The sequence below is a fragment of the Mytilus edulis genome, chromosome 13 (genome assembly GCF_963676685.1).
Source record: "Mytilus edulis chromosome 13, xbMytEdul2.2, whole genome shotgun sequence".
Taxonomy (NCBI): domain Eukaryota; kingdom Metazoa; phylum Mollusca; class Bivalvia; order Mytilida; family Mytilidae; genus Mytilus; species Mytilus edulis.
In genome coordinates this window covers 72,502,545-72,762,366 of record NC_092356.1, presented here as the reverse complement: position 1 = coordinate 72,762,366, position 259,822 = coordinate 72,502,545, and the positions used below count along the sequence as shown (strand labels likewise).

The window sequence follows — 259,822 nt, the reverse complement described above, 5'->3', positions numbered from 1 at the left end:
TGGTTTTCCTGTTTGAATGGTTTAACACTAGTAATTTGTTGGTGACCTTTACAGCTTGCTGTTCGGTGTGAGCTGCGGCTCCGTGTTGCAGACCGTACTTTGATTTCTATTGGTTTGCTTTTATAAATTATGACTTGTATGGAGACTTATCTAATTGGCACTCATACCACTTCTTCTTATATCTATTTCTTTTATATCAACATTACCATCAGGACCTTGTTGTCCATTTCCCGGTTTAATGTAGAGCTTTTGTTGGTTGTATCCTAGGGTTCAATCTTTTAGTCTTTAGTTTTCTATGTTGTGTCGTGTGTATAAAATTGTCTGTTTGTCCTTTTCTTTTTTAGCCATGGCGTTGTCAGTTTATTTACGATCTATGAGTTTAACTGTCCCTCCGGTATCTATCGCCCCTCTTTTATGATACCAAAGATTAAAATTCTATTCTTAAACGTCACATTAGCAGTAAGAATCTTGCCAGAGGTTCTCTTTTGTAAAATCGTAATGCATTATATAAAAGTTCCCAATGGTTACATTTTCTGTGAGTGTTTCATTTTATATCAAAATGAGCAGTTTTCACTAGTTTTCACCAGTTTTCACCAGTTCTAGAATAACTGTTTGGTCAATCAATATCATTTCTTATTGAATATGATACGCTTTTCAGCTTTAAAATTAATTAAATACTACAACAACACGGGCGTGAAAGAGTGAACCTTAATTGTGTTTGAAAAAAATTGGTTTGATTATAAATAAATACATATTTTTTACTATGAAACAGATAAATCTGTTGCATCAATTAATTAACATCTAAGATGACGGGTTAAAATTAATGTTGATTCCGAAATGTCTGTTAGATAGAACCTATGAACGTTAACCACTCTGTTAAAAAAAGAAGAACATCAGTTTTCTGTTAGTTATAGTCGAAGTAGACTCAGAATATGTTGTATCAACCGTTTCAAATATATTTGTAAACAATGATTCGTACTTATAGACAGAATTATTCCTTGGTTAAAATTTTAACCTAGGTCCTATGCATGGTTAAATCTTATTCTCTTAACTGATGATTTAAGATCGGGTTTATTGTTAACTAACGATGCTTAATAAACCTGCCTCTAACCAGAAATCCTGAATAATATTTTTTAGATAAAACCTATATATTCCTGATATCAATTGTGTATCAAATTATTGTTCTGATATTGCAAACCTTTAGCATTATTATATTAGATAACCTTGCAATTTCTATATTGAGTTTTATTTCTTTATGTTTTGTACTTCAACTGAAAATCATTAGAAGGGAAGAGAAGGTTTGATACACAAAAAGTGCATGTTTAAAATCAGAAATCTCGCCTAAGGTTTTTTATTTTCAAATCTAAATTATTTAGAATGTTTAATATAAATGTAAGGGAACGAATTATATATCAAAATGGGAGAACTATCAACCAGAAACCAAAGAACGAACATTTGTACAGTTATACGTCACAAATGGCTTTCATGTATGAGGGAAAATCCAAAAGGTATAGTCAAAGATCAAAGGTCACAAGACAAATGTGAACTATTTTGAAGAACAAATCAGCGGCCTGAGTTAGTTAAACAACTAATTAACGAAATATTATGTGAAAGTCAACAAACAAACAACGAAACCATTTAAATAGATGCATGTTTGGTTTTTTTTTTTTTTATTGTGATGCTTTATGTTTTTTGGTGCTTTATGTTGAATGTATTCACTTTTTTATACACTTGACGCGATCAATGGACTTGTCATATCGTATAGATCTTTAAGTTGTTTGGTTGCTGTAGCAGTGATATTTACGCCACTCCTTTCATTCATATTTCTGGTAGATTTTCTGAAACTCTAAAATGTAAATATTTTATTTTACGACATGAGTGTTTGACAAACTATAAGTTATTCCTATGACCACAGTTCGATAATTGCAATATGTGGCTTATCAAGTGTATGCTAATAGTTTTATAATGGACATTTCACTTGTCAAAATTCATATTAAGTTGATTTGATTATTTCAGAATGCTATAAATGTTTTGACCCTGATTTACCAGTTGAACATGGACTCTATGTTATAAAGAATGTCATGGTAATTAATAGTGCTCACCTACAAAATGCTAGTGAACCAATTAGTATCAACAATAAGGATGCAACCATTTTACTTCAAAAGGGTATGGTTTTTGTCTTCGCAAATTGTCGACGATTATATAAAATTCTCTTTTATTCAAATTTTAACACTAAAAGATATGGGGAAAATCTGGATTTAGAATAATTTTTTTTTGTCATTTGCTTGACCAGAATATTAAACACATCATGGCACAGCGCTCATTACTAATCAGTACTTACAAATCAACATTTTTGGGACCCTTTTTACAAATTGTGACTTGGATGGAGACCTGTCTGATTGGCACTCATACCACATCTGATATATATATATATATATATATATATATATATATATATATATATATATACAACTCGTCTAAACATCAACCCAACAATGTTAGATCTGTAAATTTGCTTTCGCAAATTTTTGGTTCTTCCCTCGCCGGGATTCGAACCCATGCTACTGTGATATCGTGACACCAAATCGCCTGCACTGCAGCCGTCCCGCTAGACCACACGACCACCTGGGCTCTCAAAAAAGAGCTTTCGCTGGCCGTGTGTTACCTTTCCACGTCAGTTTTAATCTAGCGGCGTACTGCAGTACATGATATATAAGGCATGAAGATGTTATTGTTACAGATCAGCTAAATTATCTATAGTAAAGGATCCTACAAATTAATGTAAGATACAGTCACAGTAAATAATTATATTTATAAGTACGTCTGAGTCAGTGACAACCCTACAATAGATGTATATATATATATATTGTAAAGAACTCAATACGCAAGAGAGAATGGGGTATGCAGTGCACGACATTGACAACAAATGCAACCTATTGAATTGCAAACCACAGCCTCTTTAATACTTTATTTTAAGAGACAAATGTCCCGAAAAAGATTAACTGTATCTGTTATAAAATACATTATACAAATATATGTCATATTTATTCTAAAATCCAAATCAAGTACATAATTAATTGTGTCATATCCTCTTTGTATCTTTAATTATACAAAGATTCCAAATATGGTTGAATACTGACACATGTCGTTATAAGTTAAACGTTTATAATGTAAACAAACAGTCACATATAAACGATCTTACAATATTCCAGTGTAAATGGTTATCAAACATCATCAGGTTAAGCGATATTTCACGGTTGATGCAAATTATTATTTTGTCAACTTCTTAACACATTCTGGTTCAATGAACACATATGTAATGATCTGCACCAGCTTGAAACTTTAAGATAATTTCCATGTTACATCTTATTAAAGATCATATGTTCTAAATGACCCTTTAATGTTCTTAAATAATGCAAACATATTATCTAATGATTGAATTACGGAAAAAAATATTGATTAAGTTATTGATCAAAAATGTTTGTTTAACGTCCAGTGGCAAATATTTCATGAAAGTTTAGAATGAGAACAAATAAATATAAAAGGTATAATACCTGGTTATAGAGGCTACTGTCGACTGGGAGAATTGTTTATATTGGATGAGGATTAGACATTTTCTCTTGCGCAAAGAGTTGTTGCGGGACATACTCTCTAGACTAGGCAACATATTTAACGTTTCAATTCTGAACGGAGATTGCTACGTACTTATTATCACGATCAACTGAATTGACCCTCCACTTTTCCCAAGGTTTTACAGTTGGTCGAAAGTAGACCAACATTGCAGTATATGTGTGTCCAGGCATCTTTAATGCATAAAGTATTGACCATGTAAATTCATGTTAATGTAAGGATAAAAATAAATTGCGTAAACTGGTCTATTGTCCGATTGCTTTTAACAGAACTAGTACTATGATCATAAACTTTAAACAAAAACAAATGCAAAACAGTTATAAAACAACCTCGTCAATGATACTAGATTTATAATAAGGTACAGGTACTAGGCTAGTGTCTTTTAAAATTTGTTCTTTGCTATCAATAAAATTCTGCTTTTGTGTTATTGAATTATTTAGACAATGATAGATAATGAGGATCATGTATTGGCAACACTACCTCCAGGCTTTTCTGTGAGACAATCGATAATACCTAATGCAGGTCTTGGAGTATTTGCTGAAATGACCATTCCTAGTGGGACCAGACTAGGACCTTACACTGGTGCCTTGTCAAAAGACTTCCATGTCGACGACTGGACATATATATTTCTGGTGATTATCAAAATTGCGCTAATTCTTTCTTCTTTCAATGGAAATCGATCTTACAAAAAATCTACTATAGACACTCCTCTTTGTAAATAGGTGAGAGAGAGAGAGAGAGAGAGAGAGAGAGAGAGAGAGAGAGAGAGAGAGAGAGAGAGAGAGAGAGTATCGTCCTACCTCGAAGTTAAATGTTGAATATTTAAAATGCTCGGCAAGATATTTGTGTTTTATCTTGCTTAATCCTACAATTCAATCTTCCGATACGAAATTATGCAATGCTGACACATTTTCATCTTTAAGTTGCATATGAAAATGGAGAAACAAAGCATCATATAGACGCTAAAGGCAAGGACACATCTAGCAAGTTAAGATATATAAACTGTGCTCGGACGATTGACGAAGAGAATTTAGACGCGCTTCAATATAACTATGATACATATAATGTAACAAACCAATGTATAAAACCGGGAACAGAGTTATTAGTTTGGTATGGTGATTCTTATGGTAAATCGTTAGGTCTAAAAAGGACAAGTGATGATGACGATTATGCTGAATTGTCTGGACGAACTATTATTGTAGGAACAATGAATACAATTAAGGATGAGTATTAATGCAAAGTAAAAAGAAATATGTTAATGGGATATTTTAACACCTTTAGCTGAGAAAACAGAAAATGATAATGTGCCAATCAAATACTATAAAATTTAGAATGGAAATGGAAATATGTCAAAGAGACCAGACCTAGGAGCAGATAACAGCCGAAGGTCAACAGTAGGTCTACGCATTAAGACAAGCCAGTAATACAGAAAATAATATGAGGTAAAAAACCAATACAACTGCGAAAACTAATAATCGAGCAATACAAACACTAATTATCTTAATATTCAAATTCTTACTGGTTTGAACCGGCACTACATGATCATGATGATGAATGAATAAAAGCAACAACAGTATAGAGCTGTTCAAAAGTTATAAGTTGTTTGATAGAAAAACGATCCGGGTTACAAACTAAAACTGCGGGAAGCAAATCAACTATAATAGGAAATTAGCAGAACACTGAAGTGCAACAAAAAAACAAACGACAATGCAGCATACTTTGACACGAAATGCTTCCTTGGTCTTCGTACTTTATTTGGCCTTTTTAACATTTTTTTATTCGAGCGTCACTGATGAGTCTTTCGTAGACGAAACGCGCGTCTGGAGTATTTATAAAATTATAATCCTGGTATTTTTGACGAGTTTAATTGGTACAAGATATTTTTAGAAAAAATAGTCGGTTGAATTTGGTTTATGGCTAGCCAAACCTCCGTGCTTTATGGCAATGTTAAATATACCGTTAAAATGACATGACTAGAATACAGTACAAATAAAGTCAAGAACACACAAAAGACTGAAATAAATAATATAATGATACATTTCGACAATAACCACAGAATGACAAAGAATAAACAAAATCAATCTTGGGCAGTACAGAAAAACAGATAGATACAATTACGAATTGTGTGTGTCACACGAATGCATCAACGCCACAAAAAGTAACTTCACATGTAAATTTCTACATATTGGATAAAAATCTATACAATAATTCTATTTTTTTTATATATTTTATAACAATTACAAGAATATTAATATATGATTGTGTTAGTAAGAGTGCAACATAACTACATGTATGTCGGCCTTTCTTTCTAAATCGAACTGTGTAAAACAAATAAATTCTGTGCACATAGTGGCTTTAAACTAAAATCATCCAAATGAACGTGTTGATTGATAATCTTTACTTTTACATACGAATAAAAAATCAAAAAATAGAATCACAACTACAAACAATAAGAAACAAAACAACTTAATATTGATGAAAGAGGGACCAAAGATACCAAAGGAACAGTCAAACTCATAAATCGAAAATAAACTGACAACGCCATGGCTAAAAATAAAAATAAAAGACAAACAGACAAACAATAGTACACATGACACACCATAGAAAACTAAAGAATAAGTAACACGAACCCCTCCAAAATGTAGTGCTCTGGAAGGGTACGCAGATCCTGCTCCACATGTGGTATCCTTCGTGTTGCATATATGTGATAACAGATCCGGTAAATTTTTCAATTTGGTAGGTCACATTCATGAAAGGGAAGGGAATTGTAGCTACGACGTTAAACGGTTATTCCATAACGGTCAACTAACTCGTGATGGCTTCCGTAAAATTTACGAAGGGATGATTTCAACTTCACCATTTTGAACTCTTGGTGTAATAGCTTCCTTGTGAGCAGCAACCCTGTATCAAGAAAATCATGATAGGAAATGCAGGCACGGGAATATCGTATCAATTGGGAGATATATACCCCGTATGCATGTGCTGCTGGAATGTTGCTACTCAGAAATGGAAAGTTCACAAATAGAATGTTGACATACCCAGTTTTTTGTCAAAGAGTACATTTCGATATTGCTATTTAAACGATATCCAAGAGCACGGTTTAATTATATTCGACTATATAATTTCAATTTGTATGCACACATCTCTTTTTATACACAGAACCAATCCAAAGATACAGTTCAAGTTGTTATAAGCTGTACGAAAAAAACCGTTTCTGAAAACAGGTTACTCAGAATTTTGTGTCGTTCAAAAAAAATTTGAACTATGCAAATTTGTTCTTTGTGAAAGAAATCCATGCTCAAAACAGTTTGACTGTAACCAATGTAAAGGTACGTACATAAAACTTAAAGATTAATTATATAATATGGAAACTTCATACGAATCATCCATTTTCATGATTTTGATTGGTAGATATTTTTGTCTATTTCGTTTTTTTAAATAATATAACTTACTATGATTGATCCTTCATACTTTTACTGTGCCTATTTGACCAGCGGTAAACTACTGTTGCATTTATTCTGATTGAATGTTTCGTATTTGCTAGGTACATGTAAGTACGTTCGCCGTGTAAAATTAAGGATTGCGATATCGTGAGGAATTTGATTTATGACGCATAGTCGCCGTCATGTAAAATTGGACCTTTGTTTGTTTTCAAATTGTTCTGAAATGGCCAATGCTTTTATTCTCGACTACTTTTACTCCTAACGGTAAATGAAATGAACCAAAATACAACTAATTACTACTTTGTACCTTTAAAAGAGGGACGAAAGATACCAAAGGGACAGTCAAACTCATAAATCTAAAATAAACTGACAACGCCATGGCGAAAAATTAAAAAAGACAAACAGACAAACAATAGTACACATGACACAACATAGAAAACTAAAGAATAAACAACATGAACCCCACCAAAAACAAGGGGTGATATCAGGTGCTCCGGAAGGGTAAGCAGATCCTGCTCCGCATGTGGCACCCGTCGTGTTGCTTATGTAATAACAAATCCGGCAAATAGCCTAATTCGGTAGGTCACATTCATGAAAGGGAAGGGGATTGTAGTTAGGACGTAAGGAACATATCCAATATCAATTGGATATAATATGTGATTGCACTGACTTTTTACATGATGGCGACTATTATTTGTTTGCAAAATTTGTATGAACACATAACATGCTTAACGAAACTGTAATTAATTGGATACTTTAGTTGGCTTGAAAAAAAGTATAATATTGTGTACTTTTATTTTTATGAAGCGAAAACAAACATTTAAATCAAAATATAAAAAGAAAATGAGTCAATGAAACAATACAAAAAACATCAGTCAAAACAAACTATTTTGTATCCCATGGACTGACAATGAAGTGATGACGCATGTAGAGAAAGAGACATAATACAAGGCTATGCATGTACATTCGTCGTGTATTTCAAATGTTGCGGAAGGTATCAAGTACATATTAAAAAATAACTTCTAATTGTCTGCATATTAAAAGTTTCTTTTTTAGAGGAAGATAGGTAAGCTATGGCACAGGTAATATCAGCTGTTTAAACAATATTATGATACCTATTTAAGTCCGATATGTTTATTTCAGGATATTGTTTTCACTTTGGAAGATACAAAAAGAAAAATCAAGAATTTGTACATACTGATAACTTGAATAAATGTGAATGTCATGTGACCGGAAGATGGAATTGCACTGATGTGCATGCAAGCGTTGAAGCTATTTGTACATACTGATAATGTATATAAATGTAAATGTCATGTGACCGGAAGATGGAAATGTACTGATGCGCATGCCAGCGTTGAAGTCATTTGTACATACTGAATATCAGTCAAACTTTATGATATATGGTTGGTTATGTCAATCTTATGAAAGATGACGTTATTATAGAGCATAGCTCTGTATTGAGAAAGCCTTAACTATTTTGATGTTTCATCTTTTATATTTTTTCATATTTATTTGCAATCTTTTTTTTACTGATCTATTCTATTCTTTCAAACATTTTCAACATTTGTATTTCTTTCATGTTTAATCTAACGTTCACATATGTAACCCTTAAAACAAAATATATAACTTACCATAATAAATAAAATTATTTTACCTCCTTTAGCTTTTATAGGGATATGATTGGTTAAAGAACTACATGTGGTGACTATGTATATTTGATATAGAGTGTTCTAAAACATATAGGGTTAGTCAACATACATGGTTAGTTACCAAGTGGGATTAGTAAGGAATTTCAAAACAAAAAAGTAGGCACAACCCTGTACAAAAACAACACGGTGTTATGGAACAGCCTGAAAGGTAATGACGAAGAAATTGATTATGGAAGATTGAAATATATTCATAAAACATAATTCAAGCTAACACATTTTTATTGTTGAAATTAAGGAGTAACTTCCCTTTCAAAAAAAACAATCTGAAAAGTCACAGACGAAGAAATTGAAACATGTTATGAGCTATTGAAATAAATTCATAAAACAAATTTAAAGCTAAATTGTTATTGTGGGCATTTGTTTCCCTTATAGACACATGTTAGTAGGATCTTATTAGACATGTTCACCATAAGCCGATACCAAATTTCATGGATAGCGTTATATATATTTTTTCGGGACGATATATTGCAAATATTGTAGAACTATGAACAGTTCATTCCCCATGACGAAACTTGATTCATAATTAATGTACATCATCAATAAAAAATGTACATCAAAATCTAAACTGTAGATTACTTACTTAAGTGTATTTAATACTCGTTAAATTCAATTGAGCCTTTTTAATAGATTCGTGTTAATTTTTGAATGAAATAAATACTCCATCTAGTGTTTTAAATTTCAAACTATAAAATGGAGTAAAAGGTTTGAGTTAATTAAACATTATAAGCATTTATAACCTAACTACTTTTTTTGTTTCGGTTTCGATTTCGGTATCGGCTTATGGTGAACATGTCTATTACTATAATTGAATACTTCAATCACTTTTGAAATCACTTCTATATAAAAAAAAAGTAGATGTGGTATGACCATAAGCGACCAAAACTACACAGAAACAACTATAGATCACCGTACGGCTTTCAACAATGAGCAAACCCGAAATGACTATATGAAACAATTCAAACGAGAAAACTAACGGCCTTATTTATGTACAAAAAACAATAACGAACAACTATTATGTAACACATAAACAAAAATTCAATTACAGGCTTCTGACTTGGGACAGACACAACATACAGAATGTAGTTGGGTTAAACATTTTAGAGGGATCCAAACCCTCCACTAACCTGGGACAGTGGTATAACAGTAAAACATAAGAAAAAAATATAAAAATCAGTTGAAAAAGGCTTAGCTCATCAGATTGACAAAAATACATGTGGACGTGGCCGGCAACAAAAAGACACTATGTACATATTTGAGACTACTCACAGTTACCTGACAGCTAGTTCAAAGCAACTCACAAATAATTTTAAAATAATGCATCTAAGACTAAAATGCATCAATCCGTACACATCCAACATCCAATGGATTTACTGATAAGAAAATCAAAATTTATACCAATAAAAATATTCAATGACCTCATTACAGTGTTGAATTGGTAACCTTTTAGAATAACTGTAATAAGGATCGACAAGTTTACCAGGATCGTTTCTAAATTTCTGTAAACGATTAACAACATTTCCGTAAAAATGTGCTATCCTGAAATAAGTTTTCTACAGGTACAAACTTCAAAACAAAATCTTTATAACTATGGAAAAAATTAGTAAAGCTCTTAAGTAATTTATGGTAACGAAATCCCTGGGTTAATAATTTACCAGTAATACATAGATTACGTTCGTTAAAATCAAAAACTTCACCTCAAACACGGGCAAAGCGAACGAGCTGTGAAATATATACACCTTCAGCTGGTGCCAAAGGCACATCACCATCTAAAAATGGAAAATTTACAACAGAGAACGAAATCGTCCCTTTTGTCTAAATTTTATTGTGAAGTTTCTCGTTTAAGTCCGAAATATCTATATCTAGGATAGGACAGTTATTACCGTTTTAATTTGATTCCTTTGGGGTAAATTTCCGCAGTGTATTGAGAAAATTCTTGTTTATTCAACGAAAATATATCATCAAAATAACGGTAAGTATTGTCGAATTTATCAATTAAACGCAATTCCGACGGGTCTTTACAGAGTTTGGTCATAAACTGTGATTCATAACAGTACAAAACAAGTCTGATATTAAAGGGTCGTAATTAGTGCCCATAGGGATACCTATAACCTGTCGATAAACTTTGTTGCCAAAACGTACATAAAGTATTATCAATGAGAAAATTAACAGCTGTTATCATCTCATCATTGATAGGTTGCTAGTCAAAATATCCGATTTGAAGATAGTCATTAAGACTCGGTACACGGTGTGCTAGTGACCTAATACGATATATATGAGGTCAGTAGATTTTATAAAGGGATTCGTGCTTCGCTCTCATCCCATATGGAATTTACTGACCCCATAAATACCGTATACGGTCACTAACACACCATGTTACTATTAATATGAGATCATGTTTCAGATTTTTCAGCAGTTCACAGGGTAAATGAGTTTAAAAGCTTCATTTAGCCGTATGGTATTTACACATCTCAACCGATACGTTATACTTGTGCATGTTTACACTCTACTGATTTTATATACAAGAGAGTGCTTCTTAACCAGAAACTGCTTAAATATAGTTATGAGGAGTAAAGATTAAAATGACACTCCGTAAATTTTATGGACACCATCACGAATTCGTTTATCTATACGAAGTGTCCGTATGTAGTCTTACTTATGATATTTTTACCACGTCTTGTGGTTTTACATCTTTGTCATTACGGATGCTGGTTGACTTTTTGTACCCAAGCGTATTGTCAACTCAATAGTTGACACCTCGGTACTTTCTGGATCGATACGCCTACTGACGGACTGTCAGTACCCAAGCTTATCGTCAGCTTAACAGTTGATTCTTTGGTACTTTCTGGATCGATACGGCTACTGACTGACTTTCAGTACTTAAACTTATCATCAGCTTAACAGTTGATTCTTTGGTACTTTCTGGATCGATACGGCTACTGACTGACTTTCAGTTATTAAACTTATCGTCAGCTTAACAGTTGATTCTTTGGTACTTTCTGGATCGATACGGCTACTGACTGACTTTCAGTACTTAAGCTTATCGTCAGCTTAACAGTTGATACTTCGGTACTCACTGGGTTGACACGGTGGCTGACAGACTTAAGTATTAACGACCCAGTGAGTACCGAAGTATTAACTGTTGTGTTGACACTTATTTAAAACTAAAAGTCCTTCAGCAGCTGTAAAGATCAAATGAGTACTGAAGTATTTTTACTGTTAAGTTGACGATTTGCTTGTGGGTACTAAAATTCCGTCAGAGAGCTGTATCGACCCAATGACATGAATAAGTACCAAGCAGGGTTTCCGCTGGCGGTCAATTTGCGAAAAAATAATAATTGTGGCGATAAAAATTCGTCATTTGCGAAAGAATTTGGCGATAACAATATGTTCAACGATTTATTTTCCTCCATCGTGTTTATTTACTTTTTTTCGAGTTTCTCGGACTTTCCCTGATCAGACAATACTCGGAATTCACCTTGACCTCAGTAAGATTTGGACAGAAAATCAATTATTATAATCAGCTGATTGCATTTTATAGCTATCGACAACAAAAGATTAATTAATAAAGGTGTTGATTGAATTGTTTGACAAAATGATATGGTTAAATGGCTTCCACTAAATGTCACATACAGAATGTATTTACCACTTTGCGACGCACGTGTTTAAAGCAAACTTTTGACGTCTCCTCTCCTCTTAAAGATAGTTCAGAAAAGAAAGATGTTGTGACGATAAATGTTTAAAAGCAAGAAAAATCTCTGATTCAAAACTTTAATTATCCTTTGACCTTAATATACGTAATTGATCAGGGAAACTACTTTAAAGTCGTTTGAGTGACACACGTGTTCAAGCATAGATTTACGTCTCAACTTTTTCATTTACGATGGTCAAGGAAAGAAAACTGGCGTTATGAAGAAATCTAAAAGGTTGGGAACAACCCTCTCGAATGAGAGTAAATCTTTAATGTAATGACTACATATGAAAAGAGGTCTCAATTTCATATGATAAAAACTTTTGTTTTGTTGTAAAAACCACTTCTTAGTATAAAAGGGCGCATTAGTATTTTTATTTCCCTCGAACTATACTGGTATTATATGACCAAAACATGTCCATTAATTTTGTTATATTCAAGGACTTATATCTTCTTTATTATTAAAGTATAGTGGGCCCCTCTTTAGGAAAGTTGTTTAAAATACAATTAATTATTTTTCCCTTTCAAGTTAAAATAAATTTTGTTGTTTTAAAGTAAATGTTTAGTGTTTATCAAGGATCTGTATACAAATCCTTGGTGTTTATTCATTAAAATGTAGACTCTAAAAAAAGTTTGAGAGAATAGTCATAGAAACAATGGGGCAAAATCTTCTTATTTAAGGAGGGGTGGGGGGGGGGGGGGGGTGGGGGGTGGGTGGGTAGATAAAAGGTAAATTTTAAACAAAAAAAATTATTTATGTAACTAAAAAAATAATAAAGTGGCGAAAAATATATTGTTTTGGCGAAAGAGGTGGCGAAAAAAATAATTGACCCAGGGGAAACCCTGGTACCAAATTATCTAATGTAATAGATGATATTTGTTTAAAGCATACAGCTTATATTATTTGTGTTTGTTTCAATTTTGAATAAAGTTTCCACTTGATTGTGTGGCTACATCGATATCTGACCGATGCATTAAGGGAAATAAATTTATTCAATACGGTTGATTTAACAATGATCTACATTAATGGTAAGATAAAAAGTGACATCTGCGGCTTTGTTTTTTTTTTTAAACTATTCCTTATTGCCAATAAAACTGTTTGTCTGAAACAAACGATAATTGTTGTCTCAATTAATATTCTTTGTTGAAAGTGATCGGTTCTAATATGATTAACTGTTTTGCTCGAGGAATACTGTTCCCTGTACTATTCTATTATATGATATTCTGTCATTGTAATTCCATCTTCACCGGTAAGGTTTGAGTTAGTAATACAGTATTGATTTATAAACACTTTTGTTTTAAATATGCTACATCTTTTATTAACATGACCAGCCGGGCTCAGTTTGTCCATTTCTCGGTTTAATGTTACTCCTTGTTAATTTTATATATCATATAATAATTTATAAATATAACACAAGGTTCAATCTTTAAGCTGAGGGTTATGTTCTCTTGTTAAACCTCTGTCAATCCTTTTTATTAACTGAAAAAGAACGAAGATTTGTACAGTTATTTGTCACAATATGGCCTTCATTTATTTAGTATGAGGAATACCTAAACGGCATAGTCAACTATAAACACTGAGTAAACAAAACAAGATGTGAAATATTTCAGAAAGACAACCAACTGCCTGATTCATGCTGGACAAACAGTAAAAAGGCAGGCAATAAACGACATTCACTTAATCAAAGCAACTGCTGTTCAATTTATTTACTATATTCTACACTTGACGTGATTAAAGACTTGTGTAATTGTACAGATCTGTTTGTTTTTTGTTGTTGTCTGGTTGACGCCTTATCCACTACGTCTTTATTTCATATTCTTGGTAGAATTTCCGAAACTGGAAAAATGTAAAATAAAAAATTGTACACTCCGTACAATTTTTTATTTTACATTTTTCCAGTTTCGGAAATTCTACCAAGAATTCTAAATCAAATGATTATAGTACTTATTACTATGATATAATCTCAATTCGATAATTGCAATATGACGCTAATCAATTATATGCTAATAGTTTTATAATTGACATTTTACTTGTCAAAATCCACCTTAAGTTGTTATGAATATTTCAGAATGCTATAAATGTTTTGATCCTGATTTACCAGTTGAACATGGACTCTATGTTATAAAGAATATCAAGGTAATAAGTTTGCAGACCTACAAAATGTTAGTGAACCAATTAGTATCAACAATAAGGGAGCCACCATTTAACCTGGATTCAGAATACTAGTGATGATCTGTTAATTTCTGGGTCATTTTGGTCTCTTGTGGAGAGTTGTCTCATTGACAATCATACCACATCTTCTTTTCTTATATTGACCACAATTTTTGTCCATCAAATTGGGGATCAAAATATGTTTAAGGAAAAATACCATATCTCCAACCTTCTTCAAGTAAAATAGTCGTTGATATGCGGATATCACAACGAATCACAAGTAACAAAGGACTAACACCACACATAACAATTAGACGAACGACATAAAATCTGCATATTCAGATCACAATGTTTTGTCATTTCCTCGTCACCAGGATTTAAAATCATCGTGACAGATTTGATCGTCCTGGTTACAGCACACTTTACTTAACCATCTTCAATATCAAACATATTTATTTTGTGAAGAAATTAATACACAATAGCAAATATGTTATACTGTGCATGCCATCGATACCAAATGAAATTTCTTGCTATTGCAAATTAGAACTTACATTTTTAATTTCTTGATTTTAGGAGGCAAACATCACAAAGTGTTTTTACATTTTCTGCATAAAACAAAATTAACAAATAGATTTATTCTTATATCTCAACCAAATATATAATGACATTTGTTATATACTCTTTGTATCCTCAATAATACATGATCGTTGTGCACTGTCGCTTGTCATTATAAAGTTATAATTTAAATAAATAATCTGTTTAAAACCAACTTACAATATTCCAGTGCAATTTTAAATCTAAATATCATCAGGTTAAACGATATGTCACGGTTGATGCAAATTATTATTTGATTAGCTTCCTAACACATTCTGGTTCAATAGGGATTTATGTTATAGTCTGCATCAGCTTGAAACCTTAAGCTACTTACAATGTAATAATGATTAAAGACCATACTAGGTAAAACATTAAATAATTACAATAATTACAATGTAACTACTGATTAAAGTTTCTGAATGATCTTTTAATGTTCCAAACATATCTAGTGAAAAATTATGAAAGAAAAAATGCATAAAACTATTGATAGATACATGTTTGATAAACGTCCAGTGGGAAATATGCATGAATGATTAGAATACGAATAAATAAACCATAACAACAAAGATTAGTAGGTATGTCGATAGAGAATGTTCGGGTGGGGGTTGGGAAGGGAATTTGGAACGCCATTGAAATAGATAGTGAGTTTTCTATTGCATCAGAACACCACAAAGAGTGGTTATTGGATTTTTCACGTGCAGAGAATGTGTCACTCTCTCTAGATACATGGCAACATATGTAACGTCCCAAATTTGTCTGGAAGTTGCCACGAACGTTCGAAGTTGTTATGTACTGATATATCCCGAACAACTGAATTGATTCTCAACATGTGCAAGGGTTTTATATTCGGTCGAAAGAACTAAAGTTTGAATTTGTTTTATTCCCAAGTCATATATGAGGACTATTGTTCATTAACCATGCACACTCATATTGATAATAAGAATAGAAATAACAATCTTAAACTGTTTTATAATATATATTTGTTCTGTAAAGAACTAGTTCTATCATGAATGTTAAACTAAAACAAATGCGAAACAGTTATTTGAAAAAAGCTCATCTAAGATAAAAGGTTTTGATAAGGTTTGCAAGTTTATTTTCTTTTGAACTTTATTCTTTGTTTTTCATCTTTTGCTTTATTTGATTATTAAGACAACGATAGATAATGAAGATCATGTATTAGCAACACTTCCTCAAGGGTTTTCTGTGAGGCAATCCACAATACCAAACGCAGGCCTTGGAGTATTTGCAGAAACGACCATTCCTAGTGGGACCAGATTAGGACCTTACGATGGAGCCTTATCAAAACAATTCCATGGTGACGACTGGACTTATATATTTCTGGTGATTATCAATAGAATGCTGATTCCTTCTTCATTCAACGATATTTTCAAAAATTTCAAATAACGTCCTTATCATGAGAGAGAGAGAGAGAGAGAGAGAGAGAGAGAGAGAGAGAGAGAGAGAGAGAGAGGAGAGAGAGAGAGAGAGAGAGAGAGAGAGAGAGAGAGAGAGAGAGACAGACAGACAGACAGACAGACAGACAGACAGACAGACAGACAGACAGACAGACAGACAGACAGACAGACAGACAGACAGACAGAGAGAGAGAGACAGAGACAGAGAGAGGAGAGAGAGAGAGAGAAAGAAAGAGAGAGAGAGAAAGAGAAAAGAGAGAGAGAGAGAGAGAGAGAGAGAGAGAGAGAGAGAGAGAGAGAGAGAGAGAGAGAGAGAGAGAGAGAGAGAGAGAGACAGAGAGAGAGACAGGCAGACAGAGAGAGACAGACAGACAGGGAGATAGACAGAGAGACAGACAGACAGACAGACAGAGAGAGAGAGAGAGAGAGAGAGAGAGAGAGAGAGAGAGAGAGAGAGAGACAGACAGACAGACAGACAGACAGACAGACAGACAGACAGACAGACGGACAGACAGACAGACAGACAGACAGATAGACAGACAGACAGAGAGAGAGAGACAGAGACAGAGAGAGGAGAGAGAGAGAGAGAGAAAGAAAGAGAGAGAGAGAAAGAGAGAGAGAGAGAGAGAGAGAGAGAGAGAGAGAGAGAGAGAGAGACAGAGAGAGAGACAGAGAGAGAGACAGGCAGACAGAGAGAGACAGACAGACAGGGAGATAGACAGAGAGACAGACAGACAGACAGACAGAGAGAGAGAGAGAGAGAGAGAGAGAGAGAGAGAGAGAGAGAGAGAGAGAGAGAGAGAGAGAGAGAGAGAGAGAGAGAGAGAGAGAGAGAGAGAGAGAGAGATGGCGTTTATTGCAAAACAAAAAAAAGTTCATTACTTATTACTTATATATCGGGCAATAAGATGTACCTCATGTTGCAACAGTTGAATATTTGAAATGCTCAGCAAGCTTTGCGTTTGATCACTTTAAAAACAATTAAGTTTATTAATTAAAGTCAACTTACAATGTAATAACACTTAAATAAGCAACGTTAACATGTTTTCCTCTTTAGGTTGCATATAAAGATGGAGAAATAAAGCATCATATAGACGGTAAAAACAAAGAAAAAGCTAGCTGGCTAAGATATATGAACTGTGCTCGGACGATTGACGAGGAGAATTTAAACGTCTATCAATATAACTATGAGATATATTATGTAACTAACCAATGTATAAAACCCGGCACAGAGTTATTGATTTGGTATGGCGACTCCTATGGTGAATCGTTAGGTCTAAAAAGGACAAGTGATGATGACGATTATGCTGAATTGTCTGGGAGAAATATTATTGTAGGAATAATGAATACAATAAAGGGTAAGTGTTTCTGTTGTAAAAATGGAAATCAAAACATGCTAAAGAAACAATTAAATAGATATAAGAAGTTGTGGTATGAGTGCCAATAAGTCAGCTCTCCATCCATGTCACAATTTGTAAAAGGACATAAAATACAATCTTCATGAACTTATCAAACTTAAAAGGTGGAATGCTTAATGGCGATCAATATTCATAAAATGTTACCGAATTAAGAAAAAAAATTTAAAACTAATAAAAGAATGATAAGTGTAGATATATATATATTTAAACAATATAAACATGTCTAAATTGAAAGCAACGTTCAAACCTATTGTGTTAGATAGATACGCAATTTTTATACATGTTCATCCAAAAAACAACGTCTACAAATAGCCCAAATAAAATGATTAAAAAGGGGAAAAGTATTATATTTTAACAAAACACATTTGACTATCAGGTGGCACAACGTGTGTTCTTAAACCCTGCTGACTGCCACTGGCGATTACCACATAAACGGATTACCTAGTGTAACAAAATGGATCTTATTATCAATATAATACCAAAACAGAAAACAATAAACTTGCAGAAAAGATGGTATAAATAAAAAATACATAGACTAAACATTCTGATACTAACAGACACTTTACTTTAGTTAATGTGCGCGTACAAAGTAAAATAACAACGTCCATTTACATAATCATGCAAAGACACGATTCGCATTTAATTTAATATTGTTAATGGACACATAAGTATCCAGTCTTTTGTCATAAAATGATTTCTAAATTTCTATCTAACTTTAATTAAGGAGCACGGTTTAATCATAATCGACTTCCTGATTCAATTTTTATGTATTTTATTTCTTGTTTATACACAGAACCAATTCAACGATATAGTTCAAGTTGTTATAAACTGTACGAACAAAAACCGTTTCAGAAAACAGGTTACTCAGAATTCTGTGTCGTTCAAAAGAACTTTGAACTATGCAAATTTGTTCTTTGTGAAAGAAACCCATGCTCCAAACAGTTCGACTGTCATCAATGTGAAGGTACGTACATCAAAACATCATTTTAGATTAATTATAAAATATGGAAACTTCATACGAATCATCCATTATTATAATTTTGATTGGTCAAAAGTTTTGACTGGTCAAAAGTTTTGTTTATTTCGATTCTTAAAAAAACATAAAACTAAACTTTATTGAATATGCCTACTTTTACGGCTTTTATTTGAATATCCGTAAATTACTGTTACCTTTATTAAGATTGGATGTTTCGTATTTGCTAGGTACATGTAGGTACGTGCGCCTTGTGAAATGTGTTATCGATTGCGACTTCCTAAGGAATACGTATAGTCACCTTCATGTAAAATTCGACACAGGTTAATTTTCTAAAATTTTTAAACTGCATATATATAAAAGAAGATGTGGTATGATTGCCTATGAGACAATTGTCCACAAGAGTCCAAAATGACACAATTTATAAAACAATCGAAGAATTCTTATAAAAACTAAATTGAACAGCCCGACAAAATGCATTTATTTACTTTGTGGTAAAGTGTTTTGAAATGCCACTAATAACATATGTGTACCTTAAGTTATGATTGCGACTTTATTTGTTTACAAAATAGATAATTATGAATTTGTAATTGATATTTTTTTTGTTACTCTAATTGGTTTGAAAAAGAAATAATCTTGGGTACTTTAATTTTTTGAAGCAAAAAAAATATTCATTGCATTCATAATATTATTAGATTTGTTTCTAACGATTGAAAGTAAAAGTGTCAATACAATATTAATGGAACAATACAAAGACATAAGTCGAATAAAACAGTCAGAACAAACTATCTAGTATTTCATGAACTGCAAAAATAGTGATAACGCATGCATCGAAAGATACAGAATGAAAGGCTTTGTATGTAATGCCGACGTGTATTTCAAATGTCACTCGCAGCATCCAAGTATATTTTAAAAACAGAACTTTTAGAAATTGTCTGCATAATAAGTGTATTTAGAGGAAGATAGGTAAGCAATTGCGCAGCTAATGTCAGCCATACATACAATATTTTGAAAATTAGTTAAGTTCGATATATTTTCTTTCAGGATATTGTTTTCACTTTGGAAGATACATAAAGAAAAAACAAGATTTTTTACACACTGATAACGTGAATAAATGTAAATGTCATGTAACCGGAAGTTGGAATTGCACTGATGCGCATGCCAGCGTTGAAGCTATTTGTACATACTGAATTGCAGTCAAACTTTTCTTACGTATACATTTTATTTTTTAAACATTTTTAAAAGTTTTACTAATTTTACCTAACAATTTTTAGATGATGTAATCATGTTCCGTTGATTATTGTAACCCTTAAAACCAAATTATTTTTCAATTACTATAATATGGAAAAAAAGAATGTGTCCCAAGTACACGGATGCCCCATCCGCACTATTATTCAGTGCACCGTGAAAATAAGATAAAATCTCTAATTTAGAATTAAAACTAGAAAGATTATATCATAGGGAACATGTTTACTAAGTTTCAAGTTGATCGGACTTCAACTTCATCAAAAACTACCTCGACCAAAATTTAACCAAAAAATTAACCTGAAACGGGACAGATGAACGAACAGACGAACGAACAGACGGACGGAAGCACAGACCAGAATACATAAACGATTGAAAAAAATCGATAGTAGACAACAATATTTAAAAGGGTATTTAAAAAAAATACAGAAAAATATCGAATTTAAAAGCTAATTGAAATAGTCAAAAAAGTTGAAGATCATTAAAACTTACAAAATCAAACTTTATCGATCGATGCGGAAATCGATGAGTCGAACGGACGGACGGACGAACGGATAAACAAATAGACGAACGAAAAGACGGACGGAGGCACAGACCAGAATACATAATGCCCATAAATAAGGCATAAAAATATAAGGACATGTTAAAGGAGGAGCGAAAAATACCAAAGGGACAGTCAAACTCCTTAATAGAAAATAAACTGACAACGCCATGGCTAAAAGAGAAAACGACAAACAGACAGATAATAGTACATACAACACAACATAGAAAGACTTAGAAACACGAATTTAACGATAAACTGGCGGGGCCTTGTCAGCAGTTCACATGGTTAAATGGTCAAAAAGCTTCCTATTGATATCTACAGTGTATATGAATTGTATATATCCAGACATGGCGATCTAGTTAAACACTACTTACAAACCAGGTTATAAGGTTTAAAGTTTATGTATGTACATAGTTCTTGTTTACTAAAAATGAATATAATTAAACATTTTGTACAAATGTGCAATTTTTAGTATACATATAATAAATACTCATCATATTTTCTAGGCTTTAAATATTTGTTTACAAGACGTGCGTTTCGCCATCATAAGGCTGGTCAGTGACGCCCAAAGAAAGCAGTTACAAAAGCCCAAAAATCACAAAGTTGAAGAGCATTAACATCCCGAAAATCCCGACAGTCTTAGGTTTTGTCAAATATTGGTCCTGTAATCTATTTCTGTATTTTGAATTCAGTTATCTCTCTTTGGCTTTTTTCACTTTGTTTTGATACAATTTATTTTAAAAAGCATGCAATACTGACAAATGCTAAATTCGTATTTTTCTTTTTACTGTTATTTTTTTTCTAGTTGCTCAAAACATTATTAGAAAAGAAACCCAGTCTTAAACTACAAACTGAGGAGATTGTTAAATAACCAGCAAATGTACTGTACATGTTGATCGTTTAGCTTTTGAAATGTTTCGAGTTCTTCAGAGTTCTGTAATTTCGTTGTTTTCCTCTTACAGTTGATGAGTTTCCGTCAGATTTAGCTTGTAACCCGGATTTGTTTTCTCTCAATCGATTTATTACTTTTGAACAGCGGTATACAACTGTTGCCTTTATTCCGTATCGAACATGTGTAAATAAGAGCAATGACCAACCATTTTATATAGGGGGCACGGCACGCATGGTCACCGATTTTCATGAAACTTACACAAACCATGTATTCATCTAAAAAACGAAGAAAAATCTGTATCAAAGTGTTGCTAGGCAATGGTTGCCATGGCAACCAGGTCCGTGGGTTTTCTTGTAAATTTTCGGACATGATCAATAGTCAGTGATCTATCTTTTCTGTGATCTTTATCCTTAATTTTGTGGCAATTTATCAAATCTGGTATGCCACAGACTTTCCTCCTGTATCTTTTGTAGTTTTGGTCCAGAAAAAAATCAAAATGTGAGAGGTAAATTGGAATGGAATGCTGCTTGTCTGGGAACAGCCCACATTCAGTAAAAAAGGTATTTAAATCAGCCAAATTGATTACATTTGTGTTTTGGCACATTCCCCATTTCCATTCTCAATTTTACAAGGTCAACAGAACAAGTAACTTCTTGTTCTTTGGTTGAAAATTGACATGACATAATCAATTATTAATCAAAAAAATATATATATACATCTTATGAAGCTAAGCAACAACACCTATGATTTTTTTTTTGCTAGCAGACTCCATCATATCTAATGTAAACAAACTAGAGAACTCTTTCAGGGGAAACAACTCATAAGGACATGCTATTTCCATGAATTTGGTTTTAAACCAAAATGTTTATTTTGATTATTTCATGTTCTCCTGAATTGTATATTTATGAAAAAAGATTAAATCTTTAAAAAATATGATACGTTTGATGACATAATTTTGATTAACAGTCGTTTGTTATAAATTATAGCGTCTTATGGGATTAAGTAACGCCTCGCCTCTTCTCTTAAAAATTTCAATAGAAATAGCGTGTATACTTACTTTTTAACAGAAACTATGTTGCTGTTGATGATTTAAAATATTGTTGGAAAAGTATTTAAAACATAACTCATTTTTTATTAAACAAAAATTAAACAAAAAGAACAAAAAAAGCAAGAAAAAAGGTTATTGTCTTTTACAAATATATTTTATTTAAAAGTATTTCTAAGACGTCATTTACATAACAACATTACAGGTATTAGAACAATCAATAGAAGTGAAGCAAGATGTTTTATTTTTTTTTATTTTGACAGTCATATAATAGAATCTGAGCTAAAATTCAGAACTTAAGCATTGTCTTCAATAACTTGATGTAAATTCAAATCATTGTCCTTTAGATTATCGATTTTTGATTGGTCTGAACGAGAGGGTAACATTAAAAAAAAATTTCACCCTCTCAGCCATGTGATAGAGTAAATTAACACCCTCGTATCAGCCAATCAAAATACGGCATTTTAACAGGAAGAATAATAATTATAAATATGAAATAAGAAACAGCACGAACTGCACTAAAAACCGGGAGTGAAATCAGGTGATTTGGAAGGGTAAGCATTTCCTGCACCTTATACGGCACCCGTCGTGTACGACCTCGATCAGAAGCCAGGATGGCCCTGTGTACTTTAAGAGGGTTATAATATCCTGCTCATCATGTTGAAGGGATACATGCAAGTTTAGATATGAGTTATATATGATATGATATTAACGTTATTGTATCTCTGTGGTATCCTTTGTTTCAAGTTCGTTAGATAATGCGCTCAACAAATTTTGAATTAACTTAGGATGAAAACATTTAGTATTTAAGCCTAACAAGTTATCATACAAGAGCAATACTGAAAGTCTTATTCCACTGTGCTCGGTTTTATTGGTATTTCTAATAAATAATCAAAGATGTTGTCTGGAAAAAATAAAACAGTTCATTACAGCATTGTTTAATTATACGTGGTTGTCGACTTTAATGACTAAAAAATATAGACAAATTAATTCCGCCCACTGAATTGCATGATATGTAGTCTGTAAAACGATATAAACGATACTGAAATAGATTTCTGCCGAGAATTTGACCTGTTTAACGAAATCAGTTCAATATGGATATTATATTCATATGTAATAGTCATTTCTTGTTATCTGGTCTTTTTATCCATATGGACCTGTATATCCAAATCATTGATTTTGACCCTTTTTGACTGTAATTTGTTGCCGATATTTGAATCGTCTTTTGGGGATTTTTAATTTGATGTTCTTGTATCTAGTATACTGTCAATATTAACTGTCATTGCATTGATGTTTCATATCCTTTGGTCTTCGTTATCTGTATACTTTTTCATATGCGTTGGTCTCTTTTATTTCATGTATGGTTTGGTCTTTGTTTTCTGTATATTATTATATCATTAGTTAATTAGTGTGCTTGTGACTGAATACGAGGTAAATGGGGTGAGTAAATTTCATATGAAATCGTATTAGGACACTAGCACACTATTTAACGTATTTATCTTGCCGACTATCTCAACATGTTACATTTAAACAAGTGGCCTATCAAACTCATCATTTCTTCAATACCGTTAGTAATACGAACCTGAATCCATTGGTCTATACAAAAACAAATAGCAACAGTCAACAACTTGTTAGCTTTAAATGTGTTTTAAGAACTTTTTGCAATCATCATCATCAATATCTACGTTTGTTTCTCTCAAGACCGTTTTGTTTTAATAAAGGGACATAACACTACTACTTACCGTGTATTTAAATAAGCCCCGCCAACTAACCCAATATTGAATAAGCACAGTCTCTACGACGTTGCTATTAACCAATCATATGTTTTGAATTGTATAGGAGGTAAGGTATATGTTTCATATCCATTGGTGTTTGAAAAGTTTTTATTATGCACTTTCGCGTGTGTCTGACTTTACATTTGTAGATATGCAATTTGCTGTCGATATCCTTGTATCTAAGTCATCTTTATTAACTAACAAGTTATTACAAAATTTCTATATGTACCTAAATTTCTTCTTTTTACTTAGATCCCTTTCCTGTCCTTAGACCAGTTTTATTCCTTAAAAAATGTGCATGACCTTTTGTTGATGCTGTCGATATTACCTTTCTTGTATTAAAAGAGGGACGAAAGATACCAAAGGGACAGTCACACTCATAAATCTAAAAGAAACTGACAACGCCATGGCTAAAAATGAAAAAGACAAACAGAAAAACAATAGTACACATGACACAACATAGAAAACTAAAGAATAAACAACACGAACCCCACCAAAAACTAGGGGTGATCTCAGGTGCTCCGGAAGGGTAAGCAGATCCTGCTCCACATGTGGCACCCGTCGTGTTGCTTATGTGATTACAAATCCGGTAAATAGTCTTATTCGGTAGGTCACATTCATGAAAGGGAAGGGGATTGTAGTTACGACGTAAGAAACATATCCGATATCATTTGTGAAACGGTTATTCCATAACGGTCAACCAACTCGTGATGGCGTCCGTAAAATTTACGAAGGGATGATTTCAACTTCACCATTTGGAACATGTCTTTTATATTTTGTTTTCGGTATGTTCGTTCTCGATAATGTCACTGTGTATTCGATATTTCCTTATGTTATTTAGTTCTTTTTTGTGCAAACAAGAATGCCATTAATTTGTATTTAGATATATGCCCTAATTGTCCTGTTTCTTTGTAAGTTGCTAGTGTATTCGTTTTAGTCCTTGTGCTTTGTTAAATAACGCAGTTGAGCCAGGTTGGTGTCAAAAAAGAGGATTTCAATTTTCCCATTACGAAGGTTCTTTTTCTCAATTGCAACATATTATTATCGCTTGTTTTAAAAATACATCTCTTCAAGGTAAAAGGATTTTTCCTTTAATCATTTGTTAATGCTATTCAAGTAAATAAGACATTATCAAGAGAAAAACTTAAAACCAATTTTGATTTAATAAGATAAAATTTAAATGCAATAAACTCCGTCCATATCCTTGACAGTGTATCTATTATTGTAAACTAAACAATATTCTGTAAGGTCTGTGAATCAGAGTAACATTTATGTAGTGTTATGAAAGTGATTTCGGTACCAATATTTACATGCTATATTTATATTCGGTGAAAGGCATGGTACAAACGATCACACATTCTTATCATCATGATAGATGTTGATATAAAATATGTATTCACAAGTCATTGAAGTTATTTCTGGCATCTGTGTCTAAATATACTTAAGGCGTTATATATATGTGCAAATGCATACTGTCTGTTGGACAGTGCTCGCCCAATCAAATATGTTTGTACTTTAAACTTATGAAAATATTCATGCTTAATTTATTTCCATCATATATTTCTTGCAGCAGTATCGTGGTTGAATCAAAGGTTGCGTCATCGATAATCTATCGTTATATAACCTTATTTGAAATTCACAGCAGTACGTTTCGCTAGCTTTAATTCAAATAATTTTCAAAGACCTATTTTCTTTTGTGACGAACGATTTACATAAATTTCTAATTTAGAATTATATCTAAGATACAAATAACAAGCAGTTTCCTTCATTAAAATTTGATATTAGCATAGTACACGCGATATTAGAATTAAATAATGATTTAAAGTTGACTTTCCCTTGATCTTATTAACGAATTATTCTGCATTGGAATTCAATTGGTCCTTAAAACATGTTTTCCGTGTTTTCGAGGATATGAAAAATTCAAAATTAGCACTGCTGAATTCTTAAGTAATTGTAAACTTCAGACTTTAAGTTGCTGTTTATGAATAAACAGTGCACAAATCCATAGTGTAAAGTAAATGATTTTAATGCAAAAGTAATTTTGCGAAAACCAAATGAAAAGCATCTGGTAGATCATGAAGTTCCTGATCTGTATTGTTACGCTAGTCCAAATATTTTAAATCTCATGCGGAGCAAACATACTTCATAAAATCAAAACTCAGGAAGGCTATATGATTTAGATAAATGTTTACTTACCAGTGCATACAAGAGTTTTGTCTTGTTTTCCATCATTTATTCATTTATGTGCTTGATGTCAGATGGAACAGCAATGACTCAATAACCTGTAGACCAAGTTTTGTTGTCAAAAAGAAAGATGTGCAATAAAGAATCATGGTTTTTCACGCTCAAATTCAGTCAGTAAACATTTTGTTTAAATCGTCACCAACAAAGGCGATAACATCATCTCCAGAAGGTCAAAGCCCCGGATGCGTCGACAAAATATCAGACTATGTATATCATTATCATTTCTTTTTGATTACATGTCTGTGCTCAAATTTTGTTTGTTTGAATAATTAAACATTTCTAACAATCAGTTATGTACAATGATAGACAAAATCAATTATATTTTAGTAAAAACAGAGGTGTTCACTACTAGATTATTGGGAATACAACGTCCACAAGTAGTGGCAATGTCAGTATTTTGGTTCGGATAAACACGTTCAATACTTCAATAACTAAAGACCAAAGCACTTGCAAGCATTATGATGGATCCCAATTATTCGATGGGTAAGACCTCAGCTACATTATATGGCATCGATTGTTGCACGGCAGGCGTTCGTGAATGGTACTCTCGAGTTATTAAGTCCATCAGCATCGGTATGGACCGAATTAAGCAAAAGCACAAATTCAAACATTCAACTTTTTCCTCATTCTACAAAAAATGGTACCTAGGAAAGAAATTACAATGTAGTCCACAGCAGTTATATTAGAAGGTTTTCTAGAATCTGAGACGAATGACGTGAGAAGGGCATGCGGTCTTGTATGGTTCCCTATGGTCCTCCAACAAGAATATTAATCTAGTTGCACTTGAAAAAAACAGCTAAAGCTAGGAGATCAGCTGTTGCAAATAAGGCATAGGTGCCTGAATCGCGACCAAGTGGTACTCAAAAACGTTTAACCCAATCCATAAAACTTATTGTTGAGAGGAAGTTGTTCCTGAATTGTACTCCCGAATCTAAATAGACCGCCATTAGCGGTAGGATCCAATCCAATGTTCCTGTGTGACATTCACATTCTGACGTCAAACACGCGAATCTAAACTATAGTTGATGCGAACCTTGCAATTCAGTCACATGACTTCAAAAATTTCAAGTCGTTATGGGTTTATTTTAAATACATATATAAGTACATGTAAGCAAGGGATGTGATTGCTAAATTTTATAGATGCTTTTGTGTGCCACTTTTTTAAATATTTGTTTGTTTTTGTTCTTATTGAGATTGTAACACGGTGATGACTGATGAAAATTTTACCTATTATGTGTGTTTTGTTCACGGATTGGAATTTGATGCGACTGTCATACAAGTTAGAGGCTTACCTAGCTATAAAACCAGGTTCAATCCACCATTTTCTACATTTGAAAATGTATGTACCAAGTCAGGAATATGACAGTTGTTGTCCATTCGTGTGATGTGTTTTATCATTTGATTTTGTCATATGATTAGGGTCTTTCCGTTTTGAATTTTCCTCGGAGTTCCGTATTTGAATTTTTTAATTGTTCTATTAATTAAAAAAAAATATGATTCAAGCCTTGAGACTTATCATCGGTAGTAAGAAGTTCCTGAATGTTACTCTCGAATTTAAATAGTAGTAGTTTCGGACGACCAATGGTACTTACGAAAACATATGACATAAAACTAACAAACAGTAGAGAAAAAAGAGTCAACAATTATATAGCGTAATGAAGCATGGAATTGCATTGACCATGATTCTATATTGTGTGCCTTGTTTTATCTACAAATAACTGGCAGATAAGTGAAAAATAAACACTTTCTTTTATTAAAACATGCTAATGTGTTTTCAATTTTTATCTCCGAATGTTGTTGACGGCTTTGCTGTCGTTTTATCGGCTTGTTTAATGGTACATTTACTGCTGCAGAGAAAATAATGACTTTCAAACGAAGATAAAACTGAATTTAGAAATTCCTATACGGATCATCTATTCAATGTATTTATTCTTTCTCTTTTCTTTCTTGTTCTAAATAATCCAATGCCACTAATGACTTAGTTTTATCTCTTTATAACTCAATGATTGCCAAATTAGTGAAGCAAGGAATAGAAATTGGACAAATTGAAAACAAGGAGATGTTTTTTTTATATTGATAAGTTACGATGCAGTTAAACGTAGAAATGAAGTTAATTCCTCGTTAACATTTTTAACTTGTTTTCAAGATTATTCGAAAGTCAATTGAAAAGTGAGAAATGGTTACATAAACATTTTCTTTTAAATATCAAATTGAACTTGGTACATCACAGTAACTACGTACTTATAAGACTAAATAATGCACAAAATAAAGGCATCAGTCCTAAACAGTTTTGTAAGAAAGAAAAAAATCACCCCAACCATAAATACCCGATTCTCAGTAGTAAGATTAGACGACGTAAAACAACTGTCAACGCAATGGTCAATATAGCCAGATACACAAGGGTTTCATCAGTTTAGTACTCATTACTTTGGCACTGACATAAATTATATCAAGTCTTTCTAGAATTGTTCTTTTAGAAATAGTGAAGAAAGAAGGCTTTCAACTCTTTCAGGCAAAGTCGACCTTAGAAATATTTGGCTATTTGTATGTGCTTTTCGCTAGACAACTGGTTAGGTTGTTATACATGCTAATCGTTCAAATATTCGGCTTTAAGGGTTGCTGATGAAGGTAAATTTAGAAATTTATAAAGAGTTTTTCTTGTTGCACAGTCACAAATATTTTGCCAACTAGTTCGTATGCAACTCAGCCTGACAATTTGAACTTAATACAAGAGTATGTCATCAGGAGGAATTCGTAAACTTTCCTGACCTTAAAAGGAATTTGATGGAAAATCAGTATTTTTTGTTTATAATCTCATACAACTTTGTTCAAATAAAGTTGTAAAATATAACTTTCTGTTTTTGATAAAGTAAATATTTAAAGTGTGATGGATGTTCCTCGATAAATCAACTAGACCTCATGGCTAGAAAAATCAATCGGAAAACACTCTAAGTGTTTTGAAAAAGGTACTGCATACAACATACTGGGCTATAGTTCTATAATGGTCTACCTTTAACATTATCCATGATTATATCTTCAAAGAACTCATGTAATTTAACACTACACGATACATTTGCTTATCAAATATTAAAGTACATATATACATTGTGTATTAAATGCTTTGAAAAAGATGGATCGTGCATTTGATTGTGTTATATTTTTTGTTGTTGTAAATATTAAATTGCACTTACTGTAACATATTTCACTAGATTACAAGGCACTGAAAAACAAACCCCTGAAGGTTGATAATAAAATTAATGCAACACTATATTGTTCTTAATTCCTACTGAAATATATACAGACTACAAATTGTTAACCAAAGTTATGTAAAAAATGCCTGATAAAATGTTAGTTTGTATCTATCCTTTTCGGCATAAAGACTGTCTCTGGATGATTCTGATAAGCGAAACACTTAAATATATATTCTTTTCTTTGCAATTAGATTCTAATATATCATATCGTGGCTGATTGTTATATGCATACATGAACATTCACGTGACAAACCATTACAATTATTTGATTTCTGTTTATCTTTCCAATTTAAAACGTATTTCAACAAGGAAACATATTTTTTGCTCAGTACTTCATCTAATGAGGTGATTTATATATGGAGTTATTGCACTACTACTATAGGGTTCAAATAATTTTTAAAGGAATTGATTGTCGTGTAAACTCGACTAATTCACTAACAACCAAATAAATGTCCGAATGACTTTAATATAAAAATATGTTTGTGAGTAACTTGGTCCATTTTATACACCAATTAATTCCTTTAAAAAGGCTATTAATCCTAATAATTCTTTGAAACTGGTTATAAGGAATTTGATTTCCAAACACGTAACCTCGATCACACGTACATTGTATATTGGTGTCATTAATTTTAATTTGGCGCATGAATATATTTTATGGTTAACGAAAATAATGTACTCAAAGAAATTTTCTATCTGATGAAAAAAATAAACTAAAGTATTCTATTGCCTTTGAAATGGATGTGTTGTGTTCATTATATTATTTGACGATATGTAAAAATGAAAATAAATATTTTAACGTCAAACTGGATGGTGTTATTATCGCCGCCATCTTGTTTATATTAGTTACAAAAAAGTGGTTCGGTCAACGTCGTCTATATAATATAAATAACGTCATGAACAACTAGCGGAAGCTCTCACGACTAATATGCAAATCAAGAATTGAGGGGGACTTTTTTACGACGTATTTTACAATGACAATTATTCAAGGATTTTCATAAATAAGTTATACTTATCGGTATGGGTTTGTTTTGTCATTTTTCATTACATTTGTACCTATAGTTGTTAATTTCTTTGTGATGTGGTATCTAGTGGAGAGTGGTCTCGTTGGCAGTCATAAGGCCGTACATTGACCTGTAATGGTTTACTTCTTTTTTTTTTAAATTATTATTTGGATGGAGAGTTGTCTCATTGGTACTCACACCACAACTTCCTATATCTATATACATCGTCTTTTTATACATGTTACTATTTCAAAAACCCTTAATTATATTTTGATAAATAATATGAAGACAGTATTTTAGCATCCCAGCGGCAACAGCATATGGATTATATGTGTCTCAGATAATACGTTACTCTAGAGCTAGCTAAAAGTACGTTGATTTGGTTGAACGAGGAATACTGCTTTCTCAAAAGTTGCTAAGACAGGGCTATGAATCAATCAAATTAAAGTCATCACTCAAGATATTTTACGGTCGCCATCATGAGCTGATTGGCCATTAAGACAAAAGTGTGTCAAAAATCATATCTGATATTCTTCCTCAGTCATAATAACTTTCCATCATTACCGAACCTAACAAAGAAATAACACGATGGGTGCCGTATACGGTACTGTAAATGCTTACCATTCCGGAGCAGCTAATTTCACTCCCGGTTTTAATGAAGTTTGTGTTGTTTCTTATTTATTATCTATAACTGTTGATGTAAATGTCCTTTGGTTTCTTGAGTCTTTGATAACTCTTTGGTTTCGATTATTATTGTCTTAGTCCTATTTAGCTAACACTATTAATTGAAATTACATATTTAGATTTCGTGCATCAGCAGCGGATTCTGGAATATATCATTCTAAGGGATATGTGTTTTGTTCTATATTATATGTACAAGCATATGTTCGAGATTTACGTTGTTTAACATCATTGTTAAAGATTTAATGGACAAATAAACTCATCAAAGATACCAGGACTAAATTTTATATATACGCCAGACGCGCGTTTCGTCTACAAAAGCTTAAGACTCATCAGTGACGCTCGAATCCAAAAATTAAAAAAAAGCCAAATAAAGAACGAAGTTGAAGAACATTGAGATCCATAAATTCTTTAAAATGTTGCCAAATACAGCTAAGGTTATTAAATTAATGTAACTCGAACAAGTTGTTAGAAGGTAGTACAATTTTTGAACAGTGTGTTGATAAAACCACTAGAATATATTATCTGCGATATGTATATCTACTGAGTACTATCCCAGCTTTGGTAGGTTTCGTGTTGCTTAGTTTTAAGTTTTCTATGTTGTGTCTTGTGTACTATCATTTGTCTGTTTATCATTTTCTTTTTTAGCAATAGCGTTGTCAATTTATTTTCAATCTACGAGTTTGACTGTCCCTCTGGGACCTTTTGCCCCCTTTTATACTGAGTGTAAAAACTGCTTTACACCCTGGCTGCAATATTAATCAGAGTACTGATAGGTTTAATTGCTTTATTGTGATTTTGTATGTTACTGTCTTAGCATATCTAGAAAATATTTCGAGATATTGCCCATGAATGGGTGCCGTATACTGTACTGGAAATGCTTACCATGCCGGAGCACCTAATTTCACTCCCGGTTTTTAATGGAGTTCGTATTGTTTCTTATTTGTTATCTATAACTGTTGATGTAAATATCCTTTTGGTTTTTTGAGTCTTTGTTAACTCCTTGGTTTCGATTATTATTGTCTTAGTCCTATTTAGCTAACACTATTAATTGAAATTACATATTTAGATTTCGTGCGTAGCAGCGGATTCTGGAATATATCATTCTAAGGGATATGTGTTGTGTTCGATATAAAATGTACAAGCATATGTTCGAGATTTACGTTGTTTAACATCATTGTTAAAGATTTAATGGACAAATAAACTCATCAAAGATACCAGGACTAAATTTTATATATACGCCAGACGCGCGTTTCGTCTACAAAAGCTTAAGACTCATCAGTGACGCTCGAATCCAAAAATTAAAAAAAAGCCAAATAAAGGACGAAGTTGAAGAACATTGAGATCCAAAATTCCTAAAAGTGTTGCCAAATACAGCTAAAGTTATCAAGTTAACGTAACTCGAACAACTTGATAGAAGGTAATACAATTTTTAAACAGTATGTTGATAAAACCACTAGAATATATTATCTGCGATATGTATATCTACTGAGTACTATCCCAGCTTTGGTAGGTTTCGTGTTGCTTAGTTTTAAGTTTTCCATGTTGTGTCTTGTGAACTTTTATTTGTCTGTTTATCATTTTCTTTTTTAGCAATGGCGTTGTCAATTTATATTCAATCTACGAGTTTGACTGTCCCTCTGGGACCTTTTGTCCCCTTTTATACTGAGTGTAAAAACTGCTTTATGCCCTGGCTGCAATATTAATCAGAGCACTGATAGGTTTAATGGCGTTCATTATCACTGAACTAGTATATATTTGTTTAGGGGCCAGTTGAAGGACGCCTTCGGGTGCGGGAATTTCTCGCTACATTGAAGACCTGTTGGTTACCTTCTGCTGTTGTTTTTTTCTATGGTCGGGTTGTTGTCTCTATGACACATTCCCCATTTCCATTCCCTTTTTTATTATTGTGATTTTGTATGTTACTGTCTTAGCATATCTAGAGAAAATTTCGAGATATTGCCCATGGATGGGTGCCGTATACGGTACTTGAAATGCTTACCATTCCGGAGCACCTAATTTTCACTCCCGGTTTTTAATGGAGTTCGTGTTGTTTCTTATTTATCATCTATAACTGTTGATGTAAATGTCCTTTGTTTTTTTTAGTCTTTGATAACTCTTTGGTTTCGATTATTAATGTCTTAGTCCTATTTACCTAACACTATTAATTGAAATTACATATTTCGATTTCGTGCGTCAGCAGCGGATTCCGGAATACATCATTATAAGGGATATGTGTTGTGTTCAATATAAAATGTACAAGCATATCGTTGTTTTATATCATTGTTAAAGATTTGATGGACAAATAAACTCATCAAAGATACCAGGACTAAATTTTATATATACGCCAGACGCGCGTTTCGTCTACGAAAGCTTTAGACTCATCAGTGAAGCTCGAATCCAAAAATAAAAAAAAAAAAACAAATAAAGAACGAAGTACAAGAACATTGAGATCCAAATTCCTAAAAGTGTTGCCAAATACAGCTAAGGTAATCAAGTTAATGTAACTCGAACAACTTGATAGAAGGTAGTACAATTTTTGAACAGTATGTTGATAAAACCACTAGAATATATTATCTGCGATATGTATATCTACTGAGTACTATCCTAGCTTTGGTAGGTTTCGTGTTGCTTAGTTTTAAGTTTTCTATGTTGTGTCTTGTGTACTAGTATTTGTCTGTTTATCATTTTCTTTTTTAGCAATGGCGTTGTCAATTTATATTCAATCTACGAGTTTGACTGTCCCTCTGGGACACTTTGTCCCCTTTTATACTGAGTGTAAAAACTGCTTTATGAACTTCTTTATGAACTTACTTTAAATAAAGCTAATACTAACAATGACCACTGCCCTTTCCTCGATCTTGATATCTATATTACTAACGCAAAGCTGAATACTAAAATTTATGATAAAAGGGATGATTTTTCATTTCCTATCGTTAATTATCCGTTTTTAGATGGTGACGTTCCCTTGTCACCATCTTACAGTGTTTATATTTCTCAACTTGTACGATTCGCTCGTGTATGTAACAATGTTTTAGATTTTAACGAGAGAAATTTATGTATTACTGAAAAATTATTACACCAGGGTTTTCGATATCACAAACTAGTCAAAACATTTACTAAATTTTATCATCGGTATAAAGACATCATTCGTAAATATAGCTCAACATGCAGACTTCTTATACGTTCAGGTATTTCACATCCAATTTTTTATGGAAATATTCTTTATAAAGCACAAAGGTGTCAGTTTTCACCTCAGGAACTTAAAAAACCTTTGAATAGATTTATTAAGAAGGGATATAATTACGATACTGTTGTCAAGTCATTAAAGATTGCATATTTTGGCGTTAATATTGAGTCACTGATAAGGTCTTTGCGTCGGAACTAAACACATTTATTCTAAAAACAGTTGTTGGCATGACACGGGTTATGTTCTTCTCATATATGTTATGATGGTATGATACTAAACCCCTAACGGGAAGGATTGTGCCTGATGTACATATGATGAAATCATAATCTTTCAGTCAGTTTAATTGAAGTCTGGAGCTGGCATGTCAGTTAACTGCTAGTAGTCTGTTGTTATTTATGTATAATTGTCATTTTGTTTATTTTCTTTGGTTACATCTTCTGACATCAGACTCGGACTTCTCTTGTACTGAATTTTAATGTGCGTATTGTTATGCGTTTACTTTTCTACATTGGTTAGAGGTATAGGGGGAGGGTTGAGATCTCACAAACATGTTTAACCCCGCCGCATTTTTGAGCCTGTCCCAAGTCAGGAGCCTCTGGCCTTTGTTAGTCTTGTATTATTTTAATTTTAGTTTCTTGTGTACAATTTGGAAATTAGTATGGCGTTCATTATCACTGAACTAGTATATATTTGTTTAGGGGCCAGTTGAAGGACGCCTCCGGGTGCGGGAATTTCTCGCTACATTGAAGACCTGTTGGTGACCTTCTGCTTTTGTTTTTTATTTGGTCGGGTTGTTGTCTATTTGACACATTCCCCATTTCCATTCTCAATTTTATTTATGCCCTGGCTGCAATTTTAATCAGAGCACTGATAGGTTTAATGGCGTTCATTATCACTGAACTAGTATATATTTGTTTAGGGGCCAGTTGAAGCACGCCTCCGGGTGCGGGAATTTCTCGCTACATTGAAGACCTGTTGGTGACCTTCTGCTGTTGTTTTTTTCTATGGTCGGGTTGTTGTCTCTTTAGCACATTCCCAATTTCCATTCTCAATTTTATTATTGTGATTTTGTATGTTACTGTCTTAGCATATCTAGAGAAAATTTCGAGATATTGCCCATGGATGGGTGCCGTATACGGTACTGGAAATGCTTACCATTCCGGAGCACCTAATTTCATTCCCGGTTTTTAATGGAATTCGTGTTGTTTCTTATTTATTATCTTTAACTATCTATTGAGTACTATCCCAGCTTTTGGTAGGTTTCGTGTTGCTTAGTTTTAAGTTTTCTATGTTGTGTCTTGTGTATGATTATTTGTCTGTGTATTATTTTCTTTTTTATTAATGGCGTTGTCAATTTATTTTCAATCTACGAGTTTAACTTCCCTCTGGGACCTTTTGCCCCCTTTTATACTGAGTGTAAAAACTGCTTTTTGCCCTGACTGCAATATTAATCAGAGCACTGATAGGTTTAATTGCTTTATTGTGATTTTGTATGTTACTGTCTTAGCATATCTAAAGAAAATTTCGAAATATTGCCAATGGACAGACAAAAAATGTGCATGAAATGGGGACATCGTTGGTTATTAGTGAATGATCTTTCATCAACTCATTTAATAGCTTTATAGTAAACAAAAAATCTCTTTAAAATTCAAAAATATAAAAAAAAAAGTCAAGGGTTAAATTAACGATTGTTAATAATATAACAAAATGAATATTTGGGGAGGTGCTTGGTTTTTTTAACGAAAAGATTAGAATCAAATAAAATACTTCTTTTCTAATGCTGAATGCTGTAACAAACAAAACTAGTATCCTGTCAATAAGAAATAAACGAAAGTAATAGTTCACAAAATGTACGCCGTTTCATCTTTATCAAAACTAATTAAATTTTCTACTAGAGGATGACGTTATTCCAAGCATAATAATGAATTAAGCATGAAAGGTAAAAATAATAATGAATTTCTGACCCCAAATATAGCAAGTAATTTAATCATTTTGAAATTGCGATCCTTTAGTTTCCGAATCTTTGCAATTTCCAATTGACATTTAAAATGAATCATGCATTTTTAATGACTAATTTATCAGTTTCCTAATGTAATTTCATTCGTTCTGTTTCAAATTCACTGTTATATCTTGAGAAGACAGAAATAATTCACGGAAAATTATATTTATTACACTAAAAAAGAAAACATTATCATCAAGAATTGTTTTTACGTTGAATTAACATGTACTTTTACATTATCATATTATTAGCGTTTGAAAAAAACGGCTTCTTGTATTATAAACAAAATTTTAGATTCTTCAGCTTTTTCTACTTATAAAAGTGACCGACATGAAATAACCAATAGTGCACAAAATTAACAAACCAATCGAAAAATAAAAGAACATCAACCAATCAATCAATCAATTTGAAATAATTTGAAAGAGGGACGAAAGATACCAAAGGGACAGTCAAACTCATAAATCTAAAACAAACTGACAACGCCATGGCTAAAAATGAAAAAGACAAACAGAAAAACAATAGTACACATGACACAACATAGAAAACTAAAGAATAAACAACACGAACCCCACCAAAAACTAGGGGTGATCTCATGTGCTCCGGAAGGAAAATGATAAATACATTCAAGATCCCATTTGGTGATTAAGTCGTTGTGTGCTGGTTAATTGCGTTTCTTTAACTTTTTTTAATTTCTTATATTAATTTCTTTAGTTCTACTGTTTTATCATTAGAAAATGTTCGAGTCCAAACGTACATTTGTAACCATGGTAAGATGTAAACATAACATGCATAATAAATCTATATTTGAACAAGATGACAGTTAGAATATATTGCATCATAACAGCTGTTGAAATTACAATAAAAGATTACAAAAAGCCAAGGGGTATCTTTAAAATCAAATATTTAACAATTTCTAATAGGATTTTCGTGTGAAATAAACAAACTGTTGAAACAAATCCATCGAGATCACTGTGACTTATTATTAATGTTTTGTACTGCGTGTTGTTTGATTCAATATCTGATCATAACAATTTTAAATATGGAATACACAGATTAAAAATTAGTCAAAGCCAATAGCAGGTAAATTGTAAATTCAAGTCATTCTATTTCTTTTAAGGTCAATTTTCACCCAATGGGCCGCTTTGTCACATTTATTTTCGAGGATTTTATGAACTTCCGTTATGAGTTATCACCTTTTCTGAAGAAAAAAAATCAGTAATATTTCAGAAAATAAAAGATTGTTATCTTTTAGACATTAAGGTTACGGTAAACGAGTCAAAGTTGTGTGCTAAAATTTACAAAATATGTGACTTTGTCCATTAATTGTCACATGACCTTCAACGAAAACATACTTTGAGCTAATACGCATGCATGTCCAGTGTAGGATGTTTATTCAATATTGTCGATATCGCGATATCTACAATGTTTGAACCCTTATATAATGTTTACATCGTTGACATCACGATGTATACAATGTTAAAACGATGTTGTTTCAACATCGTTTACATCGTTTGAACCCTTATATATTGTTAACATCGTTGACATCGTTAACATTGCGATGTTTACAATGTTAACACGATGTCGTGTCAACATCGTTGATATTGTTTGAACTTTTATATATTGTTTACATCGTTGACATCGTTAACATCGCGATGCACACAATGTTAAACCGATATCGTGTCAACTTCATTAACATTGTTTGAACTCTTCTATATTGTTTACATCGTTAACATCGTTAACATAGCGATGTATACATATAAAAAGATGCGGTATAAGGTCAAATGAGACAACTTTTCATTTAAGTTACACGTTTTATAAGTAAACCACTATAGGTCAAAGTATTGTCATTTACACGGAGTTGGTTTTTATCGAGTAGCGAGCTATAAAAGGCACAAAAACCACTAGTGTAAAACTATTCAAACAGGAAAGAATAACGGTCTAATACATGTAAAAAACGAGAAACCAGAAACACGTATGAACAATTCAACAAACGACAACTACTGAACAACAGATTCCTGACTAAGGACAGGTGCAAACACATACAGTTAGTTTAACGTTTATATGCGTACCATAGACTCAATATAAATTATAAACACGATTTTGAAACAATATTGTTAGCATTGCTAGATGCACAATTTAAACAGAAAGGTAGATATAAAAAAGGAGAGATGGTATGATTGCAAATAAGTCAAATTTCCAGTACATACATACTAAATGGCACATCTATAGATAACCGTATGGCCTTAAACATTGAGCAAAGTTTATATCACATAGTTAACAATAAAAGACGCCGACATGACAAATGGAAAACAATTTAAACTATATAACTAACTGCTTAACTTATTTAAAAAGAAAAGAACGAAAAAAAAATGTATATACATCAACAACAAGATGTTGACACTATATTGTAAACATTACGATGTATACGATGTGAAACATGTAAACAGAAAGGTATAGACTCTTTATATACAATATAAACACGAGGTTGACACAATATTGTCAACATCGCGATGTATTCGATGTCAACGATGTAAACAAAAAGGTATAGACTTTATATATATATATAATATAAACACTATGTTTACACGATATTGTCAACATCGCGATGTATACGATGTGAACGATGTAAACAGAAAGGTATAGATTATATATACAATATAAACACGATGTTGACACAATAGTGTCAACATCGCGATGTATATCGTTATATATATATATATATATATATATATATTAATTTTTAATATATATATATATATTAAAAATTAAATACACAAAAAGAGTTTTAAAAGCAGCATTGTCTAGCGCTTTCATCCATCTTGGGACTTTTCAAGACTATGAACGTCGTTATGGGGAACACAATAGTATTATGACGTAACGTCATTATTCGTAACATATTAGTAGTATGACGCGACGTTATTGTTCATGTAACTACTAAGCATTAAGCTTGGCGTCAAACACTTTTATAAATTTTCTCTCTAGTTCTTTACGGTATTCTCCTGTTGGTTCCGTACATTTGAAGAACGGGAAAAATTTGAATTTTCCTCCCGCACAAATGTCTAAATGTTCGCTCAACAGAATTTGTCTGTACTCGGGTTGCCGTATTTGCTGTTTATGGATCCTGACCCGTTCACACACACTATTTCCTGTTTGACCTATATAATTTTCTTTACAGTTGACACATGTTATACAATAGAGTAAATTTTCTGATTTGCAAGTCATGCTTGCGTTTACTGTAAATTTCTTACAGTAAATTTACGTTCATAGTCTTGAAAAGTCCCTAGATGGATGAAAGCGCTAGACAATGCTGCTTTTAAAACTCTTTTTGTGTATTTGATTTTTAATATATAATTCTGAACACCGCTTGAAAAGACACTTTTGTTGTATATATATATATATATATATATATAAAACGTCTGTATAGTAGTCAACGATTTTCCCCACGAGGTCGCTGGATCGTTACGAGTAACGATACATGTACACAATAAATAAATTATATAAACGCCTAAAAAAGTGTACACAACAACTCCAAATACAAAAAAAGGTAACTATAAATGTAATTATTTATAAATATTTCGGATAACAGATATCCTTCGTCAGTCAGATTCTGATGTGAAATGAATCATCTTTGAGTCTCGTTAGATTAAACTTTTACTAAATCTTGAATTATATACAATAAAAAAAGTCAAACCGAACATCAGTAAAGACGCTTGCACCATTCTAAAAAAATGTTAACATGACATAGGTTATATGGTTTATTACAACAGAGAGCTCATATATATGCTTTAAATACAAATAATAATGTGCGATTTGAACTAGTACAATTCTAAAACTGTATCGGGAACGACAATTATGATGGTATAACATGTATACGCATGATAACGTCTGTAAAATTACCAAATAGACAGCACTGAACGATCTAAATATTTGAAATTGAGAGTAAAGTAGTTACAACAGAGTCTGAATATTTAAACATCGTGAACAAACGGCCGTAAAAATGTATTAATATTTTTTTACTAAGTATAACTAGAAGAACGTGGCTAGGTACTTATACATCCCTCAAAAAATTAAGCAATTTAACTTGGTATCTTCAACAAATGTATTTAACAAATGAAAAAGGTTAAGAAAAAGAAACAGAGACTGTAATAATAAGTTATATAACCTGAATGTGAAGCACTACACGGAGTCGAACTACATCTTTTCATTTATCCCATTTGGTGCCAAAGTTGTTAATTTTCGTATCCAAAATCTTTCCCGAGCGAGTCTATCCTCCTTAGACCAAGCAGAGTTGTGGTCAATGATTTTAATGGTCAGTCGATTGAGATCTGCCTTAGTGTGGCCAGGGGATCTCAAATGTCGACTGAGAGGGAGGTCTGGCTTGCATTGGTAGTCGCTACGATGGCCGTTCATTCGTTTGTGAAACGGCTGTTCTGACTCGCCAACATACTGTTTACCACATTTACACTGTAAGAGATACACAACATTTGAAGTCTTGCAGTTAACATTGCAAAATATGGTGTATTCAGTGCCAGTGGAGTGACTGTTAAAAGTCTGGGTATCCAGTATTTGTTTGCAAGTCAGACATCGTTTGTTTCCGCAACCCTTGCAAGATCCCATAGATGATAAGCCTGCTTGAGAGGATAAATCAGCTCTCACCAGCAAGTCTTTAAGGCTTTTGGGCCTACGGAATGCCAGTACAGGTGGTTCGGGAAAGATCTTGGATAGTTTTGAATGTTTTTCGATCTCTTTCCAATTTTCGCGGATTAGGTGAGATAAGTTGTCAAATTTTGGATGGTAATTCAACACAGAAGGCACCCTCTTGTTGACCTTTTTTTCTTTATATTGTAAAAGCTCATCTCGGCTGATGTTGTTAGCACGAGAAAAACCTTTCTCAATGTCTTTTCTTTTGTAGCCCCGATGTTTAAGGTGACCGCGAAGTTCTTGTAGACGTTTTTTGGCAATATCGTTGGTGGAGCAAATCCTTTTTATTCGTATGGCCTGGCTGTAGGGAATGCTCTTGGTGCAGTGTTTGGGATGACAACTCAAAGGAGATAGATATTGATGTTTGTCTGTGGGCTTGCAATACAGATCTGTTAATATGTTTCCATCCCTCAATTGCGTTGTAGTGTCAAGAAATGTGATCTTAGAGTCAGAGATTTCATATGTGAATTTTATTGAGGGATGGGCATTGTTGGCATGATGAATGAACAGATTTAGTTCTTGTTCCGTATTGTCCCACTTCATGTCAATATCGTCGATAAATCGAAACCAAGAGAGGGGTTGATGAAGAGATGCATTGAGAATTCTTTGTTCTAATTTCCCCATAAAAATATTGGCATAAGACGGGGCCATCTTTGTTCCCATTGCTGTTCCATTAACTTGGAGGAAGTGTTCGCCATTAAATACGAAGTTATTGCATTTCAATACCAAAGTTAGAAGCTGGATGAGACATTCAGTTGGTGGATGTAAGGTGTTACGAGAGTTCCAGACTTCCCTACAGGCTTCAATACCATCGTCATGGGGGATGTTAGTATAGAGGGAGGTAACATCAAGCGAAACAAGGATCGTTTCAGGTGGGAGAGGGTTCAGAGATTCCATTTTCTTAAGATAGTGTGTTGTGTCTTGTATATAGGATGGTAAATTTTCTACATGTGGTCTCAGATGAAAGTCAATAAATTCTGATATTTTCTCTGTAGGGTGGTCATTGGCGGAAACAATTGGTCTACCGGGATTATTAACTTTATGAATTTTAGGCAGAAGATAGAAACGCCCGGGCTTTGATTTTTCAGGTTTTAGGTATTTAAATGTGTCTTCATCAATATGCCCCTGTTCACACATGTTTTTCAGGTTTGTTGTGATCTCTTTGTTGAACTGAGGGGTGGGGTCAGTGTCTAATTTCTTATAAAATCTCTCATCAGAGAGTTGACGTTCTGCCTCTTGAATGTAGTCACATTTGTCCATGACGACAACAGCGCTACCTTTATCAGCTGGTTTAATTATAATGTCGTCTCTGTTCTTAAGTTTCCGCACAGCTTCATTTTCTTCAGACGATAGATTGCTGAATGTTTGGGAAGTGGCAGTGGACAGATGTGTTACGTCGGATTTAATTTTGTCAATTATATGTTCCAAAGTTGCACATTTACTGGGTTTCGGAATCCATGAACTTTTTTTCCTGAATCTGGGAATATGGGAATCGCCGATTCAAGAGAAACAAACAAAGTTGCATGAACTCCACAAACACTGTAGTCAATTTGTCTACAGTTGCTTTGTCGGAGACCGAGACTAAGGTACTGTCAAAAGGTCTTAATTTTTGTCCCACGCCGGGCAAAATAGATTCTATACTTTTGGAAGATGACCTAGACAAGCTAGCAAGATCCCTCAGAATCAAGGAATATTTTTATAAGAACACCACAAATGGTACAACTGAAAGTGACACAAGTGATCTCGACTCAGATGTCGATATTCCCAGATTCAGGAAAAAAAGTTCATGGATTCCGAAACCCAGTAAATGTGCAACTTTGGAACATATAATTGACAAAATTAAATCCGACGTAACACATCTGTCCACTGCCACTTCCCAAACATTCAGCAATCTATCGTCTGAAGAAAATGAAGCTGTGCGGAAACTTAAGAACAGAGACGACATTATAATTAAACCAGCTGATAAAGGTAGCGCTGTTGTCGTCATGGACAAATGTGACTACATTCAAGAGGCAGAACGTCAACTCTCTGATGAGAGATTTTATAAGAAATTAGACACTGACCCCACCCCTCAGTTCAACAAAGAGATCACAACAAACCTGAAAAACATGTGTGAACAGGGGCATATTGATGAAGACACATTTAAATACCTAAAACCTGAAAAATCAAAGCCCGGGCGTTTCTATCTTCTGCCTAAAATTCATAAAGTTAATAATCCCGGTAGACCAATTGTTTCCGCCAATGACCACCCTACAGAGAAAATATCAGAATTTATTGACTTTCATCTGAGACCACATGTAGAAAATTTACCATCCTATATACAAGACACAACACACTATCTTAAGAAAATGGAATCTCTGAACCCTCTCCCACCTGAAACGATCCTTGTTTCGCTTGATGTTACCTCCCTCTATACTAACATCCCCCATGACGATGGTATTGAAGCCTGTAGGGAAGTCTGGAACTCTCGTAACACCTTACATCCACCAACTGAATGTCTCATCCAGCTTCTAACTTTGGTATTGAAATGCAATAACTTCGTATTTAATGGCGAACACTTCCTCCAAGTTAATGGAACAGCAATGGGAACAAAGATGGCCCCGTCTTATGCCAATATTTTTATGGGGAAATTAGAACAAAGAATTCTCAATGCATCTCTTCATCAACCCCTCTCTTGGTTTCGATTTATCGACGATATTGACATGAAGTGGGACAATACGGAACAAGAACTAAATCTGTTCATTCATCATGCCAACAATGCCCATCCCTCAATAAAATTCACATATGAAATCTCTGACTCTAAGATCACATTTCTTGACACTACAACGCAATTGAGGGATGGAAACATATTAACAGATCTGTATTGCAAGCCCACAGACAAACATCAATATCTATCTCCTTTGAGTTGTCATCCCAAACACTGCACCAAGAGCATTCCCTACAGCCAGGCCATACGAATAAAAAGGATTTGCTCCACCAACGATATTGCAAAAAAACGTCTACAAGAACTTCGCGGTCACCTTAAACATCGGGGCTACAAAAGAAAAGACATTGAGAAAGGTTTTTCTCGTGCTAACAACATCAGCCGAGATGAGCTTTTACAATATAAAGAAAAAAAGGTCAACAAGAGGGTGCCTTTTGTGTTGAATTACCATCCAAAATCTGACAACTTATCTCACCTAATCCGCGAAAATTGGAAAGAGATCGAAAAACATTCAAAACTATCCAAGATCTTTCCCGAACCACCTGTACTGGCATTCCGTAGGCCCAAAAGCCTTAAAGACTTGCTGGTGAGAGCTGATTTATCCTCTCAAGCAGGCTTATCATCTATGGGATCTTGCAAGGGTTGCGGAAACAAACGATGTCTGACTTGCAAACAAATACTGGATACCCAGACTTTTAACAGTCACTCCACTGGCACTGAATACACCATATTTTGCAATGTTAACTGCAAGACTTCAAATGTTGTGTATCTCTTACAGTGTAAATGTGGTAAACAGTATGTTGGCGAGTCAGAACAGCCGTTTCACAAACGAATGAACGGCCATCGTAGCGACTACCAATGCAAGCCAGACCTCCCTCTCAGTCGACATTTGAGATCCCCTGGCCACACTAAGGCAGATCTCAATCGACTGACCATTAAAATCATTGACCACAACTCTGCTTGGTCTAAGGAGGATAGACTCGCTCGGGAAAGATTTTGGATACGAAAATTAACAACTTTGGCACCAAATGGGATAAATGAAAAGATGTAGTTCGACTCCGTGTAGTGCTTCACATTCAGGTTATATAACTTATTATTACAGTCTCTGTTTCTTTTTCTTAACCTTTTTCATTTGTTAAATACATTTGTTGAAGATACCAATTTAAATTGCTTAATTTTTTGAGGGATGTATAAGTACCTAGCCACGTTCTTCTAGTTATACTTAGTAAAAAAATATTAATACATTTTTACGGCCGTTTGTTCACGATGTTTAAATATTCAGACTCTGTTGTAACTACTTTACTCTCAATTTCAAATATTTAGATCGTTCAGTGCTGTCTATTTGGTAATTTTACAGACGTTATCATGCGTATACATGTTATACCATCATAATTGTCGTTCCCGATACAGTTTTAGAATTGTACTAGTTCAAATCGCACATTATTATTTGTATTTAAAGCATATATATGAGCTCTCTGTTGTAATGAACCATATAACCTATGTCATGTTAACATTTTTTTAGAATGGTGCAAGCGTCTTTACTGATGTTCGGTTTGACTTTTTTTATTGTATATAATTCAAGATTTAGTAAAAGTTTAATCTAACGAGACTCAAAGATGATTCACTTCACATCAGAATCTGACTGACGAAGGATATCTGTTATCCGAAATATTTATAAATAATTACATTTATAGTTACCTTTTTTTGTATTTGGAGTTGTTGTGTACACTTTTTTAGGCGTTTATATATATATATATATATATACAACTCGTCTAAACATCAACCCAACAATGTTAGATCTGTAAATTTGCTTTCGCAAATTTTTGGTTCTTCCCTCGCCGGGATTCGAACCCATGCTACTGTGATATCGTGACACCAAATCGCCTGCACTGCAGCCGTCCCGCTAGACCACACGACCACCTGGGCTCTCAAATAAAAGAGCTTTCGGTGGGCATGTGTTACCTTTCCACGTCAGTTTTAATCTAGCGGCGTACTACAGTACATGATATATAAGGCATGAAGATGTTATTGTTACAGATCAGCTGAATTATCTATAGTAAAGGATCCTACAAATTAATGTAAGATACAGTCACAGAAAATAATTATATTCATAAGTACGTCTGAGTCAGTGACAACCCTACAACAGATGTATCCATCGGATCTATATATATATATATACAATCCCTAACATCACTGAAGAGACATTTATTGTCGAAATCTGGATCTGGTGTACAAAAAAAAATATTGACACCGTATGTTTGTGGCATAACATCGTGGCCACAAGTTAAAACATGTTTTTCTGTTTAGTATTTAATTTATAGTAAGATCCATTTTGTTACATCTTGTGATCAATTTTATTTGGCAATCGCCAATGGCAGTCAGCAGGGTTAAAGAACATCAGTTGTTCGACCTGTTAGTCAAATGCGTTTTGTTTAAATATACTTTTTCACTTTTTTGGTCTTTTGGAAAATGTTGTTTGTGCTGTTTTTTTTTCTACAACGAAATTTGTTTTACATGCACACGTATAAAAATTGCGGTTTTTATCCAACGCAATCATAGGTCTGAACGTAGTTTTCAATTTAGACTCGTATATATACAATATAAACACGATGTTGACACGATATTGTCAACACCGCGATGTATACGATGTGAACGATGTAAACAGAAAGGTATAGACTCTATACATCCAATATAAACACGGTGTTGGCACAATATTGGCAACATCGCGATGTATACGATGTAAACATCAAGATATAAACTTTATATATATATATACATACAATATAAACACGATGTCGACACGATATTGTCAACATCGCGATGAATACGATGTGAACGATGTAAACAGAAAGGTATAGACTCTATATATCCAATATAAACACGATGTTGGCACAATATTGGCAACATCGCGATGTATACGATGTTTACGATGTAAACATAAAGGTATAAACTTTATATATATATATATATATATATATACATACAATATAAACACGATGTCGACACGATATTGTCAACATTGCGATGTATGCGATGTGAACGATGTAAACAGAAAGGTATAGAACATATTGATAGGATACAATGTAAACACAATAACGACACTATAAAGTTGACATTGCGATGTTGACAATATCGACAAAACATCGTGCACTGGACATAGTTCAATAAAGAAGAGTTATCATAATAAAGAACAGTGATCATAAAGAAAAAGCATATAATAAAAAAAACCACAGCATATAATAACAAACCCGCAGCATATAATAAGTATTTAACCTAAAATACAAAATCATCGTATTAGGAACTATGTCCAGTGCGATGATTTTGTATTTTAGGTTAAATACTTTACCTCAGTTACAGTTCCTGTGGTTCCGTCATTATGTGATGTGGGTTTGTTATTTTATGCTGCGGGTTTGTTATTATATGCTGTGGTTTTTTTTATTATATGCTTTTTCTTTATGATCACTGTTCTTCATTATGATAACTCTTCTTTATAATGATCACTCTTCTTTATTATGATGATGTAAAATTTTCCGGTTGATATTCGAGATCGTTTTCTCTTATTTATTAATCATATAAGATACTATGTCATTGAGTGTAATAAAGAACAGGTTGGTGTCTGTTAGAAACACGAAGAGGAGTCGTATTTGACAAGTATATTAACTTTAAGGGTACATAACTATAACAAGAGAACAAGTTTGTTACTGACCCAGGACAAAATTATAATAGTATACATGTGTGAAAGTATTAACGGGGAACACGGATATGTTAAAATTATATAAATTGTAATATGAATTATCAGTATAACCCCTGATAATTTTACGTAGTTAAACGTTCTCTAGGAGTTTATTCTTGGAAAACCGACAGTAAAGACGTTTGGCTATTTTTTAAAGAGTATCTTACAGTTATATCAATTAAACATGACTATATTCATCCCCCCTAAATAAATATATAAGGTATAAATAAAACACATATAGTTCACATTTTTTAATTTCAGTGTTGCTCTATGCAATATCATTTGAAATGGAAAACCTTATGAAAATGTTAACTATTCAAACCAAATTAGACCTGAAAAATAACGAAATTCGGAAAGAAAATCACAACTGTATAGCTTGGTTTTACAACTTACATAATCTGTATTCATATACGTAGTTCATATAGACTAACATGTTATAAATTGATTTGCATATTGAATCAATGAAAATTGGAACAAAACGGATTAGAAACAGCTGAACCCCTCCGACTGAAACGAAGACTATAAAATTTATGAAACATCGATTTGATCATATCTCTCTTTTAGATGGTTAACAATAACTTGTGTTGATAACTTATGCAAAACAGCTGTCACATGAGTATAATAATGTCGAACATCGAAAAATCTTACAGAGATAAAAAAAGAATAATCTAAAATACTTGATATTTTTTCAGGTATAGCTTAATATAGTCTTCGTTATCGATCTTTGCAGTATTTTAAGTCGGGGTTATCTAAACATTTGTTTCGGGAAACTTTCTGATAGATTTGTATTTCATTTTGATCATGTCTGTGAAACTGGAATGTTTGTTTATAGTTAACTTATGTTTAACGGCATGACAGTTCATAACATGTTTATATGTCAACCCTCATGTTTTATTTAACCTTTGCACATTTTTTTCTGTTAAACATGATTTGTGTCTATGTATGTTGCATTGTCGTTTGTTCTTTGTTGCACTGCAGTGTTCTGTTGTTTTGTTGTTTTTCCTATTAAAGGTTATGTATTTCCTTGGTTTTAGTTTGTAACCCGGGTTTGTTTTCTGTCAATCGATAAATGGCTTTTAAACGGGGGTACAATAGTGTAGCCTTTATTTAGGAGGGTATATTGACAGATACATTATCGTTAAAGTCGAAGATTTGGGGGTATTGCTGAGTTTCGTGACATTTTGGATTAGCATATGAATATATAAAAACAATCTTCATATTTCATGACAATAATCAATTAAACAGTTTTAAAACACATGTAAAAGGACAATACAAAGATTTTTTTCACTTTATGATGCGATTTAAATCATGTCATATGCTTTGGTACAGCTGTTACAATTATTGTAGTGTTGGAACCTTCACAATTACGTAAAATTCGCAGTTTAAGTATTAAGTAACCTAAAGAAGGTCAGCACGAATGTAAAACAATCCAAACAACAAAAACAAAAGCCTGACTCTAGCGTTCAAATCAGCTTTTTGTTCGACTCTAGCAAATGGAACCAATGCAAAGAGATGCATTTTTTAAAGTGATCTTAAGTAAAACGTGGTTATCTTTTTTAATTATCAAAGTTACCATGATTATAATTTAGTACACCAGACACGCGTTTCGTCTACATACGACTTATCAGTGACGCTCATATCAAATTATTTATAAAGCCAAACAAGTACAAAGTTGAAAAGCATCCAGGATCTAAAATTCGAAAAAGTTGTGCCAAATACGGCTAAGGTAATCTATGCCTGGGATAAGAAAATCCTTAGTTTTTCGAAAAATTCAAAGCTTTGTAAACAGGAAATTTAAAAAAGTGACCACATTATTGATATTCATGTCAACACCGAAGTGTTGACTACTGGGCTGGTGATACCCTCGGGGACGGAACGTCCACAAGAAGTGGCATCCACTCAGTGGTGTAAATAGTTATCAAAGATACCAGGATTATAATTTAGTATGCCAGCCGCGCGTTTCGTCTACATAAGACTCATCAGTGACGCTCATATCAAATTATTTATATAAAGTACAAGTTGAAGAGCATCCAGAATCCAAAATCCCCAAAAGAAGTGCCAAATACGGCTAAGGTAATCTATGCCTTGGATAGAACATCCTTAGTTTTTCGAAAAAGTTTTGTAAACAGGAAATTTATAAAAATGACCACATTATTGATTATCATGTCAAAAGGGAGGATTTTATGCATTCTACACACACCCTGAATACGATACCGACTCATCATATCGGCATTCAGTACAAAGAAATGATAACCGACCATTATGTCAGAATGTATAATACTACTTTTGTTTACAATAGTTTTTTTTTATTTTATATTAATTACATTTAATGCAGATTTGACAAAGTCTGAAACTTTTTAAAGATAAATGTAAATTTACAAAATGAAACATATTTGTTGACTAAAATTGATTTTTTAATGGAAGCATTGTTTATTTTTAAAGACAAAATTATTCCCACAATAATATTATGTAAGGAAGAGTTCAAGTAGTATGAAATTTACGACAAACCTACTTTACGAGTTAATATAAGAGAATAATAAAACTATATTTAAGATAGAATAAAAGACTATATTATCGTTAAAAAACGAAATGTTTCGTTTAATCTCTCTTATATGATAGTTTTATTCTGACATAAATATCTTTAAAATCAAATATTTAACAATAAAACACTATATCATTCTAGCGTGTTGCACTTATAATGAACGTTTTATAAAAAGATTGAGTAAAACACGCTGCATATGTTAAAACAGGTGTGTCAGGCTGGTAACGTAATCAACAGCAAACATTATTGCCTATTTTTGTCTAAAAGATTAACTACGTATCCAACATTCGATTTCAATATTCAGTATGTAATATTAAACATTCATTATCCTAACATTTGATTATTGCATTTATACTCTGTTTGCACTGCAGTACTATAACTTTCACAATACATGAAAACGAAAAACACTAAATTGGTTTTCAGTTTCATATTTCAAACCAATTTGGCAAATGAATATTGCAATCAAATTGACAATTACAGCTATGTGCGAAGTCGTCTTCAACCTGTATAAACAATCAACAATATAAACAGAGAAATACATAAATCAAAATAAGATAGGATATTAGATATAGTTTTGTCTATAAGATATCTTTAAATGAAAAAAAAATAGACACTCTGTGAATAAATGCGCATGCAGGTCTCGGGGTAATACCTCCATCATACCGTATTACCGGCTGTAAAAAGGCTCAAGAACAAACAAACAATACCAAACTCCTAGAAAAAATTCTTAAAGGAGAACTGACAAAACCGGGAAAAAAATAATGCGTTGAACCCGATTTTATAGCTAACTAAACCTCCTACTTGTATACATGGCAGTTGTATATATATCCGTTATATTCACAAAAGTGGGAAAGTAACCGAACAAACAAAACATATTAATTTGACAACAACAAGTCTGAAATATGACAGTTTTTATCCATTCTTTTGATGTATTTTACCTTTTGATTTTGCATTTATTATTAGGAACTTAACGTTTAAAATTTTTGGAGTTAGGTATTTTCGATATTTTAATTTTTTGATCTAACAGCCCAAGCTGTGTAAAAACTACAAACAAACACCACAAACATAAAACACAACTGACTCCTACATTCAAACACACATACAACTAATAAACACCATAAACATAAAACACAACTGACTCCTACATTCAAACACACATACAACTAATAAACACCATAAACATAAAACACAACTGACTCCTACATTCAAACACACATACAACTAATAAACACCACAAACATAAAACACAACTGACTCCTACATTTAAACACACATACAACAAATAAACACCACAAACATAAAACACAACTGACTCCTACATTCAAACACACATACAACTAAAAACAAAACGTGTTTATGTGATTATGGACTTTCCCAATTGATCTTCCTCTAAGATCAGTATTTTTGTGATTTTACTTTTTACAGTTGATAGTACATACTGAATATAGCACTTTCTTTCTGAAAAAAAGTAAAAATTAAGTAGATGATAAAAGATCAATTCAGAATGATTTTTTTTTTATCAAATTATGATATAATAATATATCAATACTCCAACATTTTCTACATTAGAAAATGCCTGTACCAAGTCAGGAATATGACAGTTGTTATCCATTCGTTTGATGTGTTTGGACTTTTGATTTTGCCTTTTGATTTTGGACTTTCCTTTTTGAATTTTCCTCGGAGTTCAGTATTTTTGTGTTTTTACTTTAGTCTGTTGAAAACTTAAATTATAAACAAAAAGTGTTAGTAAGACAACACATTTAATTACTTTTCAAAACCTCATGAAAATATTAACGTTTAGCGCATCGAAAGTCATTTCTACTGAAAATTAAATGTGTCAAACTAGGATTTTAGGATTCCGCCAGTCAGCAATTAGTTTCTTTGTCTACGTTTTTGATAGAATGTAGAACAAATAGATTAACTAGACAACACTGTGAAACTTTATTGACATATTTTTGGAAATAAATTATAACTTTATAGTTGTAAAACAAACATCATTTAATATATCAAGTACGGGATGAACAAGACTGAAGAATGGGATAAACGGTAAAATTATATCTGTCTGTTAAGATTAACCTGCATATCATATTGATCTTCTGGTGCATCTGATAGAAAATTAATAATAAATCCATACTAGCTAATTTACCATCGGGAACTCAGCAATGGTTAAGTGCCGTCGAAGGCTAACTGCTGTCCTGGTTATAGCAGTCTGCTTACATGCTTTCAACATATATCTGCAATTACCCATCAACGCGATTTGTTGGCAGCATGAAGTGTGAGTAGCTAGTAGAGGAGTTACGTTCATACACAGTTAAAGTATAAATTATTTATCTTTTTTGTCAGTGATTGTTTATAACAGTTATATAATTAATGTTAGAATCCTTGAAGAATAATAATGTATTTTAGAAGTAATTGAGCCCCTATTAAGGTAGGTTTATGGTATACCGCCATCTTGGATTGTACAAAGTCGTTCTAGTTATTTGCCCACATCTGCAAATTTGGAGACAGATTTGCAATTTAATGATTAGACTGTTTATTCATATACAAATAACTTGGTGATTTATTGTAAAATCTAAAATACTTAAACAAATATCATTTTTGTTTGTTTTGAGAATCATTTTTTTCAAATTAGCCATTTAAGGGGAAATAATTCTTTTAGTAAAAAAATTATACTGGATTAATAGGGATTTTGGTTTTTTTTACGTGAAGCAAAAAAACAAGTTCAGTGACTCCATTTTTTCTTTTTATAAACATATATTCAATCCTATCTTCTCACAATTTATTTCAAAATCCTATCTGATAGATTTTTTGTGTGCACACAAATGTGTTTTTTCATGAACAATCTAACCAAATTAAGGCAATTTTCAACGCCTCATACCTTGATAAATAGCACGGTGACCGATACTTTTTATTATATGTTTGAAAAAAACATAGAAAAAACTTCATTTTGGCAGATGATAAGAAAATTCTGTCTCAAATGTCTATTCTTATGATCTACCTTAATACTGAATCTCAAATTAAAACGTTTGATGGTTCACCTGACAGAGTTTATCGTAAATTTGACAAAGACACCATTAGTCGTAAAAATAAGTATATAAATTATATCAGAGAAACTCATCAAATATACCCAGCATATCATTTATATATTATAATATATGATTATATTAGTTATCATAGAGGCTACTTACTAAGGACATATTAAGTAAAATGATAAACTAATTGCAAAATTGAAGGTAATTCCATTTTGCATTTTTTTATCTGTAATTTTCAAAATTTGATAGCAATACAGCTAGGAATGTAAATGTTAATACACTCCGAACAATTTGCTAAGCTGATTGAACTATCAGTGCACTAAAGTCTTTTAAGGACACTTTTTGATCTTACGGTGAATTTTTATTAGTACAGATTATTTTTTTATCGGTTAATTTTTTAAACAAAAATACCTAAACATCATATTCAATCGAGCCATGAATGTTTGTCTAAATTACTTTCTGAATCTAACTTATCTGAATGTTGAAATCTCAAAGAAACATTGAAATAGCAAAATCTGTCAATTGATGTAGTGTCAATAAGTTCTTAATTGATATTATGATTTCATGTACATTTTAAATATTGCATTAATTTTATTGAATATATTTATCTTAGGTTTGAATTTCATGTAATGTATTATTGTTTTTCATTCATCTAGCATAGTTAATTTAGTTGTTTTGTAAACGAAAAGCAATATATATACTAGTTCAACATTTGGAATTTGGATCAAAGTAATCACCGAGAGTTGATATGAAATAATGCTGCAGTTTATCGACATTATAGATATACTAGTATCCAAACGAAAACAAATTTCCTCCTTCATCATGCGTATTGGAAATAGTGCTCGATCTGTTTTATATACTAGTATATCCTCAACATTCTTGCCGTTCATGAAGATAGAGTGTATGGCTTGTGTGTTTTTATTAATAATATTTGACCATATTTAAAATTCTGTCATTATTTTTCTTACTTTGGAGATCGATATTGTTGTTGAATTGTACACTACGTCAACTTCTCCTTACATTATATATTTCATGGAAATCAATATTGTCTTTCAAAAAGTCATCCAATAAAAAATTCAAGATTAAATTTTATTTTTCATTTTGTAAACTTACATCTGTTATTTGAAATTTACTTGTATGTTGTTAACGATTTCAGACCTAAAATTAACATACATCTGCATTATATAATTAAGATGCAAATACAATTGTAAACAACATTAAAGTTTGAAAAATATCGGATAAAAAAGTCAGAATAATTCGATGGGGTGTTATTTCTGAGGGATGGGTTGGTTGTCAAATTTACGAGTGCTAATTGTCGATCTGATGAATCAGTTGCGTATTCAGGAGATGAAAAGAAAAAGAAGGCATTTTTTTAGTTTAAACATATTTATTTATAGTGGATTGGGAAACATGTTTTGCAACTTATATTAATCCCTTTCCACTTTGCAGGTGCGAGTGCTGCCTTGTAGTGGCATTAGCCTGCTCTTTTTCAAAATCTACAAGGGTGTCTTTAACGTGCAAGAGATATGGCTCTCTCTTAACACGGATCAGCCCTTTATCGTCCCCTTCCGACGGACTATCATCGTTTCCTCGAAACCATACTCGCAAATGTTGTCAAGGGAGAGCCGAAAATTCAGTTTCTGAAATTTTCATCCCTAACGGGATATCGAACCAGGAACCTTTGTGATAGTAGTCCGATGCACTTACCACTACACCACGGCTCTCTAACCACGGCTCTCATTTAATTGGTATCTTTTTTTTTGTCGAACCTTTGATTGACTCGTAACATTATACTGCTTCAAATGCTACAGTACTTTGCATTAAACATAAGTTGATTACGAAATATTCTACATTGATCGTTAGTCTTTTTACCAACGGAACTAATGGAAAACAACTGTCACCTTCCTAACTTTGCTCACTCTTTTCTGGTCAAAACGATGGACAAAACCTCGTTGTCTAGATAGGTAAATCTCCAACTTGTATTACAGTTGTTTATAGTTTTATATAGAATTAAATTCATCCATTGACTGGGGCAATTTACGTGAACGTTTGTCTGTAACGACCACTGTTCACGACGTACCTACGATAGACATTTAAACTGTAGGGTCACCAAGGTTTCTGAACGCCTTTTATCATAAAATAATTCGAAAAATTAATCAGAAATAATCTTTATGTTTTGATTTATATAATTGATATAAATCAAAACATCGTGTTATTTCTGATTATTTTTTTCGAATTACTTTATTAAGGTGTTGAGAACCTTTGGTGACCCCATAGTTTAAGTTGCTTTAAAAAGTACACAGTGAGCAATGTTCGTTACATACAAACGTTCACCTAAATTGCCCCAGTCAATGGATGAATTTAATGTGTCAATCAATGGCCACAGCCACACTGTTTTGAATTTCATTATAATCACAACAATTGGACGATCAATGTAGAATATATTGCAATCAACTTCGTCTGTCCGTCTGTATTTTCGACCGTTCAACTATGAATTTAAAGTAAGCGTATAATAAGTACGATGGCAATCTTGTTTAACTTAATCCTTACCGATTGCTTTTATATACACATGATGCTGCGCTATGTCATCTAGTTTTGATAGGTGACAACTACTTTTCTTCACGATCGATGTTTGGTAACACGTTAATACGACAACAACAAAATAACAATAAAAATAACAAAATATTTGGGTTGCTCTCATGTTGAAGTTTTCCTCAATAAGTCATATCGAATGTGTTCCTCACTTATTTATCTTGTATAATATTAGGCACACGTCAGTTATGTTTGTATTGTTTTGCAATAAAGAAAACAAATTATGTCCCATTATTATGAGGAATATTCTTTATTTTGCGAAAAACAATAGGTTTAAAATAATAAAGCTTTATTTCAGGAAAGAAAAAAAGACAAATTTATTGTTAAAAAAACGAAAATGTTTCTTTTCATCTCTCTCATAGGATAGTTTTATTCTGACATACGTATCTTTAAAAGCAAATATTTGACTTTAAAACAAAATATCATTCTAGTGTATTGCATGAAATAAAAAAAAAGTAAGACACGCTGAAGATTTTAAAACAGCTGTGTGAAGTTTGAAATGCATTCAGCATCAAACATTAAGTTCACACAAATGTTTCAAGTTTTACCTGGTATTCAACATTCGAATCCGATATTCAGTATGTGATATTCAACATTTATCATCCTAACATTTGATAAGTGCATTTAGACTCTGTTTGCACTACAGTACTATAACTTTTACAATAAATGAAAACGAAAAATATTTAAAATGATATTATGTTACTTGTTTTATCACATTTTGTCCACTAAATTGGTTTTCAGTTTCAGTATTTCAAACCAATTTGACAAATGAATATTGCTTTCAAATTGGCTATTATACATGTAGCTATGTGCGAAGTCCTCAAACTGTTTTTAACAATAAACAATAAAAACAAAAAAGGATAGAAGATTTTATAGATATATATATATATATATATGTCGACAATACCAATCTCTAAGGGAAACTGACAAAACCAAACAAATGTTAGTTAAAACACGGTTTTATAGCTAACTTAACCTCCCACTTGTATACATGGTAGTTGAATATATATTCACAAAAGTGGAAAGCAACCACACCGACAACTACTATTAATGTGACAATTACAAGTCAGGAATATGACATTTGCTATCAATTCGAATGATGTCTTTGAACTTTTGATTTTGCATTTTAATAAGGGACTTTACGCTTAGAAGTTTTCTTGGACTTTTGTAATTTTGGTAAAACCACAGACATGCAGAACAAATGACTCATAAATTCAAATAAACATGCATGTACAAATAAATAATAAAACCTGTTTATATAGTTGAAAGCGAATACTGTATATAATACCCACTTTCTGAATAAAGTACAAATAAAGTTAAACATATAAAAACAAATAAAAATGAAAAATATTCAATCAAATTATAGACAAATCAGTGGTTTGTTTAAACCTCAATAAGAAACAAAAGTGTTAACAACAATTACATTAAATTGAATTACTCTTCCAACTTTCTTAAGACTTCGTGAACATCTAAACTTTCAGCACATTAAAAGTCAATGAGCTGAACTTAAATGTGTTAAAACTACGAGCTCGAGTTTATGATTCCTCTAGTCAGCAGTTAGTTTTTACTTTAAAAGATTATGATATAATATAGTGCAAATAAATTAAGTAGACAACACTGTTAAACAATATTGACACATTTTTGGCGGAAATTATGCTTTTATATTTGTCAAACAAACAGCATTTAACATTAAGTACGGAATAAACACTACCGAAGAATGTAATAATCAGTAACGTTATATTTGTATGTTAAGATAAACCTGCATATAATATTGATTTATTGATGCAACTGATAAAAAATATTAATAAATCTGATTTATCTTTGGAAAACTAACACACGTTGAGACGTTGTCGTCGAGTCTTAACTGCTGTCCTGGTAATCACAGCCTGGGTATAAGCTTTGTACATATCAGTTATATAAGTTAGCAGAGGTAAATTTGAGACGTTAGACGCGTGTTTCGTCTACAAAAGACTTATCAGTCACACTCAAATCAAAATATATAGAAAGCCAAACCAGTATAAAGTTGAAGAACATTAAGATAGCAAAATTCTAAAATGTTGTGCTAAATACGGCTTAGGTAATATATTCATCAATCCTTAGTATTTCGTACTATTTGGCTGCAGATACCCTCGGGTACGAAACGCCCACCAGCAGTAGCATCGACCCAGTGGTGTAGATAATTATCAAAGTTACCAGCTTATAATTTGATACGCCAAAGTTAACTAATTATATCAAAGAAACTAACCAAAATGTACCCTACTTATCATTCAAACATTATAATATTTCATTATAATAGTTATAATAGAGGCTTCTTATTTTAGTAAAGTGGTACAATTATTTGCAAAATTGAAGGTAATTCCATGTTGCATATTTTATCTGTATTTTGCAAAATACCAATACAATATAGCTAGGATTGAAAATGTAATTACGATGAGATTATTTTGTTAAGCTGATTATACTAGCAGTGCACAAATGTCTTTTAAGGACACTTTCAGATCTGTTGGTGAATCTTAATTTGTACAGATTACTCTTTTATTGGTTAATTTTCTATGCAAAAATACCAATAAATCATTTCATTCGAGAGAATATTTGTTGAAAATAATTTATGTATCTAATTTATCTAAAAGTTTAAATCTGAAAGAAGCATTGAAATTGCAAAATCGGATAAATCTTTTAGTGCCAATAGTTCTCAAATCAATATTTTAATTTTATAAAAATTTAGCAATAAATAATTTTTTTTTAAATTTTTAACATTACATGAATTGAAAATTACACGTTTAATCAATGCCACCTATATAAACGAGTTTTGCGTACAATTGAAATGATGCTTACAGAATAGTTAGCCAAACCAGAGAATGTCTGCCATAGAAACTATAGTTCTTATACATTCGTGTGACGCGGAGTTTATACATCATTTGATCGTGATCGTGTGTACTGTCGTAGATTCAGAGGAGGGGTCCGTTTGAATTTTGCGGTTTCCCTTATAAATTTTTCGATTTTCTTATACCAGGAATAAATTTTCTTAGCCGTATTTGGCATAACTCAATGCTCTTCAACTTTGTACTTCTTTGGTTTTATAACCATTTTGACCTGAGCGTCACTGATTAGTTTTTTGAAGATGAAACGCGCGTCTGCGTATCAAATTACAACGTTGGTACCTTTATAACGTAATCAACTAGTGCTGATTGTTATGCGTTTACTTTTCTACATTGGCTAGAGGTATAGGGGGAGGGTTGAGATCTCACAAACATGTTTAACCCCTTCGCATATTTGCGCCTGTCCCAAGTCAGGAGCCTCTGGCCTTTGTTAGTCTCGTATTATTTTAATTGTAGTTTCTTGTGTACAATTTGAAGGACGCCTCCGGGTGCGGGAATTTTTCGCTACATTGAAGACCTGTTGGTGACCTTCTGCTGTTGTTTTTTCTATGGTCGGGTTGTTGTCTCTTTGGCACATTCCTCATTTCCATTCTCAATTTTATTATATGATATTCTGTGAATTTGAGTGTTCGTAAATTTATTTTTACTGTATTCCTGTCACGTTTTTACATTGCGGTATAAGAGGGTGGTTGTGCTAGTCATAAAACCACGGTTCACCTCACCCCATCTAATTTGTTTTTTACAATGTCCTGTACAACGTCTGGAATATGGCATTTGTTATCAAATAGTCCGTTTATATGACACCAAGGTGCTCATTGTAGAGGCACTGTCTGCTTTTGTAAGTTGTGTATTCTGAAAATTAGATAATTTGAACTTACTCACTAGGTCATTTAAGGTCATTGTACTTTTTAATTTCAAACGGACTATTTATTTTGATGATATATATATTCGTTGCTTGTCAGTTACTTCGGTTTTAGCTTTCTGTGTTGCACAACCTTTTAGAAAATTTGGCTTTATATGGTCTTAAACTTCGTTAGGGTTTGATTTTTCGAGTCAATTTGGTATGGGTGTTACTAGTGGTTATGCCGTTGACAAAACGCGTGATGGTGTTCCAAAATATAATACAGGTATTTCAATGCAATTTAACATATTAGGTCGATGCCAATCCAATTCAAACGTTATGTTCCCGATTGTATTACCAGCCTGTTGCAGTCATTTTTTGTACATTTTCTTTTCCTTTTACTTTGAATAATACAAAGCAATATATGTTTCGACTAAAAGGTACAGATGCCTTTAATCTTTAAACGTTATTGATTTTATATTTAAAAGTATGATTTGAGTTTCATTTACGAGTTTAGTGAAGAAGAAAGGCGCATTTGACATATTATGATATTACACAGCATGCTGCCCTGGTGAGTTTTCTCTACCTGTTATTAGTTTTCTCTGTTGTTTATTCTTTAGTTTTCTCTGTTGTGTCATGTGTACTATTGTTTGTCTGTTTGTCTTTTTCATTTTAGCCATGTCAGTTTATTTTCGATGTATGAGTTTAACTACACCTCTGGTATCTTTCGTCCCTGTTTTATTAGGTTTATATAACTATATGCATATTTACAGTAGGAATTTATAATACGCTTAATATCTGGGATCAAAAACTCCTTTACCATAATTTGCAATGAATTAGAACGGATTTTCAATTATCAAAACAGATAGGAACAAGCATAGGACATTCGATGGATTAAATAGTAGAAAAACAAAGGATATTATTGGCCATCCATGACACAAAATCAATTCATGCACAGCAACATGAGCAATAAACACAAACAAAAAGCAAAGAAACAGCTCTGTTCTTCGTCTCAAAGTCACAGGTATATAAAAATAAATGTAAATCGGTACTATCAAAATAAGTATGAAAAAATTTAACACAAAAATACTGAACTCAAAGTAAAAATAACATATTTCATGTCGATAACAGCGCACCTGTCAGAATAGATAGTAGTCCAACAATTTAAAACCCAAATTATTCATTAAAAACTATGTGTATTTAACCCCTGTATCGGTATATCAAAAGTACGCTAAGACATACTCCTGATATCTTCCGGAATGTGATCTAATTTGGTTAACATAGTCAGACTATTTTATGGTACATGTAATTGTTTTCTGTGGAAATGATACTGGTATAATTATAAACCAAGAGAGGTTTTGTAATGTTCTTCGCTGTTAATATAAAGAGTCATGATTTCATCAATTAATGTATACGTAACTAGAATGTCTGGTACACAGGACATCGATTGATCATGTTACAAACAGGTAAGCATTTAGAATATTCTTAATCATTTGACGATAAGTATATCAAATCTGATGGTTTTACTTTTGATTTTTTATGGACTATCGTTTCTGAATTCACCTTGGAGTTCCACTTTTTAATATTTTTTTTCACGTTTTGTCCTCATTTTTTTACGTTATATTTGCACTGCCATTACATTACTATTTGCTTAATTATTAATATGAAATATTATCGCTTACAAATTTCTATTTCTAAACTATCAACGGTTATTTTGTCAAAATTGCTCATCTGCTATGTGATGTCTTTGGCCCTTCATCTCCACGTTTGACCATCGTGAACAACGTTTATATGCGTCTAAATAATTACTTTTGAGCAAGTATTCATAAAATTTGCAATATCCAAATTAAATTCAAAAAGTGAAAAGTCCATGACATTTGACCAACATAAAACGATTGTTTGGGGATATTGTTGAATAGCCTAAATATATTCAGAAGGTATTATATAAATAATGTACATTGTGAAATCAAAAACATCTAGGTTTTAATAAGATTGAAATAATAAGTCAGAGTAGCATTATGCGAGAAACAAAATAAGCTAAAATTATTGCTCGGCCAGGAAACCTCTTTTAGAGATATTCTAGATTTATTACAACCAAGTTAAACTATAAGGATGATATCCTTAAAGGTGTCCATTGTTAAGTGACCATAAATGAACACTTTATTTCACCTATACAATAAAAATGACTTGATACCGATTTAAATAGTCAAAAATCGAATACGCCAAAAACAAATGCGGGCCACAAAACATAACCAAGGGATTCAAACCGAGCAGAAAAACGGACTAAAAAGTTAAATAACAAAATACTGCACGAAAACTAGTATTTTTATATATAAAAAGAAGATGTGGTATGATTGCCAATAGAACAACTCTTCACAAGAGACCAATGGACACATAATTAACAACTAAAGGTCACAGTACGGCTTTCAACAATGACCAAAGTCCATTGTTTTAGCGAAAACTGTTATTGGTGATCAGTTGTGTCACTAGCTTATCATAACAGAAACAGAAGATACCAAAGTGATAATCAAAATCATTAGTCGACGACATAAACACTTATCAACACAAACTAATTAAATGACCGATGTGATCTCAGGTGGCCACAAAAGGGTAAACAGATACTGCTGCAAACTTTACACAACTCTTGTTTGGTATACCTTTGATAACTATTTACACCGTTAGGTTGATGCCACTGTTGGTGGACGTTTCGTCCCCGATGGTATCACCAGCCCAGTAGTCAGCACTTCGGTGTTGACATAAATATCAATTATTCAGGTTTTTTTTAATGCATTTACTGTTCGGAAAAGTATGAATTAAATCGAAGTACTAAGGATTTTCTTAAACCAGGCATAGACTACCTAAGCTGTATTTGGCACAACTTTTTGGACATTTGGGTCCACAATGCTCCTCAACTATTGTTGTTCATACAGCTATAAATTAGAGAAAAATGTCAAAGTTGGTGATGACACATCCTAGAAAAAAAGAGTTGTGGTTACAACTATTGGGTCATATATTTCGTGACATGTGAAACAGGTTAAAACATTCGTAATGGCGAATATAAAACTTTCGAAGAGATTACTTCAATTTTCTATTTGGAATTCGGCTTTAAAAGATGGACGAAGGATACAAGAGGGAGAGTCAAATTCATAGATAGAAAACAAACTGACAACGCCATGGCTAAAAATAAAAAGACAAACAGACAAATAATAGTACACAAGACACAACATAGAAAACTAAAGACTAAGCAACACGAACCCCACCAAAAACTTTGGGTGATTGCAAGTGCTCAGGAAGAATAAGCTGATCCTACTACACATGTGGCACCCGTCGTGTTGCTTATATTATTACAAATCCGGTGAATAGTCTTATTCGGTAGGTTACGTTGGTGAAAAGGGAAAAGATTTTAGTTAAGACATAAGGATCATATTCGATATCATCTGTGAGACGGTTATTTCATAACGTTCAACCAACTCGTGATGGCGTCCGTAAAATTTACGAAGGGATGATTTCAACTTCACCATTTGGAACTCTTGGTTTAAAAGCTTCCTTGTGAGTAGAAATCCTCTACGAAGAAAATCATGATAGGAAATACAAGCCCGGGAATATCGTATCAATTGAGAAATATATACTCCGTATGCAGGCGCGGCTGAAATGTTGCTTCATAGAAATGGAAATTTCACAATTGGGAAGCTCAAATCATCTCTTTTGTCGTAAATTTTTGTTTTCAACCAACCCTCATTGGTAATATCTAGATGTAAGTCAAGTTATGAGGCAGACCTAGCTGTATCTGTAGTATCCTTTATCTCTAGTTCGATGGAATAGGTTCGATCAACATAGTCACCAAATTTTGTATTATTTAGTGAGAGAACATCATCTATATAGCGGAAAATAAAGTTTGAGGATATTGCTAATCTTTCTTCCGAAGAAGTTCCTGTATAAAGTAAGCCTTATAGTAATAAAAAAACAAGTCGACAAGAAGAGGAGCACAATTGGTTCCCTTTGGAATTCCGACATTCTGTTGAAAAAACACGTCCTCCAAACGTAACAAATATGTTGTCAATCAAGAAATCAAGCATATCTTGATTATGTCAGTTTCAGAGAATTTTTGGTTTGAATCAGAGTGATTATTTTCAAAGTAGGATTTATCCCTCCCCACGACAAGATACTTGTATTTACGTTCGCATGATCATTGCAAGAAACAGTTCTCTTTTGAGTAAATCAATCGCTCGAGTATCTTGGAGAAAGGTGAAAAAACAACTCTGATGATTGTTTTGAATGAACCGTTAAAGTCATCAAAAGTTAACTTGATCAATAAGTATTTGGTTACTGTTACTTTAGAGTTAATATTATGGATTTCGACACTTAACTAGTGGATGATGTACCTACTTGTCTTTGTACAATTTTAATTAACTATGCATGTAGCTCCGATGATAAACATGACGAATTATCAGAAGGGATTGTTTTAATTAGAATTAAACATAATTTTCCTTATTTCATCCTACGATAGACACTGTACATGCACCTCTCCAATATGGTAAAACTAAACTCGCAAATTAAATGTAATGTTTTGGCCACTCTATGCACTTTTCATTCTTCCTTTTAAAACAAACATATCGTCGAAAGTATTACAAAACTGCTAATATATCTACAGTATCAAATTTTAAGTTTAGTAAACATGCGTAGATCGAAAACACTTGAATATAAAAAGGTGTCATAAGTTACATAAAGTAGAAAAAGATTAAAGAATAAGTAAAATTCTTGACGTTAATGAGGATGTAGTTGAAAGGGACACAGAAAAGTAATTATTGCATAATGGCAAGAATAGGTTACGGAACAAACAAAATAACACTTAGATAATAAGACAAATATCATTATAAATACAAATAGATGCAAAACACGAAAACAACTTTAGTTCGCATCCTGATACATACATTCTAAGACATACAAAGTACGTACCGCTTCTGTTGATTCTCATATCTTGTCTAAATAATTTGGAGTAGTATCTTTGATTTAAAAGATATCATTCCAATGAATAATTAAGATAATGAAATTTCAACTTTTAATTGGAGGTATGTCATGTAATTTGTTTTTCCAGGGCGTTGTCAGTTTATTTTTGAATAATGAGTTATTGTCCACTTTGTATTTTTTGCCGCTTTTTTAAAATAAAGTATGTAAAAGGGTTAGCAGAGACTGATCTATATATGGGAATCCAAAATCTTTCAATTTAATTTAAGACTTTTCGAAATAAAGTTTTTTTGTTTAGAAACACACTGTTGAGCAGCTGTCAATGTTTATATTTAAATTACCTCAATATAAACATTGACAGCTGCTCAACAAAGTAAATGCTATATTTTTTTTCTGACTCTACAATTAAACTTCTATCACAAGATTAAACATTGTGACGTCATATAAATAAACCTCTGTATATACAAATCTATCGCTATACCAATATATACACAGTGAGTTAAAATTGGTAAAATTATACATGTTTTTGAAAGAAAATTATAATCAGATACGAAACGACTGTCCGTACTGTTATAGTATTTCTAATTTATCAATAACTTAACAAATTTTTTTTTATAATTTAGCAAATATATAAACATATGTCGTGAACAAAACAATCAAAATTTAATATCAGTCAATACAAAGATATTGTGTTGAATGCATATCTCCCGTTAAACACAATGGTTTGTTAACGCCCTAAAACATGTCGTATGACCCTATGCTTTTATTGTTGCAAATGATTGTCTTGTCTTTTTACTTTACTGAATGAAGGCAACAGTAGTATACAATTGTTCGAATGGTAGGTTTACATTTCTGAATATTTAAGGTAAAATACGGGAACATTTAATTAAGGAAATACGTTTGCATTGAATTTATTTAGCAGATTGTATTTATTAAATGCATCACTAAAGTTATCATGTAGTTTAGTGAAATGTGATATTTAGATCCTATCCGCCGGAAGTTAAACATTCAAGAACTCGTAAAACTGATACTGAATACAAAACATCGAATAAAGAACATAGTTATGGTTCATTTATTATTCACGTTTATCGTCATTATAAATTATAAATTAAGATAGTATTACGTTATAATTCCAACAGCAATGAGCTAAGGAACTTTAAATCGTCATTATATATATGAAAATCACATATAGGAATAACTTATCTGAACTAGCTATTTGTGTAAGATTAACATCGTATTTCACAACCTGATAAGTTATGTCGATTAAAGGTCTGTAATAGGAAAACTCATTTTATATTACAATCAAGAATATTCAATTAAAGTTTGCATCGTGGTTAATTGTTCACCACCCATCGTGTAAAATATCCGATGAAACTTCATGTTAAATCGTTGCATGAAGTCAATCCGTTTATACAGTAATTTGAAACTTTAATATTTTTGATCAGTGACATTAACAGTTTTCAAATAGATAATTTAACTTGACAGTTTATTCATTTTTCTTGTTGTATTACTCTATTTTATTGTTTGTGGAATAATAAAAGTTAAATTATTTAGTTAGTGAAATAGGATAATTATCCACGGAAGAAACTAGAGACTTGATGAAGTATGGTAATTGTTCTGAGATAAAACAGTTTACATGTTTGCTCCTTCAACTCATCCAAGAGGAAATTCATTATGATTTTTTGCGTCATCTAAACATAAACCAAAACAATACTTTCATTTATCTTAAACGTACGAAACAATTTCCTTCTCATTCTTTATTGTTGAAGCTGTAATATACATGTGATATATTTTTAAAATTCAGGTTCTGTAAAGTGCATTAATCAATACCTGACAAGGCTGCAGCATATGTTGTGTCACCTGAATGCATTATACAATTTAACGGATATCCATCATGTAAAACATTTCTCCGACCTAAAGGACAATTTTACTTCCTTACAGGTACTGAAGCATAAACATGCTTAATCCAGAACCGGAAACCACTGATTCTATGAAGACCGTAAAATGCACCGACGGAACGAATACTTGGTAAGTCATTTTCATTTCTGAATTCATTTGATGAAAAGGGATATGTACTTTTAGTTATCTGCCATAGTGAGCAAACATATATTTTGTGCATTTTTTATTTTAATTTGCTGGCAGTTATACTTGTACTTTTCAGTAAAAAGAAAGTACTTTTAAATGAACGTCGATTTCATGAATATTTATACATGCCTTGACATATCTCACTAATTAAAATGTGATTGCTATTCATGCATTTAAAATTACCAAAATAGTATTTCACTTTGTATAGCTTGAGACTGTATATCCAGTATTTTTTCATGTCATTGTTATTATGCGTTGTTGAAAACATAATAATTGCATAAATTTCTTTATACTTGATAACAAATGTATTGACTTTCTCCTAAGTTGACAATACATGTAATTGTAACTGTAATTGTAACCGAATTTAAAAATTCATTCATATCAAACAATAGCTGTATTGTAAAAACCTGTAAACGAAAAGTTATCAATTTTCGTAAGGTAGTATATTGTATTTAAAGATTTGTGTCACATCGAGTGGTAAACGATACTGCATTATATATTCTTTTACAAAAATATGTAATATGTCTAATGCAAATGTTTTCTTGTATTTACGTATTTACGTGTTATAATCAGCCAATAAATTGAGAAAGCATATGTATAAGTGGTCGATTAAATATGTTTAACATGTATTTCTTCCACCAGAGCATTTCAATTAAAATATATATATTCAATTAGACTGATTCCGTAGAAACTTCTGAAATGTTACGATTTTTGGTCTATTGAGTGTAAACTATCGTATGCATGTGTGTTCTGGTTGTCAAATTGAAATATATTGCAAGACTTTGCAATACTCATTATGGGCCAACATTTGTTTTTACATGGTAATCCTTTCAGTTCCGGTTAGAATACTTGTGTTTTCACTTTCAACTGATGGTAAAAAATGTAGTTTAGTGTGTTGATTTCTTACGTGTTAATAATTTTGAGTGATTTGATATTACAACAATCAATTATGCTGAACTAACCATTAAAAGATTAAACCAACCATTACGGTAGCTATTTCAGGTATAGTAGATTATCGATGTTCGGATCACGAAAATTGATTTAAAAGTATAAAGTCAAGGTGATATAAGAATTAAAGGAATAGAATAAACTCAAAAATGAGCAAGACTAAGATTATTGACAGGGTACGCGTCAGCTGCTAAACCTGTATAACAACAGAAAGACAATAACAATCAAAACCAAGGAGTAAACAAAGACTCATAAAACCAAAAGACACACAGTTTCAAATAATAAATAAGAAACAACACGAACTCCACTTAAAACCGGGAGTGAAAGCAGGTGCTCCGGAAGGGTAAACATTTCCTGCACCGTATACGGCACCTGTCGTGTTATTTCTTTGTTCATTTCGGTAATGATGGAAGGTTATACTGACTGAGGAAGAATATCAGATAAGATTTCTGACACCCTTTTGTCATAATGGCCAATCAGCTTATGATGGTGACTGTAAAATTTTTTGAGTGATGACCTTAATTTGATTGATTCATTGCTCTGTCTTAGCAACTTTTGAAAGAAAGTAGTATTCCTCGTTCACAAAATAAACGTACTTTGAGCTAGCTCAAGAGTAACGTAACAATTGAGACATATATACTCCATATGCTGGTGCCGCTGGGATACACAGAAGTGAAAAGTTGACTATAGGATAAAATCATCGCGTTTGTCATAAATTTTGGTATTTAACTTTCCATCACTCAGTAGTCATTTCGAGAAGAAGGTCTAAATATGAAGCAGATTTATAATCTGTGTCGGTAGTATCTTTAATTTCAAGTTCACTTGGATATATTAAATGTAAGTGATCACTGGATCTATTATTATTAAGAGACAGTACATCATCAATATACCGAAAGGTGAAATTAAAACAGGACGGACGTCTATACTAGTATCTAAAACTGCACAAAAAAATGCGGAAGGTTCAGATGGCTTTAAACCCGTGTTTTATCCACGAATGAATGAAGGACACAAGCGTAGATGTGTAACTTTAAACCCTTGTTTTATCCACGAATGAATGAAAGACACACACGTATATGTGTAACTGTAATCCCTTGTTTTATCCACGAATGAATGAAGGACACAAACGTAGATGTGTACATTTGTAACTCAAGGTTTTTATTAATCTCATTCGACCTATTGAAACTGGTAAAATAAACAATATGTTTTATTTGAATAGTAATATCTATCATATATGACTAAATTTTGTCATCAAATGTTGTATTTACAAATTTCAATGCAGATTCACCGGCAATAATAATATGTCTAAAGCTGTTTTAATCTGGTAAAGAAGAAGCTCCAATCTGAGTGTTGAACCGAAACTCGGGATATTATTTAACTTGGTTTGTTTTGGTTGGGTTTTTTTATAGGCAAACGCGATATTCATATGTTCAGCAAAATAAAACAAATGTTTGCGTTCAAAACTGTATGCATTTTAAATATATTCTAATATTAAACCCCTTTCCTAAATATGCTAAAATTAAGAAAACTCTGATATATTTTTAGAGTTTTGATGAGTCCAGAATTGGGACAATTACCAGTTCGTTGTCGAAAAATTACTTAAACGTTGAATTAATGAAGAGATAATGGTTATAAATGCATATACTCTTAACATATTGCAAGGTATTACTACAATATAAATATTACACATTTTCGTTATTAACAATCAGTTGTATACATAACTTGCAAACACTGCTATTATCTGTCAGTTAATTTAGTTTGATACAGTGTCCTTCCTGTTTATATACACAAGTTTAATAAACCAAATTGTCTCCTGTATATTGTTTTTGGCTTATTTCGAATCATTTTACTCTGCCCTGTTTATCTTTAATCTATTTTAAGTTGTATGTTGTGTTTTCCTCCACGTATGATAGAAGCAAGGATACTTCACAAAGAATTAGAAACAAACATAGATTATATTTACTTTTCCCAAAGCAATATGAATTGAAAATATATAGATATAAGAAGATGTTGTGTACCAATGAAACAACTCTTCATTCAAGTTATAATTTGTAAATGTTAACCGTAATAGGTCAAAGTACGGTCTTCAACATGGAGCCTTGGCTCACACCAAACAGCAAGCTTATTCGATCTATGCCAAACCTTTCAGTTATTTATTGATGACTATTATTAATTGCGGTATTATCTTGCTGTGTTGAAGACCCATTGTTTGCCTAGCATTGTGTTCCTCTCTATGATCTGGACGTCTCATTCTCAATTTTCTTTTTCAATTTCAATCAAAATCTTGTTGAGTACTTTGTTCACATTAGGCACTAAAATGCAATGTATAACATACAGTATTTATTTCTTTATTTTCAAACTGCTTTTTCAATAAGGCGCAATATTTGTTTATGTTGAACCATCTTAATGTTACAGAATATTATTATGTTGCATATTCTGCGTTGGGTGTCATTGCATTGAACCGAAACAATAAGCGGTAAAAAGTCGTCTTAGCTTCATAAGACATGACATTATGATATGTTTTCTTAAAATAATCCTGTACCACGTCAGGAATATGGCAGTTATTATCAAATAGTTCGATTTTATATATGTTGACATTTGTTTTTGTTGCACTTTTGTGGTCCTTATTTCTTTTGTTTTCCTCTTATACACGTAATAGACGATGTGTTAGCCTCGGTTTAAGTTTATAAACCGGATTTGTTTATCTCTCAATGATATTTGATTTTTGAACACCGGTATACTGCTGCTGTCCCTATTGTTTGTTTTTTTTTAATTTCTATAATTGTTTCTTTTGACATTAATTATTGTTGACTCCTTTCTCCATCTTATCATAATGTTTCAAAGCTTACCTTGGTTATGTAGTTTTAAATTAATATAAAAAAAACAGTTACTTTCATGAGAAAAGTATGTAAAATTGATTTTTATGTTGGTATATTATTACCTCAATTTTTGATGAAACCAAACAATACAAAATATTAACACAGATTTTACTGCTTTGAACCAAATTATTATCAAATTAGCAAACTAAATCTGTTTGCGTTGCTCATCGATCTTGAATATAAAGATTGAACTATAAACAACGGCTATAGATTTAAGAGACTTTGCTAGCTTTCAAATTGAGTTCAGTATGCCGTTTTCCTCTTACAATACCTGTACTCATTCATGAGTATGACAGTTTGGTTTTCATTCATTCTGTTGGCTGATATAGCAATTTTTCTTGTTTGTCTGGTTTTTTTTACTTCTTTCTTCTTGAATTTACCGAGAGTTCGGCATTTTTGTATCTTGCTTTTCGTTATGTTTTTTTCTTTTTATCAGTGATAAGTGTTCTCAAATTAAGTATAAATTAATATTAACACATACCTACAAAATTGTTTTTAATCGATAATATATAACATTAGATTAAACATGAAGCAATATAAATGTTAGCGATAATACCAAGGTTGTGTCTGATATATTTCGCTGGGTTCAAGTAATATAGGTAACTATCTGTTTGAAGCATATAAAAAGTAAAATCACAAAAATACTGAACACACAGAAAAAATGAAATGGGAAAACCAAAAGCTCAAACACATCAAACGAATGGCCAACAACTGTTTTCCAAACATGATAACAAAACAGAAAGTTATAACAATGTCATGGAATTGTTATACTAAAACGATTAAGACTAAATTGATATAAATAAAAATGAAACGTTCGATTAATAAATGAAAACCATATAAAAAAAATTTAATAACTGTGAGATAACTAAAAAAATCTATTCCAAAGAATAAGTTTCCAAACTGGTCTAAGGTAGAACAAACTTCAGCATTATTAATGAATATTCGTCGCTGGGCTTCTAAAATGTCGTATATGACTTTTTTGGCTAAAAATACTTTTTGACACCAATGGTTTTGGCGGGAGGAAATCTTTGGTATTACAAAATAGCATGCAGTTAGACCAATCAAAATGTGTGAAATAAGACATATTACAAAATTGCCAATGTCAGGTGTTTGTAAAGTTTGCTTCTAAAATGTTGTATGAAAACTTGAAAATCGTTGTAGAATGGTTTTGGGGAAAAAATAGTTTCTTTATTTCTGTGAAAATGATTTAAGTTCTTGGATAATCCAGAAATGTCAAAGTTTTTATTTCACTGCCATTTACAACCATGTTCAAGTTCACATACGACATTTTGGAAGCATGCATTTTGCCAAAATTTCTTTAATAAAAATCTCACAAACATTTATGTTGACCATTCTTTAAAAACAACATTTCACCGAAGCGTGTTTGCCCAAGATGTTGTATATATATACAGTTTAAAGGGAAACTATACGGTTATTCGTACTTGGATGAAGAGACGCTTTGTAACATACAGAAATAATAATAGGAATACAGACACTAATTCCACTAATGATAATTAGATTCTGTACACTAACTGTTATATTTTTATCTTCTTGGTAAAAAGGTCCAGTGTACTTTTAGACAAAAGGTAATAAAACTAATTAATATAACGTCAAAGAATTAATCGATTGTTAACACCATAGAACATTTACTAACGAGATAAGAATACTTCGCTGTTGATATTTATATGCTTTGTGTAAGTTCTATTATGATTTACGCGATAAAAGTGTTACATCAAGGTTTCATAATTTAGTCAATAAACTAAAGGAACCGTAAACGTCTTAACTGCAAGTCGTACAGCATTTACTTCTCCCTATTCCTGTCTCTGATGTGTATAAACGAAGGCAATAGTAGTTTACCGCTGTTAAATGTTATCAACTATAAGAGGAAACAAAACTGAACAACATAAACACTGAACTTCTACAAAATCAAACGCCAACATACATAGCATATGAGCGACGTAGAAGTGATATAACAAAAGCTTATTCCTCTATTATATATCACCCTCATGGATGGATGGTTATAGAAATATGGTTATCCCTTGGATTTCACTCGATCCGGCAGTAAACCCTTATTTACAGAAGACTTAACCGTTGGTTCAAACCACTAGTAATATTTTGGGACCCGTTATAGTTTGCTGTTCGGTGTGAGCCAAGGCTCCATGTTAAAGACCGTACCTTGACCTATAATGGTTTACTTTTATAAATTGTGATTTAGATTGAGAGTTGTCTCATTGGCACTCATACCACTTCTTCTTAGATTTAATTAAAACAACTTTAGGTCGTATGGTGACCCCATAGTTGCTAACCTTTACAATGTGTACGTAATTTGGTCTCTGGTGGATAGTTCTGTTTACAATCATATCACATTAGTTCATTTTCTTATTGATATACTAGTACTCTCGCTTTGTTGAAGACTCATTTGTGGCATTCGGCTGTTTCTATCCATTGGTCGGGTTGTTGTATCTTTGGTATTTTCCACATTTCATTTTATCATATGGTTTGAGAAGTATATTTTTACTGATGATTTTAAGTTGCTTTCCTTGCCATATTAACACGCACCTGTTAACACACTCGATCAACCAAATCATCTTTTATTGTTATACTTAATTTAGTTCTAAGTGATTGCCTTGTACACACGAGACACGTAACTATAGACGATTTATTATAGCTATCAGATTCGTAGATAGGTTTTTATGATATTTCCAAGTTTGTTAAAGTATAATGTCACTTTACTTTTAAAATATCAATAAAATATACAATTGCAGTTGCATGTTTACGCTTTACATCTTAAAGAAGACGCGGGTTTTACCCATGTACATGTAACTACAACTTTTTTTCTCATCTTACTGTGAATATAGATACTTATGAGATTAATGAGATTATAACTTTTTTCACTGATATAAGTGGCAGGATGGAGATATTATTTTACCATGTTCTTACACATGATAACTCAATGTCGGACATTCTGATATCTTTAAAAGACCCTTTTTCCTAGTAATGGGGCTAATTGAAAGACCTTCCGTCCATTTTGTTGTGACAAAATTTATATATATCCGACAATGTACACATATTAAATCTGTATCTGTATTATGTACCAGTTCTTTTGTTCATGTACTTTCTTTTTTGACAAACAAAAATTACCTCTGTTTTGCCTTACCGTGAACTATGTGCATGAAGTATTTGCCACTGGACATAATAAAGCAAAACCAAACAATCTTACATCATACTAATAAAGCTATAAAGTATTAGGCAATGCACTTTATAGTCAGATTTTCAATAACTTTTTCCATGAATATTTAACTAAAAATGGAGTAATTCAGCATATAACTGATTATTCCATATGCCCTCTTACCGTCAACTTGACAATCCAGGGGAGTGAATAATGACAAGATTTCAATCTATATTCAAACATCTTTACGATGAAAGAAAGTATAATCGCCTTGCGTCGCCGAAATGTTAAAGGTGACGCATCCATCATCGTTAACATGTCATAAATCTTACCAATGGTAGAGAGAGATATTGCTTTCATGGAATCAAACGAAATTTATACAAATTATTCCAATATATATAATAAAGTTGACGATCTTAGACTAATTAGACAATATTATCTTACACAACTATTTGACTTATATTTTTACACCAAATTATTTAGTTTATCAGTTGAATGTCGGACTTCACATGATAATGAACAATGTAGGAATAAAAATATTTACTGTAATCAAAATGTGCGACCATCTTATTTTTCAATTTTGATATGTACATGTATACGTTGAAATTTAAAGAGAAAGTTGTTAAATAATCTTATTTGTTTGATTTACATTAGAACATCAAATATATATATATATATATATTTATTAAGAAACTACCCCTTTACAACGGGGGCACTTGTAGGCAGGGTACCCACAAATGCGTCTAAGAGTATATACAATGAATAATGTACAATTAAATAATTACATTAGATGTATGTTTCATTATAATACTTTATCCTGATTGGCTAACTGCACGTCACGTGTTATTCCTCAAGCAGTTACATTACTCAATAAAACTTTTCATTCATGATAACACGTGGTCCCACAATGAAGTGCACATCAGGTGAATTAAATAAAACAATTATAAAATTCAAAGTTTTCATGATCATAGTTAAAAAAAATGTGATTATAAGTATTGAATGCTTCTTTCTGTAACTTCATAGGGTGGTAAAAGCGTTGACCGTGCGAAAATTTTTAGAATGAAGCACTTCCGTGCTTCATACAAAATGTACTTCGGTCAACTCTTTTACACCCTAATGAAGTTACAAAAATAAGCATTCAACTCTTAAATAAATTACACATAGAACAATATCAAAGTTAAAAATTAATTCTCTTTTTAAAACAAGTCAACATTCATGTAAAACATAACAACATTATAATATATTAATATAAAATCTCAATATCTCAATCAATTTAGTTGCACATGTAAATCACAGTTAGTTTAATTTTCTAAAATTGATGATCTGTAAGTGTACATTTCACTCAACATTTTTTTACTAAAAGTGTCAACATACTTACAAACATTTGGATCAACCTTATACAAATATTCACATAGCAGTATGTTTATTTTTTCGTAGGACAGTAACTCTGTGAAGCAAAAGTCGGGGAAGTTAGTACTTAGGTACTCATTTATATCGGCAAAATACTTATTTCGTATAGGAGAATATTCAGAACATTCGAGAACAAAGTGTTCCACGGATTCCTCAGATTTGCATAAACACATTTGACAAATGGTAGTCTCGGACATATTCATTCTATACAAAACTTGATTTATGGGTAAACAATTTGTTCGTGCTAATAATTTTAACCTTGTAGACTTAAAATCGAGCAAGTTTGACAAATAAGGCTGTCTACTAGACACAAGGTTGAATTTGGAGAACGCATTAAGACTGCTTTTATTTCTTATAACTTGAAATTCTCTTTCACTAACAAACCTTCAAAAAAACTGTTTGAAAATATTCAGGTTAACATTTGAGTTGTAAAAAATGATCAAGACCAACAGAATTAAACACATTTTTCATATACTGGGGATATCTCCATCGTCGATGTAGCGTTAAGTTCTTTAGCTCGTAAAATATGATTCGACATAATCTATTCTTATCTAAGTCATGAAATCTAGCAAAATAAGACACCCTTTGTCTATCTTGGAAATCATTTATCGGTTCCTAACCCAAATCTATGAACAGAGCCGACTTAGGGATATTCATATTAGTACTAAAAATGAATCTCGCCGATTTATATTGCCAAGTTTCAAGAATCTGTTTGTTCGAAGCTGACGACGGCATCCATACAGCACAACCGTGTGCGATAGATGGCCGTATTAACGAGTTCCATAGGGCATCTCCGAAGGATATGCGATTGAAAGATCCGTGCTCATTTAGCAACTTTGTCATATAATTGAGCTTGCGCTCGAAGTTATCTTTTAAGAAACAATTTATATGGTAGGCAAAAGTCAATGAACGGGTAAAATAAACACCGATATATTTGTATTCATTGGCTTCCTCAAGGAGCAGGTTACCTAATTGCCACTTCTTATCTTTATCTAAACGCTTGCCTATTATTATAACCTTGGATTTGTTTTGATTAAATTTTAGATTCCATTTTGAAGCAAAATTAGCTGTTATATCAAGCAGACAATGTAGTTCGCCTCGGACGTCCTGATAAGGACTACATAATCAGCAAATAAAAGGCAATTCACTAGTTGTGAGGATAGTTCGGCACCAAAATTATTGGCTTCGACCATACTTACAAGGTCATTCATTAGAACAGAGAAAAGAGCCGGAGACAAGACACAACCTTGTTTCAATCCAAATTCTTGATCAAAGAAGTCTGTTTCACAATCACCAAACAAAACTTTGTTTGATACATTACTGTAAAGTGATTTCAGCAGTTTCCAACACTTACCTTGAATGCCAGTTTTCCACAATAAATAGAAAAGGCCATCACGCCAGACTCTATCGAAAGCTTTTGATAGGTCTAGAAAAGCTAAAAACGTTTTATATTTTTTAGCTTTTCGAATAGAACAAATACCTTGTAGAGTAAAACTATGATCCTCTGTTCTTCTATTTTTTCTAAATACCCCCTGAACCTCGCCTAAAATATTATTTTCTTCTAAGTATGTCATTACAGATTCCTCATAAATTTTCGAATATACCTTGTACACATTAGACGTTTAAGTAATCCCCCTATAGTTATCAATATCATAGACAGACCCAGCTTTGAGTAAGGGTTTGATGATGCCATTTTGCCAATCATCAGGTACAGCTTCAAGGTCAGTAATAATGGTAAAGAGATCAACAAGTGAATCCACAAGTGCATCGCCACCAAACTTTAATAATTTTGGTTATCTGGATTTATCTATTGTGAAAGCAAACGAGACGTTAATATACTTGACGAAGAAATAATTTATTTACGTACTCTATTTATCTTTTAAAACAAAGATATAGACTGATCGCATATCATAGAAATTCGGCAAGGTAATACTTTGTACCTATTTATGAAGATAAGGAGAAGTGGTCGGATTGTCAATGAGCTAACTACTCACCTAAGTTCAGATGAAGTGGATGTAAGTAATTATAGGCAACTGTACGGTCTTCAACAATGAAAAAAACTACAGTATAGTCGGCCGTGAAAGACCTTATATACCTTATATCAAAAGTTAATATAGATATTCATGCAAAAAACGCCAGGCAAGTGTTTTAATACTTGATGTATATGTTAAAGATGGATTGGTCATTGAACCATTCAGTGGCAAAAGTGATGACGCAGAAGCAATAAAGAAAAGTAACTCCTCCTAAGAACATCCGGACAAAATTAAGAATAAAATAATACCGTTGGCGATACTAATTCTAAAAAATCTGTTTCTCAACAACAATCTATTTTAAAGAAAGTATTTGAAATATACATGTTTTTTATCGATCTGATGTCTTTTTCTACTGATTTTCTAGTGTGTTCTAAATATGCTCTACTGTTAGATAACTGTCCCGTATTAGAGAAGTGTTTGGTACCGACAAACTAGTTTAACCCCGCAACATTATATATGCGTCTGTCCGATGACAGTAGCATTTCATTTAGAATGAAATTCAAAACAGTGTGGCTGTGGCCATTGATTGACACATTAAATTCATTAAAATGGCTTATAATAATACATGTAAAAGATTTATAAAAAGAAAAATGGGGGTTCATGGGCAAATTTTTTTAAGGCATTCAAGTGGATAAAACCAGAGGATCTCGAAATCTGACAAAAAATCCAAAACATGACCAGCAAACATCCTTAAGGGGGCTCGCGGGTATAAATCAAATTTATTTTTTAACAAAGGATTTCGCTATATTTTTTATAAATGAACTTGATCATATACTTAATAGAAAAATGAAATAAAAAAATGGGGTCGCCGTTCATTTAGGCTCACAATCTGCCTCCGAAAGAAGCATACATTTTTGTTAATGTCCTTCCTTTTCTGTTGAACTAATAGGAGAAATAGAGGTAATATCGAAATAAAAAAAGAACTTAATTACAGAAATCGCTTAAATTTTACAATTATTTAGCTTATGACCAGCGTATTTGAAAACAATAATAAAAAATATGAGTTAAAAAAGATATTTAAATTTTAATGCCAAAATATGGCATTTTTACACCAAATAATTTGGAGCTTTTTCAATGATACAAACATTTTAAAAGTCATCCTGGGCCAAAGTAAATCGATTTTGTGGGTTGATTGTTGTACCATATCACAAAGTAATAGCTTATAATGTAATAAAAAAATTGTAATGAAAAAACAAATGTTTAAATTTTCGCTGAATTTTTTGTACCCGCTAGCCTCCTACACCTGATTTACTGCTCTGTTTTTCCGATGGAACAACTGTACTGTTTATCCTTCTATTGCCGATTTTCACGTTATGATAGTCATTACGACATTGACGTTAATATACTCGTCTGGTTAAAAACCGTTGCAATTTTACTAGACATTAAAAAATTCCAATATAACATATTAGTAATTAAATCGATTGTTTGATTGATTGATATTTGCTTAACGTCACATGACAAAATACAGTGAATTGACGTAAAATCACAAGTTATATAATGTTATTAGAAATCCAATCTTGTAATTTACTCAACAAAAATCTTTGCTGTAAAACGGGAAATTTCCTGATCCAGTAAAGCTGATCCTTGATGGAATAATAGAACAAAAACTCTACTGTTATGTCAGATCGTCCTAAAATCAGGGATAGAAAACATCAAAGGACCGCACAAGATCAAAGGCAATAGAATTTCATTAAATAAGACACTTCTTGTTATGAAGATGATGAAAATCTAATGAAAATTGGTAAATCAGATATCAAAGGAATTTGGAAACATTAAACTTGTTTTTTATAAAGATAAACAATATCGAAATGGATCATGCTGATATTTCTGATATTAAACATTACCATCGCTGTTTATTACATGAAATATATTGAAAAAGGAGGAACTCATATAACATGATTTATCAGTTATTTTAAAATAAAATTGCAAATATGGTGATTTTCCCATAATAAACAGAGAAAGAATATGCCGAAAAGCCACCCTCAATCATCCAACAAACCTAATTAAAAGAGGCAACGAAACAATAAAAAAGGACAAGACTAAAAGACAAACAATAACATCAAACAACGTAACACAGACATTATGGTACATGTAACGTAAAATTGACGTTTTGTGACGTCCATTACTGCTGAAGTAGTACACATGTTTGTCAAGTTATCAGCTGAAGACCTACTCTTAGTGCGGGATTTTCTAGCTATGTTGAAGACCAATTGGTGGCCTTTTAACTGTTATATTCTCTTTGATCGGGTTGTTGTTTCTTTGACACATTAACCGTTTCCTTCTCAATTTTATTTGACTTAGATATGTTCTCGGTTTTCTTTTTTAAGAATTATTTAGTGTTAATTTTTGTGCTATTTGTGTACCTCTTTTGACCTCTCAGTATTATTGTCCATCTTTTGCTTTCTGAGATTTTATTGTCACTTTGCTATCTTGTTGCTTTACTTTAAATAGTATATAAACTGGAAACTGAAAACTATTTTTTGGCACGCTTCTAGAATACTTTTTACAGATTACATTCGACACTCATATTGTTGAAGAATAATACGTTATCTGATTTTTTTTCACAGAAAAATAAAGCTTCGATATCAAAATGATATTATATTATATAGTTGTACATTTTCTGTCCATTGTAATTGATTTTGCCATTTAAAAGGAGAGGAATTTGTATAAGTGACTTGTCACTTGTTTTCCAATCCATTGTATTGTATTTATGTTCGCATTTATTTATCTGTTTCTGAATAAAATATTGTTTACACTAAAATGATATAATGTTATAATTGTTTTCAATCTTAGTTATTGATTTGAACCTCGTTGTGAAACAATTATTACTTTTGTATATATCTACATGTACATGTATGTAAAACTGCGGTATTATAATAGTGAATAAAACAGACTGTTTAACTCATATGATAAACATATCGCAGTTCTACGTGAATAAAACAGACTGTTTAACTCATATGATGAACAAATCGCAGTTCTACGTGAAAGTAATTATAAGTGTTTCATCTATTCTCCAAAATTAAGATTGGATACAGTAAACCAACAATACAAATTAAACCAAAAGCAACTGTAATATACAGTATAGTTTTACTTTCTCGCTAATAAATAATTCATTACTTTCTAGTAAAGAAGTCATGAAATTCAATGGGGTTAATCATATGAAATATATATTATGTAAATTCTAAGCTTGTAATGGCAGGATTCAGGATTGATTGAACAATTAACATCCTGACGTAACTGCCAATACTTTGCGTCTTACTTGCTCCGATGTTGCAAACGGTGACAAACTTAATCATAGTGGAAATGCAATAACGACCTGTCCATACTGAGACTATTTCTAAGAATACAAAGTTTCAAGGTAGGTTAATATATTTTATTAAGGTTTTTACTAGTTGCAAAAAAAAGATTAAAGTTAAGGTCTACTCGTAAAAAAGATATACCAACAATTGACAATAGACATTTTCACTGAACTAATACACATTTTTGTTTAGGGGCCAGCTGATGTCCCGCTATTGGTGTGGGATTTTTTTATTGTGTTGAAAACCGATTGGTAACCTTCAGTTGTGTTCTGCCCTTGGTCAGGTTGTTGACTCGTTGACATATTCCACATTTCCATTCTCAAATGTATAACTTACTAAAGATAATGAAATATTTGTTAGTGTACTAGTAATCTGCCCATGACGTATAATAGCTCTACTATGCTTTTGATGGTGAAAAGGGGATACTTGGTTAGGGTCCGTGCGGTCTGTCCTATTTTCAGTATCAATACAATGTTTTGGTGTAAGTTGTTAAGCATTTGTGGTCATATCAACTTGAAACTTAGTTCTCATGTTTGTGTTCCTTATGAGATAAACTTTTTACCAAATAGAAATTTTCACCCAGATGCAGGCGTTTTTCCCCAATTATGTTGAAAAGCTTAATAGTATCAGTTACTTAACCATGAATTTGTAGTCATATCAGTTTGAAACTTTAAAAGACACATGTGTAATTTCCACGTTATACAATAAATGCAAAGTGGAGATTTGGACGAATAATCCGCTGTTTATTGAACAAAGAAATCTACACACCAATCTACTTATATTAGTTAGATCACCATGATGCATGAACATATCAACTTGAAAACAAGTGTTCATTAATTGTGATAAAAATCTTATATAATTCGCATTTCTGTGAATACCTAAATTTGATTGGTCCGTTAGAATTGTATTTTTTAGTTTACGCTTCGATATGTTTCCAAAACTACTTTTTATCCTGTTAGCAGGTCCGATCTGACAGTTATAGGTCCTTTCGTTGTCTAGTCTCTATCCCACAAATATAGTCTCTAGTGTGGACTGTGCATAACTTGCAATTTTTTTCCTGCACCTTCAAAAGGAGTAGGTCCAGTAAAACCCCTTTTTGACCCCAATATATAGCAATTTACATATTTGTTAAAATGTAAACTTTTAGTTATTTAATGGAAAGTTGAATGCTTCTGCTATATAAATATGGGCTGTTTTTGACGTAGTGTTTTGGTATAAATTTATGTATTCTTGTCTTTTATTTTTGCTAATGTACTTTGTCTTTATGCCCTCTAGTGTTTCCTTTTTACACATTTGTTTTTTTTCAGTGACTAAGATATTGCAATACAATGTTGACCGCTGTTTTTCTTTTTTTTGACATTTTTACCTATTATGTCTGTTTGTCTTGTTCACACATTTTTACCTATTATGTCTGTTTGTCTTGTTCACACATTTTTACCTAATTATGTCTGTTTGTCTTGTTCACACATTTTTTTCTGTTTTGAATTTTCCTCAGAGTTCGGTATTTTTGTTATTTTACTTTTTATATGGAATGCTTCTTTTTCTAACTTCGTTGGGGTGTAAACGTGTTGACCGAAGTACATTTTGTATGAAGTGCGGAAGCGCTTCAATCTAAATATTTATGCACGGTCAACGCATTTACAACGCTATGAAGTTACAAAAAGAAGCATTCAATACATACTAGAACACACCCGCGAAATCGCGGGCATTTAGACCTTGGTTTAAATTTTTTTGTAAAAGATATTATGTCTAGAGAATTTCAAAGAAGGTATCAGAAGTCCTCTACCCGTTATTTATTTCCTTTCTGTTAAATTCCATTATATTCGCGGTTCTGGCCTCAGAGTACTATTATTCTTCACCTTTGCTACAACGCATTATTTTGTTAAAATCAACTTGAATAAAAAAAAAGTGCACCGCTTCAAACATGAAATAAATTAAACTGCTTATAGGGGGTCTCATTGGGGGCTCTAATCCCGGATACCGCTTACTGTTTTGTCAGATTCACGTATCCCGCTTACACTACATGTATGTACGTAACTCTCATTCTTTTGTAATTTACCGTGTCCCGCTAGACTTCATTTCCCGTTCTCACGGCACAATAGTTTGACTTTCATGTGTCATTATTACAAAAAAATCCGGCAGAAATCCCGCGTCATGCAAAGACCCAAATGAGACTTCTAATAAAATATGCTTCTGAACAATCAATCAATGTTATTTAGAGCTCTGTTGATATGCGAATGGTAGGATTTGAATCTTGAATAAATGTCTAAGGCTAATTTCTACTCTTCTTTGATTTTGGTCAAATCTCTACTTTCACCTTCAACAACATTTTGTCCCACATGTTTTAATTATCTAAATATATATGCAATAGGCAGATCCAGGTGAAGGGGGTGTGGGGGGGGGGGGGGGCTGGATCCCCTCCCTTATATGGGAAACAAATTGGTTGATTATATAGGGAATCACTGAAGCCTGACGTTTTTTAGGTCAGTCAGCGCCCCCCTCCCCTTAAGTTACAAAAAGTTCTGAATCCGCCACTGCTGAGCAACTGACATGACCCCTTTAATAGTAAGAATTTCCAAAGAAAACAGTAGACAGAATCGGTTGATTGCTTCATAATTATTGTCTGACTACAATTATCATTCATCTATAAATACGATAAGCTGCTACATGTATTGGCAGAGTGTAGCATGTTTGCTATTATTAAAGATTGATAAATGTTATATTTGTCTTTTGACATACATTAGCTATATATGTACTATAGATATTGATGTTTAGAGAATTTATTAGATTATGTTTATAAAAAGATATGAAACATCGCGACTAGAAATCTATTATCTTGTTCTGTCATTGTATTATATGAATTTTTTTTACTTGATGACAAAACAATCTGTTAGTTACTCGATGGTTATAATTATGTGTAAACTTTAATATATTTTTTCTAGCAAAGTATACAATTACTGTATCATTAAATGATTTAAATAGGATAGTCATTGTTATGAAGCGTTATATTTACAATATATAATACAAGCTGCACATTACAGTATTGACAATGTATATAGTGCAGTCATACATAAATCAGTAGAGAGTTCCATGTATTTTAACTCTGTTTTTACCATGCAATAAGCAAAGTAACACATATATAAAAATCATGGTTTTTTTTACAGTATTCATTCTCCTGGTATCCTGTTTCTATTTTGAGTCTCATGGTATTCCGTTTCTATTTTGAGTACACGGTAATGTTTGATGTTAATTGTTGATAGGGCATATCATTGTTGGTCTGTTTTCGTGTCATGCATTTAGAAAATATCGATTTCTTTGAGAATTGAAAACACCGATGAGGTATTATAAAATAAACACGTTCAAGTCATTAAAACGGCATTTGCGACCGTCTAATCTCAAATTCAAGACGGCTGCGTTACCTTTTTAACTACATGTATACTGTACCGTTACTCCTCCATATCGGAATTTCATAAAGATGCTTCTATTTGAGTCTCCTGGTATCCTGTTTCTATTTTAAGTTGAAGAGTAACAGTACTATAGTTGAATGTCCCTCTGCTATCTTACGCCCCTCTTTTACCCGATGATTTACTTTTACTGTCTGCCTTTATTTAACATTTTATGACTTAACATTCCTCATGTTCCTGGTATAGTAACTCGATAACTATAAGAGATGTCAATAGAGACGTTAATTTTGGAATTCCTTCGAATAAAGGAACAATATTTTTTTTTATTTATGAAAATGAATGTATTATTTAAGCACATAAGCTGTCGGTACTTACTAATACACAATTTATATACAGCGTACTTAATATTAAACACTTAATTATCGGTAGATACAGAATTAACTAGGCGATAAAGAGATGTTGTTTATGTTCTGAGGACATTTTTTTATGATACGGGGAGTCATGTAACGCGGCGAAAAATGGTTATTCTAGGTACCATGAATTATGCACACGAAATAAATGGTTTCATTTATCTAAAATTGTCACTGATTAACAGTGTAAATAAAACAATTACTGAAAATAATCATTCCATTTTAGTAAAAGGTTTCTACACAATTTATTGGGATGAGGATATTCGAGCTTCCGACAAAGTTCTAAAGAAACTAATGAAATATAAATAAACCTAGATATAACTCAGGAAGGACATTAAAATCGGTGCTAACTTAATTCAATTGTTTGATTAAAAACAAATATGCGACTGCAGTTTGATGGCAAAAGTTTTAAAGTGCACCCATTATAGAAATGTTTGTAATATGATTAAGATAACGAAGATCATTAACATTGGATGTTTAATTAGTTTTACAAATCGTTGGGATCTATTTTCAGGTGCACGTACGATATCCAATCAATTAATCGATACTTTTGCAAAGGGCGAATTACATGTATACTGGAAAGGACAAAAGTCCAAGAAATTGGCGTAAAAAATAATCAATATTTATAATTGGAGTTTGTCATCGTTTTAATTGTAATTATGTCATTTATTTTTGATATGCGATACCTTCGGTTTCTCTAGGGTTTTGAAATTAAATATGGAATATTGTCAAGATGTCTGTTCACACTTCTGGTACCGTAATTCGTTTCCTGGAGATCGAAACTTTATTCTTAGATGACCATAGACTTATCAACAACAAGATCAAGGTCCTGAAATTCTTGGTATTCTAAATCTAAAATGTTTGAATTAACTAACCAGGAGATAATGGAAGGATTAAGATGTTCTGCCGCATGGTAAGTCAACCATTTTGTATTTGTGCATTGTATTTTATGGATTCCTAAAACAAATTTTACATAGAAATATACCTCTGATCACTGTCTTTTGCTGGTGAAGTCAAACTTATCCTTTGCCTATGATGTCAAACTAATCCTTTGCCTATGATGTCAAACTTATCTTTTCCGGGTGAAGTCAATGCAACACCTACAGCTTTACCAAACTACAGTAACACATTGTTATGGTTATGTACTAGGGAATCCCACTTCTCAAATGGTGCCGAAATAATGTAAAAGTCAGTTCTAGACTGCAGTGGTATAATATGCTTAGCTCTTCTTAAGTCATATCTCTTTGTATTATGATTTACAAGAGGATAAATGTCATAAAGATAATTTTTCTTTTTTTCTTTCTTCTATATGATGAAATGATAAGCCGATTGATTATCCGTCGATGTATACGGCCTAGTTAAACCAATTAGTTTATGGAAGTAATTCTTCCCATTCTGTTAATAAATTGTAGTGATAAACCGCTCTTCATCAGCTGAAGTACTTCTTAAGCCCTTTTTGGTATTTTCTTCTTTTTGTAACTTCCTCCTGTGGTTAGGAACACCCCAATTGCTTGATTATTTACAGTGGGCTTATACATGTAATACACGGTACAACGGTTTAAAATCTAAAATGTTACTGGTTCACTTTATGACAATAGTAAATATACACTAGAACACACCCGTGATATCGCGGGTCCGTGACTGAATTAAAGTATATGTAGTGCAGTGGTTGTCGATCGTCACGGTTAGGCCATGTCTGTCATATTTGTTTTTCGTGAATTGTTTTGTTTAGCCGTTTGTTTTCTCAATTAAATTGTTTCATATTTCTCAATTCGCAGCTTTTTCTTTTGTAGTCGATCGACATAAGGTATGGGGTTATCTCATTGTTGAAGGCTGTATAGTTCCCTATAATTGCTTACATCCACTATATTTGAACTTTGGTGGATGAATGTCTCAAAGGCAATCATACCACATCTCCTTATTTTTAGTATTCGTATTGTTATCTTAGAAAGTCTTACTGAATAAAATACTACAATAGGTAACAATTTGACAATTTAGTAGTGTCAACCCTGTGATTATATGACCCGTGTATATAGCATATTAATCCTGAATACACCGTTTGTTGGTGCGCCTGTCAGATGCGGAACGTACAGATAAGGTAATAGGTAACAGGTGAATATACTATTGGTATCGGTATCGGACTCGACCCGGAACTTCTTAATTATTGGCAATATTAATTACGTGGAAAACAAAAGGGCCTGGAGTGGTGTAATTTTTAATCTACACCTTTGTACTATATTAGTTATATATAAAGTTGAATTCTTTGATTCGTCGTTTTTACGTGATGAAGGCTGACAAATTGGACCTCGTAATTTTAGTATTATAGAAGTGAAAGCGATTCCGAGCTCGATCCCTCGCGCGTTTAAGTAAACTGTTAACTTAAATGAATAACTATAATTTAGTTATATACACTTTTTCATATGAACTTTATTTTACAAGAAGAACCATGAGATGATTACAATGGAAAATGATACATGTAATAAGCTCGATAAACATAAAATTTAAGGAATAATTGTATATGTATATTGTATTGTATAATGCGCATCCAATCCATAGGTGTAACGCGTACATTCATTGCACGAGACAGCGTAAGTACGGTATTTTCTGCAAATTCGATTATGTAATAATTACATTAAATGTATGTTTCACTATAATACGTTATTCTGATTGGCTAACTGTATATCACGTGTTATTCCTTAAGCAGTTGTATCACACAATAAAACTTTTCATTCATGATGACACGAGGTCCCACAATAAAGTGCACAGGTAAATGAAATAAAAACTTGATAAAAGGCGTGTTTTCATGATCCTATAGGTAAAAATGTAATTATAAGTATTGAATGCTTCCGCGCTTCATACAAAATGTACTTCGGTCAACGCTTTTACACCCCAATAAATTTACAAAAAAGAGCATTCAATTCTTAAATAATTATATATAAACTATTATGCATTTAGTGATAAATGCTCCAATTTGATTTTACTGAAGAGGAACAATTTGTATATATTTTAAAAATTGTCTACCATGTTTTATGGTCAATTCTGGAATTTTTAACCCTGTTGCCTTTTTTCAGCTAGTTATTTTAACTTGTAACGTCATTTTAATATACTCATTAAGTCAAACCTTTTTATTTGATCGCTTGTATAGGTTTAAAAACAAACAAATCTTTAAAGTGCAGGTTGTGACTTGGAAATAGAATTTATCTGCATGGTAAACTGGTTCTTCTCCAGGGAAGTTACTTAGAATCAAAACTCCTAGTAAATACAAATCTCTTAATGATAAAGAACATGGTAATCTGGCGGAAGTATTTAGAGAATTCCAAATTACCCTTGATTTTTTGTGTATTCTTTATAAGAAGAGAAAAAAGATAAAAGTACATTGCAGTCAACAAGGTTAGAATAGTTTTACACTTTTAACCTTTGGGGTCCGTGATAGCTTTCTGTGTGGTGTGAGACAAGGCTCCAGGATGAAGTCCACTTTTAACCTTTGGGGCCCGTGATAGCTGTCTGTGTGGTGTCAGCCAAGGCTCCAGGATGAATTCCTTTGGGGCCCGTGATAGCTTTCTGTGTGGTGTGAGCCAAGGCTCCAGGATGAAGTCCTTTGGGGTCGTGATAGCTTTCTGTGTGGTGTGAGCCAAGGCTCCAGAATGAAGTCCTTTGGGGCCCGTGATAGCTTTCTGTGTGGTGTGAGCCAAGGCTCCAGGATGAAGTCCTTTGGGGCCGTGATAGCTTTCTGTGTGGTGTGAGCCAAGGCTCCAGGATGAAGTCCTTTGGGGCCCGTGATAGCTTTCTGTGTGGTGTGAGCCAAGGCTCCAGGATGAAGTCCTTTGGGGCCCGTGATAGCTTTCTGTGTGGTGTGAGCCAAGGCTCCAGGATGAAGTCCTTTGGGGCCGTGATAGCTTTCTGTGTGGTGTGAGCCAAGGCTCCAGGATGAAGTCCTTTGGGGCCCGTGATAGCTTTCTGTGTGGTGTGAGCCAAGGCTCCAGGATGAAGTCCTTTGGGGCCGTGATAGCTTTCTGTGTGGTGTGAGCCAAGGCTCCAGGATGAAGTCCGTACGTTGACTTATAATGGTTTACTATTGTGAATTGTGACTAGGATGGAGAGTTGTCTCATTGGCACTCATACCTTATCTTCTTCTATATATCTACAAACTATTCATAATATAGGATACATTTTTATGTCAAGAGTGAACTACAAGTGTATAAATAAGGGGATGTGGTATGATTGCCAATGAGACAGATATCCACCAAAGTTCAAATGAAATGGATAAAAGCAAAAATAGGCAATCGCAAGGCTTCAACAACGAGAAAACCCCATACCGTAAGGTCGACTGTATAACTAGGAGGTTTCTTATTATTACTAAGACTAATTGGGTCAACATAAAATTATTTTTACAACTGGATTCTAAAAATCACATACAGATAACCTCCGACAGATTCCAAAAGTTCCACAAAAACAAGCATGCATGGAATATAACACGAATGTACTTAGTGACCTATAATCTACAGTTGATGAAAAAAGACATTATTTTTCCTTCCATGTAATAAACGTATTTTATTCTTAAAAAAAAAACCGCATTGCAATTATATCCCTTTGATGTTCAATAATAGTAGTGATATAACTTTGTCTATACAATTGATTGTGAAGAGAATTACGTTACACTTTCCCAACTATGATTGACATCTTCATTTAGAGATTAGATTTTGTAATCTTAAGTCAGACCTAAATCAATCGAAAAACGTGTTTAATTATCAATTGCATACCAAATTTATTTCGTTTTTGTACTCGACTGAGACTCTAAACAGTTAACTTGTCAATTTGTGCTTCGATATGAGGGAGGCTAAGGTAAGGTGAATTACAAAGAATGGATAAATAATCATTGCATGATGTATTATTCTATTGGAGGAAAAGTGTTACTACAATTTTGAAGTTATGTACTAAATATAGATTACATAAAAGAGAAATTAAAATGTACACCGGGAAACGACCATACTTAAATTTAAATTCATGTTATGTCTGTGAGCTTGCATAATATAAAATATTCCGTTTCAATTTGAGAACAAAGCTTTAGTATTAAAAAGCATAAAGTACATGTTAGAACAGAAAGACTTCAATAAAAATTTCATCAGAAAGCGTGTAGATATGTTCATTGGACTTTATAGAGTGAATAATAAAAGACGGATCTTTAATCAGTGCATGTAAACTATTGAAGTAAAAATCTTACAAGATTGTTGCATTATTGCACTGCAGCTGACTTGCATAAAAATGTAAAGAAAATATTCTGCACAAGATCACAGGCGATATTGTGACAATGTACTGTTTACGTGTTGATAACCTCGGCTGAGATCAAAACTTTACGACAAAAGATACGATTTCAGATTTCAATTTGCGCACTTTCCATGAATATGTAACAACACTCAAATTTATTCTTCCAATTATGTGTAAGAAAACACCAATTTTTCGGTAACCACATTCATATAAATATAAAGTTTGTTTCAATCCTAAATACTTCCCATGCAAGTATGACAGAATCAGAATTCTTCATTCCAGATGAAAAACATGTCTTACTAGAGAATCAATATATCAAAATGGAAAAACCTGATATGATTTTTAAAACAGTTTTAGTTAAATTATTGAAAACCTACTTTTTAAAACGTTCATTTAACTTAAAAATATCAAAGAAAAATAACATTCTTTTTAAGGAACAGTATCCATTAAAAACTTATATCTTCGATGTACATGTATTACTTAATTGAACGTTAATTTATATTAACAACATGGCGTTGCCTTGTTTCATTTGTATGTGCTTATAAGTACGAATATTATGGCGTTGGCGTATTGTATATATAGCTATTTGACATACAACGATTTACAATGCGGTAGACCAAAATACCAGGAAAATTGCTTTTGAGAATAGGATTTTAATTAATCTAGAGTGACTGTTGTAACCTTCATATTAAAAAGGCATTTGTAACAATTTCCGCCACTTCCCGTACGACGGCTCTGAAGAATGTAGATCAATTTATCATTATATCAACACAGATTTAATTCAACGTTTTGTGGAAAAGGTTATTTACAGTGATCGATTCTTCATTTAAATTTAAATTTCGTCCTTATATCTAATTTTAAAAATTGCAATATGAAGATTACCGTACCAATTGCAAATTATTTTTTTTATTGAATTTCCCAAATTGTCCTCGGGTACATGTTTAAGTTTTGATCAGTTCTTTAGTTATAGTCTTTGATAAACATTATACATGTCATATGTTTGGAAAAATAATAGTCTCTTAGATTTAAAAACCATATTTCACAACGCGAAATCAGTATATATATTTTATTTTAGGGTTTTGCATTGAACAATTATAGATAAATTAATAGCATACTTTAAGCATTTATCAAAACACGCATATGATAGGCGTTAAATTTGTAAGACGACAATTTTGAGTTAGAAAACACTTAGTCTAGATCTAGCGATTATTTAACCATAGTAAATATATGTTTTTAAAAAAAAAAACAAGACAGAACAACCCACAGAACATCAAACAGAACAGATGAACTAAGAAGTTTTTTTTTAAAGTCGATTTGAAGTCTGGTTATGAAAATACTTAATTAGATTTGTTTTAGGATATTAAAAGACAGATCTCAAAATATAAACTGTAATCTTCAATTTAGTGGTACGTTTTGTAGGAAGAATGATTGACTTTGACGTCATATGTTTGCATTGATCGAATTTGTTCGTTCTTTTGTTGGTATATTTTGTTACACGTACAGGTTTTTCCCTCTGGCTATTCACGACATTATATGTTTAAGATTAAACCAGATGGTCAGTCTGTCGTTCAGAATAATGTTGGTGGATTTTTATTTTTATTTTATTACTTAATTATAGGAAATGAACTGTTTAGCCTGATTTTGATGATATCGATTTGACGTGGCTCTGTACTTATTTATCCCTTCATTGTTTTATTGTTCTATAGTAACACATCTTGTATACTCTTGTCTTTCATTTTTGCCAATGTGTCTTGTGTTCCTTTGTTACATATGACGTGACTGTACTTATGCATCGTTTTTTGTTTGTTTTTTTTTTATTGTGCAATTGCCATCTTTTTTGTTTTTAAAAACTATGAAAAAAAGACTTTTAAAACTATGAAATTATGAAGGAAAAAGTAGGAATAAGCAGATAAAACTTTGATAACACAACTAGGATAAAACCAGAGTATTCGGAAAAGTTGTCATGAAGCCAATAACAAGATAAAGGAACATTCTTAAGTATTGCGCACAGTGCTAAGTGGTAACTAAACTAGCGTAACGTAAATCACATTTATAAATTAAATTGAACTTACCTGTTTGTAGCATAAGACTACATAGGGTAAATTATCCCTATATCACTGAGTGACTGGTTGTTGTATACATGCACAACATATGTTATATGTATATATCTTGCTTAAAAATATTAACGGTACTAATGTAATTGCACCAGATGAGCAATTTCGATGATGTTCGGGGCCAAAAAAATCCAAGACTTATGCAAAAATTAAAGAGCTGTTAGTAAAACCAAAATGGACAAAAAATAAAGAAAAACAACTATAGTAATCAACTGGCAAAATCAAAAGCTCTTTCACAGTTAACGAATGGATAACATCAGTCATATTCCTGACTTGGTATAAGCAATTTCTTATGTAGAAAATGGTGGATGAAATTTCGGAGTTAAGTTTGACGTCCATTATCAATGAACTAGACTGAGTATTATTTTTTTTTAAGGGAACAGCTGAAGAACGCCTCCGAGTGCGGGAGATTCCCGGCCGCTGCATTGATGACTCATTGGTGGACTTCGGCTGTTGTCTTCTATTTGGTCGGGTTGTTGTCTCTTTGATACATTCCCCATTTCCATCCTCAATTTTTATTTAGGGATAATAATTCGGAAGTCTTCTTTCTTTTATTCATTTTGTGCATACCAAATCCAATTTTCTTTCTTTTCGATATCACACAAAAAAAGAATTTTATTTTCTGAGCTGCTGTATTTCTCTTACATGTAGAATAATAACGTACATTCTAAAGTACAGTGGTTAGTCATGTACTTGTTGAACCACGTGTTTAACCTCATTGTCGCGCGACAAATCTAGGAAAAGTCTGCTTGACAGTTCTTTTTATAGTTGTTCTACAAAAAACTAAATATAAAACAAATCCACTGATGTCTGGTACAGTATTTGGCGGGATAACGCACGGGATAACAGGACTTAGATTATGTCAAATTCTACCCAATGACGTGACTGTTAGTAAGCCTCGTTATACGGTCCGCCTCTCTGATATGAAGTTTCAGCTTAATTCTTTTAACACAAGATAAATGATAAATGAGGACTAATTATTTTGTAATATAACACTCTGAAGTCCTGAACATGTCCCCAGATTAATGAAAATCTTAGTGTCGGATCCCTGACGTTTTTTCATTGATTAATCGCATGCTCAATTTCATTCTAATTTGCATAATATTACGCTCAATCACCAAAGATGTGAATAAACCTCCTAAAATAGATCTTTGTTAGGTTATAAATGGCAGGGATATATTTTGTTGGTTATTGGTGTATAGGATTGCATGCAACAATCTTAGATCAAAATAACTTTACTTAAAATGTTATTTGCCTAACAATTATATGGTGTCAATTTCATCGCTTTGGAAATAGGATACTATTGCTTGTAAATTGATCTTTGTTTTACCATTAAAAAGCTCAAGTTTACTAATTGTGTTGGAAAAGACAAGAGAAAATCGAAGGAACACGTATATGTTTGTTGTTGACTATTCTCTTACTATTATTTCTGCAATGGCATGAAAATAACATCGTGCATGCATTCAATATTTTTTTACTCTTACTTGTAATGGAATAGAATTGGAATTAAGAGGAACTTATGTTTAATCAAACACCTACTTCTGTTTAGAGCAGTACAAATTAAAAGGTAAGCTCTTTTACAGTACCACGTGAAACAGGGATGATATCGTATCACAACAGCATCAACTTATAAATGTAGTATTTTCTAAATGCATAGCTGCACTCTTTATCTTAACCTTTCATAATGTTCTTACATAACTTTATAAACTCCCACGGTTTTTGGACTCTAGTGCGCTTGGATAGTTGTCTCATGATTTGTAAACCACAAGTTATGTCGATTATTAACATTTTTCTTCTTCGTTTGTTTCATTTTTTAATTTATTACTGCACTTTTGGTCTATAATATTTCTGTTATCTATATTATAACAGTTACTTAAATAATTTTATCAGCACACGTGTCTTTTGGACTCTAGTGGGGTCACATTTATGTCGATTATTAAACTTTTTTTATTTGTTTAATTTTTCAATTCATTACTGCACTTTTGATCTTTAATATTTCAGTTACAAATGTATCTCTATTGTTATAACGTTATCTTTATTCGTGTCATTGGGTCCCTGGTGGATAGTTGTAACATTGGTAATCATATAACATCTTATCATTAGGGCGATTCTTAACTTTTATTTTGTTGCATGAACCCCCTGAGTGGTTCATGCTTATATATTGGCGAGTTTTGGATGTGTCTATGGGCCACTCGATATCTCTCGGCCGGAAGTCAAAATAAAATTCTCGGAACGTCTCGAAAGTTTTCGGTCACTTATACAGGTCTTAACAGGTTGTTTGATATGGTCCCTTGATGGCCCTTGACGAAGCAATTATATTTGTTTTAAAACGACCACTGTACATTGTGTGTATCTGGGTCAATTATAACGTGGTATTTTCTGTTGTCTCGATAACATGTAAACTAATTATGTTTGAAGATTTAACCACGGAATACTGTGTATTTCATCATAGACTTACGGCAGAGAACATTCTGGTTAAAATATTAATATTAGATCGGAAAACAGAAAGATAATATTCTTATCAAAAGTATTTAATTCAATCGGTTTCAAAGAAATATATACAAAATATATACTGTATTTATGTTTCTGAAGAAACTAACAATGAATGAAAATGGTATTTTTAAATATTCATTTGTAAAGGAAACATAAAAATTAAATCTAAATAGATTCTTGCATCCTAAAATAATAATGGTTATAAATAACAATCATTATATTATTTCATACCATTTTAGTATTTAGGTTTTATGCGTAATTATTTTTTGTTTGTATTGTAATATATTCTAAAAACGGAAAGTAAGATAAATTTATTAAATATTTAAATTTTAATCGGTCGTGAATAAAAATACGTGTGTGTTTTCAATTCATAAAGCATGATTTTAAATCCTTGCAGCTCACAACAACCATAAAAATAATTTACCATAATCACAACAAAATTTAATTACAACCATAATGTTGATTAATTTTATTTTATACTGTTTTAGTATGGATTTGGAAGTCTTTGCTTATTTTGTATAGTAATATATTCACATAGTGGAATGTTAAAATTAAAAAAATAGATTCATTCGATAAATAAAATGCTCATCCGTAAATTCGTGTTTATTGATAGCAGAGACATATATACACATATATATACACATATATTCAAAAGAATTTGAAAAAAATACTAACAGGAACGTTAGTTTATTATAAAATTTTAATTCATTTTTTGTTTATTTGTTTTAATAGTTTAACCTTATAGCATCTACAAATTTGTACTATGGTACGGTTTTAAAAATTGTATTCATTGTGTTGACCAAGTATTCTACACGTCTTAATTCATTCACATTTGAAAAGCATACTGTCCCCAACAATTCCGGATAAAATGTCAATGAATCCGGAGTCAAAACATTCAATGTAGGCCGTTTGACAATCGAATTCAACTATTAGGTTAAGATACATGTATGTGATAACGCAAATGCGCATTCTTTTCCTGAGTATCAGTGAGATGTTTTCTATTTACGATTTCGTGCGCTAAAATACTACTTGCATGCAATACTATTAAATTCACTCGTGAAAGCCTATTATCGTTTTTGTTATCTTAATTCATGACACGGCAGACAGAGCTTGACATATGACTTTCAAGCACGGTCATCATTACTAACGGTATTTTGACCTCGAGTTGTTTCTCTTTTGTTTCTTTTTTAAGTCACTGTCCTATTATAAACTTTGAACTTTTTAAAAGCTAAGGATTGTCTATCCAAGGAATTGATTCCTTAACTTTGTAATGTGTTTAGCCTTTTAACTTTTTTCATTCGAGCGTCATTGATGCTTTTTTTGTAAACTTAACTCGTGTCTGGCGTACATCATTTTAATTCTGGTATCTTTTTATATCTACATACCTTTTTATATGAATTGGTTATTTTGAAAGTGTGTACAGGTACTCATAAACTTCTGAATTAAGAAAATTTTCGGCAAAACTAAGTTTCCCTGTAGAATGTTTGAATTGATTTAAGTAAAATCAGGAAATCCTTAAAATTTGATATGTTTCATGAGACCAAAATAAATCTCTTCATAAGATGTCACAATCAATTGCATGACACAGGTTTAACCGCATACAACATCTACCATGAGTAAAGACAGCTTCAAATACGAGATGAGAATATAAAGGCATTCATGTAGGAAACAAAATATAAAAATACGATAGATAAAATAAATGCATCCAGAATTCCAGATTATGAAGCAAAGTGAGTGTATAAATTTATATTGCGATAGGTTTGTGCGGTCTTAGGTTCATGTATTGCTTTTCTTTTTTTTAAAGAAAGCAACTTGTTTAATATACTGCAAGGGAACGAAATCGATTTGATTATGCAACATTAGTTTTGTCTGACTTTCTATGTTTTTCTGCGTTGATTATCTATAGATCGAATAAATTTTGTATTTCGTTCAACTAGAAAAGTCTCTCTGACAGACAAAATACCTTTTTACGGCGGAAAGTACTCTCTGTGAGTCAAAATACCCGCTTCCGTGGAAAGTACTCTCTGGGAGTCAAAATACCCGCTTCCGTGGAAAGTACTCTCTGGGAGTCAAAATACCCGCTTCCGTGGAAAGTACTCTCTGTGAGTCAAAATACCCGCTTCCGTGGAAATTACTCTTCTACTCTTACTGTGAAAATACTCTCTGACAGGGAAAATACCTAGTTATGGGGAAAGTACTCTCTGAAAGGCATGATAATTCGATCTTACTTGGAAAGTACTCGCTGACAGTCAAAATACCCTCCTACGGGGAAAATACTCTCTGACAGGGAAAATACCTAGTTATGGGGAAAGTACTCTCTGAAAGGCATGATAATTCCATCTTACTTGGAAAGTACTCGCTGACAGTCAAAATACCCTCTTACGGGGAAAATACTCTCTGACAGGGAAAATACCTAGTTATGGGGAAAGTACTCTCTGAAAGGCATGATAATTCCATCTTACTTGGAAAGTACTCGCTGACAGTCAAAATACCCTCTTACGGGGAAAATACTCTCAGACAGGGAAAATACCTAGTTATGGGGAAAGTACTCTCTGAAAGGCATAATTCAATCTTACTTGGAAAGTACTCGCTGACAGTCAAAATACCCACTTACGGGGAAATACTCTCTGACAGGGAAAATACCTAGTTATGGGGAAAGTACTCTCTGAAAGGCATAATTCTATCTTACTTGGAAAGTACTCGCTGACAGTCAAAATACCCTTTTACGGGGAAATACTCTCTGACAGGGAAAATACCTAGTTATGGGGAAAGTACTCTCTGAAAGGCAAATTCCATCTTACTTGGAAAGTACTCGCTGACAGTCAAAATACCCTCTTACGAAAATGTACTCTCAAACAGGCAAAATACCTTCTTACGGAAAAAATACTTTATGAAAGACAAAATAGTCTCTTACGGGGAAATTACTCTCTGAAAGCCTAACATCCTCATATGGAAAAAGTACTCTTGGACAGGCAGGTACGCTTTATCAGTTTCTTGTATAGTACTTTATGAAAGTAAACATACTGTCCGACAGGCAAACTACCATCTTACGGCGAAAGTACTCGCGGACAGTCAAAACACTCTTCTACGGGATAAGTACTCTTCGACCTAAAAGTACTTTGAGGCATGCAAAATAATCTCTGACAATTCTAACATGAAAAGCTCCTGGTAACATGCAAATACTCTCTGACAAACTTGACAGGAAAATACTTTTTGACAGCAAAACTACTTTCTGACAGGAAAATACTTTCTGACAGCAAAACTACTTTCTGACAGCAAAATTACTTTCTGACAGCAAAACTACTTTCTGACAGACAAACTACCTCCTTACAGGCAAAGACTTTCCAAATCTTGGTTTCTTATTTTGTGTGATAACATAAATAAACCGAGATTGAGAAAGTAATTCAAAAATGAGATTTAAATTAAATGTTTGTACTAAAAACTTTATTAACAACAATGTCAATTTTCGGAATTTCGAAAAATGGAACATTTAGTGCTTCAATATAATAACATTACAACATATTTTTTGGTACAAATTGCGGAGGTTTATTACGACATTTAAAGTAGGGCAATCTTATTTGATCAAATGATTTAATACAAAATACGGAGATTACCAATCTTATATAATAAGATGGTAAATGTAAAAGTGCTATTGCGTTTTTCAGTCCAATTAAGGCAATCAACGCTTTAATGAATACAATGCAACATCTTAGTTGTAAACTCTGACTCGAAATGAACTTCAATTCTTCGACTTTAATTTTAGTATGATGTTGGGTTTAGTATGAATATAAAAAAGAAGATGTGGTATGATTGCCAATGAGACAACTGTCCACAAAAGACCAAAATGACACAGACATTAACAACTATAGGTCACCGTACGGCCTATAACAATGAGCAAAGCCCATACCGCATAGTCAGCTATAAAAAGCCCCGATAAGACAATGTAAAACAATTCAAACGAGAAAACTAACGGCCTTATTTATATAAAAAAAAATGAACGAAACACAAATATGTAACACAAACAAACGACAACCACTGAATTACAGGTTCCTGACTTGGGACAGGCACATACATAAATAATGTGGCGGGGTTAAACATGTTAGCGGGTTCCCAACCCTCCCCTAACCTGGGACAGTGGTATAACAGTACAACATAAGAACGAACTATAAAAATCAGTTGAAAAAGGCTTAACTCATCGGATGGACAAAAATACGTGGACGTGGAAGTCCATTTTCACTGAACTAGTACACGTTTTTATCTAGTGGCCAGCTGAGGGCCAACTCTGGGTGCGGGATTTTCTCGCAGCATTGAAGACACATTGGTGACTTTCGATTGTTATCTGCTCTTTGGTCGGGTTGTATGTCTCTTTTCGGCATATACCACATTTCCATTCCTAGTTTTATTCAAAGTTATATAATTTGTACGTTTTGGTTCTTTAGTAACTTAATTTTTTAAATGGTAATTTCATAAATGTTCTTTACGGATTTTAATCCGAGTTAAACGCAGATTGATATATCAACTTAAAACTTACACGTATGATGTAAAGTACCACTGAAACTATGTTATTGCCAATCCAAAATAGAAAGGTCATTTGAAAAATGAAATCAAGTACTCATTTTTCAATTCTTTTGACGTGAAGAAGCATTGACCAACTCACAATTCGAATATCTTTCATTAATGTGCATATTTTCAATGCTATTACAATGTAATCCAATAACTGAAAACAGATATTTATTCAGCCTAATCATTAAGTAACAAACGAATACAGTTGAAATACATGTCAAGGATTTAAGAACAAACACATTTGCTTTTACAAACCTGTCTCCTAATGCACACATTGTACATGTAAATGATACACTTATTGAACAATACATAAAGATAAATACTGGCATGCTCTGTAATAAATCAATATATCCCTATACAAATCCTTAAATAAATATATCAAGATGAAAAGTACAATATAGAACAAAGAAGTAAACATGAATTTGTATGTAAATAGTTTGAAAATACTTGGGTTCTTATTGGAAGATGAAGCAGTAACATCAAGGATTAAAACGTTTGCTTTTGATAATATATTTCTGCACCAAACTAGATAAATGACTATTTTGTATCGTTGATCCAAAAAGCAAACTTGCTGTTTCAATTGTATTTCCAGCTGTTTTAGATACTTGATATTGGTCTTAGTATGCGTTACAATTTAGAAGCTTGTTGTATCATTATAGAAACTAATTGTTTGAGTTTTATCTTTAATATTCATTTCAAATATGTATTTGTCTTTAAACGAATAAATAGAGTTGGGTCCAGGAGTTTATTTAACGTTAAAATTAGAGTTACCACCCTTATCTATGTATATTACACAGTGCTTCGTGGATGTATGTGTCTTTTACGAATACACTGAAATGTGATCAGGAATTGATTAAACGTGATATAAAGATTTATTTGAGTTACCTCCCTTATATAGGTATATAACACAGATCTTAGATCGATACATCAAATATCTGTAAATCTGTCAAGTCAGTTTTCATTTTTTCTAAAGATTTTCAGCTACTGTGGGTTTTTTTCCTTTACAAAACCTTTGGTTTCACAAACAAAAAGAAATTGTCACTGATTGTAATTTCAGATACAGTTTGTTATAACTAATTAGAATAACTGTCTTGAGATATTAAAGATAATTCTATTTGAATGATAAAATGTTCATAACACGGAACGTTCAGTGAAAATAATTTGACATTTGAAAACCATTACAATCAACAGCGTCTTAAATTATTTCAGAGATATGATGAACTATATTGAGTAACTATGCACGTTCTTCTTGGCGCTTTATTAACTGACATGGATTAATCTCTAGTATAATTTTCCAATTTTAACAGAAGAGAAAATGATTGCTTCACAAACTAAAGAAATAAAAAGTATGATATCTGTAATTATCAACCCTTTGTGTTCAATATTAGTTGATAAGATAAAGTTCTTGCACGTAAGCCAAAGAAGAGCACAAGACAGTGAAAACTGTGTTAAACGATTTTTGTTGTTGTTAACATTATACGTTATGCGCACTACTGGTATACCAAATATATGAGAACAAGAACAGAACAAGATGGGGTTACATGTTTTTATAACTTAAAGAATAAAATATTCTAATCAAGTGGATTATTTGCCATGACCTTAGTCAAAACCAATTAAGATGGTACCTAATACTACAGGGTGATAATTACGTTGTGTTCTTTTTAAAAGGGAATATTAAGCTTCTCAATGATCATAATTAGTGTTTGTATAACTTCTATATAACCATTGTAATTCTTCTGATAAATTGGTTGGATAATTTTTTTTTTAAATTTTTATGTTTTTGTCAAATGGTCAAAGTAAATACTTTGTCAAAGTTTTATAAAATTAAACGACCCAAATTAATTTTAGTGAAGGTATTGGTTACTACCTATACTTTTGCTATTGTCTCAATTTTTGAATCTTTGATAAGTTTAAGTGTTTATTGGCATCACTAACGTTCAGATATTTTGCAAGAGACTGTTGTTTTTTCTAGATTGAAAAACCTTGCTGCAATCTTAATTGAAACCCCATTTTCCAAACTGGGCAGGCCAACCTTTTTTAACTGATAAAAACTGACCAGAAGAGGGAAACTTTTACATATATTTTAATACACTAGTATTTAATATACTGTGGTGTTTGTCTTTGGTGGAATATATTCGTTGTTGTTCTGCGGTTTGCATGCTGTGTCAACAGAGCGTTTCTCTGTGATGAATGTTCTTGCTTGTGGTTGTGCTGTGTTTCGGTAACTTTGTGTTGTCATTTAGCGATATTTTTTAAACATTGTCATAAAGCAGTAGGTTTGGCTAGCCATTAAAACAGGTCCAACCTACCATGTTTTTTTTCAAATGTTCAGTTCAAAAGAAGGAATATAGCAGTTGTTATCAAATAGTTCGTTTCTATGTATGTTTGCGTTTATTTTTGTTGCATATTAATTTCCTGTTGTTCCTTTGTTTTTTTCTTATAGTTGATGTGTTTCGCATCGTTGTAAATATAACGGAATTTGATGCGACTGTCAAAGAATTGAGAGGTTTAACGCTATAAAACTAGGATCCATCAATCATTTTCTACATTTGAAAATGCCTGTACCAAGTCAAGAATATGTTGTCCATTCGTTTGATCTGTTTTATCATTTGATTTTGCCATTTCATTAGGGACTTCACGATTTGAATTTTCCTCGGACTTCAGTATTTTTGTGATTTTACTTTCCCTCGGTTTACGTTGTAACCCAGATTTAGTTTCTCTCAATCGATTTATGACTTTTGAACACGGGTATACTAAGTGAAACATTTTTACATAAGAAATTGTCTTTACCAAGTCAAGAATATGACAGTTTTTATCCATTCGTTTGATGATTTTGAGCTTTTGATTTGGTCATATGATGAGGAACTTTTCCGAAATTTCCTCAGAGTTCAGTATTTTTGTGATTTTACTTTATACATGTACTAATCTTGCCTTTATTTACCAAGAACCTTGTAAATATTGTATCTTTATATAACTCCGTAAATTGTCTTCTAGTTATATTAATTTCAACCTTTGGGCTCTTCTTGTTTTATATTGAAATCATTTCACATCTCCTTATTTCAACTATTTAAGAGAAATCATGAGAAGACGATTTTTTTTATTTCGTACTTCCATATATATTACGTACCGTCTTCTGGTTAGATGATTTCATTCTTGTCATGTGATTTAGAAAATGCACACAAGATACGGTTCCTTAATCAATATGTCACATTTGCCATCAGATTTATATTTCTAGTATTTGCAGCTGAAAGGTATAAATTTTCCTGTTTTTGAGTTTGTTCTTTTCTCGGAAGTCATTGGCTTCTTCAAACAATCCTGCACAAATTAGTTCTACTAATGATGAGTTGTTGACATATTCTATCCTTAATTAGTTGTCTTTTTTTGTCATTTAACAACAGAAGCCGTAAAAGATGATTATTGTCTGTTGGTCAGATTGTTCTAGCTTGTTTATAAATGGATATTTCATGGTTTTGCGACTTATAGCCAGGTGCGTTTTCTAATGATGTCCAATTACTGTAATAGATGCATCGGTTGGAACAGGTGCGACTAACTACCAGTCATTTATTTAAATTACGTACTAATGGCCTGCTGATATTTTATAACGATAAAAGGTATGTTGTTTTATATTTTGAAAAGTATTTTTACAAAGAATTGAGCAATGATTTTTATAAGTTTAAAATTGCATGGATTCAAAAAAAAAACCGGCACTTTATATGCACTAGAAGAAGAATCTGTTAACCTTGATTGACTTACTAAGCATATATTAAACATGTTAAAGGTTGAAAATAAAGGATACTGTTTGTACCGCTTAGTCAGGAGTATAACATAATCACAATCTGGTGAAGTGTTTTGTTTTTCTCTCATCTGATAGTTATATTTGTAATATTTTTATCTCTCATCCACCCTCCCACCGTTCATGTCATTATGGTTTAATAGTTGATGGATTTTTATTTTGACATTATAAAATATCTTAAAGATATTGCCTGCCAATTTAATATTTCAATACGAGTAGTATCCCTTAGCAATATCTTATGTGAAGCAATTCTTAATGAAAGGTGTTAAGTGGAATATTTTAGTAAGTAAACAATGTATGCACCTGTCCTAAGTCAGGAATCTGATGTACAGTAGTTGTCGTTTGTTTATGTTATTTATACGTGTTTCTCGTTTCTCGTTTTTTATATAGATTAGACCGTTAGTTTTTCTGTTTGAATGGGTTTAAACTAGTGATTTTGGGGCCCTTTATAGCTTATTTTTCGGTGCGAGTCAAGGCTTCATGTTGAAGGCCGTACATTGACCTATAATGGTTTACTTTTATAAATTGTTATTTGGATGGAGAATTATCTCATTGGGACTCACACCACATCTTCCTATATCTATTAAGGTCAACTAGAAGTTTCGATTAAAGTGTAAATCAGGGTCTCTTGGAAATATAAAAAATGTATAAAATTACTAAACGTTTGATCAGTGGACTCAACGTGCTGATATTTTTAAACTATTGTTGTTTATTAACATTTATTAGTATTGAACATCTTCTAAATATTTAAGCGGTAGTGTATTACATAAATGGTGCGAGTAAAATGTACTTTTCCGTGGTAGGTTGTTTTGTGAGTAAAATGTACTTTTCTGTGACAGGTTGTTTTGTGAGTAAAATGTAATTTTCCGTGGTAGGATATTTTGCGGTGTAGCTTGTGTGATAGAAGCAGACATATATCTGTATACTACAAAAGCACACATAAATGATATATATAGATATAGATATTTGTTAAGGGATCAGATAAAGGACGCCTCCGGGTGCATGAGTGTCTCGCTGTATTGAAGACCTATTGGTGACGATCTGCTGTTGTCTGTTCTATGGTCGATATGTTGTCTCTTAGACACATTCCCCATTTCCATTTTCAATTTTATATGATACGTTAATGCTGAGTTCATTTTAGTAAACTAGGTTTGCAACATAATCATTTCAAATCTTTAAATCAGATTGAATTAATAAATGGGTTTCAGATATTAGTATATTCTACCTATACCTGATTGAAATGCATTAGGCTTTAGTTTGAAGGAACCATTATTAAATCTAAAAATATTGACATTTATATAGTTCCAGATTTGCACATGATTTTTATTTTGTGAGATAGAAAGCAAATGTCAACAATTCTTGGAAATAAATTGTGTAAGTAAATAAGATATCATATCAGTACATCCGTACTTTATTATCTCGTAAACAAACAAGATTTTGGTTGAGATTTCGTTCTGGAAAACTGTTTAGTATCTGGGCATTTAACATGTTTAAACAATGACACATTTCTTTTTTACTAAACAAACTAGAGTTGAGTTAAGCCATTTCAATTGAAATTTTATATAGTGTCTTTCTGTGCTATGGTGTTGCACTATTGTTTCCGATAAAGGTGATGGTTGATATCTATTAAAACGTTTAAAGCTGCTGCAATTGTTTTCACCTTTCCTATGTTAGGTAGGAATCTGATTTGTCGTTTGTTAATGTGGTTCATACTTGTTTTGGGTCCTATCAAGCTTGCGGTTTGGTATTGAAGACCGTAATTTGACCTATAATGGTTTACTTTTATAAATTGTGACTTTGATGGAGAGTTGTCTCATTGGCACTCATTCCACATCTTCCAATATATTTTAAAGTTATTTTGCGGTGTAGCTTGTTTGATAGAAGCATACATACATTTTTAAACGACAAAAACACACATAAAGAATATATGATACGTAAATGCTGAGTTCTTTTTAGTAAACTAGGTCTGCAACATAATCCTTTCAAATCTTTAAATCAGATTGAATTAATACATGGGTTTCAGATATAAGAATATTCTGCGCATACCTAATTGAAATGCATTAGGCTTTACTTTGAAGGAACCATTATTAAATTTATAACTATTGACATTGATATAGTTCCAGATTTGCATGTGATTTTTATTTTGTGAGATAGAAAGCAAATGTCAACAATTCTTGTAAATAGATTGTGTAAGTAAATAAGATATCACAACAGTACATCCGTACTTTATTATCTCGTAAACAAACAAGATTTTGGTTGATATTCCATTCTGGAAAACTGTTTGGTATCTGGGCATTTGAATATTGACACATTTCTTCTAAACTGAACAAACTAGTGTTGAACATGTATTTTCAAATGTTAGCTTAGGTTGAAGATAACGGTAACACTCTCGATAGAAAAATATTAATGCATTCAGGAATAACTTCGGTTTGTATTTTGACCACACTGATACTACAACGGGGGGAAACTTATTATTGTCTCCAGCGCTAACATTGCATCAACGAATGTCTCTGACAGACCTTGGAAATCATATCACATCTCCTTATCTTTGTAGTAAGGAATAGCTCATGTACTACGCTTTTATAAATATAAAGATACACCTCTCATAAATTCAGTCATGGAATAACTCTTCTAATCTCTATTTCTATTGGTTATACCTAAACGTAAACTATGTGTTCAAAGTAAATGTTATCATGATTATGTAGACAGCATAAGGTTCATCTCATTTTATTTGCTAAAATGTCGTTTATTTTCACAGACTTTTCATCAATCAGTCTACTCGTTGATTAGGTTCCTTCTGTCCGATTTAAGTCAGAGCTATTTATCACAACAAATGTAGCCAGAAACGGCAATATCTAAAGTAAGTCGAAGAAATGAAAAGGTAAAGAAGCAATAGTAACAAATAATCATTCGGTGTAAATAGATTTTTTCTTCTATTAACTCGTTTGTCTAGAAATAATTATCTTATCGTACACAGCAGGTGCTCGAAACAAACAGCTTTCATTTCAATGTGTCAGTGCTTTCTCGCCTCAATCAGCAATTTCGAACGATAGCAGATACAAAAATGGAAAAAAATAGAACAAACGAAAGCCATAAGACGAAAAATGAACATTTAATAAACAATACGACACAGAAAAGTTGAGATTTAGTAACACCAACTCCATCGTTAGAACTGCGAGTGAACTTTGGGCTCGGGGTTTTGACAACATTATCATTCATTTGACATCAATCTTGTTTCCAAAAAATGATGGATTGAACCTGTTTTTATAGGTCGCTTAACTGACCACTTGTTTGTCAGTTTGTTTGTTACTAGTCTAGGTCAATGTTTTCTATTTATATAGTTTTATGTTTTACCCATCATTTCCAAAGCATATCAGACATAAATGTTTGCTTTTATATCTGTTTTAAATGTTAATTATATATACACACGTCATCTGTTTCCTGAAATTCTTTTTGTGGTTCGTCGTCACGAGTATTCCATTGATAATTGTCATAAAACAATACAAACATGGTAAATTATATAAGTTATTGACTGAAGGCATGTGTATGGTTACAAATTGGCAATAGTTATTAGTTAATGTCTATTTGCTACTTTATATGGTTCCTTAGTAACACATTAAAACCGTTTAAACTGGCCGTTATTGGTTAATAAATGACTGTTGCCTTTTCAATTCATACTTTATTTGCGACAAAACAGTATTTTAATTTGAGCAAGCTGTTGGGTAAATTACAATTATTTCGACATCAATGTTGTTTATCTCTTTGTAGAATATAAATGGTCGATTCCCACTGTACTAGGTTCTTTGACACTAATGTTTTATGAAGATAAAAATGCATGTTGTGTTTTACTCTGTTTTAATTTGTTTATATTTCCCCCTTTAGTGTTGAAGATATGTCTGAGAGAACCATCCCAAAAATAATGCATATCATCTTTTTTTTTAACACGTTAATTAACTATATTGTACCTTGGCATCGTTGTCAATATATTATATTCTTTTATGCGACTGTCTTATAAGTGAGATGTTTAGCGCTATAAAAGCAGGCTCAATCATTTGATTTTTACATTTGATCAAGGACTTTGCATTTTGAATTTTCTTCGGAGTTGAGTATTTTTGAGATTTTATTTGCTGTTCACAATTCACCTAATCTACAACTTCAATTAAGTATCCTTGCAGATTATGGCGATGCCTCTAATTAAATTCAAATTCATTTATGAAGTTCAATTTCGTATATAATTTAACTATTTCTTTTGTTTACTCATTTTGTTTTCCAAGATTATATATTATATGTTTAAACCTTTATAATAGTACATGTTTGCTTTAATCTAAAACATTTCAACTAATTTGCTTAATTGTTTATGGTTTTAACTTTGAACACAGTTTTTATATACAGGAACAGGAATCGCTGTAGATTCATATCTTAAACATCTTGTGAATTTGAAATCAGAAAAATGACATGTCATGTCATTGGTTTCATTTGACAACTTAATCGAATCGAAATTTCGAATTGCATTCAAAAGCGTGGAATTACCGATTTTTACAAGTTCGACCAACGGTAAGGTTCGGGTTTTGTTATTTTTCAATGTACCTGCTTTCAATATGCATTTGAAATAATAATTCATCAACATATCTGGTATCATTTTCATTTGAGAAAACTATACAATTGGGCGTATTGCGGTTTCCTATATACAATGTATTTGCTACAGATATCGGATAATTTTACCTTTTAAAATGTTTGCATGATTGATTGATATAATGTTTTGAATTCATGTATTGATTTTTGTCTGATGCACATTTAATCATTTTTCAACGTCGCTGGAGTAAGTACATAATGCTATGTAAACATATAGTGGATTTCTTTAGAATGTTTTATTACTGGTTCTTATTTGTATTCGGTGAAAATATAAATCTATATCAAGTTCAAGAGGGATAGTTATAGCCTATGGAATCAGCACATATGATCTTTACCCTATTGGTATATCTGGCCAATACTTAAAATCAACAAACGGTGTTCCAATGTAGAACACCTTCTGACAGGCACTGTGCTACATATTTTTGATAACTGATCTAGATAGTATTACAGAGATTATTTCTAGTCTCTTGGAGATAAGAACTGATCCCAACAATGAATTTTCGTCACTTTTCGTAAATATTTCCATAATTATATATAAAAAAGTAAAATAACAAAAAAAAAACGTACTCCAATTTATATGTGAAAGTTCTTTAAAAATGTAAAAATCAAGATCTCAAATACATCAAACGAATGAGAAACAACTTGGTACAGACATTTCCATATGTAAAAAATGGTGGATTACATCTAGTTTTAAAGCTAGCTTAACAGCTAACTTGCATGAAATCCGCATACTATTTCACTATATCATATATATTGACAGCAATGGCTAAGTTAAACTGACAGACATAAAAGGTAAAACAATGTTCAATGGTACTGCAGCCTCTGACAAACACTATTACAGAATTAGTCATAAGTGAAGTTTTTTTTCTCAAGAAACACATTTTATTTGCAGTAAAAAGAATATAAAATTGAGAAGCTATGTTTAAAAAAATAATCTTTTCCTTTTTTATTGATATTGCTACATGATTGATGCTTTTATCAATTGTAGTTATATATATTTTGAAGTACTTTCCTTCCAACCTTTTTTCTTACATTTAATTATTATTATATGTCGAGGTTATATCACTTTCTGACTTAAGAAATCTTTGCTATGTTATCATCATCTGCAGTATATCAATATGTCAGTTTTACTGATTGTCGGAATCATTCTTTTATCAATATCCAATTAATATCTTTTGTTAATTGAATACTTATAATTAATTAATTAACAGTTTCTTATGTCACCATTTATTGCCACAATTGAGTTATTTAGGGTTGCCTTTAATTTGTTTGCTTAATTTTCATTACCGAAAAAGAAATAACAAAGGATTTTACGAGTTTTCCTAATTGAACTTTATGCTTTAATGTTTCAGCTACTTTTAATTATGTACATACATATCCGCACTAGCACATGCGACCGTGAACGTTTTAAAAACAGGCGACATGAGTTTACAATATGTCAATGTTGTGTCGTCATTCTCCTTTTATATTAAATGCGTTTCCCTCGGTTTTGGTTTGTGACCCGGATTTGGTTTTTTTTCTATCGATTTATGAGTTTTGAACATCGGTATACTACTAGTACTGTTGCCTTTATTTAAAATCTTAAATCAAGATAACAAAAAATCAAGGGATTCATATAACCACCAAACAAAAAGAGACTGGATGCAACGACACAACAAGCGTTTTCTAGTTAACATGCACCTCCCACAAGCGAATTCTGACTCAGTCAGAATGACCCGGTAAAAGACGAAACGACTAACCTGCTATTCAAGACTCTACAGAAATGTCTTAACAGATGATATAGCAGTTCTAAAACAATTATAGCAATAACTACTAATTATAGCTTTCGTTCTGACTTCAATTTGTATTCTGGTAAACAATTGGCTATTTGTTTTAAAGTTATGAAGTCATATCGTTTTGGGATTCTGAGTCTTCAATGCTGTTCTACTTCGTATTTTTCCTATACACTTTTTTTTATTCGAGCCTCACTAATGAATCTTTTGAAGACGAAGTGCTCTTCTAAGCGTTCAAAATTATAGTCACTGTAACTACAGTGAATTTTGGTTACTTCTGCTGTTATAATTATCATTAGCTTGGATATATCATTGCACATGTACTTGAATTGAATTTCTAAGTTAGTTAGTAACGCTTCTTTTGCCATTTGATTATGAACTTTTTGTTTTAAATTTTCCTCGGAGATCAATATTTTACTTTTATTTTTATTCGGCCTATTGTCTTTTACCACTTATCAATTGTTAAAGGCATGTGCTATGTTACTTGAAGTTTTGAAGGTGCATATCGTCAGGCACGACTTCACGTAATGTAGGCATGCTTTCGTAGATTGTAGGATTCTTTGTACTCGACAATCGTAATCGTTGTACCATTTTTCGTACACCAGTCGTAATGCTTTCGACTTTCATCGGTTTTGTATATTATGCTAAAGGCCTATTAAATGCAGGAAATCTGTTTTTCATCTCCTTTTTTTTAATAAAAAAACATATTCAGATAACTGAACTTAATACTCGAAGGAAAGATTTAAACTATGTCATTGAGACGCTAGACATGTCACTTGGGTGTTTATTTAATCAGTTATTTTATAGTTAAGAATATGATATCATTTGAGATTTTAGTCCCTAGTTTCCGCTACATTATCGTCAAACCTGCTGCAATAAATACCAAACGTCAACAAAAAACGATATGGCATATTTACATATAAGCGTTTACAAAAGAAACAATCAAGAACATGACAAACAGTTATCAACTCTAATCAGCGCGACAACTGCATAATCATGACATTTTTATCTATAAGTATAAATCAATTTTTGCTCAGAATCAAACATAATTTTATTGTAGGAGCAATTTATCTTTATAATACGTATTACGATTTTTGTACTATATTTGATTATCGAACTTTTTACACTGTGTGAGTTAATTAAATTGCTTATATAAATGTCAAATCATGAATTTCAATTTCATATTGACAATGTATTGGAGTTGATAAATTACTGTGTTTTTTTTTTTAATATTTCAACGTAACTAATGTGAAATTTGCAGATGAGCTATTTCTTAGTCATGTGACCTCATCGTTACAAATACGCGTGACACCTGAAGGTGATAAGTTGAGACGGCGATCATAAGACTATCGTTATATAAGTTGCATTGCCAGAGTTTCCATTTCCGTTGTAAACATTTATTTTATTAGTGACGGGCAATTATCGTGATGGTGGCTTCTCTTAATCATTACGACCGGGATCTATCATGTTCAGAAACATGGTAAGTAATATCAATTGTTGTAAATAAAAATGAACTAATTGACCAATTAATATATTTTTATCCTATTTTTATAAAAACAAATGTTTCTTATGCGTGAAAAATTTAAATAAACTATAATGGTTTACTTTTACATATTGTTACCTGTATGGAAAGGGATCTCATTGGTAATCATACCACATCTTCTTATATATTAAAACAGTTTTAGCATATTTTCCTATTTTTAGTTCGATACGTGTGTTCTATTAGTTCTCCTATTTTATTTCCATTGCTGTTTTATTTGTTTCAATCATTTGTTGGAATGGTTTGTTTTATCCGTTCATATTAGTTAAATTAGTATTTCTTCTCTTTTCATATTTGTAGTAAAATAAGTACGTTATATCCGTTCATAATAGTAATATAAGTACTGTATGTTATATCTGTTCATATTATAAATAAAATAAATATGTTTTATCCGTTCATAATATCATTATCTTAACCGTTTACATTTTTCAAACAAATGACCTTCAGTAATGAACAAAACTCATACTTGACAATACGCTTTAAGTTGAACCGGAAATGACTAATGTGAAACAACTCCCAAAAAAAATGAAGGCCGGATAAATAAACAAAAATTAATGATAAACAAACAGGACAAACAAAAACAATCGACCACAACTGCATTAAGGGTTCTTGACTTGGATCGATAATACTGCTGGTGGACGTTTCGTCCCCGAGGGTATCAACAGCCCAGTTGTCAAAACTTTGGTGTTGACATGAATATCAATAATGTGGTCATTTTTATAAATTTCCTGTTACGAAACTTTGAATTTTTCGAATAAACTAAGAATTGTCTTATCCCAGGCATAGATTACCTTAGCCGTATTTGACACAACTTTTTTTGGATCCTAAAGGCTTTTCTACTTTGTACTTGTTTGGCTTTATAAATATTTTGATATGAGCGTCATTGATGAGTTTTGTGTAGACGAAACGCGCGTCTGGCGTGCTAAATTATAATCCTGGAACCTTTGATAACTATTGGGACAGACACACAAATAATTTAGCCAGCTAAAGAACTAATATGAAAAAAGACACAAAATACCGAACTTGGTCTACTAGCAGTCTCAGAGAGTTGATTAAGAGCCAATTAGATTTAATGCAAGTATAAATCAATACACATCAAACGGATTTTAAGTGTGTGTCGATAAGAATATTTTTTTGAAATCCTATTTTTAGGACTCGCTATAAGTTTGCATTATGTCCCTTGAACAACGGTCTATTGTTAAGTAAAATCAAAACATGTTTATTATTCCATTTAACTACAGGGTTTAATTCTTAGTAAGTCAGTCTGCAGCTTTATTTTGTTGTAGAATATCTTGCCGAAAGCGTTCAAGTCCTAAGTCATTTAATACCATTTTTGTTCTTTGAATAAGTTTTTTTTCGTGTCTCGAAGAATTAAAATTGTAAACGTAATCTCTTTATCAGAAATATGTTTCCACTAATGAGGTTCTATAGACATGATCTATCATTCGTTTTACTCGCTTTTAACGCAGACATCAATTGATCAGAAACAGACTACTCTATTGTCAAGACTATTTTATAGCTACGACAAACGTAAAAGAAACCAGTAAAGTAGTGTCATCAAACTTCTGTCCGTGCAGTGACAAAGCCATAAAAAGCCAAGACTACATCGTTAACGTAGGTGGTATTACAACATCAAACTTCTGTCCGTGCAGTGACAGCCCATAAAAAGCCAAGACTACATCGTTAACGTAGGTGGTATTACAACATCAAACTTCTGTCCGTGCAGTGACAAAGCCATAAAAAGCCAACACTACATCGTTAACGTAGGTGGTATTACACTGTCCGTGCAGTGACAAAGCCATAAAAAGCCAAGACTACATCGTTAACGTAGGTGGTATTACACTGTCCGTGCAGTGACAAAGCCATAAAAAGCCAACACTACATCGTTAACGTAGGTGGTATTACAACATTAAAAGCGGATCGTAGTGTTCACTGTTATTGTAAAGGTCATGATATCGTCTTTAATTTCTCCGATTTTACTTCTTGGTCAAAATTTTTGAATCCAAAAACTTAATTCGAACGATGATGCACTGTAAAAGTTAGATCTCTAGTAGTGATTATTTAACATTTATTATTCATTTGTATTGTGTATACAGATCTTAATTAAATCTTCATTATGTAAACAATAAAATGTGCAGAAGTGCAGGTGCAAACACAGTTAGATAGTGCTCGTTCCGAAAGGTTATATTTTAACAAGCAATGAGATAGTGAAGAATAAATATCATTACACAAGTTGCGTAATTCGATAACAAACGCCTACGTTGAAATAAATGCAATGCATTTCGATGTTTGAAAATATTTAATTAAAAAGATAAAAAATTGCCCTTATTGCATCATTATTGTTCAAGTAACAGTATAACTAATAAAAGAGGATTAGCATTTCATTTATGCAATGTTACTTCATCTTTTACCACTACATGATGATTGAAAGTCCCAAAAGAAATAACCAGCCCAGAAGTTGGTGCTTGGTATTGAAATTATTTTCAACACATTGGTATTACTTTCCTGTTGACAAGTTATTAATAAGAATCTAAGATTGTTTTTAGATAGTAACACAGTGTTGACTGCTATACCCATATTTTGACTTTTGTTTATTATGTCTGTTTTGTTCACGCATCGTTGCAAATATAACGGAATTTGATGCAACTGTCATATAAGTGAAAGGTTTAGCGCTATAAAACCAGGTCCAATCCACTATTTTCTACATTTAAAAATGCCTGTACCAAGTCAGGAATATGACAGTTGTTGTCCATTCGTGTAATGTGTTTTGTCATTTGATTTTGCAATTTGATTAGGGACTTTACGATTGAATTTTCCTCGTAATTCAGTACTTTCGTGATGATTTTTTTTGCAAAATTATATTCAATTAGGTAATTGTGATCTCAACTTATGTGGCTAAATTATAATCAGCAAAAACTTCTATTTTCTTCTCTTTTGACATATCTTGTTATAAATATTCAGCAAAGCAATAAGTTTTCTTCTCTCTGTGTACATGGACTGTCTAATGCATTTCAAGTCCTTTGATCTCCCTGTTCTTCGGACGGCGTCTTTTAGAAACGGCATGACCGCCTTTTAAGCAGGTACTTTTTTTAAAATTCGCGCAACCGGAGTAATGACGTCAGTGAATATTCCGCAAAATGCTAATGTAAATGAAATATCGCGATTTACAACGTTATGGCTAGCAAACTCGCGAAAACAACACGAAAAGTTTTGAAAACGTTATTGTCTGCCCCTGCTACTGTATCATATTCCCATAAAACGTCATGTACTCGATCAGGAATAAGGCAGCTGTTACCAAATAGTCCGTGTCTATGTATGTTTGCGTTTGGTTTTGTAGCAGTTCAGTGTGTATGTTATTCCGTTGTTTTCTTTTTATATACGATGTGTTTTCCTCGGTTTTAAATTGTGACCCAGATTTGGTTCAGTTAAATCGGTTTATGACTACTAAACATCGCTTTAATACTATTGGCTTGATTAGATGAATGTTCCTTTCCAAATACTATTGTTGCTATTGTTTGTACATTATCCTTAGTCGTGCATGGCTCATGTCAATCTTTATCACAAAGTTTATACAGTTTTATTTTAATAATAATCTGTTTACAAGCAAAACAGTGTCATATTTGATAAAATTCAATAAATTCGTCAGTAAACCTAATATAAATAGTTATCAAAGGTACCAGTATTATAATTTAGTACGCCAGACGCGCGTTTAGTCTACATAAGACTCATAAGTGACGCTCATATCAACATACTTATAAAGCCAAACAAGTACAAGGTTGAAGAGCATTGAGGATCCAAAATTCCAAAAAGTTGTGCCAAATACGACTAAGGTAATCTTTGACTGGATAAGATTATCCTTAGTTTTTCGAAAAATTCAAAGTTTTTTAAATTGGAAAGTTATAAAAATTACCACATTATGATATTCATGTCAAACTATACCCTGGAGAATTTAAAACCGTGTCACATTTCCAATAATCTAAATGCGCAATCAAATATAATGACTGGTCATTAACTTCCCTCAAGGAGGTCAATAACCATACGATTCCCCTCATACATATGGTTGAAAGCCCAATCAAACAATGAATTCCCTAAAGTAGGTCAATAACCATACGATTCCACTCTTACACATGGTTGAAAGCCCACTCAAACAATGAATTCCCTAAAGTAGGTCAATAACCATACGATTCCACCCATACACATGGTTGAGAGCCCACTCAAAAAATGAATTCCCTAAAGTAGGTCAATAACCATACGATTCCACCCATACACATGGTTGAAAGTCCACTCAAACAATGATTCCCTAAATTAGGTCAATAACCATACGATTCCACTCAAACACATGGTTGAAAGTCCACTCAAACAATGAATTCCCGCCGTGCAACACTCTTCGGAAACCCTTCAAATCTTGAACTATAGTTGTACAGACTGATCTGCCAATTACGTAAACAATTAATGATATTTCAACGCCAACAGCCTGCCATGAAACAATTAATGACATTTCAACGCTAACAGCCTGCCATTTCAAGCTATAAATATGGTTCTGTCGGTTCTAATTGAATTTCTGATTTGGATAATTTGTACTGATTATTGTAATATTGATCTGAAATTGAGAAATGTTAAAATTGAATACACTTTCGTCTAGATAAACGAAACATTCGACGCTGTCACGTGATCAGATGCAACATGTTTATATATCATACATGTACATTATAACCAAATAGATAAGACAAATTGAAGGGATTTAGTGGATTGTGAGAATCAGTAAAAGCGGGTTTTCAATAGAACAATATATAAACTAGGTTAAAACCGTTTCGATTCTTTTTTGTGGTAAAACTGTCAGACTCTGTTAAAGGCCAGAACAGTTCTTAATGAAATACCTACAAAACTGGCAGGATAATCTAGGGTTCAACTGGTCGGACCTATTTTGTTTTAGAAATGCAGAACTGTTCGAAGATACAACAGTTATGAATGACATGAATAAGAACAGCTGTGAAATTATTTCTATGATAGAAATGTCCGTAACAGTTTTTAGATATAACTGTCAAAATGATTCTACATTGTAACTGATCTTTCTTTTCTGTCGTTGGTAGAACTGTCTGTCTGATAACTGTTCTTCTTATTAATTGACTGTTTGCAAAAGAAAGAACTATTCTAAATACTAAAGATTTTTTTATCCGAGGCATTAATAACCTTAGACGAAATTGACACGACTTTGTGGAAATTTGAGTTATCAATGCTCTTTAACTTTATACTTGATTGACTTTCTTTCTTTTTTTTTTATCTGAGCGTCACTGATGAGTCGTATGTAAATGAATTAAATTATTTGCCGGGCACCTTGATTACTTTTAGCATGTCGAAATGTATTACTGTATTGTCTATTTGTGTATTTCTGTTTTCTGAATGTTCTTGCATTTATTTGTACTTTAGTCCTCTGTGATCTAATGTTGTCTTTTCAGTGTTATATTAAGAATTACCATAAAAGCGCGAGGTTAAGCTAGCCAATAAAGCAGATGAAGGCTACCATTTTTGTGATAAAATGTCCTGTACCAAATCAGGAAAATGGCAGTTCTTATCTTATAGTTCGTTTCCGTGTGTGTTACATTGTCATTTGGTTTTTTGTTGAACTTTACTGTTCCAGTTGTTTCGTTGTTTTCCTCTTATAATTGATGTGTTTCCCTCTGTTTTAGTTTTTTTAACCCGGATTTCTTTTTTTCTCAAGGCACTTATGATTTTCCGACAGCGGTAAACTACTGTTGCCTTTTTCTCTTGAATTACAGATTAGTTCTTAATGGCATGACTGCGTACAACTTTCCCGAGTTGTTTTATTTAAGCATGCCGGACTGTTCGCGAGTAGAACAGTTATTAATGACACACATAAGGCAACATTTAAAATTATTTCAATGAAAGAAATATCCGTAACAGTTTTTAGATATAACTGTAAAATGTTTTTTATGATGGTACTGTTCTCACTGATCTGCAAAGCGGTAGAATTGTCAGAATCTGTTATAGGGTCGAATAGTCTTAAATGACACAAATTAATGCAGCTCTGCAATCTTGATTTGGAACAGGGACAGTCAGCTGGCTTTCCCCTGTTGGTCTTATCATGGTAACGAAAAACAACTGAGGGAATCGCATGAACTCTCAAAGAAGCAAGACTGGTGTTTATTATATCTTGTAATTCATGTATAATCCATCAAGCGCATCCACGTTCAGTCGAAATGTCGCTGTCTGGAGTTGAATAGACACACACGTTAAAATAACACATAAGACGACTAAACTTATAGCCCGTGACAAAAAGTAAAATCACAAAAATACTGAACTTAGAGAAGATCAATTGGGAAAGTCCATAATCACATGGCAAAATCTAATAACAAAACGCATCAAAAACGAATGGACAAAAACTGTCATATTCCACTAATGACGACATATCGTTATGGTGACCGTGTTGTGTTGATTTCGCTAATTCTTTCTTATAACTCTGTTTGAGCAGTTTATGTATGATGAACAAATTTCTGTTTCTAAATTCCGTTTTTTTTTATAAAATTACGAGAAATTTGTTGTTGAACAACAGTTTTCTAATTTATGATGTTAATATTCATTACAGACAACACACGGAGCAACTGAGTGTCTGTCATAGTCCATTATAATTCTAGTTTAGAAAGAGCTTTATTTATGGAACATAATTATACACTAATTTTTTTTTATTCGAGCGTCACTGATGAGTCTTTTTGATGAATCACTGATGTGATTAGGTATTTGATTTTCCTCTGAGTTCAGTATTTTTGTGATTTTCCTTTTTTTTTTGGTGGACGAAACGTACATTTTGCGTAAATATAAAATTTCAGTCCTGATATCTATGATGAGTTTATTTGGAAAAAATCCACACCTAGACTTTTTTAATTTAGTTGTTACCTTTTTTCTTTGAGAATAGGTTGATTAGGTGCCGTGATCCAATATTGTGGGTTAACATTCATAGATTAAGGTTGTATCGCTAACAAATCTTTCCAGAACAATAACAATGTGTAGTTTAATAGACTGCATTGTATTAAAAGAAAATATTTTGCATGATAATCATTTCAAATGGCATTTTCTTTAATTCTATGTAACAGCATGAATACAAGTGGATCTCTCAATCGACTAATGACTTTTGAACAGAGGTATACTAGTGTTGCCTTAATATATCATAGTGGAACATTTGAATTCTTTTTCTTTTCTTTTTTTTTTATTCTATAAGCACTTGAATATGTTATAGCCTGTAACCTTGATTTTGTTTTTATCTCAATCGATTGATGAATTTTGAACACCAGTATTCTACTGTTGCTTTTATTTAAACGAATCAATCAGAGTATCTAAAACGAACAAGGTTACACCGAGCTCAAAACATGTCAAAAAGTATTATAAATTGATTTTGGTATGCAATTGTCCTTTTTTCACCCATCTAAGAGAAATCAGTGAGTTTGAGAGCTAATTTGTTAATTATATAATGTTTGTTTTCACAAACTGTTTAGAAATAGTATTCTATTATCAACAATTAATACTCAGAAAAAAAAATCATTTCAAAAGTGTGTGTCTCTCTAAATGATAACTGTATAAGTATAAGAGAATATAATAATCAAATTATGGACTGTTACGGGTTTTACATTTAACACAATGACTACAATTATTACTTTATAACAATGACATAAGAATAAAATAATATACAACACAACAAATAGAACACTGAACAGTTATTGTATGCACACGGAAGAGAAAGTAATATGGTAGACAATCTATAAATATGTAAGAATTGAAGATTATTGATTCAGTTTGATTTTGTTTTCTTTTTAAATGATACAGATAATGATAAACCATAAAATTGAGAAAGGAAATGGTGAATATGTCAAAGCGACAACCACCCGACCATAGAGCAAACAACAGCCGAAGGCAACCAATGGGTCTTCAATGTAGCGAGAATTCCCGCACCCGTAGGTGTCCTTCAGCTGGCCCCTAAAATATGCATAATAGTACAGTGATAATGGACGTCATACTAAACTCCGAATTATACACAAGAAACTAAAATTTAAAATCATACAAGACTAACAAAGGTCAGAGGCTCCTGACTTGGGACAGGCGCAAAATTGCGGCGGGGTTAAACATGTTTATGAGATCTCAACCCTCCCCCTATACCTCTAGCCAATGTAGAAAAGTAAAAGAATAACAATACGCACATTAAAATTCAGTTCAAGAGAAGTCCGAGTCTGATGTCAAAAGATGTAACAAAAGAAAATAAATAATGGTCACTAAATGTCAGATTATTGTCTGGGATTGAAGTCATAAATCTTTGCTCAGTGCTCGGAGCACAATCAAAATGCTTGAAACATGAAATCCAACATTTTGATTGGTTGATTTTCGAGTATGAGTATAAAAAACTGACTCAAAAGTTTTATGACCGCAGGTCTTTAAATGTCAGATCATTGTAAAGATATTAAATATGACATCTAAGATCACTCAAAGGGTGACAACCTGTATCAATTAACTAAGATTAAAACGATGAGTACCAATGACAAAACACAGCAGAATAGTATTACCAGTGAAATAGAAAATATTCAGTCGCTTATTGAGTGTAGTTATTGAGATAACTAATAAGCTGCATAGGACACTTTGGCAATTTTAATTGTGTCCCGAAGGAGTATGAGTAAAACATTTCTATATCTTTAATGGCGAGGAAATGAAGAAAAAAAGATTCAACCTTTTTCATTTTTAACTCACAAATCGTGTAGTTATATGTTAAATGCATATTAGAAATATTTCAGTAGAATTTGGTTAATGTGTGTAACCAGTTTCAAAATTGTTTATTTATTTTATATTGAAATAAATGTAAACTACAGGGAATTCAGGTGCTATCGGAAGTTGTTATCTGAAGTGTGAACCTTTAATAATTAATCGTGATTGTCAATTTTATCCAATTTAATTAAAAACGCTAAGCAATTATATTTTAAATAAACGATATCTAACATTCGATAAATGTCCAGTCTGAGGAGACAAGGGTTAATAAAATACTCCTACTCAAATCACGATTTTTTTTTATAAATTAATTTACAATAAGAACACTTAGAAACTCATGGACTGGTACACTGGAGTAACATCACTGACATGAAAGTAATGCACTACGGCGCTGAAAGGAGTTGCATTAGTTTTTATTATTACTATAATTGGAATATCGAATGTCAAATTAGTCCCTTAGGATAAACCGGCTTTAAGAAATTATTGCGAGGGATGTAATTAATAGGATTACATCTAATACAAGAAGACAGAACAGATTAAGTACATAGAATGCTGCGGGAAATATTTTACAAAGACTACCAATAAGAAAAGAATCAATTAACGGAACAAAACAAAGGCCAATAAAGCAAACCATAACGACATTTGATTGACTTCACAATTTTAATTCACAGAAAACACTTATTTTCTGATTTTCTTCTTTTTATAATGTTAAACATAGAATAACACAAAGCTGTTAACTATTTGACACACTACGATCAATACATATACTATTGATAAATACATGTGTAGAAAGGACATATCTTACAAAGCTGTTAACTATTTGACACACTACAATCAATACATATACTATTGATAAATACATGTGTAGAAAGGACATATCTTACAAAGCTGTTAACTATTTGACACACTACGATCAATACATATACTATTGATAAATACATGTGTAGAAAGAACATATCTTACAAAGCTGTTAACTATTTGACACACTACGATCAATACATATACTGTTGATAAATACATGTATAGTTATCAAAGGTACCAGAATTATAATTTTATACGCCAGACGCGCGTTTCGTCTTCATAAGACTCATCAGTGACGCTCATATCAAAATATTTATAAAGCCAAACAATTACAAAGTTGAAGAGCATTGAGGATCCAAATTTTTCCAAAAAGTTGTGCCAAATACGGCTAAGGTAATCTATGCCTGGGACAAGAAAATCCTTAGTTTTTCGAAAAATTAAAAGTTTTGTAACAGGAAATTTATTAAAATGACATATCTTACATCTATAACAACGATTAAAGAACGAACATCTAACACTTTTATGAACAAGCATTTAAACAAATTGCATATTATGTTTTTCTGGCTGGAAAGTTTCTTTATTTTTGAATGGTTTAGATCAGTTTCAGGATTTTTGTGGTCGCTCAAAAAACAATAGGATAAATGAAAGGCGAAAGATACCAATGAGAAATCAAAACTCATATCATAGTTTTATGGCAATTCGAATCAGAGTGACCTTCGCCAGTGTCTGTCTAATGTTTAAATGACAAATGTCCGCGATAAAATCATAAAATGTGGTTCTCTATTTTCAATACAAAAAACATTTAAATTATTTTACCAACTGCATGATATTTCTAATTATACCGTCTAATACACGTTTTAAATTTCACTTCTTTAAATTTGGTTTTTAAACAATGAGTTAAACATGATTATTTGTTGGTTAGAATTACACGAATACAGAAATCTGATAACGGTATTGTCGTTGATGTGTTCTTTCCCGTCTGTAAAATGTTTACTATACTGTGCGGAGCATATTCAAGGTCGACTTTAAAAGGTTATAAAATAAGTAATTAGTAATAAATATTGATAATTATGCACCTCAAATAAAATAAACCTCTATAAATATGCATGATGACTTCAATTCAGAAACGAATTAAACATTGTTAATTATTTATGTGTACGCATTCTTAACCAACGTTGTCCTTGTTGTAATGTTTATCTAAAAGACAAGGAATGCTAACCTGTTATATAATATTTTAATAAAGGAATAATTTCCAATTTGACAACAACAAAACTACATGAAGATTTAATTAATATTGTTTTCATTCCATTAATATCACAGTTAGTACCCAGACATATCTTAATGAAATTGAACATGAAACTTTATTGGATAAAACATCAGTGATTCTATATTCAAACCCCAAATTACAGTATCAGGTTATATATATAGACGTGATTTAATTAAAGTGTGAGGATTACTACAGGACCGTTTTCACGGGATTTTGTTAGGTAGGTTTTTTTCTTTTTTAGATCGGGATTTGTTCAGAGCATTTTATTAGGAGCATTCTTCTCTCTCTATATATATATCCATTCAAAAAATTCATAAGTTGGCATCTCATTAGAATTATGTCTTACATAACAACCATTAAGTTATGGTAAACCTATATGTCGATTGATCGCTGCACAAACTAGGCTATACAAAGATATAGCTTTTATAATTCGAGTAATGCCCATTCTTTTCGGCATTATCTAGTGTTTGATCACAGTAAATTATTTATTGTTTACAAACAGAATAATTTCTTTTTCTTAAATATGTGGAAAGAAGATATTTAAAAAATATGTTTTTTTCGATCCACGAAAATGGGAAGATACATATGTTGCTATTGTTGTCGAATAATATTTTTTTTTGGAAGCAACATGTCTTCTTATTAGCTTATTATGTCATGAGGCAGCAAACAACACCTGTGCCCCGACTGTAAATCAAAATCACCCCTCGCAAACAAGGAAAGAAAAGAAACAAATATAAAATTTTATTTTGATGTCCCTGTTAATTGTTTATAATGTTCTTTGTCATTTTTTTATATTGACTTTATGCCAGTATTTATAGGTTGAACAGCGGTATACTACTGTTGCCTTTATCTATCATGGTGTTATAAAAATAAAATATGTTTTGTTGTAAATTTATGTCAGTCTGAATATTTTCTATGGTCGATATAGTTAATAATATGTTTGTATTGCTTAGTTGTGCAATGCCGTAACGAATAAGTAAGACAGAATACAATTCTCCATGTGAACCCGGTTCTATGGGTTTATAGTAACTGTCAGCTGGGTATAAGGAGGTTTTGTCTGGTGTCGTGATTTAAACCTTGTACGCAATATCATCCATTGCAAGTTGGGTATCTTTTTCAGATTATTCTCAGATATTTCGAACTATACCATCTATTTGTTGTTGTCTGACCGCAAGTTATTGAATTCTCGCGTTACTGTTGAAGGTTTATCCATAATGTACTTCGAAAACATGACGTTTACTTTGTTTACATAGTGTTACTACAGACTTTCGATATACACATTCAATTATCGAGATCCCGGATTTGACACTTTTATTTATAAGTGAGACTAATCACAACAGTCTGCAATAGTCGGTCAAGATGAATAAAAAAATACATTATATTACAAAGTAGAAATCATCGACATTCCAATACTTCATTTCAACGACTCGGACATATCGACAATTTAAGCGTCCAATTAACTCAGAACATGTTCTTGGATTAATTTGCACTTCTCATAAGTGCAAATTGGAACCGCACTTTTTTTTGTCGTAGAATCATCAAATTTGGCAATAATGTACCTCTGGGGATAAATAACACAATACAAAAAAAAATTGGTGTGGCTCGCCCGGTTCGGCAACTGGAGTGAAAATAGTGACAAAATCCTGTAGGATATTTTTTTCTCCCATAGGATTTTTAAAAATCCTACAGGATTTTGAGAAATCCTATAGGATAAAGTCATAATCCCATAGGATATTTTTTATATCCTACAGGATATTTAAATCCTAAGGGATTTATAATCCCTTAGGAGAATAAAAATATCCTATAGGATATAGTTTCGCCCTTAGGATTAAAAAAATCCCTTAGGAAAAATAAAAGCATTTCCTATAGGATATTTTTTATCCTACAGGATATTAGTCTAATAAAATAATCCCATGGGATTAAAAATATCCGATAGGATTAATAAATATCCTAAGGGATTTCATAACAGAAAAAAATATCCTGTGGGATAAAAAAGAATCCTAAGGGTAATAAATAAATCCTAAGGGTAATAAATAAATCCTAAGGGAGATTAAAAATCCTAAGGGAGATTAAAAATCCTAAGGGAGATTAAAAATCCTATGGGAGATCAAAGCAACTCATAAGAGAGAAAAAAAATCCTATGGGAGAAAGAAATATCCTATAGGAGAAATAAATATCCTATAGGAGAAACAAATATCCTATGGGAGAATGAAATATCTTAGAGAAAAATCTATTTGTGAACTCAACCAAAGAACAGAGAATAGTTTTATATGTTTTTGTAGTAGGTAAGGATATTATTTTATTGGAGCAGACCAAATATTCCCAGATATTATTGTTTAAGAATTGTTAATTTTTCTACCAATGACACAAATTACCGATAAGTGTACTTCAAACATGGAGCTTGCATTGAGTTACTGCTACTGGTCCGTTTGTTATTTTATGTTTATTATTGCCATTTGCGTAGTTTCTTCTGTTACCTATTTCTACATTTGACTCTGGCTTCTTGTAAATCGAGTTTTCTCTTGTTAATGCATTGTGGTTGTTTATTCCTCATTTGCTAAAGGAATAGGGGCCGGTTGAGATATCAAAAGTCATGAGTATACATCCATCGCCTGTCTCAAAGCTGAAACCTTTATCCTTTGGTAATCTCATGTGCTTTTCTTCAATTTAAGTTCAAAAGTGCATTTTAGTGTTTAGTGTAGCAACCATTTCTCTGAACTATTATTCATTATTGTTTAGTGACCAAAAGAGGCCCGCCTCTATGTGCGGAATTTTCTTTCTGCATAGAGGACTCATCATTTTGAACTCATCAGGGTTCCTGTACTCAACCGACTTGTTGAGTACTGAGACATGACTGTGACACCATCTGAACAAAAACTGTGAAGAAAATCAGAAGCAATTTTAAAACAACACATGGTGTTGGGGCTAAGAATACCACCAGCTTTTCATTGAAAGTAATGACAAGACAGAAACATGCGTCCAACGGGTATATCCAATACACTACAATTACTTAAACAACTTTGAAAATCGTACATAAGTGTTTTTTATTTTTTTATTTAGTATAGCTTGCTTTCCGTGAAGATATTTTTATTGTGGAGATGCCTGGATAGATTTGCCAGTAACCATACTTCTTCTATTGTGTCCTCAATATGCATGTAGTATTTGCAACTGAACATTTACATTAACTTTCACCAATAAATTCTTCAACAAAATTTGATAATAACTGAAATTTTATGGAACTAAACACTAGATGTAACTAAAGACAGTATTGTTCACCTAGGTCTATGTGCATCTCTGACAACAGACACATCAACACGTTAGGCTAGAATATCACGGTACGTCTAAACACTGCTAAGGACTCCTTAGTGCACTAAGGACTATACAATGCCACTAAGGACTAGAAGGAGTGCTGTTGTGTGTATTATTTTTACATATTATGTTAGAGATTGATATTTCATGCATAAATTTCAAATTTTATAGAAAAATAATCATAAATAAACAAGATATTCAACATTATTTAAGCACGTGCCCGTTTTTCTTTGATATGCCGAAAATCAATGAACCGTTTGACACGTGCCAAATGACAAAACAATTCATTAAACAATCATAATCTTTTTATTTTAGGTAATAAACAATTGTTTCTAAAAAAAAAATGTATGCTTAATTTATAATTAAATGTGTTGTTCTTATGAAAAATGATTACAGAACAAATAATTTTGTTTTAGTTTTACTTCTTTCCCGACAAAGTTATTTGCCACAGGTGCACGACTTTGATGTGCGCCTACTAAATGACTAATAAGTTAGAGTGTGGTCAGCTTGTTATGTAAGAGATATGAAGACAAAATAAATATATATATTGATAAGTGTTTTGTTTTTATTTTAATTTCGACAAAGATGCGTGTATATATACAAATGGTTTCACTAAAACAATACGATGGAATTGAGAGAGAGAAAATTATGTGTCGTTCTTAAGGTTTATCCAAACCACTAGTTTTCAACCAGCTTGATATTTGTTTACAAAGGCTTCATACGGTACTTATTTGTTTGTATATTTCGACATTTTATTATTCTTCTAAAAGTAAAAGAAGTTAAAAAATCATTTCCCGATTTTAAGTCACATTAAGTTTCATTTTCAAATATATAAAAGAGACAAATATTTAAAAAATGTTCCACAGTTTTTAGTACAGTATTCACGAATTATTTTTCAGTATGTGTAAATTTAGAGCTAAAGATATAATTCTGACAGAGAAAGAGAATGCTTCGTATGAATGCCTTGAAAATATGCCTTTACCACATGATGTGTAAATAATTATTTTTTGTAATGCAATATAATCAGAATATTTAAACCTAAATATATCACGCGAAAAAAAGAAAAAGCCGACAGAAATATTTTCAACTATAATTTCTTTAAATCTACTTTTCTTAAAGAAGAACAAGTATCACAGGCACTTGTCTCAGAAAAGGTATATAGGAATTTTTTTTCTGAGACAGTATGTCAGAAGGAAATCCGATTTGTATTGTTTTTAACAAATTGTCTGCTTAACATATCGTACGAAATAATTTATGAAATAATGACTATGTGCTATGCGCTTTACTCACTGTTGAAGGCCCGAAATATATTACTCAAACGGGTCATATATGAACTTAGTGTGTTGCATGTAGTAAAAATGCATTATCTTATTGGTTTCGTTTTGTCCAGTTATACATTTCTTAAAATGTCTTCATATATGAAAATAAATTTTGAACAGTGCACCATAAGAAACAAACTAAAGTGTTCCAGCTCCAAACCAGTCTATTGTTCAAACGCATGTCCGTCGTCGCCTGTCACCACATTAAAGCACGCTTGCAAGAAAAAATAAACAGAATAGAGATACGGGTACAAAACACATTATAGATAATGTGTCCGACCACCTGAAAAATAAAATTGGTTCAAGAGACAAAGAACGCTACGAAATATTAGATTAATTTTTCGGTACTACCGGGCTTATCACAGCCCAATAACAAGATGAATTTAATGAAAACGCAACAAGCATCTGCCGGTTATCCAAACTTCAACACGGACATTAGATATATTTCTCTGGTGACAAATTTATTATTTACAAGAAATATACACTTGAGAAAATACTTCTTCATTCAGATTTTTTTGTTAATAAAATTTCAACAACAATTCATTTATCAGTATCCAACTTTACCAAAAGGATTCCCGTGTAATCAATTAATATGTAATTTGACACGTGTCAAACGGTTCATGGATTTTCGGCATATCAAAGAAAAACAGGCACGTGTCTAAATAATGTTGAATATGATCTCCTTAATTTATTATTATTTTTCTATAAAATTTGAAATTTATGCATTAAATATCAATTTCTACCGTAATATGAAAAGAAATTGCATGTAACAGCTCTCCATCTAGTTCTTAGTGGCATGTTATCAGTCCTTAGTGCACTAAGGACTCCTTAGCAGTGTTTAGACACACCCAGAATATCATTCGTAACTAAAACTTTAAAAAAAAATCATTATTGCTGATAATTTCAGAGATTAAAAGGACAAATCATTTTGCTTTTGTTTTATTTCTCTTCCTATAAATATTTTCGTGTGCATGGCTTTGATGGGCGCCAACTCTTAAATTAGAATATGGTGAGCTTGTTAAAATGTTTATACATGTATTAAAAAGTTTTATCAAGAAAATGTAATAGAAATGTCGACAATAACAAACTGAGATATTCTATGCTGAAAATAGATATAAATATAATTAGTGGTATGAGTGCTAATATTACAGTTGATTTGGCAATGGAGAAAAATGTTCGTATCCATCAAAAATTTTAAAACTTTACACACTCTGTCTTCTCTTTGATTTTTTTTTTTTTTTATAAAAACCTATCTCCATTTCCAAGTTGTGGTCCCTTACGCGGAATTTTGTTGAAATTTGAAGACTATTATAAATTTAATAGGTCAAAGAATAGCCTTCAACATTTGAGGCTTTTTATAGCCAAGGCTGCGTTTAGTTTAAATATATTTTATTTAAAAATTGAATAGGTCAAAGAACAGCCTTCAACACGGATCCTTGGAAATTAGAAAATTTGCAATTAGAGGCCGCAAGAATAGTAACAGGTCTACTAATATTTACAAAACCTGAAACTTTATATTCTGAGGTTGCCTGGGAATCTCTTTTTGAAAGAATAAGGAGGTAGTCGTAATTGCGTGTCGATATCTTGTCAATCGTACTGTTGTTTTATTCGACTAACTAACTTTATACGGAAAATGTTTGCATTTTTTTTTAAATTACCATGGTCTGTTGTTTTTAAACTGTTAATATTGGAATTAAGTAAAGAGTCAAAGTTGAAATCATGAATAAGTGTTCCGTGAAAATTGTTTTCGAAAATATAATTTGTTCATAATTCTTTAAAGTAATAAACTTTTTTCAAATAAATTCTGATCTTCCCTCATCTGATCACCAGCATGGCTTAAGGTATTACTTCCAAAGGTATTGTAAGGGGTGTGAGGTGACACTTCCAGGTATTCAAGCGATTTCCTGTCGGACTTGCAAGTTTCACTTCTGCAGGTAATATTCAGTGTACACGGCCGATAACTTATAACTTTCCATTTTGAACTATCAGATGTATAATATACAACTCTGTCTTACTTGTCATAACTAAACTCATACGCTTGTTTATAAATAACATTTCTGGTGTAAAATAAAAATATAAATAATACCCAAAAAATAAGATTTGATGAAATTACAATCTATTTAAATATTTTTTCCAAGGTTGACTTTGGGAAAATGTAATATATATACTCGATGTCAATAGTGAAGGACAGATTGGAACATACCAGAAATATTGATTTAAAAAAATGTACGCACTTGTCGATGATTCGTCTATACGACTGGGTAGAAAGTTACAGAACTATAGCGCAATTTAAAATATATACATGTATACATTAAACATAAGAAAAAAACATATATTTTGAATAAATTGGGGTAAAAGTTTGTAAATAGACTAGTCCACGTATGCCAACAGTATGTAATCATCGAATGTCGATAGACTATTGTATACCAAAAGAAGAAGACGAAGAAGAAGAAGAAGAGAACCAATTTGATGTAGATACAGGTCGATGTTTAACTTGCTTTGGTTCATCGAAGTTGTGGACATAGTAAACTCACAGATTTATATTGACGTTACGCACGGTATTGGTGCCACTTAGCGTTACACGACGTTCCTAATAAAACAACGATTTTGACGTTGTTCCAAAAAATGTACGCACTTGTCGACGATTCGTTTATACGACTGGGTAGAAAGTTACGGAACAAGACTGAAAAATACGGAACAAGACGGAACAAGACTGAAAGTTATGGAACAAGACGGAACAAGACTGAAAAAGTTTCAAACGTTGACCTTATATTTTACTCATGTGAAAATGCCGCTTAAAGTACAGAGAATTTCGATGTTGCTTCTTTATATGTTTTTATTTTTTTCAAGCGGGTGCAAATGCAAAATTCCATTTAATTAAAATAATTTTTAATATTTGAAACGAATTGTCTGCAACAGTAACACAAAATAACAATTTGATGTCTTGTAAAATGATTTAAATATATAAAAAAGATGTGGTATGATTGCCAATGAGACCACATTTCACAAGAGACCAAATTGTCACAAAAATAAACAACTATAGGTCACTGTACGGCCTTCAACAATGAGCAAAGTCCATACCGCATAGTCTGTTTTACAAGGCCCCGAAATGACAATGTAAAACAATTCAGTCGAGAAAACTAACTGCCTCATTCATGTTACAAAATGAACGAAAAAGTCTGTTTTGTATATTTTTTTACTTTTTTTTTTTTTATCTTCGAAATGTTTTAAAACTTTCAAATGTGAGGCTCTTATTTTATCAACACTTTAATTCTTGGACTATTATACTAACGTTAATATAATAGTCCCAGAATTTTATTTTTTATTTTTCTTAAACAGTGACTTATATATTGTAGGCAAATAATTAAGAAAATTCAGGTTATCAAGGAATTTTCACATTTTGTACATAAATCAGGCCGTTAGTTTTCTCGTTTGAATTGTTTTTACATTTATCATTTCGGGTCTTTTATAAATGACTACAAGGTTAAGGTTTTGCTCATTGTCGATTGCATATAGAAATAAGATTGTTATGTATGCCACTGGACGAACACTAATTGTGAATATTTTGATGGGAAACTATTGAGTATCAAAGTTCCAAATTAATTACGGGATTTATTTTCTTTCTCAATATTCAATAACAGAAGAAAAAAAATTGCTTGTCCGCTAAATAGGGATTTTCTTGTTAAACATCGTTAAAAAGATGTGTGTCTAAGGTAAACGCCACAAGAACCCTGTAATACTAGTACGAGAGTATAGCATGTAAACATTCCTTCTTAATGATATGGTTGTTTTGGAAATCTTTTCTTACAACTCATGTCGGCGCTAACATGTCCTTTAGTAGTTATTTTTTTTCTCCAAAAGTCCAATTTCACGTTTCCGCATTTTCGTGCATTACTTTTCCGAAATAAGTAGCGGCGTTTTTACGTTTCCGCAAATTGGTATTACTTTTCCAGAAAAAGAAATTACTATTCCGGAAAAAATTTAATTAAGGTATACCTGTTGATTGAAATAATAAAAAATAAATATTTATTAAGTTAAAGGTCATCATAACAAAGTCTACCATAGTACATATACATTCACCGTTTACTAGTTTTGTATTTTGGTCAAGAAAGAAGTCCATCTTTTCCTTTTCATATTTCTGAACTTTTTTTTTTAAAGTTAGAGTTATCATCTTTATGCAAAATTGAATGATTTCGTATACTAGTAGTATTACGTTTTCTGTGTCTCTTAGATTTTTTAAGAATACATTTTCGCATGCTTAAACATGATAAAGAAAGCACGTCAACTGTTGGACTCGTGAAAATATTTTTCAACTTTTTAAAGCTTCATCTGTGTGATCGAAATTGTCGAAAGATTCTTATGACAATTTTAATAAAAAGTGATGCAAGTACAAGGGACCAGACGATATGATATAATTGGCACTAGGGAATGAATTATAGAAGTAAACTATTTCAAAATAAATAATTCAATATTTTATATTAATAACATCTTTAAGAATTACAAAATTTAATGTTTTATCGACACATGCCACGTTCAATATTGATTGCAATCTGTGTAATCGATTGAAATTCATGATCATTCAACCATGGACCGCTAATCACGCACGTGTGTACAAACAGTTTGTCTATGAATATGTTTTTTCGGCGACTGTTTTTTCGTCATGTGTTTGGTATTTCAATTGGTTTATAAAACAAATTATGGATATCTATAGGTCAATCGGGAAAAAAAATATTCCATTTATCATAAAAAGCTTCACAAATTCCAAGAAATGGTTTGACACGAAATAAAGATATGTATCTGTATATTCTATAATATATATTATTATAACGTTACTTAAAACTGCGAAAAAAAACTGAACCATTTGTCGATAAAAAACGGACGAACGAAATTGTAAAAAATATATATTATCTTTAAAATTGTTTAGTATATTTATTCTAGTTTATAAATCAAAGGTTGATCACCAGCAGTATGTGTGCCTTTATACTAGTCTATAATCTTTAAATTTTTTTAGTATATTTATTCTAGTTTATAAATCAAAGGTTGATCACCAGCAGTATGTGTGCCTTAATAGTTTATAATGTCGTGGACTGTGATGTATGCTGCCACCTTCGAGACGTATTTGCTAACGGTTCATTAGAAAAGAGGGTCAGGATGGGGTCGATGAATAGTGAATAATGGGTTAAAAGTGCCGAATAAAGGAAAATAAATAATGACTACAGAAACATAGAGAAAAAGATAAGGAATAGAGAATGACGAAGTGCTTATATATATAAAGAACACAGAAAAAGACTGAACAGTTATAGAATTAAGGACCCCCGTACAGGTCCTCATACAATTGACACATCTTATTTTCACACCTAGCAGTTTCTTGGTATATACACATAGTGGTCAGCGTACATCTGCAATGTTCAATTAGGTGTGAAATTTTACTCTGGTAATTGAGATTAAATATAAAAGATGAATATGATGATTATTTCATTATAGTGTCGCACATTGGTCTTACAGTTAAAACAAAGATCGATAGCCAGCCTTCATAAAATTACGAGACACTAAATTTACAATAAAATTAATTAAAATATATACAATTATGAATTAGTTACAACAAGGATTTGTATAGTTGCACACACATCTTTATCAATGAAATCCAGGATTTGTTTAGTAAATCTTTGATGAAATTAAAATAATATCCACATTTGATATAAGCAGAGACATATAATACATATGTATTATATGTCCCTGATATAAGTAACAAAATAAACGAATAAAATCTTTATTAAAATGCTAATATTCTGATGATGGATATTATAATAAAATTGTCAATTGAAATTATCTTTGCAAAAGAAAATAAAGGTATATAAACTTGGGATTTTATTTGAAACAAATCACAGTAACCTTTATGTAAGAAACAAATATGCACAAAGAAAGACAAAAATAATACTGAAGATATATTGTTTGTAAATCATAATTTCATAAAATATTTTTTCTTCTAATAAAAAAACTATTTATTGTACGAGCTAAAAACTTTTGTTTGTATTTACAGTTCATATGAGCAATACATCTTTTCTCTGTGTTCATTCTGTCAAAGTTAATATGTTCACGTGATGTTTTAAAAAGTTCATATCGGAAGTCTGTATCTAAAAGACAGACCATTAAAACATGTATTTCGTTTTCCACACAGTTCGAACTACAAAATTTACAAAGTCTATCATTAAATGGTATCTGCGGTATGGAATATCGTTCCGTCTTAACGGCTAGCAAAGTTATGATTTCGCAGAAAGAATATGAAGATGTTAAATAAAATTATTTAAACCTTTCTCACAGACTTTTTCCCAACGTGTACACTTTGATTACATTTTTGTGACTTTCGTCCTACTTATAAAAACATGTGCGACTTTTCCCTCAGCATACATGTAAATCATGGGATTCGTAGAAATACTACAAAGGACTCGAGATCCTTAGTGCACTAAGAACAAAATTGTACACTAATGACCTGATGGAAAGATACTATATATCACAACGGATATGGCATCTAGAAGAAGACTTTGTAAAAAATCATAAAATCAAATTTCATAATTATGTCATTTTTAATTAGAAAGTTATCTAATATTTTCTCGACACGTGCTTCAATCGGTTGATTGCCACCTTTAGTGTAATCAGTAGAAATTCATGTTCGCTCAACCCTGTCCCGTTTATAATCCGCTTGTATATACCGATTTTAACATGTATATGGTATTTCAAATTGTTCTCTTGGTTTTTTTTCGTTTGTTTGTTTCTGCCGTGTTTATTCGGGCCAATCAATTTGCGCCAATTGCAGTTTTGAAAAGGTATAAATTGCGCCACTCTGTTTTATTTTGATGGTATTAATTGCGCCAATAAATGAAATGAAATTGCGCCACATTTACCTGTAAATATTTTTTACTTAATATATCATACCCGTACATGTTTTACCTATATCATACATGTACTATTATTAAAATTTCCACTTAAGATTTAATTGAACACTCATCATATTTAAGAAAACTCACCAAAAAATAAATTGTTTAGTAATAGAATATTTTTTCACGAGTCAAGAGTGTCTGATATACCATTCAAGAAAATAGAGTCTGATAGAGGAAAAACCGGTTATCATTGTTGAGGAACACAAAATTCACGCAGGCATTTGTACAGAAATCTGGAGAAATAAGGTGGAGATGTAACAGTTAAGAAAAACTGGAGAAATAAGGTGGAGATGTACAGTTAAGTCGTGTTGTGCTAGGTTATCCACGAATGAATCGTGTACAATTATTTTGAATGGAGAATTAGATTATTATATGTCATGAAACAAAAGTCCAGAAATAAGAACGTCAAATTTTGAGAACTGCGTGCAAAAATTTTTTAGCAACCGATATGTTGCCAGAGCGACCTTAAAAATCAAAAAAATCAGAGCTCTTCAAAATTGAAGAAGAAAATTGCAAAATTGATGACTGTGTTGTGTAACGAGTCAGAAAGCGAGATTATTTTATTGGCGCAAATGATACCTATAGTTTTGAAAATTAGGTGGCGCAAAAGAAGTATTGGCGCAATTAAGTTGTGGCGCAAATGAGTTACTTTTTGGCGCAAAAAGATATCGCCCGTTTATTCTGTCTGGTAAATTTTTTACTTCTAAGGTAATAGCGTCTTCTCAAATATTTTCAGTTTTTGGAAATGTTTATCCTTTTTTTATTTTATTTTAAAAATACAAATAATTGTAAACACTTCACGGAAAGGTGAGGTTTACTACTTGGTTGCTTAACGTCCAGTGGCCTATACTTCACTTTTTTTTCTGATGTCAGAAACCATGCCTCACCGCAAGGTTTTTAAAAGGATAGAACACAGGCAAATGCAAAAAGATTCTAATGACTATCTTTGCTGCCTAGGTCTCTATATAATGATTTATGTTTTATGGGATACTAAACTCCTGTTCTACAAAAACAAATATATTCAGTTTAAGTGAGGTTTTAGTCTGATCTAAGTTCTGATGTGATTTACTGAGAATGTTTCACTTATTTATAAGAGGCAGTACCAAACATGTTTATCTTTAACATGTGGTCAGGTTAAATACATATAGGGTTAAACACTTTCCTCGACATGTTTAGGAGAGGAACATATTTAGGGTACGAACTTGTTTACAAATGCATTACAAGTATAGATATGTGTAATTTGATGTTCAGGCCCCGGCTAAACACATTTTTAGACTGTAAATATGACTTATTTATTTCTTACAGCTACTTCAATTTCAACGTTTGTGGATAGGTGTTTCATTGACAGCCATACCACATCTCCTTTTGCTTATTTTTGTTGTATATATTTTTTTTCATTTTCCTTGTCTTTTAAAAAATATTCCATTATAAATTTTATTTGATGCCGAAAATAAGAATACGAAGAGTTATTTGTTAAATGCTATAACTAAGCGAAGTAAAACAACCATTAATAATTGTGTATAAGAGCATCATATATATTTATAAAAAAAAGTCAAATACAGGCAGACATACCATTTGTGACACCAATTTCATTTATTTCCAAATCTTAAAATCTTATATTTCCACAGTTGTCCAGTTCTTTAGCGTCTCTTAATAATGACAGAACGGGCTTTAGAGTCATATGATTAAGTTAACTAAATTATTTAGTTCTCCCATGCACATTGTGAATTATATTTCTTACATCACTGCTTATTACATTATACAATAAAATGGTATTCATCTTCAATTGTTGAATAAAGATGAATTGTTAAAAAAAAAAGCATTGACATCAGTTTTAAAGTTATCGTTCATAGAAGACAGTTATGATTTATATTCTCTTTTAAAAACGTAATATAGTATTTACCCCTTGGAGTTTTTCTATATTACTTCTGTAATCGAATTTGAAGTACCCCACGGACGCCACATACTCTCCTCATATGTCTCTCAAGGTATAATGATAGTCTGTAAACTCTAGTGTTGTAAATAAGGAAATGAAATCGCAAAAGCTTTGTTTCTCACTTTGTATCTCAAAATTGGCTTCTTTAAATAAACAAAGAAGCTTACATAGCAATTTCCTTAGAAACAAAATAAAACAAAGGCAAAGTAAACACAAACATTTTGAATTGTGGTTCCATTTTGCAGGCTTTCCCTGAATCGTTTATTCCTTCTATAGTTCCTGAGTGGAATAAACCTGATACAAAACATTGCAGTGTCAACTCTATATCTAAATTTGAGAAAGAATTGAAAACAAAAACCAATATCTTTTGGTAGGAAATTAAATATTAATTTTTAACGCAATTGCGATGCTCCGCTTTATTCTTAAACTATGAAATTTTTCCAGCTTATATTACAAATGACCTGTTTTGCAAATGTGTGTCAGATATTGTGGATCGGTACGTCTAAATAACAACACAGGACTTCCTGTACGAATAGGGACATAAAAAGTATACTCAAGGCAAGTTATAGATATAGGAAGATGTGGTGTGAGTGTGAGATATAGGAAGATGTGGTATAGATATACATTCGGCACTTTATTTATTTCAAAAAATATTCGTGTATTGAAAAATTTGTGTAAGTTAATTAGAAATATCAATATAGACGTATGTTCTCCAGGTTGATCGTCAATCTCTCATTCTTGTTGCTCGTTTTGTGCAAACTTGTCATGCGCAAAATCTGTATGTTATTATATGTAAAAATATCGTTCCTTGTACCATTAAACTTGGTTTTATAAGAAATAAAGAATCTTGATAGAAAATTTAATTTTTGATCTTATACTTTTTGTTTTGATAAAATCAATTCAATATTTGAGAAGCTATTTACAAAAAGCGTTAAATACACTTTTCGTTTTGTTTCAACTTTATAATGAAACTCGTCCTCAATTTCACCTAATTTTACATAAAGTATATATAATAAATAAAATGTTCTCTTTAACTATTTTGCCATCTACCAATTTCAATAGACATTTTTTTAATTGTGTTCAAAGTTCTAAATCTACAAAAGAATAACTATTTTTGTAACATTGAATACCAAAGAAAGCTTCGCAAGTTAAACTGTTTTTTGGCATAATTGTTTTTATTCCCCCTTTTCTGAAACTCCCGATAGAATAGAACATCACAAAACAGCTTACACATGCACATTTGTTTAAAAAAATATTTTTCGCCATTAAAACTCATTCTTGTTCCGTATGACATTTCCTGAACGAGTGAAAATCTGAAATAATTATTTTATTAAGCTTATATCTTTATTGCGGTAGCCTATTATTGAAAAAGGGTATAATTTTAAATTTCATGAAGTAAGATTCATACCACCAGAGAAATTCAATATACTAGTAAACAAAAGAAACGACACAAGGCAATACATTAATCATATAAAATAAAATTAGATACAAAAGCTTTGCTCATTGTGGGAAGCCGTAAGGTGAACTACATGTTTAGTTGTTAATTTCTATGTCATTCGTCTCTTTGGCAATCATACCACATCTTCTTTTTTTTATATAAATTTGCGTTCATCAGCTTCATGTGGACCTTGGTGGAAAGCAATAGTTTGAAGTTGTCTCATTCACAATCGAACCACATCTACTTTTTATTCTGTCCAAAACCGGGAATAATAGCTGCAATAGGCAGCGATTAAAAAACAACAGCATAAAGCATCGTAGTGGCCATCTTAGTCTGTTAACTAATTTTCATGTTGGTAGGAATAGGGGGGGGGGGGGGGGGGGGGCTTTACTTTTTCAGCAAGGTTAAGTCGAAAGTCGAGCTGATGAAGTCAAGAGTGGACAATATTTCTGTGCTCAAGTCTACCCTTTGGGTTCGAAAAAAGGGATTAAGAGTAAATATTGATAAGACAACAACCCAACAACACAGACAATCAAGATATTGAAAGTTTTTTTTTACAGTCTTTTGGGTTTTTTTTTTATTATAGAGAGATCCCTATACACCTTATCAAGCCAAACAAAAACGTTCCATGTATAAATAAAGTAAGGAGCTAATTTCATATTACCTGCCATTAAAAATATCACAAAAGGCACATACATATTTTGTGAAAAGTTTAACCATACCATTTTTATAATATCAATTCGTGGAAATCAAACCAAGTACATGAAATAAAAATCAGTACAAGGAAAATACTTCTCTATTTATTAACGATTTAGTAGATATATAATGAACGTTGAATATGCCTTATATCCAGACCTGTCCAGAGACAAATTCAAGTTCCAAATGTTATACTGAATATGAACCCTGTTCTAGACTGATAGTGTCGAGAAAGATTTTTAACGTGCTAGTTCACAAGGTAACACTCCGCATTTGGACATCATTTAGCCACTCGAGCATACTAGTCTTTTTTTACAGATATATCATGTAATGGAGGAGAGGTGTAATTAAATTATTAATTCCACTTGCTTAGCGGAGGAACAGCAATTTTAAATGTTGACGTATTTGGATTGACCAGGCCGGGATTTGAACCCACGATTTCCCGCACTAAGTGCAAAACATAACCAAGAGAAATCTGAAATATAGTATCATACCAAAAAAACTAAAGTGCTATAAATAATCCAATCTAAAAGAACTCTCCCTTTTATTTAAGCCATTAAAATGCATTTAACCAGTTGATATTATTAAAAACTGTACTTGAAAAACGATGGTCGATTTAAGCATAGATTTCATGCACGGAAGACTTCTGCACATTTGGTACTCTTGCACAATTAATTGAGGCAGCTCTGTTTTTTATTCAATATATCCTCATTTTGCATTACCATTCCAAGTTCCATGTCCATTCTCTCAGTCGACCTTTTATATTTGCTATGAAAAGCCTACCTATTGTGTTCTCGTTATGAACATACATGTAATATTTGCCACAGGACGTAACACAAACAATATTTATTAAACAGACTCATTAATAATTAATATCATGAAAACCATATACGAAGGCAAGATTTGCACAATCCTATAAAGTAATATTTCCATGTATCCGTTTCGATAATTATTAAAACTATAACGACCCTTTTCAGGGTTGCGTTCAATATCGTAGCAGCTACGTAGTGCGACGTAAATTTATGACTATTGAACGAGAAGCTAGCTTAGCTGCTATTAATATCTATGTAGCAGCTAGGCTAGCCACCCGTTCAAAAGTCATAAATCTACATAGCCCTCCCTATATAGCCGATAAGATATTGAACACAACCCAAGGTCGTGTTCAATATCGTAGCGGTTACGTAGATGGGTCGAGTTCAATATCGTAGCAGCTACGAAGTGCTACGTAGATTTTGACTATTGAATGTGTAGCTATAGACTAGTTGTTACATAAATATTGATAGCAGCTACGTAGCCGCTACGTAGCTGCTACGATATTGAACCCAACCCTGGGACGCGTTCAATATCGTAGCAGCTACGTAGTGCTTCGTAGATATTGACTATTGAACGTGTAGCTATAGACTAGTTATTACTTAGATTTTGATAGCAGCTACATAGTCGCTACGTAGCTGCTACGATATAGAACTGATCCCTGGTATCAATATCTATGTAGCAGCTAGGCTAAATACAAAGGTTGAGTTCAATATCGTAGTAGCTACGTAGTGATCAATATCCATGTAGCAACAATTGTTAACGTTTGTAAGATACCAACAAAACTGACGAATCCATCTTAGATGACAAAATGTATCAAAATTTAATCCTATGGGAGAAAAAATAATCCTATAGGACAAAGTTAATCCTAAGGGAAAACAAAATATCTTACAGGACAAAATTTATCCTAAGGGAGAGAAAAAAATCCGGTAGGAGAAAAAAATATCCCATGGGAGAAAAAAACATCCCACAGGACAAAATAAATCCCTTAGGAGAAAAAAATATCCTAAGGGACATTAGTTTCTGTCAAAAAGTCTTTCATGATAATCCTATAGGATAAAAAAAATCCTATCGGATTTAACACTTTTTTTGAAAATCCTACAGGATTTTAAATCCCATAGGATATTAATTTAATCCCATAGGAGATAAATTTTCCTATAGGATAAATAAATCCGATAGGATTTATATATCCCATAGGATATTTAAAATATCCTACGGGATTATGACTTTATCCTATAGGATTTCTCAAAATCCTGTAGGATTTTTAAAAATCCTATGGGAGAAAAAAATATCCTACAGGATTTTGTCACTGTTTTCGCTCCAGTTGCCGAACCGGGCGAGCCATATCAAATTTATTTTTGTATTGTGTTATTTATCCCCAGAGGTACATTATTGCCAAATTTGATGATTCTACGACAAAAAAAAGTGTGGTTCCAATTTGCACTTATGAGAAGTGCAAATTAATCCAAGAACATGTTTCAGATTTCCGCTTCCGATTGTCAGATATGGTTATCAATCAGATAATTAATGGCAATCTCTGCAGGGCAGATAAAACAGTTTGTATTAATGATGACATTGTTTGTTAGATTGGATGGGTTTATTTATATTAACTAGCAAGTTCCTTACTACAAGAAAATTAATAGAAAATCGTTTTTATTAAGATGGAGATCAGTTACAAATGAAATTATATGTACAATTTTTTTTATTTGTACGATCACAAAAATCATTCTGCGATCAGCTGCACATATATATTGCATCGTTTGAGAATACCCATAGGCCCAAAATTGATGAAACAGATCGACTCCAAATTACATTTTATGAAAATCTTCAGACAATCAGATCCATAAATAAATTTATTTCTATTTCTTGTGAGTTCATCCGAAAACCTCCGATTTATGTCTCATAATTTGAATCACTGAAATTGATTTACGAGGTTTAAAAATAGGTTAAATACAGTTTCCTACTATTTTAGTAATACTCGACTAGTCATGTGCTCATGAATCATTTATTTAAGTTAAAGTAAAAATTCAATATACTGTTACCTATCTCCAAATTGTAATTAAAGTCTTTCCCCCACGTGAGGAAAGACCTTATTGTTTTTCTAATGTTTTTTTAGGTCTTTCCACTTTTCTGTTGAAAGACCTATGGTTTTTTTCTGATTATTTTTTTTTCTTCCGCCTAATTTTGTTCTTGCAATTAATATTTGTTTCGCAATATGTCGCTTAGATATTTGGTATATGATATCGAACAGTTTATGCGCTTTTGAAATTTACCCTGCGTAACCGAATACTTTTTCTTTGTAGGAGTTATATCCCGAAACACTGTTTTTCTTGTGTCCACGACTCCTTCGCAACCGTAAAAGATTACGACAAATTTTTAAAATTGCTCGTTATATCATTCGCATGATGTGTTCAATTTTCACCGAAGCAATATGAACGCTCCATATGACAGTTATTTCCTCTTTTGTATTTGAAATTTTGAAATGTATTTTAAACTGGAACACCATAAGTGATAGAGACCTAGGATCTTTTGATTTGAGGTCCTTGGTCCAAAAAATGAAAATTAGGTCAAAATCAAAGGTCAAGGTCATATTCTTTTGAATTTGACTTATTTTCACTCATTTTCATTAACCTTATAAGATATCGACAAATTATTTTGTATAAATTGTTAGTTGCGACATGTGGTAACTAAATAATTTTAGTTGAAAGGGTGCGTAAACAATGAATGGGAGTTTTCGTCCCTATCATATCTTAAATTATATGTAAAGTGATATAACTTATTAACCATACATATGAGAGACCTAGGGTCTTTTGATTTGAGATCCTCAGTTTGTGACCTTGAAATTGAGGTCAAGGTCATAGGTTAATTTGACGTTCTAGATTTTGACCTTTGCTTTAAATTCATATCTATACATCATAAAGCCATATGAACTGACATTTTAGACTGATTTTTTATATTTTAATATAAAAATAGATATTACCTGGTGGAAAGACTTTCAATTGTTCTCTGAACAATTGGTATTTAATTTTTCTGGTTTTTTTTTTTTTTTCTTCCAACATTTTTTTGACATGCCCGCCTCTTGTTTCTGTTGAAGTTATTAAGACCAAATATGGACCATCGCTAGACCTCACCAAGATGTATTACCAATGACCCTGTTAAGGATTTCATCATCCCCTTTAGGAGTTATCTCCCTTTTATTGATTTTTTTCAACATGGCCCCTCCCCATTGATTTTAAAGATATCTTGACCTTAATTGAACAAAATGTAGATCTCATCATGATGTATTACCATGTGAGGCTGAATAGGATTTCATCGTCCCCTATGAGAGTTATATTCCCTTGAAACAATTTCTTTCCTTTGCATTTTTCTCAAACAGTATAAGAGATAGAATCATTTGAAAACGGCAACATGTACAGGAACAGATGGCAATGTTAATGAACATTTAAAATCATTTTGTTATTAACCCTAATAAGGAGTAACCCCCCTTGAAATATTTTACATAATTTTAGAAAAATTGTATTTCGAGAACCAGAAGTCGTAGAGACTTGGGACCTTCACCAATAATCTTTAATTCGTGTGACCTTTAATATGCAGTCAAGGTCAAAGGTCACTGAGTGCCAAAAAAATACGCTGTAATTTCAAGCTTACATATTCGGAAAATGATAAGACTTTGTTGCATACATACAGCGTATAAAATGTTCCTCTCGACGAGCTCTACATTTTATTTGATAAGTCCAAAAATGTCCGACTGTCTGTTCAAAACTTACAACGGGATGATTCTTAAAAGTATAGTAGTGTGTGTATATCTTTTTAAAGGTAACAGATATCAACCTTCTATAAACTGCAAAGATGATCAGTAATTAAAGACTTTCAATTTGACGTCAATGTCAGGTCATGATGAAATTTCACCTTGACCTTCACAGTATACAATGACCTTGACCTTGTGATATTTGAACGGTCAAGTGGTCCTGAGTTGAATGGTGATAGTCCCATGTCTCTACGACTTCCGGTTCTTAAGTTTGGTATTGCATCATATATTTGATGATTACTTGTGACCTTGGTGAATTAATTGTCCCAATTCTTTTTCTATAATGTTGTCCTTCAAATGTAGATCATTTATCATTTAACAGATTTGAGATATCTATTGTCGTTTTAGAGATAATGCAGTTTGAAGTTTTGCGAGCGGAGGCATGTATTTCTGAATCAACAAGAGGTTACCACTTAAAATGTTTTAGAAATTGAGGAGGTTAACATAGATATATGTTTGACCAAATACCAAAAACATTCCATGGAAGAAAACACCAAAAAAACAATGTGAAATTTTCAAGTTTTGCATTGACTTTGTAAGTTTCATAACTTCTATTTATATAGTTGATATTGCATCATTATTTGCACTTTGTCAAATTGAGTCATCTGATATATCAAATTGTAGGTCTTAATAAACTCTACTTAAAAATGAAAATTTAAACCCCCTTATCAACCCAGGGGGACGAGTGGGGTCATTTAGTGCAAACATTCAAATTTCGCAGATGGTAAGGTTGTCGCATATCAAATGAAAGAACATAAAGTGTACATTTAAAATTTAAAATTGACGTCTCCCAAAAATGGGTTGGATCGGGTCATTGAGTGCAAAATCTAACTTTTCTTTTAATATAGAGTTGTTGTATATCAAATGAAAGGTCATGTTGTGTACATTTGAAATATCAAATTCCCGACCTCCAAAAATTAGTTGGATAGTGTTATTAAGTGCAAAAATCAAATTTTCTAAAACATGGCGTTGTCGCATGTCAAATGAAAGCTCATCTACTCTATGTTACATATATCATAATTCCGATCTCAAAAATGTAGGCGGATGAGGTCATTCAGTGTAAAAAGCGAAACGTTTCAGAAGGTATGCTTGTCGTATATCAAACGAAAGGTCGTACAAAGTACATTACGAAAACATCACTTTTACAGGAAAGACCTTTCAATTGTTTTACAAACAATTTAGATACTAGTATATAGATATTTCTCTTTATATCAAATTGACAAGGTAGTTAAGGTTTGAAAATTTATAGATATCTGGGAAAGAAGTATATTTCATAAACGTCGTACGATCTACGTACTAATGGCATTGTAAATAGGCGTATGAACATGTGTTTTTTTATTTGGGCGCGGTCGCAATATTTTATTGATCAGCGCCAGTTTAATACAGGTATATTACTCTGAATTATCGCATTACTATTGTGTCACAAAACACTTTTCCAGTCATATTGATAACTCTCTTGATTTGCCGCTTGTCCTCGAAGGAGCTATCCACCCGAAATTATGTGTGTTTCCAAGGATCCATAAATCATATTGATAAGTTCCTGGCTTTCACCTTACGTATGTTAACCACATTTTAATACAAGAAGTTAGGTGCGAGCCATAGCCGATCGTTCAAGACCCTAATGGGTAGTAAAGGTTAACAAAAAACCCTCATCGTCGTCACTTTTATAATAGAAGTTAGGAATCTTGCCAGTAAATACAATTTATCAACTTATGTCATGCCATATAAATTGCCTAAGTTGTTGACATCCCTCGTTGTTGAAAGATGTAAAGTATACGTACCCTTTATTTTTACGACTTTTCGTTTGTCTCATTGGCAATCATACCACGTCTCTGTATATTATATATTCAATGTGTTTTCTGTTGTTTTCAATTCAGAAATTGCTTTGTTAATTATTTATTTGTGTACTTCTCTAATGAATTTATTATAATCTGGGAGATTTGACATACAGCAGGAAATCAGAAGATAGTAGTTTACATTTGTTACTAAACAGATGTCTAAAATTATTTTAACTTATAATTGTTTTATTCTCGTGTTTTCTTTAATCAAATTGAATATTAGATTTGTAAAGGCTTGAATTGACAGCTTGTTATTACTTTTTATCAATTTATATTTAAGTATAAATGAGTTCAATCGAATAATCCGTGACCTTTTGACATGAAGTAGGTCGCCTTATTCCTCTGCTGAATTGACAATGAAATATGGCAGTTCTCAAACAACATTCTATTATAAAGTTTAAGTACCCATGGAATAATACTAAAAGAATAAAAGGACAAAAGGTAACACAAATTTGTTTGATCTGATGGCGTAGGGCACGTAATTTTTATCGAACTGACTTTCATCTGATTTCAATTGATATGCTTTATAAGAGTGGAAGACATCATGCTCTTATGTCTGGAATTTAGGTTTCGGAATGTTCTTATGGATAGCTGTACGATTTAATTTAAGGAATTTATTTCGATAAGTAATCTTTCGAAAAATCGGGATGAGTTAAAGCTTAAATAGATATAAAAAGCTGTGGTGTGTGTGCCAATGAGACAACTCTCCATCCAGGTAACAATTTATAAAAGGTAAACCATTATAGGTCATGTACAGTCACATATACATTTTTAAGACCATATGCTAACTTGTAGTCATTTGTTGTTGTGTTTTGTTTTAGGGGTTGACCGTCTACAAATTTCGTTTAGTAGATAACAAATTGTTTTGTGATGTCATTATTTTTGTCATGTGACTGTTCATTGTCTTATAGTATAAAAAGAAATAACTAACCAATAATAACTAATCAAGATAACATTAAATAAAAATTTGACAAATAATAAACAAACATATAAAAGCGCGGAGAGTCAAAATCATGTAAAAGGTAAAATCACAAAAATACTGAACTCCGAGGAAATTTGAAAAAAGTAGAGTCCCTAATCAAATGGCAAAATCGAAATCATATCATAACTATTATGTTATTTGTTTTTTTTATTCAAAGCTTTCGTATAGCTATCAAATTGTTTATTAACATACAGCTTCAATTGACGAGTTGATCTTATTAAGAAGAATATGTGCAATGAACACCAAAGACACTGAACCTCAACAAACATGGAAATTTCAATAAACAAAATAGATGAGAAGACATTATATTGATTTCTTACATGGAGTTAACACATACACATTTGATAAATACAAATCGTACATGTGAATACGATATCAGAATTTATCATTCTGTTCATTCGATATATTATTTCAAACTTTCAATCTCTATATTTTTATTTATAGTGAAAAGAAATCTGTGTTCTAATTACGAAATTTTAAATGAAGATCTTTATGTTCCCGTATTTTTAAGATTCTATTGTTCGAATGCCACTCAAATACTGCCATAACTCATGGACAAAACTTAATATATTGCTTAAGAAAAAAGATTAAAAGAAAGCATGAAATAAATCATAAAAATCTATTAAAATATGTAATTCTTTATATGCATTCGTAACGATGTATTTTTCACTATTTTTGTAACCCAATAACAGACATGCAATAAATTAAAGACGGTTTATGCACAGTGAGTTTGTATGTTCGTGTCATTTATAGAATCTTCAACAAAAGACGGATGATTTATTCTACTGAAAACGGATAAGGTGCATTAAGTTGAATAATAAATCAACATGAAATAAATCAAAAGTACTGAAAATGTCGATTTGAAAATTGAATTGAAAACTTAGTTAAATTATATTGGAACATAATTCATGTTAACATTTTACTGTTTATTGTAATATGAAGTAGAATCAAATCTACTTTTGAAAAGAAAATTGATTAAATACTTTTATGACGACCTTTTTCTTTTTAGCTATTGCATAAAAAAAAGCAGGAATTTTTTTTTCCATTCTATTTCTTGCCGCACTTTTATGTTAATCCGACAAATGAAATTTTAGTCAGAATAGGGCATTTTATAGTCTGATGTAGCTATACTATTTTACAAGTAATTAGTTACATGTCGAAATTATTAAATGCTAGACGAAATAGATCCACTACAACGGATACTACTTATAATATCAAATGTAAAATTTGCTTATCGATCCAGTGTTCGATTGTTGCCCTGCTTTTAATCTTTCTTTTTAAATGAAGGGATTAGAAATGCTGTTATATCTATTTGTAACCATATTCATCCAAATTTGCCGAATGCTGGCTATTTGAAACTATAAGTTGTTTTTACTATCTTTTACCTGTCGTTCTATGATTTTGTTTTTTGTGTAGCTCTGTTTATTTCTTTTGAAATCGTCTGGGTTATTTTTGTCTCTTGTTGAGAGTAGTCTCATTGACAATCATATCACAACTTCTTTTTTATATTCTTGTTTAAATAATTGGTTCAGAATAAAACAAAGACATCCCACGACGACCATATTGCGATAACTTTCATTACCAATAAATTGTTATTTTACATATAGATAATGTCAAACATTATTGTAACTGAGTATCAAATTTGAAGTTAATCATTTTAGAAAAATTAGAAACGATTAAACGTTATCATCTACAAAGTGTGAAAGAAAACAAATCATCAATTACAGCGTAGAAGTCACGTATTTACTTTTTTTTAATATGTACTAAATGTTCGTACAATCATAGTGTAGTAATCAATGTTATAATGATAAAAGAGCGACAAAAGCTACAAGAGGAACAGTCAAACTCGTAAATCGAAAATGAATTGACAACGTCATGGTTAAAAATGAAAAAAAGACAAACAGACAAATAATGAACCTAATTGTAGTTTATTTATATTTTTTTGAGTTTAGTGTGACGTTATTTTAACTCAACTAGTACATTTTTCTTAGAATCCAGCTGATGCCCCTTTTTGTGGTGCGGGATTTCATCGCTGTATTGTTGACCCATTGGTCTGTTGTCTGCCCTTTGGTCGGGTTTTGTCTCTTTGACACTTTCTCTATTTCCATTCTCAATTCTAATAGTTATATAAAGTTTTAAGGGAACCATGAACATACACTCTATATGCAAACCTGTATATACTGCATACAGTTTTGTACCTGTTCTAGAAATTTGACAAATACTATTTTAAGAAGTGTTTAATAATTGATAAAATGGAATAAATATTACTGTTAAAACAAGAATTGTGATAACAGACGATGAAAACTGAAAGTATGAAATGTGTCCTGATTCTAGCGTCACTGATAAGTGCGTCTGGTTCAGATAAAAAAAAATAATCCTGGTTTCTGTGATGACTTTGTTTGCACCGTATGATACTAGTCAACGAATCACTTTCTTGTAGAAGATTGCCACTTGAACTTTTTCGAAAGTTTGACAACCGACCAATGATTCAATTAATGTTCAAAATGAAATAATAATTGTGCTTGGTAATGTTATTAGAGGGCAAGTTTGTTGATAAGGTGTTGTAACGTTTATTCAGCAGAGAATTTTCTATAAAGGGAACTGGAACATTTAGGTTATTCAGATACAAATACTATGACGAAATATTGAACAATAACAAACTAGGTCAATAGTGTATTACATACATGCGTTTGGTCTTGAGTTTATCTTAAAGTTTATAATATTTATTAAGCATAGGGTGCAGATCGGGGTTCATACTACAACTATTTTTTTATTTAAATACTATTGTTTGTATGTCACGTCCATTCGATTAAAAACAAGAAAACTGGTATTCATGACAAGGAGTCATTTTTCTTATTCAAATGTTGAGTCGAAAAGTCATTTTTTGAAAAAAACATTGATTACTTAGATAATAATATCGATAAAATTTGAATACATTTTCACAATGTATGGTACTTTATTACGTAAGCTTGTCATCCATGTAATGCATTTCTGCTGTTTGTCTTTGATTTAACAGAGTTGTAGTGTCCATGAATTTCAATCCTTTTCATTATGCCTTTTAATAATAACAGTACAAACCATTATCATTAAGTACAAGTGATGTATAGACAGAAATGTGAGGTAACAAACCAGTCATTTTACATGGAAGTTATCTGACTATATACTTTCATTCTCAATGATATTACTGTCACTGATGAATCTTTTGTTGACAAATCGCACACCTTGCGTACAAAATTGTGTAAATTACTAGGTCGATACATGTTCTGACGAAAGTATCAGTAGCCCAGTAATCAGCAATTCCTGAAACCTATATAATACTATTTATAAAATAACAGTAGGTTGCAATGTTAGAAATTATCAAGGTTTACAACCCTAGTAAAAAGTATTTGGTGAAACCTTTCAGAATTTTGTATCCTCAATGCTCTTTAACTGCGTATTTGATTTGACATTTTGACGGATTTTTTTTAATGGAGATTCACTAGTGAATTTTTGTAGACGAAACCTTCATTTGACGTACAAACAAATATCTTGAATATATGCTTCAAATGAAATACTCTCCTTTATTTTCAATGCCTTTCAACTTCGTGTTTAACTTGACCTAACATTTATTTTCTGCTCCATGCAATTTAATAATGTTAGTGTGGACTTACCGAGTAGCTTGCGTACCGATTTTCAGGCTGTTATCTTTGAAAGTTGATTTATTATATACGATAACATGTGTATGTGTTTACCTCGAGCGTTTACTCAAATATTTACAAATATACGTCAAATTGGTGTAACTATGTCTCCACCCATGCTAATGTGTTCTGTTACTATTTAAAATCATAAGCAATACAATTGTTCTCTTTTGAATCAATAACATTTTGTATATTTGTTTTTCAAAGAGAGGATATGGTTTTTTGTATTTGAGAAAAGATTTTCATACCACTTCATGATTATTTCTTGCTGTATGCTATCAACTATAAAAATGTTACGAAACTCACAATAGAAATGAAATTGCAGACTAGTATTGAATAATTGAAACTCTAACATTTCACGTTTTGCCTTAAATGTTCATTTTAACGTTTGAATGCGCTGTAGGTTGACATAGTTAGTGCTGTAAATGTAACAAAGATTAACAAACCGTAAACTCTCATCAGGAAATCCTATTAGAATTGTCGAAATTAGAAAAATCTATTTCTGACTATGCTGGAGTGCTACAAGACATAGCAATCAAGCTGTCAATGTGAGTGAAATGCAACTGTCAGAAATATATCTCAATTGATTACATAACCTATGTTCATTTCACTTTCATTTCAAAAATTATTCTGAGATGTGACGCTTGTGTTGCAATTCAACACCTCATAGGGATTTAATTCGGGAAATAAGAGTATTAACAAAAATACTCAAACATATAGTGTTATTACCGCTAATACTTATTCGAAGAAAAGATCACGTTTGCATTGATTATAACAGTCACATAACGTTTCACCAGACCTATTTTCATCCTCTCTATCCAGGGAATATCTTTCCTGTTACATAATATCAACTACGTGCATTTAGCTGTTAAACGTTAAAGACGCGAGTGTACCAAATATAAGTACTTTTCATGAAATTAAGTGTTTCGGTGTAATGCGTCTGAGCCCTTTGAGTAAAGGGAATTACTGATATGAATTGTATCTCTACTTCATATTTTCAATTACTATATATTACTTCTATGTAGAGCTGTACTTTTGTTTTACGTTTTATCTAGCATAAAGTATGCGCTTTAGTTGAGAAATTACCTCAAATATAACAAATAATAAACCGAAAACATCAAGATATAATATATGTATTCACTGGTGGCTTTTAATTAAGTTTGATTATCATCTTGCAATCGAATTATGCCTAGTGAAACAAAAAGACAAATACACCAAGAAACTTACAAACTCGCATGTCGAAATGTTTCACGTTTCTTCATACATTGTATGCTTTAAAAAAAAAATTAAACATATTTTAAAATTTTCTATCTTTATCATCCGATAAGTTTTGCTGACTTCATTATAAACTGTAGAATCAAAAACAAAAGAAGAAATACAAAGTTTAGTATTTGGCTCACCTTTTATCAACCTGTTACAATAAATCTTCTGTTTCGAGAAAAAAACATAGGTTTAATGTTAAGAAATTGTTAAATCAAATAAGATTGTCGTAAGATGTTGTTCCGCTTATTTACTAGCAAAATATATCAAACTTGAACCCACGAAAAGATGTGTGTTGGTACTAAAAAACAATTAATATATATAAGTTCACAGCCAAACTTCTTTTATTTTAAACTCAAAATCATAAAACGTACGGAATTAAATTATCTGAAATCCAATTAAAATATACGATCTCTCCTTACGAAGTTTCCAGTGTATTGATATGTTTAAAAAAATAACTTTGAATTAAAATCTCAACCGGTTCTGAAAAACATAAAACCTGCCGAATGCGCATTCCATTTGCAGTTTTTATCTTAAGATTTGAGTACTATTGTTTTTCTGTTTGTCTTTCTCTTTCTAAGCCATGCCACTGTTAAAGTTTACCTAATACTTAAAACATGGGATGAATTCAAAAATTATGTTTAACTAGTAAATGAATATTGGTATCATTTTTATAAATATTATGGGATAAATATTTCTCAGTTTTTATATTCATGTGATTAATAACCTTTTCGAACATACTATATAATTTCAAGATATGAAAAACATAATTGTAAATTACGCAGACCATTGTTCTTATAAGTACACGTTCGTATGATATTGACTCTAAGTACAGCTAGCATTATCATGTTAATAAAAGTCCAGTGGACAGCTGTTATACCAGTCATTACTGCATTATCTTGGAAATGTCAATATCATTAAAAGACACTAAAAGCTTCAGTAAGTGCCATTTATCACGAAAACATATGAACTAAGAATACTTTATGATAGTATAGTAATAAATGAATGTTTTCATATCTTTTTATTTCGATTGGGTTGAAGTAATATTTAAAACTCTCTACTATTGTCATGCGTTTTCTTGACTCCAAATTATTAACGTTTCAACTTTACCATCTAGCAATAGTATATGTCATATTTTCTACACTCATGCATCTTCAACAGTTCAAACATGATCAGTTTATACTTGACTATAGGACGAAAATTAATTTCAAGTATTAAGTTTTAAACATCGAGGCCTGATAAAAATTCTAAATTTGTGATGATCATAAATATACTCAACTTCTGACATATAAAAATGTGTTTCATTTAAATTATGTATTAATTTCAAATATCGAAACCTGATAAAAGTTCTGGATCGTGACGATCATTTATCACTTGAAGATACTGTACTTTTGTTATAATGTAATATTCTGATCTTAGTAAATCTGCTCGGTGCTACATCCGTTTTTAATTACGTTAAGGGGAAGATGTAAAACTACGCAGCTTAATTTAATATATGAAATTATGTAAAAAACGAGTTCTATGAAATAATCTGTTAGATCACTTTCTCAAATATTCTACAAATTCAGAATCAACTTGACAATCGCTTTGCCATTACAAGATTAAGAAAATTCCGTCGTCTATATTATTTGTTTTTTTTTTTTGCATATGCAAGCAAAAATTTTAATCAACTTAAAGTGGAAATGCTGATTATTGTCGGGTACTTAAACTGTTTGCTAATGCTAGAATTGCAAACGTCGGCATATTGACCACATGTGATTCTGACATTTGTTATATGTATAATTCATGCTTACAAATTACCATTGACCAAGAACTTCAACATAAACTTAATTAACATATTTCGGGCAATCAGCAATAAATATGATCTAAAGAATATGTGCAACTGATTTTGGATCAAGTATTGAACCTGGATTCACCTGCACATCTCGTGAAACTAATCTGTAATGGTTTTCTAGATCTGACATGTATTATTATATTGTTATGGAATAAAGAAAAAGACAAAAAGTAGAATAACATTCCGGAAATGTTTCCTGGAAAGACAACGGGGTTGTTTTTCCGTTTATAATTCTAGCTCCTGGATAATAAATTTATTTAATTTGAAACATTTGACATAGAGCAGGAATAAGGATATTGCTAATTAGAAACAAGAGACGAGAAACAATATAATATAAAACATGTAAAAGATTATTTAACTCAAAAGTTGTCTGCATTGCATCACTGTTGCTAAGGTAAACCTTTTAAGCGATTTGCTCTTCGAGTATTAAAAGTGACAATTTACGGTTGTTCTTCGAACTTTGACGTGATTCTTAGCATCCTTGAAGATGTGTATCAATGTTATCGTATTGTGTTGACATTTTTGATAGGACTCGTCTTACAATAAGGATTCTGTGTATGTTTTATCATCGTACTGTAGAAAGATTTGAAATCGCTAACATCAGATTGTAAAAAAAGGAAGCAGAAGTGAAAACAATTTCTAAACTAATTAAGCAATGTCTTTCCGAACTTTAAGGAAAAGTGAATTTGACAATGGTTTCTGTCTACAGTGGTGGTAAGTATAGATCACGTGATTTAAATAAAACGTAACTAAAATTAAAGGCTTTTTGAATTTGATTCAGCATTACTATGTAAAACAATTGGCTTACAAATTTTGACCAAGTTATCGTCACTTCTTGTTTGTCTGTCTGTAATCGATGAACTTTGTATTAGGAAATAATACAGTAACTGTTTTTGTGTTAAGCACTTTATAATAAACTTCTTATATTGGTATACATCGTGAGGTTGTGAAAAGAAACCACTATTTGACATATTATTCCTTTGTTGTTTCATTTGCAAAACGTCTTTTTTTTTATTTGAATAATCAAATAATCTGATATCATAATGTACATATATAAATTAAATGATATAAAATGGAAAAATAACTGTATTCAATAACTTTTAATTTTGCCTTTTGATTGATTTTCCTTTTTGAATTTTCCTCGGAGTTCAGTATTTTTGTGTTTTTACTTTTTTCTAGTATTGGTTTTATAACGATTTGTGAATAGAATCCGGTTCTAAAGACTTCATTTACACTGTATCCAGATAGACTCTTTGGCATTTGTAAAAAACAACGAAATATAAGTGTGTATACAAAACCGTTAATGACTGCAGCAATTATAATAAAATCTGAATTACAAATGAGTTTTTCCTTTTTATGTCCTATTTCTAGAAGAGCTTTTTTCGGAATGCAATTTCAGTGTATTTGATTTTATGCCAACTAGAAAAATTTAAAAGCAAATCCTGATTTCAAACATTAAAGGTCTAGAGAGAATTTGCTAGTTCAAGCATGCAAATATTCCAGGAACTTTCTAATCTAGATGATAGCATATTGGATGATATTAAATGAAGGAGATGATTACTTTAATCATACAAAAGCAGTTGATAGTTTCTCTTTGAAGTTAAGAATCGCTTGACTAACGGGTACTCTTGTAACGACTAACGACATGATTATGTCTGATTATGTGATCGTTAATTATACGAGAAAGAATTGTCGATTAAAACTATTGTTAAAGACATTAATTAGAATGTTTCAAAGATTGAGATTGTTATCTTTTTTACGAAATCGTTAATGTTTGTTAGTTTTTTCCTGTTTTCTTTATGTACATATCGATACTCATAGGTTGTAGCCTTAAGTTGGATACTGACCTTCGGAATATATTACTTTTCAATTGCATCGGATAATCATCACACTTTTTATTTAAGCCATTTCCAAAGAAGTAACTTATTTTCTGGTTTCAAAACAGCAAAATTACGCTTGAACCACATTAAAATTTTGAAACGGCCATGAAGGGATGACAAAATCTTAGAACATAAACATCTAGCTTGTCTTCCCGAATTATTGTAAGAAGATATTTAATTGATGTAAGTACATGTCAAGGGGGCCGATCGAGTCGTGTATCATAGTTCAAACCCTGCATCTTCCAAATAATTAACCAATTGTAAACAAATTTAACATGCAAATTATTACACAGTGCGAATTGGTCAATGCTACAAACGATTTGATATTGATAAATTGCAAGTTATGTTTAACCATAAATAAAGGAAACAATAGTATATCGCTGTTCAAAACGCATAAAACGATTGAGCGAAAACACATTCAGGTTATAAAATAAAACAGAGGGTAACACATCAACTATTATATTTTTTTTCTCTCAAATAGACCATGTCATGTGCTCCGTGTACAAGATTATGGTACTAGTTATCTAATCTTTCTTTTAGTAAAATTTATACTTTTTCACTTCATAAGACACCGATCAAACAATGTGTTTGTAGTCAATAAAGATCGGTTTAAGTCGTCAGTGGTAAATAAAGTACAAGATAGGGCTTCTTAATTCAATTGTTCTCTTAATAAGACTTTTAGTTAAGACACATAGTTTGAATATATAGGGCGGAAGTTTATTATATCTGTACAACCGAACTTATCCCTTTATTTATGACTATGTGTGCTTTATCCTGCGTAGAACCTCAAACGTTTAGTACGCCTTGTATCATTTGTAATGGGATGTGTTGTAAATATGACATTAGTCCCTTTCTTTTTTTGACTGGATAAATTATCAAATCAAGCGGGGTCATTATAAGTGCTTCTTTATTCTTTATCAATATCATTTACCCTTTTTCGTACATCATACTGATTAACCTCGTTTTCATTTGCGTTGACATGTCAAGCACTCTGTTATTTTCACATTTTTAAAATTTGTTTTTCATCACTTTTTAAATATTGATGACATAATGTCAATAAAGAAATAGTTAAGATACAAATAAAGGATAAGCATGCACGGTTTTATTGACATGTCAAAGAAAAATATGTAAATCTGGTTAAATCTGTAATTTCAATGAGTTGCTGAACACGATATCAAACCGAGTTGGATGTACAATGTATGCTAATGTTAGGTGCGTTGTTTTCATAAACATAAGTAGAATTCAATTATCACAATGTCAATAAAACGTGTGTCATTCTTGCATTCAGAAAATTACATCTTTAAAAGTTTGAAATCCATTCAATTTGAAATGTCAAAACATTCTGTTCAGACATTCCTTTATGAACAAAAGTGAATTAACGGGGACTATCTATAATATTTCTATATAAGGCACCAATTTAATTACGCATATCATGATATATAAATCAAGTATTTCTAAGAAATATCGGTTCTGTGAGATGGTTATCTAAATACAGACTTCGGTATTTATGTCAGATACCAAGTTGTTTCGTTAACACGTGATATGCTCTTTGACATTTACTATCGTATTCACCGTCATTTGGTCAGTGTAGATGTTTCCGTATATTTAGTCCAAAATGTTTCATCAGCCAAGTAGCTAGGTCAGTTTTTGAACAACGTCTGTTTACTCTGTGACAATGCGTCTGTAATTCAAGGACGATGTTTTGCTACCTATAAAACAATTTTTTGCATACGGAAACGCCTGTACTAAGCCAGGGATGTGACAGTTCTTTCCCATTCGTTTTTGTATTTTGATTTTGACATTCGATTAGGGATGTAACTTTTTGAATTTTCCTTTGAGTTTAGTTATTTTGATGTTTTTATATTTGCTTATTTATAGATAAAGGTAAAATAGTCATGTCCGGATATTTGTTTGTCATTCTTGTATTTCAAAAGCTTATTTAAAAGGATGGCAACAAGACAGCCTGAAAATTGAATAATGACAAGTTTTCAGCCCTGCATTTAACTATATCAAAATTTGATTATGTTATTGATTGAGGCGTCTCATCTTTTCGTTAATTTTTTTTTTCATCAACTAGAAAGAATTTTTAAAATGCGATTATATATAATGAGAAGTAGTTTGAAATTTTTTTAAATCAAGTATTGGTCCTATTTTACTTGTTCTGATTTGACAAATTCACTTGCAATATTTTTCTGGTACTTTATGCATAATTGCTGTATAAATTTAAAAGAAGGCACCGCGTCTGCGCATTTCTAAAACAAATTGACCTACAGGATGACATGTTGTATGGTAATGACACGCATTTTGTCGTTCTGCGTTGAGCTTTCAATCGATCCTATTGTTGCCCTTTGATGTTTGAATACAAGTGTGACATGGAACCGTTAAATATGTTATACTCTCAATGCACATATCACTTATTACTTTTTCGCCACATTGTTTGTTACTGTTTTATATTGTTCTTTTCTTCATTTGCAAGTTTTCTAAAATTTGGTAATATTTAGCCCAACTACCAGAAATACATTTTTTGCGATTGTTAGATAATGTATCGAATAAGCTTCGCTCTTCATATAAAATGCATATTTCTTTGATAGAAATGTTACTAACTAATTACAATAGGAATAAAACTGATCGTCAGAAGAATGTTCGTCTAATTATCTCCATCAGACAAACGTCAAGTCACGTGTTATAAATTATATTATAATTCTTACAGCTTTTGTTCATTATGTTATAAACTAATTATCAAACATTAAATCTAAGATGATAACAAGATCAAAACAAACAAAGCCTTAAAACGATGTTGAAGCATATCATGCAAGTACATTGCCATATCACTAGTAAATTGTCATACTACTAGTACATTGTTATCTACGCATTTACAAGTTCCTCCTTTGTGTGCAAAGCTTGGTTTACATGGGATGAAAACAAAACATAACGATTTAATGACAAAGTCAGTTTTTTATTTTGGGTAATTGTAAACAGCAGGTATCAACAATAAGTCTATTTACTTATTACTGGGCATGTGTTATTTACAAAGCATTCAACTATACTTTGTGTATGGTAAAATTAGAGTCATTAAATATATATGAGTTAATATTTTGCTTTGGTATTGCGTAAATGCAATAAATTTACTTTTTCAAAAAAAATAATAAAGGCAACAGTAATATTCCGCTGATTGAAAATAAAAAATCGATTTAGAAAAAAACCAATCCGGGTTACAAACTAAAACTGAGGGAAACACATCAAAATCATTTCATAGATGTTTTAGTTGTTTTAATACTAAATTGTAAAATAACACGAATAAAGCAATAATCTACGAATTTTAAGGATAATGCTGAGTTTAACTGGAGCTGATTTCGAACAGGATGTAGTTCGACGACCCTTGTAATCTTACTTTTTATAAATCTATAAAGTTCTAGATATTTTACGACAATTTAGGATATTAATTATCTACGTGACTTTTAGCATTATATATATGGTTTATTATGATTGCCGATATGAAAGTTTGTCTTGGTCAACCTACGTTTAAATGGATTTCATATAAATGATGTTATAATGATGTTATAATGTACTTCAATAACAGATTGATAAATTTTCATGTCTTATAAGCTACATTTTTGCAGAGGAATGGTAAGATTACCAATAACTATTATAAGGCTTAACAATTCAGATAGTAATCGACATTGAAATTCTAGCTACAAACGAATACAAAAGAAAGAACATTGAACATTTCATTTTCTACAATGGTTGTTTTTTGGGAATGTAGATGAACATTTTTAGTTATTGGTATTTCTATTATAAATATTTGCTACAAATAGTTATCTACAATTATGTGCAGAAAACAAAGTTTATAAACTAACGTACAAAAAAATAAAATGTATAGAAGTTGATTTATTAGAACAATTTATACACATTTATAAAAGTAATTGCATAAAATAAATAAGGACAATGATGTAGTTAGCTCATTGTGTTTCTGTTATTTTCCCTTATAGTTGATGTATATCATCGTATTTAGTTTGTGACCTGATTTTTTTCTTCTCTTAATCGATTTATGACATTTAAACAGCGGTATACTACTTTTGCCCTCATTCATTTTCCCGAAGTAAGTCGAACAGTATTAGTTGATTTGTATATAATGTAATTGGTGGCACCCAACAAGCATTCAAAAAATCTTCAATTTAAAAAAAGGTATATATAAAAAAGAAGATGTGGTATGATTGCCAATGAGACAACTGTCCACAAAAGACCAAAATAACAGACATTTACAAGTTTATGTCACCGTACGGCCTTCAACAATGAGCAAAGCCCATATCGCATATTCAGCTATAAAAGGTCCCGATAAGACAATGTAAAACAATTCAAACGAGAAAACTTACGGCCTTATTTATGTAAAAAAAAATGAACGACAAGCAAATATGTAACACATAACAAGCGACAACCACTGAATTACAGGCTCCTGACTTAGGACAGGCACATACATAAATAATGTGGCGGAATTAAACATGTTAGCGGGATCCCAACCCTCCCCCTAACCTGGGACAGTGGTATAACAGTACAACATAAGAACGAACTATAAAAATATACTCCATTTCATACTTTAACCTAGTTATAATAAATAATTATTAGTCACGATAATAGATAGTTGTTCAATTTCTACATAAGAAAATGCTAATAACATTTTAGATTTCCTTCGTATTTCGGTATTTTAGCTATTTAACTTTTTAAACATTGTGTTAAGCCTGAACTAGATGTTTCGAGTCGCTTACTTCTGCTTACGGTAAAATAATTTCAAATGAATACAAACAGTATGTAATTTTGAAGCATTTTGTATAAATAAAGGTAAAAGGTAATGTACATGTAGCTATATGAATATCTAGAAAATTCCTTTTTAAAATTTCGTTGTCGTAAAAGTACAGAAAACAGCTTCAAAATAAAACTTAATATTCAAATTTGTCTTAATAGAACAATCCTGTTAAATCTTTGAACTTTCTATCCAATCCTTTTTACTTAACAACATTTTGTCAAGGTTTCTGTTAACATTCATAAGCTTCATTGCACCGAATGACAAGTGACTTATTGAATTATTTTCATCAACAAAAGGTTTCTATAAATCAGATTGGTAAACTCAAGTATCTTTGTTGGTAGATTACGTAATGCTTCAGAGATAAAGAATACTTTCAAAAACACATAACAAGCATTACATTAACCTTGATTTTTCTGAATTTACAAAATATGGCATACATTTGATGAAATATAGATTTGATGATTTATTTGTATCTGAGGATTTTACATTGCAAATGCTATAAGCTGCAAGAGAGAGAAAAAACAGCAGTGCCTTTCAAAACTGTTGATATTTTACTGTTTGCGATTAAAAGCAACTACAATCAACATATAATTAACTAACTGTCATCAAAACATTCCAACATGATGCGTACACCGATAGCAGTTAATTAAGCAGTAAAGGAAATAGTAGTTTATCGCTGTTCAAAACTCATAAATTGATTGACAGAACAGAAATCGGGGCAACTACAATAATACCGTACGAATTAGATGGAACGAATGGAAAATGTCTGCTTACAATTTTCCGCCATTACTTTGTTCAAACAAAAAGTATCATTGTGAACAAAATACTGTTAAATTTGATGAATAGGAGAATTAGTTTCACCAACGAGTCAGCTGTGTGCTTCATTAATTAACTAAAAGTTCGATACAATAAAACAGAATATAATAGACACAAAAGTGATTAATACAAATGTTTATTCTACCTATAAAGATACCAGGGGTGTATATCTATGTTGCTAATTGCTTAGCGTTAACAATTTCAAGAAAAGCGTAACATTTATCCTCAATGCTCTTTAACTTTGTACTTGTTTGGCATTATAAAAATTTTGATACGAGCGTCACTGATGAGTCTTATGTAGACGAAACGCGCGTCTTGCGTACTAAATTATAATCCTGGTACCTTTGATAACTATTTATCAGACGAACGAGAAAGTTATTTATCAAAAGATAAAGTTTAAAGGACAATTTTAACTTTTGTGTGTCATATGTTTGTTATAAAAACATCTTCGGTCTCAATTTATCTTTCTAGGTTACCGGTGCTTTGAATAATTTGTTCGCATATAAAGTATTACAAGAAATAAATGCATGTTTTGTAATTCTATTGAATGTATTGGTATAGTATATTGTGTATACATTTGATGTCAGAAATACGTTAAAAGTAGGTTTTACTGTCGTTGATTGGGTGGTATGGATAAGGTTGGTGTAACCCGAAACAGTTAATTTTGTGTTATAATTCGCTTGATGTAGATATACTGTGATAGTAATGGTTGTTATATTAGAATTTCCTCAAAAACACCGCAAAAAAAAAGAAGATACAGTATGATTGCCAATAAGACAACTCTCCACACGAGACCAATAACACAAAACTTAACATTTATAGGAAGCCGTATGGCCTTCAACAATGAGCATAGCCCATACCGCATAGTCCGCTATTAAAGTCCGCGAAAGAACGAATGTAAAACGACACAAAGGAGAAAGTTAACGGCCAAATTTATGTAGCAAAAAATGAACGAAAAACAAATATGTAACACATCAACAAACGACAAACACTGAATAACAGGCTCCTGACTTAGCACAGGCAGATACATAGAAATGTTATATTCTACTGTTTAAATTACAATATTTTTATTATTATTATACTTATCATTGTACTCGCATTATTTTTTAATTTAATGTAATTTAATAATACAGTTGGTTTCGACCAATATGATAGATATAAGAAGATGTGCTACGAACATTTACAGAAATGATATATTGGTGTTGAAATCATTGATGACAAATGTGTTATTCTGCAATCACATTTTCATGAAGATTCTGATTTATACTGCAGTGAAATATCAATACAGCAAAAACATTAACTGTCTTCATTTATTTAACCTCGTAAGTGAACGAAATGTTCTCAATTGCTAACCTTTTGTTCATCATTTATGTGAATATATAAGGGATTGAAATCACATTGCATCGGGAGTTGTATAGAATAGCTATATCAGAGATTAAAAGGACTCTAACAAATGAGAGTAGGTTAGATAGATAAACAAATAATTGTATCGTTTAATTATAAGTACGAATGAACACTAAAATTTATTGTTATGGGGGAACACTGGCTAGTTATCTGTGTATCTATTGATGGCTACTTACACTTCAGCTTATTAAGACCTGGTTTTAACCTTAGAACTAGCTTTATTTATTTATAACCTTCTAGTAAGTCTTGTTCGACTTAATGAAAGAAATTAATATATGCTTTAGATGAATAAATCTGTGTCATTTCTTTATCCATAATCCATGTTAACATCTTGAATTTATTTTTATCTGGTATCAAAAATATCTTTGCAAAGTTATGTAGACTATTCACGATAAGAGAGCATAAATCGTAACATTTATAATGGATAAAACAAGGAGGCATTATCACATGACTTCCTGTGTCGAGTTATCTTCTCCTAGTTTTAGATTTAATGGTATTCACCACGCCATAAGCTAGTCAGACACATGTTGTAAACGGCGTAAACAAAAACAGATATCCGGTACTGAACTGTTTCTTAGAAATAAAAGATAATTATGTTCTTTGAAAAGTTCTAAACTAAATAAAGATATAAAACGAGAAACCGAAAACAAGAAATACCTGAAACAAATATCCCTACAGGAAACCAGACAATTTATCAATGCAAGACCAATTAACCTCCGTGAAAGTTGAGAAACATACAATAATAAAGAAACCGAGCAACATTCTGTCATTTTGCAAACAAAAATTAGAATACTTTAAAATACATTTCATAGCTGTCGTTTTTTTTATATATTTGTAACCATAACAACGTGCCCTATTTTTTCGGAACAGACCGTTTTGTAATATCCGCTAAATTTGCGAACGAATATTTCTAACACTGTCGTACAGTCGTTATGAAAAACGTTCATTGATAAATCATAAAAGTACACTGTAAAGTAAAAGTGCACTCTATCTAAGTTTGCTGACTGTACATCAATCTTTGTGAAAATATTTTGTAATAACATTAAATTACCATTTACAATAAACATTTTTAATATTCAAATTATTATGCCACAATTGGTTTCCTGATATAATATGCATCAGTATGATTATATTTTAATATTGTATATTCAACATTGCGAATCTAAAATTGTATTCAATTCCCATATTTAATTTAATTTAATTGTAGGTTCAAGTAATTTTAATATTTCCCTAGTGGCAAGACACACTAATATTTATTGACTTCCTTCAATAACTAATCGATAGGCATATTAATGAAGTAGTAGATCAAATAAGTATAAACCATACAACATATTATTTGTGTGTTCTTGAAATCTATGATGAATAGATTAGCCTCTCTCTCTCTCTCTCACACAGTTTGGAGATAAGTTTTTTTCTAAGCGTGTGTCCTTCGACTATTATTTTTGTAATGTTGAAGGTGACTTTTGTTATTATTATGACAAAAATGTATCATTAGCGTGCGATTCGAATACTTATTTTGTATTAAAAATGTTAATCTTTTTTAAAAGAGTTAAACACATTTTTCAACAACAAAACATTCTAGACAGCTTCGTCAAAACAATTCTTGGAGGAGTCGTTTAGATTATACTTGTCAATTGCCTTTTTATTGTGCATATTAGAGTAAGATCATAAGAATGTGTTAACATGTCAATAGTTAGGTAGTATCGGTACGTGTTGGGCGACAGCAGATAGTTCCCGAGGGAACAGTTTGTCGCTCGCTATCAGAATAACGTTCAGTTACTTAAACATGAAGACAACACTCGATAATCGATCTGTATGTGACCAATAGTAAGGTACGCCTTCCAATGCTTCCAATTTAGTCACATAAAACCGTTATTTACAAATAACTATGCTAAAAGAATACATCTTCCTATTTTAGTTGCTATTATATATGATAAAATTAGACATGAGATCGAGCTGTTATTCAAGGTAGGCTAACTTAATTGATACTATTAATTTCTATTAATTAATAAGTACCGTCTTATTGTCATTGATTGCCTAAGTGCTTACTGCAGGAGGTACTTACTCCTCATACTAATTTTGTCTTTGTTTTATCATGTTTATTTTATAGGATTTTGTTTTGAACACATATTTGTATTCATTGCAATTAATAATAAATTTTGTTTAAAGTATTAATAAGTGTTAGATTACAAATGCCAAATGGGGGAAATAAATGATAAATAATTAACAAAAAGGTTTGTCTCAAGCTCATTATTAAAACATTTATAGATACAAGGTAAAATAATTAAAACATAAAGAAAACGATGCATAAAATAAAACTTGCAAAAAGTGAGAAAAATATATTAGAGAGAAGATAAGAGAATGATCCTTAATGAAACTTACACCATTTAAAAACTTAAAGATTAAGAAGGTGACACGAAAGATTTTAAAAGACTTTTAATCCAAAAATTGAATGAAAATTTCTGCTAAACATTTATTTTATTTCGATGCTAACTAAAAGTTATGTATTATATAATTTTAAAGCCGAAGCAAAATAAAAACGGAACAAGTTAAATAGGTAAAATAACAAATAAAAAACAAACGATAAGTTGATTTTCAAGGGATATCAGTGGTTAAATGTGCGTATACAAAAAAACAAAAGCCCATAGTGTTAACATTTGCATATCTATATTTTGCGTTTAAGGTGCAACTATTCTTATCAAAAAGATATAAAGTCTAGCTTTCTTTCATAACTTCTCCGGTCTTTTATAGCATTTTCACGACTAACCAAGAGTACTTTAAAACAAATCATCATAGGTACATTAATATGCTACTGTTGCCTTTCTTTAGTATGTTTATATTAACGTTGTTTGCATAGAAACATAGCTACTTACTGATACTGAACGGTCCATCTTTATTTGTCATTTCTTTGACACATTCAAATGTCTTTATTTTGCTCTAACTTTTTTCTGAGGAATTATTATTGAATGTCATATAAACATAGAACGCGTTAATCGCGTCAATTTTTTTTTTTTTTTTTTTTACTTCTGTTGATAAACGCTAACTTGTTTATGTAAATCACAATCGACGGTTGCATTTTCATTTTACAAATAATATGAACAGATTTAAAGATCTTAAGAAGATATATGTGAATACACAATTTACCCATACTAATTGTTCTGCTTATTCAAGATTGACAATGTTAGCCAAATACCCTTCAAGGACAATACGATGTAATAAATAAAACGTTCTTACAGTTGGGATTTTATTAGTTTGCTTATCAATAAAAACAAAAAATTGAAAGTTTAAACTGGTAGACAGATAGGATACGACTAGAACTAAAATCAAATCTCGATTATAAATACGTCACCTTTATCTTTAGACATTCTCTCGTAAAACATAAACACTATTATTCGGATCGCACAGAATGAACACGTTCTATTCATTCTAGATTATTGTAATCTCAAACGTTTACAGACTACTTAAAATGGTTTTGTGTTTTTCCTTTGGAACAACGGTATACTACTGTTGCGATTATTCATATTGATCGTCAGTAATATAAGCTTCTTTAATTTGACCCTTCTTATCTAGAAATACATTTTATTGAGGTATGTTTTAATTAAATATTGGATATATTATTACGATTATATCTCTGGCTTTCTTCTGAGAGACGGTTTAATCTAAAAATGTGTCATGAACGCGGATAATTCGGTCTGATTGACTTCATTCTAAACATTATATATAGATCTGTTAAAAACCTACCTTTGTAATAACAAATGTATTGGACAAGTTCCGACAGTCTCGTTCATGGCTTGAACTTGCACTATTATCACCATAGAAAGTGTAAGATCTTTCATATTATTTAATAAAACTAAATTGTACAAAAAGGGGGAACGAAAGATACCAAAGGGACAGTCAAATTCATAAATCTAAAACACACTGACAACGCCATGGCTAAAAATGAAAAAGACAAACAGAAAAACAATAGCACACACGACACAACATAGAAAACTAAAGAATAAACAACACGAACCCCACCAAAAACTAGGGGTGATCTCAGGTGCTCCGGAAGGGTAAGCAGATCCTGCTCCAAATGTGGCACCCGTCGTGTTGCTTATGTGATTACAAATCCGGTATATAGTCTAATACAAAATTCGTGTGTACAGCTTTTTAGGAAAAAACCTGTAAGTCTTTGAAAATGTCTCATATACATAGATATTGTAAATGATGCACAACTATTTCACTGACTTATGATACGTAGCTTTATGATTTTTTCAACAGTGTTAATATTTGACCGTTTGAGCGTTTCTGGTGAGACTTGTTAGTTTGACGGAAACGCCCATCAGGCATAATCCGTCATACATCTAGAATCGTTAATGTTTTTTTAAAGAAAAAATTTAGAGCTACATTTACCTTTTTACATGTCTATATTTAAACTTAGTGTTGTTTTTACAAAATTTTGTGTTTCTTCTAGCAGTTTTGTAGAGGAATGAATGTTCTATATTCTCTTAAGCAATAAACTAAGTTAAAGAACAAAGGATCACGTCATTGCTTCTGTTAATTGTATTTACAACGTTTACAGACACAAAACGATTAAGAGGTTGACATTCTTTAGATACCTATCTATATTGTTGTAGATTGTATATTGCTTTTTAGATATCTGCTGGCTATGTTTGTCGTTGGGTTGTTGTTTTATTGACGTTTACCCCACATTTCCTTAACGTCAATCCCTTCCGGACAGTTTACTCGTTGACTTGTTTAAAGGTTTTGATATATTTTGTCTGTCCTAACGGCCATTTTACTCGTTGACTTGTTTAAAGGTGATGATAAATTGTGTCTGTCCTAACGGCCATTTTACTCGTTGACTAGTTTCGAGGTGATGATAAATTGTGTCTGTCCTAACGGCCATTTTACTCGTTGACTAGTTTCAATGTGACGATATATGGTGTCTGTTCTAACGGCCAGTTTATTCGTTGACTAGTTTGAATGTGACGATATATTGTGTCTGTCCTGAAAGTCATTTTACCTGTTGACTAGTTTCAAGGTGATGATAAATTGTGTCTGTCCTAACGGCCATTATACTCGTTGACTAGTTTGAAGAGGATGATATATTGTCCCTGTCATATAATGATACATATTGCTTTAACTTACAATATGTGAAAGACAATTTCATTCCAAGAGAATGTATCTTCCAACAGAGATCAATATCTAGAGTAAATAGAATGGGAAGGAGTTCTGTAAATATTATCTCTTCTCCTCTGGGCATTAAAATAGGCCATTTATGTAAAGAACCAAGATTTATTATCTGTTTTGATATAAACACGTTCATTTGATATCAATCACATCACGTATTTGAAAGGAAGGATATTGTTACTACCGGATTAAGTTGAAAGGTAATAATAGAACAACACGGATATCTCATATAAGCAATTATAATTGGACTGCGAAATCAAGCACCACCCAACCACTTCGAAACAAATGTTAAAAAATTAAAACCATACTTTTAAGGTGGAAAGGTTTTCACATATTGAAAGGATGTGGTCAAGGTTCAATTGTGTTTAACTCAGAGTTTCTGCGTTTCAATGTATAAAGTCTCAGAAATGCGCATACTATGGATTTTTTCCCAATAAAAATAAAGGGATAATCATTATCTTTAATCGAACAATAAATTTATAAACATTCAATCTTATTATTGACTATATCCTTACTATTTCAGTCTATATTTTAGTAAACATCAAATGCAGTCATAGGTGTCTAATTAAATACACATGTTACAATTCTAATATACCAGTCCATAGGTCATTATGACAATATAATTTGAATCATGCCCCAACCATGAATTATATCTTCAATTTGAATCACAACTCAACCTTGAATCATACCTCATATTATATCTCAACTTGGAATCACAGCTTAACCTTGGAACATACCTCAACTTTGAATTATATCTTAACTTTAAATCTTGCATTTTATTTGAATCATTCACTTACTTTGAAACCGTTATCTTAACCGTTAAGCATACATTGACCCTGGAATCATACTGAAACCTTGAGTCACGTAGAAATAAGATCCAATCTATTACTTGAATCATTCATTTTATTTGAATCATGCTTTTTAACTGAAGCATTTTCTAACCTTGAATCATACCTTAAAAACTTGAATTATGCCTTAACCTTGACCTAACTAAAACAAGAACTTATCAACACTCAAAATCCCTCAGGTCTTTATATTTGCAAGTTACATAACTAAGAATCCTGTAGAAAATTACCATCCTCACAATACTAAGCTGTCTATATCGAATTCCTAGACACATTATATGATAAGTGGATAATCTTAGATATAAATGTTGTATTCCCATGGTATCTTCTTAAGATTTATAAAGATAAAGTATTGAGCACTTTCTAATTTGAAAGGAAATATAGATTTCTGTTACAGAGAACTTTTCTGGTTCCTTACTCTTTTTTAAAATTTATTTATTAATTTTTATCTCAATAAAATTTGAAATGTTTCATGCTGAGTTTATCTGCAGGAACGGTTGTTGTCCGTTTGTTTTGCTCAAGGTTTAGTTTACAGTCTTACTTATTGTTCACTTTACTTTTTGGGAACGTTATCTTTTAAATGAATTGTCAACTTTGTCATGTGTTGTTGTTGTTGAGTTTGGTTTTTTTTAATTTTCAATTAAATTACAATCATTCGTCCGTGACATTGACTTCTTTGTATGGTACCGCAAAAGCCTATCATAATTTTGCAAGTGGAAGGAACGATATATACAATTGATTATGAAGCCGTCTAGAATGGCCATGTTTATTTTACAAAACTACTGTATTTGATTAAGAATTCGGCTCCCTATGCTTTCAAATGACATATAATAGTAGACAATGATTTACGATTCTCCACTGTTCGACAGCGGATGACTTGATTAGATTGTCCAGCCTTTCTCTGTAACCTTGTTCGTCTAACGACCCAAAATACGGAAATTTTTAATCAAATCAGACAACCATCAATTACACAGTAGGGGACATTTCAATGTATACTTACCGCGCGACTTATTCAATTACACTATTGTGAAAGGATTTAAATTGTGCAAAAGGAAATTTTAACGAATTTTATATGAAATTTGTGTTCTACACATTTATAAAGTTAAACTAAAACGCATTTAGACCTAATGTTATCCAATACACTTGTTAAAGATGATAACGATCTGATAAAAGTCTTATTTTATGTATCTCTGCATGAATTTGCTTATACAAAGATGATGAAGAAATGCATAAATTTAAAAAACACAGTGTATGTTATTTGTTTTCTACAAATAAAAAGTCATTTGTAGGACTACTACAACTAAGTCATTTCCTCGGGTTTTTACGCATACACTATAAATGAATTGCAACGATCGTTTGGGCTAACTTTTATTGGATACGTCTTAAGAATGCAAACATTTCGGTTGATTATTTTGCAAATGGATGTCACAAATGTGGTCTATAATCAACAATTTTTTTGTCAATAGGTAATACCGACATTATTTTATATTTAATAGACGAATAGAAATTTTCTGCGAACCTTTTTGAATTGTGGTATATTGTGAAAACTTAACCAACAGAGGCTAAAGTTACTATGAAGACATTCAAACTCATCAGTCGAAAATAAACGATACAGCAGAAGATGGCAACCATTATAACGAACTAATGTACTTTGTTGACCTGTGATTGTTGGGATGACGTATGTACATGGTGGTCTATTTAAATATTACTTTGAACTATGCTTACAGGTTGCTGCTAAATTTTCATGACGTCTGTTCCAGTGTGACTCCCTTTTGTGTGATTATATGTTGCAATAAACTTAATGGATAAAAAAAACCATCAATTATACGTTTCAAATAAAAAAAAAATTCAATCAATTAATCAAAATTGTTTTCATTAAATCTAAACATGTTACGAGTTTCATAATCATACTTGTGTGCGACTACAAATTACAATGAACTATCTTCAATATTCAACTTGAAAGTATTCCACATTCCAAACTAAGAGACAAATTGAAAGAGTTGGTATTGCTTTGTCTCGTAAAAAAGAATGGCCAACGTAGATACAGATATCTTGTCTTAGGGAGAGATACATCCTACTTTGTGAAGGATCACTCTGATTCAAGCAAAAATTCTCTGAAACTGACATTATCAAGATGCTTGATTTCCTGATTGACAACATAGTTGTTACGTTCGGAGGACGTGTATTTCAGCAGAATGTCGGCAATCCAATGGGAACTAATTGTGCCCCTCTTCTTGACAACTTCTTAAGAATAAAAATAAGAAGTAAGCAATATCCTTTAATTTTACTTTCCGCTATATAGATGATGTTCTTACACTAAATAATTCGAAAGATGGTGACTATGTTGAACGTATTTATCCCATCGAACTAGAGATAAAGGATACAACAGATACAGTTAAGTCGGCCTCATATTTTGACTTAAATCTAGAAATTGACAATAAGGGTCGGTTAAAAACAAAACTTTACGACAAAAGAGATGATTTCAGCTTTCAAATCGTGAACTTTCCATTTTTTAGTAGCAAAATTCCAGCAGCATCTGCATACGGGGTATGTATCTCCAAATTGATACGGTATTACCGTACTTGCATTTCCTATCATGACTTTCCTGATAGAATGTTGCTTCTCACAAGGAAGGTATTAAACCAAGAGTCCAAATGGTGAAGTTGAATTCATCCCTTCGTAAATTTTACGGACGCCATCACGAGTGGGTTTACCGTTATTGAATGACTATTTCACAATTGATATCGGAAATGTTCATTACGTCGTAACTACAATTCCCTTCCATATCATGAATGAACATGAGCAACATGACGGGTGCCACATGTGGAGCAGGATCGGTTTACCCTTCCGGAGCATCTGAGATCACACCTAGTTTTTAGGTGGGGTTCGTGTTGCTTATTCTTTAGTTTTCTATGATGTGTCATGTGTACTTTGTTTGTCTGTTTGTCTTTTTCATTTTTAGCCATGGCGTTGTCAGTTTATTTTCGATTTATGAGTTTGACTGTCCCTCTCTTTTGATACTAATAGATACATTTTAAAGTCGTTAATGAACACCAATCATAAATGGTAAACAATATATTGTGCGTGTAATACTTAATGAAAATGTTCATATCAGATATTGCGTTATTGCTAAAGTGTACTTGTCTTTTGAGTTTTCTTTAGTACATGTTTTGTCTTAGTTCGTTGCACCTTGCACTAACAATGAGACACTCAGTTAACAGAAAATTTGTAATTAGTATCCAAGTATGTAATTATTTCCGTTTTATGAAACAATAAAGTAAGATTATACAGATTTTTATATATAATCGATAGTAATATCATCATACAACGTACTATCGTAATCTGAAATAATAACGCATAAAACTATTGTTGATTAATATCTGTCTCGGCTACGTCGTCAACTCAGATGTGGAAGATATGAAAAACAAAAGTGCAACATAATAACATGTTTATACTGATGTTCAGTAGTTGTCGTTTGTTGATTTGGTTCATAAGTGTTTCTCGTTTCTCGTTTTTTTTTTTATAGATTAGACAGTTGATAATCCCGTTCGAATGGTTTTTCACTAGTCTTTTAAAGGCCCTATATATCATGCCGTTCGGTGTTAGCCTCCGTATTGAAGATATTTGTTCTATAATGGTTTACTTTTGCAAATAGGGATTCGGCTGGAGAATTGTCTCATTGGCACTCAAACCATAATCTCTTATATTTATTAAGCCATTGAATTTATATGTACCAATTATGTACCGTTATTATTTTAAACTAATCCAAGAAATTTAGTACGCTAATGATATAATGCTTTATAAGATATTATTTTGAAAGACGTTATATTTCAACTCATAAGTCGATAAAAACTGATAATGATAGTTATATAACTCATGTCAACACTTATACAAAACATATATTAAGGGGCCAGTTGAAGGACGCCTCCGGGTGCGGGAATTTCTCGCTACATTGAAGACCTGTTGGTGACCTTCTGCTGTTGTTTGTTTCTATGGTCGGGTTGTTGTCTCTTTGGCACATTCCCCATTTCCATTCTCAATTTTATTAGTTAAAAACAAAGTAAATGTCTCATTTTTCGCGTGGTTGCTACATAACAATACCTTTATTTCTTACACAAATAGTGTAAAGTTATTAGTCTATAGGACAACGACTTCGTAATACACTCGCTAATACGTTTTGAATGTAATGTCGCTTTTTATCTTGATAAGAAGAACACTACACTAAATGACCTTAGTCTTAACCGATTTCATTATAATGTCATTGGTGCGTCTTCAATATAACTCTTAATAAGAGCTGTCATTTGCCAACTTACAACGCTGCTAGGCTAATATTTTAAATTCTCCTTCTTGTCATTGTAAGTAATATAAGGAGTGTGATCATTAACAATGAATGTAAAGTTAGTGGACGGTTCTTTTTTCGACATCCGATATTAAAATTAAGATGAAAATCATAAAAAAAATATTTGATAACATGAAAAGCATTTTTTTTCATGGTTGAAAGGAGTGATAACATACGTAGGAAATCGTTCATAACCACTTCAAGTTGTCTTAGACATTCGTTGTCCTCGAATATAAACCTTTAACAATGCTTTTGTAAGTTGCATATTTGTCCTTTTGTATCAAAACTGTAATTTTATATCTAATATTTCTTCAAACAAAAACAAAAAACGATCTCTCTAGAAATATTTAGAAATATAAATAGAAACATTTATGGAAAGCTAAAAAATTAGAAATATAAATTGAAAACTATCGAAGACCGCTAAAATGACGATGAAACACCCCATTTCCTTGTTCTTTCAATGTCCATAGAATTCGACGAAATCATACACTCTATATATATAAAGATTTTAATCAAAAGCATTTCCCAGAATAATGTCAACTTCGATATCTACGGAGTGCTTAGAGTGTAAATTTTTAGCAAAAATGGTCAAAATGTGAGGACAAAAGGGCACAGGGCAATGGTGAGATAGCTCCTTGATCTCTCAATCTGCCTAATATAAGCAGACAGTTACTGTATAGTAAGATACACACATGAATAAAAGGAATTGGGTACACGTCCTGTCTTCTTTATTTACGGAGGACCCAAAGTGCCAGATTGATATTCAAAATACATTAAAAAAAAATACCGCTTAAATGACGATGAGATCACCCCGTTATTTTAAAGTCCTTTGTATTATATAATATAGTGAAAACATAACCAACAAAGGCGAAATACATAATAGCGATAATCAAACTCATAGGTCAGAAACAAAGAATTAACAAAAACTAAAACGGCAGCAGGCAACCAATATAAAGAGCTAATGTACTTATTTAACTTGTGATTTTATTGATGAATTGTACATGTACATGGTAGTCTGTTTCTTTTTGTCTGAAACTATATGTATTCAGAACAGGAATGGTGCTTGATTTTCAAGACGTATTCTCAAGTGACAAATATGTAACAATAAACTTGATGGCTAAAACTTTATTGATATTACTGTTATTTCAAATAAAAAAAAAATGTATTCATTAAACGTAACACAATACGCGTTCCATTAAAACATTTGTTTGTGAGGTCAAGTTATTATGAACTATCTTTAATTTTCAAATTGAACATTTGATACTAATAGATAAGTCGTTAACTAACACCAATAATAAATGACAAACAGTATATTGTAAGTGTTACTACTGAGTAAAATGTTCATATCAGATCATGCTTTATTGGTAATGTCTACTTTTTTTCTGAGTTTTTTTTATTTGTCCACCTTCACTGTTTAGTACATGTTTTGTTGTTCGTTGCACCTTTCAACCTGAACGAGATATTCAATTAACAGAAAATTTGTCATTTATATCCAAGCGTGTAATTATTAACATTTTATGACACAATAAAGTAGAATTATACTGATTTTATAAATAATCGATAGTTTCTAATAAACAACGTAATATCGCTATCTGAATGAATAACGCATAAAATAATTTGTTGACAAATATCTGTCTCGGCTACGTCATCAAATCAGATGTAGAAGATATGAAAACAATTGTGCACGTCGCACATTTGAAAAGTTTGTATGTAGGCAGTACATTGACGACGTCTCATAGCTCATAACAAAATTCATATTTAGGCCATTGAATGATAGAGTACGAATTATTGACAGTTATTATTTCAATTTAATTCTGGAAAATCAGTGCGCTAATCATAATGTTTAAGATATTTTTTCTAATTGAGTCGCAATATATCAATAAGTCAATAAAAGATAGTAAAATAATGTTAACTCATATCAACACTTATACAAATAATTTAAAAACAAAAGCAAATGTCTCATTTTTTCGCGTAGTTTTCTACATACATGTAACAGTACATTTATCGGGTTGTTGTCTCTTTGACATATTCCCCATTTCCATTATCAATTTAATTTATCACTTTTATATAAATGGTGTAGGTAACTAAAGGACAACAACTATAATATAATAAGCTAACCAATTCTTTTTTCAATGTAATTTTGCTTTACTACCTTGTAGGGGAGAAACATACTGAATGAACTCAGCCTATTTTGAAATAAGTTCATTGTTGCGTCTTCAATATATCTCTTAATGAAAGCTGTCATTTGCAAACTTAAAGAAGCCGTTATCTTCTATTTTTTTCACTTATTTACTGGAAGGAGTGTGCTCATTACCATTCGATTATATACTGACCTAATACTTTTATTTTTACAAAATATAAGATAAAAACGAACGTGAAGATTTAGGAGAGACATTTATAGTAGACACATAACTGAAGTATATTCAACTTTAAGTCTTCAGGTCACAGATAGTATCTATAAATACAACACGATCTTTATTGTTTTTATATGAACATGTATAATTTATGTAGATATACAAATTGTTTCACAAGATAGTTTTGTGACATGTAAACAAGCAAGGTAAGAATTGAATGATTAAGAAAAGTTTCTCGGTTTGCTTCAATTTTCTATTTGTTTGGCGTTATAAATATTTTGATATGAGCGTCACTGATAAGTCTTATGTAGACGAAATGCGCGTCCGGCGTACTAAATCATAATCCTGGTACCTTTGATAACTTTTGATACATTGTAATGTCCGAATAAGTAGTTATTCCTTTGTAAGAACTGGTAACAGAGTGACATCATGCACATTTTCAGCCACATGTACATTGATAGATTTTCGGAAATTTATGTTCTGTCTACTGAAGAGCCTGACATGAAAGAGAGCTTGTACAGATAATTAAGAATAACTATATAATTGGAATAGTTTTTTTCTCTTCTTAATTTATTTTGAGATATCGGAAATATATATCAGGTGGAATAGGCAATACTTCAGATAGTTATCAAAAATACCAGGATTATAATTTTATACGCCAGACGCGCGTTTCGTCTACATAAGACTCATCAGTGACGCTCAGATCAAAATAGTTAAAAAAGCCAAACAAGTACAAAGTTGAAGAGCATTGAGGACCCAAAATTACAAAAAGTTGTGCCAAATACGGCTAAGATAATCTACTCCTGGGGTAAGAAAATCCTTAGTTTTTCGAAAAATTCAAAGTTTTGTATACAGAAAATTTATAAAAATGACCACACAATTGATATTCATGTCAACACCGAAGTGCTGACTACTGGGCTGGTGATACCCTCGGGGACGAAACGTCCACCAGCAGTGGCATCGACCCAGTGGTGTAAATAGTTATCAAAAATACCAGGATTATAATTTTATACGCCAGACGCGCGTTTCGTCTACATAAGACTCATCAGTGACGCTCAGATCAAAATAGTTAAAAAAGCCAAACAAGTACAAAGTTGAAGAGCATTGAGGACCCAAAATTACAAAAAGTTGTGCCAAATACGGCTAAGATAATCTACTCCTGGGGTAAGAAAATCCTTAGTTTTTCGAAAAATTCAAAGTTTTGTATACAGAAAATTTATAAAAATGACCACACAATTGATATTCATGTCAACACCGAAGTGCTGACTACTGGGCTGGTGATACCCTCGGGGACGAAACGTCCACCAGCAGTGGCATCGACCCAGTGGTGTAAATAGTTATCAAAAATACCAGGATTATAATTTTATACGCCAGACGATACATTAGGTAGAATACGTTACTTTGTTGTAGATATATCAGTAAAAGCTTTACTTGTCACGTTTACTATATGTATGTGTCGTTCGATCGACATAAAAAGGGGAGATGGTTGAAAACCTAGAATACTTGTAAAACACAGTTACACGAGTGGTTCATTTTTTGAACGGAGTTTTTTCTCTCTTAACCGTTTATGAGTAATTTATATCGTATGTTTGTTGTCTCGTAGACATAAACTCCGCATCTTTTGTTGCGACTTTTTGTTTGGATTTTTATGATTTTTTGCATATTGATTTACAATTTAAAATCTAGTAAAGTAAACTGATGTGATTTTATTGATGTAATTTAACTTTAATTTTCAAGTTTAACATGGTACATTTATTTAAAAACTGCAATCCTAAGATTTTGGCGGTTGAAACATTTACAATTACTATCAAATCACCTTTAACTATGTTTGATAACAAACTGAGGTCTTTCCACTTGATTGTATCCTTATTGTGAAGATTGTAAACTATATGATCGCAATATATAATTTACTTGTTTATTGTACAGCTAATATTTTCCTAAACAAAATAACAGAAACTTTCTGTAAAATTCCTACCAGGAACCAAAATGACGTAGATTTATGCACATATATGTCACCAAACCGATAGCTACTTCAACAATGAACAAAACATATACTGCGTATTACCGCGAACATCGTAAACAATTAAAAAAAATCCAACAGCCAGAAGGTTATTACTGTAAACATTCCATCATGAAAATCTGCTAATTAATCTATCAAAAACTTCTTTGCAAAACTACTCAGTCTTGCATGTCAAGAAAAACCTGTAACAATTTGTCGAAGGCTGAATCTCATTTGAACAAAACAAAAAGAAAACATGATTTAATATTTTTTTAATTTAGCATCGTTTGCAGAAAGTAAATTCAATTGTTACTAAAAAGTAAAAGATACCAACAACATGAACAACATATATATTGACATATACTGTTCCCACATACCAGGGATAATCCAAAAAAGCAACACAATTAAAAAGACGAGCAACAGTCCTAAAAACACTGCACAGAAACTTAAACATGGTCTTTGCTGAAAAAAAAATACCCGACTCAATAAACATACGTTTTACCTAGTAATAATATCGGTTGGTTTTTAAAAACTGACTGAAGAACAAAAACAAATTTATGTATTAAAAATATTTCTTATTTCTTATTTTACAGGTTTTCCTCCGCTAATACCTATTGTGGTATGGCGGCCAATCAGAGCGTGACAGGCGACCATTTATTCACGTTTGCCAAATCCTACGCTTCATTCCATGGTTACATTAGTATATGTGTTTGTGTATTTGGGATTATCACCAACATTTTCAATATCATTGTACTGACTAGACGACACATGAGTACACCTGTAAATATCATTCTCTCATGGCTTGCTGTGTCGGATATTATCACCATGATGTCATACGTACCATTCTCCATGCATTTCTATTGTATGTACCCGGATGTGAATAAAACACCTGATAAAAACAGTAAATCTTGGATGACTTACATGACCTTTCATATCAACCTAGCCGCTACAACTCATACAGTATCAATATGGCTCTGTGTATTACTAGCCATTGTCCGGTTTGTCCACATTCGATCACCTACAAAAGCATTTGCAACGAGGCGTCGGCGCATGACGCAATCAAAAGTTTTAATTTTACTCATCTACGTCTGGTCAGCAATAAGTCTCATTCCAAATTATATGAGTAATGAACTTCAAGAAAACTTGAATCCGGAGTCCAATGAGACAACTTATGTGTTACGAGATTTGAGACTTGGAAAAAATGACACTGATGCGCTTGTTCTTGTAAATGTTTGGATGTATGCCGTTACAGCGAAGTTAGTGCCATGTTTACTTATGTCTATTTTTGGATCTTTATTAATATACAATATTCATGTTAAAATACGACATCGAAGGAAAGTACTTAAAATTTCCGGTGCAAATAGTATGAGACTGACCGAACATTCTAGAACGACAAAAATGTTAGTATCTGTGATTCTATTGTTTTTAGTAACTGAGCTGCCCCAGGGAGTTCTTATTGTTTGTAGTGCGACCGTCAAAGACTTTTTTGATACCGTTTATTTACCATTGGGTGACGTGATGGATATTGTGGCTTTAATAAATAATGCCGTCAATTTTATATTGTACTGTACTATGAGTACAAAATTCCGTGAAACGTTTGTACATTTGTTTTGTGCGTGTCATTTTCCACATTCAAATGAAAGTATTGGATATACTTTAACTGATCGCTTAGCCAAACTCGATTCACATAGCAATAATAATGAACACCAAAACCATATTAATCACGTTGTTTGAAAATCAACAGATCAAAATACCCAAGAGAATCAATGCCATTAGCATTCATAATTGAATTTAACCAATCGGAACTGTTCTTAACGCAGTGTGATTACCCGAAGGGAGAGTCGTTAAATGTCAATCGCCAATCAGCATTGCTCTAACAAAACACTTGGGACAAACGTGAAAACAGTTAATCAATTAATCAGCATTAGAATACGCTTGACATTGAACTGGTTATTCAATAAATAGAAGTATGTTACGGAAACCAGATGGTATGAGTGCCTACTGAAGAATAATGCCAATGATTGTTTGTAGTATTTGAGTACTGTCTCAGCTTTTTGTCCAAATCATTTGTTATTTGTATATTGTATTTGTTTAATGTTAAATAATTTTATGTAGATTTTTAAAACAAAAATTATTAAATACATTTTAAATCCCACCGAATGTCCCTATTATTTTTTTTGCATACAGTGCAATTAAATATCCATTTAAAAATCCAAAAATGCATACAGTGTGATTAAATATAAATTTGATAATTCGAAAACATCTCCGACATCTTGGATCCATGGATAAACAAAAGCTACCATCTTCTTATCTTAATATGGAAATGATAACAGTGGGTATTTCATTAATCATGAAGGGAGCAAAGCCTTATGTACCGCCAACGTCAATATTGTCTCTGCTATTGTCCGATTTGTATTTGATTCTTCTTTTTTCTCTGGATGCTTTACCAAACTCATATGAAACAACGAATATGTCATTACATTTCATTAACATATGCATAGTTTTTCTTTCGGAAATGAGATTGAAAATTCGTTTAAGACAACTTGTTTACTGCAGATATAAATACAAACATAGTATGTAGACGACAAAGAAAGGATACAGTGTATCAAATATGACACAAAATCAATATGAACACATGACATAGTCAAACACAACGGAACAGCACTTTTACAGCTGCTATCTATCTGAACACATGAAATAGTCACACCCAACGGAACAGCACTGTTACAGCTGTTATCTATGTCAAAGTAATAGTGAGGCGCTCAACGTGGAGCAAAACACCATCTCATAAAGATGAGACTGTCATACAAAGTGAGAGATTTAGCGCTATAAAACCAGGTTTAATCAACCATGTTCTACATTTGAAAAATGACTGTACCAAGTCAGGAATATGACAGTTGTTGTCCATTCGTTTTTGATGTGTTTTGTAAATTGAATTTTGCCATGTTTAGGGACTTTCCGATTTGATTTTCCTCTGAGTTCAGAATTTTTGTGATCTTAATAGTTTCTCATACAACTAGTTTGAGCCGAATTGTTATCATGATGACGAGCACGCCATTCTCTGATTTGTTTGTAGATCTCGTATATCGTCAAGTTATCGGAATTCCGATGGGGTCTTACTGTGCACCACTTATTGCGGAACTGTTTCTGTATTTTTATGAGTTGCAATTTATGACTAAAATCAGCATAGACCAATCGAACCAACAGTTTATACAATAATCTAACAATACTTTAAGATATTTTGATGATATATTGGCTCTCAATAATGACGACTTCACTTTGTTTAATTGAACAATGTATCCTGTTGCACTAAATTTTAATTTAGCTTATACTTAAAATAAACACTGCCCTTTCCTCGACCTAAAAATATAAATCATTAACGGGAAACTTAATGCTACAATTTATGATATTAGAGTATTTTTTATTTTCTATCGTTAGTTATCCATTCTTATTGTGTTTATATATCTCAACTTGTAAGATTCGCTCATATATGTTAGAACGTATTAGATTTTATCGAGAGAAATTTGTGTATTACTAAAAGAATTATAAAACCAGGTTTTTCGATATCAGAAACTTAATAAAACATATACTAAATTTTATCATATGTTTAGTAGTAAATACAGTAGTTTTGCATATGTGATAAATAGCCTGCTGTTTAATCCATATCGCGCAACTTTGATGTGCACCCTTTATCGCATACCCTTTATCACACCCCTACCCTTTATCGCATACCCTTTATCACGCCCCTACTTTTTTTTTTTTTTTTTTTTTTTTACAGTCATTTTTGGTTTTTTTTTTGCTTAAGAAAAATTTTCCTCAAAATAGGTTTAAATTTTTGAATGACGTCATTGTTTGGTGTGTGACGTCACGAACGTCGAGTTTTCATATTGTATGTGACGTCACGAACGTCAAGTTTTCATATTTTTTGGCACACTAAATGCAACTATGAAAAATACAAAACACACAAATTAATACAATAATAAACAAAATATTTTTAAAACAACAGCACGCAAATTGTAAGGTAACCCAGGTGCTTCGGATAAGTAATTGAGCAGTTCTTTTAAGGCCTTTGAAACAAGACAAAAGTAGAACTGAAGGTAACCCAGTGCTATGGATCAGAAAACAGTTCATATAATATAATACTCTTCTGTTGAAATATATGATAAAGTGTATAATACATGGCAAAATCCGTATCACATGCCGTATCACCCTCGACCAATATCATCCCTCGGGCCTAAAGGCCCTTGGGCTGATATTGATGTCTCGGGATGATATGACATATGATACGGATTTTGCCATGTATTATTCTCTATGTATCATCTGTACAAGGACATAATTTATAAATATTATTCAACATGCAGACATCTTATACGTTCTGGTATTTCACATGCATTTTTTAATGGTAATATTATTTACAAAGCACAAAAATGTCGGCATTCATCTCAAAAGCTAACAAACCTATCGTTTTCTAAGGAAGTTTACAGCGTTCTTTTTCTAATCGCTCTGATTAAATCAAATCAATTAAACTGACGGTATCCAGATTTTTGACTTCTTGATTCAAAGCATATTTTAATGTTTGGATGACACATTTTTTCAACAAACCAACGGAACTTCCATGAGGAACAATAGTGCTAATCTTCTTGCCAACGTGTTGCTTTATTAAGATTAGGTCATAGGGGAGATTCTTAGGAAATATTAAAAAGTAAAAACACAAAAATACTGAACTCCGAGGAAAATTCAAAAAGGAAAATTCAAAATCAAAAGGCAAAATTCAAAGTCCAAACACATCAAACGAATGGATAACAACTGTCATATTCCTGACTTGGTACAGGCATTCTCTAATGTAGAAAATGGTGAATTGAACCTGGTTTTATAGCTAGCTAAAGTAAGGTAGCATTATCTTTTATCTTGGCTTTCCGCTCAATAGATGGTGTCATGTCGCTTAAGTATTCAAAGATGGGCGACTTTATTGAGTGCATCGACTTTGAAATAGAGGCTGCAACAGTAACAAAAAAATTATCTGCCTCATATCTTGACGTGCATCTCAAGTTGACAATGATGATCGGTTGATAGATAAGAAGTTAGCAATATCCTTTAACTCTACTTTCCGCTATATAGATGATGTTCTTTCACTAAACAATTCAAAATTTGGTGACTATGTGGAACGCATCTATCCAATCGAACTAGAGATAAAGGATACTACGGATACAGTTAAGTCGGCTTCATATCTTGACTTACATCTAGAAATTGACAATGAGGGTCGGTTGAAAACAAAACTTTACGACAAAAGAGATGATTTCAGCTTTCCAATTGTGAACTTTCCATTTCTAAGTAGCAACATTCCAGCAGCACCTGCATACGGGGTATATATCTCCCAATAGATACGATATTCCCGTGCTTGCATTTCCTATCATGATTTTCTTGATAGAGGTTTGCTGCTCACAAGGAAGCTATTAAACCAAGAGTTCCAGATGGTGAAGTTGAAATCATCCCTTCATAAATTTTACGGACGCCATCACGAGTTGGTTGACCGTTATGGAATAACCGTTTCACAAATGCTATCGGATATGTACCTACGTCGTAACTACAATCCCCTTTCCGTTCATGAATAAAAAATACTGTATTAGACTATTTACCAGATTTGTAATAACATGAGCAACACGACAGGTGCCACGTGTGGAGCAGGATCTGCTTACCCTTCCGGAGCACCTTATAAGATCTCCCCTAGTTTCTGGTGTGGTTCGTGTTGCTTATTATTTAGTTTTCTATGTTGTGTCATGTGTACTATTGATTGTCTGTTTGTATAATTCATTTTTAGCCATGGCGTTGTCTGTTTGTTTTCGATTTATGAGTTTGGCTGTCCCTCTGGTATCTTTCGTCCCTTTTTTATAAGAATAACAAATTGTGCCGTTTAGTTCAAATAGTTCATTATATAGCATTTTATCATAAATATGATACCAATTACATCGACCTTGTCATATGCATAATACACAACAAGTTTCGAATTTAATATTTGAAAACATAAATGTGGCAATTATCTTAACAGAGCAAACATAACCAACTATAAATTTTGCTTGAGGGAGCTACGAACCTTTTGCACTGTTGAATAAAATATAAGGAAAACTGCATCATGTTAATGTTAATCAATGTGTGAAATATGTTGCCCTTGGGTAACATGTATCAAAAAGAAATTACAATGTATAAAATACGCTAGACAGGAACTAAAAATAAGCTATGGTTGAAAGTATGATACACAGAGCTATTAAACTGAATGAATACAATCAGAAACATTGCATTATAACTTTGTTATGGCAAATATAATGTACAACTCACAAATCACCTGCAAATGAGAATACACATTAAAGTGAGAGGATTAGCGCTATAGAACCAGGTTTAATCCACCATTTTCTACATTTGAAAATGCCTATACTAAGTCAGGAATATGACAGTTCTTGTCCATTCGTTTTTGATGCGTTTTGTTATTTGATTTTGCCATGTGATTATGGACTTTTCCAATTGATCTTCCTCTAAGTTCAGTATTTTTGTGATTTTACTTTTTAGATACAACTTCGAGAAAAAGGTTACAAGTACCAGACAAGCATTAATTTATGAGGGATTTCTTTGTTTTAGTTTTATTGTTTTGTCAATACATCTTATCGTAAAGATTTTTCATATTTTTCAATCCAATGTTTTATTTATATGATAAGTTTAAATTGAGCTAAGCATATTTTTTAATTCATTTTAGCTCTTCATTTATTTCTAAACGACATGTTTGTTGACAGATGATATTTTTTTTAAATGTCTTACAATCTCTAAGCCTTGACAGATACATTTCATATGAGTTATTATTACATTTGACTTTTGTATCAACTTGTATTTGCAATGATCTCCATTGGGAATCTTGTTCATTTTGCTAAGTAAATATATCGACAGACGTGACATTAACTTTAATTTTCAGTTGATAAGGCAATGTAATGCTTCAAACAGACCTTGGCAAACAAATTTTAATCAGAAAGACTGTTAGTAAGGGGAGCTAATTCATTATGTCTGTAAAATGAGACCAGCATCTTCCTACAGGACATGATGTATGGGAAAGTGAACAAACACATTGTCATTTATTCATAAATCTGACATTAGCTATTTAATAATCTGTATTAATCGATTTTATTTCGTAGAAAATGATGGAAATTGTAAGGTGATAGAACAAACGAGTGTCTGGAAGACGGTTACATAATCGAGAATTAATTTGGGAAAAACGATTAGAATAGAAAAAAATCATGCGTTACATTTATCACAATAAGGAATAATAAGGAACTGACAAATAAAAAAAAAGAGATAATAGGCGAACGAATAAAAACAAATGAAGAACATTTCTGAAAGGATAGAATAATAAAAATATATCTAATGTAATGAATAATTCTTCAATTTCCTTACATCTTTTAGGAATTGGAATATTCCATATCAAATGATTTAGAATGATGAAGACGTTTTACAATACAATTCTCTCATTTCTAAAGATACATCTGATCTGACCATTGACTTGAAGTATACATTTTGTAAAATTAAAGAGATTTGAAACATGAATTACAACCTTGCAAACTTATCAAATATTGCAACGGTTTCATAAACTTCAACATATAAACACATCACATCAAGTTACACATGACACATGCTAATTATAATTTGTTCTATGAATTGAATATCTTTAAAGTATTGAATATGACTGTTGGTCCCTGTACGAAGCTTGGTAATACATGTATGTCGAGAATTTCTATACCATCATATCTAGACGTTTTGAGCAGATATTTGTGTATATGTCTTTGTGTCTCATGTGAATGTATAATAAGGATAATCATATGTAAAATGCCTATATGAAATGATGATGTACACATATTTCAAACCATTATGGGATCTTTAAAAATACTTTATGTTAACTTTCAGGGTCTAGGTGATTTATCTAAAAGGAGGGATGTATTTAGTTTTTAAATTCTGGAAATTATAACATTTACTGTCTACAAGACACTCATTTCACAGAGCATAAAGAAAACAGTATAAGGACGTTATGGGGATATGAATGCTAGTTTTCATCCTTATCTTCAAATTCAAGAGGTGTAGCAATTATGTTTAAAAATAATTTTGAGTGGAAAGTACTTAAAGAAAAAAGGGTCATTGATGGATACTACTTAGCTTTGGATTTGGTTGTAGATAAAGTTCGTTTTACTCTCATCACTATATATGGCCCAAATACCGGCACAGTCCATTTTTTTTATGAGCATATTGTCAATTATTGATGATTTTGAAAATGAGTGTTTTATTATCTGTGGAGATTTTAATCTGGTGTTAAATCCAAATTTAGATTGTTATAATTATTTACACATAAATAATCCTAATGCTAGAGACAAATTATTAGAATTGATCGACGATAGATCTCAAGTTGACCCTTATAGATAACTTTTTCCTGACCTGTGTAGATACACTTGGAGGAAAAAATCACCTTTCAAACAAGCTAGTCTTGATTTTTTCTTATTTTCTGAAAACATTTAGTCATTTTTTTTAAAATTGCTGTGTAGAACCAAGTTACCGCTCGGATCATTCTAGAATTATTCTAGACCTTGAATTGAATCCATTCATTAGGGGGGAAGGTTTATGGAAGTTCAATAATTCTTTGTTGTATGATGCTGACTATGTTAATGCTATCAAGGAAAACATTTTGGATGTAAAAAATCAATATGCAGCCTTGGTATATAATTTTGACAATATTAATGAAGTGAATAATGATGATCTTCATTTTACAATTAATAGTCAGCTTTTTTTGGAAACTCTATTAATGGAGTCGAGGGGCAAAACTATCTCATACTCTAGCTTCAAAAAGAAGGAAAGAGAGAAAAGGGAAAAACATTAAAAGATGACATTAATATTTTAGAAGAAAATGTAAACTCAGGTTCTATACAGCAATTGGAAGACAAAAACATGAACTAGAAAAATTAAGAAAGGAAAAAATGCATGGTAAATAGTTCGATCCAGAATACAGTGGATAGAAGAGGGAGAAAAACCCACAAGTTATGTTTGTGGACTTGAATCTAAGAATTTTACCAGCAAGATTATTCCAAAGGTTGAAAAAGAAAATGGTGATATTGTAACTAACTAAAAAGAAATACTTAAACAGGTTAAAACAGTTTATGAACATTTGTACAAAAACAGAGATGTTGAATGTTGTAAACCTAAAGATATTGAAAATAGTCTACAAAATGTAAATGTTAGAAAGTTATCTTTAGATGAACAAGATAAAATAGAAGGTGAAATATCAGTTGAGGAAGCTGGTGAAACTTTAAAAAGAATAAAAAGCAATAAAACGCCTTGATCAGATGGTTTTTCAAGTGATTTTTTAAAATTTTCTGGCCTGACTTACAAATTTCTGTTGTACGATCCTTAAATGCAGGTTATGATAAAGGGGAATTTTCTGTTACTCAAAAACAGGGGATAATTACATGTCTTCCAAAAGGTAACAGACCTAGACATTTAAAAAAAAAAACTGGCGCCCTATATCTTTGCTTAATAGTGGAAGATATTAGCATTCAAAATCGAGGGAATTGTGCAAATGGTGATACAAGCATGAAAATTACCACAAAGCATCATTATTATATACTCTTTAAGAAATAACTGCTGGCCATTAAAAAAAGAAAAATTTTCAAGATGGCCACGGCCATTTTCTAAAATGGCTGTTTTCTTCAGTTTGAAAATATTGATTTTTCTGGAAAACTTTTCTTTGACCTTCTTTTGGTAAAAAAAAATCATCAGGTTTGGCGGCGATCTTCCTTACATCACATATTTATTAAAAATGAATATTTGACATTTCCAGTATTTGCGCATGCGCGAAAATATTACAAAATTCTTTCAAAATCATTTGAACTATTTACTATATATTTAGTGTTTTTTGGATTTCTAATAATATTATGAATTGGTTTAATAACATTTTTCAAGGTTATGATACACATGTGTTTAACACTTTTGCGCATGTGCAAACTATTTATAGACATCAAGAGCGATTTGTATGCACTACCAGGGTCGAGTTCAATATCGTAGCAGCTACGTAGCGGCTAACGTAACAATATTTATGTTACAGCTAGTCTAAAGCTACAAGTTCAATAGTCAAAATCTACGTAGCACTACGTAGTTGCTACGATATTGAACGCAGCCCAGGCAATTCTCAGGTATTCGATGGATAAGGCGGAAATGTGGTGAATCCCACAGAAACATCAATTGTAACTGCAGATCAGCCACTTTTGGAAAGGCCTAGGCAAATTCACTGGGAATGGCCTGATTTGTACGGAAAAGATAAGTTAATCGTCATGTTTAGTGGATTGTACATTAAAATGACTTGTTATAAAACTCTATGTGATATATTACGTGATAGGGGATGGACAGGTTGTCTTACTTAAGCCAATATTGCAACACCAAGAATGGCAGATTCTTTTTATGTATGTTCAAATGTACCTAGGACTAGACAGGCGCATCAGATAACTGCATGTCTTTTGCTTGAAAAGTTAATTTCGGATTATGAAAGCTAAACTAAGAATATATTATTATGTCATGGCTCTGTGACGTTCAATGATATTAAAGACTGGTGTAAAGAAATAGAGTCATCTCGACCACAGTTTCATTCCTGGCGTTCAATTATAAAATAAGAACTTCTTCTGATTTTAATATTATGCTCATTTCATGAGTGAGATTTCGTACTTTACAAACTGTCCATATAATGCATGATAGGGTATTTATTTAGGTCTTGAACAAGTAAATTATGCTCGATTGTTACCGACCCATCTCCAAGATATGACTTCCCTTCCCGAACATCACCCGAAGGTGGCAATGGAATTTGAAAATTATACTTGCACTGTACGTAAGACCAGCAAACTTCTTTCTTATAACACAATTGATCAGGCACAAAAACAGAATACTAGTAATGTAATTGTGAAGGGCGATATTGGTGCTTTAGGATTAACCGAAGATCCCATTTAGACAAGTGGATGGATGGAGTCAGTATACAAGAGGATGAATTTGAAAGATCTTGTGGTTTGGGTCGTTCTATAACAGATGAACGACCTAACGAAGACTCTACAAAAAACACAAAAAATTGTCTTTAAACAGCTTTGAAGGCTTTGTAAAGTGATGTACAAGTTTAGAAATTCATTTCTAGAAGAGTTGTCAGATTTGTAAAAAAAAAATACTCCATTTAGGAAATTGTTGAACAGGTAAAATATGTAAATGAACTCCAAGATATTGGTCCATGTTGTGTAATGTGACTGAAGATTACGAACACTTTTTTCTCAAATGTCAATTCTTTCATGAATTTTGGAAGAAAATATATGTACTTGTAAGCAAAATCAAAATTGGGTCACATATTTTTAATTTTAAAACTTTAGTACTGGGCTATAAAATACATGATCCTATGTATAATGATATAAATCTCTTCCTTACTGTCTTATTATATTCAATTCATAAAAGCACTCATATATCAAATTATAAACAAAAAGACATAGACGCTTATACAGTTTTCAGAAATGAATTTTTAAACACATACGAAATTAACATATATATTAATGCTAAAAACAGCAAATTTTTAAATGATGTAAAAAGATACATATGATCATGAATAGCTAGATACAATATTTTTTTTATGTATAGAATTTGTGTAGCAAAAGTTGACAATACATCCGAGCACGTGGTAATTACCAAAACAGCATGCTTTGTGAAAATGTACAGAATTTTGTCTCAAAATATTTTTATACACACTTTATCACTTAATCAAATGAATTTCCAACTACAACGTTGAAACTTACCACATGTAATTTTTAACCAAAGTTTAAGTTGTTCGTGTGTATCAATAAAACATATAAATTAATCAGGACAATTGATCAACAAGCTTCAACGGTTTTCATCAATAAGGTTAAAGGTCAATGATCATAAAGTTTTAATCTTTAGAAACAAAACCGGACAAAACTGTACACTTTCCGTAATTATGAAACAATATAGTTTGTAAAATGTATGTAATAACCATGAACTGTAAAACTAACAAACTATGATCTTATATATTAATTCACTGAATAAATTCCCTGGTTATCCAGTGACTAATTCACAGGGATACTCGACCAACTGCTGTAGGTCGAGTAATTTGTTACAACAGCAAAGAAAAGTGCAATAAAGACATTATTTTATTAAAAAAAAAAAAAAAAAAAAAAAAAAAAGATATTGGTCCAAACAATACGAAGATCTTTTGGAGCAAATGCAAAACGAAGGAGAACCTGCTTTTTATAACCAAATAAAAAATAACAACTTCCTATTTTGACCGCAAAGTGACACTGGAAACGTCTTTTTCAAAAACCTAGCTAGAGAACCTTAAAAGTGATTGGGAAACTTTTCTAGACTTTTCATTTCTTGTCACAGTAGACACTTTTACTTGGAATATTTCTTTTTCCATAAAAACCAAACTGCTCCTCCGTCTTTATCGCAGGATGTTTCGTGAATTGGTGGTATTAAATCGCTGCAAATGGGTTTACTTGAAACATTCTGCGATTTGCTGATCCAAATTCGGACGTATTTATCGTCGGTTGTGCAGCAATGGTTCATTCCAGGTCACAAAGTTGGGCAAATAAAGGCAACAGTAGTATACCGCTGTTCAAAACTCATAAATCCATGGACAAAAAACAAAATCGGGGTAACAAACCAAAACCGAGCGAAACGCATTAAATATAAGAGGAGAACAACGACACAACACCGAAACGCAACACACACAGAAACAGACCAATCATCAGACAAAACACCACGAGAATAACAAATGTAACATGAAAACCAAATACATGAATTTGGGATAGACAAGTACCGTGCCACGTCTTATCTCAATATCTCAAAAATAAGAGAAAACACAAACGACTCAACGTTAAAATGCAACACAAAGAGAAACGAACAATATTATAACAATGACCATCTTCCTGACTTGGTACAGGACACTTTTAAAGGGGAATAAAAGTGGTGGGTTGAACCTGGTTTTAAGGCATGCCAAACCTCGCACTTTAATGGCAAAGTTAAATACAACACCGAAACGACAACACAACACCACAGGACCACAACACAAACAAACAGGAGAACATATTAGACACAGAAAAACATGATTAATAGATAACAAAAAGCATCAGGTCCAAAATTCAATACGCCAAAAACGCGCCTTGCCCACACAAGACTCACCAGTGACGCCCAGATATAAAAGATCGAACGTGAAAAAAGTACAAAGTTGTACAGCACTGAAGATCAAAAGTTGAAAAGGTTTCGCAAAATACGGCATTGTTTTTATGCCCGGGATAAGAACATTCTTATTATATAGAACAATTCATGCTATTGCAAACAGTAAATTTTATCAAATGAATATGAAAGAGATATACACAAAGAAACTAAAGTATTAACTAATTACAGAAAACTAAACCTGAATACATAACGCCTAGATATAAAAGATCGAACGTGAAAAAGGTACAAAGTTGTACAGCACTGAAGATTAAAAGTTGAAAAGGTTTTGACAAATACGGCATTGTTTTTATGCACGGGATAAGAACATCCTTATTATATAGAATACTTAATGTTATTGCAAACAGTAACTGTTAACAAATGAATATGAAAGAGATATATATAATGAAACTGAAATATTAACTAATTACAGAAAACTAAACCCAAGTTTATCACAAAATAGACACACATCCGAATCAGTCCAAGCGTCAACGTAATTAAAAAAATTGTGACGTCACATACGATGGCGAAAATGCAGAAACGTTATGCCACATTTGAATTTATGAAATTTAGAAACAGCATGACGTCACATATGAAAAACTATCATTCAAAAATGAGATAGAATTAGGATTGATTTAGAACTAAATACTGATAATTCATTTAAACAAAATGCATATTGCAATACTTATTAATAGCAAACATTTTTGATGATTATGCAAATAATGTCATACTGCCTTACATATAATCTTGCATCGATAAGTATTCAAGAGTAGACATTGTATTTGATGTTTACTAAATGAATAATTTCAAGGCTGTGACAAGACAAAGGCAAGTTTTTTTTGTGCCAGATGGAAAGGTGTTGGTTCTGGTAGAACACCAAGGGTTTGGGGTAGTTTTCTCTGTGAAGATGACAACGAAACGAAATTTTTCAAGTTTCTTAAGAGACTAATAAAAATGTGTATGTTACTCATGGTGAAAATATTCTTTGCAATTTCAATAAGGATACTTCCTATCTACCCCTTGTAATCATGAAGAAGCAGATACACGAATGTTTGTCCATGTTCGGCATGCTTATGAGAAATGACACAGATGTAATAGTATCATTGCAGCAATCGCAAAACTAGTTAGAACACATTGTGGATAGGTTATGGAACGAATAAAGACGTTTGATGGCTTCCTGTACGTGACATATCAAATGCGTTTGGCCCTTGTGTAGCTGCCCTTCCTTTTGTTCATGTATTCAGTGGATATGACACTTTGTCGAATTGTCGTGGGAAAGGGAAGAGGTCACCTTGGCAAACAATGGCAGGTTTTCCAGATGTAAAGGACTTTTTATGGCTTAACTATGAAGTGAAGCACGATGTGAATTGTTTGCCAGGAAGCAGCGGCATTGTGAATCAATTTCGCCTACAAGAGGTTCTTTTCCAGAGCACATCAAAAGAGAAGTAATTCAAGAGGGAGTTGTTTTGGCTCAGCCTGATTCATGTATGCGACAGGTAAATGTACCAAGTCATGAACACTGGGGTTGGATGAAAGAAAGAATCAATGACAGTTGGAAACCGAAATGGACTTCTTTGACTGCCGTTGCATCCTCGTGTAGGGAACTTTTGAAATGAGGAGGCAAATATCCAGCTGTGTTTGTGACCGTAAATGCTACCGTTCTGGCCTTCCTTGTACGTGTTGTTGTAAAGGCAACTGTCAGATGTTATAAGACGAGCAACCTGTCTTTCTAACCAAATTAGGCATTTTAAATTAACAAAGAGTGTTATTACTTGTTAAGTTGATGAAAATTATTAAAATATTTTCTACGTATTTGCCTCCAATTTGGAACCGGAAATCACTATTTTTCTTCATTTATGTGTTTTTTTTGTCGTACTAAGGAGCTGTTTTTAACGTTTTATCATAACTTACATTGCATTATACCTATAACACATCTTTCAAAGGTTAACATCCCTTGTGAAATTGCTTGAAAAGTATAAAAATCGAAATTTTTGACTTTTTTGCTGGTATTTCGAAACCGGAAGTCACCTAAAGTTTCATTAATGTATTGTCTAGTCGTAATTTATGAACTGTTATTTGCTTTTTATTAAATCTAACATTTGATTTTACATATAACACACCTTTCAAAGGATTAACAAATAATGGCTAATTTGTAATGACGCCATTTCCAAAATGTGTGGTGGCCATCTTGAAAAATTGATTTTTTTTTCTGGCCAGCAACGGATTTTTCATAAGTATCATTTAGTAAACCTTTATACCAAATTTCATGCTTGTATCACGATTTGCACAATTATGTCCATAATATCTCCCACTATAATACTGTATATAAAATTGGCTCTGGGGTTATAGCAAGAAGATTTAGAACAGTTTTGACTAAACTTATTGATACTGATCAGACATGAGTGGAAGATATATTGGGGGAAATCTAAGATTGATCTATGATATCATGGAATATACTGAAGATAATGATATGCCAGGCCTTTTATTGTTGATAGATTTCGAAAAAGCCTTTGATTCCATTTCATGGGAATTTCTTTTAAATGTATTGAAATGTTTTAATTTTGGCGATTCTATTATAAATTGGGTAACAGTGCTCTATCAAAACATTAATTCATCAGTCATTCAGGGAGGAAATCTTTCAGACTGTTTCACTGTTGAACGGGGTTGTAGGCAAGGTGATACATTATCGCCTTATCTTTTCATTCTTTGTGCAGAAATTTTAGCGTTGAAAATAAAAAATTACAAATATATAAATGGAATCAAAGATCTTCATGTTGAACACAAACTCTCGCAGTTTGCTGACGATACATCACTACTTTTAAATCATTTAATATTGTCACTACCTAATCCAAGTGCAGATATTATTCAACAGATAAATGAGCTTATGTATAAGTTTATTTGGAACTCACCAGTTCATAGAGTGAAAAAAGATGTAATACAAAAAGATTATTGTGATGGAGGCTTAAAAATGATTAATTTACATGCTTTTATAAATGCTTTGAAATGTACTTGGATAAGAAGAATTTTAAAAAACGATTGTAAATGACGAAATATTCCAGAGCCAAAACTGTGTGTCCTTTCTTTTGGTTAACACATGTCTAAATGCGACAACTCAGTATACATTTTGTGGAGAATAAGTAGCATAAGCTTTCTTTTGTCGTTTTTATTTCTTTTATTTGTATACACTTAATAAGCCCGTATTTCAACTCTATCAATGGTCCTTAAATGAAATGTTATAGGGAAAATGCTTAATGCACCATTTAAAATCTTAAAAGATACAAATCGTATTATGATTTAGATATTATTTACAAGGATGTATGACATTTATATGAAGCGTTTGTGTCAAAGTCGAATTAGAATTAGTACAAAAGGAGCGAAATATTCAATCGTTGAATAAAAAATATTTTCTCGTGACAAACGTCGTCTGTGGGAGACATTATAGGCGACCCAGAGACCGATTTCCAGTTCATCTTTCAAATGTCTGCATATGACAGTTACCCTTGGGAAGGGAATAAGCTGAAAATAACATGTCTATGACAGTTACATTGATATGATAATAGGTATATAATCTCTATATAGTATGCCTTCTAAAAAGACATACAAATTCGTGTTTATTAATCATACATCTCTTTATTAGATGTTGCTGCAAGGAATATACGCGCTATATGGTATGCCTAATACAACGACAAAGCCGTCCGTGTTAATCTACATACAGATACATTTGATATGGCATTAGCTATACAAGCGCTTTATAGTATGCCTACTACAAAGACAAACCTATTCGTTTTGTTTTATCATACAACTCATAATTAGATGTTGCTGCATGTCTTGATACTTTCTGTAATAACCGATGGTAGTTAGGAATTAGGAACATTTCTAGTTCACACTAAACTGACAAGTGTAATCAAAATCCGTTACTTTGATGTGAAAGATGATGCTTGAAAAGCCAATGCATTATGGACACATTAAATCCAATTGGTTCATCTATAATAGGCTTTATATGTCTGTGTAGGGTCTCTATGGCTCATGTTCTGTTAAAACATTCATAATTTTTAAAGTACAGATGAAACAGTACTCACTGTCTATCATATAAAAACCATGAATTTGATATTTGTTTTTGCAATATCGATGATTAGAACCTTACATTTTACATATATAGCTAAGATATTTCAAATATTTTTCTCTGCAATTTTACATATGCTGAGTCCATCGTGTACTATTTTAACAACATTAGTTGCCACTTTCATTAAATTTGTGTTTCAATTTTAAAAAATCCCCAGTGTTACAGTGTTGATCTGGTATTTGTATAACGTGAATTGTAGATTTTCATTAATCTGTATACACAGGCGCAAAACTAGAGATGTATATGAAAATGTGGAAGACATTGGATTTGAACTATTTTATTATGACAATAACGGTTTCATCAATTCTATTTTGGCATTGGTTTTTTTTTTAGCTTTAAAGATATCACTATATCAATAGTATCTTAAATTTGTTAAAATTAGAGTAACAATCTATAAATTGTCACTGTATAATCTTTATATATTTTATACGTTACTGTAATAATTTCGCTTTGGAATTTTTATTGATATTCTATTTTGCTATCTCCGCTAGAGACCAAATGACACAGAAATTAACAACTATAGGTCACTATACGGCCTTCAAAAATGAACAAAGCCCATACTGCATAGTCAGCTATTAAAAATTCCAAAATGGTAATGTAAAACAATTCAAACGAGAAAACAAACTGAAACTTTTAATGTATTAGAATAAGTTCATCAGTACAAAAGGCAAAACATATTCAATCGTTGAATAAGAAATGTTTTCTCGTGACAAACGTCGTCTGTGGAAGACATTATAGGCGACCCTGAGACCGATTTCCAATTCATCTTTCAAATGTCTGTATATGACAATTTCCCTTGAATAAGCTGGAGATAATATATCTATGACAGCTATATTTTAATAGGTATATAATCTCTATATAATATGCCTACTAAAAAGTCAAACCACTGCGTGTTTAGTTATCATACAACTCATAATAAGATGTTGCTGCATGGAATATAAGCACTATATGGTATGCCTAATACAACGACAAAGCCGTCCGTGTTAATCTACATACAGATACATTTGATATGATATTAACTATACAAGCGCTTTATAGTATGCCTACTACAAAGACAAACCTATTCGTGTTTTTTTATCATACAACTCATAATTAGATGTTTCTGCATGTCTTGATACTTTCTGTAATAACCGATGGCAGTTTGGAATTATGAACATTTCTAGTTCACACTAAACTGACAAGTGTAATCAAAATCCGTTATTTTGATGTGAAAGACGGTGCTTGAAAAGCAAATGCTTTATTGACACATTAAATCCAATTGTCTCATCTGTAATAGGCTTAACATGTCTGTGTATGATCTCTATGGCTCGTGTTTTGTTAAGAAAATGAAATAATCGTTAAAGTACAGACGAAACAGGGTTACTCATTGTCTATTGAATAAAAACCATGAGTTAGATATTTTCCTTTTTCCATAACGATGACTAGAACATTACATTGTATATAAAATTCGACCTATTTAATTATCACAATAACGATTTAATCAATTCTATTTTTGCATTGTATGTTTAGCTTTAAAGATATCAAAATATCAATATTATCTTAAAATGGTTAAAATTAGAATAACAATCTATCAATGTTTACTCTATAATCTTTATATATTTCATACGTTACAATAAATGTTTCACTTTGGAATTTTTATTGATATTTCTATTTTGATAGAAAAGTTTGCAAATATTATGTGTAATCGTTCCTATTTTATGGAGAAAGCATTTTTTTCTTTTTAAGTTAATTGACAATCTAATATAGGGTTTAAAACAAATAGATAACGATTTACCTTGAACATTTTCAAATATATTCTCCACTACTAGTTTGTTGAGTTATAAATCAATGAAAAAACCCTATATTGTGTGTAAAAAAGGATTAACAAAAAAGTTAACTCCGTTCTAATTTTAAAAAATGGTGATTATTTGTAAACAGAAGCTCTCAGTTGAAATAATACCGACTTGAGCAATTAAATAAAAGCCGATCAAAAGCTGTTTGAGTTTTTACCCCCATGAAAAACAAAATAAGCAACATTTTGAAATTATTATTTTTGATGGACTTTGATTACTATTTGTTAGTTGTAATTATAATAACTAATATTAGTGTAATATGATTTAATTTCCGTCATTGAACGATATTTGCATTATCGTTCTTTGTTTGTAGCCAAACATATTAAATACAGGATGATAAACTGTTGACGTTAAGCTACAGACATGGAACTCTCCATTACAACAGGTAAAAAAGGCAGAAGAGAAGGTAATGTTTAAAGGTCATAAACTATTTGAAAGAAATCGAATCAGGGTAACAAATTAAAACTTAAAGAAACACATCTACTATAAAGAAAAAAACAACTGAACAAAATAAAAAATAAGAAAGTGCGACGAAAACAAACGCCAACATTCATAGAAACGCACTATTTGATAAAAACTGCCTTTTTTTTCCTGACTTGGTACAGGACATTCTAAGAGCAATTGGTGGGTAAACATGGCCCAGTTGGTTTATTGGATCATTAATATTGTCTATTGTTATCAACTGTTTATTAGAGGTTAAATATAGAAGTTTTTGCATCTAATGTATCTCAAATTAAAATATAGAGCTTCGATGTAATTATAATTTATTAATATGAAGACACATTTTTACATAACAGTCGATTAAAGATTTACAAATACATTCGATTCTTTGATATATATGCGTAAGCATTAATTCCAAAGAAAGACAAAACATACGAAATATCTGTTTAAGTATTAATGTGTGCCTGTTCCCCCGACACCGAGCTTGGTTTTTTTTTTTTTGGAAATAATCTAAACCATGCTCAATTATATTATGTCAATGGTTAAGTAAAGTGCATCTTTTCTACGCTAGGAAGTGTTTAAGCTGACTTGAACAGGCATACCATATTGTTAAGAGCCAGCTGAAGCCGCCCCGGGATGTAGAATTTGTTCAATATGTTGAAGACCCATACGTGGTCGTACGCTGTTTTCTTTTCTTTTGATTAGGTTGTTGTCTCTTTAACAATTCATCCTTTTCCATTATCAAATTCATATGGCAATATATAATTGTCATATCATTACATCGCTTCCAATTGCATTATGTTTTTCTTTTCTTCAGGCTAAATATCGATATAATAACACAAATAGGTTAGTTTCAAAGACGAAAATGCAACTTGAGAGTCTAAAGATGTGTGTGAATATCTTCCTGGTAATAAGAATGGTTATGTTTCTTTTTAATTTTTTGTTCAATTATTTTCAATATGATTTTATCTATTATATTTTCTATTCCAGACAATACCACAAAATACTCAAACGTTGAGACGACAAATCTGCGGATTCCCATACTTTTATCTGTTAATGGAAATATTTTAGAAAGCAACAGATGTGCACAATGCTTACAAGATATAGGTGAATCCCTCATGTACATGTGAACATCTTATGAAGCCATTGACATTTTCATATGACCCAGTTATTTTAGAGGACTAGTTTTATTGTGACATTGACGTTTGTGTGGCTTGGCACCGAGTTTAATGGATCATAACTTAGAATTTAGTAGTTACTTCTACACAGACACTATAATAGATGTTGTATAAACTCTTAAGTACATACGATAAACCATCTAGTGAAGGAGTTTGATAAGCGTGAATATAAATGAACAATGATATAGAATATTTAAAATACATGCTTTAAATTGACAAAACACTGATCCTTTGAAGATAAATTTGTAGCTGTTGTTATGGTGAACTTGACAGCGTATTGATATTTGTTTAACGGGGGAAAAGATTTCTCGGTCGGCACAATTTAGCAGAAAGTACCATTCTTCTTTATGTAGTAACACAATGAAAATTGACCATTGGCATCTTTCTTTATAATCGGAAGTGTTGATAGTCGTTGATAAGTTGAGTTTTGACGGTATTATTTCAACAAAAAAGTACAGAATGTGTGTTTTATTGTTTTAATCTGATAATGAGATTCATCAGTGTTTCTCGTTTTTGTATAAATTACACCGTTTGTTTTCTTGTTTGAATTGTTTTACACTTGCCTTTTCTTGACCCTTGATAGCTTGCTGTTCATTGTGAGCCAAGTCATCTTGTTGAAGGCCGTACTCTTAACTATTCTTTTTTTCATTTTACAAGTTGAGACTTGGATGAAGAGCTGTCTCATTTGCTCCAATACCACTTCTTCATATTTCTTTTAAGTGATTTGTTCATGTGCTGGTTTTAATTGCATTGCCATTTACGTTGTGTTTTTTGTGTGCTACAGTCAGAAATATGTAGTTCTCAAACAATATTGTCAATATTACAATTATCTTAAAGTAGCACAATAGAACTGAATATTAAACGTAGATTTTAAGTACAGCAGATGTTTGGTACAGAAATGGTACCTATGCAAAAGTAGCTGTGTGGCAAAATTAGAGAAGGCAACTAAAGTCCAAATAGTACACAGTAGATATTGTTTAAAATTCATAAATCGAATTCGGGTAACAAACTGAAATCGAGGGAAACACAGCGAAGACTATATGAGGAAAACAACAGAACAACAGAAACATTGAAGTGCAACAAAAACAAACGACAACAAAGATGGAAATGAACTATTTAATATCAACCTACATATTCCTCACTTGGTCAGGATATTTTTAAGAAAAAGTGGTGGGTTCTAAATGGCCAAGTTGATATATTTAAACTGTTTAAATCTATATATGTTGCCTTAATAGATTAAAAAAGATGCATATTTAATTGAGTACTTTTTTATCTAAGCTATCTAACAATGAAGTTTGCAGCTTCGATATAATTGTAATTGATTTAATTAAATACACATTCATTTTGTTAGTTTACTATGAATTTACAAATATATTTGGATCTTTGATATATATTAAATTAAAAGATTGAAGATTTATTGATAAAAAACAATGTCATATTTTTGTCGAGCCTGCAACTTTTGTTGCAGGAAGCTCGACATAGGGATAGTTATCCGGCGGCGGCGTTTGCTAACTTCTTAAAAACTTTATATTTTAGAAGGTAGAAGGTCTGGATGCTTCATAACTTGTATATGGATGCCTCTTTTTCAGTCACATGTCCAATGTCGTTGACCTCATTTTCATGGTTCAGTGACTACTTGAAAAAAAGTTAAGTTTTTTGTAATGTTAAATTCTCTCTTATTATAAGTACAAATGTAATAGGATAACTATATTTAGTATGTGCGTACCTTGCAAGGTCCTCATGCCCGTCAGACAGTTTTTACTTGACCTCGACCTCATTTCATGGATCAGTGAACAAGGTTAAGTTTTGGTGGTCAAGTTCATATCTCAGAAACAGTCAGCAATAAGTCTAGTATATTCGGTGTATAGAAGGACTTTAAGGTGTACATGTCCAACTGGCAGGTGTCATCTGGACTTGACCTCATTTACATGCTTCTGTGGTTATAGATAAGTTTTTGTGTTTTTGTCTGTTTTTCATATACTGTTTGCAATAGGTCTACTATATTTTGTGTATGGAATGATTGCAAGGTATCTATGTCTAGCTGGTAGGTGTCATCTGAATTTGACCCATTTTCATGGTTCAGTGGTCAAAGTTAAGTTTTGGTCTTATTATCTAACACTATATGCAATAAGACAACTATATTTGGAAATATAAATGTATGGAAATATTTTATGATCTATATGTCAGTCGCTCAGATTTAATTTGACCTTGACCGCAGTTTCACGTTTTTCTTAAACTATAAGCAATCGGTCAACTATATTTGTTGTATGGAAGAACTACTAGCTGTGCTATGTCTGCCTGGTATGGTTCATCTGATCTCAACCTCAATTTTCTTGGTTCATTGGTCATATAATGATTAGTTGTTTGGTTAATGTTAGGTTTATGTGACATTTGTAATACAGCTTAATATTTAGGACTATCAACATAATATCAAAGATCAGTTAAGAAGGTGAGACATTTCAGTGTGCGCACTCTTGTTTTTTTATATGCAGTTAGATTAATGGTTTTTGAAAATTTTGAAAAATGAGTTTGGAAGGAGATAGTAGGACTAATTATTACAAAATATGTAAGGAATTATACCGATGATATGGATTCAAGTCATTTGTACATGTGCTGATTCTAATTGTATTGTCAGTTTTCTAGTATACACGTAAGTATTGAATGAGCAAAAGTGTGAAAAGTGTAGGTCTCAAACGCATTTGTATAACAAATTAAAACGATAACACATTGTGACACAATAGAATACCGACTGCTTCATCTACGTTTCTCATGGTATCAATATTAAACATATCGGTTCAAACTGTGGTAAAACTCGCGACACGTCTACATCAGTGGTGCTCGAAAAAAAATGTAGTAAAACTCGCGACTCGTCTACATCAGTGGTGCTCGAAACAAAACTGTTGATAGGCAAACAGCAAAAGATTTTAAAGCATTGAGACAAATTGTGCAGATTACTATACTTGTATCCGTATACGAAACCTTTTAGTAAACATCAACTATCTATAAGACCCAAGTTAACCCATAAATGATCATCAATTGACATAGACGTCTCAATATGACCCAGTTATCTTAAAGCACTTTGTTGGCACATATATGTCATATCCCGTTTGATGGCTCATAACTTAGTATTTAGAAGTTACTTCTACAAAGATATTATAAAAGATGCTGTATAAATTCTAAAGTGCATACGATGAACTTGCTTGCGGAGGAGTTTGATAAGCGTGAATACAAATGAACACTGAAATAGAACATTTAAAATACATTCTTTAATTTAACAAAAAAACACGGATCCTTTTAGTAAGATTTACGATAACCTTTTACAGCTGTTGTTATGGTGAATTTGAAAGGCGTATTGATATTTGTTGTATTTGTTTTACTGGGAAAAAAGCATTTAGCAGTCAGAACAATTTAGCAAAAGTTACTATACTTCTTTATGTAATAAGGCAATTGAAATTGACCATTGGCATCTTTCTTTATAATTGGGAGAATAGATAGCAAAAACGAGTTTTAAGAAGTTATAATGTGACCACAAAGTACGCGATATGTTAGGTAATATTCCTAAAGTGCCTTTTCTTTACATAAGCTCATCCCTGGAGCCTGTATCCAAATTAATGTAGAGTGCTGGTTACTAAAACCTGCAAACAAGTAAGACTATCAATTCATATGGATAACACATTTAAGTATCAATGATAGTTCATGTTAACACAGAACTGCTGACTTCTAATTAGGTAATACTAATGGCAGCCGAATGGTCTAATTTTAACTAGTGGTTATAAATCTGCATTAAAACTACCAAACGTATACATCAGTGTTTTGTGATAGCCGACAACTTTAACCATTAATCTAACTGCATATAAAAAAACAAGAGTGCGCACACTGAAATGTCTCACCTTCTTAACTGATCTTTGATATTATGTTGATAGTCCTAAATATTAAGCTGTATTACAAATGTCACATCAACCTAACATTAACCAAACAACTAATCATTATATGACCAATGAACCAAGAAAATTGAGGTTGAGATCAGATGAACCATACCAGGCAGACATAGCACAGCTAGTAGTTCTTCCATACAACAAATATAGTTGACCGATTGCTTATAGTTTAAGAAAAACGTGAAACTGCGGTCAAGGTCAAATTAAATCTGAGCGACTGACATATAGATCATAAAATATTTCCATACATTTATATTTCCAAATATAGTTGTCTTATTGCATATAGTGTTAGATAATAAGACCAAAACTTAACTTTGACCACTGAACCATGAAAATGGGTCAAATTCAGATGACACCTACCAGCTAGACATAGATACCTTGCAATCATTCCATACACAAAATATAGTAGACCTATTGCAAACAGTATATGAAAAACAGACAAAAACACAAAAACTTATCTATAACCACAGAAGCATGTAAATGAGGTCAAGTCCAGATGACACCTGCCAGTTGGACATGTACACCTTAAAGTCCTTCTATACACCGAATATACTAGACTTATTGCTGACTGTTTCTGAGATATGAACTTGACCACCAAAACTTAACCTTGTTCACTGATCCATGAAATGAGGTCGAGGTCAAGTAAAACTGTCTGACGGGCATGAGGACCTTGCAAGGTACGCACATACTAAATATAGTTATCCTATTACATTTGTACTTATAATAAGAGAGAATTTAACATTACAAAAAACTTAACTTTTTTTCAAGTAGTCACTGAACCATAAAATTAGGTCAACGACATTGGACATGTGACTGAAAAAGAGGCATCCATATACAAGTTATGAAGCATCCAGACCTTCTACCTTCTAAAATATAAAGTTTTTAAGAAGTTAGCAAACGCCGCCGCCGGATAACTATCCCTATGTCGAGCTTCCTGCAACAACAGTTGCAGGCTCGACAAAAATATGACATTGTTTTTTATCAATAAATCTTCAATCTTTTAATTTAATATATATCAAAGATCCAAATTGTTTTTTAACAATAAATCTTCAATCTTTTAATTTAAAAAAATAATTGATTTTCATGAGCTTAATTGACAGCATGTCATGTTCATCTCTACAATTGCTTTCGTTTTAAAACTAATTGTTGGTGTAGATAATTTAAAAGAAGTCGAATGCTTGATCTGGGTGTCACACTGTAAATGTAAGAACATAATCGACTTGTAATTTAGTAAACAAACCAGTAGCCTTCGAATTCAGACATTTGTAGAGCCCAAAGCTCAAATCCTGAAATGTTAAGACAAAGTATCGTACTCCCATGTTGTTATCCTAAAATGACACCATTTTTGTAATCATCAGATGCCTTATTAGCATTTCACAGAGCCACTGACATTTCTATATGACCCTCGGAATGAATTAAACTTAGGTCACTTGTCTTAAACATGATATTAACTTTGGTGTGTCTTTGCATCAAATTAAATAGACGCGAAACAATCGTCATTTATGAATTATTACATTTTCCTGAACAGATAATATTTTTTAAAAAATTGTATATTTTAAAGTAACTACGAAAAACATAAACTGTCTGGCGGTAGGGTTTGATAAGAGTGCTAATGAACAACTGCGTGTAGAACATTTAAGACACATTGCTTAATTAGACAAATGAAGTAATTGTTTTCATGTAAGATTGACGATACAATTTAATTGATATGGTTTAAATGGAATATTAGCATCTGTTTTGACAAAATACATAGCATTTAATTTGAGTCAAAATGTTTCTTTACTAATGGAGAATATGTTAAAGAGACAACAACCCGATAGAAGAGCAGATAACAACCAAAGGCCACCGAAGGGTCTTCAATGCAGCGAGAAAATTCGGCACCAGGAGGTGTTCCACAGCTTGCTCCTACAAAAATGTATACTAGTTCAGTGAAAAGGAACGTCATACTTTACCCCAAAAAATTCCTAACTGAACTATATTTTTTAACACACATACAAGACTAACCACAGCCAAGTACATACGATGATCCAACTTGCGGATGTGTTTGATAAGCTTGAATTCAAATAAACAATTGTATTTAGCACATTTAAAATACATTTCTTTAATTTGACAAAAACAGTGATCTTTTTCTGTAGGTTTCACGATACGTTTTTACAGCAGTTGTTATTGTTAAGTTAAAAGGCGTATTGCCATCTGTTTTACGGAAAAAATAACATTACATATGCGGTAATATCAAGCAGAAGTTACTTTATTTCTTTATGTGAAACGACAATGAAAATTGACGATTGACAATTTCCTCTACAATCGGGAGACTTAATAGTCTAAAAGAGTTTTGAAAGCGTTATTCGAAAGAAAAAGTTATATCGATCAGATCGTTGGTTTTACTGTTTGAAATGTTTTACACAAGTCATTTAAGAGCCATTTTTAGCTTGCTTTGTATCAAAGGCTCCGTGTTGAAGGCCATACTTTTATCTGTTTGCTCTAATTTACATTGTGACTTTGATGGAGAGGTGTTTCATTTGCACGCATACAACATATTCTTATCTGAAGAGTGTTGGTTACTAAAAATTATAAACAAATAAGGCTTATCTTTCGAATGGCATCTATTTTTAGTAATAGAAGTAGTTATAAATCTTCATACCAGCAGAATAATTCAGTAATAATGACGCTCGTTTCAACTGCAGATGACTGAGGGCATTGGTTTCACTGTACCTGGCAAAAATCTAACGAACTAAATGGGTTCTGGTGAGGTATAATTAACTGTCAATCTTTTGGTATATACGTTTATCGGGTTTTAAGGGCTAAATTGAACCCTACAATGCATTTTGTTTACGATTGAAAAACATTGGTTGCGAAGATAATTCTAAAGTTTGATGTTGCATCTGGGTTTTACATTATAACAACATCAAATACATCGATTCGCTATTTAATAAACAAACTCGCCATTTGTCTACATCTGTATTGGTCAAAATAAGACATTTGTTAAGCAAGCACCTTATATATTTCCAATTCCCATACTTTTATCCTTAAATGGCATCATTTTAGTTAACATCAGATACCTAATCAGCATACACGATCCACGTTAACCATTAATTGATTATTTTTTCGGATCCATGCGTAAGTATCAAACGAATGTTCTTTAAAAGATCACAAAATATATCAAATAAATAATAATGAACTACGCTAGACGTACTGTTTATGTGCATACATGCAGGCTCATTAAAGGCGTCCGTATCAAAATGGTAAGACGGTCGTATGAATTAACAAAGAGTGTTGGTAACAAAAATATACCATTGTGGAAAACGGATTTTGCAATAGCCATCTATATAAAGGAACAGCAATTTACAGGATCAATGGTCGTGCATGTCAACACTGAATCACTGACTACCAGGCTGATGAAACCGTCGGCTAACAAAGGCTCAACACAAATGTTTGACCAGAGATTCACAATCTTTTTTACAAATACCAGATTTATACCTAATTAAAAATGTTCGCCGAGATCAAACTCATCATTGCTGCTTGAATTGAAATAATTTTTGAAAAATCTTGATAACCAAACGTTTAAATAAATGTTGTGCCTTGGAGAAGAAAGACCTTGGGTGTTTTAAATGAAATCTATATTTTAAATGTTACTACAGTTTCACAGTCTAACCCCGCCGCCATATAAAATGGATAGATTCTGTAATGTGAGTAAAACTATTATAACAATTTGAACTGCATTGAAACAATGATAAAACTGGACAGGACAGGATAGCAAATTTTATAATATGTCTTGCCACCTACATACAATGCAACGTACATAAGAATAAAATCCAAGCATGTTTTGTATACCAATACATCTATCGGTATATAAGACATCGTTTTATTTGCAAATGAACCAACGCGCATGTGATTAGAAAAGATATTTATAGAATTTATTTCATACAACATTAACATCTTTTCGGATAAAGTTTCTTAATCAACAACACGTGCACTATCAGAGTTTATGATGCTTTTATGATGTCACCTTTTAACTTTCTTATATGATAACAATCTAAAAATAACTTTATAAATTATTGTTATAAATATCAATTTTATTCAAAAATCATTTCTTTCTTAAATATACATGGTAAAAAATAATGTTATAAATGCCTAGTTTTGTGTACACTTAAACTACACAAGGCCTACATTGACTATCAATTGCATGTAGACAAAACATGATTTACATTACATGTAAACATTGAGTTTTATCAATGGGAACGTCATTGTGTCTAGTTTACGTGTGAGTTACACTAACACAACACCCGAGTTTTGGCCAATGTGAACACGTCCTTAGACCACGATGGTATCATCAGCTCAATAAACAATAAACAAACAACAATAAACTCATCATAAAGATATTAGAATTAAGAGTGTGAATGTCAGATGCGCGTTGTGGAAGTGCTCGAATAAAAAATTATAAAAGTTTAATATAGCGTACAAATTTCAAGAGCATTGCAATTACGATAGGTTTCGCTCACTGCAGCTTTGGTCATCTATTTTAACTGTCACAGAAGTAGTAGGTTTACTGAACTAAACTCTGCGTTTTACCCATCATTTTTCGTCGGTTTATGCCTGTAAATGTCAGGAATATTAAGGCTATTTTTTATTCGTTCCATTGGTTGATAAAATTTGATTTTGTCAATTTCATTGATTTCCCTTGTTTGAATTTCCATTTGAATTCAGTATTTTTGTCATATTTTTTCTAGTAATGCCATTGGTAATATTTCAATTAATTTCTACTTTCTGAGACTGATTAACATGTGACCTAAGTATAAAGACGCCAAATTGTTTAATTTGAAGACAAATTCATTTTAAAAACATTCAGCCATATGCACCATGGATCAGTGAAATGTTGTTCAGAGAATATATTTTTCGAACATTTCTCAAAATTATATACAATATTCCTGCGACCATTCCATGGAAAACATGATTTATAAACTCATAAGAAAAACAATGATTAATGACGTTACAAACATGAAAGGAATACAAAAATATTGATAAGGATACGGTAGAAAAGGGAAAAGAAAATGACCTAGATCTGTCTTACGATACATTTTACTTGTTAGTCCTCAAAAATATTTGTTAGTCAACTGTGAAAACAGTCAACTTATCTGCTCAATGTTATCTTTTGTACATGTTAGTACCAAACCAACCTGTACTTCTATGTAAATGAAACCTTTCAATTGATTTTTGTGTTCCCGTTCTTATAACTTATTTGTCAACAAACAAAGCTGATCACGTGTGAATTGAAGTAAGAAGTGTTTTGTGGTATGCTATTTTAAAAGAAAAGTGAATATCCATTTCTAATAACAGCTTGTTATCGTCAATTGAGGTAAAGCATACGTTTTTTTTCTTCTTTTCTTCTTTTCTTTTTTTTCACTTTTCTTTCAATATCTCATCCTTCTATTGTTTTACTTTTGAGTACCATTTACATTATAGATGCCAACGAGGCAACTGATTTAATAAGGTCGAAATTAACGTTGCTAATGTTATTTAATTTTTTGTAATGCAGTTTTAATTGTCTGTACATTCAAATTAATCATGAGATGTAGTATGATTGCCAATAAAACAACTCTCCACTAGAGACCAAATGACACAGAAATTAACAACTATAGGGCAACGTACTGCCTTCAACAATGAACAAAGCCCATACCTCATAGTCAGCTGTAAAAGGTCCAAAAATGACTATGTATAACAATTCAAACGATAAAACTAACGGTCTAATTTATGTACAAGAAATGAACGAAAAACAACCACGATAACCACTGGATTTAAGGCTCGTGACTTGGGACAGGCACATACATAACGAAAGTGTCGGGGTTAACATGTTAGCGGGATTATTATACTCCCCCTAACCTGGGACACAGTGGTGTAACATTACAACTTAAGAATGAAGTATAAAAATCAGTTGAAAAAGGCTTAACTCATCAGTTGGATAAAAAAAACAAATATTACAAATACAAGTGGACGTGCCTTGATTGTGTGTTTGTATGTTTCTATGCCCTAATAGTGTATGTGCGTATTTCTATGCCCTGGTGTCGTTATATGCGTATTTTCATGCCCTGATGGTGTATGTGCGTATGTCCATGCCCGAACGTTGTCTGTGAGTGTTCCTATGCCCTAAGGGTGCCCAAGTGTGTTTAATGTACTGATGGTGTATGTGTTTTTCTATGTCCTAAAGGTACCGGCGCGTGTTGGTATCCGAACGTGTTTCTATTCTCTGATGGTGTCTGAGAGTGGTTAGATGCTCTGAAGCTGACGTGCATGGTTTTGGCTCTGTAAGTGCCTGTGTGTGTTTCAATGCTCGGAAGGTGTCTGTGTGTGTTTTTATACCCTGATGGTGTTTGTATGCTTCTATGTCTTAATGGTATCTGTGATTGTTTCTATTCCCTTTTGATGGCTGTGAGTGCTTGCATACTCTAATGGTGTCTGTATTTATTTCCATGTCCTGATGATTGCTGTGTGCTTCGATGAACTTATTATGTAGCTGTGATTACGACAACAATGTTATTTGATTTTTTAATTAATTTCTATATTACAATTTTGTGGATGCAGTTAAATATACATCATGAAGTATGTTCGAATAGGATTTTAAAAATGTATTAAATTGTGTTAAAATATGTTGAAATGAGTTTATTGTGGGAGATGTCTATTTGTTTTATATAAGTGTTTTAAATATGACCTACTATTTACCAATTACGACCGAGATTACAAACCAGATCATAATAGCCGTGAAAACGTTTTTAAATAAAGACAAAACAATAACTAACCTTGAGATTTAAACAAATGAATCATTGTTCTTTTATATACTAAACGAGACACAAACGAGTTTGTTGTGGGTCAAAGCATGACTCTTTGTTTTTATTGTATTTTCATTTGGATTTTGATCAAAAGCATAATATTTTGGCGATTCAAGCCATTTAATAAACATTAATTTCAATATTCCTGATGTTAAAAAGTTTAATTTTGATTGACTGATACAATTGAGATAATTTACATGTCACTCAGTCATGCAGACTAATGAAAAATCTAGAGTTTGAAGAATAAAAAATTGAGTTACATCGTTTGATAAAAGACAATGCTCTGTTTCGAAGTTTTGGACTTAGAATTATTTTGCTTCACTTCTGTTGTGTAACGTGGCATTTAGTTTTGTATATATTTTAGGAATATCGGTAATTCATTTGAAGAGTTGCCGCCGTCAATGAACGATTTGACTTTGGCTAACGCATTACTTCTTGCAATACGTGTACGTATTATTTTCAAATTACAATTAACCATACTTTTTGATTGTTGTGAAATTCGGATTGTCAACCCATCACAGTCTAATTTAACATTACTGTTATATTTTGCAATTGTGATCGCGGAAAAACAAAGCATGTATTTCATAATTATATAATTTTTGTATCTTCTTTTTTTGTAGACAAATATGATCATCAAATCATTTCTACTTCTGAGTATATCATTCAAAATTGTTTCATCAGACATATCATGTTCAACAGAGCCAAAATGTCGGTGTATCTTACTTGAAGAAGGGATATATGCAGACTGTAGTGGCAACCAATTAAACTCGTCACCTACGTTTAACGATAACGTCACATCAATCAACCTCAGTTTCAATTATTTGATATATCCTCCCTCAAACGAGAATTTACCAGAATCTTTACAAAATTTGAATGTTTCAAACAATTTGATCTATACGTTATCGTTTGATACTGAGAAAATATCATTTTGGAAAATAACCGGACTCAAATTTCTAGATTTATCATCAAATAAACTGTTGATAGATGAACCGTTCTTCTTTCCAAATATGTTTTCAAATTTCTCGCTGTTGGAATTACTTGATATATCAGGAAATGTAATTCCCGAAAAAGGATTTCCAGAATTGCATAATGTGATGGCCCCATTAATTTCTCTGCGATTTTTATCTCTCGATATTTTTGAAAGTATTACATTTGGAAGGAGTTTTGAGAGATTATTAAATCTAAAGTCACTGAGACTCACTGGTGTGTGCAATACGTCACGAACCTTTATAATTATGGAAGATTTTTTCCTATATCTCCCTTTTCTTGAATATTTAGATATTTCCACTCTTGAAGTGTGGACAAGTATGTACAATAATACCGGTTCTCCTTGCTACTGTTCTTTTACAAGTATTTACAGAGGAGCTATTGGAAAACTGACTAATTTGAAATATCTTGATATATCTAATAACCGATATCTTGGACTCTGTGGATTCCGTAATATAACGTATGATCTAAATCTTACAAACATAAAGATATTTAAAGCTAGAAATTTGTATTGTCAGGACAGTAGATCTGTCACACTGTATTGCGATGATATAAGAAATTTACGAAACACCTCTCTCGAAGAACTTTATATTGACGGAAATAATATCGATATTGGACAGTCAGGGATACTAACGTATTTGCCATCGTCTCTGTTAATTCTTAGTATTAGTGAGAATCGTTGGGTGGCTGGAGTATACACCTATAGGCCATATGATAATTTGATTAACTTAGTTAGCATTGATGTTAGTAATATGAATAATCATCAAATGTCCCAAAATGGTGCAGCAAGTTTTCCTTGTTGTTTACATTTTCTAGGAGATGTCACATGTGAGAAATCGAGGATCAAGACGGTCAGCGGAGATAATACTACTGGTACGTGTGCTTACACCCCACAACACTACAACGATTATATTCACAGCAGCAAGCCAGTTGACATTCCCGACAATCCAGATCCTTGGAGGTGTTCTTATCCCCTTGGTGATGTCGACGTACACTATATAGTGGTTCCTGAAAATGTAAAGTCAATTGTTATGAATAATTCAAGAATGGGGTATGCAATTCGTTGGACAATATTCAATACCCTGTCGATCATTAATCTAACCTTAAGTAACAATCAATTCTATAGTTTTATTGGTCCTATCTGTAACGCAACAAACCTTAAGTTTCTCGATCTTTCAGGAAATAGATGCTCTAGCCTAACTCCATATTTCCTAAATTCCTTACCGTCACTTGAAACTCTATTACTGAATAATAATCTATTAGGTCTAGCTGGAACACTGCAAAACAAAAATGCTGTCTTTGTTTTTGGTTCTCTGACTAATCTTCTATATTTAGATTTATCATCAAACAAACTTTCGTTACTTTCAAAAAATATTTTTTGGAATTTGCAGAAAATAAGACTGATAAATTTAAAAGACAATTTGCTAACGGATTTTAATATCAATGTTAAACATAAGCCAGATCTCACCTTAATAGATTTATCTAAAAATCAAATTCTTTACTTATCAAAAAACGCAATGGATGGCATTGGTCAACGTACAAGTTGGAAATTGAAAATTGACCTTTCCAAAAACCCGTTTATATGTTCTTGTGATTCTCGTTTATTTTTGAAATGGTTACAAAAACATCAACTTGTATTTAAAGGTTTTTCTAAATATCAATGTTCAAATTCTACAAATCATGAACCTTTAATAGATGCTGTTCTATCTCTTGACAAAACTTGTTCTACACATACTGCATTGATAATTGTTTGTCTGGTTCTGATCATTACTTTTTTGGTTTGTCTCATAATAGCTATATTATACAGAAACAAATGGAAGATAAAATACTGGTACTATATTGCTAAGCGAAATTATTTTCAACATGATTATATGCGTTTGGAAGAAAGACAAAGATACAAATTTGATGTTTTCCTTTCATACGCTGATGAGGAACGGATTTTCGCTATTATGGAACTAACAAAACAACTAGAAGAGAACGAGAATTTTCGTCTGTGTATTCATGAACGTGATTTTATTCCTGGCTGCGATATCGCTGACAATATAGTCAATGCTATCCATAATAGTCGTAAAGTAATTTTCGTAGTAACTCCAGCTTTCCTAAAGTCAAAATGGTGTATATACGAACTCAATATGGCTTATATGGAATATGTTGTGTCCAGGCAAGGTGTTAATTGTATGATAATGGTTATAAAGGAAAAAATAAAAGAAAGAGACATTCCTAGAAAAATGTACGATATAATGAAAGACGAGAGTTACTTAACTTTCCCGGATGAGGAGGAAGACAAAGAAGCATTTTGGGAAAGATTGATTGATTCCTTGAGGTAGATTTGATCGTGAAATAGAATAAATAAATGTGTGTGTGATAATGAGGGGATGCGGCGATGTTGAGAGAGTGGGGATCGAACACTCACATGTGATATCAAAATTTTGTTAACAGTTTAGTAAATTAGTTAATGTAACGTATTTCAATGTGGCTTTTATAAACACTGATGGCCTATGGAGACTTCATTCTGATAACCTTCTGTGGTTTTACACAGCTAGAGATTATCATATCGAATATCGAATTGATAGGACATACGACACGAATTTTTACTTATTGAAAATCGTCCTGACTATGATAAATAAATTGTATTTTCGTTGTTTAATAATTTAGGGATATGTGGAATACAAGTTCTCCTTAAAATGTTGGTTATTGAGTGATAAAACATAATCGATATATCAGAAACTTTGCCAGTTGCTTTTTTTTTGTGCCTGTATGTCACCTGATTCTTATATAAGTCAAATACATGTTAATAATAACTTGAGGTCTTTCAATATATGTGACGAGGGGTGAAAAAAGTACGTTCGTTAAAAAAAACCGTTAAAAATACGAAATAACTAGTACATCCTTATTGTAAATGTCTACGCAATATGTAGAGCAGGACTATTTACAATTCCGGACCAGATGAGATCACGCCTGTTTTTCATTGGGTTCGGGTCTCTCAGTCTATGTATTTTTATGTTATGTATTGTGAACTCTTATTTCTCTTTTCATCGTGTTTCATTTTTTGTCATGTCATTGTCAATTTGTTTTTGCCTTATGTGTGTGAACATCCAGTTCATATCGTTTTCCTTGTTTTTGTAAATTAATGAAACATTGCATATTTTGAAAATTAAAAACTTCTATATGATCTTAAATGTTGATTTTTTACAAAACAAAATATTCGTCTTCAATACTTAGAAGTCCTTACAGTTTTCAAAAGTGATTGACACGAACAACAGATTCCAGATGACTATCGCGTACTGATCTTTTGAAAACTGTATATGGAAAAAAAAAAAGGTGAATATGTGTAATTTAACACATCTTTCAACGTTTTAATATATTTAGAAAATGTGATCATACAATTTTAAAACTTTTTATCATGTGTTTGTATATTATTCAAAAATTTAATATTTCTTATATTATCAAAACGTTATATTATTTACTTTTTCAGAGAGATGTGTTGCGTTGTTGTTTTGTATATCAGTATGTTTCTATTGACTTAGTTATACTCAACGAGTCAGTTAAGAGTCTCAAGAAAATTTAATGCATATTGTCAAAACCGAGCTTGTTTTTGAATTCAATCTTAAAAAGAGTCAATGTATAGCGTTTAATTTTGTGATTTTGTATGCCTGATGTAAATAAAATCATAGACTAATGCTGTTTTCCAATCAATCTAGGTCGATGATTACATTTCCTGTTTTGTTGGATTGATGGACAAATTCTAAAGAAGACGTTTGTAGTAGTTATACATAAGTGGAAATGTTTTCTTGAATACAAATGTATAAACATCAGGAATTATTTGAAGCCATGTCAATTGATGTTTTAACATGAGTAACCAAATACTTCACTTTATTTTTGTTTTTACATTGATATGGTCATAATAATAAATTACACTTCGATATTTTGAAATACTTAAGTTTTTTCGTTCTCATGAATAGATAACCTTCTCTTTACTTGGCAAATATTTTAGGAATATTTGGTCCTCAGTGCTTTTTAACTTCGTACTTTATTTTGCCTTGAAATTTTTTTTGACTCGAGCGTCACTGTAGACGAAACGGGCGTCTGGTGCAAATTTAAAATTTTAATCTTGGTATTTATGATGAGTTGAATTCAGGATCAACTACTCCTTTTGTGCTTATCACAGGATAAAACTTGAAGATATATAGACAAATGTAAATGCACTATCACACACACACAGTTAATATCGCAAGTCGGTAAGTTTTCATCGCTCTTTTAAAAGACGTTTTGCAATAAACTGGTGGTAGAACATATACAAAAATCATTTTTTTAGGCAGCGCTCATGAAAAAACAACGAAGAAACAAGATATGGTTTGTACAAGCAAAAGTCTAAAATGTCTTGTTCCCTTGTAAAATTTTACTCTTAGGATCAAAAATACATTATGTACAAGTTTATTTTAATAAATCCCTTGCTTTTGATCTTATTTCAGAAACCACAGGCATGGTTTAAAATGACATCAGCACAGCATTTATCAATGCATAGATAAGGGTTCTTCTGCGCAAACTAAGACAGTACAGGAATCTGATGTACATTAGTTGTCGTCTGTTTATGTAGTTCATACGTGTTTCTCGTTTCTCGGTTTTTATTAGATTTGACCGTTGGTTTTCCCGTTTGAATGGTTTTACAAAAATTATGGTACAATTTGGGCCTTTTAATGCTTGGTGTTCGATATAAGCCAAGGCTCCGTGTTAAATGCGATACCTTGACCTATAATGGATTTATAAATTATTACTTTGATGTAGATTTGTCTCATTTGCATTCATACCACATCTTTCTATATCTAAGACAGTTTGGCTGTTACATGTTTTGATTCGAGCGTCACATAAGAGTTTTTCTTAAGAGAAACACGCTAATGGTTTCACATTTACACTTATTTATATTGTACATATAGTAGCAGAGATATTGTGCATTATCTCTGGACAGGTATGATTAAACTAAACTTTTGTCATACAATGAAAATCAATTATTTCGTATAATTATATATCTTCCACAGTGTATGAATGCACATGTGTAATTTAAGAAGATTTAAACAATTCAGAGCTGTGCTATATTTTAATCATTTATCAACCAAAAAACATTGTTTGTGTAGACATGTATTGAAGTGGAATAATATTCATCACGTTTGTACTATAGGCATATTGAATCATCTATTTTCTCCGTGAATTAACAACGAAATATATCAATTAATCTTCAATTCATTCTCAATGCTATTATTTGTTTTCAAATGGTGAAAATTAGAATAACGAGGTATTGAAATGTCTGTATGTGTATAGAAGGAAGCTGTTTATTACTTCATGAATACCATCCAGATTCAATATTCATCATGTTAAAACATTATTTACCTCAAAGTAAAAGATATACATATACATTTTTGCAATATCCCTCACTCAATGAACGACGACTCCTGATACTGTAACATGTGTACTTCAGGTGTATTTGGTTTCTTTTCATTATGCTTTTTTCGGTGCCATTCATGAAAGTATGTCCAAGACACGATGTTTTGTCGGTATAGCAAACCTCACAATGTCTACTTTTTCGTGTCATTATTGTATTTACATTGTATCCTATCTATGCATATAGTCCTTTATCATTGTGTTTATATCGTTCACATCGTATACATCGTGATGTTGACAATATCGTGTCAATATCGTGTCTATGATGTATATATAGAGTCTAAACCCTTGTGTGTATATGTCACGTCGTATCTATCGCAATGTTAACAATATCGTTTTAACACCTACTGTATATCGCGTCAAACGAAGTTAATGTACGCAGTAAAAAGGAAATCGTACGTACTTATAAACGATATTCAGAGTTGGAAACTTAATGTATATGTATATATGTACGGGCAAACGATAAATGACGTGTAGTGAGACTCGGAGACGTTTCTACTTTATTAGCATCTTCATTACTATTCGAAGTTTTGTTTTTGCACGTTTCTTGTATCCTTTTAATTACTTAATTTTTTTTTGAAATCTTCAAAAGCTGAAAGGTACTATTGCATGTATCAAATGTGTAGTTTATATTGTACATTGTTGTACGACGGATTGACATATCACTCCATTTGCTTCAACGCGCACATGCTAGAGTACTCCATTTCTAGTAAAAGAAAATACCTTTCAACTGGGACTTTTTTTCTCGCTTATTTTGCGATCATGTTTAAATCTCAAATATATTTTCTGCAAATAATATAAAGAGATGATCTCACTTGTAATTACAATTTGCGCTAATTTGACTCTCATAAAGGAGGTTTATAAACAGATGTATCATGTTAAGGTGGGATATTTGCGAAAAATACCAGTCGAGAGAATGTTAAAGTTCGCGAGCCGTAAGGCGAGGGAAATTCATTCTCAAGACTGGTATTTTTCGCAAATACCCATCAAGAACATGATATATCTGTTTATTACACCGAATGTTAATGTTCAAAAACGCATTGATGATCGTGACGTTACAAGCGTCCAGTCGGATAGAGTATTTTTTGCAAATACCACGACAGAGAGGGTACAAAAGGCATATCCTTTTGGCAAATATCCCGGCGGCGTTCAAAAATGAACGATAATCATTTGATAACAGTAAATTGGTGACAAATACACTGGCTATCGACCAATCAAAATCCAGTATTCCTACATGAAGTGTAATCATGCATTAGATTTTCGAAACTTATTGTTGTATTCATTTGAAAGACAGAAATAAACAGACGTGAAAGATAACAAAGGGATATTCAATCTGGAAAATGGAACATAAGCTGACAACGCCATTCCTTGAAAAACATAGCAACATAAAAATCATAAAACAACAAAAACCAAACAAAGACCAACACGGACCCCGCTAAACACCAAGGATGACCGTCGTTGGGTCGGTAGGGTTTACAGGTCTTGATTCATATATTGCACCTGTCATTGTGTCCATGTAAGTACAAACTTAGTGAGTCTACGTTGGTACATATAAGTAAAATTTTGGGGGAAAGGAGGACGGGGTTGTCAATACGACATTAAAAAAGTAAAACAAATTATTGAATTCCAAGGAAAATTTAACAAAGAAAATAATGTTTTCTTTCCTTTCAAGTAAAAAAGATATTTTATAACGGTCCACCAACTTGTGATGGCGTTCATTATCATTGCGAAGAGATGAATCAATTTTCACCAATTGGAACTTTTGGTTTTTTATGCTTCCTTTTGAGCAGCAATCGTTTTTCAAAGAAATCATAATATGAAAAGCAAGCAATGAAATAACATATCAAGATGAAAATAAATAATCCTTATTCAGGCGCTGCTGGAAGGTATCTACATAGCAACTTATACGATGAACATGCTGACAATATCATTTCAAAACATTACAAAAACAAATTATTCTAATCAAAAAGTATAATGATAATTATGTGTATCACACTTTAACATATACGATATAGAATCAGACAAATAAGTTTTAATAACAAAATGTATAAAAATGCAGTCATGAAAACAAATAAGGTATTTTGATCAATATTTACACGTGACGTTGCAAAAACAAAACAAATAAATCATTGTACAACACAAAGTAAAGTAATGCTTCAATGCATGTATATCGCTTTGTTTTAACTATTATTTTTCACTGACCGAATTTAAAACAAAACAGTGCAATCTTTTAAATACATATACATATCTCATGTGTTTTGTTTTTCAATTGTCAATAAAATAAACTCACACTATTCTAATTATACATTGTTGATTCATAGATAATATAATACTTCAATAAGTAAAAATCTGACCAAAAATCAACATGCATGACAACTTGTTTTTTTTTTTAGATTTAATCGGTTTCTTTCGAACTCGAGATCATGAAATCTTGAATGAATCTGTTAAGTTAATATGTTAATTTACGGATAATGTTTTGTGTGATAAAGAATTTTCATACAACATCTTCCTATAAGGGGGATAGTTTTAGACATATAAGTATATTTAAATTAATGGAAAGCTACTTATTTTTTCTGTCTACAGTTGCAGCTATCAATTGTAGTTTTGAAGATAGCAGGTCAATTTTTAAATTGGTCAAGAATCAAAATTTGTTTTCACTTAAAATTGGTGTACTCAGTTTTTGTTTTTTTAATATTTATGGCTGATATTCCAGGTGTCAAAAGAATCAGATTCTTTAAAACCTTCCACGTTTAAAAGTAAAAGATGATATACAATACATAATTTCTCTAAGACCACCATAACCTTTGCCTCAGCAGGACCTAGCTCTTTATAAAAAACAAACAAAACATTGATGTGTGAACAAAATATTCAGCTTCATTTACAAATGTTGTGGTAATTAATAATAAAGCCAGACTAAAAGACATCACACTTAAAGAATGGATACATTGCCAAATATGCATTCTATGCAACATACTGAAAACAATGTTATAATGAAATCAATCAGTGTTATCTCTATGTTATTCTTTAACGCACACACACACACACGAAACAGTGTTTTCTCTATGTTATCCTCTAACGCACACACACACTTACACGAAACAGTGTTATCTCTCTGTTATCCTCTAACGCACACACATAAAACACGAAACAGTGTTATCTCTCTGCTATCCTCTAACGCACACACACTTACACGAAACAGTGTTATCTCTCTATTATCCTCTAACGCACAATCAACCTTACACAAAACAATGTTATCTCTATGTTACCCTCAAACGCACACACACTTACACGAAACAGTGTTATCTCTATGTTACCCTCAAACGCACACACACTTACACGAAACAGTGTTATCTCTCTATTATCCTCTTACACACACACATAAAACACGAAACAGTGTTATCTCTCTGTTATCCTCTAACGCACAAACATAAACCGCGAAACAGTGTTATCTCTCTGTTATCCTCTAACACACACACACACACTTACACGAAACAGTGTTATCTCTCTATAATCCTCTAATGCGCGAACAACCTTACATAAAACAGTTTTTTCTCTCTGTTATCCTCTTACGCACACACACACGCAAAACAGTGTTATCTCTATGTTATCCTCAAACGCACACACATTTACATGAAACAGTGTTATCTTTATGTTATTCTCTAACGCACACACACATTTACACGAAACAGTGTTATCTCTCTGCTATCCTCTAACGCATACACACACTTACACAAAACAGTGTTATCTCTCTGTTATCCTCTAACGCACACACATAAAACACGAAACAGTGTTATCTCTCTGTTATCCTCTAATGCACACACACGAAACAGTGTTATCTCTCTATTATCCTCTAACGCACACACAAACACACGAAACAGTGTTATCTCTTTGTTATTCTCTAACGCACACACACACTTACACGAAACAGTGTTATCTCTCTGCTATCCTCTAACGCACACACACACTTACACAAAACAGTGTTTTCTCTCTGTTATCCCCTAACGCACACACAACCATTAAACAGTGTTATCTCTTTGTTATTCTCTAATGCACACACACACTTACACGAAACAGTGTTATCTCTCTGCTATCCTCTAACGCACACACACAAAAATACGAAACAGTGATATATCTCTGTTATCCTCTAACGCACACACACACGCTGTTTGTATTTTATACACGAACAGACAAACCCTGTCCTTTTCTGTCCTTATCTATCGTAAGGAATCGATTAAACGTTCCCAAAAAGTAACTTCGTCTGCTTCATTGTCCGGAAATGTTAAGTAGCTCTCATCCGTCATGATATTATACATGTTTCTTGGAATGTCTCTTTCTCTTATTTTGTCCTTTATAACCATAATCATACAATCAACACCTTTCCTGGAAACTTGATATTCCATATAGGCCATATTCAGTTCGTAAATACACCATTTTGACTTAAGGAAAGAAGGAGTAACTATGAAAATCACTTTACGACTGTGATGGATAGCATTGACAATATTGTCTGCGATATCGCAACCGGGAATAAAATCCCGTTCATGAATACACAGACGAAAATTCTCATTTGCCTCGAGCTTTTTTATCACATCCCTAATTACAAAAATACGTTCCTCGTCAGCGTAAGAAAGAAAAGCATCAAATTTGTAGTTTTGTCTATCGTCCAATAGCAGATAGTTATGCTGAAAGTACTTACGCTTCGCAATATAATACCAGTATTTCAATTTCCATCTGTTTCTATATATAATAAGTATAATGAGAAGCACCAAGAAAGATATTATCAGAAGCAATATAGCAATAGTCAAAGTAGTATATGTAGGGCAGGATTTGTCCAGGGAGATGACGGCATCTTTTAATGTTTTAAAGGTTTTGGTATTAGAACATTTGTAACCGTTGAAATTCTTAAATGCCAAATGATGCTTTTGTAGCCATTTCAGAAAAATTAAAGAATCACAAGAACAAATTATCGGATTGTTGGATAAATCAATTTTCAAATTTTTACTTCTACGAATGGCTTGACTAATCCAAAGTGTGGAATTATTTGATAACTGAAAAATTTGGTTTTCCGACAAATCCAAATCAGTCAAATGGGGCATATTGTCTAACTTTACATGAAAGTCACTCAGCAAATTGTCTTTTAAACCTATTTGCCGTATGCTCTTCAAATTCCAGAATATGTCGGAAGAAAGTGACGATATCTTATTTGTTGACAAATTTAAATTTTGAAGATCAGTCAATGTACCAAAAACAAAGCTCGCATTTTGGCTGTGAAGCGTTTTTGATAGACCTAAGAGATTATTGTGTAGTAAAAGAGTTTCCAAAGATGGTAAGGCATTGAAAAAATATGGTGTAAGGGAGGAACATCGGTTACCAGAAAGGTCTAGATATTTGAGGTTAGTCGCATTACAGATAGGACCAATGAAACTATAGAATTGATTGTTACTTAATGTAAGTTTAACGATTGACAGAGTATTAAATATTGTCCAGCGAAATGCGTATCCTAAACTTGAATTATTCATTACGATTGATTCGACATTCATTGGAACCATGATATAGTGAACATCGATATCAGACCCTGGTAGACATTTCCATGGGTCTGGTTTGTTGGAGACTGCCTCTGGTATTTTACTTGCAATGTTATTGTTGTATTTGTTAGGAGTGTAAGAACATGCACCAGCAGCCTTGTCGCCTGTAACGTTTTCTATCCTTGATTTATCGCATAATACATCTTCCAGAAAATGTGAACAACAAGGATGATCTGCCATTGGGGATTGGGACATTTCGTCGTTATTGATATTACTTATATCAATATGAACTAAGTTTATCATGTTATCATATGGATAATAGGTATAAATTCCTAATCCCCAACGGTTTTCTCTGATACTTAACACCTTCAGAGATTTTGGCATGTACGTAAGTATTGCTGGCTGTCCAAGTGCGATATTATTTCCATCAATATAAAGTTCTTGCAGGGACGTGTTTCGTAGATATTTGATATCATCGCAATTCAATGTTACAGATCGACTGTCTTCACAGTATAAATTATTAGCCATAAAGATTTCTATGTTTGTATGAATAAGATCATTTGATATATTACGAATTCCACATAGTCCAAGATATCTGTTATTTGATATGTCAAGATATTTCAAATTAGTAAGTTTGGCAATGGCTCCTCTATGAATACTTGTCAAGGAACAGTAACAATTCGATTTAGAATCATGATATATATTTGTCCACACTTCAAGTGTAGAGAGATCGAGGTGCTCCAGAAATGGCAGATTCATAAAAAGGTCCTCCGTAATGATAAACGTCCGTGTAATATTGCAAACACCAGCTAATTTTAGGGATTTTAGATTCCTCAAATTTCCAAAACCTTTACCGAATGAAATATCAACAAAACTATCAACAGAGAGGAACCGTAATGAAATCAGTGGTCTCAATACGTTATGAAAATCTTGAAATCCCTCTTCTGGAACTATGTTTCTGGATATATTTAGTAATTCCAAACGGGAGAAGTTGGAAAAAATGTTTGGAAAAAAGGATTCTCCATCTATTGATAACACATTAAATGATAAATCTAAAGCAAGGAGGCCGGTTATTTTCCAAAAACTAATTTGCTTTCCCTCCAAAGATAATTTATATATCCTATTGTTTGAAACATTCAGGTGTTTAAGACTCTCTGGTAAATTATCGTTTGACGGAGGGCAAGTTAGATAGTTGAAACTAAGATTGATTGAAGTGACGTTTTCGTTGAAGGAAGGCGACGAGTTTAACTGCCTTCCACTACAGTCTGCATATATCCCATCATCGTCAAGTATAATACACTCACATGCTGGCTCCGTGGAACATGAGCTGTCTGAATAGACATTGTAGAATGAATAACTCAGAAGGATAATTACAATAATGTGCATATTTTATTTCTGAAAAATAAACAAATATGAAATGAAATGTACGGATAAAAATACTACCGAAACTAGAATGTCATATGCATATTATGTCCTCGGATTTTGACGACTACAAACAATAATATATGCAAAACCTGATGATTCAACTTTTCAATTCTCAAATTCGCATTCCTCACTAATAACATATATTATACCATATCGTATGCCTGAATTGATATGCTCAAATTAGTAACAGTGATTACAAATGTCGGGCTGTGAGCTTTACACAATGAAATGTCAGAGGTATAAAGAAAAAGGACGGAAGTACATTTGTCCTATCATGTTACATATCTTGACATATTTCTGATAGTGTATGTTAAGTTCGAGTTGTGGGTGATTCTCGTTCAATGGGGGGCGCTATCTTTATCGGCACACCGTTGTTTCTCTTTTGGAATTCATGCGATTTCCTCCATTGTGGTTAGTTATTCTGATTTTTCGTTTCTATTTCATTTAGTAATGAGATTTGAACATAGGTTTAATACAGTTTCCTGAATAAACCAATAATTTAATATAAGGATTTTATAATTCCAAAAGATGAAATAGTAAGTTCTTTAAACGAAACACTAGTTTTATATATATATAAAAAAGTAAACTCACAAAAATACTTAACTCCGAGGAAAATGCAAAACGGAAAGTTCCTTATCAAATGGCAAAATCAAATGATAAAACACATCAGTTAGTTTGCCTTTTAAAAAGTAAGAAAGTCCTATCCCTTGTGTCACTTTGATCAGCACCAAGAGTGTTACTAGTATGCAATTAAACGAAGAGGCTGGAAAAAAGGGAGAAACACAAAATAAAATAACGGGAAGAAACACAAAAAAAAGAAAAAGAAGAATTACAAGAAAAACATTTCCAGCAAAATAATGAAATATATTTACCTCTGGTTAGAATACAACACTGGTGTACGTAGATATAATAAGAGAACAATGTCCATATTATATTACATTTACAAGGAAGCAAAAAAATCTACAATGCTACCTAAACATAATGGCTTGCTCCATGCACCTGTGATCAGCTTTGTATTTTACAATTGTGTCTCACGCATTAAATACTGTGTGAAATTGTCAACTTCACAACCATTCAATTTGTAAACATATTCATGGGTTAAGCAAAGTATATATTAAGTGAATGTGTTTCTATTTTCTTTGCAAGCCGAAAAAGTTATTATTTGATCGTGTTTGTAAACTTTCGTGGCGTTTGTAGAGATAATTACTACAGTAACACTTAGTGCAATTGAAATCTTCTTACACCCTGGAGAACATTTAGTTATTCAAAAAATGATATTTGTTTTGGTTTTCAAAGATTTCAAAGTAATAATAAGGGAGATATATTTACACTTAAAATACAATTTTTAAACGGTATACAAACGTATTGTGAATATGAAATGTTAATAGTTGTTGTTCAAGATATGAATATAATGGCATTCCAAATGACTTTTTAAAACCTAAGAAATTGAACAATATCCTTCTTTGTTAAAGAATAGAAAGAACGAAATGATAGATAAGATGCTTCAATATCAACATTGTAAATGTGAAATGATTACGCGGATAAATGTTCAATACTTTTTATTGCAGCTTTGATGTGTTTATTTTCTGCATGATGTAACAGTTAAGATAATAAGTCAGCTTTTTCATTTATATAATTTTAATTTAAAAAATACAATATGCGTTTTGTTTATGTACAGTTTAAATTCACAAGAAAAGCCGACATTGTTAGAAAATACACATAATAACACCATTACAAACCTTATTCTATTTTAATACTCTTATCATGGTAAGAAACTACATAAATTAAAATCAATACTAACTTATTCCCGATTGTATATTCTTGTACATGTATACAATCAAACAAACCTATTCCATTTTTTTTACTTTTTACTTCGCTTTCTTTAAAAACGTTTTAATTCATAAAGAGAATACAAATCAAGATGTAACAAAATAAAACGAACACTATATACAACTTGAAATCTATAATCTGATAACATCAAACATAGTCCACTACGACACAAACTATAAAAAACAAATGTGAATCAAATTCAGTAAAATTTATTCAAAAGTTGAAAATCATATACATTATTACGTCAAAGTCAATTTTTGATTTAATTAAAAACAAATCGGACCTAAAGCATGAGATTAAAAATGTTAAAAAACAACAATATGGAAAGAAGAAGACAATACAAATGCGTGTGTATTCTTATCCCTCTGGATCACCTGTGTTACCTTCGATTTTTGGTGAAGTTCGTTTTGTCACTTATTCCTATGTAATGTTTTTTGCTTTGTTTTTGATGATTTTCCTTTTGACGGTTTTATTTTTGGCTAGGGTAGAAGAAGACGATGTGGTATAGTTGCTAATGAGACAACTCTATACTAGAGACCATAATGACACAGAAATTAACAACTATAGGTCACCGTACGGCCTTCAACAATGTGAAAAGCCCAAACCGCATAATCAGCTATTAAAGGCCCCGAAATAGCAATGTAAAACAATTCAAACGAGAAAACTAACGGTCTAAGCCTGTTTTAACTTAACCATTGGAATAAAAATCATCCTTGGTATATTCTCTAGCATGCATAATACACATACATACATACATACACACACACACACACACACTTATACATTTTCTGTATATCCCGTCTAACGTAAAGAAAGGATCAAACGTTCCCAGAATGCCGCTTTGTCTGTTTCATCTTCTGGAAATGTTATGTAGCTCTCGTCTTTCATGATATCATACATTTTTCTAGGAATGTTCCTTTCGCTTATTTTTTCCTTTAGTACCATAATGATACAATCAACACCTTGCCTGGAAACAACATATTTCATATAAGCCATATGTAGTTCAAGTATACACCATTTTGACTTCACGAAAGAAGAAGTAACAACGAGAATTACTTTACGACTCTGATGAATAGCATTTACGATATTGTCTGCGATATCGCACCCTGGAATAAAATCCCGTTCATGGATGCACAGACGAAACTTTCCGTTTTTTTCTAGTTCTTCTATCACCTCTTTAATAATGAAAAGACGATCTTCCTCAGCGTAAGAGAGGGAAGCATCAAATTTGTAGTTTTGTCTATCTTCCAAACGCATATAATCATATTGAAAATAATTACGTTTCGCAATATAGTACCATTATTTTATCTTCCATTTGTTTCTGTATATGATGATTATTATGAGGAAAACAATAAAAGCAACAATAAGAAATAAAATCAACATGATCAAAATGGTATGTGAAGAGCATTTTTGGTCAAGGAATATGACGACATCTGTAAAGGTATCATAATTAGTAGTATTTGAGCATCGATATTGAGAAAAATCCTGAAATACACGTTGATTTAATTGTATCCATTTCAAGAATTATAGCGAATCACAGGAACACATAATCGGGTTTTTGGAAAGATTTATTTTTAAACTCATGCTTGTACGATGACTAATGTCATCTCTCGCCTCCGTGGATAAGTACAGAATTTTGTTTTCTGATACATCTAAGTAGGTCAAATCTTACAAATGTTTAAAATTTGAATTGAAAGTCATTAATAGTTCTGTAATAGTTATCCCACGAGGACGCGATGTGTCAGTGTAAGATCACCCCGATGGCCGGAGGTCAGAGGTTTATCTTACACTGACACACTAGGTCCGAGTGGTATAACTATCTTGCATCCCAGCTGTTTTAGATTAGACGAAAAACCATTTACAATTCATAAAATCTAGTTTAGAACCATTATAATATACTTTATATATTACTATATGATGTATACCCTTTATGAGCCCCGAACACGATGAGTAGATATCAGTCGCCCTGGTGTAGTGGTAAGTGTCGTGGCTTGATATGCTAAAGGTCTTGAGTTCGACTCCCAGCATATCCACTGGATTTTTTCTACGTGGATTTTGATAGATAGTATTTTCCGTATAATTAATTATAAGTTTTATAGTGGATTTGACATTCCCGCCAAAATGTTACGGAACCGAGGAAAGCATGCATAACAAAGAAACTCAAACTGGGGTGATCTGGTAGGGTTGATCCGGTTCAGATCACCCCTGTTAGAACATAGGAGCTGGGATGTAAGTTAACAAATTGTCTTTTAAACTTATTTCTTTTATTTTCTGCAAATTCCAAAAAAAGGTGTTACGAAAGTGACGAGATTTTGTTTGATGACAAATCTAAATATAGAAGATTAGTCAGAGATCCAAAAACAAAGAAAACCTTTTTGTTATGCAGTGTTCCAGCTAGACCTAACAGATTGTTATTCAGTAATAAAGTTTCAAGTGACGGTAAGGAATTGAAAAAAAAATATGGAGTCAGGCTGGAGCATGTGTTACCTGAGAGATCAAGAAACTTGAGATTGGACACATTACAGATTGGACCATTGAAACTATAGAATTGATTGTTGCTTAAGGTTAAATTGATAACGGATGGGGTATGGAATATTGTCCAAGGAATTCTATAACCAAATCATCAATTATTCATTTTAATAGACTGTTGTCTGCTCTATGGTCGGGTTGTTGTCGCTTTGACACATTCCCCATTTCCTTTCTCATTTTATTTCATTTTCAGGAATCAAAATAGAGTTGGCGCCGTAAGCGGTTAGTGGGTAACAACATCTCCATGAATCTGTTTCTTTAATAAATTCAATAGCATTACTTATTTTGATATTATCGTTGTAGTGATGTGTAGTGTTAGTGCATGAACCAAAAATATCGCCTATAACATTATTGATCCTCGATTTCTCGCATAAAACATCTTGCATAAAATGTGAACACCACAAATCACGTGCTGCACCATTTTGGGACATTTGATGGTTATTCATATTACTAACATCTATGCTAACTAAGTTAATCAAATTATCATATGGCGACCACGTGTATATTCCAGCCACCCAACGGTTCTCACTAATACTAAGGATTAACATAGACGATGGCAAATACGTTAGTATCCCTGACTGCCCAATATCGATATTATTTCCGTCAATATAAAGGTCTTTGAGAGAGGTGTGTCGTAAATTTCTTATATCATCGCAATACAATGTGACAGATCTGCCGTCCTGAAAATACAAATTTCTAGCCTTGAATATTTTTATGCTTGCAAGATTTAGGTCATCCGTTATATTACGAAATCCGCAGAGTCCAAGATATCGGTTATTAGATATATCAAGATATTTCAAATTAGTCAGTTTTCAATAGCTCCTCTGTGAATACTTGTCATGGAGCAGTAACAAGGAAAATTAAGATTATTATGAATATTTGTCCAGACTTCAGAAGCCAAAATATCGAGATATTCAAGAAAGGGAAGATTAAGGAAATAATCTTCCTTGATAATAAAAGTCCGTGAAGTGTTGCATACACCTGCGAGTTTCACTGACTTTAGATTCGACAATTTCGAAAATCTGCTAGTGAATGTTATCTTTTTTAAAATATCCACAGAGAGAAAGCACAGAGAAATCAATGAGGCTATCACATTATTGAAATCTGTAAAACCGTCTAAGGGATTAACATTTCTTGATATATCAAGCCGTTCTAAAAGCGAAAATTTGAAAAAATATTTGCAAAGAAGAATGTTTTATCAAGTTATATTTCATTTGATGATACATCTAGAGAAAGTAATCCGGTCATTTTCCAAAATGTTATTCTCTCTCCATCAAAAGATAAGTTGAATATTCTATTGTGTGAAACATTCAGGTGCAGTAAACTCTCCGGTAAATAATCGTTTGAAGGAATATAAGTTACATAGTTGAAACTGAGGTTGACATTTTCGCTAAACGTAGACGACGAGTTTAGCTGCCTGCCACTACTTTCTGTATATATCCCATCTTCAAGTCTAATGCAGTCACACTTCGACTCTGTAGTACATGAAATGTCTGAAGAAACATTCTTCAATAAAATGCTAAGTAGGAGATACTTAATGGCAAACATATTTTCCTAAAACAAACGAAAATTAAAAAAAATCATCAGATAAGACTGGCAGGTTCAAAAGTAATCACATCAAAACAACGTTATTGTTTGAAATCGTAAAATGTCCAAATTAATCAATCACAAATGTATGTCAATATGTGGTAAAATTCGAAAGCTGTATGATTGATTGACAGTTGACTTATTGATGGTGATTTACTCTACGTTCAGCACTATTGACTATTTCGTGTCTGTCAATTTATATTGGTAAGTAAAAACAGACGACGAAATGATTTCTAAGGATGTGTGCTGTCGTTATGTCATGCAGTTTATGCAGTTTTCTCAAAGATTCACCGTCATTAAATCAATTGAATGTGTTTTATGTGTCACGGTACTTGCAATTGTCTATCCCAAATTCATGTATTTGGTTTTGATGCTATATTTGTTATTCTCGTGGGATTTTGTCTGATGCTTGGTCCGTTTCTGTGTGTGTTACATTGTAGTGTTGTGTCGTTGTTCTCCTCTTATATGTATGCGTTTTCCTCAGTTTTAGTTTGTTACCCCGATTTTGTTTTTTGTTCATGGATTTATGAGTTTGAAGAGCGGTATACTACTGTTGCCTTTATTTATTTGCAGATGCTGACCAATTTGTACTAATAAATGTTTGCGTCACCAGAGCAATGACACGATTATCCTTGCACAGTGTGCCAATCATACATTTAATATATCCAAGTGAACTTGAAATTAAAGATACTACCGACACAGATAAATCTGCTTCATATTTAGACCTTTTTCTCGAAATGACTACTGAAGGTAGGTTGAATACCAAAATTTATGACAAACGCGATGATTTTAATTTTCCTAAAGTCAACTTTCCATTTCTGTGTAGCAATATCCCAGCGGCACCAGCATATGGAGTATTTGTGTCTCAATTGATACGTTACTTTAGAGCTAGCTCAAAGTACTTTGATTTTGTTGAACGAGGAATACTGCTTTCTAAAAATTTGCTAAGACAGGGCTATGAATCAATCAAATTAAGGTCATCACTCAAGACAGTTTACGGTCTCGATCATGAGCTGATTGGCCACTATGAAAAAAGTGTGTCGGAAATCATATCTGATATTCTTCCTCAGTCATAATAACCTTCCATCACTATTGAACTGAACAAAGAAATAACACGAAGGGTGCCGTATACGGTGCAGGAAATGCTTACCCTTCCAAAGCACCTGATTTCACTCCCGGTTTTTAGTGGAGTTCGTCTTGTTTCTTATTTATTATTGATAACTGTTGATGTAAATGTCCTTTGGTTTTTTGAGTCTTTGTTTACTCTTATGAATATAGTCTAGACATCATAAACAACATATGAATATAGTCTAGACATCCTAAACAACATATGAATATAGTCTAGACATCCTAAACAACATATGAATATAGTGTAGACATCCTAAACAACATATGAATATATTCTAGACATCCTAAACTGGTTTATCACTATTTAAGTCTGTAATATCAGTCATAACCCTCAGTAAAAGATATCGATAACCTCTTAATAATGACAAGTTAAATGGCTTGTGGATTTTCATAGAGAAAAACAAACGTCCAATCCGCGAAATATCGAAGAACATTTCAAAGACTTAATGATTTGAACAAAAAAACATATCCAAAGGGGTATACATGATAATGTCTAGATTTATTAAAATCAAGTTTTTTTTTGTATAAGTATATAATGTTTGCCATGTATTCGTGTATAAGCATTGAACCATTTCATGACGTCACGAGTTTCCTACCCAGCTGAAACACATTTGGTAGCTTTGTTTAAAGTTGTAATCAGGAATACTTTTGAATGCGTTTTTTACTTATGCGCGTAATAAATGTATTTCGAACTGTTGTGTTAACTCGTTCTTTCATTCTCAAATTTCAATAAACAAATATATCATGTTATGAAGGGCTATTTCCGAAAAATACCAGTCAAGTGACTGTGAAATTTTACGAGCGGCTACATTTTGTAATTCACAAAATATACCCCTTAGATATATTTGTTTAATTACATTGAATAGATTTTGTTTTAAACTCTTGGTACAGGTGAAGGGAAATCATTTTATTAAAGTAAGCTGTAATCGATAAACATGATTACGCATACTTTTGCGGATAATAAGAGACTATTAAAGTACCGCTGGAATTATACATAATTTGCGTTTGCGATGTTTTTAAGTAACGCCATATTTAAATAAATTTGGCGGGAAATAGCTCACAAAGGGGCAAAAAGAAATACCCAAAATGGCAAATTACACAGTATTTAGGTGAATTCAAGGCTTATATTTACCGACAGTGGTAAAAACATGCAAATTTGTTTGAAATGAGTAAACAAAGGTCAGAATAAGAAAAAAATACACTGGATACCAACCAAACAAAAGCTTTCATTCTTAAAGAATGATGTATTGATTAAAAGACATAAATGAACTTTCGTGTGGTTTGCTTTCTTCTGCAAGATTAAGCTTTCTGAAAACCACATCACAATCACACGAATATTTTTATCAGTTATACGATACATTATGTAGTCTGAATATTTTAACAATGTTCTTGTTTTTGTCTATAAGACTCCAATGCATTGAGAACATCATACATGTATTAAGTGCAGGGAATGTCAGATTAAGGTCATAACATATGACCAGGAAGCATAATGTAAAATGGGATAAAGGTCTGATGGAAATTTTAAATTAAAGAAGAAATATATGGCAAAAATACCAATTTTGGAAATAAGAGTTAGTTGAACAATAAACTTATGTGTTGTACTGATAGGACATTTCCATTGTCATGATCATTTGTCTCTAAAATTCTTATCCCTGTATTTTTGTTTTTTTAAACCATAACTATATATTACACTTTGTATAACCCTGAACTTGAAAATCATTCAATTTTCAAAAAACATCACATTTGTCCAATATTTGAATTTGAAGTGATGATTACTATTTAAGGGTTCAAACCTCTGCGATATTGTTATTTATATTTATCTGACGTTTCAAGTGATAACTCCAAAAGATAATTTGATTCAAGACGTCCGATCCACAGATAGTAATGCAGTTTCGTTTTTGCTGTGTCATGGTTCGGGTTAGTTAGTTCAGTGTTTGTTTAGTTTGTTTCGATGATATGTCTTTTGATTGAAGTAGGCCAATTCGGTTGGTGTTTTGTTGTGTGTATTTCTGTGTTGTGATGTTACACTGTTGTTTAAGGTTTGAATGAAGGTTTGCCTCTTTTTGGGGAGTATAGGCCTGCTGCCTTTGTTTGCATCCATCCTGGGTCGGGATTCTGATGTTAAGTGGTTGATGTTTGATGATATGGTTCATAAAAGGGGGACGAAAGATACCAGAGGAACAGTCAAACTCATAAATCGAAAATAAACTGACAACGCCATGGCTAAAAAATTAATCCTTGTTTTTGTAAAGATTAGACGGTTTATTGTCCTGTTTGCATGGTTTAATTTTTGTGCCTCTTTATACCTTGCTGTTCGGTGTGAGCCAAGGTTCCGTGTTGAAGGACGTACTTTGACCTTTAATTGTTTAACTTTCCAAATTATGACTTGGATGGAGAGTTCTCACATTGGCAATAATGCCACATTTTCTTATATCTACTTGAAATAAACATTTTGGTAAACCTTGGCAACTATTTTATTCCATAACGTTCAACCAACTCATGATAGCGTCCATTAAAGAAATTTATTTTGCCAAAATCTATTGCAACAAGCATAAACCAAGGTGAAGACAAAACTGTTTCTGGACCTAAATTACCAGATTGCTGTTAGATATAGCTAGCGTGATTTTGAAGGAATTACATAATATGCTTTATAAAGTTTTAGTCGTCAAATAATTTTTCGAATAACTGTACCTCTTTGAAACCATATATAGTATAGACGTATTTACACTTGTATGCAAATTTGTCCGCCATTACGTAAAATCACACAGGTTCCCGTAAACTTTGACATCATAATTTAAAATATTTGACGTCACAATTTAAAAGTGATTGTTGCTTGACGTCAAAATGTGATTCGGAGTAGATCTAAGGTCATTCGGAGGCAAGATTCAGCTAAATACCAAAAGTGTAAATACGTTTATTGTGGGACTGGTCAATTGACTCATATTCCTGAAAATGAGGACCATATATTATTGATACGTTTGCGAAATGCTATGAAAAATTTCATCAACTTAAACATCTAATTGCACTATTAAAACAACAACGAAACCCCATCAAAGAAGATTAATTCTGTTTCTTTGACAAATGCCCAATTTATTCCTCCTGTAATAAACAGGAAATCTATCTTCCAGTATTTTCACAAGGATCTCTCAATCAAATCTTATTACGTGTTATTTGTGCTCTTAATCACAAGAACTTGGCAATTTATCTCCTAAAATTGATATTGCTGTCACCCTATACTGCCAACCACACTATCCATTAAATCACACGTTGCTTAAGACAAAAATTGACAAATGGAAAAGAAGATTGTTTTCTCTGGTCTTTTAAACATTTATTTCACGACAGAGTAATTGAATTCGAATTTGTTTTAATATCTATGAGAGAATTTGGTAATTGCTACAAAAATCAATAGGGTACTTGATCAAGTGAGAGATAGAAAATATAATGTTGATTGTACAATTTTAACCCTATTGCTTTTTAAACGAAATTCTTGATTGGTGCTTTTATCAAACATGCCAAAAGAAAAAAAGTAAAGAAGTTGATGACAGGGTTGATTTAGGAAAACGGAATTATTTTCTAATTGAATGAGACAAAAAATAACGAAACTATGGAAAAACGGAAAGGATGTCTTTTATCAGTTATAATGCAACCGGTATATACAACGTTGTTTCTATTTCTTTGTGTTCGTTTTGGTCTCTGTTTCATTGACATACATATTCATAATATTATAGATAAAATGTCTCATTTTCAAAACGTCTATTTTCTAGCAGTGGATGGATATCACCTCTGGTAGGTAATCGTAGTAAATCTGGTACCTTTCATTATTGAAACAGGCACTTTATAAGTTGACTTCCAAATGTAGTTATTTCTACACGAATCTTTAATGAATACTATACAACTTTGAATGTTAATTACAGGTAAATAAGAAAATATAAAGGTTGAAATACAATAAGCAAAGTAAATGAAACTGAAGGAAATATTTAAAACAAAAACATTTAAATATAGATTAATTTGAAAAACCCTTAAATGTAAATGCCTTATAATGCTGGCTACGGCTTTTAGTGTTGTTTCTGGTGTTACTTATTCTGCATTGACAATATAGTTAAAAAGTACAATATATATAGTCAAAAGGTAAAATGTTAAACTAGATACAATCAGATAAAACAACTAATAAGAAAAGCAGTTTGTCAAATAGCCAGTGGTAAGTAAATATCAAAGAGCCCACATAGAGTATTTGGATTCATTGAACCATTTTATACAAAATATGTTCAGTATAGTAAGATCATTATAGTATAGGGTAAAATAGACATAAACGATGTACAAAGTTTGGAATAATATCAAATAGATAATTTGTACATAAATGAGCTTGTCCACATGTGACTTATAGATACATTTATTTGTGTCAGTGTTTCCCCATAAAATGGGGGACACAATATTTAAAAAAAATTTAGTTGTCAAAATGCTAACATACTAATTTTCAATAGCAGTTAACAGCAAATACACTCTCACAATGACAGAAACAAAATAAATGGGAAAAGTGTCGGTTCCCCCGCTTACATATCATGATAAGTTATAAAGGGACATAACAGAAGAACGGTAAAAGGGATGCTACCGAATTATCAACGGTACCAGGATTAAAATTTAGTACACCAGACGCGCGTTTCGTCTACATAAGACTCATCAGTGACGCTCATGTCAATAAAGGCAACAGTAGTATACCGCTGTTCAAAACTCATAAATCCAAGGACAAAAAACTAAATCGGGGTAACAAACTAAAACCGAGGTAAATGCATTAAATATAAGAGGAGAACAACGACATAACACTAAAATGTAACACACATAGACAAAATCCCACGAGAATAACAAATATAACATATATATATAACATCAAAACCAAATACATGAATTTGGGATAGACAAGTACCGTGACACGTCTTATCGCAATGTGAATTTACACTCAAAAATAAGAGAAAACAAACGACACAACGTTATAATGTAATACACACAGAAACGAACTATAATATAACAATGGCCATATTCCTGACTTGGTACAGGGCAATTTTAAAGGAAAAAATGGTGGGTTGAACCTGGTTTCAAAATATTTATAAAGCCAAACAAATAGAAAGTTGAAGAGCATGGAGGATCCAAAATTCCAAAAGGTTGTACCAAATACGGCTACGGTAATCTATGCCTGGAATAAGAAACTCCTTAGTTTTTCGAAAAATTCAAAGTTTTGTAAACAGGAAATTTATAAAAATGACCACATTATTGATATTCATGTCAACACCGAAGTTTGTAATTGGTCTATTTTGTGGGAATAAGTATTGTACATAAGTTTTGGTCGCGACAAACTTTTCCATTTTTCCATTTATATGTAGGGGCATAACTCTAGAACGGATAAAGTGACGTCACCAAAATTCGAATTTGATCTGTGTTTTGTGATAACTAGCATTGTGCATAAGTTTCATTTGGTTTAGGTGAACAAAAGTAAGAAAAAGGAACCCAATTTTAGAACGTACGTACATACGTACAGACGGACAAGGGTAAAAGTTAATGGCCCCTCCGCTATGGCGGGAGGGGGATACGAAATAAATTGTCCTTTTACAGCTAACAAGGAATAAGACAATAACGCCTAACTGAAAACATATATTTTGAATAACAAAGAGTTCAATTGCCTAAAAAGCATAACAGATTAACCCGTTGTCCCCCCTTTACGTGTATCATTTAAGAAGTTGATAAGGAGTATTTATCAACAAGGTCTTGGTATCTTCCGATATTCATTTTTAGAAAAAGGTTGAGACGTTCATATACTTTCTGTTAGATTCTACTGCTCTCCACTTTAGTTTTGGATGACCGAAGAGAGACAACTCTGGGCATTGTGTTAATATACAACAGGATATTAATCAAAGACCTGGGAGAAGTAGTTGCAATTCATCTATGGGTGTATGCGGATATTTTTTATAAAGTATTTCCTAACCTGTCTACTGTATGTTTAATTCATGATTATCATTTTGGTAATGATTGCATCAAAAAATTTATTTATAAACACTAACGTCCGTGTACATTTACGCCAAACATTTTTCATTTTAAAATGAAAAATAAATTTTCAAATTGCTCTGGAAATTTTAAACGTAGTTGGTTAGAAAAATGTAACAAAAATCTATTCAAATCACTTTCGAAAAAACATTTTCTCTATAAGATTTGAAATTTGTTATTCTCATGAAATTAAACTTTTGATTTTACGAAGATATTAAAACAAATAACAATAAGTTTGTGTTAAAAATGATTTTATTTTGTCAAAAGTTTTAATATATTTAAACATTTGCATTTGGTGCTTTAGAAAACAAAACATATTTCAATCTCATTCTTAAAAGCAAATATTGAAAATACTGACCTTTAGTATTTTTCAATATAGTTTACAATATTGAAAAATGAAAAATGCTCTAATAAGATTTAAAATCTAAATTTTAAATCAGTTATCGGTTGTGCTCAGGCACCATGTCCGTTATACTACTTCGTCAATTATTATTAATATTTGGTTTTTAATTGGATTATCGATCTTCCCAAGTGATTGATTTACCCATAATCCTCCTTTTACCGTCGACATTTGGCAAAAGAAGACGCTTTTTAGAGCAAGAAGCAAATCTGCACAAATCTGACACATAATTTAAAATGCTTAGAGCTTCTAAAAGAAAAAGGGTGGTGCCCAAGGGAAGAGGAGATAGCGTGGCTCCGGCCGCTAAGAGAAGTGTCTCGCGTCGAAACGTTGGAGATGTCCATGAATTCAGATTAACAGGGAGTCCAGTGGCAACCAATACACTAGATACAGCAGTGATGACTATGGCTCCGGTCCCAACAACTGCTACTGAACCCATTACGGTCCCAACAACCGCTACTGAACCCATTACACATTCAGGTAATTATCCAGTATTTCAAAACCCAATTCCTTGCATTAAGGCCAGTGATGACCTTGCTAGAAATGTCACTGTAAGCTTGAGGCAAAAAATTATTGCTGGAGAGTATATTGACCTTGCCTTACTGTTAGTAAATTCACAAGCCTCTGTAGGGGATAAACAAAAAGTAGTTATTTCGCAGGGAGAAATTTTGCTACAACCACGACAGCAACAACAAAAAATTGACTCCATCGATACCTGGACAGACGCTTATTTAGTGTATATAAGTATATATTGTACTGCTCACCCGCATGTATTTCAAGAATTACTAAAGTACATGCATAGTATTCGGTTAGGTGCTAAGCGGTGCGCACTAGGGTGGAAATCGTATGACGAACAATTCCGCCTCAGAATGTCACAGGATCCAGCAGGGTCTTGGGCTGTTGTTGACACTGGGCTATGGCTGCTTTATATGTATCCTCCGTCTTCTAATAGTAATGCGCCAGTAAGCACGGGGCGCTTTAAATGTTACGCATTCAATTACCAGGGCAATTGCGTGAATCAATCATGTCCTTATAATCATTCTTGTTTTAAGATGTTCTGATCAGCACCCACTTATACAGTGCCCAAGACAAAACGTTTTTCCTAATAGGGTAGGTGGAAATGCAAGATTTCAGCAACCTAGGCCTCAATTTAGACCGAGATTTCAAGCACGTGGTGGCAACCCAGTGCAGTATCACAACAATACGAAATCGTATTCTGGTCACTATATGAAGTGATTTTTTAGCAGAATGTAATTAAAGTTGTGGCACAATTTTTTTATGGTTCTATGTTAAAGAGATGTGTAAGAATTTATGACATTGTTCATATTGTTAATTTTGTATAGAATTAAGATTGTATTACTTTCAGAGTCCAAACAATTGCGCCACCTATGGGATAAAGGGTGGACTCCAATAAACATACTTGAATTAAACACGTATCTAGGTGATTATGCAAATAGGGTGGATGCTCAGCTCCTGCTTGAGGGGTTTACTTTTGGATTTAGGATACAATATGAAGGTCCACGTATTTCTACTACCGCAAAAAATTTGGTTTCTGCAGAAATACACACAAGTCCGAAACATTAGCAAAGTTGCACGACGAGGTCAAACTTGGTAGAATTGTGGGTCCATTTTCTAAAAAACCTATATCGACACTGCGAATTTCTCCAATTGGACGTGTTCAAAAACCAGATAAAGGTTGGCGTCTCATATCTCATTTGTCTTATCCAAGTGGAGGTAGTATTAATGATTTTATACCCGAAGATTACTGTAGTGTGAAATACTCATTATTTGACAATGTTTTAAATATGATTGCAGCTCTCGGAGAGCGTGCGAAAATCGGTAAAATCGATATTCGCCAAGCATTTAGGCTTTTAATCATAAATCCTGCAGATTTTGATCTTATGGGTATCAAATTTCAGGATAAGTTTTACATAAATAAATGTCTACCCTTAGGATTAAGTAGTTCATGCCAGCTTTTTGAACGGTTTTCGGGTATCACAAGCCCAGTAGTCAACACTTCGGTGTTGACATGAATATCAATTATATGGTCATTTTTATAAATTTTCTGTTTACAAAACTTTGAATTATTCGAAAAACTAAGGATTTTCTTACCCCAGGAGTAGATTACCTTAGCCGTATTTGGCACAACTTTTTGGAATTTTGGGTCCTCAATGCTCTTCAACTTTGTATTTGTTTGGCTTTTTAACTATTTTGATCTGAGCGTCACTGATGAGTCTTATGTAGACGAAACGCGCGTCTGGCGTATAAAATTATAATCCTGGTACTTTTGATAACTATATATTCGACCGTTTTACACTGTGTTGTTCAGTCAAAGTCCGGTCTGGACACTTTGGATCATTATTTGGATGATTTTATATTTGCTGGACATGAGTCAAATAATAATTGTGAGTTGTTAATGGACACTTTTATGAAAGTTTGTAAGGATTTATGCGTGCCATTGGCAGACAACAAAACAGTTGGTCCTACAACAACCTTGACATTTCTTGGTCTTGAAATTGATACTTTACTTATGTTGGTAAGAATTCCGGAAAACAAGGTCATAAATTTAAGGTCTGGTATTCTATACATGGTTGATCGAAAAAAGATAAAATTGAAGGAACTAGAGTCAATCATTGGGCTAATGGCATTTTGCTCACGTTCAATTCCGTCATCAACGGCTTTTACTAGAAGGTTTTATGATGTTATTTCAAACCTCCGACACGGAAAGTCGTATTATTATGTAAAAATTAATCAAGAGCTGAGATCTGATGCTTCAGTCTGGTTAGAGTTTTTAGAAAATTTTAATGGCGAATGCTTCATTTCGGAAAGTCTCTGGTTATCAAGTGATACGCTTGAGCTGTTTACTGATAGTTCTGGAAATGCTTCTCTTAGCTTGGTTGTGGGGCTTATTTTGACAAGCAATGGACTCAGTTTCGATGGCCTGTCGAGTGGAGGGATAAAGAGTTCATGTCCGATATATCTTTTTTAGAGCTGGTGCCTATATTATTGGCCATGTTTATTTGGTCCCCTCAATTTTGCAACAAGGAAATTTTATTAAGAATAGATAACCAAGCACTAGTTTTGATAATTAACAAGCGAACATCAAAATCGAAGTACGTAATGAAGTTAATTCGTCCTCTAGTTTTGTTATTAATGAGAAAAAATATTCAGGTACGAGCGTTGCATATTCCAGGCGAAAGTAATGCAATTGCAGATTCTCTGTCTCGTTTTCAGGTGATCCGTTTCCGTACATTGGCCCCGGAAGCAGATCAAACTCCATCAGACATTCCTGTGGAGTTTCACATGGTCATTTCGGAACTGAAGTAGATTTTTTAATAAACAATTCGGTAGCTCCTAGTACAGCAAAGTTGTACACCAGGGCTTTAATTTTTTTTAACAGTTTCAGGAAAGATATCGGTCTTGCTAATGTATGGCCTGTGTCACTGCACGATATTGTTGCTTTTATTGCATATATGTATAAATCTGGATTCGCTCATTCAACAATTAATTCGTACACATCAGGCCTAAGTTTCTACAACAAACTAAATGATTATGAAGACTATACACAAAAAATTATTGTAAGGAAAATGATCGATGGTGTAAAGCGTACAAGGTCGCCTCAGATGGACACTAGACTGCCTATTTCAAGAGAGTTATTGGGTCGTATTTTGTCCATATTATCTTGTATCTGCAGTTCTGCATACGAGGTAAGGCTATTCAAGGCAGTTTTTTTCCTTGGCCTTTCATGGTCTTTTTAGGGTTGGGGTGTTGACAGTTCAAACTATGAGTAATACATGTTATTCAAATCATGCTTTAAACATGAATGATGTACAAATTTACAAAACATATTTAGAAATTCATTTGGTTTCGTCTAAGACCGATCAGTTTGGTAGGGGCGTAACCATACACATTCAGGAGCAATTAGACAACTGTATTTGTCCGGTGGTTTTATTGCCTTGCTATTTGCGAGAAAGACCTGTAGTAGAGGGACCGCTATTTGTCATTTTGACGGTAAACCATTGACTAAATACCAGTTTTCTGCAATACTCAAAAAGTCACTACATGCTTTAGGTATGGATAACGCTCGTTGGTCGTCTCACTCTTTCAGAATAGGTATGGCTACAGCCTGTGCCATTGAAGGGTTATCCGACGAAAAGATTAAAAGTTTAGGTCGTTGGAAATCAGGTGCATATTTGCGTTACATACGAACTCCCGTTTAATTGTTTATTTATATTGCTGTTAGTTTCAGATTCTCCTTTAAGGGTTTGGATTGTTGGGTCGTCAATTATTAAGAATGCGTTTGTGGAATCAAGGCAACGCCCGGGAGGAGCTAATTTGGCTTTGAATAGGTTGGGAGTAAATATCTGGTGGCAAGGAACCGGTGGACTACCTCTCTCTAAGATGAAAAATCGCATTAAATTAATGCTGAGATTTGAAGATCCTCCCAGCTATATTATAGTGCACATTGGGGGAAATGATATAGGTAATATCAAACTAGGTTACTTACATTTCCAGCTTGTTAAATTTATGTCATGGTTATCAAATAAATTGCCTGAAACGACTTTAATTTGGTCGCAAGTATTACCAAGATTGCAGTGGAGGTATTCAACCAATGGGAACTGTATGGAGAAGTGCAGACTTCGGTTAAACAGCTCCATTGGTGTCCACATGACAAAGCATGGAGGCTGTTACATTCGGTATCCTGACATAAAAACTACACATAAGTTCTTAGCAGTTGATGGGGTGCATTTAACTAAGATTGGAAATGAAATTTTTCTGAATATAATCCAGGGAGCACTAGAAACAATTATTTCTAGTAAGACGGGTGGCATTATTTTTCCAGACAACTATTATACACTTTGAATTTTGATAGTTGACTCGTTGTAAATATTATATCTGCTCATATTATGAACTTTGTAATTAGTTTAGATGAAGCATCAGCGTTACTAATGCTCTTTTATGTATAATGTAAATAATTTCTTCCTTGTTCCTCTGTTCATTTATTAGAAATTGCTTCATTCAAATTTGCTTGAAATGGCACAGCTACGCGCAGCTCCCCCTCCCCCCCCCCCCCCCCCCCATTTTATTGGCGGTTGACGGTTCTACGAAACTTTTATCTGAGGGCTAAAATTGTCGCAGCACCGTCAATTTGGCAGATTTCGCTGCGCTTAAAGAACATATTTGCAGTTTATAGACTTATTTAAATCGTATGATAGCATTAGTCTCTGATTTCCAGGGTTAATAGCTTATCTTTAACTTGCCCCTTTTCATATATGGTCTGCCACCTCGAACATATTCGGCGATCATCATACAACATTTTCAAAGAAACATATGCATTTCTATCACTGAATTTTAGTTCATATCATATCACAAATTGCATTTCATATAATAGTACATATATCATATTTGTTAATAAATGCTGTGACCATTTCCTGCCAACTCTAGTTTGTTATTTTTTTAATGAGCATCTAAGATAACGTGGAGCATTTTTCAATTTGACTTACAATATTGAAAAATGAAAAATGCTCTAGCGTGGAGAATTTTTCAATTTGACTTCAAATATTGAAAAATGAAAAATGCTCCAACGCGTTTTATTTTCATTTTACTGTGTAATATTCAAATTTGAAAAATGTTCATTATTTAAATGTTAAATAATGAGAACGAAATGTAATTTGTTTCAATATAGGCGTTTCGAATGTTTCAATTGTTGACACTTTTTATTAAATGTTTTACTATTTCCGTTCTCTTCTTTCTTGTTTTAAGTGCAATATATCTTGGAGATCTTTTTAAGGTGTGTGTCACTGTGTGTGTGTGAACTATGTGTCGCATCAACAAATACCGAACAAGAATGGTACACTGACAAGTACGATAATGACCACAAAAAAAATCATTCTTTCTTTTATATTTATATACCTAGTCGTCTTTGTAGCTACATTTTCATATATATCTTTCGATCTACCAATCTGTCATTTATTGTATATATCTATCTGTCTATCTATCTGAATTTTGTTTTTCTTTGTCTTTTCTTTCTTTGAATTGTCGGGGTCGAAATCTTTAATTCAGTTCTCGCGAAGTGAAAAAGTCTCTTGCTCACATACATGTACATGTTGTAAGAATGGTAGAACTTTTAGACCATTGATGTTTGATTCAACACATGATAATTGACGGAAGAACACTAAAAGACATTTCTCAACACTTGACTTCTTTAGGATTCAAGCATGCATCAGCGCGAACAATAAGTCGTTTATTGTTCTGAAAATGGAATAACTAAGCGATGCGGAGTAGACGAAGGATCCTTAAACCATATCGTGGCTGAATGTGTCAAACATGTTACGAAAGAAGGGAAAATATTAGAATATTAGATAGTGTCCAAGTCAGTTTCTGTACATGCTCAAGGAGCAGGGTTCGCGGGTGGAGAGGGGTAGGGATGAATGGGTGTAGATGTTATATTATTCTGATCATTGCGCTAGTATTTGTCTTCAAATTTGTATTTTTCTGCATTGTACAGCATTTCCTAACTTTGAATCTGTTAATACAAACTTGTTTTTCCCAGAATATCAAATAAGCAGTATCTTATAAAAGAAAATTTGAAATTAGCTTGCATGCATGTAGGTGTGGTAAATGTATATTTCGAAGGATGAATGACTTCTTATATTTGCTTTTACCGAAACAAAATGTAGCAAAGACTATATCATAATTATGTGAATAGTATTTCAACAAACATAAAACAGTTCCCATGAGGTTCTGTTTTATGTACATTCTATTACCTTTTATTCAATATGATTTTACATCTTTAATATGTGAAAGCAAAACGAGTATTATAGGACAAATATGTCGACACAAAAAAATGGGTCTCAGTCAGTAACACTATTCTTTTGAAATAAAAGAAAGTAAAAAAACAACCAGATCGACACTGATCGACACAAGCGTATTCAAAGCCATATGCATCATGTACATGGTACATTGTAGTTACATTTCAAACATGAAGTGCGCACAGTGTGTGTTATTTTCAAGCTGGACCCACAAACTGTCGGAAAATGATGACAGGCCATTTTTCAAGCAAAGGAATCAACGTGTCTGAGGCTAGAGTTGGTAAAGCATTAGCGACAGTTAATAGCAGTGGCGGGTCATAAACTTTTCATAAAGGGGGGGGGGGGCACTGACTGACCTACAGGGGGGAGGACTCCAGTCATGCTTTGGTGATTTCCTATATAATCAACCAAATTTTCCCCACAAAAGGGGGGCACCAACGGAAATACATAGTGTTTCAACTTCTGCAAGGATGACAGCGTATAATGCACATGGTCGACTCTTCCACAAAGAAAAGAAGTAAGGGACGATATAAAAAGTTCAATGTAGGATTTTAAAAAAATAGATTCTCATAGTTTTTTAACTGACACCCCCCTTTTTCTAAACTTAATTTGAGAAAAATTGATTGTAAAATATGGACATATGTAAAATCGATGTTTGATAAACAAAACTCGCAGCAATTCTACAACCCCTCCCCCTCTCCCACCCCAAACTATTTGATTGAATTTTTTCATCCTACATTCCTTCTGCTTTCGTGACTGTTACCATGATCGGTCATGGATTTTGCGTTTTATTCGGACACATACAACATAAAACATCTCTTTTGAATAGCGTTAATGTTTGTTTTCAAGTCAAAAGTAAGGTAAATAAAAAGTTAATATTTAATAGTTAAATCTTTTGTCAATGTACAAGTTTTGTGTGTGTGTGTAAAAATCGTCTTCTATCGAGTCATGTCGCTTTTTTTCTTATATATCATTATCTTGGTAGCGTTCTTTACTACTCCCAAGTGGCATGACAGAGACTTGAACCCTACTAAAATTCTAAAACAGATACTAGAAGGCAGTTACAGAAAAAGAAAGTTACAGTATTATTCTGTACCTGCCTTCTACTATTCCAAGCTATTAATTTGTATATTTGTATGAATGTATTACAGTTGTGGTCCTTATTCAATTTGCTGTCAGTCATAACTTGTTATACAGTTATAATTAGTTTATTTCGCTTCGTCTACCTATTTTTTGTTTAGCAACCAACAGTCAATCAATCCAGCACTAAATTATTTGTTACAAATGTATAATGGTCCTTTCATATTTTTTATAATTATCATTTCTCTGCACGGAACGATGTTTTGGAATATTGTTTCATATCATTTTGCGATACGCTTACGGAAACATGATTGTGCAAGGTTTAACTTAGTGTAAACGGCAGAAAGGTGATAAACCTGGTAGCATAGCTTTCATTTCTCTCCTTTTTATGTAACAATATATATAAAAGTTATGGAACTTTAACCACTGTAGGGTAAAATCAACTGTTTCATACTTTTTACTTTCCCCTGAATTATAGATAAAAAAAAACTTTCCTTTCTGTTGTCAGAATAGGAACGAGGATTTGACAAAGAGACAGCAACCCAACCAATAAGCAAAAGCAGCCCAAGGCCATTAGTGAGTCTTCAAAACAGCGAGAAAATCGGGAACACGGATGGACCCTTTACACAAATGTGTACTACACGGTGGGTATGGTTGTCCTGCGAGAGAACGTACTGTGCTGGTGATTCGGTCCTGACGGGTGCTGGTGATCAATGAAAAAATGTAAACAAAGACGAAAATGATGATTTTTGACGTTTTCACTCATAAAAAATGGAAGAAAACAGTTGAGATTTTTCAATTTCGTTTCTTATGGGTTCATATATAAACCATTAAAAAATTGACCCTCTAAACTGTTTCAGTAAGCGTAACACAAAAATGCTCATTTTCAGAAAATCTCGAACTGAAAAAATAAAACAAAAATGCTCATAGAGTCCGCTTTCTATACCGCAATCCACACGACAAAACAATTTTGTGAAAAAACATTGCAATTTCTTAAAATTTAGCATTTTCTCAATTTATGCATGTCCTGATACTGTGCTGGTGGGTCCTGTCATTGTGCTGGTGGGTCCTGATACGGTGCTGGTGATTTTGGATAAGAAGTTGGTCATATTTGAAACAAATGTTACAAAATCAATAAAATTGGGCAGATAATTGTTGCCAACAGGATCTATGACTCCTATTTTAGCTCTTGTGCATCCATTTGGCTGTTTAATATGTGTTTTCAAATGATCTTAACTTGTATTACATAATAACATAAAAGGGAAACATCTTTCGTCCAATATCAGATAACAATATATAGTATCTAAAATAAGTTAAAAATTCCACAATACTATATAATTCATTTTATGTGTCAATTTGTTCGAAAAAAGTCGAAAAGAAGAGAGTTTAAGTTAATGTCATGATTATCTGTCGCTTTCTAGATCTATGCTTAGCATTTATTTCAGATGACATGGACTCCTCACCCTGATGACCCTGCTGCCTTTCATAACTTCATCCGTATACATATATTAATAGATAAACGAAAGGCTGCAACTGGTATTTTTGTATTTAAAATGATTCGTTGTAACGAGAATATTTGTGGTGAATGGAAACTGTGAGGGTCAAAATCTTAAATTGCTTATAAATGTTGCTGGACCTAGTTTCGTTATCTGATCCGAATTTTCTGAAATGTGCAAGGTAGATAGACATTTTGATTTGTTTACCCGGTAATGAACCCTTGTGTTGATCCCATGGTAAACATAACAAAAATCTCTGTACAAAGGTCTGTGAATTTTCTACAAAAATAGTGATTTTATTTTCACTAAATTCTCTTTTTGCTACTAAATACAATAATGAACTATAATAAATAATAATGCTTTGCAAGAAGTTTCCCCTTGATATATGCACATTTCGTAATTGACATTGTCATAAACCGTACACGAAAAGATAAAATATTGATATAAGTACTTAATTTGCATCTTTGAACCCCCACCCCGGCTTGTTTTTTAGGAGCCTGGGGTGTCTAAAAATGGTCGATTACAGACAGCCGAGTACGCATTTTACTTTCCAGGCGTGTTTATGTTTTTTAAATATAAATTAAGGCTACATTTTAATATAATAATTCTATGAATTCACAATATAAAAAAATGCAGAAAAAAAATGAATGAAGTGAAATATCTTAGTAAGGGGTCATAACTACAGAGATGGTGTGTTTGACACACAAAACTTAAAAGCTTAGTGATATTTCCAATATTAAAATAAAAGTGTATTTTAGTTGGGTATTTTTTCCATTTACTCATTTTCAATTATAATCAAGGCACATTTTTATTCATGAAAAATATTTAAATATAGAAAAGTAGGACACATTGTTCACTTCCTCCCCCGTAATTCTTTATCAAAAATATTTATTTTGAAATGAAAAAGCTAAGAAATCTTAGGTTTTTTAGTGTTTTCTAGGTTATCTCGTCTTCATTCTCTGACATATTCTAGCTTGCCCTTTCATAAAATAGTGATTTTTTTAGTGTTTTATCGAATTTTCGAAAAACAAATACCTGATAACCGCTTAGACAAAAAAAAATATGTTGGAAAAATCTTACAGCAAGTGATTCTTAATAGCTATAGCCTCGGTCACACCTTACCGGATAGCTCGAACGGACGCCTAACGGATAAAAAAAGTTATCCGTTGACAAAATTTGTATCTGTTGGGAGTCCGTTGGTGTACTAACGAACATGTAACGAATGCCAAACGGACACACAACGGACACTGAACGTACGTGAAACGGATACGTACCGGACAGAATGGACGTCGAACGTACATCCAACGGACGAGTACCGGATAAAACAGACACCGCTATGGAAGCGTAACGGATAAAACGGATGAACAAAATAATCTGAAAATTAAAGGCAATAAACCATCTAAAAATTAAAGGCAATAAACCATGAGAAATTTCAATTGGCATTTGTCCATTTTACATCCGGTAGTCATCCGTGTTATCCGTTATCCTTCCGTTAATATCCGTTTTACATCCGTTAGGCGTCCGGTAGACATCCGTTGGTGAATTGGTCTACCGGATCTCCAACGGATGCATAACGGATACGTAACGGATACAAAACGGACGAGTACCGTACAAAACGGATGCCTAACGGACGTTCAACGGACATTTTATCCGTTGGACGTCCGTTCAAAGTTTGAACATGCTCAAAATTTTCCACCGGACAGAACGGACGTCAACGGATAAAACGGACGCTTAACGGACATGCAACGGATATGGACGGACGCCTAACGGATAAGAACGGACGTCCAACGGACATGAACGGATTGAGAAAAAGTTATCCGTTAGGCGTCCGTTCGAGCTATCCGGTAAGGTGTGACCAAGGCTAATATAAGATACATTTTTCTTTTACAATCCACCTTTAAAATTTTACGGGAAACTATTCCAAGCTTTCACTGTAACCTCGCTCTAACTTATCCCCCTCCCTCCCCCACCCTCCCCAAAAAAAAAACACCAAACAAACAAACCCGCAATACTATTGTCATTCTTATAGTCAACACTCAATTGTTCACAAACAAATGTGTTTTAAGCTGCTAAAGACATGATTCAAACGCTCAGAAAGTCCTTTGTTCTATATTTATGCAAAACCTTTCACATTTTTATTTTATGGGTTATTGTTGAAGGTCGTACGATGACGTATGGTTGTTAACACATACTTCCTTTGGTTTCTTATGGAAATTTGTCCATTGACAACAAACATACCACATCATCTACATTATATTAAGTATTGTATAAATTACAACGTATTTTGGTGATCTTGCAAAATGATCGTAATCCCGAAAATCGTAAACATATTTTCTTATCTTAAAAGGGGGCAAGAAGGGTTCCATTAACAGGCCAATAAATAAGATTACAGTTAATTTCATTTTTTTTTTTAAATAGGGGTATTTTTTCTCTCATAATAACAGTAAACAGATTCACAACAATGTCAATTTCAAGAAAGCAGACAACAGCTAATTAGTCAACAACAGTACAGCATCAATGCTCTTGAATATATGCCACTTTTAACTAAAATATAAAAGCACAGAACCAGGACATAGGAGCACAGAACCAGGACCGTTTTTCTTATCACCAGCACAGCGTCAGGACAATTCCGTTTAACGAACTTGCACGACTTTTGCAATATAATATTGTTGTAATATACTTTGCATGGTACTTATGACACATCAGAGAAAAATTAAGCAACAAAACAGTCGTTTTATTGCCGTTCTGATACAATGTAAACAAACCCACCAGCACAGAATCAGGACCCACCAGCACCCGTCAGGACCAAATCACCAGCACAGTACGTTCTCTCGCAGGACAACCATACCCACCGTGTACTAGTTCATCGACAATGGACGTCACATTAAATTCCGAAACATATTAATAAAAGTAAATACAAAAAATTACATAAAAGACGAACTTATAAGGCTACAAGTTTATTCTTTTTTATTCTATTATAGTACTTAACCTTGTTTATAAGTAGTTTGTGCAAGCGAATGCACTTTCAGTGTGACTTTCAAAAATAGCTTGATAGTTTTCCAGTGTGATTTTCAAAAATAACTTGATAGTTGCTTAAGGTATATCATACTTTTCAAACGATTCGGAAGTTGACATAATATATGTATAGAGACACCTGTCTTCTGTTGAATACAATGAAAGAGTTACCAAGGGACTTTTGGTTGTGTGTTTAGTTGGGTTGTTATTTCGATGCTGCGTAAGCGACATCTTTTTCTGTTCATATCAGTATAAATCAAATCGTCGTGTTGCGATGTAATAGAAAAAAAGATATGAAGAGAATTATAAAGCCATAGTTTTAATAGAGATTCTTCTGAGAATACTAACTTACAGAAAAAAATTGATAAAATATTAACTGTCGATATATTTGATACATAATTGATTTATAATCCTAAGTAAACGTTATCCTAGGTATCGATAATAAAAATACAGTATTATTTTTTTTTATCAAAATCGATTGCAATTGTACTGACTGATTTTGTAGGCTCAGACACATGATGGTTTATAGGTTGTTATTCGCTTTGAATTTGGTTGTGCACCTAAAACGATTTAATCCCTAAGAGTTCTATATATAAAAAAAGAAGATGTGGTATGATGCCAATGAGACAACTATCCACAAAAGACCAAAATGACATAGACATTAACAACTATAGGTCACCGTACGGCCTTCAACAATGAGCAAAGCCCATACCGCATAGTCAGCTATAAAAGGCCCCGATAAGACAATGTAAAACAATTCAAACGAATAAACTAACGGCCTTATTTATGTAAAAAAATTAACGAAAAACAAATATGTAACACATAAACAAACGACAACCACTGAATATACAGGCTCATATATACAATGTATGCGCCGTAAAGTTATTTTTTCTCGAATGAATTGAATTGTTTTAAATTTTTCATTTTGGAATCTTTTGTAGCTTGCTGTGCGGTATTGGTTTTCATCAACGTGTTGACTTTTGAATTTTTCGAAAAACTAAGGATTTTCTTACCCCAGGAGAAGATTACCTTAGCCGTATTTGGAACAACTTTTGGGAATTTTGGGTCCTCAATGCTCTTCAACTTTGTATTTGTTTGGCTTTTTAACTATTTTGATCTGAGCGTCACTGATGAGTCTTATGTAGACGAAACGCGCGTCTGGCGTATAAAATTATAATCCTGATACTTTTGATAACTATTGAAGACTGTACTATGAATTATACTTGTTACTTCATCATCATTTAATGTCTTGTGGAAAAACATGTTTCTGTGGCAATCATACCACATCTTTTCTTTTATGAAATTATGAATAAAACAAACACTAACGGTGTTTATATATCTCAACTTGTACGATTCGCTCGTGTATGTAACAATGTTTTAGATTTTAACGAGAGAAATTTATGTATTACTGAAAAATTATTACACCAGGGTTTTCGATATAACAAACTAGTCAAAACATTTACTAAATGTTATCATCGGTATAAGGACATCATTCGTAAATATAGCTCAACATGCAGACTTCGTATACGTTCAGGTATTTCACATCCATTTTTTTATGGAAATATTCTTTATAAAGCATAATGTGTCAGTATTCACCTCAAAAACTAACAAAACCTTTGAATAGACTTATAAAGAAGGGATATAGTTACGATACTGTTGTCAGGTCATTAAAGATTGCATATTTTGGCGTTAATATTGATTCACTTATAGGGTCTTTGCATCGTAACTAAACACATTTATTCCAAAACCAGTTGTTGGCATGACACGGGTTATGTTCTTCTCATATATGTTATGATGGTATGATACTAAACCCCTAACGGGAAGGATTGTGCCTGATGTTCATATGATGAAATCATAATCTTTCAGTCAGTTTAATTGAAGTCTGGAGCTGGCATGTCAGTTAACTGCTAGTAGTCTGTTGTTATTTATGTATTATTGTCATTTTGTTTATTTTCTTTGGTTACATCTTCTGACATCAGACTCGGACTTCTCTTGAACTGAATTTTAATGTGCGTATTGTTATGCGTTTACTTTTCTACATTGGCTAGAGGTATAGGGGGAGGGTTGAGATCTCGCAAACATGCTTAACCCCCGCCGCATTTTTGCGCCTGTCCCAAGTCAGGAGCCTCTGGCCTTTGTTAGTCTTGTATTATTTTAATTTTAGTTTCTTGTGTACAATTTTGAAATTAGTATGGCGTTCATTATCACTGAACTAGTATATATTTGTTTAGGGGCCAGTTGAAGGACGCCTCCGGGTGCGGGATTTTCTCGCTACATTAAAGACCTGTTAAAGACCTGTTGGTGACCTTCTGCTGTTGTTTTTTTCTATGGTCGGGTTGTTGTCTCTTTGGCACATTCCCCATTTCCATTCTCAATTTTATTTTTACTAGTATTTGTCAGTTCAGTTACAAAGCACGCTATTCACGAATTGAGTAAATGAATAAACGGAGAGCGAGCGGCAGCTTTATATATTTTCATGTGCCATACATGCTATATATATATATATATATGAATTTTTATAAATGTACATGTATCAATTGGTGATGCTTTTTGTACTTGCTATTGGGGAAACTCAGAAAAAATAAGATTGCAACGTTTCTTCGATATTGATTATGTTTATTGATATTTTCTTATTTCGGGACCTCGGGATTTCATGTTTTTAAGCACGGGATTTTGGAATCAGGACCCCTCCGAAACCCCCCCCCCCCCCCCCCCCAACATAATATCAATGATAGGTAAAGAAGGCGAGAGACTTCAGCGTGTGCTCTCTTGTCGTAATTTGAAAATTTTTAAAATATTTGATTTAAACATTTATCGATATTGCCTCTGTTGATACTATTATTTTTTGTGTAGCTCTTCCGCTCCCATTTTATATTCGTTACATGTAAACAGAATGTCACAACTGTTTTATTTTTTTACAGGGATCACGAAACTTTAATCGTGTTCCATATAATGTTGGTAATTTTGGGCATAAAATCCATCTTGATCAAAATGAATCTTGCAAGTAGCCCTCGAAGTTGAATATATAGAGGGGTGATGTTGAGGTTATAAAAAGGGGATGTTGGATATAGGATTATAAAAATTGGGGTAGTGAAATCAAGGGGGCAACAAAGGTGAGATCTGGAGAACAAAAAAAAGGAATTTAGGAAAAGGCGCACACCGAGTCACTAAGATTTTAGTGTTGTTTACTTTTTTTTGGAGGAAGAGGAGGGGCGGGCATTATGGGAAGATCTCCCTTCTCTGACTCAAAATATGGATAATTTTATGTCAAGGGTTTTATAATTCTCCCTGACAGCTTCAGACAAAATAATTTTGTATCTCCTATCCTTTTAAATAGACAATACCCTTTTCTAAAATTGAGAATGGAAATGGGGAATGTGTCAAAGAGACAACAACCCGACCATAGAACAGACAACATCAGAAGGTCACCAATAGGTCTTCAATGCAGCGAGAAACTTCCGCACCCGGAGGCGTTCTTCCGCTTGCCCCTAAACAAATATATATATACTAGTTCAGTGATAATGGACGTCATGCTAAACAAATTAAACACAAAAAACTAAAATTAAAAATAATTCAAGACTAGCAAAAGCTAGAGGCTCCTGATTTGGGACCGGCGTAAAAATACGGTTGGGTTAAACATGTTTTTGAGATCTCAACCCTCCCCCTATACCTCTGGCCAATGTAGAAAAGTAAACGCATAACCATATGCACAGTAAAATTCAGTTCAATAGAAGTCCGAATCCGATGTCAGAAGAGGTAACAAAAGAAAATAAACAAAATGACAATGATACATAAATAACAACAGACTACTAGCAGTTACTGACATGCCAGCTCCAGACCTCAATTAAACTGATTGAAAGATTATGTCTTCATCATAGGAATACCATGCAACTTCCTTTAGGGGTTTAGTATTATACACATAAAATATTTAAGAGAAGAACATAACCCGTGTCATGCCAATAAATGGTTTTTATTTGAATTTGTTTAATTCCGATGTAAGGACCATATAAGTGAATCAATATTAAAGCCAAAATATGCAAACTTTAATGACCTCATCCTGACAACAGTATTGTAACTATATCCCTTCCTAATAAGTCTGTTTAAAGGTTTTGTTATCTTCTAATGTTCCTTGTTGTCGTTTGTTGATGTCACTCATAAGTGTTCTCGTTCTGTATATAGATTAGACCGTTGTTTTTCCCGTTTTAATAGTTTTACATTAGTCATTTTTTGGACACTTTATAGCTTACTGTTTGGTGTGAACCAAGATTCTGTGTTGAAGACCGTACTTTGACCTATGATGGTTTTTATTTAAAAAATTGTGACTTAGAAGGCCAGCTGTCTCATTGACACTCATACCACATCTTCTTATATCTAGAGAAACGTAAACAAGCTTCACATTTAAAGTTTATTTTTAACTGAAATGCCACCTTACGTTCATTCCAAATAATAGAAAATCTGTCTCAAAATGAACAAAGTGATCAGCAATATCAGTCTCAAACCTATTTTTACTATACATTTACCACATAAACCATAAAAGAAAAAAAAAAGAACACAGGAAAAATTAAACACTTAAATTTTCAAAACTTGTCTCCCAGAGACATTCGTATCTAATTCCACCAAGCACTGACTCAAATGTCTACTTCTTTCCTGATTAGTTTTTCCAAAAAAATGTATTTCAGTTAAAAACAGAAAATTTGCTGTAAAATTCAACATCAACCTCGCGGGACCAAAATTTAGCATGGGTAATTCTGATTGAGATTCGGAGATGTGTACCACAGCTTGTTCTAGTTGTAATCAGAGACGATGAATGTCAAATGTTAAAGCACTATTGGTACATTGTATCTAAATAGCTAAGTAAATAAAAAAAAAATTATATAATTCATTTGATCTAGTTAAGAAATGGAGCATTCAATGCCTTCCAAAATAAGCCGTATTTAGAAGGAATATGGCATACTCATCAACCTTATACAGGGAGATTGGGAAAATAACAGCTGTCCTAGGTGTTGTTGTTATCTTTACTCCTTTTCTTGGTTGTCAACGAGGGTATTACCAAACCTGCAGCCAGGGCATGCAAGTACGAAATTTTATGTTAATATAATTCCCTGTTGCAATATCTTTTTATTAACTTTACATTTGGAAATAACTTTCTCGGCTTCAGTATAATTTTTCTCTCGTTGAGGGCTTTATAAGGCTCATTATTAACGCCTCAACACAAACGTGACGTATAGCATGATGATGTTTGGATCACCATAGATACTGCTTAGATCTTGTATTAATTATACATTAAGTTTTTAAAGAAGTTTACAAATGTTAACGCAACGATGCAAATACTAAACTTGGAAGTAAAAAAAAATATCTTTTACCAATATCTATTTAATTTAATATATATATAGAGAGAGAATATTTAGTCAACCAGAATGTTAATAACAAAATAGGGAAATATCAAATTCATGGTTTTCAACAAGGGAAATAACAATAATGATTGCATAATAATCCTGCGCCACATCACAACATTTTGCTGGTGCGTTGTTGTTTCCCTATCTTTTCGGAGTAAGGTAATAAATGTGTATATACGGGATCACACATACACACATTACTACATTTAAAGCATAAAAACAAAACTTCTAAAGTGTAAACAATGAATGAAAAAAAAAGTTTGATAATCTATTTTTCAATATCTTTGATTGAAAAAATTCAAAAATGTTTCACACAAAATTAATTTCATTTTTGAGAAATTTTTCTAAAGATGAAAATTCAACCAATACGGGACATTTTTCATTTTTCAATTTTTAAAGGCAAATTGGAAAATGCTGCAGGTTTTATCATTTTTCATTTTTCAATATTTTAAGGCAAATTGAAAAATGCTAAATGGTTAGCAATTTCAATACTTTGTTCTTTAGAAGGATATTGAAATTTGTTTTTTTCTAAAACAATCAAATTCAACGGTTTTAATTTATTCAAACTGTTGATCAGATGAAATCATTTAAAGACAAACTTATCATTACTTTTTATATTATCCTCGTGAAATCAAATAATGTAATCTCATAAAAATTACAAATTTCAAATCTCATAACAAAAATGATCTTTCAGAAGTGACTTCAACAGATTTTTGTTACATTTATCAAACCAATTAACTTTAAAATTTGTAGAGTATTTTGCAAAAGCTATTTGTTCAGCTTAAAATGAAAAATGTTTGGCGTAAATATACACGGTCTCACTAAGACTTTGTATTTAGATAAACTGTTGATGACCAATTTCACATAAGACTGTAACAATTTGCAACAGAAATCTCTCAGATTTAACGAAATGGATGTATCAAAATGTATTTAGCAATACTCATATTTCAGGATTAATTTTTTTCTCACAAAATAGGCTACATAGATATAATCTGTCACAGGCAAATAAAATTTGGATAAAAACTAGACTTTTAGGCTTTAAACTGGGATTGCTGTTCGAAAATCATAAATCGATTGAGAGGAGACAAACCCGAGTTACATACTAAAACAACAGAAGCACTGAAGTGCAACAAAAACCAAAACGACAATGCAACACACACAGAAAAGAACTATAAGATAACAACTGCCATTTTCCTATTGCTTATAGTAATACAAAACAAAATTAACCATGCAAACTTAACATTGACCAATGAACCACCAAAATGAGATCAAGGTCAGATGATCCATTCTAGACAGACATATACAACTTACAATCATTCTATGCCTTTGATAACGTTGACTTGTTGCTTATAGTACCAAAGAAAAAACTTAACAATAAACACTTCACATTGACCAATGAAACAGAAAAAGTAGGTAAGGTCAGATGATACCTGCCAGACAGACATATGCAGCTTACAATCCTTCAACATATATAGTTGATCTATTGCTGATAGTTTAAAAAAAACTCCAAAACACAAACACTTAGCACCGAACAATGAGGACAACCTGCGAGACTGGCATGTGCATCATTAAATAGACCCATACTCCAAATAAAGTTCATCTATTACATATAGTATAAAAAAGACCAAACTCATAAACTTAATTTTGACCACTTTACCATCAAAATGAGGTCAAGGTCAGATGACTACTATCAGTAGGACATTTACACTTTTATTCATGATGAGTTTACTTACAATCATTCTATTAAAAAATTATAGTAGACTTATTGCAAACAGTATAAAAAAGGTCAAAAACACAAAGAATTACTATAACCACTTAACAATCAAAATAAGGTCGAGGTCAGATGACATCTGCCACTTCGACATGTACACTTAACAATCCTTCCATACACCAAATATTCTAGATTTATTGCTTATAGTATCTGAGATATGCACTTTACAACCTAAACTTAACCGTTTATTGATTCATCAAATGAGGTCGAGGTCATGTGAAAACTGTCTGATGGGCATGCGGACATAGCAAGGTAGGCATATACCAAATATTGTTATCCTATTACTAATAATAAGAAACTCATGCATGTACCGCTAAGTCAATCTTTAAATGGGGTAGAAAACCCTTAGGGCTTAGTTCAACTTTTAATAGACACTTAATTTGTTGAACCTGAACATATCACATGTATCAATCTTATTTCATGTCATAAAAAACACAGATGACGATACACTATGCATTATGCAGATTACAATATAAAAAGAACATCAGACTCGGACTTCTCTTGAACTGAATTTTAATGTGCGTATTGTTATTCTTTTACTTTTCTACATTGGCTAGAGGTATAGGGGGAGGGTTGAGATCTCATAAACATGTTTAACCCCGCCGCAATTTTGCGCCTGTCCCAAGTCAGGAGCCTCTGGCCTTTGTTAGTCTTGTATGATTTTAAATTTTGGTTTCTTGTGTATAATTCGGAGTTTAGTATGGCGTCCATTGTCACTGTACTATTATGCATATTTTAGGGGCCGGCTGAGGGACACCTACGGGTGCGGGAATTCTCGCTGCATTGAAGACCCATTGGTTGCCTTCGGCTGTTGTTTGCTCTATGGTCGGGTGGTTGTCGCTTTGACATATTCACCATTTCCTTTCTCAATTTTATTCTTACTATATTTATCATGAAGATAATTCTTAAAGTATTGAACTATGATTACAATATTGATTTCTGAATACAACAGATGAAAACATTTCGACAAATTTAAACACTGCAGGTGACATATGTCTTTCTGTATCATCTGTCAAGGTCAAAGCCAACGAAAGAGTCTCTGAAAAAAATTGATAACAACACGTTAAATAATTTCAATGCGTCCGAAGCGCTTTTCTGGATTTACCTTAATCAGGAACGCTCAAAGCCAAACATTTGAAATCTGAGGATGTGTAAATACCGACACCGTTGAAGAGCTATATGACAAAAATACCTAAAATTGATAACCAAATGAAATGTGTATAAAAGTAAAATAATTGAGATATGTATTCCAAATAGAAGTTTCCTATGTGGATCATAGAAAAATAAATAAAGAAGATTTCATTCAAAGGCACGTCTTTTATCTAATTTCACTCCTGAAGAGTACATTGTTAGCAGATCCTAATACTTGAGATCCCCCGGTTTTTAGTGGAACTCGTGTTGTTCAGTCTTTAGCTCTCTTTGTTGTGACATTTGACGTGACTCTGTATCCCGTCATACTTTGAACCACATATTATTTTATTTATTATTATTACTATTACTGTTAAGTCTGTTTTTTGTTATATCTATTTTACGTGACTCTGTATTTATGTATCCCGTCATACTTTGAACGACAAAATTATTTTATGTCTACCTGTGCGAATTTCAAACGCGCATTTTTACACCAGTACTTAAAACCTTCCATCCTCTATGGGTGGATTTTACATAGATAATAAAATCGTATAATATTAGCAAAATGAGGATGTTAAATTTGATGTATGCCTTTTTGTGCTTCTTCGTTACATTTGTTGTTTTTATAGTGATTAGATGATAACACAATGTTGACTGCTGTACTCCTATTTTTGACATTTTTACCTATTGTGTCTGTTTGTTTTGTTCACGCATCGTTGACAATATAATGGAATTTGATGCGACTGTCATACAAGTGATAGGTTTCGCTAGCTATAAAACCAGGTTCAATCCATCATTTTCTACACAAGAAAATACCTGTACCAAGTCAGGAATATGAAAGTTGTTATCCATTCGTTCGATGTGTTTGAACTTTTGATTTTGCCATTTGATTGTGGACTTTCTTTTTTGAATTTTCCTCTGAGTTCAGTATTTTTGTGATTTTACTTTGTATTTTGTTTACTGTTGCTTGTCTTTTGATCCACGTTTTTGCCACGTTATTGTCAGATTTTATTTACTTGTGAGTTTGAATACCTCTTTGGGATCTTTTGCCTCTCTTTTAATATATTATGTTGTCATTTCAATGTTATATTTAACATTGCCATTAAAGTGCGAGGTTTGGCATGCCACAAAACCAGGTTCAATCCGCCATTTTTTCCTTTAAAAATGTCCTGTACCAAGTCAGGAATATGGCAATTGTTATATTATAGTTCGTTTCTGTGTGTGTTACAATTAAACGTTGCGTCGTTTGTTTTCTCTTATTTTTGAGTGTAAATTGACATTGCGATAAGACGTGTCACGGTACTTGTCTATCCCAAATTCATGTATTTGGTTTCGATGTTATATTTGTTATTCTCGTGGGATTTTGTCTGATGCTTGGTCCGTTTCTGTGTGTGTTACATTGTAGTGTTGTTTCGTTGTTCTCCTCTTATATTTATGCGTTTCCCTCAGTTTTAGTTTGTTACCCCGATTTTGTTTTTTGTCCATGTATTTATGAGTTTGAACAGCGGTATACTACTGTTGCCTTTATTTAATGCAAGCTTTGTTTTTATTATTTTCTGGAAACTCCTGTATAAAGTCTGTTTTAAAGGAATCAAGTTCAATTCGCCAAGATGAGGGACATAGGTTATTGTAATAGGAATGCCAATTGTCTGTTGACACTGTCTGTACAAAACGAAACAGTACAGATAACAACATTTTTTAAATACATTATAGTTCACCATTTTGTTATGTTATGGACTTGTTTTATTTATGTTTTATGTTAAACTAATCACAGAATACGGAAAACGCATGTTTTGTCATAGCATGAAGGCCAAATAGTTAAGACAACGAAACAGATATGACGAAACCAATAAATCGATTGAGAGAAATTAGGGTTACAAACTAAAACCGAGATAAACACACCAACAACAAGAAGAAAACAAAGGAACACTGAAGTGAAATAAAAACAAACGCCAACACACAAAGAAACGACTATTTGATAACAACTGCCATAATCCCGACTTGGTAAAGGATATTTAAAGAAATCATATTGGGTCAAACATGGTTTAATGGCATGCTAAACCTAGAAAAAAATAAAGGAGAGAATAGTCACGATGTTCAGTGGTCTCATTTATTGTCCTGTAAAAGAAATTTTTGTTATGAGTTTTTTACTATATTTTCATGTATTAAATACTAAACTGTTTTAAGAACACAGTGAATATTTTATCCGCCTGCTTCTAGGGCAGTAGGTTTAATTGTTAACGGGAATCCTTAATCTTCTAGGGCAGAAGGTTGAATTGTTAACGGGGATCCTTAATCTTCTAGGGCAGTAGGTTTAATTGTTAACGGGGATCCTTAATCTTCTAGGGCAGTAGGTTTAAGTGTTAACGGGGATCCTTAATCTTCTAGGGCAGTAGGTTTAAGTGTTAACGGGGATCCTTAATCTTCTAGGGCAGTAGGTTTAAGTGTTAACGGGGATCCTTAATCTTCTAGGGCAGTAGGTTTAAGTGTTAACGGGGATCCTTAATCTTCTAGGGCAGTAGGTTTAAGTGTTAACGGGGATCCTTAATCTTCTAGGGCAGTAGGTCTAATTGTTAACGGCGATCCTTAATCTTCTAGGGCAGTAGGTCTAATTGTTAACGGGGATCCTTAATCTTCTAGGGCAGTAGGTCTAATTGTTAACGGCGATCCTTAATCTTCTAGGGCAGTAGGTCTAATTGTTAACGGCGATCCTTAATCTTCTAGGGCAGTAGGTCTAATTGTTAACGGGGATCCTTAATCTTCTAGGGCAGTAGGTCTAATTGTTAACGGCGATCCTTAATCTTCTAGGGCAGTAGGTCTAATTGTTAACGGGGATCCTTACTCTTCTAGGGCAGTAGGTCTAATTGTTAACGGGGATCCTTAATCTTCTAGGGCAGTAGGTTTAATTGTTAACGGGGATCCTTAATCTTTTAGGGCAGTAGGTTTAATTGTTAACGGGGATCTTTAATCTTCTAGGGCAGTAGGTTTAATTGTTAACGGGGATCTTCTAGGGCAGTAGGTCTAATTGTTAACGGGGATCCTTAATCTTCTAGGGCAGTAGGTCTAATTGTTAACGGGGATCCTTAATCTTCTAGGGCAGTAGGTCTAATTGTTAACGGGGATCCTTAATCTTCTAGGGCAGTAGGTTTAATTGTTAACGGGCATCCTTAATCTTCTAGGGCAGTAGGTTTAATTGTTAACGGGGATCCTTAATCTTCTAGGGCAGTAGGTTTAATTGTTAACGGGGATCCTTAATCTTCTAGGGCAGTAGGTCTAATTGTTAACGGGGATCCTTAATCTTCTAGGGCAGTAGGTCTAATTGTTAACGGGGATCCTTAATCTTCTAGGGCAGTAGGTCTAACTGTTAACGGGGATCCTTAATCTTCTAGGGCAGTAGGTCTAATTGTTAACGGGGATCCTTAATCTTCTAGGGCAGTAGGTTTAATTGTTAACGGGGATCCTTAATCTGTACTGTGTGAGAAAATTGTAAATATGAAATGTTTTAGAATAAACAATTATCTATTTAGAAAGAAAAGAACAGGTTCTTAGAATATCTTTCAGGCTTCTAATTTTAGAATCAATATTATGAAAAAGAGAAAATGCCTTAATTTCTTGTAACTCTCTTTACATTTTACTTTATTTGGAAAGGGGGAAATCCTGGTGACACGAATGGCAATTAATCGTATTTGTGTGTACCAAGCATTTCACTAGTGACAAATTGAATTTTGTCCATCAGTCCATGTTTTTTGCAACAGGCAATATCTATTTTTAACTGAGACATATTTATTACCTGCTGACACAAAACAGGATTGTAGAACCACCAATTCAATGCATCAAGACCCCTAAATTCCTTCGATAATTGCACACAGTCTCCATCAACTGGTTCATTAGGCATCCAGAGTGCACTATCAATTTGTTGCTGAGAACCATCCCAAAGGAAAACACCATTTTGTAAAGAACCACCTACATGCACGTTACCTGTAAAAAACACGAAACAGAAAATCTGCACAGCCAATTTGAGAGCTAGTTTTCGTTTTAGATATTTATCTTTAACGACTTATCATGCTTTGAAATGTTTGTTTTTAAGTCGATTGATCTTCCGAATTCCAACTGTCTAGATTTTGGCGCCACTGCAGATTCTTGTGTAGAATAAGGTGCGTCTTGCGTACTATAAGTCTGGCTCCTTTATTCAGTTTGTTATGTGACTTTTGTTTTACAGAACACTAAATCTTGTTTAACTGATGACCTACGATGAAATATAGTTTTCAAACCATGTCTTTTGACAACAGTAAAAATTAATGACGACATACTAACATAAAATAATTTATTATTTGTAACCATAAACATTATAGTCATAAACTAACACAATCATGCAATATTAATCACAATAAGACAATAGTTTATGTTTGCACTAAGTTCAGTTAAAGTATGAACAAAGAAACTTCTGTAATTAAACAGATATTTTAACTCCTTGTGACAACCGTCGATCGGATGACTCGGAAAACTCCGATACAAACACAATGACAGTTTCCTTGGGATTTTGTAGGACTCCACTCTGCTAGTTATAACTCGACTAGTAGTTTACCTTAACAACAATGGTCACGTCTCATATTGATTTGTCTTTAAAATGTATGCAAATTCTAAAATGCTGATGAGGATATGCAAGGAATGGACAAAAAAGCGTAGTTGTCATGAATCAGAGGAATTACATACAAAAGAAATTATATGTTGTCTATTTCATAATTTGTTTTTATTGACATGGTTCACATCTATATTCGGGCAAAGTTAGCAATGCAATCAATACATCTGATACAAGTTTCCTCAATTGTGTATAGGGTATATTCAATTATAGCTATAAATAAACACCTTTTTTCTTGTTTTTGATTTAAAAAATACAAAGTGTATCTAAATTAACTCCTACATTATAACATTCTCACAAAACTGTGCATTGGTAAAGTTTGAATTTACCACATGTTTCATTGATGGACATGTTTCTGTTTATATAAGTGATATGTAAAGGCGTAGACAGACAATCAGATGCTTAACGCACTTGATATGAAATACATTTACTTGTGCTAACTGTTAGGGCATCGTCCATTTCTTCTGTACTGTAAAATTCCGCGGCGACTCCTTCCAGGTTCAGGCAGGGTATCTAATTAAATAAGATTGTAAATGTATCCATTTTATTATAAGGACAATTTATCACTTTAATATTTTGTTAACAATTTGCATTCAGCATTTCAGTGTAAACACTCACAAGGTTACTTTTCTTGTAGAAAAAGTATTTAATATAAACAAAAAAGAAGATGTGGTATGATTGCCAATGAGACAACTCTCCACAAGAGACCAAACGACACAGAAATAAACAACTATAGGTCACCGTACGGCCTTCAACAATGAGCAACGCCCATACCGCATAGTCAGCTATTAAAGGCCCCGAAATGACAATGTAAAACAATTAAGTATTGAATGTCAATCAGAGGTCTAGATCACATATCTCATTTAGCGTATGCAGGAGTAATGTCCCTTGGAAATGTTTTCTAATTGACGAATTGCAAGCGCTCTCGTGTTTTATATCTTGTCAGGTTCACATATCCAAAAAAAGAGCAACAGTAGTATACCGCTGTTCAAAATTCTTAAATCGATAGAGAAAAACCAATCCGGGTTACAAAATAAAA

The 259,822-nt window shown here is 32.3% G+C and overlaps 2 protein-coding genes and 1 long non-coding RNA gene across 9 annotated transcripts; 2 read left to right on the top strand and 1 right to left on the bottom strand.

Annotated features, from left to right (window-relative positions):
• Positions 1–37,839: 37,839 nt before the first annotated feature.
• Positions 37,840–177,122, top strand: LOC139501825 (G-protein coupled receptor dmsr-1-like). Of its 7 annotated transcripts, none has more exons than XM_071291042.1 (3): positions 37,840–37,969; positions 66,817–66,903; positions 175,561–177,122. In XM_071291042.1, the coding sequence occupies exons 2-3, from the start codon at positions 66,833–66,835 to the stop codon at positions 176,699–176,701; spliced, it is 1,212 nt and encodes a 403-aa protein (XP_071147143.1). In that variant the 5' UTR covers positions 37,840–37,969; positions 66,817–66,832; the 3' UTR covers positions 176,702–177,122. The 7 variants fall into 7 exon arrangements, with proteins under 7 accessions (XP_071147143.1, XP_071147144.1, XP_071147149.1 ...); XM_071291043.1 differs by lacking the exon at positions 37,840–37,969 and adding an exon at positions 61,276–61,376; XM_071291048.1 differs by lacking the exons at positions 37,840–37,969; positions 66,817–66,903 and adding an exon at positions 93,303–93,455.
• A 24,067-nt stretch (positions 177,123–201,189) lies between these two features.
• LOC139500549 (toll-like receptor 4) lies at positions 201,190–210,017 on the top strand. The gene is made up of 2 exons (XM_071289298.1): positions 201,190–201,243; positions 207,190–210,017. The coding sequence occupies exons 1-2, from the start codon at positions 201,190–201,192 to the stop codon at positions 209,881–209,883; spliced, it is 2,748 nt and encodes a 915-aa protein (XP_071145399.1). The 3' UTR covers positions 209,884–210,017.
• A 4,991-nt stretch (positions 210,018–215,008) lies between these two features.
• On the bottom strand, positions 215,009–220,949 carry LOC139501740 (uncharacterized). The gene is made up of 2 exons (XR_011658643.1): positions 220,812–220,949; positions 215,009–219,909 (listed from the first exon to the last, which is right to left on the bottom strand). It is a non-coding gene; the product is annotated as an uncharacterized lncRNA (long non-coding RNA).
• Between the last annotated feature and the right edge of the window lie 38,873 nt (positions 220,950–259,822).

Excerpts from the sequence above, each read along its gene's own strand:
- LOC139500549 (XM_071289298.1), top strand. The coding sequence starts at position 201,190 with ATGATATTAACTTTGGTGTGTCTTTGCATCAAATTAAATAGACGCGAA. Across the intron at positions 201,244-207,189 it reads TAAATAGACGCGAAACAATC|ACAAATATGATCATCAAATC; the intron begins GTCATTTATGAA and ends CTTTTTTTGTAG.
- LOC139501825 (XM_071291042.1), top strand. The coding sequence starts at position 66,833 with ATGCTTAATCCAGAACCGGAAACCACTGATTCTATGAAGACCGTAAAA. Across the intron at positions 66,904-175,560 it reads ACCGACGGAACGAATACTTG|GTTTTCCTCCGCTAATACCT; the intron begins GTAAGTCATTTT and ends CTTATTTTACAG.